At 39.9% G+C, this 243070-nt stretch overlaps 12 protein-coding genes and 5 long non-coding RNA genes across 44 annotated transcripts in view; 8 read left to right on the top strand and 9 right to left on the bottom strand.

The window, feature by feature from the left end:
• Nucleotides 1-279: 279 nt before the first annotated feature.
• myrf (myelin regulatory factor) lies at nt 280-22799 on the bottom strand. Of its 2 annotated transcripts, XM_032522228.1 has the most exons (27): nt 22155-22799; nt 12812-12902; nt 12333-12617; nt 11745-11806; nt 10762-10984; nt 10549-10649; nt 10273-10387; nt 9200-9395; nt 9031-9107; nt 8828-8938; nt 8626-8731; nt 6412-6612; nt 6053-6161; nt 5733-5842; nt 5490-5650; nt 5308-5380; nt 5006-5088; nt 4832-4900; nt 4645-4728; nt 4359-4430; nt 4177-4250; nt 3866-4096; nt 3595-3688; nt 3111-3173; nt 2679-2784; nt 2436-2510; nt 280-2276 (listed from the first exon to the last, which is right to left on the bottom strand). In XM_032522228.1, exons 1-27 carry the CDS (start codon nt 22198-22200, stop codon nt 2199-2201), a joined length of 3096 nt encoding a protein of 1031 aa, XP_032378119.1. In that variant the 5' UTR covers nt 22201-22799; the 3' UTR covers nt 280-2198. The 2 variants fall into 2 exon arrangements, with proteins under 2 accessions (XP_032378119.1, XP_032378118.1); XM_032522227.1 differs by lacking the exons at nt 280-2276; nt 2436-2510; nt 2679-2784; ... (3 more) ...; nt 4177-4250; nt 4645-4728 and having other exon boundaries at nt 4331-4430; nt 8641-8731; nt 22155-22797.
• Nucleotides 22800-25205: 2406 nt separating this feature from the next.
• On the top strand, nt 25206-29363 carry tmem216 (transmembrane protein 216). Its single transcript, XM_032522240.1, has 6 exons — nt 25206-25417; nt 25710-25732; nt 25868-25961; nt 26046-26138; nt 26751-26952; nt 29020-29363. Exons 1-6 carry the CDS (start codon nt 25399-25401, stop codon nt 29030-29032), a joined length of 444 nt encoding a protein of 147 aa, XP_032378131.1. The 5' UTR covers nt 25206-25398; the 3' UTR covers nt 29033-29363.
• A 1616-nt stretch (nt 29364-30979) lies between these two features.
• Nucleotides 30980-54525, top strand: eps8l2 (EPS8 signaling adaptor L2). Of its 4 annotated transcripts, XM_032522232.1 has the most exons (21): nt 30980-31252; nt 34843-34893; nt 35360-35406; nt 40156-40220; nt 42062-42223; nt 43295-43444; nt 44624-44703; nt 44865-44974; nt 45082-45152; nt 45251-45377; nt 47331-47419; nt 47521-47595; nt 49139-49287; nt 49448-49616; nt 49702-49736; nt 49837-49942; nt 50132-50251; nt 51284-51362; nt 51458-51629; nt 53109-53241; nt 54213-54525. In XM_032522232.1, exons 2-21 carry the CDS (start codon nt 34859-34861, stop codon nt 54288-54290), a joined length of 2052 nt encoding a protein of 683 aa, XP_032378123.1. In that variant the 5' UTR covers nt 30980-31252; nt 34843-34858; the 3' UTR covers nt 54291-54525. The 4 variants fall into 4 exon arrangements, with proteins under 4 accessions (XP_032378123.1, XP_032378121.1, XP_032378120.1 ...); XM_032522230.1 differs by lacking the exons at nt 30980-31252; nt 34843-34893 and having other exon boundaries at nt 35137-35406; nt 51287-51362; XM_032522229.1 differs by lacking the exons at nt 30980-31252; nt 34843-34893 and having other exon boundaries at nt 35137-35406.
• On the bottom strand, nt 40158-53582 carry LOC116693336 (uncharacterized). The gene is made up of 3 exons (XR_004332901.1): nt 53112-53582; nt 48375-48380; nt 40158-40177 (listed from the first exon to the last, which is right to left on the bottom strand). It is a non-coding gene; the product is annotated as an uncharacterized LOC116693336 (long non-coding RNA).
• Nucleotides 54526-55191: 666 nt separating the features above from the next.
• On the bottom strand, nt 55192-61207 carry LOC116693333 (fatty acid desaturase 2-like). 3 transcript variants are annotated; one of them, XM_032522233.1, is made up of 13 exons: nt 60967-61207; nt 60068-60345; nt 59267-59377; nt 58760-58957; nt 58582-58683; nt 58378-58503; nt 58236-58296; nt 58080-58156; nt 57858-57955; nt 57404-57500; nt 57238-57317; nt 55947-56072; nt 55192-55703 (listed from the first exon to the last, which is right to left on the bottom strand). In XM_032522233.1, the coding sequence occupies exons 2-13, from the start codon at nt 60275-60277 to the stop codon at nt 55652-55654; spliced, it is 1338 nt and encodes a 445-aa protein (XP_032378124.1). In that variant the 5' UTR covers nt 60278-60345; nt 60967-61207; the 3' UTR covers nt 55192-55651. The 3 variants fall into 3 exon arrangements, with proteins under 3 accessions (XP_032378124.1, XP_032378127.1, XP_032378126.1); XM_032522236.1 differs by having other exon boundaries at nt 55646-55703; nt 60068-60313; nt 60967-61138; XM_032522235.1 differs by having other exon boundaries at nt 55646-55703; nt 60068-60291; nt 60967-61130.
• Nucleotides 61208-62713: 1506 nt separating this feature from the next.
• fads2 (fatty acid desaturase 2) lies at nt 62714-75846 on the bottom strand. 3 transcript variants are annotated; one of them, XM_032522238.1, is made up of 13 exons: nt 75587-75846; nt 74775-75020; nt 71436-71546; nt 70945-71142; nt 70767-70868; nt 70184-70309; nt 70010-70070; nt 69854-69930; nt 69275-69372; nt 65451-65547; nt 65285-65364; nt 63364-63489; nt 62714-63113 (listed from the first exon to the last, which is right to left on the bottom strand). In XM_032522238.1, the coding sequence occupies exons 2-13, from the start codon at nt 74982-74984 to the stop codon at nt 63062-63064; spliced, it is 1338 nt and encodes a 445-aa protein (XP_032378129.1). In that variant the 5' UTR covers nt 74985-75020; nt 75587-75846; the 3' UTR covers nt 62714-63061. The 3 variants fall into 3 exon arrangements, with proteins under 3 accessions (XP_032378129.1, XP_032378128.1, XP_032378130.1); XM_032522237.1 differs by having other exon boundaries at nt 74775-75052; nt 75587-75842; XM_032522239.1 differs by having other exon boundaries at nt 74775-74998; nt 75587-75819.
• Nucleotides 75847-80523: 4677 nt separating this feature from the next.
• lrrc10b (leucine rich repeat containing 10B) lies at nt 80524-82874 on the top strand. Its single transcript, XM_032524408.1, has one exon. It carries the CDS (start codon nt 81333-81335, stop codon nt 82536-82538), a length of 1206 nt encoding a protein of 401 aa, XP_032380299.1. The 5' UTR covers nt 80524-81332; the 3' UTR covers nt 82539-82874.
• A 1822-nt stretch (nt 82875-84696) lies between these two features.
• Nucleotides 84697-88756, bottom strand: saxo4 (stabilizer of axonemal microtubules 4). 2 transcript variants are annotated; one of them, XM_032523835.1, is made up of 12 exons: nt 88686-88735; nt 88277-88403; nt 88063-88186; nt 86892-87054; nt 86774-86819; nt 86511-86611; nt 86308-86373; nt 86111-86200; nt 85960-86025; nt 85766-85860; nt 85561-85665; nt 84697-85478 (listed from the first exon to the last, which is right to left on the bottom strand). In XM_032523835.1, exons 2-12 carry the CDS (start codon nt 88374-88376, stop codon nt 85457-85459), a joined length of 978 nt encoding a protein of 325 aa, XP_032379726.1. In that variant the 5' UTR covers nt 88377-88403; nt 88686-88735; the 3' UTR covers nt 84697-85456. The 2 variants fall into 2 exon arrangements, with proteins under 2 accessions (XP_032379726.1, XP_032379725.1); XM_032523834.1 differs by having other exon boundaries at nt 84698-85478; nt 88277-88385; nt 88686-88756.
• Nucleotides 88757-103104: 14348 nt separating this feature from the next.
• Nucleotides 103105-178581, bottom strand: syt7a (synaptotagmin VIIa). 3 transcript variants are annotated; one of them, XM_032524214.1, is made up of 13 exons: nt 178337-178581; nt 147506-147609; nt 132720-132799; nt 131219-131353; nt 127913-128080; nt 125274-125681; nt 120935-121066; nt 111213-111315; nt 107502-107763; nt 106272-106441; nt 105843-105957; nt 104996-105195; nt 103105-104274 (listed from the first exon to the last, which is right to left on the bottom strand). In XM_032524214.1, the coding sequence occupies exons 1-13, from the start codon at nt 178368-178370 to the stop codon at nt 104170-104172; spliced, it is 2016 nt and encodes a 671-aa protein (XP_032380105.1). In that variant the 5' UTR covers nt 178371-178581; the 3' UTR covers nt 103105-104169. The 3 variants fall into 3 exon arrangements, with proteins under 3 accessions (XP_032380105.1, XP_032380106.1, XP_032380104.1); XM_032524215.1 differs by lacking the exon at nt 127913-128080 and having other exon boundaries at nt 178337-178577; XM_032524213.1 differs by lacking the exons at nt 127913-128080; nt 131219-131353; nt 132720-132799; nt 147506-147609; nt 178337-178581 and having other exon boundaries at nt 125274-127527.
• Nucleotides 157276-160333, bottom strand: LOC116694496 (uncharacterized). The gene is made up of 2 exons (XR_004333191.1): nt 159132-160333; nt 157276-158452 (listed from the first exon to the last, which is right to left on the bottom strand). It is a non-coding gene; the product is annotated as an uncharacterized LOC116694496 (long non-coding RNA).
• Nucleotides 160171-169121, top strand: LOC116694495 (uncharacterized). The gene is made up of 3 exons (XR_004333190.1): nt 160171-160251; nt 165318-165320; nt 169111-169121. It is a non-coding gene; the product is annotated as an uncharacterized LOC116694495 (long non-coding RNA).
• A 3606-nt stretch (nt 178582-182187) lies between the features above and the next one.
• slc25a22a (solute carrier family 25 member 22a) lies at nt 182188-198318 on the bottom strand. Of its 2 annotated transcripts, none has more exons than XM_032524216.1 (11): nt 198052-198318; nt 190794-190980; nt 190570-190695; nt 190370-190425; nt 190027-190117; nt 187775-187829; nt 187125-187185; nt 186744-186888; nt 186507-186661; nt 186345-186420; nt 182188-186100 (listed from the first exon to the last, which is right to left on the bottom strand). In XM_032524216.1, exons 2-11 carry the CDS (start codon nt 190811-190813, stop codon nt 185947-185949), a joined length of 939 nt encoding a protein of 312 aa, XP_032380107.1. In that variant the 5' UTR covers nt 190814-190980; nt 198052-198318; the 3' UTR covers nt 182188-185946. The 2 variants fall into 2 exon arrangements, with proteins under 2 accessions (XP_032380107.1, XP_032380108.1); XM_032524217.1 differs by lacking the exon at nt 198052-198318 and adding an exon at nt 195012-196420.
• On the top strand, nt 197364-200606 carry LOC116694493 (uncharacterized). Its single transcript, XR_004333188.1, has 3 exons — nt 197364-197479; nt 199914-200037; nt 200314-200606. It is a non-coding gene; the product is annotated as an uncharacterized LOC116694493 (long non-coding RNA).
• pidd1 (p53-induced death domain protein 1) lies at nt 198593-208898 on the bottom strand. 2 transcript variants are annotated; one of them, XR_004333187.1, is made up of 16 exons: nt 207731-208898; nt 207099-207512; nt 206799-206951; nt 206619-206670; nt 206305-206506; nt 205415-205564; nt 205140-205313; nt 204910-205057; nt 204690-204825; nt 203231-203381; nt 202415-202538; nt 202140-202255; nt 201610-201717; nt 201130-201326; nt 199437-200034; nt 198593-198744 (listed from the first exon to the last, which is right to left on the bottom strand). XR_004333187.1 is itself a non-coding variant. In XM_032524212.1 (15 exons), exons 1-15 carry the CDS (start codon nt 208341-208343, stop codon nt 199800-199802), a joined length of 2973 nt encoding a protein of 990 aa, XP_032380103.1. In that variant the 5' UTR covers nt 208344-208898; the 3' UTR covers nt 199087-199799. The 2 variants fall into 2 exon arrangements, 1 of the variants encoding a protein (XP_032380103.1); XM_032524212.1 differs by lacking the exon at nt 198593-198744 and having other exon boundaries at nt 199087-200034.
• On the top strand, nt 203014-205255 carry LOC116694494 (uncharacterized). The gene is made up of 3 exons (XR_004333189.1): nt 203014-203069; nt 203549-203556; nt 205244-205255. It is a non-coding gene; the product is annotated as an uncharacterized LOC116694494 (long non-coding RNA).
• A 2747-nt stretch (nt 208899-211645) lies between the features above and the next one.
• pnpla2 (patatin-like phospholipase domain containing 2) lies at nt 211646-223501 on the top strand. Of its 2 annotated transcripts, XR_004333097.1 has the most exons (10): nt 211646-212209; nt 213212-213444; nt 214058-214123; nt 214895-215104; nt 215229-215289; nt 215690-215899; nt 218876-219008; nt 219299-219421; nt 222107-222680; nt 222722-223501. XR_004333097.1 is itself a non-coding variant. In XM_032523882.1 (9 exons), the coding sequence occupies exons 1-9, from the start codon at nt 212023-212025 to the stop codon at nt 222426-222428; spliced, it is 1545 nt and encodes a 514-aa protein (XP_032379773.1). In that variant the 5' UTR covers nt 211646-212022; the 3' UTR covers nt 222429-223501. The 2 variants fall into 2 exon arrangements, 1 of the variants encoding a protein (XP_032379773.1); XM_032523882.1 differs by having other exon boundaries at nt 222107-223501.
• A 9319-nt stretch (nt 223502-232820) lies between these two features.
• zmp:0000001167 (protein phosphatase 1 regulatory subunit 12A) overlaps nt 232821-243070 on the top strand; it is a 16474-nt gene continuing 6224 nt past the window's right edge. For 10 of the 14 annotated variants that reach the window (XM_032523680.1, XM_032523690.1, XM_032523685.1 and 7 more), the window contains exons 1-8: nt 232821-233208; nt 238093-238223; nt 238450-238568; nt 240194-240350; nt 240514-240658; nt 240752-240826; nt 240948-241027; nt 242858-243051. In XM_032523680.1, the coding sequence (XP_032379571.1) occupies nt 232933-233208; nt 238093-238223; nt 238450-238568; nt 240194-240350; nt 240514-240658; nt 240752-240826; nt 240948-241027; nt 242858-243051 (1177 nt within the window). In that variant the 5' untranslated portion in view covers nt 232821-232932. The remainder of the gene's footprint in view (nt 233209-238092; nt 238224-238449; nt 238569-240193; nt 240351-240513; nt 240659-240751; nt 240827-240947; nt 241028-242857; nt 243052-243070) is intronic. The other 4 variants (XM_032523679.1, XM_032523692.1, XM_032523682.1 and 1 more) reach the window with 2 other exon arrangements.

Genomic DNA, 243070 nt, shown 5'->3' with positions numbered 1-243070 from the left:
AAATGATTATATATTTCTTTGTTTGATAAAAAAGTAATACATTATACTTCATTTCAGGCTGAAAGGTACATTTACGGTAAAAAACGTCAGTATCCCTAACATGCAGACATTAAGAATGTCGGCTTGCATCTCGACAAGGAGCAATAGTTTTCATCTCTGAAGCGTTACAATCAAAAAAAAAATTCAATCAAATTTTTTACTAAGCATAATAGTATACAGCATTTTTTGACAAAGTCTTTGAAAATGCAAGGTAATATGGGCTAAAACGACAAAGTAGTAATATTAAAGTACTAAGTAACAAGTTTTATAGTGTTATGGAATTTTCTCCTAACAAATGGTGCTACAATTAGAAATGTATTGCTCTGTGTGTGTGTGTGTGTGTGTGTGTGTGTGTGGGCGTGTGTGTGTCAATCATTCTTGGCTCCATAAACATTAATATATTATTGATAATACAACAATCCCAAAAAATATCAACTATAAAAACCATATGATAAAAGGAGCCTTGGTAGTAACAAAATGAAGCTATACAGTTACATGTAATGTAGAGTTTATGAAAACAGTCTGGTGCATTGGATAGAGCTAAAGCAGTTCATATATACAGTGCAAAAAGTGCTACAGTGGTTTCATTATGCTAGCTGGTGCATTATAAATAAGCTAAAATAGTACACTTTACCCACTGAAGTCATAATACCAAAAGCATTTTACAGTATTCTTTTAATATGATAAATTCAATAAACGTTTGTCTGATGGCTGTTTTTCCTATTTAATATTGATTTTACATTAAAGATACACTATTGTATTATTTCTTTCTGAATACAGACACATATGGAATATGAATTGAAAAACAAATTTTGACAAACGCAACAAGAGCATGGTGGGGAGAATAAGTGGAGAATGGCTTTAAAACAAGAAAAGATAATAGAAGAAAACATCATACATACAATCCAGTTATACTCAAAGTGTTATTTCTACATATTCTTAATTGTAAAGGCACAGGAAAAATATTCAAAACATCCAGAGAAATACATGAAACTATCCAGTGTTTAATTTTACCTCTGCAGTGTGCGTAAATAAATGCAACTCCTCCTCAGCTTTATGACTGAGCCATTAAAAATGAATTTTCATAGCTGAAGCAGCATTTGAGTTGCCTCTGAGCGGAGATGTAGGCCATAATATTAAAGAAATGATTTGGCATGCAACTGAAATGATTTATGCCTTTTATTGCCTTACCAGCATTCTGTCCGGTTAGCAATTACAGTGTAAGCTATTCCAGTGTTTCTTAAAATAAAGTCAGTGTTGGACTTGTTGCATTCGCTATCAGATGCTAAGAGCTGTCAGTGTTTCTGCATGTTCAGTTCCAGTGAATTGTTTACTTTGTTTACCAGTCTTATCGCATGTCTTCCAGTGAATCTGCTGAAATGATTTTGACTTGTATGCCTTCATTTTTGGAACAAGAATAATTTCTGTGTCATAGTATGCATATGCATGAAATAATGTAACAATTTTATGTTTCACTCAATGTCACAATTGAGACAGCAATACTGCACAGTAATACCTTCTCTGTACAGTGTTTAGTCAGATGCTGCATGACGAGAAAGTCGACTGCCTCCCGGGGGGGGGGGGCAGGATTTTGCCAGTGTGCACTACTGAGGTACAGTATATCTTCAGTGAGAATTGTAACAATTCACTGAGGCCTTCAGCAGAGGGCCAATGATCTTCTTTCCAGTGTATAAAAATATTAAAAAGTGTTTTTGCTTTTAGTCGACAGTGATTTCCTCGTACTTAGAGATTCTTTGTATTAAAAAAAAGAAAGAAATGCGTGCTGCATTTACTGTAGCTCAGCCTGGACTTCATTTAGAAACTTGAATTTTGCTAAAAAGTAATTCTGGCTTGTATTAAGTATGGACTTTGTGATCAGTTAACAGTGACACAACACAGTCGTCAATTGTGATTTAAAGCAATTTCAGTGACAGAAAAAAAACAGTGTTTCAAACTCCAGTCATCACAGCAAAAAGAGATGTCCTAATGCATATCCATGTGGAGGATAACAGTAACAGGGACAGTGGTATATAGTTTGTTTTGTAGGAATATCTTTAAAAATAGCGTACAATAATAAGACAAAATCCTATCCTATAACATCTTACAAATGAAACCACAAATGTGGTGTATTGTAAAAACACTGGGACACATCTTCCTTCTCACACACAGCTGCTTTGAAAGATAAAATGGTAGTCAGAGTATGATGAGGTGTCTCCTGTGGCACATCTCGTCTCACTCTGTCAATGGAAAGCACATGGAGACACAACATGTAGGAATCAATCATTGTGTTAATTTAAACTATTTTTAAACTAAGTACTATAACAATTGAGATCAACAACACACAAGAACCACGCAGCATCTGAAAGACTCTCATTTTAGAAGCCAAGTTTACTTACAGACAGGGAGACACGGAAGTGATAGGTGATGTCCTGGAAGGACAGCATGGACACTGACCAAAGGTGATGAGTCCCCTTAGAAAAAAGTATGCAGAATATATTGAGTCAGTAAGTAAGTCATTTGAATAATAATAATAATAATAATAATAATAATATTGCTAGTTTAACATAGTTATAGTGGTACAATATGAAAAAGAAGGAAAGGTTTTGATTATATGATAGATCATGATTCTCATTATGTACCTTTGTTGATGTACTCTGTCCCCCATAGAGTTCTGTCTCTGTGTGGTTGGGGCATAAACGTCCCTTGGTGGCTCCACATTGTCGTACCCACACACTGTTCGTGGACCTGCGATGAATTAAATATGCTTGCTGTCTCTTTGGCTTACACTTGAAATGTTGTATTTTAGTCACACAGGTTTTACTTTGTTTATATCAGCTGAACCGCTGTGCACTGACTACAATAGTCTTGGTAAGCTAGTTTAGCAATTATTGGAAATAATTAATTGGACGTGTATCGATTAAAACCTCTTCTCTAGTCTCTATTTTACAAGTAATTACTGACAAATTGCATGGCTCAGGACAGGAAACCTTTGGAAATGATGGACCTGTAAAGGTAAGCATTGCAACTGCATGCATGCAGTTATGTAGATAGTATGTAGTGTCTATACTCACGTCATGTGCAAAGTGATTTGTGAGATGGAGGAATTTCTTTTTCCATGGAGTGATACCGTATAGCTAGAGTCAACATAGAGATAAATAGCATCAGCATTAAGACCTGAATTTAAACTGTAATTGTGTAGCAACTGAGCTATCCCGGCGCCCGGTTTGATGACTTTTTATCATTATTATGTGAAATACATGCTATGGCCTTCACAATCCCCAGATCTCAACCCAACTAAACCCCTTTGGAAAGCTTTGGACCGAGAAGTAATATAGCACTCTCCACTACCATCATAAAAACACCAAATTAGGGAAAATCTTTTGAAAAAATAGTGTTCATCCCTCCAGTAGAGTTCACAGACTTGCCAAGGGGCATTGAAGCTGTTGTGACTGCTCGTGGACCGTCTCCGTACTAGCACACTTTATGTTGCTTTTTTAAAAAAATATGTCACCAATCTATACAATGTCAACTCAATCCTAACTTTTAAGTATATACCTGCAGCTTTCTGGTGTTGCACAACTTTGTGTTGTGATCTCTTGGTTTGTCTCCACGATATGTAGACTAGTCAGAGAGGGAGCTGACTTTCCTCCTGCAAAAATAAGAAAAGCTGCACTATGAGCACCGTACCCATACTGTAGAATTCTGTTGAATAATATGTAGATAAGCTTTGTTTGCTGTTGTCAAACACATGGCTTAACTGTGTTTGTATACTGCATATTATATGTGTGAAGAAAGTGCCATGTCTGGGCTGTGTTTGTGGATTTACCCTTTGTGTGTAGGCTGCGTTGTCTGCGTGGCACTGACGGCTGACCTGGGGGCAGACGGTTGGTAGCTCCCACTCCGTCCAGGTCTGTAGGTGCAGGCCTTTTAGCCTTGGCAAAGTACAAAGGTGCTGAGGTGTGACTCAGACGGTTTCTATTGCGGCCATCCTTGTCCATTGGTCTGGACTTGGCCTTTTTGATCATAGTTCCTGGTGTGGGAACCAGGCTGCCTAAATCTAGAAAAGGAAGATTTTTATCCTGCATCAAAGAAGAATATACACTGCAGGAAAACATGTCATATTTCTTGCTTACTTACCTGGTGTGGATTGGTTGTTATTCAATATCAAATCTATAGCTGATTGGTTGCTTATGGCTGTAGTTGAACACAAGCTGCAGTATTTGTAAGAGAATGAGAGAAAGGTGACAGATCTGAGTTAGCCTGTTGGTTTCTGTGGTTTTTAAAACTACCAAACTTAGCCAGGTGGTCAGTTACTCCACTCACTTGGTGCAGGGGTGGTGGACAGTGGGGTATATGGACTCCTACGTGAGGATCCCAGTGCAGCTCTGGACCTGCACCAATCAGATGGCAGTACAGGAAGTCAAGAGCATGCTTTCAGTAAAATAATGATCCATTTCAAACTCAATTACTTTTACGGTGTAAAGATATGTGACTCATAATCTCCTTTCAGACAGGGAAAAGGAAACACCCAACTAAGCAATCAAAGATAAGGCCGAAAGAGTGGATCAGAAAATGAAACAATGAAATAGCAAGAAAGGCAGGTACCATGGGCAGACAGGTGGACAGAAAGTTACTGTGGCAGTGAAGATGGGCATCCAAGAGATGTAGAAAACACAGGGAGGAGCATAGCTACAGAAAGCAGGAACAGATAATATAGAAAGACATTAATGGAGGAGAGATTGATTTCTTTTACTATAAAGCTTAAGCGTCTCTTTCACTCAAAAGCACATACCCATCTTTCTCTGTGACGTCTCCTCTATGGTGAAGAGTTAACACATAAAGGACGGACATGGAAATGACACTGTTTGGGAACAAATAAAGATCATGTCACTACTGCACGCAGATGAAGCTGATTTTTTTGTTTACCTACCACTTCCCTCCCCAAACACATTTTGGTTAGTCTAACCTGAAGGCCATGACAATGACCAGAGCCAGAATGGCTCCCTGCATGAACCTCTGGCTGATGCAGCCTTGATCTGGAGCCGAATTCTGCAATAACAACACACAGATAATATTAAAGTTGCAATCAGAATCAGAATCAGAAAAGGATTTATTGCCAAGTAAGGTGAGTAACACAAGACATTTGCCTCGGTGATTGGTGCATACATAAACAAACAAATTAATATGAAATAAACAATATATACAAAAAGTGTAGAATCCTGCTTTTCACTTATAACACAGTTTAAGTACATAATTATCACCACAGACCTTGCTCCCAGGTTTGACTGTCTTCTTCCTGAGTGGGCCACTTCCTGTTCTGCTGAAATAACTCCCTGATTGGCTACATGGGTAAGAAAAACAAAAATAATCAATTGTTTTCTAATCTTACAAGATTCTTTAACACACACCCTAAAGCTTAAATATAGGCGACTTCTGCTCATTGCTCTCACCTGACAGTACTTCCACTCACGGTGCTCTTCATGCTGTCAAGACGACGTAGCTTGGCCAGTTTTCGGCTCCAGCGCTCCAGTTCATCTATACGAGTCTCCAGGTTGTCTGTGAGCTTACACAGCTCCTTCACCGCTCCCACGTTCTCCATGAAGATAAGGTCCTTTGAAATAAGAGGGAGAGCTGATAGTGTGTACGGAAGGGATGTCTGTGTGCACTGTATGTTTATGTGTTACTTTCATTACCTTGTTGACCACTAACAGGTTGGGGATAGTTTCTCCATTGGCGCACACCACATCACCGCCCTCCTTCACTGCTTCAGGCAAGATTTGCTGAACCTCTTGAGCGATCACTCCTGCAGGAGAATATAACAAGTGCTGAAGTGAAAAACAGCAGTGAAAGCATGATTGCAGATACAGATACATAACACACTTGCACAACAACGCACATGGAGCAAAATACAGATCAAATATTAAGACATTAAGATGACAACATGATTTACAGCGTACAAAGAAATGAGATGATTGATGCAATAATTGAAATTCGTTATTCATGAAGTTGTTACCAGTCTCTGCAGTGTTCTCTATGCCCACGGTGGCAGCAAACTCAGGCTTGTATTGATAATGGACAAGCCTCATCTGAGAAATCCGTTTCAAATTGTCTGTGGTGTTGACCTACACACAGACAGAATGACAATGATGTCCATGCAGATGGTATGAAAACATAACGTTCCTGTTACAGATAAAAATGCTTAAATCAAAAACAACGAAAAGACAAAACTCAGAGTTCAATTGCACTTGGATGCATTTGGATGACATGATTCATGATGACAAGCATACGAGGCACACAATGACACACTGAAACACACACACACGCACACACACGCACAAACACGCCCATATACATTCAGAGTGTCATCCTGACCTCCTGGACATTTTCTTTGGCCCTGATGTCAGACGGGTGTACCAGAGAGCCCATGACCTTCAGGTTGCCATGGACAACAAGTGCTTCATCCGGCCGGTCGGTGTTGATGCCGACTCTCCCGTGGTGGTAGACTGAGTCTGGCAGTTGGCCACGCTGCCACAGCACCTCGCTGTCGCTTTCAAACTGGCCTGGGTTGGATGCCTGTAGAGAGACAAAGGAGAAGGTGCACAGGCAAACAGTATTTTAGATGTTTCTAAAAATAAATGCCAAAAAAAAAAAAATCCAAATAATTACAATGTTTTTTAAGGAAAAGTTGGACATTTTGAAAAACATGCTTATTTGCTTTCTTGCTGAGAGTTAAATTAGAAGATCAATACCAGTCTTCCAGACAACCCGTAGAGACTCCAGGCAGTGCTCTGCACAGCTCCCAGTTAAGAAATAGTCTAACACAGCCTTTCTCAAACTATGTTGCTTGCCCGCGCAGGAATGCCTGTTGTGCTGCAGGACCCCCCACAAAAAAATCAAATAACTGTTGCCGACAGAGCTGCGCCAAAGACAGAGATGTTGTGGGTTGAATAAAGCAGGTGTCTCCTTCTATTTAGGCAACTCCATTGGTGTCGCCAGGTTCCTTTTTTCCAGGGCCTAGAATGTTTTGACTGTAGCCAAGAATGTAATTTTAAATGTAAGTAATTCAAAGTTTAAGTGCGCAATAAGTTCCTGCGAAGTGACTTTTACAGTCTTTTACAGTCTTTTACAGTTTACAGTAAAAGTTTACAGTTTACTCTGCTATGGGCATGCTGCGGCAGAAGTATCACGTTCATGCTCCATGTATTTCTGCCATGAGCAGAAACCTTTCTGAAACAAGTGTGCTACTAAAGTCCAGGAGTTTATAAATTCTTTAAAATAAATTGATCATTTACATGAATAACTCCCAAATGTACATACTGTATAAAGAGGTTACTTCCCCCAAAAAGATTTAAAAGAAGGGGGAAGCGTAAATCATGCCTACAGGTGTTGGTCAGCAGAGATAACATTAAATTAGACAAGTTGATCTACAGCAGAATAAATAGTTGAAAGCAATACAGAATGCATGGGAGCCTTTACATAAACACATTTCCAGCATGCATTAATGGATTAAAAGGTACAAATGGGTGCGTAAAAATTCACCAGAATGCGGTAAAATGAGTGTTCAATGCTTAAAATCTTCTATGGGACGACCCCCAGACCCCCCACATTGTCTCCTCACAAAATCTTGAAACAAAACTTATGCCTTTGGGTTGCCAAGCCAGCTGTGATTAGTCCAGATGTTTGTGCCATCTCCCCATGGTGGCCTATACTGGCAAACGTTGGGCTGCTATAGTGCATCTCTAACTTCTGTGTATCTATAACTGTTAATAAATAAATACATGTTTAATATAGGCCTAATGAACAAATATTCTTTCTTTACCTGAAAAACTGCATAAGTGGGCCCCAGAGGATGAGGGCCAAACATTACTGGGCTTTGGCACAACATTTTTTAAGAAAGGCCCTAACACATAACCCCTGCAAAACACAGGTTATTGTTTTTACACTTTTTTTGTTTTTGTAAGCTTTAGAGGTGCTGGTAAGCATATTTCGTTGTTTTTGTTTTGTTGGACTAAGACAGGCTAGCTGTTTCCCCGTTTTCAGTCTTCATGCTAAGCTAAGCTAATCAGCATCTGCTTCCAGCCACATATTATCATACAGATATAAGACAAGAAAGGTGTATTACCCAAAACGTGGAACTATTGCATTAAAGCAAGCCTAACTTTATAGCTTAGTCTGTGTTTAAATGTTATGAGTTAATAAAATGATTCACCAATGTAGCTAAAAGTAAACAATTGTGTAGCTTTCAAATAGTTCTAATACTTCTTAAGCTCATGCAAGTTAACTAAACACTATGATTACATGTTTTAGACATCTGGGGTATGTACAATGACCTTGCTGTGCAGTGAAAATAATGTAAAGCTGACATTTTAAAGATACACGTATTTCATAGCCCAGCTTACTGCATCTATTAGATTGCATAATAAGTGTGCTGGGGATTACAGCCACATAGATAAAAGGAATGGAAAGACAGAGACTGTAGAAGATGTTGAGATCTACACAGTGATGTTGAAGTGCAGAAAGTTATGTAAAGTAGACCAAAGGTGTCACATTCACAAGGGATATGATTGTTGTAGGAGGTAGACAGACATGGCCAGACGTTACCCTGACGATGATCCTCTCGGATGCTTGGGCAGCCACAGTGTAGCTCTGACTGTGGGACTGAGCATGCAGCGCCACCACCAGCATAAAATACCTGTGAGGACAAAAACATCAGGAGTAGATTTGACTACTGGAGCTATAACGGGATCATAGTGAATCAAATGTTTACATGTGATGACATGTTGTTCACCTCTGGTCAGGGTTTGGCTTGCCCTTCTTCCTCATGTTATTTGCAGTGGTCTCGCTGAAGTGGAGCCTCCCCACTGTGACCTTTGTGACCTGCTCTGAGGGCAGGGTAACCCTGGGAGAAACAAAACACAACGTGTTATTCAAAGAAATGTTTACAGCTGTATACTGTTCCGTGAACCTTTCCATTAAAGTGTTCTTACTCACATCACTGGCTTGAAAGGTCTCTTGCTACGGTCAGACTGTGACTGCTCCACACTGATAGACTGATTGACAGCCTCCACCTGTCAATGAAAAGAGAAATAAAATGTATACTTAATGCTGTAGAGTTAATTATCAAAGTTGATGCCATGTACACTATTGTGCCTCTGCAAACCTTTACGCCGTTGAGTTTGAGATAGAAACAGTCAATGGGCTGCAGGCCATCACTTGTCTTGATGTACTTGGGATCTCCCAGCATGCCTACGTATACTGTGACCTGGAAATGATTCTTCTTCTGGCAAACAAAAGCATCATCAGCCAAGGAGAAGTTGAAGCCCTTGTCAGCATCAACACGGTAGGTTGGCATTGGACTGAAGACAGGGAAAGAGATTGTGACATTTGAATAATGTGAATAGAAGGCTCATATTTGTAAGAAAAGTGGAAAAACTGCTGCATACTGCAGAGTTTTGCCATTGTTATCACCAGGGGGAGACTCTTGACTGTATTACAGGGGTCTCCACCATTATTTTAGGTCCAAGCCCTTAGAGAGATGTGAACAGAGAAAATGTAACATATGTAATTTCGTAAAGAAATGGGCAACATTTTATAATGTATGTGTTGAGCTAATACGGAGATGGTGACTGACACCCCTATTATATTCTTGTGATGCTGACATAAAATCAAGCCATTTTTTATGTAAAAAAAGTCTCCTCATTGGTAGAGACCCCTGCATAGGCTAACGGGCTTTAGTAGTTTTGCCATTCTTTTATGACACTGAGGACTGGGATTGTCTGATAGACTTAATAAATCTAATTTAAAACCCTCAAAAACACACTGTGCCATAAACTAAAAGTTGTGATGGGCAAGTAGATGGCTTTGATTACATATCTGAAAGGTCTTGTGAGTTCATTTCAGCCTTCCTCCCTATCCATAGCTTTTTTTTCTTCTATTTTGGTATTGCAAAAGCACAAGTAGGTGCACACTAATTTCTCCCTTTACCCCCTCCTCACGTTGTCTTCCTAAGCCGAAACCCTGCACTCGTTAACTCCCCCGCAAAGCTCACCTCTGAGGAATTTGTAGACCTCTGCAACCCTGCTATTCCATTGCCACTCCCGCTATATACTTTGAATTATCCATTTAAACAATTATAACTTCTTTAATATTGGGCTCTGCAGAGTGCTTTCAGCCTTTTCTTCACAAAATAAAGACTTCAAGATGTACAGACATGCCAAAATAAATTCCACCCACAGCTCTTTGCAGTTTGCGTCATACAGTGGTGTCCACTTGTTCTGCTGGTGAGGCTGCCACTTAATGCACTGATAGTTTGGGTCCAGGTAGGAGTTGTCTGAATCCTGCATTAATCCTGTGACAAACAGATCAGCAATTAAAGCAAGACAGAAAAATGCAATGAATGTCCGCAACTGTTCTGTAAAAGTCATTATCTGTGCAAGAGTTAAAGGGTAGGTAAGAGCAGGTGAGCATGAGGTAGAGTTTGTGAGGAAGAGAAGAAAGATGCCTGCCTACCTGGTTCTTGTTTGATGATACCTGTGAGGATTTGGGAATTGAGGGTGCTGTTGGGAGAGTCAGAGTGCTTCCTCTTCTTGGCCTGGTGAACAGGGATGCTGCTGTGTGAGAAGATGGAAACACAGTCAAAAGTCACACATCATTCCTTTTGCTCCTTATAAACTGGACACCACAACCCTCCCTCCCTCTCTCCTGTATATCATCATGACTTACTCCTGCCCCTGTGGATGCTGCAGTAGCTGATGGAGCATCTGAGTTTGCTGCATGTCTCCACTTCCGCTTGTGGCTGGACCAATGGGATACTGTGATATCATTGACTCAGGCTTCAGGTACATGTCCCGATGCATGCTGGGATAGTGCCCGTGTGGTGGGAGGGGTGGCGTTGGAGTCATGTGACACATGTTCTCTGGTGTCATGGTCCGGATCATGTGAGGATCTAAAAGACACAACGGTGAATAATAACAACAACAACGTCTACATGATTATGCATACTATACTATACTATACTATATGGTACATTTGATCACACACAGAATGCAGCTTTTTCTTCTCAAGACTGATCTGTCCATTCTGCATTTCAGACTGCATTTTATTCTACTTCCCTCTAACCTTAGCTAAAGGTATTTCCATTGTTTCTTTCTGGTGAACTGGAGGGATGCCCATCAGATAACACTGTTCCACACCTTCTCACCAACAAGCAAGACCAATGGAGGTGTGTGAGTGTATAGAAGTACATATGACTTTGAGTACTGTTGTTGTTCAACTTGTGTGTTGAAACAGGTCAAACATATGCTGGCTCATTCTTTGTGGAAACACTTGAAATGAAAACTTGTAAAGCTGAGTTCAAATGTGTTTATTTCAGTTGATAAAATCAATTTTCAGAACAAATTATGTAAACTCCTGATTAATAAATGACATATGCACGCGGTATTCAATATATTGATTGGATTGCACATGAACTTCTTTTTGTCTTAATGCTCCGTTTAAATACAACAATGTGATGAGTAACAGATATTGATTTGACCGTGACCCACATACACCTTGAATACTTGAATACAGTGGCTTTCTCTGACTCTGTGTCAAGTGCAGTCTACAGATTAAAGCACCATGTTTGTTATATGTTCTACTTTAGTGTGCTCTTTGTCAAATTCTATATACACATTTTTGCAGGGAGAGGAAAAAGATGTGTTACTTACCATTCACCTGCTGTGGAGAGTACGGCTCTGAGCTGGAGTCTGGGGGGGACTCAGGTAGTGTCCTGAAAAAAAACAGAAGGCAGTAGATGTTACATTCACAAAAACACTAATGTTTGACTTTTAAATCATAAAAATTAAAATACCATCCTTGAAGTTGGGAAGCCTTCCCTTTTATATTGTTCTTTTTTCTAAACTGCCATTATATGTGAGGGAGAAACTCTCTTTTGGGAACAGAGTGTGTAGAGGTTCTTTACACAGGATTGTGTGCGTCAGGACTTCTTTGCAGGATGTAATTTGACTCTTTCTCTGTTATCAGTCTCCCTCCCCCTCTTGAGCAGCTAGTTTTTTATTTGTACAAATGTAGCATGTATTGATTGCATAATGCGCCTGTAGTAGTGTTTTGTGTTTATTGTTGCATGCTTCCAAAAATATACTGCTTCATCTGCTGCCACTTCTGCTTTATTTCATGTTTAAAATTTGAGTGTTTCAGCATCTTCAACATTTCTTGAACATTCCTAAGTATCAGCTTGTGCTATACTTTATCCTACTTATACCTCTACTCATCCACCTCCTTGGTATTGTGCTTACCCTGGAGCGTAGTGGCCCCTGTGCTCTGGCTTGATGTGAGCCTGCTGCTGTTGTGGCTGCTGCTGGTGTTGCTGCTGCTGTCCCAGGCAGAGGTAGTTGTGTCGGAGGCCCAGGGATGGACCTGGGGGGTAGGCGTTCTGACAGTTAGGAGGCCCAGGCGGAGGGGCTCCTTGGCGCAGTGGAATAGGGGGGCTCACACCACACACCAACCCCCCAGAGGAGGACACTCCTGCCTGGGGAGATGAGTAATTTGGTCCTGGGGTGCTGTGGACCTCTGAGAAACAGCTGAGAGAAAGAAGAAGAAGAAGAAGAAGAAGAAGAAGAAGAAGAAGAAGAAGAAGAAGAAGAAGAAGAAGAAGAAGAAGAAGAAAGGGATTAGCCTTATCAGAAAAAAACAAATTCCTTTGTAACGACATGATCTGATTTGGTTGGTGTATGTTGTTTTGACATTGCTGGGTTGGTTTAGAGTCCCTACTGACATGTCAGTGCTATCGTCCTCCTTGCTGATGTACTCTTCCAGGATACTTGTGTCGATGTTGGCTGGCTCCAGAGAACTGATAATATCATGACCTGTGGTGAAGGGAGGGTGGGGAACACAGAGGGGAGATGGAGAGCATCTGGGAATTAGCAATGTGAATCTTTCAGCAACTCCACACACTGCCACACTAGCTCTAGTTTTAACACAATGTTGTAGGAATCTATCTATCTATCTAATAAGATATTTTAACTCATTATCATTTATAGCTATTTTTGCATACTCCTGATTACAATGTATCAATGCATTTTTATTAGGAAAATTCACAACCTTTTGCTGAACACAATCAAGAACACAAAAAAAGAAGAGCTCTGCTTTCTGAGAATTTAAAGATTAATGTAACAGGAGTGACCAACAATCTAAATATGTGTTAGTCAATATTACAGATCACATACTGATGATTCAGTGCCTCTAATTGCTTATACATGAAGTCTAGAATCCTTCCAGTTGATGGTTTCTATTTTGTACCTCAGCTGCCTTTCCCCATTAAAAAAAAAGAATCACAGTAATAATCAACTAGAATTTAAAAATTAACTTACTAACCGTGTTACTAAACTAGATTGTATAGTCCCCATTTTCTATGTTCACTACAATTGAAATCTATGATAAAGATTTTGCTTTATCCCATTGTGTGTGCCATGTTTTAAAATACTTTTATAAAATATATATATTAGTAATTTCATGATTCCTAATGCTCCCTTTACTTCACCCCAGGGTCATTTTCACCCTTTGATAGCCAAAGCCTCACAAATCCCAAACACATGACCCCACTTAATCTTTAAAACTCCAACATGCAGAACAAGCACTCACTTATGCATATATTTAGAATAGATTAAAGGACTTTTTTTGTATAAACCAGCCTCCTCCATTGCACCCAGGGCATTAAAATCAAATGTTACATGAGTGAAAGTGATGCATTTTCTTTAAAGCTGTCACTAGTTGTCCCACACTGTAGATGCTGGAAACAGAGTGCGTATGATAGAGGAGAGGGGGAGCAGGACGGAGGGGGTGAAGCAGAGGGTAAGGACCTGGTATATAGTGGGTGGGCAGGCAACCCCAGTCTCCCTCTCTCACACACACACACACACACACCACACACACACACACACACACACCACACACACAACACACACACACACACACACACTTTCTCTGATAGATTAAGCAGCTACTCAGTTGGGAATGCAAGGAATTTTTGTGTTACCATTGGAAAAAAATCTCTTCCCTCTTTTCTATCTTCCACTTCACTTTTCATCAGAACCCCAACAAAAATGTCACTTATTAGTTTTATAGTCACAGTTTCTCTTCTTACCCTCGCCACACATTGCCGTTCACCACAAATGATTTATCTCATGAATAATATATGCTTCATCCCATCGAAGTGCAGAGCTGAAGCATGAACATCTTACAACCTTCAGTTACTAAACCCACAAACCAAACCACTTGTCTCCAACCAATTAAATCAAGAACACCCCATAGTATATTGTTTACTATTATAATTGTCATGTTACCATGTTTTTGGAGAAAACTGTGTTTATACTGACTAATTTTCTTGGCTGGATAGAAACAGATGGTTAATGTCTCTTAATACGTGCCAGTGCAAGGGGAGAAAAGCAGTATGGTTCCCCTTAAATAAGATCCAGATGTGCACCCCACCCAAATAGGCGGTAAATTTAAGCTGGCAGGCCTGATAACGAAAAAGAGAGGGATGGAGGGAGAGGGGAGGGTAGATAGATGGAGCTTGACGAGAGCAGGGGCAAGAAAGACAGAATAAAAGTTTGATGTCCAAGGATGGAATGGTAGAGGGAAACCCCTACAAGAAAGACTGAGAAGAGTAAATGAAACAGGGCTGTAATAAAGTGTCCATGAGAAGTTCAAGAACGAGCGCAGTTAAGTTGAAGTCAAGAGTAGTATTTCAAGACCCTGATCAAAAATCAAGTCCTCTACCAAAACCCAGTTGTGTATAATCAACAATTTTATACTATTTTATATACTACTATTATGTATAATAATGTTTTGCTATGAACTATATACATACAGGGGCTAGAATAAGTTTACATACAAATGCTAAAGTTGATTAAAAAGAGGAATGAAAAAACATCTTTTGGAAAGTGATGTTAATGCTTTAATTCAAAATGTTTTGGAAAATCCGACCTTTTAAGGACACTTTCAACTGTTAAATGTTAAATTCCCATAGAGGCCGGCACATTTTTTATTTTCAAAAGCAAGTTATTTCATGGATCCAGGATACTATGCATCCTGACAAAGTTACCTTGGCCTTTGGAAATAAAAAAAAACCCTATCATCACATACCCTTCACCATACCTAGAGATTGGCATGGTTTTATTTCAGTTAGCTTGATAGCTGGTTTGATTTGCATTGAGAGATTAACTTATGGAAAGTTGTCCATACCTATCTCGAGGGGAGCTGAAGATTTGACTGATAATTTTCAGCAATCGCCCCTTCATCAAGTGACCTCTTTCACATTGTCACATCATTTTCACGTTGAAATTTGATACATTGTCATAGCACAAAATATTGTTTACGGCCACTTCAATTGCACTGAACCTTTCAAAGATTGGCGCATGAGAAAATACATTTTTCAGATGCCAATGTTAAACCTTTAAATATTTCTCTAAATTACTTTCCAGTGGGACAACCGTAGCATTTAAACTTAACGGTTAACACTTTCTGCATACAGATAAGAATACATTGTAGTTATCTGTTTGCAAAAAGTGTTAAGACTATATTGTAGTTGCACAATGAAGCACAAAAATCAATGGTAATTGTTAGTTGTAGTCTCATTTATCCACCTGCATGAACTCCAATGTGTAGGGCATGTCACTGCATATAATTTAATAAAGTTATATAATTAACTACTGAACTGTAAAAAGCAAAGTCAGGTAAGTTGATCACTGTGTGGTGGCAAATTTTACACTAAAACGAGGTAACAAAACGGTGGATATATTTCAGAATAGACAGTGAAATCTTTGGTAAGAAGTGTTTAAAAAATAAAATTATATATATAAAAATCCAAAGCCTAACAAACCTACAAAGGCAAGGCATAAAGATAGCATTTTTTTCTAAGTTTCTCATAACTTTTCTGCTGATGAACATGTTCGCTAACAGATACAGTACGTTTGGTGCCTCTTGAAGATACTTTCACCATTGTAACAATCAACAAATCAAACAAGAGAGTTTTTGCCACTTGTAAGGATTGTAGTAAAGTTATGGGAAAGGCTGTCATTAAATGCTATTCTTGTGTGGGTAAAGAATAATAGAAAGATAAATTAAGTAACCGTAACCTCTGAATTACTGAATCAGTTAAGTTTGAATTGCTGTGAACTGGATGTGTAAATGCCCCCGCCCTCTATGTTTTCTCTGTCCAGCTGTGTTTAACAAGGAACAGTGAAATGATTGTCAGTCCAACTTCGATACAGACTGGCCTTTTGAGAGATTACGGGCTGAGAGGCGAGTGTGTGTGTGTGTGTATGTCTGTAGGCATACGCGTGCATGTGTGTGTTTGTTTGTTTGTGTATGTGTGTTTATGCCACCATTTCAATGCCTGGGTTGTCAGCAGTAATAATCTAAAATGAACACAAACAGAGGACCAAGTGTTCGAGTACCCATTAAACATGATTTGCCTTATATCATTCAATCAAATTAACAGCTTTTCCTTACAATCTTCTGTTAAAAATAGTAGCATATAACTTGATTATCTTCCTGTAGAGTTGTGTAAGCTATTACTAAGACCACAGACATGCAAGATAATTCATTTGAAGGAACATTAAAGCTAAACAAAACTTAAAGATGTTTTGCGTCCAAATGAGATTTGTAAATGCTTACATGTGTGTTAATAATTAAACACTTTCAGAGGAGGAACAAAGTCCATCTGATTACCAACAGCTAGACCAGAATGAACTTGGCTGCACATACCGTATATGCAAATATTGTACAGACAGTGAACACACTTTCTAAGATATTTAACATCAAATTACATACTGATTCAATAAAAATAAAAGCTATTTAAAAAGCTTTACAACTAACATTAAAACAGCTGTTTGTATCGAATTATTTAACGTTTTATATGACAGCTAGATATCTACAATAAATTATCAGGTGCTATTAGTCCTACATCTTAATGCACTTATGGATTTTTATTTTCACAAAAATCTGCAAAAAAAAAAAAACCTGTCAGATCTCATTAATGCCAATATGATGAATGTACACAAGCAATCTATCACTTGTTCTACAAGATGCTGCACAGTCTATGAATACAGGGACTGTGGCTCCAATGTACAATTTAACAGACATACAGACAAAAACAGTTAAAAAAAAAAAAGAAATGTGTCAAATCTACACTAGAAAGTGTTAGACAGCTCTGACATAGAGTTATAGACCGTCTCAATTTGTTTACAAGACAGGGTTAAACTGGTAAAAGAGTGAAAAGCATCACTATGACACAGATATTAATTAAGAAGTGAATACAAACACAAAGCCGCTCCTCAGGTAGGGACTAATAAATCACAGCTAAAGAGAAGCAGAGCGGACAGAGCGGCAGAGTACCTGCGCGTAGCCAAAGCATGTTGATGTCCTTGAGATGAAAGCACCTGAAACAGAAGATGAGAAGAACAATTCCTCTCTAATTTTTCACATGTTTCCCTACTCGGGCTGAAAGACTTTCTTCTGTAGACCTGAGAGTTGCAGATCAGAGTTACAAATGTGTGTGTGTGTGTGTGTGTGTGTGTGTGTGTGTGTGTGTGTGTGTGTGTGGTCTGGCGTGCATGCCTATGTGTAAAAGCATATGTGTGCGAGTGTGTGTGAGAAAGGCTCGGAGAGTGTAATGAGGATTATTCCTCAGTCATGAGAAAGGGCTGTACCAGGCTACCACACACAGCCCTAGTCGCACACAAGCACTGGTCGCACCGATGGACCTGGCTCAGGAGATTATAGGAGTGACAAGGCCGTGGCCGGGACACGGAGGAAGGCTGGAAAAAAAACACAAAACACTGCGACACTGAGTTTGAGGGCCAGCACTACACAGAATTACAGAGCACAGCGAGAGAGAGAAGATGCAAGAAGATGAAGAATACACAGAGGAGGTAACAGAATCTAAAGAAGATGTAGAGTAACATGAAGAAGAAGAAGAAGAAGAGAAGAAGAAGAAAAGAAGAAGAAGAAGAAGATTAGTATATGATAATGTTCAGAATTTAGAATTCAGTCATGTAGATGAATAAATAACTGTTTTTTAAACCGTATACCACAGGATGACATTCAGGACGCAGACAAACCCTCTTGCACTCTAATACTGCAGTCCAAGTTTTTTCCCTATAACAACCTTTCTTTAAGTTATAACAGATACACACATGAACACACATAAAAATAAGAATGCATCTCCTGAAGTCCAGTTCAACCACAAACAACATGCACCGGCTGAGGATTACTCAGTTGGCAGTCAGCACTGATGGGAGTGAGGCACAACAATGAAAAATAAAACCTACTTGTAAGCACTGTAAGCCTGGCTGCTCAAAAACAATACATTCCTCTAACTGCAATTAATTGCTAAACCTTAAACCATTAAAAACGTCCAAACTTCGCTCTGTTTCACACAGGTTTTCCAAGAAGGACGACGGCCTTCCCATCCATGATATATAACTACTACTGTGGGAGTACAGCGGGACTTAATAGGAATTTTGATATAGTAACATGTTTGATGAGTTCATCGTTTAAGGGCAATATGGAGCAAGAAGGTGAATAATTCACATTCAGACTCAGATGGTTAGGAAAGGATATTGCTCATTTTCAAAATATAGCTTTTCTGCCACATTAGCAGCAGCTGTATGTTCTGTGGACAGTGCTGTTCACCACCGTCGCCCCGAGAATGACGTACCTTAACAAATAAAACAGGGTTCAATTTCCACTCTTGGATCCATTATCCAAAATGTTTGGAATCCTCTTCACCCAGTTATTCAATGACAATTGTTGAACTGTTCTAGATGGACTGTATATACATTTACATAATGCCTTTGTTCATTATGACAAGCAACAACGTTAGTCTGTTTGCACTATTAAAGGCTGCAAATCCCTCAGTGAACTCAGGTCCCCATTTCCAACCCAATGACTATTTTAACTACGTAACTATTGGATGGATTGCCATGACATTTTGTACAGATATTCATGTTCCCCAGAGGGTGAATCCTACTGTCTTAGTTGATTCCTTGATGTTTCCATCTAGTGCCAATGTTGAGGTAAAATGTTTCTGAGGCTATTAAATGAATTGCCATGAAAATTGGTACAGACATTTATGCCTACATCCCGACGAATTGTAACAGCTTCGGTGGCAATTGACATCTAGCGCCACCATCAAGTCATTACTTTGTCCAAGACTTTAGTTTTATGTTAATTACGTATGAATTACATTTGCTCAGCCTCAACTGTAGTTTCTTTTGTTCTAAATTAGAAAATGTCATTATGCTAACATTCTAAGCTAAGATGTTGAACATGATAAACAGAAACTAAAGCATGATTAGCATTACCATTGTGAGCATGTTAGCATCCTGACTACAGCTAAAACAATGGATTGATCAATCCATTAACTGATGTTCAGGAAATTAATCCGCAACTATTTTAATAATTATCAAGAGTATTTTTTTGTAGCAAAGCTGCCAAAATAAATCAGTTCGAGTTTCTCATTTGTGATGAGGTGTCTTTGTCTTATGTGGTTGTGACCTGCATATCTTTGGGTATTGGACTGTTGGTTGGACAAAACAAGACATTTGAAAGTTTCAGTGGAGGGAACTGTTATAAACTAAAAAATAAATCAAGAAAATTATTAGCAGATTCATTTAAAGGGAAAATAATTGTTAGTTGCAACCCTATTTCTAATGTTAGCATTTAACTCAAAGCTCTGCTGTGCATACAGTAAGTACAGCCTTACAGAGCTGCTACCGTGGCTATCGGTGCTTATTCTAGTTCATGTACTGTAAAGCAGTCAAATGTCAACCGGCTCCACATTTATTGCAGAGGCAAAAACTATTTGGCTGCATACATAATCTTCAAAACCTTGTACATGAATGTTTCAATTCCAATGCGTTTGGTCTTCAGGACATGCTGAAAATGTAGCACAGGCCGCGTGGGTCATCGTTTAATCAAGTGTTTGGTTGACTTAGGATGGGGCATTACTTGAAGTAACATAACACAACATCTATAAATGTCATGGTCCTTTTATGTGCAAACATGGTTCTACGACTGAGCGACTGTTTGTTGTCTAAAGTGAGTCAGAGAGGAGAAGGTCAAGTTTTGGGGGAGGTTGGGGGTTTAACTGGGTTTCTCTCAACAGGCCAGTCTCTCTCCATCCTGAGTCTGCACTATCTCACCTCCTCACCCTGTCTGCTCACTGTCACTCTAATGGAATCAGAGAGAGAGAGAGAGAGCGCCTGGGGAAGGCCAAATACTCGAGGAGAAACACCAGTCTCACCTCATTGTGTTTAAACAGTCACCAGGGCAATGCCAGGAATGTACACTGTGCATTAGTGTGAATGTATACATATTTCACTAATCCTATTAAAACACAGTTTACCAGTGCCAGAATCCATTATAGTGTGTGGTGTGTGTGTGTGTGTGTGTGTGTGTGTGTGTGTGTGTGTGTGCGTGTGCGTGTGTGTGTGTGTGTGTGTGTGTGTGTGTGTACGCTTCTGTATAACTGCGTGTCTCTTTCAGATAAAGGGCAAGATGAACATGGACACTAATTATCTAATATATCAAATTGAAGGCTTATTGATGTTACTTTCTGTCACCAATTTAAATTCAAGGTTGATTACCAAAGGGCCTGATTCCGAGATCTGAGAGAGATATAATTAGGAGTTTGATATCACTAGTGTTAGTTAAGAAAAACAAACAAGTTAAATCAGAAAATAAGCATCTGAGATGGCACTTCCACGTATACTTCTCATGGACAAGATGACATTTTAGTCTAAGCTAAAAGTGGCTGAAATAAAGCCAAAGTAAGAACATCTCTTTTACTCCCAAAGCAAGAATGTAAACACACTAAATTCCTGTCAGACTGGCAAGGAACCTTTGACAGTCATGGATGGCTGTGTATATTTAAGTCAACATTCTGTGTATACTATAATCAAGTGTTAAGTCACTCTACAGATAACTTATTATACATAAACCACAATATGTTTTATGTGCACTTGACTTCTGGAACATTTGACATTAAGTTTCTTGAAAAAAAAAAAAAGAAGACATGAATTTTGTGGCAAGCTGAAAGTCACAGAGCATAGTTAAAAACTCTTTACACAAATGTGACAAAATGTAATTGTCTTGCTTGTGATTTTTGAAAATAATTGCAGAAATAAATTCAGAAAGGGATTATTATTCTCAAATTGTTACAGAGTAAATGAACGCAATTCAGTCAATATCAATGTGTAAGTCAACACACACACCCAAGATGTAGGCTATGAGAAAAGGGGTTGGTAAATTAGGAATGTAATACAGGACAAGCCAAAAAACTATTTTTGAACATGTTGAAAAAAGTTTATTTAACTTATTAATTAAAGTTATAGTATATGATATTGAATCTTCATCAAGATGATTTTAAGGGGCATACTTATAAATTGGTGCTTTTCTGAACTAATTTTGGATCTATTCATGGTCGTTTGCCTTTTGATGAGCCACATTACATCACCGGTTGAAATCACATTGCTCATGTCTGCCTCCAATACACACATCGTGCCACAGCACCCTTGCAAAACACACCATTTATCTTGACTTAAATTCCTACACCCTTCCAACTCTCAACCCCACCCTCCTCCACCTCGTTTTTATTTTTTAGAAATCTCCCTTTAACTTGATCTGTTACCCATCACCAGCACTTTTGCTCCCTGCACCCGTTAAACCTCCTGACTTCTTACATTTTTAGTTTTTAAGAGGAACAGGAAAGGTGAAAACCAAGTGCACTGCACATTGTAGGCTATTTGGGAAACAGCTCTTACTGTGATGTTAACCACCTGCCATGTGTGCGTCAGAATAGCTTTGTGACACTGAAGTTAAACTATAGGCTACAATATTAGTAGGCCCACAACCAGGTAAAACTAGATTTGACAAGAGCTTACACTTCAACACATTTAGTTTTGTTCTTCGTCACTAAAACAAATAGCCTAATGTCAAAGTGATTGTAAAAGTCATCTTTTCCGCTCCTGGCTACTATTTATGTTCTGTAGTCTACAATGAGTTTTAATACCGAATTGTATTGGTAAATATATGTCATAATCAGACATTCTTACCTTCAAAAAATCTCTGTAACGCTTCTGTTTCATCTACCACGTCCATCCTAGCGGGTCCCACATAAAAAATCCATTAAAGTCCCCCCCTGTCCGAACGAAATTAATTCGGATCGGGGAAACTTTCAAACGCACATCACGGACTCCAGATTATTTTCTTAGTGACGACTTCTTGTTTTAGTTCACATAAATCCAACACTTCAAGCGGAGAACTTCTTTCTCCTGTTCAACAACTTGGCACTGGATTGACGTCCTTCAGCCAAACGCCTCCAATGACGTTAAGGTAGGCTACAACTTTAAAACTATAGACTTAATTAAGGTGCCAACAAAAATCCGCAGGCTATATGAACAACGTTAAAAATGTTGCGTTCAGGCGCACCTTCATTTCAGCTCCCACAAGTAGGGTCGAAATACATCTTTAAAAAAAAATACCATCAGTCTGTGGAAAAATCGACAGGAAAGTGTTTCAAAATAAAATACAAATGTTTATAAAAGTTGACTAAATTTGACTAAGAAGTCTGTTCTGTTGGTTCTCTACCTCCTTCGCCTCTCCCTCTCAAACAGGATGTGTGCAGCACAGACTCGGAGGAGAGGAGCTGAGGCAGGTGAGGGATGTGCGCCAGGCTGCTGCAAATATCCCCGGACCAAAAAAATGAATTTTAGGACGCGTGTGTCTCTGTGAGACTCCACAATTGTTTTAAAGTTATCTTACATTTTCTTTTTAAACAATGTCATTTACCTAATATAAACCCCTCGTATAAAGAGTTGCGAATAATTTGTCGATTGATTGGTCATCTAAAGAAAATGAATCAGCAACTATTGATAATCAAACAAGCACGAATGCCTGAACTTTGCTGGCTGTTCGTTAGTAGGCTTAAATTAAATTTGAAAACATCCCCTTGGGCTCTTTGATGGGCGTTTTTAATGATCAGCAATCCATAATATAATCCATAATTTAAATAATTGTAAATTGCAGCCCCACATGGATGAGACAAATGGCTTGATTTTTCAAACAAATATATTTTTCCTTTTGCCCAGAAGAGGGATCCCTCCTCTGTTGCTCCTCCTCCTGAGGTTTCTCCCTTATTTTCTCTTAGGTATTTGTGTATTGAGTTTGAACTGGTATTCCAATAGAGACTAGGGTGTTAAACTGATTTTTAAAGCCTTCTGACTGATTTAAAAAAAAAACAAATTGACGTGACTTTGCTTAACATTTATGAAAAAACTTTAACTTAATAAAAAACAGCATGCCCTTATAGGTCAGGTCTGGATGCTTTGGACACACGTGATCAAAGATCCGTTTTAACACTACCTGATTCATGGTTCTTAAAAATAATTTAAAAATATATATTTTCTCTTTCCCTAAACTAACAGGTTAAAAAAATGTGATCTACAGTATGTTGTGTAGTGATTTTTAAAAAACTGTGCAAATTCCATCTTAAACAACCATAGCAGGAGTGTTTTCTGTCAAGGTTTCCCAGGGGGAGAATTTGAGGGATTGATCCATTTCTCTCAACCATATCAGCTGCACCCCCCCCCCCCCCCACCCCACCATAACAATGCCACTGTGTGCAGCCTCCACAGCCTTGACACCCTCCACCCCCCACACCCTTCTTCACCCACATGTGAGATGCTGTTGTGTTGTCTTGTTCCCCCACAGCTGGAGCATCTCCCTCTCCACCCCTTCCACCCCTCTGCTTTTCCTCCATTCAACCCAAACAACGCCTCCGTTCTTTCAGCCACACTATGCAGATTGTTTTAGAGGACAAGCAAGAAAGAGAAACAGATAGAGGCTGCAGTGGACAATGAAACAGCTGGCAATGCTAAAACAGTTCATTTTAGTATTTCTTATCCCATATAGCTCTTGCTGCATGTTTGTGAATGTGTGTGCATGTGATTGTATGTGTTTGTGAGTGAGTGAGTGAGTGAGTGAGTGAGAGAGTGAGAGAGTGAGTGAGTGAGTGAGTGAGAGAGTGAGTGAGTGAGTGTGTAGCCCACTTGTAATAATTTTAACTAAGCGTGTGGTGTGGCGATAAACCCTGTTAACAAAGTCACATTACAACAACTCACCTCCTATTTTGGGACACACAGTAAAATATTATTTTATTATTTATTAATTAATATTTTAGAATTAAGGTTAGGAGGTTAGGTAGCCTACTGCTGTGGGTTAAGGTTTGGCATCAAGTCTCAGGGTAATAAATGTAATAAACTGTTGACGCCTTCCAAGTGTCATCCATTGTTTAAAGCAGCATCACTTGATGTTTTGGCCACATGGGGGCAACTGAACAACAACATCAACACATCATCACCTTATAAAGTTATAAAGTGTTATAATAAACATGTTAGCAAATGTGATTGCAAATCCAGCAGACATGGAGCAACATTAGCATTCATTTTCATTCACTTGTCAACATCAATGTGTAGGCCTACTCTTTCTTTGCTCTAGTCTTTGTTAACTACTGAGAAAACGTTTTGCCTCTTTAGCTGCTAGCTAAATGCTTCACCAGTAGCTATCTTAGTTTCCAACATTTGTCATTTGGTGGTAAGAATTTAGTGTAGGCTACACACATAGCTACAGTGGGTTTATCAGGGCTTCTTTGCAGGAGGTGGATTAGAGCGGAGTCTTAACAGTGACATTTAAGCAAGATTGTGTAAATTATAGTTAGGCCGCCTACCTGCAGTTTTGAAATACCTTGTGACTGACCATCGTTAATAGAGCTTTGTTTGAGCAGCAATCCATGGAATTCAAACAGGTGCCCGCAAGCCAATTAGAAAAGAAATAACTTAATGGCAACAGTTTTAATTTATTTATTTAAATTTTTTATTTTTACAAACTGGAATATACAAACATACAGGTAAAAAAGCATTAGCACACATAGATCAACAATATTTTTTACAAAAATATATTACGGAAATAAAGAAAAGAATATGAAAAATTAGATCCAAAAAATAGATCCAACATACAAAAAGTAGGCTAATGGTGTAGGCCTAGGCCTACATGCTTATCCTGTTGACAGAATATTCTTAAAATAATAAAGTCCTGCAAGACCAGTACATTTTTAACCAATAAATATACAGTATATACAGTACATCTAGGCTACATTTCAACCGTAGGCCTACTTCTTACATTAATTCTTACAAGACTGCGTACTTTAGTTGTAGTTTGTCTTCCAGCCAGTAGGCAGAGACGTGCATCCTCTTGGTTGGAACTGGAAGTGACAGAGCTGAGGAGGAGGGAAAAATCAAAATGGCGATGCACAGACCTGGTAGGTGGCAGACGCGTTGCTATGGTTGCTAACTCGCTAACGCTAGCTAGCTACGTCAAACCGCTAACACATTCATTCATATTATTAACAGCTACTTTACAGAGTTTGGATATCAATACTCCTACTTAGTTTCACTGTGTTAATCAAGGACGTAAAGAAAATTAGCTAACTTGGTTAATTGCGTTTCTGTCTGTTTGTCTGTGTGTGTGTGTGTGTGTGTGTGTGTGTGTGTGTGTGTGTGTGTGTGTGTGTGGGTGTTTGTGTGTGTGTGTGTGTCTTACTCTTTCTCTAGGAAGATCAGCTAACGTCAGTGTTGTATCCTTTTCTTTATTTATTCAACCGAGTAACTTTACGTCTGAAGTACTTAGAACAAACGACTCCCTCTATCGCTGACTAACTAACTGACTGACTGACTGATGATGAGTGATAAAACCTTAACTTTGCACCCAGCTGTCATCTGTTACTTTCCAGTTGCTGCTGAAACTGACAGCAGTCTACTTTGTCTTCTATTTCCTGTTCACTCTCGGCTTGATCATCAGAAAGAGTGAGTGCTGAACATGTTACACAACCCCTGTTTTTTGTTGTTGACGTACCTGTGGAGAACAGTGAATGTGTCTGTCGCTGTCAGGCCTGGTGCTGCCTTATCCTGTTGATGCTCTGGTCTATGATGTCTGTCTGCTGTTGCTCCTGGCTGTTTTGGATTTCCTCCATTTTTTCTGTGGTGAGAAAACAGAGTCACACATCGAACCATGACTGACTTTCAAGCATACTGCCAATTTAGCAAAGAGTCCATGACCATGTCGGTTAACTTTTTGCATACAATTAAGTACGCTATACTTGATTGCATTATCATACAATATTGCTTGGCATCCATTTCCATAAAGAATATCATAGTTTTATTTAGGTTGAGGTTCCAAGCCAATAGAGACGAGATATTTCAAAACAATCCAATCTCTTAAAATTAACAAATTGTTGACTTTAAGTCTGCAAGTGTGATTTTGTAAAGTGCTAAAATAGGTGGTAAGCGAGAGCTGCCTGTAGGATGTCAAAAACACAAATATTAATCTAAAATCTGTGATACGATTTGAAAAATGGTTGAGCATGAGATATCCTGATTTCAATTCCTAGCATTGGTCAAGCTCTAAAAACACTGGATCCAACATTTCCCCTTAATACAACTAATAAAATAGTTTTGTTTTGTTTGAACGTCCCTGTCTAGTATGTGCCCATGCCTTTCAGACTGCCTGACCCCAGTTTGTAATGCAGACTTTGTTATATATTTGTTGTCTTACCTTTAACAACAGAACACAACACTTTCTTTGACCCTGTGCAGGTGTGAAGGGCAACCTGACGGAGAGTGAGCACTATATTCTGGCTAACCTCATTGTGACAGGGACAACTATCCTGCTGACGATCTACTTCCTAGTGTGGCAGACGTACGTGATGAGGGCAGATGTAATCATTAGCAGTGTCTTACTCGTTGCCTACGGCTTAGATGGAGTCCTGGCTCTCAGCACTCTAGCCCGACTGGCCAGGTAAGTCCCACTCTCATTAGTGTTCATCACAGTAAGTGTATATTAAACCTCATTAGCCATAGACTGGCTCAACGGATGTACATTACTGGGATTGATCCTGACATCACGTGCCGGATGTACTTCCCCTCTCACTATCACCGCTATTAGGGCTTAGCGCTGTGGAATGCCGTTTTATTCACTATTAAATAAATGAATAAATACATAAATATGCTTTTAAAATACATCATGAAATAAATAAAGGCAATAAATACATACATAAATTAAATGTAAATATTCATATAAAATGAATAAATTAGTTAAATATATTAAAAGGTTTTACTTTTACTAATTATTTCATGGTACATTTATTTCAAAAATCCACATTTCAAATAGCAGCACTATTATCAGACCGGCCCTCGCAGCCTCAAAACACTACCGGCCCACCGGGAAAAGTCCTGATTGTCCCTATTACCACTCCGCCACTGGGTTGGAGTAAGGTATTTGACCTTGAGTGGTTAAGGTTAAAACAGCCAATTGGTCAGTGGCTAGGACCTGTACAAATGGGGTTACGTTACCTTATTGGAGGTGGAACAATGGGATGTAGATGCAGAGTTTTTTTTTCTTTTCTTCTTCAAACAAAGGGACGTCGGACTAGTAGGCTGTAGGACCAAAAGGAATTTTTCGGATTATTGAGAGGTTGGAACAATGGAGCGTCGGTGAACTTACATGGCACCGCTAGCTCACTTAAAGCATGAAAATGTCACTTTATGTGATTATTATTATGAGAACATTAATATGTGTTCCCCCAGCCTGCCTATGGTCCCCCAGTGGCTAGAAATGGCGATAGGTGTAAACCGAGCACTAGGTATCCTGCTGAAAGTGTTCTTAAAGTGATAGATAGCCACGCCCCCTGATTTGCATATGACAACTGGAAATAAATAGAGGGGGAAATAAATAAATGTGGCATTAGGAAATAAAAGTCCACGTAAATAAATAAATGTGGATTTATAAAATAAAAGTCTCTTGAAATAAATAAACATGGACTTAAAATAAAAGTACCATGAAATAATCAAAATTAAAACTCTTTAATATATTTATTTAACTAATTGATTCCTTTTTATATGAATATTTACATTTATTTCATTATTTATGTATTTATTGCTTCATTTATTTATTTAATGATTTATTTCATGGCATATTTATTTATTTATTCATGTATTTATTTATGTATTTATTCTTTTATTTAATATTGAATGAAACGGCATTCCATATTGCGCCAGCCCGGACAGTTAGCATTGGTTTAAAGAAATACAAACAATCTGGAGTGTTTTCCCCCTATCCCAGAATAGACAGGCGTTGTGTCCAGACCATACTCTATTGCTGACACATCGCTGTGGAGATAGGTCTGGCAATGCAACTACTGACTACACCAGCCATGATAGATGGCTTTATTGGATTTTTGGACAAGTGAGATCACAACTCTTTTTTTGACAGTTGCATGTCAGCATAAATGATAGACTAGTCAGTAAATTGCAATATCTGGTGTCATACATAGACTACATACTTCATTATCACATGAAAAGACTGGCCTACATTAATAGTCTCCATTTGTTTTGATTGACAAGATATTTTGACATAGCATCTCATAGGTTTTGAAATACCTGGCTGCACTGAGCTTTCCTTTTGTTCATGCTTTAGTCCATGATTGAAATACGCCCTTGTTCCCTTTAGGACTAGTTTGAATTATTGATATGGGTGGCATTCATTCAAGTGATACTGTATACGTTGTATAATGTCGTCACATTCTCAAATTTTCCTCTCAAGATAGATCCAAGGACAATAACCCAGTCTCTTATTCTGAAAAGATGGATATTGTTGTATTCAGGTGGCGGATGGCCAAAATACATTCATACATCAACGTGGTTTTGTGAAAAACTAAACTAAACCTGTCATTTGCAAGATTGAATTTGGATAACTACACATTGTTTCACACACTTTTTTTGTGTTTCATGTGCTTTAAATTTGTTCAGGTACAGTTGAATGTACAGTAATAAGTAATTTGTTTTTGCTCTTCTTTGTGTCTTTTAGTGTCTATTCATGAAGACGCCTTCTCTTCATCTTCATGTTGTATGTCATAGCTGAACTCACAGCCCGTCTGCACTTCTTTGCTATGACCAGAAATCAATGTAATTTTGTCTATAAGACAGTTGCAATATTTATAAGGTAAAGAAAGTTTTTGAACTGTTATTTTTATAACTTAATTTGTAGAATACTACATACTTGTTCAACTGTGCTAGCAGGATCTCTCAGGGATTTCACTTTGGTCCAGTCAAACCTGTTTGCCATAGAGACATAGTAACAATTTTTTCTTTTATTTCCCTATGCTCTTTTTTTACATGTTGTAGATAAATATCTGTTTTTGTGTTACTATTGATTATTTATATAAAACATACAACAATAATAAGTCTCATATTATTTTATCACCAGTAGAGGGCAGAAGTGTTTTGATTAAGATTTGAATAGTGAACACACTGATTTTATTACTAAAAAAAGAACATTTTCTTATCCCTTGTGTTTTTATTTTTAAAACTCAAGTCAACTGGAGTGTGGTCATACTCGACTATACATGCAAACTACCTTCTAAAATTCCTATTCATCTGTAATGAACTACAACATGATTTTAGTTGTGCATCAATCTCTTTAGAGTACCTGACACTGACTCAAATGGCACCTGTAAAAACATTCTGAGTTGAGAATGAATGTTTTAGTTTGGCTCCTAAAACCTTTTTATTGCATATATTTGATGTCAGATTGTTGTCACTATTAGTCATTTCCTACCCCACATTCCTAAAACAGGTGATTTCTTTTACTGACCGCTTAAGTTAATGATCAAACCCAATGGCAAGGTTTCCAAAGTAACCAGTTTCAAAACAAATCCCATTTCAGAGTGTCTGCACTTGAGCAACAGCCGAGCACAGACAAACACTTGTGCATGTCACTGACAGCAGGTCAATCCACTGTGTGTACAAGCATTTATATTTACCCCTTTTAATCATATCTGGCTGCTGTTTTTTATAGAGAATGTTCAATTCATCATTTTTGTTAAAACACAATAATTAAAGTAGCTCAAATACAGTGGTATACCCAGGAGAGGACAACTGCATTATCTAAGTGATTTTCTTTGCAGGGACCGCTCACTGCAGCTGGACAAAGAGTGGTCATTCTTACCAGCCGGTGACATTGAAACCTGGGCAGTGTTCCACACTGTTGCTCCTTTCTTTCACCCTTTTAAATCCAACTAGTTTAGACCAGTCACTACTTTGCTGCACAAAGGAAACCTGCGGAAATGGAATTATCACAAAACTGAAGAGCTTGCATATAAATAGGATTTGGGCTTATGCATTGTAAATCATAAAAAGCATTTTTGAAATATGTTCTTTAATTGCTCTATAAATGTCACATCTAAGGTCTTAGGGCACTTGTGCTTTACAGCATTGGCAACCTTGGGGTTGGGATCCGCAAAGCGTCCTAAGATAAATCAAGAGATGATTAAAGAATGAAAAAAGTAATTTGTTACAAAGTAATGTTTTTTTTTATTCTTACTCTTCTGTAATTTTTGCTTTTGTATTCTTGTGAAATACGAAAACGATCAGAAATCCTTTAGGTCAAACTATCTGAGGAGGAAAAAATCACACTTTGGTTGTAGTCCACACTTAGGCCAAATCTGCTGATGTGACAAGGAGATAAAGTAGCTTTATTTTAAGGCCACAGGCCATAAGGTTTGGAACCACTGCTTCACTTTTAATAAGGTTTACATTACATTAGATACCATGCGGTAGTGAGACTCCAGAGAAATTCACTCCGTTTCCAAATAAAGCTGCTCAGTGTTTTTTTTAATGTATTGCAGGAAAATAAAACATGAGTGAGTTGCATTACCACCAGCATGCAATCGGAGTGAGAAAAGCTCCCAGTGACCGACCGGCATACCTCCAAAGTGTCCGTGGAGCTCCTCCCCTCTCAGATTGAGTTACCTGCAGAGTCACCTATCGCTCACCTGTACCCGCCTTATTGTCTCCTCAGCGACTGTGTTACTGCTGGGAACCGGCAACAAACGTCTGCCCTCAGAGTTGGACGGCAACTGTGTAGTTCACAGTCCGGGATTTTAACGGTTCTACTTCAAAACAAGCGGTTACAAATATCGACAATTTCCTTTCCTTCCTTTCCGGAGTTTCCTGTTCTGATCGGGCTGTGATGGCATGCTGAGACGCCGTCTCGCCCAAGTCTCTCACTTTGAGCATCCCGTCTTGAAAACACCACCACTGTGAGTTCCTAAAATAGGCTACTTCTTTCTTTCTTTCTTTCTTTCTTTCTTTCTTTCTTTCTTTCTTATAAACATGGCTCCCACTTGATAAATCTCACCACAAAAAAGTCCACTCATTGACTGTTCTGGAGCTTTCAATGATCTTCCTCAACAGGTGAAGTTGACTAATTGCTGTTCAACTTCATAATTATATTTGTCCGATCTCGTGGTTTAACAGTTGAGAAAGGTTTATTGAGATGATGTATTATTAATGATTTATTGTGATATTAGGAAATGTGTCATAGATACTAATTGTAAGTACATTATTAATGTTTTGTGATTAGGACAGCAGGTTTGACATGATACATTAAAACTGTACAGTGATTTATCCATAGACGTATTTTACACCCCCCAATAATCAAAACTGGCCAGTGCAACCCCTCCCCAGATACCTATTATAATTTCCTATGCATAAATAAAGACATTTGCACCCTAACTTGATGCAGAAAAGGCACAAATTGTTTCAGAAAAATTCACCACAATGAGGGAAATTAAGTGTTTTATATGCTCCAAATTTCAATTTTTCTCAAAAGTGCCCCCATGTTGAACCCAAAGTTATGCCCTTGGATTCATCCATGAAGTAATCACATACTGTACTGTTTGGGATTGGTTCTGCTTGCTGCAAGAGAGCAGACAACTACATGTTGCTACCATACATTTAAATCTGATGTCACCCTCAGCTTTAATTGCGGCATTTAGCTCTGTGGTGAGAGAGACGTGCTTTCATTTAGGTTCAACAAGTTTAACAATAACCTCATCGTGACTACACAGTAACAACCAAATGAGAAACCCCATTTTTTTTCCTGGTACGTGATTATTTGTTCTGTGTATTAGAAAGGTTATATGGATGTTACGTCAATGGATAGGGATAGAATCTGTGAAATCGGACCTGATTTAGTCTTGTGTTTGTTCTCTGTGCCCTGATTCAGAGACCTGTGTACACTAAATAAACCCATAACATCATCGACAGTGTACTGGGATTCAGCAAGATGGCTACATGGCTTGAAATACATAAAATCAGACAACTGTTATGTCTTACAAAATGCTTACTCAAGAGCATGGAGCAAAGTCCACATTGCTCATATCAGTGTAGACTCATATTTGTGACAGTTGTTACTGTGTTTAAAGGCTAGTTGTGCTGCTTTTCCCTAACAGAGTTATCATTTTCTGGCGTATGTTTCAGACAAAATCTCTAAAAATCGGTTGTTTTGTTTTTGCTGTGGTAGACTTGCATGTCACATGTTTATGATGATTTCAGATGATAAAATGATGAGTTGATGAGATGAGTTTCAATCCAAAATTAGATTTTATAGGTGAAAACATAAACAACACAGACCACAGGATGGATCCCAGAAGTTTAAAATACGAGACTGTGTTAGGAAGGGCTGAACGAGGACTCTGACGATCTCAAGTGATTAGTTAATGACAACCCTTGTCTAACCTCATTCCAATTAAATATGGAAATCAAAATATATTATAATTTTGTGGGGGGCAGAATTGAATAAGACATACCTGCCTTTATGAGTAAGCCTTTAAGATAAGCGTCCTGCACACTAATTTTTATGCAATTATTGTTATAATACCATGCAATTACAACCGGCAAAAAGGGTTGTCAGTATTGAACAATAAGCACCTTAAGCTGAGTGCAGGAGAGGTGTGCCGAGGGCCTCTTGCCATGAGGTTGACAACACATAACACCCAGCCTGTTCTGCTCCGGCTTCACCTCCCTCCTGAAACCTGGCGGCGGGCCAGAGCTGGGAACAATAGTGCAGAGGGATGATGACCAGAGAGATAAGGACACAAAGAGGAAGTCTACCTTTTGTGCAGGCTTACTAAAGTAAATAGGATTAGTTTTTTTCTTTTCTCATTTGCATTTCTCAGTAAGATTTTGTTGTAAATGAATCCTTTAAACTGGTCACAATGGAGCTACATGTGTGTATTTGAAAGAAATCGTACATTCTGCAGGAACACAGTGACTTTGGTTAATGTCTGTTAGCGCTGTTGTTGTGATTTGAACTCACTTTGCTTGAGCAAATATGAGCAGATTAGAATATCTGCTTAGGGCGATTATGTTTATGATCTGCTGCGAGATAGACTTGAGTGGCTGTGCCTTTGAACTGTCATACGCAGTACGTAACTCATGTAGTCGCTGCTAGTTATGCAAAAACAGTTCTACTATACTCAGAAAGGAGGTAAGGCATGTCATGAGGAAATGTCTGTCTCATACAGTGTGGTAAGCACGGCCAGTGTCACGAACTGACACAAGGTCAGTGTCTTTCAGGTTGGATTCTCGCAAAACACTTAAAATACTTGCTGGTGAGGGGTGACACAGGATCCAAACCTCTTGCCACCAATTAATTATACAAACTGAACAGGTTGTCTAAAGTGATACATGGCTCCTTAGAGTCTAAAAGTCACAAACTTTTAAAGGTGACTATTGTCTCAAGTGTTAAATACATTTTACTTTAGCCATTAACGTAGGAAGAATCATCAGTGGTTACATTTATTGCAGTGTAAATTGTTAAAGTAAACCAAGCAGAGCACTCCTTGTGTAACAGCTCATTAGGGTCCACAGTTAGTCTATATCCTTTGCGTTCCACTTCCGCTATTGCTCTGGTGCTGCAGGAAATTCCGTCGGATGCTTGTATTTTCCGTTTCCTTCCGCTGCCTTTGTAATGGAATTTTAAATTTGGTGGATTTATGAGGACTGGTTGACTGCTTCTCAGATCTCTGCAGGGTAAATAAGAGAGAGCTAGCTAGACTATCTGTCTAATCTGAGTTTTTTCTCACACAACTATTTTGCAGTGGCTCTGTGCGGAGTTTAGCGTTGCCCATGATGATTCTGATTGGTTTAAAGAAATGCCGTTAAACCAGAGCATTTTTCCTCCCGTCCCTGAATGCTGTGTGGAGTAGCTAGACTCTCCTTCAGCGCACTTTGGAAGAGTGTCTGGCAAAGCGAGACTACAGTTAGACTAACTACAGTGTGATGAGCCATAGAGTGAACTGTAAACCTGATATATTTTACATAACCTTGTTAATACATGCCTTGACAGACAAGTCAGAGTGCCCAGGCCCAGAGGGAAAGGTGTGCGAGTACTTTATACTCTCATTTCCTGCTCTAGTTAACGGAATTTAGATGTAGCACACCATGCTAATTATCAAATAGTTTGCGTGGCTGAGTGTAAAACACAACCAAATTAATTAATTGCAACTATACACATATAGTCATCAACATAGTGGATCTAGTTACACAGTGCATATCAGCCTGCTGTCTACCATTGTCCCAGATCAGTCCCCTGACTACCAGCAGTACAAGCCCAGCACCTGGCTCTCCCCCGAGGAAGTACAGGCTGTCGGTAGATTATGCCTGAACTTTGCATACCTACTACTTTAATGAGGTAAAAATAAAAATTATGCAACAGGCATTTAAAAGGATAAATAATGCATGTTTGTTTTGGTGGAAAATGTTTGCCCTCCGCCACCAGCCACCTCCCTCTCTCTTAGTCTTTTATTAACAGCCACTCTCTTTCTTTCTCTGTTTCTTTCTTCAGGTGGATGCCTTAAATCATGAGTGTCCTAGGACCTCCGTCGAGGCAAGCCAAGTGAGTGTCACACAAAATCCTGCTTCCCCTCACATATTTTGCCTTTCTGTGTGTTATGCTGAGTTACTGTCAGGCAGGCATGAGAGAATCACTAACCCAGTATGCAGAAGGTGGTGTGGGTCAGGGACTTCGGGCACAGAGCCTCTCTATTGAGAATTGTTTGCTTTGCTTGGGTTGCTGACTCTAGCCTCTACCCATGTCCCACACACCTCCTCTTTCCCTCCCCCCTCTCTCTCTTTTCCACTCTCCCTCTCTCTCCCTGGCTTGTCCATATGTCCAGAATCTCAGGCTAATCTCATCCAGTGCTGGCTGACTGCTTGCGGTGTATCACTTCTATTTTGTGGGATTGCGTTTATGAGTGACAGTGGTGGAGTTTCAGAGGGTTTGTGACAGTGACATCCACAGGTGCCGGGGAGAAGATGAAGAGCATGCAGCGTAACCCTGTCTTCTCTTCTTGTCATTGCAGTGGAGTGGCCAGATCGGACAGCAAGATCAGTGCCAAGGCCCTATACGGTAAGTGACTTCAGAAGGCCTGCTGTAAATAATCTCTAGTGCACTAAATGTTTATTAATCCGCATCTGAAAATAGTCACCGACAAAACAATGTTTTACGAGTAATATTTGCTCATCTATTTTTATTGTATTTTAAATGAAGCTATAGTACATTTCAGACTCATTTAATTTAAATGCATCTGTGTTAGATATATCCTTTGATACCTTTCCAAACTGTCAATAGTCAAGCTGTGTGGATCAGTGCTGTGATTAATTCAAATCACAACAATATTCAATTATCTATGCAAATGACTTTGTCAGGAAATTGTGCACCCTGACTCTGCAGCACAGTAATGCAGCCTCACAGGACTATCACAGTCCTCTCCCCAGAACACACACACATTGATAAGAGGGGGCCAAGGTCTTGCTGAGGGGCCCTAACATGCTCAGGCTGCTGACTTCTCTTTCAGACACTGAAGGACATGGGAGGGAGGCAGGGCTCCTAAAGCGGACATGAGTTTCCAGTTCTGTGCCAGGCCTGCACAGCATGCTGGGCTTTGTTGTCAGTTGCATTAGGCTTTTGGTTTGTCTGCACTTTGTCGTCATGTTGTGTGCACATATGTATATTTATGTTGTCTGACTTTCAATAATTTGTGCTTACTTTAAATTGGAAGGATATTTTTGTGGCATTGTAGGACTCCATTTACATCTACATTGTCAGTATCAAGTACTGACTGTGGTGAAACTCACTATGGCATGACACTACATTTTATTTAAGCTGTTGCAAGGGTGTGCCTGTTTTTAATGTGTGGTTGGAACAGGGTGGGTAAGCCCATGTTTTGCTGGTGAATAAAAGACTCATTGAAAAGTTGAAAGGAAGAGGCGGACTCACCTCTGGTCCTCCCTGTGCGTCCCTCAGACATTAGCTCATTGGCTCCTGCCAGCACCTCTTTCCACACTGGACATAGAGGAATATTGTGCAGCATATCATAGGCCAAGATAGAAACCTAAACTAAGGTATTACAGGACAACCTGCTCTCGTGCATGGCTGCACTGTTCCAAATATAGAATGGTCTGGCCTTCCCAAAGCATCTGACTGTGCACCTCGTTGTCTGTGAAATATTTTTTTCCAAATATCCACAGGACGCATCAACTCCTGTGAGCTCTGTGAAATATCCCACTACATGTGTGACAAGGCTGTGCTCTTTTTTTTTTTATTGGCTTGTGTCATCTCGTGTGGCAGATGGTCACCACTACCTTCTCACAGCAGTAAGACAGCAGCATGCCTGTCCTCCCAAACCAGAGAAGCAGGAGAGTGGACAATATTGTGCACAATCTATAACAGTGGGAGATATTTGGATAGATATAGGTCAGCTGGTGAATAAACATGTAGAGGAACAACAGCAAAAGTCCCAGCTCAATCTCCCATATGCAAAACTCTCCGTCATTCACACTGTGCAGAGCAGCACACAACTGATGCAAATGATGCACAAGTCCTCCCACCTGATCCGTTATCAGCAGCCTTGGGGTAAAGCAGAGAGATGGCACATCAGAGTCATCCCCCCTGGACTTCAGACCATCTGGCAGCTTTCTTGAGTTTCTTGCTCTGTGGTATGTCTCTGTCAGGTAAAATGTGTTTGGGCTGAGAGACTGAATTAACAAGTGGAAATTCTAACTTTGATCTCGTCCTTCACCGCTGTGTGTGAAATTCAGTTAAATGTCTGTGACAGATCCACTATTTCTAGCATAGTTTCTATTATATTCAGCTTGTTAAAGCAGAGTTATCAGTGGCTGTATTTAAAAAAATAAAAATGGTACGTGTTTAGCCTTTTACTCTCTATAAATAATATACAATGTAAATCTGTATTCATTTGTTTTACATTACTTTGAGGGGACAACTCTGTGGTGTACAGTATCAGGCTGTGAGGTGGCTGTAAGGCAAAATCTAAAGTTTAGATGTTGCGATACAGGATATTAAACAATTTCATTCATATTGTATCATACAAATGTACTGTCTTGGTTTTGGGTTCAGTCATGTTAAATAGTATTGATCTGGGCCATGTATTGGTTTGGTGATCTGCCAAACAGCCGTGTTTATCACTGGTCATTGACTCTGGAGAGCTCTGAGGATCTGCCCATCTGCCTGCTAAGTGGCTCTCATTGCAAGTTGTTGCAGCGCTGTGAATTGATTGGCATAAATGTCAGGCCATTAATAAGACATGGGGTGAGCTCGACTTTCAGTGCGACACCTGACGCTTGTGTTTCACCTGTGGGGAGCCAACCAGGAAGAAATCAGCTGAGAGAAAATGGCAAAAACATCCCTGCATTATTTGGACAGGGACAGCTGTTGCATGGATAAAGAGCTCCTGAGAACATATAAGAGTGTCTGAGCTCTATCAAGCATGTTTACGTCACAGTGAATCATCAATAAATGCATATAAAATATTGAAATTTATTTTATTTATAGTCTTTATTGATCCCCTTTGGGGAAATTACAATTTACACTCTGTTGTTATTAGACACTACACACAGGCCTGAAATACACACACATGCTCAGGTCCTATACATGCACTAATGGAGTGATTTCAGAGTGACTGGGCTGCGACTACTGAACAGGTGCCTTGAACGGTTCGGAGGGGGGGCTCGTTGCCTTGCTTTAACAGCACCTTGGCAGTGCCAAGGAAGTGAACTGGCATCTCTCCAGCTACCAGTTCACACTTTGTACTTTGGTCTGTAATGGGACTTAAACCGAGAGACCCTCCGGTTCCCAACCCAACTCCCTACGGACCCTACTGCCACTGTACACAATGTACTTATGGGGCTTGACACACATTTTAAGTGTTATACAAACAGCAGAGCTTTTGTGTTACAGTCACCATAAAGCAAATCAAGTGAAAAGTGGCAGAACGTCTATATGGAGAGAAAACCTGTGTGGCATCAACATGTTGACTCTATTGGACTGGGGACAGAAAGAGACCTGATATGAGATCTGGCAGCGGAGTTGATAGGAACATACTCTCATTTAACCGTAATTGTTACCTGCAGGCTATTCACCTGGTAAAGAGGTCAATGAGCACACTGGCTCACTCATTTAACATTTGCTTATGTAAAGACAATGATCCTTGCCAACATTACGTGCAGTGCTGTGAACAATGGTGTCTTGAGAAAAAAAATTGAGTGAGCTCCAGTGTTTACAAATGGCATTCAAACTTTGAACAGGTCACCAAATTTGAACTTCATTGACAAAATCTGATTTTTTGTCTCTTGTATTGGTTTTGCAAACACTTCAGTTCATTTAATGTTTGTTTTTTCAATATACCTCAAACTTTAAAGCAGCTATAATCAATAATGTTTATATCAGCGCATCAAATGAATGTGAAAACAAGGTTACAGTGTGAAAGAGGTCACTCATAGTGATGCAACTACAAAGAATTATCACCTGAATGTGCAGCGCCCCTCCACTTTACAGAGCTTTAAGTGAGTTTCATCTCCAGTAGGAAGCTGTTTAGTGGAAAAGCTCTGAAAAAACACTGTGCATTATCTGTTCCGCTCCAAACAGTAGACAGACTTTTAGAGACTAGGTGGTAAACACAGTGAAGCATTAAGCAGCTAAAGAGACAAATATTTACCTTAGGAGTTGGTTGAGACCAAAAACAGAGCTGAAAGAGAGCGAATATAGGCCTGACATTTGTCAGGTGGACGGAAACACAATTCCAAATGAATAGTAATATTGCTCTGTAACTGTCAGATGTGTAAATAAGAAACTGTTTGCCAACAGATTTGTCATATTCAACTTAATAGATGATGATGTATAAATGTTGTGTAGATTATTCTAGATGTTTAAGTGAGGGAGAAAGAGTAGAATTGCTTTTTAGTGTGTGTAAATAGTTTATTTATTCATTATTCAGAACAGAGTATAAAACATGTCTGGAGTGGATCTTTATTGTGTGGATATCTGTGGTGACATTGTATTAAAATCCTTGTTAAAATCCCTGGTAGCACTTACAAAAAATATTTGTACGGTACGCTCACCTGTCTTACTCAACAGGCTTGTTCTAAAAAACAATTTAAAGCATTTAAACTTCATAGCATTTTTACCAACTTGAAGGTTAAGCAAGACAATTTACAATAGTGTGTCACTGATGAGGAAGTGATCATGGTGTGGTTGAGAAGTTGCATCACCGATCTTTGAACCTGCAGTAAATCTGTGATTCTAAGTGTTGCCCTTGATAAAGCGAGATGCCAGCCTGGCCAACATACTATAAAGGCTGAAGAAATCAAGTTACACAACTCTTTGATATGAGATTTAATAATTAACATATGGGTATTCTTATGTCACTTGCCTTCTGGCAGGACAGTTTTGGACACACAATTGTGTTAAAAGATGTAATATCACAAGCCGCTGTGGTTTTTACTGCACTATTGTAAATTATACCGTGAATGATGCTGCCGTGTCTAAAACTATCCCCTTATTATCCATACAATATTTATGTGAATATCTAACAGTATTGTTAACTGTGAGGTCCACAGTTGAACCATAAAAACAAACAGTACGTTTTCTTGTCACTTCCTTATTGCTCTGCTGGTCTTTTTAGCTTGCACACTAGTGTTTCGATTCATCTGTTCACTCTGCTGAAACGTGCAACATGTGGAGTTTAGGTCAGTGTCACTGCAGGCTGTTTACATAATTGTATATACAGTAAGATTGAGAGCAAGACTGGGTGTATTGTCCGTTTTTCACTTTTAACATATTTTTTTTTTTTATCAACAGAACAGAGGAAAAAATACTCCAACTCCAATTATATCATGCATGAGACGTCACAGTATCATGTTGAGGTAAGATCTGCTCTGTTTGTGTTGCTCTAAAAAAATTATATTATGTCATGATTTTGACCAATTCTGTATTTTAAAAAATGTTTTAGAAATAAAGCTTGGCAAAATATTTGAAATTTAACCCCTTTATATTTATTCAATGGTGTTATAACGGAGGCTGGGTGGTAAACTAATCAGGGTAGTTAAACACACTTTAGCTTTACTTATTATAAAAGTTTTTAAATAATTTTAGTACTAAAGTAATAAAAGAAAGTCAATATTTAACTGTTTTATTAATAGACAATCTGACTATATACTGGAAATTTGCTGTTTCCTAAACCTTGCATTGTGTATCATCATTCTGTATTATTTAAATGTTTTACTCACTTTTTTATATACTGTACTGTTTTATTATTACTATTATTTATTATTATTATTATTATTATTATTATTATTATTATTATTGTTAGTGCATTTGTTACCTATTCGCCTACCTTGGGACTGCGATGAGTTAATGAAATTAAGTCACTAAAAATAGAATAGATTAGCAACTGAGATTGGAAAGCTAGATCTAGTTCTGGTAACCCAGTAGTTGTAAAGCCCATATGCATTATGTCTCCGGATTACATCTGTCTGAGGACCTTTGTTCCAAGTTATTCCTCTCTCTTGTCCTCCGCGTTTCCGGTCTCCTTTACTGTAAACTGCTCAAAATACAAAAGTGAGGATTTATTTTTAAATTAAGTTTTCACTTCCATGGAATTTGCCTTGGAGAGTTTGATACTTAAATATAAAAAACATATGAAATAGAAAAAACAATAAACATTGAGCAAAGCACTGCAACATTCACAACATAAATATAGAATAGAAATATGGCAATACAAAATATAAAAATAAAACATATGTACAAAATAACTTTTTTAGAAAGTAAATAAAGCTGTATGGTTTTGTGCAGGATGTACAAAAATATTAATCTGAATGTGCAAAATGCAAAAATTTAACCACACTTGCAACTACTTTATCGACATTTCCTTGACTCACTGTGACCTCAACAAAACGGCAGAGCTGGCGTAGCTAGTTTTCTCCTCCGTACCTTTGAGTGTTTGTGAGTGTGTAAGCTTCGCCCTCAGATAAGTGTAAAAAAGAGGGCATATTTACTGGTCGCAGACTCTCAAATTTTGGTCGCAAAATGCAAAAAAAAGCAGTCTGGAGCCCTGAAGATAAAAGTAACTGTAAATGTCATGATGAATTGTTCTATTGGCAAGAGATAAAAACACAATCTCTTGATTACCGTACATCATTTACAGGACTGTTTCATAATAAAGCAATCAGGATTGCAGCATTGGGGAGCTGGTGTTGGGAATATTGAGTCAGAGATGTACTTTAAGTCAGGGATGGTGTTGAACTATGTCCTGTTCACATTGGATTTCTCTAAGTGCCTCCCCATTATTTCACATGGGCGGGTAATCGCAGATAACTGCCACGCATCAGCTGCATGCAGAGAGAGCGGAAGTAGTAATATTACAGTTTTGATATTAGTAGCTAAGTAATTGACAGCATTGTGAAAAACATTTAAGTCAATTAGCTTTAAGAAAGCATTCCTAAATATACAGTTAACAATTACAGTTTTAAAAAACTGTTTTGTGAATATCATTATTTGCTTTATTTCTTGCTGAGAGCTGAGAAGCTTTGGACAGAGTCAAGCTAGCCATTTACTTTAACAAAGCCAGTTAACTAGAAAAAATGTGTATTTCAAGTTACGTCCTTCAACTTTCCAAAGCATACTTTCCATTGCTTTCAGTTCACACCAGGTCCCTCACAGCCAAAAATCTTATCCTTCATTTACAAACTCTTTGTTTTCTCCTCAGCATCTCTCCACATTCATTATGGACACGACAGAGTCCATCACCACAGTCGACGATGCCATCCGGAAACTGGCCCTTTTGGACTCAAAAGACAAAATCTGGACCCAGGAGATGCTCCTGCAGGTCACTGACAAGGCGGTCAGGCTGCTGGACTGTGACACACAGGTATGGCTTGACATCTGTCCACACATCATGCACATCAATAGGTTTCCTTGCAATAAGTGTCACATTTACAGTCACTGATTTGTGTTTGTGATTAAGCGCATCACAAACTGTACACCACATGCAGAAAACCCGCATTAGATAGTGGGGTCATGTAGTTTGAAAGACGAGAGCATTTAACTAGGCAGTGAGTGTCTGATAAAAGATGCTATGTTGCATCATGGGAATTGTTGGATCCAGTGTTTTTGGAGCTAAAAGTCAGGACATATTGGTCTTTTGTGCATCAATATTGACCGTTGATCTTTTCTGTCTCTCACAAGTCCCCCAACTTTGTGACAATGCAAACTAAACTGCTCAGGTGCCTTTTTTTACCTATAGTGGAAATGTGTCTCCGGCAACAAAGAAAATAGAGTGTCAAGAGGGCAAACCCCTTGCCTATATAGCATGCCGTTACTTCCTGATAGGTCCAGAGAGTGAGTGTGATTTGACACATAGCGACCAATCAACCTGCTACAAAAGAAATAGTTTGACATTTTGGGAAATATGCTTTTTTTTGCTGAAAGTTAGATGAGAAGACTGCCACTCTCATGTTTGTATGTTCAACATGAATCGTGAGCCAGCAGATGGTAAGCTTTTCTTAGCATATAAACTGGAAGCAAAGTGAGCAGCTGGCCTGACTTTGTCTGAAGATAACAATATCAAACAAAACTCCACGTAAAACAATACATTTTCCATTTTGACACTTCAGCTTTCATAGGAATCAAACAAACAATATATAATTAGTGTTTATTATTGAGTTTTAGGTGCTCAGAGCATTTCCTACTGTTGGACAGAGCCAAACTAGCTGTTTCCAGTCTTTGTGCTAAGCTAAGCTAACCAGCTGAGCTGCATGAGGTAGCTTCATATTTGCTTTGCAGATATGAGAGTGGTATTCACCTTCTTAACTTTCATCACTTTTAGAAGACTATGTGTAGTACTGATTTATCTTACTGAGGTCTTTGCCTACTCAGATAGTATCTTGCTCTTTCTCTTCACCTCTTCCACTCTAACTATTCCTCTGTTGTGCTTTTGCAGGAAGAGTTGGAGAACTTCCCTCTTCCCACGATCCACATGAGTCAGTCGGTCCTGAATCAGACACGCTACCCCTCCGTGCTGCTGCTGGTGTGTCAGGACAAGGAGCAACACAAACCTGACATACATTTCTTCCACTGTGACGAGGTGGATGTAAGTCTCAGTTTAAATGTTTCAGGCTTGGCTTAGTTTGTGTCTTTTATTGTCCGTGCCTGGTTGGCTCGCTTTGTGTTTTATGTCATTTTAAATCCAAGCTGCTTTTGTTGGAGCGACAGGTCAGATTTCAGTGCTCTTGGCGGTAGTGTGCTTGTGTGTACCCTTTTACAATTTTTGCAGCCTTGTTCAGAGATATTTGCTTAAGGAAGGATCTATCCTTGAAATTATGTAATATTATAACTCACTGCAAAGACAATACCTCTTTATAGTTCAGAATCATTTCTAGTAAGTTAAAATAAATATTTGGTTGAATAAAGGGAAGCTGTTGATCATCATATTGGGCTCATAAACACTAAAACTTTTGGATTATCACTAATGCACTTTTGTCTTCTTTGAAAGAACATAAACGAAAGTGGAGTTTCTTATCTATCAAAACACTGATGCTTCTGTAATGTAATATGAAGAAAGAATAAGAAAGCATCTTCAAAATTCTAAATATGTGGTATTTGGAGAAAATCTAAAATGTTATGCAATAAACGGATGTATTTAATTTCCTCACCTTTTTGCTGTTTGTAAATATGCACATAGAGTAAGTCAGTTAAGTTTTTTTTTATTTCACACTTTTGTAGAATGCGCAAGTCCTTATAAACAAACAAATGGACAAACTACATACTAAACAACATAAAAAATGCAAGTTTGTAGGTTCACACTGCTGACTGCTCTAATGTTTGTAGGAACGGCGTCACAACACCAAAGCTACAGTTTTGCAGCAGCCACAGCTTTTAGGCATAGATTATCATAGATGAAAATATTGTAAAATATGAATGCATTATATGTAACTCCATTGCCTTTGGTCATAGGCTTGAATTCCAGATTACAGCATATAAGAAACTAAAATTCTCATCATGCATACCAATAACATTCCAATATTTAGTATTTAACTGTTCACTTTAACTTGTTAGAATATGTTGAATTCATCATGAATTAGATATTATTGTCAGTTAGCAATGATAAATAAGCTTTAAACATTCAATTTGACATTGACATGGCAATATTGCACTTTGATCTAGGCCCTGGATCAGTTACTATTGCCCGTGAAACTGCTGTCAGCCTTAAAACAGCACATATACATATATATTTAGTTTGATTCTGTGTGTTTCTCCTTTCTTTCTTTAGGCTGAGATGGTTCATGCAGATATAGACAGTGCCATTGGAGACAACAAGCATGGAAAGAAAATGAGGCTTCAGACTCTTAAGTGAGAACAATTCTGACACACACACACACACTCACACACATACACAACATATTCTTGCAGTCAAATACATATTGAAGGAGGCAAAACTGACTTCTGATTAGAGGTTAGATAACTTAATGTTAGGGTGCTGAAGGTCTCGATGCCTCCTCTGCTTCCTTTAGGGTGAATCAGGAGAAAATGAAGCGTCACAGAGAAACTATTCTCCCTCCCTCAGCCTCTAAGGGCCCCTCACCTGCTGCGAAGGGACGTGTAGCAGCCACAAACACACAGGGTGAGAATAGACATACTGCTCATGCACTCCTCAAGAAAGTCCTTGTCACATGCAAAGCTCACTTTTGATTCAATAGTTGAATTTACATGAGGTTTTTTTTGTGTTAGATCGACGAGCCTCCGGACAAAATGACACTGAGTCACATGAAAAGCTGGCCCAGCGTATTGAGAAGGATGTAGTGAGTGATTTTATCCACACTGTGACACCTGTCCTCACATTACACAGCCTCCTAATGTTATACTCTTCATGCTAAACCCCAGGATTTGTCTCCCTCAGCAAATCCTCAATTGTACCTTGGATGACATAGAGATCTTTGTGGCGCGGCTGCAAAAGGCATCAGAGGCCTTTTCTCAGCTCAACCAGCGCAACAAGAGTAAGAAGAATAAGAAGAAAGGACCAGCAGGTCTGTCTCCCTTTCTTCTGATGTGGTGGGACGAATGCAGTGACAATATGTTCATATTGCTCACGTTGCCATGCTTATGTCTTTTTGTGTCCTCTGGCCCGGGACTGTCATCCAGTGATGCATGTGTGGTAGCAGTTCCCAGTTCAGGGTTCTGTTAAATATGTGATACATTACTCAATTATCATAACTGAGGTAATATTAATTACTTCTTAATCACTCCCTGTGAGTGCTGATCTGGTGTATTTCTGGCATGTCGGTGATTTTAATGTATTATTATAAGTGTTTTTTTGTCTAAATTACAATGTTATTGTTATGTTATTGCCTGACAAAGTCAAAATATTGGCAATACCATAAGGAATATGAAGACTGACATGAGATTCTGATTAGATGAATAAAAACTATTTGAATCTTTGCTGGATTTAAAAGCAAAAGTGGGATCTTATTTATGGACTGAAAGTGTACAAGCAGCTGCTTCTCCTAGTGCAAAGTGATAATACTACTGGAACATGTGGCTGAGTAATGTTACCACGCAACACTAGCAGCAGTATAATGCTGTGTTTTACATCAACACCCCTTGTTCCTTCTGAAGTGTGGTCATTCAGTTTCTCAACTTTTGGGTCAGAATCCTACATGTAGGGTCATATGCAGATCAAAAGGTTGGTAGGACTGGTGTATTGATTGCCATGTTTTTAAAATATATTTCGTATACAGGGTTCATACAAAGTCTTTAAAGTTTGGGAAATGCTTAATTTTTCAAGATTAGGAATATGATGGATTTTCAACATAATCTGATGTTTCATCTACACACTCACTTATGTGAACCAAAAATCTTTTAATATTTGAAATTAAACAATCTCGTCATCATTTCAATCAGGAGAGACTTCATTTTATTGTACAAATGCATACTGTGAAATAGCAGTCTTTGGAGATTAGACTCCATTGTTTTGAAGTTATATTTTTTAAAGGGGTAGAAAGTCAAAAGATAATCCCCAGATGGAGTCTAGACTCTGATGGTGGCTTGAGGAGCCCAAAGACCAAACCGAGGAGCCGGCGGGAGCGGCCTGCCAGAGGAGGACCCAGGAGTCGTGCGTGATGAAGACCGGAGGTGCAAGGGGAGGAGGAGGGTTGTGCTCTTAGCCTGAAATGACAACTGAGCAGCAGAGAGAGACAGGTTTAAAACAGGGATGTCATGCTGTGAGAGGCTCGTGAAATTCATGGACGCTTCTGATTGGTTAAAACAAAAGTGAACGCCTTTAACAGCTGTTCAGTTCAGAGAGAGAAAAGTGATTAAGTTTAGAAGTCTTCCTGAAGGAATTTACACTCGGCTCTATATTTACTTGTTGTTTTCTGGCATCTCATACCAACCTAAACATGCAATAAAGGTTAATATGAACAGCTGGTAAAATAACATTGATTGCTGTGGGTAAAGGAATTCTGTAAACTTTCTTTTCCGCAATTGCATTTATAGTAATAATTTAGATGATAAAGGCTTCAAGAGCCTGGAAATGTTTTGTTTAGGTACCTTAAAAATGCTTAAAAAATGCTTGAAATTTAGTCTTAAAAAGCTGTATGAACCCTTTGCTGTACGAAGTTGAAATTTAAATCAGTAGGTCCGATAATTCATAACCTTTGTAATTCGGAACTTCCATACCCATGAAAATACAATTTAAAAGGACACGACAGTCAGATGTACGTAATATGACTCTACTCTGTGGGGTTTTTGGGACACAAGTTGAGAAACCCTGATGTAGCACATTCTTTGTTGGGCTTTTACTCTCTGGTCAAAGCTGTTTATTAACTAATCATTATTGTACTCAAAACCTTTTTCCACTGGGGAAAAAAAATAACATTTCTTTGAACCATGGCCAGAAAGTGAAACCTGCATCCTGTTTGTATGGAGAGCTGGTAACTCGGGAGTCTGTGTGTGGTCATTGTTGCTCTGGTTGTTTACAGAGGGCATGCTGACCCTGCGGGCCAAGCCCCCCTCTGAAGCAGAGTTCATCGATAGCCTGCAGAAACTGAAGCTGGCCCTCAACCTCTTGGTGAGATATCACAGCTCCTAACCTCTCCTCCTTCATCACGTTCATCAATTATCCTCTCTTCATTACCTTCTCACTGTGTATCTTTCATGGCGCCCCTGCAGGCTAAACTGAAGAAGCACATACAGAATCCAAGTGCGTCTGAATTGGTTCATTTCCTCTTTGGTCCGCTGGAGCTGGTAAGAGCTAAATATTTGTTCAGTGTATGTCTGATGTCAAATAGGTTTATATAGATGATCATCCTGAACACATGCTGCTATTTCTGAATGTCAACTGTTTAAATTCATGCTAATAAGTTCTCCATGTCATTGGATACCCTGAAGGGCGACTGGGCCCACAGGCATATGTGACAAAAATGCCCAGAATCAAAGCAGTTTAGAGTTTGCATTGTCGCCGTCAGACATTCCTCTTATTGTTTTCATTTCTTCTGGCACCACACCCACTGCTTCGCTCTGAACTCTCACCTGACTGGAGTGACATGGCTTTCAGCTCTGACTCAGGTGCAGCCACACTTACATAATATCGGTTTTCCAGGCTGCAGGGTTCAGCCACACCTTCGATACTGCTGGTTAGAAACACAGAGCTGTGATTAGGCTCTGCCAGTTAATATGGTGCAATTAACAATGGACACGTTGGATTTGCTTGATAAGGTTAAGATAAAGCTGGTGCAGTAATATTCAAAGTGTGGCACGTCACCTTAAGATAAAACGGCAAAAAAACAAAATGTTTACTTAAATTTCTTTAGTAAATGCTAGGGCTGGATACCAAACCTCAATATGTTTTGAGGATTGGCCAAAAAAAATGGGCAAAATGTGTCCCAAGCATGGAGTATGGAAAAGTTTTAAGTATCAACAATGGCCCTGAATGTTTGGCCAGATCTTTATTCTGGTTTACTGATTATCACTTCATTAATCTTTTCCTAATTCAAATTATCAGTAAGAGAAAAAAATCGCCTCACACTGTCCTATTTACTCACAATAAACTTTAATGAAGAAATATGTTTTGGTCATTAGATCTTCGTCAGGTAAAACAGAATGAAAATGGGAGCATTCCAAACAGATATAGACAATACCACCTACCATGAGGCCAATTAGGGGCCATGTCCGTACCACAGCCAGTGTGCAGTTAGTCTACTAGAAGGCACTTCACACAATGAACAAATGGACATTTAACTATATAGACTGGACAGCAACGAGAATTTATACAACACCAAACAATACAGATAAAGTCTAAATAATATGCAAAATATTAATATTATCAGGCTAATGGTAGATCTCAGGGTGGTAACATCAACTGACAAGTTGTATTTCTAAATACAAGTATATAGGGAGTAAATAGAACAGTGTGCGGGAATTTTCTTTTTCATTTCTTCCTATTCACCTGTCCAAAAGATATTGAAGGTGTGCATGAGCCTTCACAGTCCTGATTCACCTAGACAAATAAAGCTGCCTTGCCTTGCCTAGTTTTATAATTTTCAGGCAAAGTTCTTGAGCGGTTGCTTGTGTTTAGACAACATTAACACGCATTTAGACTTTTGGCATACTTTCATGAATAAATAAAAAGGTTTTGTAGAAAACATTTTTTTTATAATTTTTTAAACCAAAGTATTTAAAAAAGAAAAGTTGTGGTAGCAGTAATATTTACAGTATACAGAAAAAATGTCTTTCCTTTCTACTACATGGTTAAAAAGCAGTTGATCAGTAAACTTGTAATTGTCCATAGGTGCTGCAGAGCTGTGGGAGTCCTGAACTGGTGCGTTCAGTAATCTCTCCTCACCTTTCCAAAGACACTGTTGACTTCCTACGAGGACACCTCTCCCCCAAAGAGATGACTATCTTTGAGCTGCTGGGGGATGGATGGACCAAACCTAGGTGTATAAATTACTGCATTCAACACTTTTATCCGAAGAACTTTTTTAATTTGCACACATGCATTTGCAATGGGTGCATTATTCATACTGGCCATGTCTGTACAGATGTGCAGCTTAAAGGTCACCATTTGACCATCTTGTCCCTCCTTTTCCTCCTGCAGAGCGGAGTGGCCCAGGGATCAGTGCGCTCCTCTTTATCACCCAAAGTTTCGTAACGGCTGGGAGCCGCCGGCAGAGTTCTTCAGGACGGCCCCATGGGAAACAGAGGGACCCACTGGGCCACCGGGGTCTCCCATCAGCCCCGATTACAGAAAACACTCAACTGAAGATGTAAGAATTTTGTTTGTTAGCCATGAATGTACCGAACATTGCAGGTCCCAATCCTGAAAATGTAACAATCTGTCTGCTTTTTTAGTATTATGGAACTCATTCCTCAAACTCGTCAAATGGGTAAGTAATGAAGTCCCTCACACACTTTACACTTTGCTTTCTCTTTTACTCGCAAAAAACATGTCAGACTCTGATGAGAGGATACCATGTGTCTTAACAGGTCTTACAATGGGATGCCCCCCACCCGCAAATATGCCAAAATTCGCTACCACTTTGTAGCACGGAATGCCAACGAGCTGTCAGTGCTGCAGGATGAAATCCTCGAGGTAAAAACTAGGTCAAATTATGTTGCCTTTGATGTGAAGATTGGCACGCAATTTTGAATTTAAACCAAATGCAAATGTACATTGTAGCATATGGCAGGGATGATGCAAACCCAAGGCTAGGGAAACGTAAATTGACCTTCTGTAAGATTAAACATCTTTGCTAAATATGATTGTGTCTGCTGCTTGCAGGTGATAGAGGATGACAAACAGTGGTGGAAACTACGGAATCGCAGCGGTCAGGCCGGCTATGTCCCATTTAACATCCTGGATGTTGTAAAGATCGAGGAGCCAGAAGCCGTCTACAACCAGGTGATCTGCTGTACTATATAAACATTACAGTCTTTGATAAAAAAACAAAAACTTTGGCAGTGTATGTACGAGCTCTTGAATGAAAATATTCTCTTAAACACCTTTTTTCTGTATGAAAAACTCACATTTGGCATTTCTGAGGCTATTTTGTGTGTTTTTAGATTTCCACACACAAAGTTTCTAGCAGCTGCACATAAAACATTAACTCTGTTTAGCTGCAGTATTTCAGAGTAAATTCTGCAAGTTTTGAGTTTGAATGCTTTAGTAGACTCAGTAGACCAGAATACAATAAATATGACATGTTGTGTTTTGAATGGACTTTTTCCAGCTGTTTTTACCATGTGTTTGTGTCACTTTCACTTACTTCGCCAACTGTCATTACCCTTATCTCAGCTGCAAAACCTTAGGCGTGTTGTCAAGAGGTGTCACAATAATTTCTGGTTAATGTAGGCAATCACTAACTAAAGTATAAGGTAATGAGGGAGGTCAAGGTTTCTTTATCACTGCTTTATTTTACAGTTAGGATTTAAAGTACAAAAGATGAGTAGGACACCAACAGATAACAGATTTGTTACAAAGTGAATTAGATGAATACAAAGCCTAGATACATGACAAACAATGTATAGTATGTAAAAAATCATCGTAATTATTTAAGTTCACAGGATAATTCATTGAACATCACAGATAAAAGTTAGGAATGTTTGCAGTCATATCATCTGAACACTGGTCCTAGATCAGTGCAGTTTTGTGTACACACACCATTCACTTGTTGTGACCCGACACATTGTGCAGCACTGTTTCCACCCTCACCAAAAGCCTACATTCCTATGCTCGTATTCACGCTGCACACAGGTTTACCAACGCCCTGCTGCAGGTGCTGCGTGCAGCGTCTCTTTCTGGTGTAAAATACTTTCACACACATATTTTCTCTTTTGGCTCCTGGTCAAAAATGTATCATCCATCAGTGAGACAAACCCGTTTTTGTAATAATAGTTGTTTTCTCATGAACTGTGTTTGTGCTTGTGTGTGCAGCAGGGCTACAGGACTTCACCTCCTGGTTCTCTGACCCATAGAGAGAGCTTCAACAAGGGTAGACCAAAAAAAGACAAAAGTGAGTGAACAAAAAAAAAAGTCAGATCTAGGAATTACAGATATGTAAAGTGCTCTTGTTCTGACAACTGCTGCTGTCCTGTTTCTGTGCTGCAGTGATGGATCAAGTCAACGATGAGCTATTGATGAAGATCACTGCTAACAAAAGCCAGCCACCCGCTTGGAAGGTCCGTGTGGAGCGACCATCCGGCAGCCAAGTACCACTCAACTTTGACTCAAACCCAGACCAGGTGACTGCATGGCTCAGCGCAAAAGGTTTCTCCAAACCGTAAGTCACTCGCAATGCTCATCAATCCAGAAATTCAAAATACCGTCCATTTTTAGTAGTGATGTTCCGATACTGATACCGGTATCGGTATCACCTCCAATACTGGCTGAAACATTAGTATTGGGAAGTACTGGAGTTTATGCACCAATTCGATAACATGTAACAAAGCCCTAAAGAAAATGTTAAAGTAGTTTATTTATGTCCTTTTTACGTTATAACTGACTGTCAAACTGGATAAACGGAAAGTTCTGTGGCAGTCATTGTTTGTGTTTGTTCATGTTTCACAAAGAGTTTAACCAGAGCCAGACCAACAACAAAGATAGAAATCATATCACATCTACAGTATACAGGAATAGTAGTAGACAGCTGTTAAAACATAATAAATTATATGACACACTGGTATCGGTATCACTAGTATTTCTTGTAGAATTTCTTGTAGAATTGGTCCTTGGGGCGGCTGTGTCTCAGTGGTTGAGCGGTTGCCTGCCAATTGGAAGGTTACTGGTTTGATCCCCGCCCCTGCAGTCATTGTCGAAGTGTCCTTGGGCAAGACACTGAACCCCAAGTTGCCCCCGGTGCTGCGCATCGGAGTGTGAATGTGTGTGAATATTTATCTGATGAGCAGGTGGCACCTTGTACGGCAGCGCCGGCCACAGTGTATGAATGTGTGTGAATGGTGAATGTCTCCTGTAGATGTAAAAGCGCTTTGAGTAGTTGTTAAGACTGGAAAAGCGCTATATAAATACAGCACATTTACATTGTAAATATTATAGTGTGTTTTCTAGACCTACTTTATCTGTAAACTGTCTTGAGATAACTGTGGTTATGAATTGATACTATAAATAAAATTGAATTGAATTCGGCCAATACGCAAGTTTGGGTATTGTAATCGGTATCGGGAAGCAAAAAATGGTTTCGGACCATCTCTAATTTTTATCAGGATGTAGGCTGAGTCCTGCAGCGGTCCAGGTTCAAATCCAACCTGTGGCCCTTTGCTGCGTGTCATCTCCCCATCTCTCTCCCTCTTTCATGTCTATCCACCATCACTATAATGAATGGAAAACCCCCAAAATGATCTTTAAAAAAAAAAAGGGATCATAAGGTTGACATTTGTGATTTTGACAAAAAAGGTCTTAACAAATATTGGATAGATTGCAATAAAATTTGACATTGATGCCCCCCTCAGGATGATTTAGGAAGAACAGGTCTAATTAATAACGTTAACAATATCTCAGTTCCATTAAATGTCCCAGCAAGCCAGCATGCACACTACCAGGATGCTAGAACAGACACGACCCAGAGGAGTCTAGTTGTTATTAAGGTTATTGATTACATCTGTGCTTATCCTGCTATTGCATGTCAAACTGTCACAAAGGTTGTCTTTTTGGATGGTTTACTCTCTACTGGACACTGTGTACAAATTAATAAATGCAGTACATTTATATTGTATCTAATAATAAGTATATACATTTTTTGCAGGACTGTTGAATGTTTGGGAATCTTGACTGGAGCCCAACTGTTTTCCCTCAACAAAGAAGAACTGAAGGAGGTGTGCCGAGAAGAAGGCGGTCGTGTCTACAGTCAGATCACCGTGCAGAAAGAACAGCTGGAGGTAAGTCACACACTTGTTTAAATGTGCACGCAATCTGCTCACACACCTGTCACACATAAAAGCACAAAACCCACAAATGAATAATATCCACCTATATCAGCTTTCAGTCTTTATCTGGGCATGTTAAGACAAGCCAATACACTCATAAAAAAGCTGGTGTCAGCTGTCAGAATATTAGAGTCATCCTCTATTATAATTAATACAGATGCAGTGCAAAAAGTGGGTGTGTACACGCTGTAATCAGGTCTGAACTAACTAGGCAGGAATATCAGACAATTTAACAACTCCCCACTAGGATAATAACATAATAACAAGTAGTTATGCAGGATAAACAAATACACAAAGCACAATTACGCCAAAGTGCCACATTACGATACACAGTAGATGAATCTCCTTACACTACAATGATGTAAATATAAACTTGGTGACACACATATCAATGAGACTCATGTTTTAAACTCAGATCTTGAACTGTAAAATAATTAATTACCTCTGATATTTTTCATTAAATGTATAATTGACTTTGTCTATGAGGCTGTTTTATGTGGAGAGGGTCTACCAACTCTTCCTTATTATTGTTTTTGTTGTTGTTTTTTATTCATTACTTTTATGTCAATCCATTATCCAAGTAGATAATTACTAGCCTATTTATTCATGTGCTCATTATATTAGCACAAAACATGCACAGTTTTTTGAGTAAATTTGTATTAATTATCCTTTTTTTCATGACAGTTGACAGGGTCATTTACTGTGTGTAGTCCCTTGTTTTAACATGCTCTGAGAAAGACCAGGATAAGAAAAGTCGGTTGCCATTGCTTTTGCAACTTTATGTCTAAACAGTACAGTTATTGAAAGCTCTGAGGTGGCTTCTTTTCATGGCCTTTGTCTCTTTGTGTTCTACGCTTTTTTAACAAGGGAATCCTTAAACAGAATGTTTGAAAAAGTAAAATCTTCTTGTGTTTGCTTTACAGAAGACCAGTGGAGACTCAGAACTGCAGGAGATCATGAAGCGGCGGCAGGAGAGGATCGACTCTGGCAGCAAAGACTGAACCTGGCGTCCAGCAACTAGACCCAACCAGACGCTTTTGCTAACTCACTGCAGCAGCTTCTTCAATCAATCTATTGTTAATTATGACCTGCAGTAGAACATAAGCAACTGTTGTATACATATGTAATTGTATATTTATTTTATATCACCCAATGTGTATGTATATCAGTGCTTTCTTATGTAATTATGTTGCTTTCATGGTCTCATTAAATGTTGTTGTTGTATGAAAAGAGGAACGTATGAATCAATGTACAATTTTTTGTGTGAGTGTGTGTGAGGGAGCATGTAAGCACAACATGCATGGAACATAGATATTTGTATAAGCAGCGTGGTTACTGTTTATGCACATTGCCAATATTGCAGCTGTTTCCTGAATTACTTAAATAACTAGGTCTTAGCTATTGCATATCTAAATATGTGCCAGAATGTTTGACACATTTTCCTATACATACCCATTTTTTTTCATATTGCTGTTTACAAGTAAAATAAATAATAAAACATCATAAATGTCAGAAATGCAGTAGTCTCATGCTGGTTGGTAACTACAGATCAGCAGTAGTTATTAATAAAAATAATGATGCTGTTCATAATCAGAATTCAGAAATTCTGACAAGAAAAACTGTCAATAATCAAGCATGAAGTTATTGTGAATTGTGAGATGCTGTCATTGTGTATGAGACTGATCAATGCAGCATTTTATTTTGCAGTGTAAACGGCATAGACACACAGGAATAATAAGGACTATATGAGACTATATTGTTCTGATATAATTAAATGAAGATGTAGACAGAACATGCAAGGGGTTGTAAATATGGTATACACTGTTCTAATAACAAAGACAAGCTTTTTTTTTATACATAATTCTTGTATTTGTCATTGGATTAAAATACCAGAGTTAGAGAAACAGTCAATACATTTCCTTTTATTTCATACTGTGAAACCAGAATAAGAGTTGCAAGTAAAGAAGGAAGTTAAATTAAGTACAGTAACTTTAAGCAATCCTCAATTACACTGGATTTGTCACTGTTTTGCGTAATTGTCATATATTTATTGTTCAAACTATATCACATGATTGATAATGAAAAAACATCACTTTAAATACCTGACAATCACTTTTCACAATTGTATCTATAACGCCATACTATTGTTTTTCAAGACACTGTGAGGCAAATCAGAGAAATCCTGAGCACTAAAAATCTGGCACAGAATCTGGAAAAACTGAACTATAACACCAACACTAGGAAAAGATAAATCCCACACTATTAACTGGATTATAAAACCCAACAGATACAATCAATGTACGATGCAGAAGAGATGAAATCACATCAGTCCTTGTAGGTACTGTACAGAGAATAAACGTTGTCATTTATGCAGATATGCATCAAGCCAGAGGTCGCCTGAGTGTTTCAGTGACCTGAAAAGAAAATGATAACAAAAATACACACATATATCAGACCAGCGGTTCTTTATTAATCTTGTTCTGCAAGGGATTTATATTCAAATTTCATATCAGTTTGTCTTCATTACTCAGTCAGTTGCCCTTTAGGTTCATTCCTTTGTTTTGTCAGACTGAATAATGTCTTATTTTTAAGCTCACCTTGTCTAATCATGGCAGTAAATTAAACTATAATAATATTTCTATTATTTTTGGACTTACCTGAAAACATCAGCGAATCCCTGCCACAATGTCTTCACCTGGTAAGGAATCCCATGTTTCTCACACAGTGCACGGACCAGCGGGGCCACCAGGTGGTAGTTGTGGCGCGGCATTGTTGGAAACAAACTCCAGAGACAAAAAGAACAGAAGGCGTCCATCAGCATAAAAGGTGTCTCAACAATTGTGTTTTAAATTTAAATAAATAATAATAACAATGTGAAGAAAATACTGTCAAGCATGTTTCACCCCAAAAAAAACATTTTTTACAAAACTAAAGAACAGTTCCTGTTTCACCACCAGGTAAGCGCAGCATTGTTAAATTTAAATAAATATAAACATAAATACATTTTATTTATTGAAGGCTCTGAGAACCAATTTTCTCAATTCCCTTCTTACTATGAGGGAAGGTGTCTGATATTAACACACTATTTTCTGCCAAAGTGAGAACTATTTTATTTTGATTTTCTGTATTTGTCCAGATGAAGCAGATTTGAGTGATCTGTTTTTGAGTGTTAGGCTTCTAATTTCTTCCCAAATATTTGTACTGATCCACACTTTGTCCTGCATACATTTCTAATGTAATGGGAAATTTGCAACCAAGGTTGTTAAAATCATCTGCAATACTGTATGATGTTAATGCTGAGCCTGTCTCGAGTCGCTATTCTCTGAACTTGTGACTTGGACTCACGTGCTAATCACTTGGACTTAGGCTCTGACTCAAGGATATATGAAATCAGACTTGAGCATTAAAGAAATAGGACTCGGAAGTTTGATGAAGTTTCTGACTACTTTCATGTGTCTGTAGGCAGCGATGGAGTACTTGAGTCCTGGACTTAAGTCCAATGTGAGTCGCTATTCTCTGGAATTGTGACTCGACTCAGACTCAAACTCAGGTAATGGTGACTCATCGGGCTCAAACACTGGGGACTTGAGACGCTTGACAGTGTTTTTAGCCTCCAACGTTGCCTTCCAGGCAGTTAACCCTAACCTTACTCCTAAACATAACTATGGCCGCGCTGCTTGGAAGGAGATGTTAATACCGTGCTGAGTAAAATATTGAAATAATTTTGTTACTCTAGAATTTAGACGGGTATAATGTATCATTGAAACTGTTTGGATCACCACCGGAATTAAAGATTTCACAGACGTTTGATGGACTTTTCTGGCTTTTGTAGCTACAAAATTATTATTTCTCATATTACAGTAATTTCCGGAGCTTTCTGTCTGCTTTTTCCTACAAACTTTTGAACTGGTGAACACACGTTCTCCTTAGACTCAACCATTCACTCACTGGTGTTCGATTTGAAAGTTGAGGTGTCCGCTGAACCAGTCGTTGAAGAGGGACTGCTCTATATTACAGGTGGCTTGTAACTAAAGTAGAGGACAAGATAATAGATTAGGTGACACATGAACATCACAGGGGCTGACTGTGGACTGTTTCCTAATAAACCAGGTACCTGCATGGACAGCCAGTCCTGGTTCTTCTCGTGGTCGATGTCCATGGACAGATGACTCATCTGAGTCACCCACACAAACCCGTGACTCTCCAAAATCCTGTCATTCATAACAACACAACACCTTGGTCTTTATAAAGGGTTTGTACATTGAAACTAATGAGATTATTTAAGTTAGTATGTAAGTAATTTTTGATTGAACTTTTAGATTGCTAGAGTCACTGATGTTAATCCCTCTCCATCATAACTTTTTTAAATTCACCTCTTTACTGTAAGTTGTAGTGATCATGACCCTTGTGTGAGAGAGCAATATGTGTGCGTGCATGTGTGTGTGTGTGTGTGTGTGTGTGTGTGTGTGTGTGTGTGTGTGTGTGTGTTGTGTGTGTGTGTGTGGTGTGTGTGTGGTTTGATGGCAGTACACTATTATGTTACTGTTAGTGTGTGTCAGGGATGTTACCTGATAAAGCTGATGAACACCACTGAGCCAAAAAGGCCAAACATGGGTAAAGAACAGCACAGGTAGCGTAGGTAGTAAGACAAAGACCAAGCCAGATCCTTTACAAGAAAGGAAAGTTAATATAACTCCCTGAAACTCATCGGTTGCTTTTTCTTAGCCTACATGTGACCTGACAAATCTTAGAATAATCTGCAGTGTAACACTCAGAAGATATCATCTTACCACCCACTGGCGGCGGGAAATCATGGTGTGCATTATTTGAATGTTGAAGTAAACCGGAATGAGAAGCGGTGGTCCAACTAAAGGAAGGAAAAGAAAACAATTATTCCTGTGAAGTTTTCATAGTTCCACTCTTTTAAATGACTCCAAGAAACATACTGAGAAAGAAGTACTTGTGTTGGTGTTGATAGGGCATATTTTTGATCTTTTTTATGCCATACTGCAACAGAGAGAAATACAGAGTTAGAATTAGCAGCTGGTGAAAGATTTAAGAGCTGTTTTAGAAAAATCAGTTACTTGCCTCCACTGGTTGAGTTTCTCCAACTACAAAGACGTCCAACATGTTGACATCAGGGTCCTTACTGATGATGTTGGGTTTAGCGTGATGCTGAAAATGCCGGTGATTCCACCAGTTGGCAGACGCTCCCTGAAAAAACAACCTTTAATGTCTGTGCCAAATTTCAGAAACAAATACGATTATGATATGATTGAGAATACAAATTACCTTCAAATGACCAATGATAAACTTGTGCACCAAGTGATTCCACCTGGACTTCTTGAAGACAGACAGGTGGCCAAAGTCATGCTGCAGCCATCCAGCCTGCAACTACAGAAGATGAAGAGAAACCGGCATTGACTTACAGTTCGTCAACACCAACAGCAGATAATGATGTTCGAATCACCTGAGCAGTTGCTAGCATGACGGCGCTCAGAAGGGTCAGAGTCCAGCTAGTTCCCCAGACCCAGATGATCAGCCAGGCGAGGGCCTCCAGCAGAAGGATGTGTCCCAGGTGGAGGCAGAAGAACAAAGGCCGAGCTCGAAATAGACCCTCACTCTCCACCTGCGCACGTAAAGTATGGAATTCCTGTATGATGGCTGCCTAAGAGCAGAGAAGAAGAAATAGACAAGTCATGTAAAGCTCAAAAGAATCAGAAGAAACAAGGCATTAAGGCCGTTTGAGTTACTTAACAGCATTTAACAGCTAATGAAACATGAGTGTCCAGATTCTCAGATATGCCTGGACACTGTAAGACTCATGAATAACAGATCTGTAAATGGTCTGACCTACTCCTTTTCCTCAGGTGTTTCTGTACTTGGGATCCATTCTGCCAGGTTGTCCCACTGACACTAAAGCTGCTACGCAATTAATAAGATATTTCTTATTTGAGGAGTCTGAGACGGAGCTCACATTTTTGTTTCGTTCCTGGCTGGGCTCTGTCGCTGCCAGCTCTCCAATCTGCAGCGGCTTCAGAAACTTTTTCACAAACTTTGAATCTGGATGAAAAGCAGTGAATGCCTCCTGTAAAACAGAAATGAAGGATCCTGTCAGTGATGCAGTGAATTAGAAATTAATAAATATATACTTCATATAATGTTGGTGGTTTAATTTAGTGGTTCCCAACTAAGGGGCCAGGCCCTTTCAAAGGGTCGCTCGATCAATCTGAGGGGTTGTGAGATGAATCCAGGGACACAGAAGAAGAAAAAAACAAAGTTCGGCTACGCAGATTTGGATTTGATTTTAGACTTTTCTCTAATATTTACTTTGTTTGATAAAATATTGGATAATTTGACCTTGTGCAGCTCAAACAGTTCTTTAAATGAAAACATTTGAAGTTTAGATGGAAAAGGAATAAACAACTCATCTGAAATTTGATAAGTAGGACTAGCTAAACACTGCTTCTTCTTTTTTAATGAGTCACAGGCCAAAGGGGTTGAAAATCACTGGCTTAATATTTAACAATGTGTTGGACTTTAAAGCGTAGCATATGTTTCTTATCTAAAATCTGAGTCTAATCAATATCACCCCTGGCTGTCACATAAATGCAGTAGGGTAAAAGTACAACATGTTCCTCGGAAATGTGGTGGGGTAGAAGTATCAAGTATAAATGAAATGGAAAAACTCAAGTAAAGGAGGCCTACCACAAAAGTGATATTTATATTCAAGATAATAATAATAATGACAATAATAATAATGATCAAAACATTATACCGTGGCATCCTCTCCAGCATAGTGGCTGATGACTCGAATCCCTCCTGGGTGTCTTTTGGTCCACTGTGTGATGTTGTAAACCTTTCGGTCGATCACCAGCCACTGGTCATTCCGGTTGCAGTGGCTCTGCACCTCCTCCCAGGTGTAGACACCAGCAGCTCGCCCGCTGATCGGCTCTCCTGGCTCAGTCAGCTGCCCTCCACCTCCCATCCTCACTGCTGTCTCTGGCCTGGGTCCACCTGCACACTAAAGGGCCAGTCAGCAACAAACTTTGACACCTGGATGTAAAAGGAAAAAGAAGTTGTGGTTAATGCCTCTCTAAAAGTTTGCACCGACAGACTGTTCAGAAGGAGCAGCAGTCAGAGAAAGACATTTTAACCTGTTGCTCTCTTTACTTTAACCGCCCAGCTGATTGTTGCAACACCTCTGACAAAAAGCAGAGCAACATCTTCACTAATAGGCCTGATTAATGATGAAATCCGACAATATGGGAGCTGTTGGTGAAGCAGGGCAGATTTCCACATGTGAGCATCATTTGTTTGTATCGACATACACCTTGAGTATAAGCGCCGAGTGCACATCCTCATGTTATAAAATACTAGAAAGTATAAATAGCCTTAGTGCGTTTTGTGTGCGACCATTCTTTAAAAGCAGCGCAAATTGCGGTTATTGTGTAAAATAGTAGCCTACATAAAACAGACACATCGAACCACATACACAAGCACATGTGTGTATGTGGTTTGATGTGTCTGTCTGTTTTTATGTAGGCCTACTATATATATGTATATATATATATATATATATATATATATATATATATATATATATATATATATATATACACAAATATATATAAAAATGCATGCCCTATAGGAAGATGAAAAATAGTTCACACTTACAGTATCCAGACTTTGGCTACTCTCCCCGGGTTTCAGTCACATTACCACGATGGCTCACGTTATTTGCTCTCGTTCCGTTCAGACTCATTTTAAATAGTAGGCCTAATCATTCCCAAAAAAAAAAAAAATCATCCAATTGTCTTCCTTAAAATGTTCACGGACTCATTCACCCACATCATTCAGTACAACTTCCGAGCCGATCATTCGAGGGTTTCTGGGCCAATCGGTGTACAGTATTTTCTGGACCATGTAACAAGCAGATAGTCGGACTCATACCTGCCAACATTTGTTTTTCAATAACCGGTAGATTTGTGCGGGGGGCACTGTGTACTTTGAGTGTTAGTGTATCATTTACATTGCAATAAATAAAAACATATAATTTATCAATATGCTGTGTTGTGGGTTTGTTATGATGTTATGTTTGTAATTTTATACCAACAAAACATTACAGAAACTTCGGTATGAACACATTTAACACCAGTAAAAATACATTTAATCATTTTTCATCTTCATTCAGCTCTCTTTGGTAAACATCAATTTGTTTGGTAAACATGAATATGCGCTCACTTTTTTTAAGTGGTACAGTTGTATGTGGCAGATTAGCTGCTCTCAGTGCCCTCATGGACAGAGTGTACTTTGAAGCCAAACTGGTGTGGTTTATTTTGAAGGATGAAATCTGTCTCCATTTGTGCCGCTTCTGCGCGATATCGTGCCACTGTGTTTTAATGTGCTGAGTATTGCCCTTCTTCCCGCCGTGCGCGTAAAACCAATGCGATACACCTTACAAAATGCGTGGAAGTTGTCGATATGACTAGGTGAAAGTTACAGTTAACTGTAACTTTCAACAGTGTTGGGCGCAACAATTTACATGCATCTCACCTATATAGTTTGATTTCTTGGAGGGAACACCGCCTTCACCTGCCATTTTTATCGGCTCGCTTTCACGTCTGAACTCTCCGCGAACTGGGTTGAGCTGCCAGGTTGAGGTGACAAACGGGTTGAAAATTGTATGTGGTGTGAGAATTGTATGAATGAATAGGATGCGTTTCATTCAAGATCTGGCAACTGGTCAACATTAGACAAATCTATTGGTACGATTATTTTTAAAGGAGTTTGTCAGAAAGCGTCCAGTAAATTGTTAGGCCTACCCAATATACTATCTAACTATCTATCTATGGTGGAAGTTTCATCTTTTATTTATCTATTTTGCAAATGTTGCAAAGTAGGTGACTACTTTTCTCTACTATGATGTATAAGCACGGGCGTAGCACAAACTTAATATAGTAGTAGGTATTACTGTTGCTGTTTATAATCAGAATTCAGACATTCTGACAAGAGAAACCGTCAGTAATCCCGCATGAAGTTATTGTGAATAACAGTGAGATGCCTTATTAATGTGTATGAGACTGATCTATGCAGCATGATAGTTTGCAGTGTAAATTGCACAGACACACAGGAATAATTAGGACTATATGAGACTATGTTGTTCTGATATAAATAATTAAATAAAGATGTTGCCAAAACATGCAAGGGGTTGTAAATATTATAGGATTTAAAAAAAAAATCAAAAATAAACATGGTAAGTATTTAATATTCCTTTTTTTAAAACATAATTCTTGTTTTTGTCACCGGATTAAAATACCAGAAGTAGAGAAACAGTCAATACAGTTCCTTTTATTTCATTCATAAGTAAAGAAGGAAGTTAAATTAAGTACAGTAACTTTAAATAATCCTCAATAACACTGGATTTGTCACTGTCTTCGTAATTGTCACATATTTATTGTTCAAACTGTATCACATGATTGATAATGAAAAAAAAACATCACTTTAAATACCTGACAATCACTTTTCACAATTGTATCTATAACGCCATACTATTGTTTTTCAAGACACTGTGAGGCAAATCAGAGAAATCCTGAGCACTAAAAATCTGGCACAGAATCTGGAAAAACTGAACTATAACACCAACACTAGGAAAAGATAAATCCCACACTATTAACTGGATTATAAAACCCAACAGATACAATCAATGTACGATCCAGAAGAGATGAAATCACATCAGTCCTTGTAGGTACTGTACAGAGAATAAACGTTGTCATTTATGCAGATATGCATCAAGCCAGAGGTCGCCTGAGTGTTTCAGTGACCTGAAAAGAAAATGATAACAAAAATACACACACATATCAGACCAGCAGCTCTTTATTAATCTTGTTCTGCAAGGGATTTATATTAAAATTTCATCTCAGTTTGTCTTCATTACTCAGTCAGTTGCCCTTTAGGTTCATTCCTTTGTTTTGTCAGACTGAATATTGTCTTCTTTTTTTTTGACAACCTCACCTTGTCTAATCATGGCAGTAAATAAAACTATAATAATATTACTATTATTTTTGGACTTACCTGAAAACATCAGCGAAGCCCTGCCACAATGTCTTCACCTGGTAAGGAATCCCATGTTTCTCACACAGTGCACGGACCAGCGGGGCCACCAGGTGGTAGTTGTGGCGCGGCATTGTTGGAAACAAACTCCAGAGACAAAAAGAACAGAAGGCGTCCATCAGCATAAAAGGTGTCTCAACAATTGTGTTTTAAATTTACATACATAATATTAACAATGTGAAGAAAATACTTTTAAGTACAGTGAAACATGTTTCACCCCAAATAATACTGCAAACAAGAACTTCAATTGACTTTTTACAACAACACAGAAATGTCAACTCCATCACCCCATTTTCATTTCACTGGAAATAAAAAAAGATTTTACTTGTAATGAATGAAAAGCAGAATTTACATCGGTTTAAAACATACAAAGTCTGGCCCTATAAATATAAATAAATGTTATTTCTTGAAGGCTCTGAGAAGTCTCGAGTCGCTATTCTCTGGAATTGTGACCCAACTTGGACTCACGTGCTAATGACTTGGACTTAGACTCTGACTAAAGAATTTATGAAATCGGACTTAAGCATTAAAGAAATAGGACTCGGAAGTTTCTGACTACTTTTATGTGTTATAGGAAGCGATGGACTACAAGCTGGATCCTTAATTTTTTTTAACTGACAGAACTCAGAGAATAAGGGTGAATGGATGCATTTCAGAAGAATTAAGCACATAAACAGGGTCCCCTCAGGGCTGTGTCCTTCTCCGCTATTCTATATTCTCTATACTTAATGACTGTTGCAGCCGTTGAGACAACAGATTAATTTTAAAGTTCACAGACAACTCTGTCATAGTCAGTCTTCTTCATGTTGGTGAAAACAGTCATGGTCCTACTGTTGATGATGTCGGTGTGACCGTGCATTACTTGAACTGAATGTAACAAAAAGTAAGGACATGAGTATTGATTTTAGGCACAAGCCATCAACCCCTGAGTAGTATCATCAAGGGACAGGTGGTAGACTTTGTCCCTTGATGGGGGTGGTAGACGTTGTGGTCTATACCCCCACCCCATCTCCTTTTGAATTGTATGACTATGCTGTTTTTCATGTATTGTACCTTGCAGAAAAACTAATTGCCCACCGGGGACAAAAACTAAAGTTGAAAGTTGAAGCTGAGTCCTGGACTGAAGTCTGTTTTGAGTCACTATCCTCTGGACTTGTGACTTGACTCAAACTCATGTAATCATTGAGTTTGAACACTGGTAACTTAAAGGTCCAATATAGCTAGAGTACCCAAGTTGGTTACTCGCAAAAACAACTGAAACACAGCCTGTAAAGTGATCGCGACTGGTCCTGGCTAACACAGCTGGAGAGGACAGCAAGGTAATGTTATATTCAGCGGTTGCTACCATAACTCTAAGCCGAGGAAGTGTGTCTGTTCGTTGGGTACAGAGCTCTGACTGAGCACAGGCTTTGATGATGGTCAATATAGCCAGCATCTAACATTAGCTACTCAGCTGTGCAATGAAAATGTGTGGCTATATGAGAAAAGCGTCTGGCAACACTGTTGTGGATGCTGCGTGAACTTCTATTCTGGGGAGGAGGGGGCGGGGGAGACAACTCTCTCCAGTATTTTGAATTTGTACTGCAGTAACTATTTAAACACTAGCTGTCAGTATTACATATTGCACCTTTAACTCCGACTGAACAGTTGGTGACTCAAACACTGTGCTGAGTAAAATATTGAAATTATTTTGTACAAAGTACTCATCTCCACCATCTCCAATAATTAGAAATTTCGGAAACGTTTGATGGACTTTTACTACCTTTTTTATCTAAACATTTTTTATTTCTCACATTAATTTCCGGAGCTTTGTGTCTGTTTTTTCACACAAACTTTTGAAATGGTAAACACATGTTATTCTTAGACTCAACCATTCACTCACTGGTGTTCGATTTGAAAGTTGAGGTGTCCGCTGAACCAGTCGTTGAAGAGGGACTGCTCTATATTACAGGTGGCTTGTAACTAAAGTAGAGGACAAGACAAAAGATTAGGTGACACATGAACATCACAGGGGCTGACTGTGGACTGTTTCCTAATAAACCAGGTACCTGCATGGACAGCCAGTCCTGGTTCTTCTCGTGGTCGATGTTCATGGGCAGATGACTCATCTGAGTCACCCACACAAACCCGTGACTCTCCAAAAACCTGTCATTCATAACAACACAACACCTTGGTCTTTATAAAGGGTTTGTACATTGAAACTAATGAGATTATTTAAGTTAGTATGTAAGTAATTCACTGATGTTAAAGGGGTGATAGAATGGTTACATAGAGTAGTTCACCCTGTTCCTTAAGGTGTCTTGTAACATTATTTGGGCAGAAAATTGCCCTGGTGTTGTTATATTGGTCCTGATGGTACCCTGTTATTTGGGCCTGGGTTGTAACGAGAGGTTTTCTGCCTTATATGGTCTTCTTATGAATATTTGGATGAGCTGTGCACGGATTGGTTGAGCGAAGCACACACACACACACACACACACACACACACACACACACACACACACACACACACACACACACACACACACACAGTGGAGACGAGACAACAGAGGTTTGTACTACTAAGCAAGATTTGCCGTTATCGAGGTAACTTCAAGTTTAGCCCATGTTTTCTGTATCATGACGGTGGATCAGTTGTTACCGGGTTCAATCACCGTGGTAACTTACGCTGAACGCCTAACCTGGTCGGGAGCAGGTTAAGTTGGAGATCAGAGATCGACTGGTGTAAAAGCACCGCCTACTGACCAATAAATACTGGATTTATAACAGCGTCACAGTTCTTAGAAGATCCAGTGGAGCCAGAGACTGAATGGGTGGAGCTTGGTGAGTAAATTTTAAAAAAGCTTGGTGAGTGGAGTTATATATTTTTTTGCCCTCATGACCACTTCCCACTTTCAGGGTTGCAACTTAAATAAAAGGCTAAAGCAATGACAGTTTATGGAAAGGTCAAGTGTTATTATAGTCAGATCTTGTGCCTGACAGATGGGAAGTGATATTGATACGTATTGTGATTTACACATTTAAAACATCAGCTTTTTTGCCAGCTTTCCTTCCTGTTATAGTAAGCAGCAACTGTATTGAGTTTTTCTTGTAAAACCCATAGACCGTTAAAGAAGTGGATCAACAGATCCCGTTGTTCAGGACAGAGGTTAGTGAAGGAAAATAGAAGCACTTTTCCGGTGATAGCTGAGCATTACAAGTGAGCTTGACGACGTAGATGTGACGTGGACAACGTGTCTAAACTGTGTGTCGGATTTCATGAGCTCTGTGGCAGCGGCCGGTGCCTGAGTTGCTGCATCCCTGCCCAGCCTGTTCTTTCACAGACCTTGAGTACACTTTCGGCATAACTATAGTGCATTTACAGTTTTAATTTCATCACAGCATGTATATCACAGCTACCCTAAGGTCTTACAAAGCAAACACTTTTGTCCGATTTCAATTCAATGCATTTTTGGGAATATGAGGGGTCTCCTTAGGAGGAGCTGCTAGCTATAGCTGCTAGCTATAGCATATTCTTCCCTTTCCCAGAGCCTTGTGCTATCTCGCCCCTCTCCTCTCTCCTCCTATCGCTTCCTGCAGATGTTTCTGGCTGTGGAGCTCTGGAGTCTGGATCTGTGGTTGGAGTCACCTGCTGCCTCCATGTTCCTGCTCGACACCCTCCGCTACAATTCTCCATGTCTCTTCATGAGGTGTCTTCTCCATGAAGTGTTTAGGATCATTATCCATTTGTAAAAGCAATCCTCTCTTTAACCTTTTTTTTCACAGATGGCATCAAGTTAGTGTCCAAAATTTGCTAAAATTTTATTGAATCCTTTTTCCTTTGTGAAATGTTCCCTGTGCCACTGGCTGCAATACAACCCCAAAGCATGATTGATCCACTCCCCCATGCTTAACAGTTAGAAAGAGGTTCTTTTCCTTAAATTCTGTGCCCTTTCTTCTCTAAACGTACTGTACCTTTGCTCATTCCGGCCAAAAAGTTATATTTTAACCTCATCGGTCCACAGAACTTGTTTCCACAACGCATCAGGCTTGTCTATATGTTCATTTGCAAACTTCAAACGCTGATTTTTGTGGTGAGGAGGTAGAAGAAGTTTTCTTCTGATGACTCTTCCATGAAGACCATGTTTGTACGAGTATCTCTTTATAGTGGAATGGTGGACCAGAACTTCGGTGTCTGCCAGGTCTTTCTGGATGGATTGTGCAGTCAAACGTGGGTTTTGAATTGCTTTTCTCACAATCCTGCGAGCTGTTCTGTCTTACATTTTTCATGATCTTCCAGATCTTTCTTTAACTTCCACTGTTCCTGATGACTGCCATTTCTTAATTACATTCTGAACAGAGGATATTAGCATCTGAAAATGCTTTGCTATCTTCTTATAGCCTTCTCCTGCTTTATGAGCATTAACTATTTTCAGTTTCAGTTTTCTAGACAACTACTTAGAAGAACCCATGGTGCTGGTTGTTGGGGCAAGGTCAGATGAGTCTGGGCAATTAAAACCTTAAGATTGACATCACCTGGTCTTTCCAGACGATGATTGAGAACCATCCATGACACTGTCAGGTCTCAGCTTTCCAAAGGGGGCGGTGCATGCTATAAACTCTGCAGGGTGCCCAAACTTTTGCAGGTGCCAGTTTTTTGTTTTCTGTTATTTTGAGAGTGTAAAGGATGGAAATAAAATCTAACTTTTTGTGACATATTATACAATACGATTTTTCCATCTTTTCTTGGCTTCTTTATGCACATTAATACAAATTTTTACCTGGGGTGCCCAAACTTTCGAGCCCCACTGTATATGACATCTACCCTAAGGTCTTACAAAGATAACTCTTTTGTCCGATTTTAATTTAATGCATTTTTGTAAATTTCAGAGGTTTTGTTAGGAGGAAGCTAGCTACATCTTATTGGTCCACCCAGCTCACCGTGGCAATGAGACTAGCGGACAAGAGGTGTATATTTCCCCTATTGTTTGTTTAAATAACTAAAGACAAATATCCATTATAAGAAACTGGAACCTGTAGTAAGAGATTGTGGGCTTAACAAGCTCGCTGACCGCGCTCTCACTCACACATATCGGCCATTTAGTGGGAAAAGCAGCAAGCTGCAGGCCCTGGAGCTCTGTCAGGGCAGCGGTGTTTGGTAGTCCAATACGCCAGAAACGGTGACTTTGCGTGGGTATGGATTAGCCATACATTTTTGTAAAACAGCAAATATATTTGAACTCTACATAGTTGATTTCTTGCATAAAAAAGTCTCAGAAGTGACTTTAGTGATGATAGAGCAGACGAACAATGTCAACAATTTCTGAGATCTGTGCATCCTATTCAGAAGACTACCTGATCTCAGATCAGTGGTGTAGCCTATGTAAATTTCAGGGTGTGGCAAAGATAGAGACCAGAGCCAAATAAGGAGGAGCCACATTGTTGACCTCATAGTTGATGTGGCTCGTTGAGTTCTGCCCGTTTTCAGAGGCATTTTTAAATTGTGAGATTTTCAGAGGACAGAGGTGTCAATGGGATTTTAAAAAACTATGTATGCCCTATTTACCCACCAAACTGTTGTTATAACTATTAACTATGACAAAGGTAAAATCTGTTTTGCATTCTATTACCCCTTTAATCCCTCTCCATCATAACTTTCTTCTATTCAGCTCTTTACTGTAAGTTGCAGTAACAATGACTGAGTAGCCTTGTGTGAGAGAGCAATGGGAGAAAGAGAGAGAGAGAGAGAGAGAGAGATTGTGTGTGTGTGTGTGTGTGTGTGTGTGTTTGTGTGTGTGTGTGTGTGTGTGTGTGTGTGAGTGTGTGTGTGAGTGTGTGTGGTTTGATGGCAGTATACTATGATGGTACTGTAAGTGTGTGTCAGGGTTGTTACCTGACAAGGCTGATGAACACCACTGAGCCAAACAGGCCAAACATGGGTATAGAACAGCACAGGTAGCGTAGGTAGTAAGATGAAGACCAAGCCAGATCCTTCACAGGAAAGGAAGGTAATATGACTCCCTGAAACTCATCTCTTATTTTTACTTAGCCTACATGTGACCTGACAAATCTTAAAGGTCCCATGACATGGTGCTTTTTGGATGCTTTTATATAGGCCTTAGTGGTCCCCTAATACTGTTCCTGAAGCCTCTTTCCTGAAATTGGTGCTGAATAACTGCCACTACAGCCAGTCCCACAATGAGCTTTCCTTAGGACGTGCCATTTCTGTGTCCAAATTCTCTTGGCGGGCAAAAAAGAGAAAGGCGCGGTAGATCGGCCCATCTGAGCTTTCATTTTCTCAAAGGCAGCACAGGATACCCAGGGCTCGGTTTACACCTATCACCATTTCTAGCCACTGCGATACCAGGCTGGGGGAACACATTGATTTTAAAAAACCTGATGAAGTGAAATTTTCATGCCATGGGACCTTTAATATAATCTGCAATGTAACACTCAGAAGATAGCATCTTACCACCCAATCGCGGCGGGATATCATGGTGTGCATTATTTGAATGTGGAAGTAAACTGGAATGAGAAGCGGTGGTCCAACTAAAAGAAGGAAAAGAAAACAATTATTCCTGTGAAGTTTTCATAGTTCCACTCTTTTAAATGACTCCAAGAAACATACTGAGAAAGAAGTACTTGTGTTGGTGTTGATAGGGCATATTTTTGATCTTTTTTATGCCATACTGCAACAGAGAGAAATACAGAGTTAGAATTAGGTGAAATTAGGTGAAATTAGCTGGTGAAAGATTTAATACTATATATGTTTAAGAACTGTTTTTGGAAATCAGTTACTTGCCTCCACTGGTTGAGTTGCTCCAACTACGAAGACGTGCAACATGTTGACATCAGGGTCCTTACTGAAGATGTTGGGTTTAGCGTGATGCTGAAAATGCCGGTGATTCCACCAGTTGGCAGACGCTCCCTGAAAAAACAACATTTAATGTCTGTGCAAAATTTCAGAAATAAATATGATTATGAAACGATTGAGAATACCAATGTTAGAATAATTTCATTATCAAGAATAGACAGAGACCACTGAAGTTAAGTCATTTTTACTTGTGAACACAAAGAGAAAGTTACCACACTACAGAATAATACAGAAAATGCCTGACTGGAAGCTCTCTACAGCCGCTTATTTCTACAAAGTGGATGTTGATAAAAAGTCCTAACAAAGTCAATGTTGTCAGTTTATCTCATTCAGTCTGGGAATCTCCTCTGTCTGCTCTGCCCCCAGAGACATCCTGTGCCTTTCACAAGGACAGACGATGGCTCCATGGTTATCTTGTTTAGACTGATCAGTGTACGTTGGTATTCTAAGCAGTTTTAATAATAATCAGAAAAAAAAAGTATGTAACATTATTTTTCTAACAACCATTTACCTTCAAATGACCAATGATAAACTTGTGCACCAAGTGATTCCACCTGGACTTCTTGAAGACAGACAGGTGGCCAAAGTCATGCTGCAGCCATCCAGACTGCAACTACAGAAGATGAAGAGAAACCGGCATTGACTTACAGTTCGTCAACACCAACAGCAGATAATGATGTTCGAATCACCTGAGCAGTTGCTAGCATGACGGCGCTCAGAAGGGTCAGAGTCCAGCTAGTTCCCCAGACCCAGATGATCAGCCAGGCAAGGGCCTCCAGCAGAAGGATGTGTCCCAGGTGGAGGCAGAAGAACAAAGGCCGAGCTCGAAATAGACCCTCACTCTCCACCTGCGCACGTAAAGTATGGAAATCCTGTATGATGGCTGCCTGAGAGCAGAGAAGAAGAAATAGACAAGCTCAAAATAAAAACCAAGGCATTAAGGCCGTTTGAGTTACCTAACAGCATTTAACAGCTAATGAAACATGAGTGTCCAGATTCTCAGATATGCCTGGACACTGTAAGACTCATGAATAAAAGATCTGTAAATGGTCTGACCTACTCCTTTTCCTCAGGTGTTTCTGTACTTGGGATCCATTCTGCCAGGTTGTCCCACTGACACTAAAGCTGCTACGCAATTAATAAGATATTTCTTATTTGAGGAGTCTGAGACGGAGCTCACATTTTTGTTTCGGTCCTGGCTGGGCTCTGTCGCTGCCAGCTCTCCAATCTGCAGCGGCTTCAGAAACTTTTTCACAAACTTTAAGTCTGGATGAAAAGCAGTGAATGCCTCCTGTAAAACAGAAATGAAGGATCCTGTCAGTGATGCAGTAAACAAAACAAATTTCTGGATTTCATTTCATACTTTTCTCTGATATATGATTGATTAAAAACTGTTCTTTAAATGAAACCATGACAAGTAGGCCCTACTAAACACTGCTTTCAATCACAGTACAGTGGCAGACTCAAATGTACGACTTGGACTGGGAATCACGGTGAAGTAGATTTATTGTTCCAAGAACAATACAGGCAAAGGTACAAAAGGAGCAGGCAGGAAAACAGGCAAAAGTCCAACAAACAAACACTTTGGAAAACGCTGGAGAGATTGACAAAACATACAGCTACAATCTGGCAATGGTGAGTGGGGGTGTGGCCTTGACCAACTGCCACTTTGCTCATTTTAAAGCCATGATGTCTCTCTCTCATGGGTGGGCCAAATTCTCTGGGCGGGCAAAGCAGATAAAGGGGACGTAAACTTGCCCCTTATGACCTCATAAGGAGCAAGATTCAAGATCAGCCTATTTGAGCTTTCATGTTCTCAAAGGCAGAGAAGGATACCCAGGGCTCGGTTCATACCTATCACCATTTCTAACCACTGGGGGACCATAGGCAGGCTGGGGGAACGCATATTAATGTTAAAAAAACTCATAAATTGTCATGACATAGGACCTTCAACAATGTGCTGGATTTTAAAAGCGTAGCATATGTTCCTTTTAGTCTCAAATAGAGATATAACAACTCTCATTAGAGAACTAAATCGGGATCTTCAAAATTATTCAATTTGGTTTCAGACAAATCAGTTAAAAATGTTTACTCCAAAAGTTTTATCAACTTGCTTTAGGTATTCTGATTGACAATAAATTCTCTTAGAGAGAGCAGCTTGGTTTTGAGACTTTGTGCACAAACAATGTTTGTTAACATTGTATCATAGCTTAATTTATCCTTATTTACAATACTGCAATATTGTGTGGGCAAGGACCTTTACTACATATCTGTCCAAAACATTGTCGCTACAGAAAAACGTTCATTAGATTAGCAACCTTCTTCAGCTGTTACACCAAGTGCAACACTCCATTTTAAGTTGCAGTTTTGACTATTTTTGACATTAACAAGCTTCAAACCTGTATATTTCGGTTTAAAACAAAATTTAAAAAACAGATTTACCTTATAGCTTTAGATATAAATTTTCTAATAATTGACATTTTCATTATTATCCAACTAGACAGGCTAAGAATCTTCATCTGCCCTTGTACAAAAATCACGGAGATGGTTCTCTATGAAATGTTTGAGTTATTTCTTTGAATGAAGATTTACATTTAATGGATTCTTCTGTGTCATTATCTAGTAATAAACATAGACGTAGAAATACGCTGCTGTGGCTGGGTTAGCTCAGTTGGTAAAGCAGGTGCAAATATAGGTTCAATGCTTAACGATGCGGGCGCGGGTTCGACTCCAACCTGAGGCCCTTTGCCACATGTCATACACTTTCTCTCTCCCCTTTCATGTCTTCATCTGTCCTGTGAAATTAAAGGCCTAAAATGCCTATATGTATGTATAATCTGCCAGTTATGCTACGAAGGAAAGTGTGTTTGTGTGTGTGCCTATTTGTAGGGTAAGACTGAGGACATGAAACAAGACCATGGACTGTACAAATGGTAATATACAGTCTGTGAACAAACCATTTTTACATGGCTTTAAATAAAGTGTAAATATTCATTCCACAGTCTAAATTCTATTAATTTACTTACTTTATTTTCCAGTAAGCACAAAGCAAGGTCATGGTTAATTGGTTTCATTCAGACCAACTGTGTATGACTGTGAACATAGTATGTGTGTATGTATGACATATCACGCCCCTAACACTGTAATAGGCAACTTATTGAAGGTAACACAATTAGCATTCACTTTAAACATCTGCTTACCATAACCACAATACCACACACACACACACACACACACACACACACACACACACACACCACACACACACAACACACTTTCCAAACCAACCGTATCGAGGGAATTTGCAGCTTGGAGCTGATCAATAACCAGATAGATATGGTTGACAAGTTACAACCATGTAACAAAGGGATATGATATTTTGTAATTTAAACAGCTTCACTAAATGTGACAAGGTTTAGTACTGTGGCCACCCAGCAAGAAGTTTCTGGGTTCTGGGCCTTTCTGTGTGGAGTTTGTATGTTTGCGTGTTTCCTCTGAGTGCTCTGGTTTCCCACCATCAAAAAACAGTTTTCCAGTCAGTGCCCTTGATCAAGGCACTGAGGCTCAGATCTGGAGTTTGTCCCCAGGCTATAAAGGCCTTCCCGCTGCTACCTTGAGGGATGGGTTAAATGCAGACAATACATTTTGCTACATGCGTGAAAATAAAGTACCTTTACCTTTACAAATTACTTTCAACGTAGCACTTGCACGGAAAAACACATGCGCAGGCTAAATGGTAGAGTATACATATGACAATAAAAAAGATATTTAACAACATTGCTTATTTGTGACAATCACGTAGCGACAGTAATCATAACTAGCTAGGAACCATGTTTCACTTATGGCGTTTTTCCATTACATGGTACCTGCTCGACTCGTGGCTGGTCGCCATGACCTAACGCAACACACACACAGAATGTCAAAAGTGTGTTGTTTTTGATTATCGACATGTAGATGTTGCCAATGCCAGAAGACAAATTAGTTTCAAAAAAAGCAAAAAAAAAAACAGCTAACGGCTAAACTACTTAAACAGTTAGTAAAGCAGGTTTGTTTTCTTTTTCTCATAATGGAAAACCAAAAAAGGCGAGTAGAGTCGAGACGAGTTGAGGAGGTACCATGCAGTGGAAAATCGCTATTACTTCTTAAGCAAACAAACAAACAACGTTGTTTGTCAACAACACGCTCACTTCCATTGCCGCTTATTTATTTGTGTTGTAGCTTTTGTTTTTGTAGTGAACCATCACGGCCCCCGTACACATGTATTTTTGTATTTCTTCAATGTACTTTGTTTTTTATGCTCTGTGGAAAAAATAAACTAAACTAAACGTATGTGAAATCTGAATCTAATCAATAACAACCCTAGCTGTCAGATAAATGTAGTAGGGTAAAAGTACAACATGGTGGTGGAGTAGAAGTATCAAGTATGAAACAGAAATGCTCAAGTAAGGGAGGCCTACCTCAGAAGTTATATTTATATTCAAGATAATAATAATAATAATAATAATAAAAAACATTATACCGTGGCATCCTCTCCAGCATAGTGGCTGATGACTCGAATCCCTCCTGGGTGTCTTTTGGTCCACTGTGTGATGTTGTAAACCTTTCGGTCGATCACCAGCCACTGGTCATTCCGGTTGCAGTGGCTCTGCACCTCCTCCCAGGTGTAGACACCAGCAGCTCGCCCGCTGATCGGCTCTCCTGGCTCAGTCAGCTGCCCTCCACCTCCCATCCTCACTGCTGTCTCTGGCCTGGGTCCACCTGCACACTAAAGGGCCAGTCAGCAACAAACTTTGACACCTGGATATGAAAAAGAAGGTGTGGTTGATGCCTCTTTAACAGTGTGCAGTCACAGACTGTGCAAAGGGAGCAGCACTCATACTATCGATGGTTGCAACACAAGTGAAGTCAGACAAAAAGCAGAGCAACATCCTCCCTAATAGGCCTAATTAATGATGAAATCCGACAACAAGGGGACTGTTGGTGAAGCAGGGCAGATTTCCACATGTGAGCATCATTTCTTTGTATCGACATACACCTTCAGTATAAGCGCCGAGTGCACATCCTCATGTTATAAAATAGCCTACTGGAAAGCTATAACCTGTAAGTGCCTTTTGTGCGACTATTTCTTTAACAGCAGTGCATGAGCAATACGTCGCGGTTTATGCGGTTATTGTGTAAAGTAGTATATAAAACAGACACATCAAACCACAGACCGTCTATCGATCAACGTATATTGATGTATATTGATTAGTGGGACAAACATCACAGATAGCGGGCAGCAGGCAGTAGCATATAGGCCCGCTAGGAAGATGAAAAATAGTTCACACTTACAGTATCCAGAATTAGGCTACTCTCCCCGGGTTTCAGTCACATTTACACGATGGCTCACGTTATTTGCTCTCGTTCCGTTCAGACTCATTTTAAATAGTGTCAAAAATCACCCTCTTGTCTTTCCTAAAATGTTCACGGACTCATTCACCCACTCATTCAGTTCAACTTCCGAGCCGATCATTCGAGGGTTTTTGGGCCAATCGGTGTACAGTATATCCTGGATCACCGACTGATGTGAAATAGGCTCAGCAAGCAGCTCTCCTGAATATCACACATCATCTGTGCGCTCACACGGAAACAGTCGCCTCTACCTAATCCTACTAGGCTATATCTTTTGACATTATGATGCAGTGATATCTATCCACGGCCATTCATTCTAGTAATTTTCTCTAGTGATATTCTCCAGTACACAGAGCCAGCACAGCCAGCAGTAATATAACTTCCATCTCTTATACATGTTTTTTACATCGTGAAAAAAGGAGGCTGGACAGTTTAGTGTGATATATTATTATATTTTAGATAATTGTTAACATATTATGAAATGAATGTGTTGCAGTTCTCTATTCCACCAGTAGATGTTGCAGATGTGTTCCTATAATCAGACACCTTCCTCATCATTTAACACCAAGGATGCAACAGCAGGTAGTGTTACATTGTTGTGTCTGTCATCATCCACAAATAAATGCAACTTTGTAATACAACCCAAATGTAATGTTTGATTACTAAGGATTTGCTCTTGGATGATGGAAAGCAACCATTAAAGTTTACGTTAGTTTAAGTGTTTTTATTGTTTTGTTGTCTTACCATATGTTTTCCATGATGGCTGGGTCATGCAGAGATTTTGCATCTGCATTCAATACATTCACCTCAGCAGTTACATCCATTCACCGCCCGGGGTCTCTGTCTGTCTGTCTGTCTGCTGCATACAGTCTATTGTGTCATTTCAGGGTCATGAATGCAATGCAGAAATTTGCAAATCAGCTCTTTTGGTCCTCAGCATATCAGACAGGATTATCCTCAAGCAGCGTGCAGCCTGTCTCCCTGTTTGTCCGCTTCTTTTGCCACAGCTTATCAGGGTGACAGAAGCGCTGCACATCTGACCCCAGCAGCTTTTCTAGGCTTTTCTTCAGTATCACAACCAACAAAACAGGCTGCCAATCAGAAACCATGTCTGCTTTTGTCAAAAATTCAATAAAGTAAATAATGGGTGTTAAACAAATTTTCCTGTATTGGTACTTGTACTGAGTATTTCTATTTTGAAAGAATTTCTACTGATCTTCATTTCAAATCGACTTATTGAACTTGTTTACTGCATTAGATTAAACAACAGCACATTAAGTAGTTTCAGTCTATGCACCACCTACAACTGAAGCAATAATACTATTAACACGTTAATGCATTCATAATTTTAAAAGAGATGCTACAATGCACACTTTGACCTATTACGTACATACATATTGCTGCCGGTACCATAGTGCTGGAATAAGTGTTCCAATATTTTGCTTAATAGCAATATTCACAATGTATAAATACTGGATTACAAATAGACCGTCCCACACTCAGATGTAAAACTGAAGTAGTTTTACAACAGAAAATTGTTACTTAAGTAATACTACAATATTAGTTTTACCTCAATAGCACTGAAATGCCCACATGTAGCTCAGCGTAAATTCTTTCAGCAAGACCTAACTTTTAATCAATGCTCTCCTAAATTAATTCAGCTGTTATCCAAATAAATGCACAATTTATCATGCTGAGTATAACTGTCGCATATCTGCAACTAGTCTCTCCTGATTGAAATGTATCTCAGTGTAAATTCTTTCAGGAAGACCTAACTCTTAATCAATGCTCTACCTAACTCAAATCAGTTGTTGGAGGCACTCACCTTCCTGCTAAACCAAGTCACAACCGTGCTTTAAAAAATCAGTTTCATTCTTTGCTATCAGCTGTTGTTGAAGGCAAAGAGTGCAACCCTCCACCTCCCCTCCCACCTCCAGTCATCTGCTTCGGCTGACCGTTCTGGAGCTTTCTTCGGTCTGGTTTTTGGGCTCTTTTGTCGCCACCACCGATGTCTATCCATTGAGGGTCTGATGGTTCTCTACCCCTACATACATATGCAAAATATTTGTATAGCAATGGAGTCTAATCGGCAAAGACTTTGTACATTTTATTGAGCTGTACAATAAACCTTATTTGTATACCTGCAAACATGTCTCTCCTGATTGAAATGCACTTAAGCAGCAAAAGTACGCATTAGGCAGCAGAAAGGCTCATGTCAGTGTTATATTATTGTTGTATTATTAATATACAGTATATAAATATATTTTAACTGCATTTTGGAATTTTATTGATGCATTACTTTGTAAGCCCTGCATTGTAATGTTATCTATATTAATGCATTGTATGTTTTGTCTGTAAAATATTCATCTGCAAAGTAGCTAATACTAAAACATCCAAATTATTTCAGAGGAGTAAAAAGTATGTCCCTCTTAAATGTTGTGGAATTTAAGTAAAATTACTGAAGAATAAAAATGGAAATCCCCAAGTAAAGTACAAGTATGTACCTCAAAATCGTACTTTAGTACAGTACATGTACTGTAAATGTACTTAGGTGTAGCATACTCTTAGTATGCAGTTGTAGTATTTTTACACAGTTTTAATGAAAAGGATGTTAATATTCCTCCACTGGATAAAGTTAGCTTATGCTGTAACTGCTGTTGCCCTTTTGTTAAAAACTTGCTCTGGGCTCATCCAAATTGTGGAGCTATTTTGAGCCACAGTGTATGAATATATTTTAGCCTTGTCACATTCCTGACACTCTGAACTGCATTTTAGTAGGTTTCGTTATTTATCTTACTATCTGAAGTGGTGAGTCATTAAATTCTGTAGATCTATAAGAAATGTTTTAATTTGTATCCTAACACTGCTTATTGGTTGGTTACTATTGGATCTCAGACTGAACACTGTGAAGGTTGGCAGCAGTTTACAGGTTATTTTTGTGTCTTTTTGTGTCAGCAGAAAGTCTCATGAAGGCTATCGTTACAGCTTTTCAATTGGTCTATAAAAACCTGCTGTGGCTGAAGTCTGGAGTGTTTGATACAAACCAGCACTAAAGTTATCAACTGAGATCCAAGAGACTGTGATGATTACTGTTTTTTTTACCACACTGCATTATGTATCATTATGTATTTTCAGCTGTGCAACAAGTATTTAGATCCTTTAGTTGGAGTAAGATTACAACAATATAAAAATACTCAGTTACATAAAGTAGCATAGTGCTGCCATGCCTGACAAAGAAACACATATCATTAACACGTTAAAATGTGAAACTGTTAATGTAATAAGGATGTTTTTTAAGTTACAACAGGATATCTTCACATTTTAACAAGAATTTTTCAAGTTATTCCAACATAAAAAATGATCAACTTATAACAACAAAATGTTTTTGTTATTACAATATAATATTTATCACATTATAACGTAAAAACGTTCATGTCATAACAATAAATGATCACGTTATTACGTACAACTTTTCACTTTTTCAAGTGATATTTTACAGAATTTCCATCCATACGTTGTGTCTTCATTCAAATAGGAGTTTCAAAAAGTATGACTTTAGAACGTGAAAAGTTTTACATAATAATAAAACATGATAAATAGTAGCTATATTATAAAAAAAGGAAAATGTTTTTTTTATAATTTGATTTTGTAATAAGTTTGTATGTTGTAATAACGGGAAAATATCTTGTTAAAAGGGGAAAAAATATGAAAAACACCTTGTTATTACATTAAACTTTTCAAGTAATAACGTGATACTGATACATTTTTCTTTTTCAGGCATGGCCGCACATGCTTCCTTAGTTAGGCCTACAAGTAAAAGTATTGCATTCAAAACGTTACTTTAGTAAAAGTATCATCAGCAAATATACTTCAAAATCAAAGTTCTCATTAAAATAATGGTTCCTGTCAGATTCTTTTATTGATCTCTTTTTATGTTAGACAGTCATTTTTTAATGGTCTAGAATTCTGTCACCTCTAGACCATTGTTACATGGCATACAAACAACATATACAATACAATAATGACAAAACTTTGAGTTTATCTAACTGCAATAAAAAAAGTAAATGTTAGCATACACCAAATAGACAGTTTAAATACTTTGGCAAGTATAGGCTTCTTTGGTATGATTAGCCATTATATCTCAAAGTGTAGTCTGATGTGGGGCTGCTGATACAGTTTAATCCAACTCAATTTATGTTTTGTATATTAAACCTAATCTGCAAAGTTACTAGTAATTATCGCATAGGTGTGGAGTAAGAAGTACAAAATTTAACTCTAAACTGTGGTGGAGAAGAAGTGCTGTATGAAGTTGCGTAACATGGAAATATTCAAGTAAAGTATCTCAAAATTGTACTTAAGTACAGTACTAAAGTAGATGCACTACTTTCTAAAAGTGTTGTTGTCTTTCTTATTGGAGTAGTGAGGCTTAAACCTTTTTTTTTATATTACTGCAGACATTACAGTAGTTACGGTGACAGATAAAAAGACAAAAGGATTGGAACGTACAATGCCATAGACCTATAACTGGCATTCCAACAAAACAAACAAAATAAACGAGCTAGACAAACGAGGAAAATGAATGTATGACATATACGGTATAAATCTAGACTATAGTAGATAGGCCTATATGAGATATAGCCTATAATAAAAAATACTAATAGAGATGCAAGACAATTGTAATAAAAACTATTACAATACAATATAAATAAAAAGAGCTGCGTGTAAACAAAAGGGAACACAATTAAAATCATAATCTACTGACACGTTTAATATGCATGCCTGAACCTTAGTAGTTTTCTTTAAACTGAGAAAGTTTTTTTTTGTAGGCTACAGCCACTTTTGACACACACACACACACACACACACACACACAAACACACACACACTGACCATGTGATGTGAATGCCCCCTGTTCCGGGTAGAGGGAGGGAGGTAGCAGTTCAATGTAAACCTTCACACTGATGGAAAGAAGCGGCCAACATCAGGAGCAGAGTCCCTCAGTCAGCCAGCGCTGCAATTTGCCCAAAATGTTCAATTTGTTTCTCCAGCGTGGATTAAAACTCCGCGAGCCCTCGGCCTCTAATGGGGAGCAGCTGCATTAACTAGTGGACAGACTTCCATTAACAGTTTTTCTTTGCCGCCGGCCAGGTCACCGAGCTGAGGACGCACTGTTACAGCAAGAGCGACGTTAAACTGACTATTTAGAGTCCTAATGTGGCACGTTTGTTCCTGTTTTGATAGAGAGACCGGATCACGGGGACAGGTGACCTTAAAGCTGCGCGTTATCTTTCTCTGAAAACCCTCGAGGAAGTTGAAGAGGAGAGAAACGGTAAGGACGGCAAGAATTCAATTTCAGCTCTAAATTCTGCTTTACTTCGTTGAACTACCAGCAGCACTACTTATACTACAATGGACTGTAAAAGACACATACTACCATCATTACTATTGCTTCACAGTTTGTTAGATGTTTTCTGATGAAGTGGTAGATGAAGGGATCAGGAGACACCTGACAGACTGCTGAGGCATGGCTGCAGGAGTGTTGATTGGCCTGGAGCGTGATGCCGTTTGCAGCCGGTGGGTTTAACAACAGGACAACAGCAGCTCCCAGGAGAAGGGTTAACTTGTCACAGACACTACCTCGTCAAATGACTCTGTCCTGACTCACCCAGGGGCTGCAGGCCACAGCATGGGCAACTCCTCCAGAAAGGGAGAGGAAGAAGAGGAAGAGGAGGGGGCAAAGGGTGGTGAGGAGGCAGAAATCACAGAGAAGAAGAAAGAAGAGGAGTTGGAGGTGGAGCAGGATCTTCCAATGGGGGTGGAGGAGTTGTTTGAGAGTGGAGATCCTGTGCTGGACTTGAGCTACCGTAAATTTAAGCGGTTGCCTTCGCGTGTTAGTGGACTAATGCATCTGGAAAAGCTGTATGTTTGTGGAAACAGCCTACGCACTTTGCCCGACAGCATCTCCCAACTGCAAGGTCTGCGGATCCTTGCCCTCGACTTCAACAAGATGGAGGACGTTCCCGCCGCCGTCTGCCAGCTCACTAACCTCACTCGCCTCTACCTGGGCAGCAACCGGCTCATGTCACTCCCGCCAGAGGTGAGGAACCTGCAGAGTCTGCGCTGCCTGTGGATGGAAAGCAACTACTTCCAGATGTTTCCACTGGAGCTCTACGACCTGCCCAACCTCAAGTCCCTTCAGATTGGGGACAACCGGCTGAAGAGGCTGCCTCCTGACCTCTGGCGTATGGAGGCTTTGAGGGGGTTATGGCTCTACGGGAACCGCTTTGAAACCTTCCCCAAAGTCCTGCTGCGCATGGAGAGTTTGGAGATACTGGATCTGGACCGCAACAAGATATCAGAGTTTCCCAGCCTGAAGCGCCTCCATGCCCTGCGCCTCTTTTCCTATGACCACAACCCAGTGGAAAGCCCACCTAAAGTGGGAGAGGAGGTGCTTGTGGTTGGAGAAGGTGCTGCAGAGTTCTTGGAGAAGCGTGAGGCCAGAAACGAGAGGCGACGAAAGGCCGCAGAGCAAGAGGCCGAAGAGTTGGCTCTAGCAGGAGAGGAGCCGGTGATTCACGGCATCCTGAAGAACAGCAGCTCCAACTCAAAACAAGCTGTGGTGACTTTAGGGGACGCAGACGTTACAGAGGAAGAGGCAAGGGAAGAGGAGGAGGAGGAGGAGGAGGAGGAGGATGTGGAGGTACCTGTCACTGAGTACGACGGAGCTGAGCTTGAATATGACGAAGAGGGTGTTGAATATGAAACGGAGGAGCTGATATGTGAGGGAGAGGGGTTTGAATATGAGGGGGACGAGCTGGAATACGAAAGGGCTCAGATGGACTATGAGTATGAGGAGCTGGAGGACACAGGGAGACAAGATGAAGGGGCATGAAAAAACCCTTCACCATTAAGACTAAGATGAACTGCAGGCAGGTGGAGGTGAATGACAGAAATGAAGCTGACACAAATTAGCTGTGCTGCTAATCTATCGTTAAATGTGAAAATGAATTAGTATTAAGGCATTATAAAACTGTAAACTGACAGCACCTGTGACATCTCAATCAGCTGCAAATGATCAAGACAGAGCATTACTCAGATGGAGTGTGTGTGTGTGTGTGTGTGTGTGTGTGTGTGTGTGTGTATGGGGGGGGGAGTGTTTTACATTAGGGTTGTTTTCTGTGTGTTCACATGAGACCAAGTCTTGCCGTATTAAATATTCTCAGCTAATTCAGTGTCAATCATTTATGGGTAAACATGTCTTAACTGGGATCCAGTGAACGCGCCAGCTACTGTTTACTTCACTGACACATCATGGCAAGGGTCTGTTTTATGTACCAGTGCTGCTCGGCTCAACTTATTGCTATTTTTATAAACCAAACACGGTGTGCATATGTAAATGTGTGTATTGGATTAAGATCTGCAAAATATTTATGACATGCTAAACACAAACTCCCAACCCTTGTCAGTGTTTTGTAAGCAGTCCTGTGAGGGTCAGTGCCAAGAAGAAAGAGAGGGAGACAAGCAATATTATTAAAGGGATGGCTGACGGGAATAGCTGGGGAACCTCACCATAAAAAGGTAAGTCCATAGGGAGGCTGCAAACATTAAATAGATTCAAATAGATCAAGCAGTTTTTTTTTTAATTTTTTAAATTCAAATAAAACCACCTGACGCCCCGTGCAGGTCAGAGACTCAGGTCCGTCACGACTTTTGTATACCCCTTTTTGTCAGTGACTGCACCTTTACTACCTCCGTCTCTAACATGTAGCAGGTCCGGCCCTTGTTCTCCTCTCATCTCTGCACTCATTATTCATGGGGGGCTTGTATGTAATCCAATCCTCTCTCCTTCCACGTATCTTTTTCTCCCATCTCATTGAAAGAGTGAAATATTTATCCAACGCTAAAATATTTATGCTCGTTCTCCTGTGAAAGCGCGTCTCGACTCCTGCTTTCAACATTTGGAGAACAGACTCAAACTGATGTTTGCTTTTGTTATATTCTTAAATGTTAACATATAAAACCATTTATTTTACATATATGTAAGGATATTTGTGTTATGTCTAGGGCTGTAACTGATTATTTTTATTATCTAATTAATTTGTTGATTAATTAATGGATTGATCCATTGAATATCAGAAAATGGTAAAAATTGCCCTTCGAAGTTTCATAGACTGCAAGTTGATGTCTTCAAACAGCTTGTTTTGTTTGACAAAAAAATCTTGAAAAACTGAAGAAGTTCCCAAAAAGCAGAAAGTTTGAGAAGCAGGAACCAGTCAATTTTTGTAAGTTTTGCTTAAAAAACGATTTATTTTCAAAATTGTTGTCAAAGTTCCTGCAGGGCTGCATCGAATGGTTATTTTCATTAACAATTAATTTGTCAACAATATTCTTGACTAACACCTACAATCATTTTGTTTATAAAAGAAAACAGCGGAATAATGCCAGCACAGCTGGAATCTTCAAATGTCTTGTTTTGTCTGACCAAAGCCCCAAAACAACTTTAATACCCTAATTATTATTTAAGACAAAAGAAGCAGAAAGTCCTTGAACTGGAGGAATTGGAAGCAGAGAATATGTGGCATTTTTGCTTACACAAAAGGAAAGGTTTACAGCCACGCTTTGACAACATGTTCAGTGACAAAGCTAACATGCTGGTGTAATCTTTACCATCTCAGTTGCTAACATTTGCTAATTAGCACTAAACACAAACGAGCGAGTACAGCGAAAGCAGATAGTAATGCAGTTAGTTTAATTAGACAAAATGAAATAATGAAATGTTGAACTGATGATGGCACTACTAGAGCATCCCCAAAATTTTACAATTCATCCAGAAGGGGGCATAATTGTGTGTACCAAATGACATAGCAATCAGTCCACTAGTTGATGGTGAGAGGGGAAAAGTCAGGGGAACACCAAAGTCAGTGGATTTCATCAACTGGAGACCATGAATGTCTGTACAATCTGTCTGAAAAATGTCATAACAAGACATCGAAATTGTTGAGACATTTAAGTCTGGACCAAAATGGTGGACCAGCTAACATTGCTATCCCTAGAGCTGCTAGCATGGCTAAAATTTCCATAAAGCATATTATTTCACTGTTCACTTCAGAAAGATGGCAGCTAATTAAACATGATCTGCTGTCTATAATTTGCAGACACCAACACTTATTTGCAGACACTGTGTGGTTTTATGTATTTCTTGTTTTGACACAGCAATCCTGTGTTTATTTGACTTGTGTTGAAAATGTAAAACCACTGCAGGTTCTGACAGTTGGCCCACAGTAGGTGTATAGTACGAGCTATAATAACACATGATACAAATGTGACACTTTTGGAAATTCAACGCTTCTCGGTCTGTGCTCTGCTGCTCGTTCCACAATGGTGGGTGGCAAAACAGTTTGAAACAACACAGACATGGATGGGAATCGGTGTCATACTTTGAGTGCATGGGTATAATTATTTTGCTCATTAGTTTACACTCCTCTCATTCTCTGTAGGTCAGCGACAGCGAGGCAGTCAATGCATCATCTCCTTCACTCCCTCTTTGGCTTTCACACGACTCACTTCGCACTCACTTTGACTGGCAGCTTTGCAGCTCACACAAAAAGACTTCATAAAGAGATGAACATGAGCCGTGTTTTTTGACAGGACTATTGTAAAACTACAGAAGGGGGAGTGATAAAGGTTTTCAGTATTTGCTTAAAAGGATATGTAATACTGCAACAGTTCTTACTCACACACCCAGTCTGCATAAATCAACCAGAGTAATGTGTCAAGAAACATTTTATTTTTAGTAACGCCGGTACCATCTCAGGAGCCTCTTAAGATGAACCTGTGAAATGAGATAGCTCATGTGAGACAAAGGAAACCACAAAGGAAACGTATGCATGATGGGACTTCATGTGTGCATGTACCTGTCCGTGTCTCGACGATTGTAGCCGCTGTCTATTTTTGCACTGATAATTCCTGCACAAGTGTGGCCAGATTTCAACTTTTCATAATCGGCATCATGACAAAACCTGGAAAATAATAATAATAATAATAATAATAATAATAATAATTTTTTGTTTGATATTGACTACTAAACAGTATGAAATGGAAAGTATTCGGCACACTTACATGCTTTTATAATGTGTGTTGAAGTGTGAACCGTCAAAAGGTGCGTTAGGGAAAGCCTGGTTGTTTGGAGCATTGAGAAGAAACCCTGTGGGCTCCTAAAAACACAACAGTAGGCTAAAAACAACATATAACACCTTCAAACACAGGTATTATTGATTAAAGGGAAAAAAAACTCAAAGATCAAAACATTTAACCTTTTTTCCAATGGTCTTCTCAGTTGGTGCATTACTTTTTGTCTGGGGTGATGGCAGAAGGGAATTCTAGAAGAGCACACGGAAGGAGGTTAAAGTTAAAGTGATATCATTAAAATCTTTCACAGCTGAATGGACAGGGATCAATACTTACTGGGCAGGCCAAGGGAGCGATGGCACCTCGCGTGAATCCTGTTTCTCGAGAAAAACGGCTGCTGCACAGGCTCGGTCTCGCCTCAGGGCCCTCAAACACAAGCACAGAGAGATGCTGTTACAGATTATAAAAATAATAGTACAAACTGCATCCTTTCAAAAGAGAGACAGTCAGTGGATAAGTTCTGTGGGTCTAACCTGCAGAAATGACGGTGGCATGAAGTCATTTTTCATCACTGAGCTGTGAGTCTGGAGAGGTTCAACTGTACAAGACAAAAGAATAAAAGTAGACAGTGATCAGGCCCCACATATGACTGGTGTACCTACGGTGTGAGTACAGATGTAAATATAGTCTTGTAATACTGATTTATTTTACAAGAAAGAGTATTTACAAAACCTACCATGCAGCTTTTTTTCTCCTGAAATGTGTTTAGTTGAAGGTCTGTTCCATCAATGAAACGACTTCGTCCTTTTGGACGCAGAGTAGCATAGTTCTGGGAAACTAAAGGAAGTGCAACATTTACAAACGGCAACAGGCCTCATTCTCTTAAACATGGCAACTACAGCAGCCTAGAGTATAATTATTATGTTATTTTCTCCCACCCATCATCCTTCCTGTTCTGTGTCTTTGAACTTTAAATTCAACTAAACTTTATAATTTTACCTGTTGGTGTGAGACGATGCGGAACAAACAATCTTTGGTATTCTGTCTGAAAAGAAATATTCATGAGGACAGATAATGAGAAATTTACAACTCAAGTGTCATTATCTTTCTGTCCTACCTCTTCCTCTACAGTCGCTGTTCTTGGACCAGTCCTCAGCTGATAGAAGCCGCTGTGAGCGGGTTTGTTAATGAGGTTTGGCAAAGGCCCCAAACAATCAGACCGGATGTGAGGCTGGTAGTGCTGTTTGGTTTGAGACGTGAAATTGTCAGATAACGAGAGTCTGCAGAAAAAAAGCATCACACCTTTGTTGAGGAAACAGGCTGTTTGAAGCTAGAGAGGAAGGTTGTTTTATTTATCACAGTTGGGCTATTAACAGTCAATAGAATCAGTTCAGGAAGTTAACATGAATGCAAACACAGAAGAACCTGTGCTGCCAAACATGTTCTTGTATCTTATGCATTCTCATGAATGAGAGGCCAGTTAAAAAAGTGCCAGTCAACCAAAATGACAAAGCATTCACTTGTTTTCCTGTCTCTAGTGGTTTCAAGCCATGCCGATGGCTTTAAAGATAACCTTTGAGATTTTGGCCTCCACCCGAACAGAAGGGAGAGGTGTGGTCCTTATTGCATTGAAAATTTGATTTAACAAAGAGAAATAATAGTAGCTACTCTACTGTTTATATTAGCTACTATTTCTTTGGCAGAAAGTTGCTCCTATGGAAAGTAATACGTATTAAAATCTGTACATTGTTAATTATTAAATAAGGACATTGTTTCTCCTTTATCACTTTTTTCAATAAAATGAGCACCACTGATGACCTTCTATTCCCTAGATATAAAAGCCCTGCACACCCATGGTAAAGTCTCTCTTATCATGATTGTGTTAACAAGTACAGACATTGCTTGGCTCTCTCGTTAGCTTTGTTGCACCTATTAGCTGAACAATTATTACCTCTAGGCTTCTCTTTTTTTCACCGCAGACACATTGATTTGTCATTGTGGGAAAAGCATACACATTGCTAATAACATTAATGATGGCTTTGTTCTATTTAAGTGTCCTAGTAAGGTATAACAGTGTGGCAGTGAGCCAGAAACTGAAACTGAATCTCAATCAGCTAAATGGAATTCAACCATTGCACACACACACACACACACACACACACACGCACGCACGCGATTGAGTCTAAGCCTCATTTTAGCTCCAGGGCAACCTCTGAGTCTTTAAGGCTGTCCTAGAGATCAACTAGCAACAGGTAATGTTAATACTCCTCACCTGCCCTGACACTTACCCAAACTGGGGGTTGTCAATGCGGTCCAAACAGGGCCTGTAATATATGGCTGGTCTCTGGTTTGAAGTGAAACCCGTCTCACTGATATGTCTGGGGTAAGAAGTGAAGTTCACCCTGCCCGGGTCTGACACAGTCAGATAGAAGTTATTTATGTTCATGCTGAGACCTTTTAACTATGCCCTTTAGTTTTCCCCCTCATCATGCACTCTCTCACCATGAAAAGTGTTGTAGAGTTTGACTGTGTTGCCGGTCAGTTGTCCCCTGCTGCCTGTTGCTCCAACAGTCGGCATGACTATCTTCCCCTGCTCAGCCATCTGTGACTGCTGTAATGGAAACCCTCACTGACAGTGATAGATGGCAAAAGTCATCTGGGCATTTGCACAGTGTTGTAACCACAAACAAAAGCAAATAACATGTAACCTCTTTTTTCAGGTTTGACAGAAACCAACAGCATTCAAAGCTTTCTAAAGAAATTTGCCACAGAGTCTGTAGCAAATTGTGCAATAAGTGATCCCTTATAACTGATTATAAAATGCTGTTTGAGTAAGGAGAAAAAATTTAGCAACAGATATTAGATATCACTCCGGAAAAACAGGAAAGCTTCACTATCTCCCCAGACGTACCTGTGACTCCAGGTTGTTCTCCACCTTTCTGTGTTGTGGTGGTTTTGTAGGTAAACAGGTCTCTGTTGCTAGGAGATTCAGCACAAGGGCAGCAACATTTACAGTTTATGCTCCAGAGTGAAGGGTTGGATACTAACAGTACAGTTAACATCAGATAGCATTTGCTCTGTACATCACATTAACGCTTTATCTCTCATAGATCTGTCCTATGCAAATTATTTGATCCTTATAAAATAAGATTGGAGCCTCTGGCACAAACATATGTCACAATGCCATCCTTGACATCCCGGAATGTCAAGGCTTTTTTGTTTTGTTAAGTAGGGTCTTTGTATTTGTAGAATCACCATTTGGAGTATAGCAGAAGCTAGACACTTGAACCATTACTCAGCACTTATTATTATGATTTTTTTGATGGCCTTTATTAGATAGGATAGCTAAAGAGGGGGAGAGAGAAGGGGGATGACATGCAGCAAAGGGCTGCATCGGTCTAAAGCATAAGGGGCACATGCTCAACCAGGTGAGCAACCAGGGCAGTCTCTCCCTTTTTGAGTTGTCAGACATTCTTAAAAGCAGCAGGTTGTGTTCAGGTGTCAGGGGGTGTCCTGTATCATAGCTGATAGTTAGTTGATTATTGTAATAATAAATAGACCAAAGAGCTACTTTGTCATCTATGTGTGTGTTTGTTTTAATCCTGAATATGTTTTTTACCAAATCACAATTTTTTTTTATTTTTTACATAAATATGATATACATTTTTCGCTAATTTGCTCCATAATTAGAAGACATTACCCCCAGGTAACTGCAGAAGTCCCTGCGCCAGTACCCCTGGTTGGGAATCACTGTTTACCATTTGACCAAATGTTGTTCATTCAAACATCTCCTCAATAATATATTATTATTATTTCTAGAAGGAATAATTATAAAAGTAGTCAATATTGTACTATATTGCATTTTATCACACATATTTTATATTATGCTTCATGGCTGTATTCTGTTTGCTTTCTAGTAACATTTTACATTATTTCACATTATTTTATCTTTACATCCTTGTGTTAACATTTATTATTGATAAGTAATACATAAAATAAATTTACTTATTCAAAACATTATCACATATAAGGTCATTTTAAGTGAAAACGTACAGTATAATAATTGTATGTCATATTCTGCTTTACACAAAAACAAAATGCCGTCATATATTTAATTTATTATTCTTATTTAAAACCTTGTAACCCAGTTTATATTGGTAACAGCATGCACACCATAGCAGTCTGTTTATAATATTTTTGTTTTCATCAGCATTAGTCTAATAAGTCACTTTACTTCCTTAATAAGATTATTCCTGCAAATATATACAGTATATTTGAACAAATGTGCAGTATATGCATATGTTTCATTTCAGATAGTTCCTCTTGTTTTTTCATAATCTGTGGGTTTACAGATTGTAAAGCTGTTGAGGCAAATTTGTGATGTATAAATAATTCAGACTTAAGTTAAATTTTTAGCTGTGCAGCTTTTTTGAGTATAACATCCTCAGCACATTAAACAGATTCTCTATCTGTCCATTGGATGGCAGTGTGATGCCACAGTGGCTCTGACTTCAGTCTAGCCCAGAAAAGATGTAAGGTTATGTAAAAAATGATGGATGGCTTGAAATTTGCATGGCATCTTGATAAAAATGTCCATCTGAGACAGGGCGTTATCATTCACCCTGTTAACAGGAGAAAATGTCCATTCACCAGCTATACATATAGGCTTCATCTACATGAACATCTCAGTTTAATCTGGAGCATGTCCACCTCCTGTTGTATTTAGGCCATCAGTATAAAAAAAACATTCTCAGTGTCATTTTTTCAGATGCAGATAGACATATTCTTACTTATTAACCACCAACAGGAGGATATTTCTATTAAAGAGAAGTAAAAGAGTATGGTATTTTTTTCACAACCTCTACTTTAAATCAAAGACCCCATATGCTCTTCCAAAACATAGTATGAACTTAAATAGTGTGATTTTTTTCACGTTTATTATGTCAATTACAATATAATGTATAACTGGGGTTTTTCCATGACAACCTGCCACCCCTGTGGATCACAAAATCTGACTATGCATTCACATCGTCTCCACACATTGCCTTTCATTCTCACTCCTATTCCTTCTCTTTCCATCTCATTTCCTTGGACTCACACTGCATCTTCACCTCTGTCACTTCATGCTCCCCTCCATCTGTCTAATGCTGGCAGTCGGAGAAGCCTATCTTTACCAAGCTGTTGCTTGTGTTACCGTTCCACAGTCTTTCTTGCTTGACGTGCTGTCGTGCAAAGCCTGGGACCGTTTATTATCTTCTCCAAAAAAATAACTACAGGGAAACGCCTACATCATTGAAACTGACAGACTCATTTCCTGCTTCTTTTCTCTTAAACACAATGTGCACATCATTGGCATTTTTCTAATTATAAACTCTTGGGGATCCATACAGCAGGAATAGACCAGGCGCCTATTTTCATTTCATTTAAAGATTATGCCAGATGATTTCACTTATTAGAAAAACTTCAGCCTGAGAGTCAGAGAGGAGGAACTGATCAGTGGCAGCACCAGCTGTATTGTTTGAAATGGAAACCTGCAGACTCTCCACGTGATTGTTCATCTCTTCAGTAAAGCAATCTGTTTGTTCTGAATCTGCATAATTCACATATAACATGACTGAGCTGTAGCCAGGCTCAGTTATAGGTTAGATTCTTGATCAAATTGACAACACTGGAGAAAAAAGAAAAAGTAAGAAATGCTGCACCTTCTGCACCAATTTACACTTGAGATAACAGTTAGAATACAGAGTGAGCTTAAAAGAGGGAAGAAAAGTGGGTGCAGTGATTCTAAAAATAGATGGAGGTGATGCAAGCACGGGTCTCCCGTCGAGCTGATGCGCTTGGCTCGCCTGCAGCCGTCTGTTGTAGTTCTGGGAGGGACGAAACCTCGGCCCCTGTCTGCAGGAAGCTGGCTCGGTGCTCGTCTGCGTTTCCTGCCCAACTCTGATATTCTGCTGCACCAGGAGGAGAATCTCGACGGTTTCTCTGTCTGTTCAATAACCTGTTTCTATGTCTGCAATGGGATTGCATAGAATTAATATTTAGACAGACATAAAGAGACAGCTCAGGCGTTAAGACCTTCTTTGTGTGTCAGGTCTCAGAGGTGCTCTCTCTGCTTCACCGCCTCACTGTTCTGGGTCTTATCTCCTCCTTGCTTCCTTTTTTACTTCTGTACTTAATAGGCAAATCTGGCACGGAAGGTTTGGAGTAAATTGCATTGTCATCTTTTTCCATTTTGATTTTTAGTCAGCTTTGGTGCATGCAATACAAAAGAGGCAGGCTGTGATAAGGTGGATTCAGGCATAAAATACTGTGCGACATCGTAAGTGAAAGTGTGCATTTCCTGACATGTACAAAACAGACTATTCTGTAACTCAATTTCACTATCATGTTGAAGTTGCAAGATATGTCTTTGAATGTTTATGCTGTCAGATGGTTTGAAGCTGAAACACACAGCTGTTGATGTCAGAAGTGAAACAAACCATACAAACAAAGCAAGAGCTAATTAATGAGGAAATCTGTCATCCTGTGAAAGGGATAAAAGATTCCCTCAGAGTGTAGCATGCAGCTGGGAGATTCATTTACCTTCATGCTGACTAATGTGATGTTCAGAGAAGAAGCTTTCCACGATACATTTTAATTGCGCTCAAAGGCAAATAATCTTTGCAAATTGCTGCCTCTATCAGCAAATGGTGGAACATGTTAAATTGGAATGATGTAAGTTTATAATTATTTATATTGCAGTTTAAGTACACTGTATGTCCATGTGTGTCTGAGATGATTGAAAACAGCAGACTACACACCACATGGCCACAAGTATGTGGACAACCCTGTCCACATATAGTTGTGGGGCTGTTTTTTGTCCTTTCATTTCTTTAATTGAAGCCTTACTTTCAACTAAGGGAAATTTGAATGTTACAACATATAATGGTATTTTACGTCAATCTTAGTGTGCATCCAAGTTGGCCAATTTAAATATGTTTTAAAGATATTTTTAGGGATTTTCCTTTATTTAGAACAGAAGACAGACAGTAAACGGGGGAGAGAGAGGTAGGATGACATGCAGTGAATGGCCTCAGGTCGGATTCGAATACACGCCACTGGCAAAGACTGAGCCTACATGGGGTGTGCACTCTACCAGGTGAGTTAGAGGCCGCCCCGACCTTTTTAAATCTTAGGTTGTTTTTTTTTTACCAACAGCTCAAAACCCAAAGACACTAATTACTAATTTAATAAGTTTAATAACACAGAGGACCAAAAAAACAGGGAATAGTCCCATTTAGGAAGCTGGAACCAATGAAGTTTAACAGCCAGGGTAGAGACTCTGTGAGGAGCAGTTAAGGGATCACAAAGTTATTTGAATTTATCCTGTAGGAACCTTGAATATCTGTAGCAAATGTCATGGCAATCCACCCACACAAAGACATTTCGTTCAAAACCCAAAATGTCAGACTCAAACCTCATGGTGAAACTAAAGAAAAGTCAGGGGATCACCGAGGTCAGTAAGACTCATCCTCTGGGGACCATGAATGTCTGTACAAAAGTTGCAATCCATAGTTGTTGAGATAAAGCCGTTTGGACCAAAGTGGTGGCATCCCTAGAGCCACGCCACAAACATGGCTAAGAAGCACTCAGCTATAGCAGCATGTTAACACCCATGATTTTAGAATGAGATGCACACTTTTGTCCATTTAGTGTATCTCCTTTGTCAACGGCTATCGCTCACCAAATAACCTTAAAAGAAAACAAAACACATAAAGAAAGACCATTTAATCTGTGTACAGGTGTAGTAAAAATGATTCTTTAATATGGAACAAAATTAGAGCTCAGCTCCATGGCTCCGTCCACCCAACACAATCTGCAACACTGATGGGTGGAGGAGAACGAGAAAAACAACCAGTAAGATCACAGTCTGCTCGGCCAAAAAACAGGAGAGGCTAAAACAAAAAAACATGGAACGCAAAACCAAAGTGCTACTGGGTTTGACCTCGAGACGCCCTTCTCCCGTCCCTCCTGACCCAGGATGTGACCACAGGGACAGGCCTCTCTGTTGCCTCCCAGGGCTCTCCCACCTCCTCACCTACCTCATCCTTCTCACCCCCCACCCCGGAGGTCAGTGGCTCCTCAAACCAGTCAATGACCCGCTGACCTCTCCCAGCCCGTTAAGGTCAGCGAAGTGAAGGTGGGTTTTGGAGGAGCACAGAGGCGAGTGTGACGGTATTTATGCTGAGTGAGCTGTCAGTTCTCAAAGGGACGTGAACACAGACAAGACGTCTTGGTTATTATGGCTCCAGATGAAATGTCTGTGGTTCAGTCCCTCTGTTTTTTACTCCCAGCCTTTGTAATCTATAGCCTAGAAATTCAGACCCAAATCCGAAAGATTAAGGGTCTGGCATGGAGTAATGAAAGTCGCCCATCTTGAGGGACTGCACCAAGCGTGCATTTAAAAATCTCATTGCATGCAATTGGATAACACAACGACCAATCACCACAACACACAGGGTGACGTAACCAGAGCCCCATACGCTTAGCTACCAGCGGATCTAACTGGTAGATTAAACTGCTGTCATCTGTTTAGCTTGCCTCTGGCCCGCCTTTATCAGATACACCAATGTAATTGGTGCAGCTCGGTTACAAGATTATAGTTAATGAGCAGCATTACTCGATGCCAGAGTAAGTCACTGAGCAAATTCAAATTGTGCTCTCGCAAGAACTCTGGATTTCCAGGATACATAATCTAATCATGATCATCAAATGTTGCTCACTTTAGATTTGAATGGAATGTTTGAAGTTTTTGAGGAAATGAGACAAGATTGAAGGGAGAAGATGTCTGTGGAGGCCGCCCAGTAAGAACCCATTACTATCCTAACACAGAGACATCAACAGAAGTACTACACAGATATGTACAGAGCGACCAAGCAACACATCAGAATACTGAGTAATAAATCTGGAGTGGGGAAGGTAATAATAGTTCACTACAAATGCACATATCCCACTACTTTTTTTGTGTGTCGTTGGTCCAATCTTTAAGGCTGTTCTTTCTCTTGCTACAAACGGGGAATATAGATTTGATTCACAAGTCTGTGCTTAATCTGAATATGGCTGCTTTGTGTTTCTGCGTGCTGGGCTGGCAGCTGCCCTTCTCCTCAGAGATTATAAAGAGAGGAGGCTAAAAGTACAACACTTAAGAAAGCAACATGAAGGTATGACCAGGGATGAGGATGCTCTTTTTTGTGCTAAATCATTCTCTGGTCCACAGAGCTCTGTAGGAAAAACAAGGTAATGTGGAAGGTAACGGATGAGAGCCGCTAATGGACAAAGAATCACAGATAGATGAGGAAGCATGGATTACTGGGAAATTAGCCTGTGGTGGTGCATGCATGGCCATCTGAATGGGAGAGTAAATAAGCAATTGAGCAGAGGAAGTGGAAATCTATACTTGGTGAAAAAATAAGATGAAGCGTTGTAATGAAAAACAGAGTGGGTATGAGGAGAGAGAGAGAGTGAGAGAGAGAGAGAGAGAGAAAGAGCATCTGCCAACTTCAGCCAACAGTCATCCTGCACCTTAACACACTGCTTCACATGACAAACTACATCAGAGAGGGAGGGAGGAAGGAGGCACTGCACAGAGAGCACTAGCACTATCACGGACAGACACACAATTACCATACACACACATGCACGCACGCACGCACGCACACACACACACACACACACACACACACACACACACACACACACACACACACACACACACACACGGGTCCAAGTCTGCGTTCCACTGCACTCTCCTGGCTGCCAGAACCTCACTGTGTCTCATCAAGAAAAAAACAACAACAAACAAACCGATCTTCAAACAAACGTACGTAAAGAATAAACAACACACACTTTGGATCCCACTGGCAATAATAAAAAAATAAACCAGAAACCAAACCAAGGATATAAAAAGAGCCAGTGGCACTGGGTTTTACAGAAAGCATTTTCTCATTGACTGGCTTTTGAACAGCTCTATGCTTTTTCTTTAAGTCTACCAAGTATATACTATTAACCTTACCAGGCAGCTAAAATCTATACAACAGTATTGTCATTTTCATATATTTATAGATATTTATACACTATACAAAGTTGGCAAAAATACATAAATAAATACATTAAATTAGATTGTACACATCACAATTGTGTGTTTTAAGTCAGAGCACTCTTTGTTGAAGAGGTGGGCCATGGCAAGTTGAGAAAGGAGGTGAAGAAACAGGAGTGTTACCCTGGACATCCCGTAACGCAAAGGAGTCACCATCACACTTGGTAAGTAATAATTCAGTGTATGGCGTTCGATTAAATACGTGTATTGCTTATTACCTACCTGATTAAAAAAGTCCACATTACGGCAGGGGTTACAGGCTGCTCTAACCGAATCACAAAGTCTATATACAACCAGCGAGGAAAGAAAAACACACGTATTCTGAGGGATCTGGAATTAGGGGAAAAAAAGTCAGAATTTATTTTCAGTGCATCAAGAAACAACAAATTGTGTGTGTGTGTGTGTGTGTGTGTGTGTGTGTGTGTGTGTGTGTGTGGTGTGTGTGGTGTGTGTGTGTGTGTGTGTGTGTGTGTATTTAAGACTCCCCGTGGACCCCCTCTAAAGGATGGTATTACAAATGAAGGCAGGACTGTATCCACTGTCCTTCCTGCAGACAGCTGCTGGGAGTATCGTCTGTACTATATCGTGTCTATGGCAGAGACAGTTCTAAAAGTAATACGAAACTGATAAGCTCTGTCCCGGCACTGTACACAGGCCCTGCCAGATACATAAGGCTTTGGCATATGGAAAATAGGGAAGAAGGTGTACACACACCTGCAGTGAAAATTACTACAGCCCTGTGCAGTTTTTTGGGATGCAGCAGTGGGCTAAATATATGTCTGTTGAGAAGGCACAGGGCACATTATGGACATTTGGAATCTTATTCTCCTTCACTTATTTCCACTACGTTTGCCATTTGGCAGTTTATAGCACTAATTCCGGGTTATTCTTGCTGGAGTTTGAGAGTTCTAACAAATATCTGACTAAGCAGGAAACAAGCTTATTATGTGGCAAATTCATGGCAGTTGTGCTTAATGAGTCTAACCCCACAATAAGAGGCTGAATCACAAGCATGTAAATTGTCTTAAAAAAGGATCAGACAATTGATGTACGTCCTTCACATAGAATCTACTCCCTCCTCCATACATGCCTATCCCCATATATGGCCTCCAGCAGAGCAATAATGACTCCAAATTCAATGGGGAAGGCATCATCAGTGTCAGTACAGGGCCAATCCCATCTAACACAATGGCATTACAGTAAATCCCCAAGCCTATAAGCAGACAAGGTGAGATGTGATGCCAAGCAACCAGGGCAGACTGACTCTACAGGGAGGTAATCTTACATAGCAGTCTTCATAACATAACAGTCTTCGTACATAGCCAAGGAGCGCTTGATTTTTTTTTTTTAAATAAAAATGTACAATAGCGTACATAACACAGGCTACAATTTGTGCCACATATCGCTCAGCCTTTTTCCTGAAATGTGTCCAGGGGTAAAAGGTATGTGGCAGTGTTGCTACAGCGGGCCTGGGATGTGTTGGGTATCACTCCATCCCTTTGTTTCTCTTGCTCCGACCTCACAAAATCTCCAACAAAAATACAGCGGACATCAAAAGCCCTTATTCAAGAAGGGCAGGTATAATCAGCTTCAGCATCATCAACATCACCACTGTTACTCATCAAAATCATTGTTTTCCCTTAATCGTTTCACGTGACAAATGAAAACCCAGCATACAACAAATGTCATATTCCATCAACATTATTTACATAAAGTTTCCAAAAACAGAAGGATTTTCTTATCACATTTTTAGAAAGAAATAAATCCAACACAAGAACACCAGCACACACATACACACACTGACCAACAGTCAAATGTGAACAAAAAGAAAAAGGATATTATTACTTATTGTTTTTTATATTAATTTTGTTACCATTTAAATAATGCTTACTTGAACCCTGATTGGGAGAAGTCACATTGGTTTTCACCAGATGCTCAAAACAATTGAAAGGGTGAGTTATGGGAGGGGAGGTCTGTCTGCGCAGGGCGAGACTCACACACTAACAGACAAAGGTGACCCAGACGACTTCTGGGCTGACTCAGCCGTCATAATATGATTCAGCAGAAATAAACATCAACTGCAGTCCCTCTAGGATGAGATTACTACAGCCTGATTTTAACATGTGCACGCGCACACACACACACACACACACACACACACAGAGTGTACCTTTAATTTAATATTGCACAAACTAAAGCAAAGCAGGCACCTTTCCAACAGAGTGAGTCATTGACCCTTATCTTAAGTAAGCCATATACATCAAGGAAAACTGGCGTCGTAGAATAAGGAATGGGCCGAGAGTATGACAAGAACAAACAATATGATCAGACTCTGAAGAATATCTTTCTAATCCCTTGGCAAACAGGTGTGACCACTTTAGCCAATAAAGCTTTCAGTTATTTAGAAAGTAAACAGAGAAGGAAAGGCTGCAGGTGACAATGATAAATTTGGGGTGGACACCCATCCTCTAAATAAAAATTGTAGAGAAGATGATAGTTCAGGAGATAAATCAATATATCCCGCTGCTGTAGAAAGCCAGCAGCTCTGTACAGCAAGGTTTTGAAGCTAAATGACAAATTGGCAGTGCTTAGATTTGCGGAAAACTAAAAACTAAAATTAAAGTGTTCCAACACCCTCCAGATTTAAATAGAGAGACATCTAAAAATCTACTTAACATAACTAAAAAGTCAGTTGTAAGACCCTTAATTCAGTGGCAAAGTTGTGAGCAGTGTTGGCTGTGTCTGTCTTCCTAAATTAAACCTCAGTAATCAACTGTAATTATCCACACCTGCACCAGCAACCAGTTGGCCTTATAAGGGAATGAAACCCTGATGAAAGACAGAGCTGAGGCTGAACATTGAGTGGAGTTAGGCTGAAAAAACAAACAAACAAAAAAAAAGTCTTGACTGGGAGCATCTGCAACACTGCCATGCTGTAGCCTATTCATGAGCTCAGGATTGTTGAAGGTTGTTGCTGACAATGTTGGTGCAAACAAAACGTAAAATGCTTAGAGGTGTGAGACAGGTGGCAGTATAATAAAACTGGGATTTGGAAATGTATACTGTTTGGCTCTGAGCTTACCATTCATTTTAATGGTGCTGTTTGACTGCAGGCGATGAGAGAACATCAACATAATGTTTGAGACTCCTTGTTATTTTGTGAAAAGTTGCTGATACTCAGTGATAAACTGTTTCCAAACATAACTTTTAAAATTATAGCTTATAAAAGTAAGAGCAATATTACAATTGCATACGAGTCTCTCGGGCTCAGAGGGTTAACTTTGTGACCATAAGCATCAATAGTCACTTAATCTCGTTTAATGTAGATACATTAAGTTAAATGATAAGATACCTGCTGAATGAATAGTGCATATCTAGAGCGTTGTTAGCCTAATGTTCTGTTCAACAGCTCAAAAAACCTACTTCACATTGTTTTATCATCTTGATACGTCATGACGTTTCCTGATTTTATGCAAACTGGTACAGTGCCTAATGAAAATGTGCCTGTTTGGAATGGCCAATTGCTTGGCCTATGGTATTGCTGCTTGTAGAATTCTTCAAAACCCCAAATTACCTACAGAAGGATCATGCAACATCACTGCATAGCCTACTACTGACTTACAGTGTAGGCTAGGTCTTCATCAGAGGGAGACATTGTACTACTGTATTTACCTTACAGAGAACGTGGCAGATTCAGAATGTAATCACAAAATATAACAATGAAAATGTGGGAAAATAAGACATTAGCCTCATGGAGTAATAGCAGTGCGCCACCCACCCGGCCCAGTTAATCAGCACCTATCTGCGTTCATCAACCACCATAACTGGTTGTTTGTGTGTATGTAGAGAGTGAGAGAGAGAGGGAGAGATAGAGACATTCCGTGTAGTATGATTGTTAAGAAATGTAACACTTCAGCAGAGGTGTTAATTTTCATAAAGGTTTAGTGGCTTGACAGTTAACGGTGAAGTATGGATTTGATTCATGGGGTTATTAGTGTTGTAAATTAGCAGTAGACTTGATTAACCCAACCCAGGGTGAGTCTGAACTGGTGCGTCTGCCTGGTTCAGCTCTGAGATTTTCTTGCATTGCTCAGAATCTCAGATAAACAGACAGTTGCTTATTTTGCCTATCCAGCAGTTTCTGAGCAACATTATCATTCATTTGGAGTCATGTTTCTCCCTACTTGATTAATAAAAGTCCAGTATTCACTCTCTTTTAACTCTGTTTTTGGTCTCTATTAAAAAAACATAAAATAATTTATTTTTATTTTTTACATAAGCAGCATTGAAGTAGTAGAGTCAATGCCTACTAAACACAATGGCTAATTCAACAATATAAAAAGCATTTCACTATTCTATTAAGCTCAGTATCATCCAGCCTTTGCCTAAGTGTTTGATGACCGTCCCATTGAAGTTATTGTGCATTGGATTCACATTTAGGAAGTCTGTATTGAAAAGCACTCAGGAAGTTTTAAATTCCTGCAGCTCTCCAGCCTACCTTCAAGGATAAGCAACATCACACTGTGCCTCATGTTACTAAAAATAAAGCCATATCCCCCATTTTACAGGGTCACTGATGACTAAGCTTTGCAAACCTTTGTAGAATCGCAATTTATCACTCCTGGAGCTAAATGTAATCTTGGTGAAAGGAAATGTCAGAGGTATTGTGTTGACTCATCACCTGCACATTTAAATTATGTTTGGTTTTTGCAGCTTTACACAGTGAACGACTATTGACCATTTTCCTCATTTCGACAGACAAGCCTATATTCCTGTCCATCATCTCCATGCTTACTAATAAGAGTGCTCTGTAGTTTTGTTTTATTCTTAGCGAGTATTACCTCTGCAAATAGTAAGTCCCCTAGGTCCAAGAAAGCAGATATTGCTCCTTTCTGACCACCTAATGGGATAGTAATGTGCTGTGACACTGCAGGCACTGGCTGTCAAAACAGTGGGCCATGTTCGACGGCAGGCCAATTGTTCTGAAGGGTGCTGGACTGGATCAGTGCATCACAGCAGCCAGCAACGGGTCTCACACGAAACACACTGTCCCGAACACACTCACAGCACACAGTGTGCTGCAAAGACCGGCTTTTAGAGAGACAAGGACTAACCTGGTGTAGATTAGACTACAATTACACAATCTTTCTTGTGGGGAAAGGGTTATCATTATCCTAAATCATAATAAGCCCAAAAGTAAAAGATGCTATCGGGTTATCGCATGATAAGAGGAAATAAAATCCAATGCAGGGCCCTCAGTATTTTAGGCATGGATTTTAAGCGGCCAGAGTTAGCAGAAACTACATACGATGCATTAACAAAAGCAGTGATGCTTTAACTAAAAAACAAACTGATAATTATACTGATATTTGCTTTGTTGTGGATTTTCTAAGGCCAATTTGTTGAATCAAAGATTCTTCAGGGAGACCAAATCGTGCAATAATAAGATCTTTATTTCCACAAAGATCTGAGAAGTCCCTGCAGAGAAGTTCTGAAAATTCTCAGTACAAGCACAGTGCCTTATACCCAGGCCTTACCTCAGCTCATTGTGTGGTCATCTGGTTGTCCTTGCAACAAGACTAAAAACATATCCAAATATGAGATCCAGTAACTGTCACAAATGTCATGACATGAAATTACGGTCATGACATGAATGACATAAGCTAAATGTAATGACGTGAAATAAACCAAAAGTCAACACTTGCTAAATCAGTCAAACATGAGATGTTTGAAAGGTGGATGCTCAATTAGACATAAAAAACGTTCCAGTAAAAAAACAAACCCCGAATAGTTGACAGGATTATGCTTCACAGAACTTCATGAATGTGAAAACCTAGACAGTTACAGTAGAGTGTACACTAAGAAACAGATGTCTGTGTGAGCAGCTTTTAATGGCTGGCAGTATCCATGTTACTGCTTTGTGACGGTTTTATTTACGTTACAGAAATATCAAGCTGAACTAAATATGCCTGACAAGTGGGATAGCTACCAGTACACTCTGTGGTGCTCTCAAGCACTCAGGGAAGAGATCATATCTAATCTGCTTCTACAGTATCTCACAGCGGCAGATCTGACCATCATCTAATATCACACCCACCGTCTGCAATACATAGAACAACAAAAACTCAGAGAAGGCCTTGTTATTTTATTTGTCTTTCAGCGTTAAAACCAAAATGCACACCTGTCTCACTGTTTCCAGATATGCACCGACTAATAGCATCTAAGACTCATGCATGAGAATCAAGACTCCTGGTCATAGCTTTGACTCTGCTCTCCCTGTTGATCAACACATTGTGTAATAACGCTGTTGTTGGCCGCCTCCGTGTGACAAGCAGACAAGCTTGATCTCTCGATTGTCACCCGACATTTTAGACACTAGCAGCCTGCCACCAGGAGTCTGGTAGGTGACACCCGTGCGTGCACACACACACACACACACACACACACACACACACACACACACACACACACACACACACACACACCACACACCCTAAAAACAGAAGAACATAAAGGAGGATGAGAGCCCTACATCCATCCTCCGTCTCCTCCACTTCATCTCCAAACCCTGAAATCACAGAGCAGACGTCTCCTCTCCCAAACTGCTGCTCACACTTTCAGATACTTCTCCCTTAATTTTCACCAGTACTATAATCATCATCAAAACTGTCATCATCATTGTTATTACATTTTCAAAAAGTGCAGATAGAACTCCCCTGTGCCCTCGTTCAGAAGGCAGGGCAGTAAAGGAGGATGGGGGAAACTATGGCAGTAAGAAGAGCAAGAAGAGCGCAAGATGCGAAAGAGAAAAGAGAAGATTTCTGCTGTTTAAATAGTGTTGCTCCTGTGAACACACACACACATGCACACACACAGACACAGACACGCACGCACGCACACACACGCGCGCACACACACACACACACACACACACACATTAACGCAGCACACCATAAGGTCAAAACTGGTGGAGATTGACCTCCATCAGTACAACAAAACAGCACAGGGCAGCACAAAGAATTCATAGCATCAATAAACAGACAGAAGTGTGTACACACAACCAATTGCTTGTGCACAAACAGCGCAGACTTTTTGCTTCTGTTTTCATCTTAAACTTGGAAGATTTGAAATTGGTTTCCTTGGTGATGCTGTGGAAAATGACATCATCGTATCATTGGGGGATTTGTTTTTTTTTCATCTTCTTTTTTCTCTCTCCATGTCAAGGATTTTTGTCTGGAAAAATCCGGAGCGGTCCAAGTTTATTGTGTTCCCGCTTTCCCAGTTTCGGAAAGTTCCGTTTATTTTTTAGACTTTTAATCTCTATTTTTGTTGGAGCTACAGCACAGCACCCACAGCACACAGACGACGGGGGGGGGGGGGGGGGGAGGGGGATCCAGAAAGGGTTGGATACACTAATATTGTGCCAGAGTAAGAGAAAGAGGGAACAATAAGGAAAAAGGAGAGAAATAAGATAAAGAAGAGCATAGAGAGTAAAAAAAAGAGGAGAAAGAAGACAACAGTATCAGCAATTCCATCTTGAGTTCAGCTGGTTTCATCAAAAACCAAGTATTGATTGCTTTCCACAACTGCAGATGAAATTAAAACGCTTTTGAGTAAAAGGGACTGAAAATAGGGAGAGGATATTGTACACTTGAGACAGATGACAAGGCGACAAATGAAGAGCAGAAGAGATGGGAAACAGCAGACAGGCTATGGATAACATACCGTATATTAGTAGTTGGTATAGGGGGAGATCTGCCAATCTATTTTCCTAATGTATTAATAGGTATACGTACATATTGTACATACTGTTTTGTGTACCTGGAATAGTCATTCAATAGGATTATATGAAATTAAACCGTTTCTTAAGATTCTCTGTGATCCGACGGGACTGGCACCTTAAATGGGTCAGGGGCTGCAGTGCAGTTCAGAACCAAGGGGTCAACAAAAACTGAACATCGGACTTCCACAGGAAAAGTGCATAAGTACAGACAGACATACAGACAGTCAGAAACAGGGGGACCATTGGCAAAGTGGTGAAATACAGAAACTAAGAAACAGCTTCATGAAGAAGAGGGAACAGAAGAAGTGAAAAGATTTGGAAAGGAATAGAGATTTTGAAAGAAAAGAGTTTAAAGGTATAAGAGAGCAGATGGCTAATTGTACCCGTGTTTCGCAGCCTGGCAGCAAGTCAGTCTTGTGCATAAGGACGGGATTGGGGGAGGGGGAGTAAGAGATGGGAGGAAACTGGGCAGTGCGATCAGGCCTTGAGAGCATGCCACTGGGCGACGTTGGTACGCGGCCGAGCGAGCATGTCTTTCCAGTGTTTCACCTCCGCTGGTCCACTCTTCCACGATAGGTAGATCTGAGTAAGGGAGAGAAGGATAATGTAGACTATAAATAATAAGCGTACGTAACATTGCTGGCTAAACTCTCTGTTAATGTAATGGCCTTTTGTCATTCAAACATGTTAATTACGTTGTTGTTTGCCTTTTTAAGACATGATAGCAGCTTTTTTGTAAAGAGCCACAATGTTTGCGCAATATTTGGCATGTGGTACATGAGAGGAAGCAGCAACACTGCTGGAGAGCAGTGATGAGTTGAAAGGTAATGAAATAAAGGAAGAAGACTGGTCTTAGTTCTCTCACAGGCTACAACACTTATAGATTTCAAAACATATTTTGACGTTGAAACCTTAATCAATGAAGCCTGTTTCTTGGCTGTAACTCCCTGGAGTGTGCGCTGGTTGCCTGGCAACTGCTAGAGCCAGACCAGAGCCATGCTAGCCATCTACACCTGATTTCAGTCTTTATGCTAAGCTAAGCTAACCGTCCGCTGGCTGTATCCTTATACTGTATATAATTGCAAGACATGAAAGTCGTATCAATCCTCTCATCAAACTTAAAACAAATGTGTAAATATGATACTATTACTTCAAAACAGAGGAAAATGCTTGCACTATGACAAGATTAATGGGCCTGCAGTATGTTTTGCTAATTGCTAAATGTATTGGCCACTGATCAGAGAGAGAATCAAAGTTTATAGGTACTGTTGCTTCGGGACGTTTCACCTCACTGATGTGTTACCTTGCCGATAACGTCGTTGCGGCTGAGCCTGTCTTTGTCCATGACAGTGATGATGATGGTGGTCTCCCTCAGCACATGGGCGGGCACGTCAAAGGGGAAGGACTCGTTGAAGATGGGGTTCAGACAGCGCTTCATCGTCACTGTCTTCTTCTTCTCTACACGCTTGTCCTTGTGCATCAGCCACACCTTAACATATGGATCTGCAATGTGGATGCAGAGAACAGCAGTTTCCATGAGAGCAAGTATGAAGATGGCCTTGAAAGGTGAATTTTAGAGTCAAGTTTGCAATTACCATTTTAAAGTCATGGAAGGCAGCAGGGAGACAGATACCTAGCTTTAGCTCAAGGTCAACTTATCCCATGAGCTAGGAAACATATAAATGAGGAAGTATTTATGGAAATAGGGCCTGGGATTTGTACTAACAAAACTCGAGAATTATCGTATTCTGTAATGCAAACGGACACCGATCGTACTGCTGCAGAATGCAGTCATTTTACAATAATATGCCACAGAAAGCAATGCTCAGTGAGAGCTGATACTTTAAAAATTAGCACCAGGCTGAGCTGACACAGTTTTCTCTGGGAGGCTGAAGATCTTCATAGATGTGTAGAGAGAGAGAGAGAGAGAGCAGGAAAGATAGAGGGCATGGAGATGAGGGCACGGAGATTCTTGATGTAATGTCACCTTGCTGCAGCAGCTATCTACAGTGCAACCCGGCTTAAGAGCCAGACGGCAACCATCTTCTGCTTGTTTGAATGTTTGGACACAGGGACTGGAGCTTCTAATGTCACGAGATGTGCTTCAGATGGGTGAACAAGGGCTAGAAAGAAAAAAGACTAAAACTTGCCTGAGGTGCCCCCGATATCCATGGCTTTAAGATTGCGCGCTTTGATGATGTTCACAGTGATGGTGTTGGCAGTGGGATTATAGCAGAGAGACAACAGGAGGTCTCCTCGTCTCCCCTGAGAAACACACACAGGAACATAATGGCGTATGAATCACCCAGTCTAATATCAGATTTCATCAGGGAAAATTAAACTACAGATTACTCACTATCTTGCTGTGTAATCTTACATCACTGCTATAACCCCTTGTGCCAAACACAGATGGTCCAGTGACAAGGTTGGTTTAGCTGAGCCCGTTGCTCACCATTAAATTACGTCAATCAAGCTTACATGTTGAGAGCAGTCAACAAATGGCATCACACTTTTAATAAAACTGTAATTACACCATCTGAATGAAAACACTGGATTCGTCATCATTCGAGCTCTCTTACACTGCCATCACTGCAGGGCTTGAGCTCCTTCCAGAAGGTCTTTATCTGGCCCAGTTCCACCTTATTAAGGGGGATTGACACCTCTCCAATGGGGTCATTCCTGCTGAAGCGGTCGTAGTCCAACACCTGAAGGTATAGAGTGCGCTCTCTCACCTTCTCGTATGGGAAGCCTAAAAAAGGGACAGAAACTTCAGAAACACTGTAAGAGCTAAGATACAGAGTGAAATACATATTCTTGATAGTACAGAAAGGGTAGTGTAATCTGCACCGCACTAACACTGATGAATTTGGCAAAGGCCAAAGTGCATTTTAAAAATCTGCAGGACCAGCCAGCACTCTCTCACACTACTACAACATCAAATCATATAGAGGTGGAACACTGCACTACTCTCTGCATGGCTGCTACTAAAAATCTGCAGCATGCAGTGCTTAAGAATATAATTTTTCTAATCAAACCTGTCTGTAGGTTTTTGAGTTGAAGGTTTAATGAGTGCAAATTTATTTTTCTAATTTCACACTTTGTTTGGGATTTTCCACACAACTCCCAAAATGTTCTTTCTGCGTTGAGAAACCACTCTTTGTCGTTGTCATAAAAACTTGAAACAATGAGGAATGAAACAATGGTACAAGTTTAGGTTTGTGAGTGAACGTTCAGAATTCATTTTGGCGATACTTCAGTTTATTCTTAAAAAAGAAGATTGATACCACACTAATTTTTGTCTGTTAAGTGTAATTCTACAGTAAAGCCAGATGTTAGTTTAGCTCAACATAAAGAGAAGGAAACAGCTAGCCTGGTCCAACATTTTTACACTTTGGTTTTTGCAAAGATGATAAAATGACATTGATAAAGTTGTGTTTGTGGGCTTTAGCTGTTACTAAGAGAAACAGCTCTTGGCTGTGGCTTCATATTTAGCGTACATATATAATGGTATCAATCATCTCATCTGACTCTCAGCAAGAAAGCAAACATGTGCATTTCCCAAAATGTCTATCTGTCCCTTATATTGAGTAATGTGGTCGTACATGAAATGAAATGATCTGCCAAAGTTTGAAAAGTTTGGTTATTTCACATGAGAGTTTTCAGTGTTCAACTGTCAAGTAATTACTAAATATATTTATTTTACTTTAATGTGAACTTTGAAATTAAAGAGTTTAAATGGAAATATGTAAGAACAATAATAACAATTGCAGCAGTTATTTGATAAGTAGCTTAGTGAAATCAACACAGACCCTCAAACAGGAAGGTTTCGTTCCAGTGCGGGTTGAGGTTCTTCCTCTTGACCTTGGTCTCTAGCTTGTGCTTTTTGTCCGGCAGCAGGTAGATTTTGACAAAGGGATCGGAAGTGCCGGAGAAGTCCTTGGCTGGGAGCTCCTGGCCCCTGAGAAGTTTGACTGTAAGGGTTGTGTTCTGGAAGCTGTACCCTATGCTGAACTGGATCCGGCCCAGCTTCTCACTGACAGGCCCTTCATCATCCTCCGAACCTGGAGACAGCTGCAGGGGCCACAAACGCATTAAAATAAATATAAATGCATGCACCTGCAGCAACAGCAGACATTAACATGAAAAGTTCAGTCTAAGGGCACACACTTGACACAAGCATGTGCACACAGACCGTGACAGAGAAAAGTTGCGAGGGGAGGAGACTTTAGAGCTGTGTTTCTATCAAGGCGTACTCCAGCAAGTGCTTAAAGGCAGAGATTGTTCTGGCATTAACAACACTGAGCGAGTTTCATTTCCTTTCTAATGTTCTTAAGAGGCATGAGGTGCTCAGATTGAAGATAGGGGAGCTTTAGACCACCCATGCTCTCTCACAGCCACTCTGTAACTGCTTTATCACTTCTGTGCACTAAAGGGCCACTATCTGATAGAAGGCAGCAGACAGAAAGAGGAAAAGAGAGAGCGAGAGACAAACTGAAAGAGTAGAGGAGAGAGAGAGAGAGAGGAGAGAGAGAGAGAGGCATTGCATGAGAGGCACGAAGAAAACAAAAGCACAGCTCAAGGTTGGTATTCTGCACTGGCAGCAGTCTTTGTGGTCACTTCTTTGGCTCCACTTTCTGTCTTTGTCTTTAATTTCTCTCTTTCTGCAACAATAGCACTGATTAGAAAGATGCGTTTGAGGACACTGATGGAGAGAAGACACCTAGCAGTTCATAAGACCATTTTGTTCAAGTGCCACCACTGATACTTTGAAAAAAGACCAGCCTGGTTGTCTGGTTTCCCTGAAATTGTTTGTTTCCATGCTTTGGATAAGAGCTTCAATTTCTAAGTGGAAAAGACTCACTCACTCAGCTTTTGTAAATTTGGGTTTTCAGAATTGACAGGCAGAGCATTTGTAAAATATTCCAACTTTAATGGCTTTAATTGGATGGCTTGTCCGTGTTGACCTGCATTTTCTTCATATTATGGCTCTCTTATTACCATTTGCAGCTTTAAATCAACCTGGCTCAAGCATGGAGGATGACTCAGCAACACTAGTCCTACCTCCTGACTAAAAGTTACCAATAGAAATAAAATGTACTTTCTATGTCTATGAAGTTACCTCATGTAGTAGATGGTCAAAAGCATGTGGACAGCCACATATTACTCACTTGTGATCACTAAACATTTCCATCCAAAACCATGATGGGCATCAATATGATTCCGCCACTCTTCTTGTTATGAAGCTGGTTGGAGGGATTTGCCTCCATTCAGCCACAAGAGCATCAATGATGCTGGGCACTGATTTTGGCGGATAAAGCCTAGCTCACAGTTAGCGTTCTGATTCATCCCCAAACATGTGACAAGGGTTTGGCAGGCTTGTCAAGTTCTTCCACATCAAACTGGAATTGTCATTTTAAGGTCAGTTTACTCATCATTAGATTAGATTAGATTAGATTATACTTTATTCATCCCACGACGGGGAAATTTTGTCGTTACAGTAGCAGCATTTTTCAATAACAGCAAAAAACAAAAACACACAAACAAGTAAGCACGAAAGAAATACAAGGCAAGAAATACAGGCAAGAAATACAGGCAAGCAATAGACAATGAAAATATGGTAGACTGAATAAGTGAAATGGCGTCAAACAAAAGGAATTTTAAAGTGCGGTTGCCATGATAAGAGAAACAATATTGCGGTGTAAGTGATGTTAAAAATTAAGTTGAATGTGTAATTAGAGCAAAGAAGCAAGAGTCGGTAGCATAATTTAAATTATATTAACCTGAGACCATAAATATTGAAAAGTAAGTACTTGTGATAAAATAATATAAATACCAATATTAAAGATAAACAGAAAGTGTGTGATGTAGATGGGAGAAAAACAGGAACAGAAACTACAACACTATCAGGTAGTGCAGGCGTTGTAGAGTCTGACAGCGGCCGGGATGAATGACCTGCGGTACCTCTCCTTCTTACACCGTGGGTGTATCAGTCTACTGCTGAAGGAGCTGCTCAGGGACCCCACAGTGTCATGTAGGGGGTGCGAGGTGTTGTCCATGATGGATGTCAGCTTGGCTAACATCCTCCTCTCCCCTACTTTCTCTATGGGGTCCAGAGGACAGTCCAGGACAGAGCTCGCTCTCCTGATCAGTCTATTGAGTCTGCTCCTGTCCCGGTCCGAGCTGCCCCCCCTCCAGCAGACCACAGCATAGAGGATGGCAGAGGCCACCACAGAGTCATAGAAGGTCCTGAGGAGAGTCCTGCACCCTCCAAAGGACCTGAGTCTCCTCAGCAGATGGAGGCGACTCTGGCCCTTCTTGTAGAGTGCATTGGTGTTATCAGTCCAGTTCAGTTTATTGTTTAGGTGAACACCCAGGAATTTGTAGCTCTCCACTACATCAATGTCCGATCCCTGGATGCTCACCGGTGAGAAAGGGGATGTTTTCCTCCTGAAGTCGACTATCATCTCCTTTGTCTTGCTGGTGTTAAGCTGAAGCTGGTTGAGCTCACACCAGCTGACAAAGTCTTTGATAACCGACCTGTATTCCAGATCGTTCCCCTCAGAGACACAACCAACAACGGCTGTGTCATCGGAGAACTTCTGGATGTGACAGTGGGTGGTGTTGTGTGTGAAGTCCGAGGTGTAGAGGGTGAAAAGGAAGGGGGAGAGCACCGTACCCTGAGTGGCACCTGTGCTGCATGAGCAGTACTACTCAGCCAGTGAAAACAGCTGTATATGTCTGTGGCTCTGGACAGAGTTTTTTTTAAATCTTTTAAAATGTCCAGAGTTGGAGACTATAACTTTAGAGCCTGCTTTAAAAACTAGGGGACATGGAACTTAAAATACACAGGCATTTAGGATCATGTGTTTTTTTTTAAACTGGACTGAAAATCTGAATATATTGGCCTCTTTTGCTTAAATTTATTTTTAATATTAAATATGAAATGAGTCTATAGTTTTCATACCATTAACAGCCAAAAAGCCAAAAACTAGAAAAGAATTTATCCTAACATTTGTCTGTGTAGCTAAAGCCTCAGATAGCTTTTTTCCTCTTTGCCACAGAGCTTCATTGTAAAAACTATGAAATGACACTTAAATGAGACACATGGTTGGGTGACACTTTTTCTTTTTTTTAAATAGATCTTACTATTTACTCCCATTTGACTCATACTTGCTATGGTCAACAGAGCTCAGCTGTATTATGACTTTTTTAAAGGCTTACATGTTCAGTAGAAATCAATGTTTACGTTTTTTTGGTCTTCATTTGATAGAATAGCTGATGACAGGAAAGGTGAGAGGGGGGACGACATGCAGCAAAGGGCAGCGTGTTGGACTCAAACCTGGGCCATTGCATTAAGGACTGAGCCTTAGCATATGGGGCCCACAATCAACCAGGTGAGCTACCAGCATGACGGTTTTGGGATTTTAAAGGGACATGTTGACAATAAAGTGATATAGAATAACAGCCACTTTACACTCAGAATAAGGAGGGTGGATGTGTGATGGGATGAAGGGTCTTACCATCACCATATCTCCAGTGAGAGAGTTGGCCAGGTCAGTTACCGATGAGTGGCCGTCAGCATCAGGGGGTTGGCCCTTGGGGCTGTTAGCTGGCTTGTTGCCCCTGTAAGCAGAAACACAGATTGACCCAAAGGGAAAATGGTGAGCACATGAGTTGAGAAGCTTACTCATCTCCAGAAAGAGAGAAAGTGTCTGAGCACGCAAGGAGCCCAACCTCCACCTGTTTGGCGCTTGTAAACTGTCTATCTAAAACAACCAATTGAATCCAAGTATGCTTTGGATAGATGTCACTTCAAAGTAGATTGTGCTTTGTCTAGCTATCATGAGCAAAGCCAAATAAAATCTGCCAAAAATCCCACAGATTAACAGCGGGCGCTAGAACTGAGGACATTTGATGCCGTGAGTTGTGTTTGATGAAACTTGGAATCTGAGATGACTATACATATGTCCAGTGTGGCAAACATCCATGTCTCTAACAAGAAAGTTACCTCCACTAAGTAAACAAACACATATTTAGACAGAACACAAAACAAAAAAGACTAAATGTAATCATTATCTCCATCTACAGACATCAACGAGGCACACATATGTATAATGACATGTACAGCAACATGATGTCACTATATATACAAGAGACAGACACGTATAGCAACATGTAGAGGACCAGACGTTTAACGGGACAGATGTTGAACCGTTTTGTAAAGTGTTCTGTGAAGTGTATTTCTTTGAATCTCTCAGTTATTAAGAATATGCATCAACAACACAAAATATGAATAAAAACATAAAAGAGAGAACAGAGATCTCCCATGGCACAGCTGGTACTTAGGTACAAATGTTAAAAGATGTTAAGTTTAGTTCCCTCACACGAGGAAATCATAGTGTTAAAGTGGGAGAAACATTCTGGGAGAAAAACCTCTATGTTCATACATCATGAAAACAAGAAGAATCACAAAGTGTAAAGAAAACAAAAAAACAGCAAAAGAAGACAAATTAAAAGAGAATAAATATTATGAGATTTAAGAAAGAATGAGAAAACACCGAACAAGAAAGAGCCAAATGCAAAAGTCCTGGCCAATGCAATGTGACATATTGAACACACAGCACTCCATAGATGACTGGTCAAGGCACATGGAGAGGCTAAACACTGAAACACTGTTAGGTAATAAACAAACACAGAAGAAAAATAACACATGTGTGCGAGCGAGCGCACACACACACACGCACACACACACATACACACACACAGACACAGACACACACACAGAAAGAGAAACGACATAAGCAGATGCAGAGAGAATGCTAAAGTTGCAGACACACACACACACACACACACACACACAGACACACACACACACATACACACAATACACACACACACAGGACAGAAATTATAAAGTCTGTAGAGAAGATCCACAAGGAATGAAAGAAATAGAAAAGCAAGCTGATTTTTTAAAATCTGTATTAAAAGAGATAGAACATATTAATAGCATGAACAGTGAGGTTACAAAAACCAAAACCAAACAGAGAGTGAGATTGTTACAAACACCAGCACATTAGAGAGAAAAAACAGAGCTGCAAGAAAGGGTAGGGAATGAAGGAAGGAAAGCCTGGAAACACAAGAGAGGCTTAGTTTGGTCAGTCTGATAAGTTTCAAAGAATAAGAGACAAAAATAAAGAGCTATGCACACAATATCTCTAACAGGAGACAAATGGGCGAACATGCTAAAGGGAGAAAAAGAGCACAGAAGAAAAGAAAAAGACAATAAATACAATTGATCACAAAGGAGATCAAGAACCAGCGTTCTTTACATGGAGAGCTCAAAATAAATGATAGATGAGATATAGAATGAAAGAGAAATACTGCATAAATATATCATAAAAATATAATACTGAAAACACAAAAAGGGACAAATAGTAAGAACATAGGAAATGCACATTTAGAGTGTCACAAAACAGGGCACTGGTAGTAATGAAGTAAAAACTAAAAATTATAGAAGTTAACTTTACATCTAACCTGATTTTCCAACCATTTAGCAACACTCTAAAAGTGTGGACTGGGGACACAAGGGCCAAAGCACAAACTGGCATTGGCTACATGTGCATATATCATATATGCAAGTAGTTGTCACTCACAGAGTGAAGGCAATGCCTATGACAGGCAGAAAACAAGGAGCCCATTACAAAGTCTGTCTGTCTGGCCAGCAATCTCTGTCAAGTTTCCACTGAGAGAATGTACTTTTTTGTTGGGTGCTCTAATTTTGGTGATAATTGATGTTGAATGCAATAATGTGTACATTTTTGCTGAAGACAAGGACAGAACCGGAGTAAAATATACTGACAAATAGACAGACAGAAAAAGCAAGCCTACAAGACAGACAATCACTTCAACCAGCAAAGGAATCAGAGCGAGACGAGGGGATGGGGAGGAGGGATGTTAACCATTTAGAGAAGGAAAGGGAATATTCATCAATTGGTGTTAGTTGTATTAGTTGCCAAGGGAGGTAATTGCATTTTCAGGGGCATGTTTATTTTTTGCACAGACTCTGAACTGCAGGCCATGAGTTTGAGAGACGAGGAAAAGGCTGGGCAAAACACTAAACTAAGATCTGAGGATCAGCTCAAAAGGGCTCTAAAGCATGGAGAGAGACTTTGGGTTTGAAGTAAAGCAAGGCACCTCCCTCCTCCTCCACCTCCCAACTATCGATGGGGGAGTGAATGTCTTCAATTATTCATTCTCCTTCATGCTTCATTCAGGGGTTCAGAGCATTCTCAGGTAAGAGCTAGTGCAGTCAGAGGAATGGCCTTTCTACCAGCCCCGCTCCACAGCACATGAGGAGGTGCTCTGCTCCAGCACCGTTTAAACAAAAGGGATGGAGCTGCGGATTTGTTGCAGGAAGTAGTTTATTTAATTTCTAAAAAGCAATATAAACTGTGGAAGATGGTAAAACTACAACTGCCATATTTAGAGTCAATGCTTTTTCTATCTGACCCCTTGAGTGTTAATGATAGAAATTGATGCTTTAAAGCCTGCAGTTGTCTACAGTATCCAGTGGGAGGCAGAGTGGACTCGAGTTCAGATCAGATTCTCCCACAGCTAGGGCAAAGAAAGTGGGCTGTTGGCATAGCAACGGGTCTAGAAACACAGACCATACATTTGGGGGTTTAGGGTGTGTGTGCCAAGAGGTTGTTGGGACTGGGCACAGGAGAAGGGTGTGTTTGGAGGGGTGAGCAAACAGGCAAACACACTGAGAACACAAAAGATAAGGTATAGGATATATGACAGGTACAGGTGAGAACCTCGCAGACACACACACACATGAGCAGACACATGGAGGCAGGCGGGGCCACTTTGGGTTTCACCGTCCTGTGATACTATCCTGTTTTATTACCTGACCGAGGGCCAGCAGCTCGAAGAGAGGGGAGGGGGGGAAAGACACTCCACTTCTAGGCTGGAGAGAGACGCGAGAAAGAAAGCCCAACCCAGCCCCCCTTTTTTTTGATTTTTTTCTCCCACCCCTTTGCAAACATGTCACACTCAACCAAACATGCTTGCCTGAGACCATGAAGTGATGTATTTTCAATGTCTATGCTCAATTTTATAGCCACCCAGACTAGATCTATCATTCTATCATTCTTCAGGGGCCACAGCATCCCAGGATCATACACAGTCAAAACCACAGCAGTGAAGCATGGCGCTGCTTACATAACTCATCATCCACATGAAACACATGTACATTCACACTGGAGTCAGTCAGTCATTCCTGCTGCTTCACTACACTAAGTCTACGACCAAATACTCTGCTGCAACATATGAATATTGATGCTTTCCCTGTTAACTAATTACGTTTACTATATCCTTTTTCAGATAGAATCAATATGGGTGGTGATAAATGCTGCCTTCTGTTTCGGCTTCTCAAAATGGAAATAAATAAAACAACAAAGTAAATTCAGTGGATGCCGAAGGTTGGTTTCATATGCACTGTTTTATGTCTATTTTCATTTGATTAAAAGCCGTATTTCAGACGTACTACTTTAAACTTTGGTGGCCAGCAATTGCCCTTTTGACTATGACACACTTAAGCATTGCAAACATGATTACTTTTGAATCCAAAGACGAGCATGGTGTCTACCCTATCTATAACAGTTCAGTCCCACCTCCCTTTATAGCCCCCCAATCCTCTCTGCAATTTGGCATTCATGATGTCTCCGAGCTTAATTAAAACAAACTAACCTATCGTTAAAGGGAATTTCAGCAACCTGAAATCATCAAAACATCTTTTTTTTTAAGTCCATTAAAACTCGAGTCTACCAAATGTTTTGAATCACGATTAGATACAGAGATTGCCTCAGAGGTGGAGGCTGGTGCACATTTGCCACCTGTTCTGAGGCAGGACACAAGGGTCCCAGGCTAATGTTCCAAATAGCTCATCTCCCCAACTGCCATCCCTCTATCTGTATGTATGAGATGAGCATGTTTTTCAGCATGCACCTGCTGGCTAAAGTGCTGCCTTCAGCCCCGCATAACGCATGGATGTGCAGAGTACAATGAGTACTCCATCCTCTTGCTCATGGAAGGAAGATTGATATGTGCCCTGAATATTCCCTCGTCCTCCCCTGACATACTGTATGGATGGATGGCTGTACAAATGCATTAACCTCTGCCTCCTCTCTTTGTGACTCCTTTTTTCCGCCTTAGTGCTATCTACTTTGCCCCTTTTTTTAGTATGTAACTGAATGCATCTCCACATTCCCTCTATGATGTGTGGATGAGCATGAGGCCAAAGTGAGCCAAAGGCCCAGGGACAGTCTTAAGCAGAGCCCCTGAGGACTCTGCTGATTAGCCGGGCCCATAAAGACCCTGTCAAAGGAGGAGCAGACTAGCAGGGCGTAGCATAATCAATTTACATGTTTATGTACAGATTATATCACCTGGAAGCAAAAAACAGCAGTTTTGTTCTTTCATCTAAGAAAACAAGGCCCAAAATTACCACCTTAAAATGCTACTCTGCACATGTATCTGACCTCGGAATAACCTTACATTACATTAACACACATCCACTACCACATAAACATTAAACTCCTCCTACTCAGAATAATGACGTTAGAAATCAAACACACAGTCATGACTTTAAATAAACACACATTTATGTTGATGTAAGTTAAAAGTCATACACTGTGATTGCATTTGCCTTTCATGTCAAGTTAAGCTGTTTAATTAGTTTATAATATATGAAGCAACATTATATAGCCCACTTGACAATAACAGACACTCAGAGAATCTCCCTGAGTGCATCACGTCTTTGAGGCAGAGTTTAAAAAAATCTATATTAATAAATTTATCAATGTCTTTAAGATGTATTCAGAAAAAAAAAAAAAAAACTCCACTTGCTTACACAAAATGATGTAACATGCATGGATGAATAATTGAAAGACCACAGGCAAGTGGATTGAATGTTAATGTAGCACAAGGATATATCCCGCCTCCTCTGTTCTGAACCTGCATCTTGATTGGGCCGTTAGCTGGCTGCTCAGAGAGAGATCTAGATTCACAGCTCATGGGGATTGTGGCTTCTCTTTATAGCAACACGAGTAAAAGAACCTACAGTATAGGTTCAGTGAATTGTAACAGAATCGTATGAGTGAGGACCAATGAGGCATTACCGAGCTACTCAAACATCGTAATTAAGCTTTCTAACATTCCCAACCTATAGATGCCTGGGATATAAACATCTCAGCATGCTTGGCCACAGAATTAAAGCAACACACAATCTTTGTAATCCAACCAAGTTCCCCTGCTATTTTATCGTGCAACATCCCTCCTGCGCTGTCCCCTAAAATTGTATAACCTTAGTTTGAAAGTCTCAGTCAGTACCAACAACTCTTTTGCAGTTCAAACTGTCAGTCAGTTCTTGTCTCACTTCTTTAAACAAATGGCTGAGCAGAACCCTTTCATCCAGCGTTTGTACACACAAAGCCAGTAAAGGAGCGTAATGAATACAACGCACTACAACACCTTCTCATGGCCTCTGAGAATAACAGGGCGCCAACTCTGGCCTTAACATACAGCTGAAGGGTCAACAAAATGCCCCTCTGTTGTTATTTGGACACTTCATACTTTACATACATGTTTCCATTAGCAGGATTAGTTGGCTAATTGTAGTGCAAGGCCAGGAGTATTACTGTTTCCAATGGTGGAAGAAGCTCTCAGAGTAACAATACAACACTGTAAAAAAAGAAAATACTCCATTATAAGTAAAAGTCATGCATTTAAACTCCTACTTAAATTTAAGTACAGAAGTTTTATCAGCAAATTAAATTTAAAGTACAGAACAGAAGTAATCATTCTGCAGAAAAATCTATTATATTTGACTTCTGACTGTTGAAGCTGCTGGAGGATGGGCTAAAGGTTTTACTGTTAGGTAGTCCGGTGGTTCCCAACCTGGAGGTCAGGTCCCCACACAATACATCTGAGGGGTCATGAGATGATCAATGGGGGAGGAAAGCTAATTTGATAACTTGACCCGTTTGGGTGTTCTATGTTTTAAATGAAACAATGTGAGATATTTAGAGGGGAAACATTCGAATGCTGATTTAATGGTCTGCCTCCGAAGAACGAGCTGCGCTGAGCCACTGCCCACTCCCACTCGAAAACGGCAGAGAGAGACAGAGGGGGAAAAAAAGTGTGTAGCCATCATATTTTCACATCTAACTCTGTGAATTAAGAGATTTTTAACTGGCTGTGTGTAACTGCGGCGAGGGCAGTACATGCCAGTAAAACTCTTGACACACAAAAAAAAACTCACTCGGCGAAGTTTGTAGGCCTACTTTATTTCTGCACAGGTTTATTTCGACCAGAGTTGGTTGAGTTGCTTATTTTGTTTATTTACCAGACTAAAAAGCTAAGAGCTGGTGTTCCTTCAATAACCCCTCATAATGGTGAGTGATCGAGCAATCGATTACTCATGCCCATCCCTACTAAGTCACAAACCACTGGTGGTTTAATCTTTAACTATGCATTATCTAACTATGCATGTTTTATAAGTTATACTGTGTTTCATTATGTCAAATTTGAATCTAACTGAATCTTTGAAGTAACAGTTACTTTCCACCACTGGTTGTTTCACTAACGTAGGGCAACACTTGTGCAGAGCAGCTCTTTAATATTCATCAACAATGGAGAGATTTCCATTTTATGTTAGCATTGATGATGCTAACGTTTGAGAGTCAACTATTCACATTAACTTAAGAGGCTTTATAATTTGCCAGTCACATGTTGTCCAGATGATCCATTTAGTTGAAATCCATGGGGTATAACATGAGTGATGCGAGTATGGAAATGAGTGATAGGCACATGAAGGACATGTTTGATGTGAATGCACAGACTGCGATGATATGGATATACAAGGGGTGTGGAGAGCGTGATGTGAACGAAAGCACAGATTTTTCTTGGGGAGGCTTAAGAGCCCCATTCACAATGAGCAATATGCCAAGAGAATGATTGATTATTGATTATTGATGGCCAGACATCTGTGAAGTCAACACTAACACCACGGGGAATGATATAGTCCCAGCAAGCTTACACCTTGCATTTCTAATATACTGTGGACTTGTAACATTTAATTGAGTCTCTAAATTTAGCATCCAATTAAATAATTTATTATACATTTAAATTTGTAATCTATCATCAAACAAACAAAACAATGAGTGGCTCAAGTGGAATTAGTTCACAGCTCAGGAGAGGGATACACAAGAGTTTGTCCGAGACATTTGAAGCATTCATTATATTCAGATCTCTTTTTCTCCATTGTTCACAGACTAGAAGCTGCCAGTCATTCTGTTTTGACTAGAAGAAATTAAATGAACCTCAGGTAATCTAGAAAATACCACAATGCACTCAATCATCGTTAAATCGAGACGAGTCCGGCAGGCCAAGAGCTGAACTGAGCAGCCTGCGGTTCCTGCTTGCTATTTAGTCTATTAGTGGATTTCACAACCCATTTAAGGAGGTTTCCAGGTGAATACAAAAGCTGGGAAAGCCAGATGTAATGTGCACAGCAAATTACACAGCAAATTGTACTCCTCTGTGGCTCTACGGGTTTGATCCTGAACAATGTAGATAGTTTTGATGTTCTCAAAAGCGACATGTTAGTGAAAGAATATTTTTACGCTTGTTTGTAACTCCTTGCAGCACTGTGTTGACTTCAGGAAAAGGCCACAGGCTGCTTTGGGGTAAGAGACTAACATGAGCCAGACAAACCAAGACACAAATATCTTTCACTAGTTGCGTGGATCTAAAGGCTATATTTTTAAGATACATAAAAGGTGCTTATTAGTTCAGGGAAGACAATTGCTATTATTGCTATTGCTATTATAAGACACAATATACCCTGCAACTGTCTCCAGTTGCAAAGCCCACATGTGTAGCTTCATGCTGCAGCTGTGCAGTCTAGATGTGAAAACAGTTACCATCTGTATTGTAATAGAGCCTTAGTTTTAAATCATGTGTCAAATTGATGAAACACTTTGAATGGGTGTGATGAGTAAATCTGAATTTCTTCACCTTTCCCTGCCAATTTGTTTTAAGGTGTGTTCATATTATGCATTTCCCAATTGTCTCCAATTTGTCACAGAATCAAAGTGAGGTAGGCAGAGGAAATCAAGTGTGTCGCATTTTCCTAGCGCTGGACCAAATGCAGGATTTCACTCTGGCTCTATGGTGTTACACGCTGGCACAAATAATCAAAACCACCATCCATGGCCGAAAAATGAACAAACAACAAGCACAGTGAGGTTTCAGCATGTTGTTTCACAGGACACAGCCACTGTACTCATTTGTTAGTCTTAAACTGTTCCACAAAAAAATGGTCCAATTCCTAAACAAAATGCAAAACTAATTATTTCGGGAGATAGGGAGATGTGAGCGAGAGTGGTGCATCCTTAAAGATGAGTAGAAATATTTTGGCTTCTAGTGTGTAAGGTGGCTGGCGAGGAAAAGATTTATTTTTAGAAGCGTGTTTATGTAAGTGACTAACATGTTTTGGAATAATGAGGAGGCTCTCTAGGCCCTCGGTGGAGCTACAGAGACGGGACTTTCAGAGCAGCAGAGGGTGATTGAAGGAAGCTAATGAGCAGGAGGGAAAAACACACAGGAGTAGAAAGGACTGGGATAAAAAAAACATGAAAATACAAAGGAAATACGACAATTACCAATGGGAGGTCTCTGTAAGGCTGGAGTGAAAAGAAAAACAAAGAGATGAAATGGTGGAGAATGTCATTGTGATGGAAAAGATGATTATGGTCAGGAAAAAAAGACCAATGGCATGAGAAAACAGTTTTTATTTGATTGACTGAAATTTTACCACTAAAAGCAGCGAAAAGGATTGGAGTACCAGTGGGCATCTCACTGCTGTGATTCATGAGCTCATTATGGCTTTACAGCTAACATCCAAAATGCTTTATCTCTTTACTCATCTCAGCATTACAGGCATTTTTTTCTACATTTGGTTTCATAGTCAGCTCTCGTTTTTATTTCTGTAACAGTGTCAAGCTCTGGTGCTATTTCAGGTGCAGGTCTGTGGCACAATGCACTTAAGTGCAGTGACTCACCGAAGACACTACAAAACAAAACTACTCTCCTCGCCTAGCTTTATCCTTCACGTCCTTTCATTTGCAACTCATCCTTCTCTCGCATACAACAAGCACTCTCATACATTATCTGGTACCTCTTCTCAGGAGGGGGCTCCTGATTGGATGATGGTGGTGCCTGCGCTGTTTCCTGCAGGTCAGGGATATTGGCAAAGTCATCTTGCTCAGCCACACCAATGGCCAAAGCCAGGACCACCAGCTTCCCTTCACTGGCTCCCATTTAAAAATACAATAAAGAGATAGAGACAAAGATGGAACAAAAGGCGAGAAAAGATGCAAAGGATGGAGAATTCGGACATAAAGGTGTGGTGCAGGGGGAGAGAAGAAAAGAGAGGTCATTTCAGGTGACAGCAAGGACAGGTAGCAAACAGGTGGCAGGACAAGAGAATATATGGCATCAAAGAGAAAAGAGGAAGCAGTAACAAAGAAAATGTTCATAAGGGAAATCTGCAATGCCACATAAAATCCCAGCAGTAAGCACTTTATCCAGGGAAGGATATTAAGAAACAACCTTAAACTGAAAGGCCAAATTAATAATGTATAATGATTTTAATGAAGTGGTGCTGACAACAGGTGCAGGCTGTGTTCACATTGTAGACAACAAATAATTAAGGGAACTGTTGGTGATTAGTTGATGATTGTTAATGGATATGCTATTCAGCAGCTTGCACATCAGCTTCCACACATGTAACAGGTATGTTTGTATGTGTGTATGCACACAAACACACACACTTGCACACCGCACGCATAGTAATTTATTTAGTTATTAAACCACCTTTTGCTTTCCCTAGAGACTCACCTTTCCCATTGAACATGCCAGTCATCTCTTTCCAGAGTTGAGGTATTATTAAGCCTCATTAAGAAGATCTGGACTAATTGTTTCTATTTGAGTGACAGTATCTTGAGAAGGTTGGTGTATGCCACCACTTTCTGGGTCACTGCTCTCTCACTATCCGTGTTGCTCTCTTCTCATTTCATCTTTTCTATTACACTACATTTGCTCTCCAAATCCCCTTTCCCCCTCATCGCTATCCTCCACTCTTAATTCTCTGCCTCCTTTCCTACTTCCTGTCACCCACACACACAGTTCTATAGCCTAAGCCTCTGACTGCGTTACAATACCTCTTCTAAGAAAATACAGTGCTGCCAAGCTGTTGAAAGTTATCACCTCAAAGCTCACAATTTCATCTTTCTTACATGCCGTCATTCATTTTTTCGCAGCACCATAAAGACTTGTTTAATAATCTCTGTGATGTCTATACCAGTAGTTCCCAACCTTTTATATCTGACCTGCCCCCACAACCACTTTCAGATTAATAAGTATCCCATTAATTAAGACCATTATCTATTGCTCACTATTTACAACCGTTCATCCATTACTTTTAGCTAAATATTTCAACTGTTTATCCTTAGTTCACTATTTAAACCGTTTAAACACTGCTTTTAGCTCACTATTTTAACTGTTTATTTGTTAGTTTTAGCTAACTATTACAAACATTATTCCTTAACTAACTATTTAAACATTGCTTTTAGCTCTCTACTATAACTGATCAAACATTAGTTTTAGCTATTTCAACAGTTTAGCCATTTCTTTTAGCTAACTAGTACAACCGTTTATCCTTAGCTAACTAGTTCAACCGTTTTAACATTAATTTTAGCTCATTATTTAAATTTTAGCTTTTAGCTTACTACTTCAACCATATTTCCATCGCTTATTATTTCAACTGTTCATCCATTGCTTTTAGTTCCCTATTTCAACCGTTGTACATTAGTTTTAGCTAACTATTACAAACGTTTATCCTTAGCTAACTATTTAAACATTGCTTTTAGCTCACTGCTTCAACCTTTTATCCTTGGCTAACCATTTCAACTGTTTATTATTTTTACCTAACTATTTGAACAACATTTCTTCCCTTCATACTACGTTCACCACACTTTCAAACGAGACAGTGCCTATTTATGAGACTGGAAGTACCATTTCATACCATTGGTGTAGCTCGTAATGTGCTATCTTTAGTTATAGAGAATCTTTGTTGCCTAACTCTGAGCTAATCACATATGGACAAAGAAGTGGCGCCTGGATTGACTGGTCTATAATGTATATATAAAACGGCATGGTGCCTTTAATGATACTATATAGGTTATTGGTTAATGGTTATTGGATCCCTCTTCTCCCACCACCTTTTAAGTACTCAACGAGCATTTACACTTAATATTTGTTATACAACTAATGCACCAAACATTAAGGAAGCAGAGGCGAGAGAGGAAACAGGATAAGTTATTGGTTTTAAGCCACAAAGCATGATGACCAATCACCCAAGAGACCCATTTGGTCAAATGGCTCTAAAGGCTAGATATCTGTGTCAATCACATAAACACAGCCATTGAGCTATGATTCACCCAGATAGGGAATCTGGCCAAGATTGAAATGAACTGGCTTGAACAATGGGTCACGTCTATTACTGAGCGCTCTGTATTCAATCATAGGAGGTGTTGCTCTTGCAGAGAAGGCAATACATCATCAAATATGACCTCAATCTCACATTTACAACGATGAGTTGACTAGTTTAGTTGAGTATAGGAGATATGCTCAATGACCTTGGTGGTGGCATGTGCTACATTGCTAATGCTCATTTAGCCAGTGACATTTGCTTGGCTGTGACATACTCAAATGCCCAGAGAAGCTTTGACACAAATGAACAAAAAATAGGTGAAAAGCTACTGTAAAATGGATTCAGTGTTGGAAAGGGACAATAAACCCAAGCTCTACCTTGGCATTGTTCCTCAACCCTTCATCACCCCCCTCTCTCCCTCATCTGCCCTCCCTCCACTTCTGGCCTGAAGTAACAATATGTTGTGGAAGTAATGGTGCTAGTGACATAAGATCAATGCTTCAGGGTTAACAAATCTACACACAGCTGCTTAACTCTTGTTCATTTACTGATGCACAGTGACATTTGGACTGTGATGTACACATGCTGACACATGTCAAACAGCACAACCAGCAGACTAAGTTTTTCTATTAGCTTAAAAGTTACCAGTGGTACCGGAAAAAGAGGTGCCATTTCAGTTGAAAATTCTCATGAAATATGGAATAGGCCTACTGGTGTGCCTCCTTAGCAGGATATTTAAGAGTCATTCCAAAGGATGGATCAAAAATAACATCATGTAATTGAGTCGGATAGTGTGAATATAAAATGTGACTTTGTATGACACAATCTCATGCATTTTATGAACTGCACCACCAGCTCTGTCCTGTAAAGACAATTGCAGTAGACAGGCTGAATGCCATCCAAACAGATGTTACTGTTTAGCAGAGCATACAGTGTAAACATTGAACAATTTTTCACAGAATGGGATTGAAATAGCTCACAATATGTCGAAACTGACTTGGCATTTTTTAGGCACGTTACTCATTCGAAAATTAGGAAAAATTTGCTTAACATATTTCTCAATAAAAAGCTTTGTAATTAATGTAACTGATTACTGATATAGCACTGTGCATTCATATGAACAAATGGATGCATGAACTTCAGTTGACATTTGAAAAAATCATAAAATATAAAGTACCCCCCACATGAACTTCCCCTCTAAGAATACAATCTAATAAACAATTCTTATAATTGTAATTTGTGTAATTTTGGTTAATCCGTGTGTGATCTAATAAAATTAGATAGTAATCCATCTCTTACTCAACCAAAGGACTTAGAGCTAAAAGACAATAGCTTATGTACATTTATAACTCTACCCTTATTAACATCTATAATAGAATTTTCAAATAGACCAAGTTCTGGCCTTCTCATCCACGCTCACCTTCATCATCCTACACCAACATGATAAGCTTTAACATGGAATTGCCTTTTTAAATGTATATAAAAATGTATATAAAAAAGTGTTACAGTGAAAGAATGACTAAACTTTGTGCAAGAAAATCCTGCACATTCTCCATATACATAACCATGTAAAGCAGTGATCTCAACAGGGGGTCCAGGACCCCTAAGGGGTAACTTTATTGGCTTAATATTCTATTATTAGCTTAGTATTCTATTATTGGCTTAGTATTTAATGAACTAAAAAAGTATGTCAAAAGGCTTTAGGCTGCCCACACGTAATTGCACCCCTACATAATACACATTTGTACATGTTTGCACACAAGCACATTAGTACATATTTTGACTGACAGGAGTAATATCCTTCCCTGTATATCAGATGCAAATTGAAAATGAAAACCCAAAAGAAGAGGCACAGAACACAAAGGTAAAAGGTAAAAGCAGGTTAGTTAGTAATTAAACATAAATACAATATGAACTATTTGATTCATTCAGCGTACTAAAGCAAATAATTACCTTAAAGCCTAAGCAGGTGAAACTACAAAGAACTACATAAAGATATGAAGGAAGAGTTGCAGAGACTCACAGGAAGGACTTTGCGTCCAGGCCGCGATTCCGCATCTGGTCCATCATGAAATCCCAGCTGCCAGGATTGCCACGGGAGCACCCTGCTGCTCCACCTCCCCTATTGCGAGAGGCCCCTGATCCTGATGGGCTGCCCCGTGCACCCCTGGGACCGCCTCGTGTACCTGCACCCCCACCCTCACCACTGCTGCCACCTCCCTCTCCTTTCCCAGCACCCCCGCCTCCCCCAGGCTGTCCAGGTGCAGTGTGTAATTGTCCCAAACTCTGGGATGTGGTGGGAGGATGGCTAAGACCAGGGCCTGGTGGGTGGATGAGAGGCTGCTGAAGACTCTGCTGGCGCAGTAGTGTCCTAGGCCGGGAAGGGATGTGGTCCAAAGTGGACGCATACGATAAGACTGGATCCCCAAAGCTGGGAGGGCAGAGAAGCAGGGAGGAAAGAGAGCGTGAAGAAGGCCACGGCCGACAGAGGATAGGATGATGAGGATGGAGGAAGGAGTCAGAGGGCATGGAATAGGAAGATGAAGTAGATTTAGGAGAGGAGCCGTGGCAACATGAGGTGAGTTGGTCAGAGGGGGTGAGGTCAGGAGATGAGACGTAGAAGAGTGGAAAAGAATCATCAGAGATGAGACAAGGTGGCACAGGGCAGTAGGGAGACACAGCAGAAGAAGTCAGGTTGACGTCAGGATGGACACAGGAAAGTTCATCCAAACAGGAAGTTGATGATTGAGAGGGGGAGGAGGAGGAATGAGGAAGAGTGATATATGATGACAATGTGGAGAAGGCAGAGGGAGGAGCATTGAGTGGTGGAGACAGGAGGAAGAGGAGAGAGAAAGAGAGCAACGTGAGGCAGCAGCAGTAACAGCAGTAGCAGAAATAGCAGTAGAAGGTGCAGCCTGAGTGATCGCTGTGTGCCGTGTATTGCTCATAGGGCTGCGTCAGGCAGCAATGTGCAGACTGTGAGCTTGCCCTGTGCGTCTGCGTCACATGCGTGTGCACCTTGCGTGTCTGCGCAGCCTGAGCGTGAGGTTTGCGTGAGAGTTTGTTTCGCGTGGGCAGTGGTCGAATGTGCACTGTCCGCACGAGTGTGGCGCGATTCTGTGCCACATGACTGAGTCGAGGCGCGTGGGTTGTGCTTTTGCAGATTCCAGGCCTTCTTGATGAGGGTGTTTTGGTCTGATGAGAGATCCCCATGTCTTCTACTCGTCAGTCAATTTTTTCCATCTCTGATAGCCTCTCTTCCTGTCTCAAAGTCTTTTTCGTCTTTTAAATACATGCTGCACCTCTAGAGACATCCCAACAGCCAACCAAGTCCTGCATTATGACTCCCTCCCTCTGTCAGCCTCTCATTTTCCACTCCTCCTCTTTAAAAATACTGTAAATTGGCTCAATGCCTTTCTTACAAATGTTTCAATAGTCACATCAACATGAATGTATGACATTTTATTTAGATGTCATCACTTACTTACACATGCATCATTCCTGTGTTTTGTGAGCTCTACAGTATCCTGTCATCTTCTTTTTTAGATATTTTCTACTCCCCAAATTTATCCTCCTCTCTCAGATCGCTGTGTAACCCAGACTACCAGAATTAGGTCATGAGAGAGCTATTCACCTCATCAGTTATGTGCAGTTTACTTCCGTATTGCATTACTTCACCTAACATCATTTTGCACAAGGCTTTTAGTGTCTATCATATTTAAATAAAAGGATAACAAGTGTAATGAAAGGTTTTGCAGAAATAAAACAGTTTGTGGGCAAAACATAAGAAAAGGAGAACGAGAGGGGCGGCTTTACACAGCAACAAAGATGGAGAGAATGAAGGGAACAATGAGAGCAGAGGGTGACGATGGAGGAGAGACAGAAAATGGGGTGTGAAACACAAACACAAGAGACACAGACACTTATAGCAGCCTGAAAATAGAATCCAATTATAGACAGGGGGCAAAAAGAAAGATGAGAGAAGGAGGGAATGAAGAGTGAGGTAGTGGTGAGTGTAAATGTGATGCGGAGGAAAAATATCACAGGCTCGAGGTGCCAAAGGAAGGTGCAAAAAATCTCGAACTGAAAATGAACCGCCTCATTTACAACATGCTGAATTTAGATCATAACTTATGTCATACGTCATGCCTGTGGGATACATTTAGTTAGTGACCAACATGCGGTTCACATTCTAGCCTCAATCTTAATTAAAATGCGGGAGGGCAAGGTATGAGGCATTATTTCACTCAGTGTGTGAAAATGAGACTATTTCCGTATTGCATGAATAAATCATATTCTCCTGCAGATTCATACACAAGGCTATATTGTGCAGCTGGGCTGACTGTGTCAGCTGAAGGTGAGTCATTGCGAGGCAGCTCGAGCAACTATTGTTATCTTCTCATGATGATGAGCGTTCACATTTCCCCAGTGCTCACACCTTGATCTGCTCCCACATGCTCACCTTGACACCTGAGCTGCACTTTTCCACCTGCTGAACTTGACCGGACTCTCCTTGTTTCTACTCAGAACTGATTCATTCATCTAATCATAGCTGCAGCGAGAATTACATTTATAAGAATAACATTTGCCTAGTAATGTGTTTTTATTCTTCCGCGCCGTGATTGAAATGTTTGCTTTTTTTCTACCCGGTTCTGAACTCACTCGCTGGGTCTCAATCCTCCGGACTTCATGTGGCCCTGGACGGTCTGCCACCTCCCGGCCTTCACTCCCTCTGTCACCATGCTCTTCACGCTGTCACTGCGATAAGGACCCCCCCCATCATCCCCATGCCCAGTTGCTGCCCCCTTCTGACCCCCTGACACTGCCCCACTAAGAAAGAGAGACAGGGTGCGGAGGTCCCACAGCGGACAGAATGTATAGAAGAGGGAGAATAACAACAGGCAGAGGAAAAAAAGACCAAAGAGTGTAAGAAGACAAAAACACACTCACAACTGAAAATAGATTGAGTAACCACATGGCTAAGGAGGTGGGATAGATCAGTAGAGTGTGTGAGGGGGCATGTCTAGTTTTCCAGGCCAAGTGAGAGGCAGGATGAGGAAAAGGTCTGTGTGGAATCCAGGGTGGAGAAAGAGAGGGATAGGGGGAAGGAGAGCAGGGAGGAAGAGGAGAATTTACAGGGAGCCTGTGGAGGATGGAAAACCAGCAAGAAGTCACTTCTTTGAGCCTGGTGGACCAATACTACAGCTGCCAGCATTCACTAGTGGCAACAGTGTCTGGACGCTGGCTATTTATGTCTCATTCTCTCATTCATTTAGGAATTTGGGGCTTGAGATGTGCTACTATACAAGGCAATTCAATAGCAACTTAGAGCAACTGGAGGACGGCTTGTACTGAAGTGCCTCATGAGCAAATTATCGACTCATTTGGGAAGTGAAATCCAAAGTGACATTTGCTTAAATACAAGTGCATTTGTTGCTGTACAGCATCAATTACATTAATGTATAATATTTAATTTTTAAAGATCTGCATGTCATCTGATCACCACTTAGCATCAAAAACAGTAAACAGGAAGTCCTAAAATACCTGCACCACACAATAGAAAGGATCATAAGGGCAATCTAATCAGTGTTCATGCTGACTCAGATTTCTTAAATGTAAAACTGGTTTTACATTTAAAATGTCAAATCTACTCTAAAATGATCAAAAAATAAAGCACAGTAGTGCCCTCTGGTGACATGACTACATTTTATTAATATGCATGGTGCTCCTGCTCCAGGACACACAAATTACGAGGCACAGAAGACAAGTCGTCTGGTGTGTAAGCATGGGTTCGTGGGGTGAGGGGTACTACACTTTCATCACGTCCCTTTGAAGGTCACCTTTCACATTTAATTTTGACCAACTGACCTGACAGTGCATGCAGATAAGTCATCAATCACAACAATGGCATGGATGACACCGCTGAAGCAACGGTCAACACAAGAGACAAGGGCCTGATTTATCGAGCACAAGGTGAACGTCTTCTTTCTTTATTAAAAGTTAGGAACACATAAATAAATGGGATCATGCATCACTTGTATTTACAGGAAGATAATATTCAGATATCAATCCTATTTCTGACAGACTTTACTGACAGTCGAGAAGTGATTTATAAAAGAAAATCTTTGACAGTTTTTCAAAAAAAAATGGTTTATCTCAATTCATCACAACTTGTATCATGACTATTGCTGACATCAAATATGTAACAAGTTCAACATTGAAAAATGATAGTATTGATGTCCAATCCAATTAATCCTTACATGGAGAATGATTGTGCAGAGGAAGGTAACCTGCTTGATAAATGAGGCCCAGTGTCATTACAGAGATTGAAAGCTGCTGATCTCGAGAGAATCTCAAACTGGAAGTAATTCCTATCTGTCTGTTGGCTTTAGTGGCATATTATTGGTTAGAGTCAGGAGGTCGTAAAAATATCTTCATGTTTACTTATTTTAATTAAATGTGTGTTTTTACTGGCTCACACACTACTGATAAAATTATGCTACTGATACATTTTAACATAAAGCCCAAAAAGCTCATTTTTTTTGTCCCGCTGGAGAGACAGGACAGCGTTTCAGACAATAAATGTCAACTTTGAGGGTTACAAAATAAAAAATGTACTTTTGGGTCTGAAGCTGGTTTCCTGAGATCAGAAGCAATCATCTTCAGGCAGAGTTTTCAGACAGCAATCCATTTATCCATCGTGTTCATAAGCACACTGCTGGCTCCTTTCTCCATGCAATTTAACACACAGTCCTCAACAGCTAAGTCTATTTAAGATGACCAGTTATTAAACAGTTTATCAGACAGATGCCTGGTAGCAGGATGTCTAAGCTTAGAGCCTTCACTGTGCCCGGAGGGAGATAGGTATAGGACCTTTCTACTGCTTTAGTGGATTCAAGTGCCTAGTGAATGAAAAATGCATTAATTGCTTAAAGTGAAAACACTGTTGCCTTATCTCCCAATGCAATAGACAGTAGACACAGTTCAAGTGCTACAATGTTAGTGCAGTACACATTAGAGATTAGGTTGATGGGGAACAGAGAGAAGCCAAAGATGGATGTAAACCACAGGTGAACACTGGCACCACACTGCAACCTGGTTTAACGGTCAACCCTCCACAACAATATTAGTTCACACAAGCAAAGGACAGGGAGATACACAGATTACAGAGGTGGGTTAAAGTATACACATCTTTTGGAGAGAAAAGGTACAAGGGTTGTCCGTCTCCATGGTCACAGCCCCATGGGAAAGAGGTGAGAGGTTAGAGGTCAGGAGTTAGTGGGACCAGCAGGGCTGTAGGGAGTAGAGGGACATCTGAACATGCGCCTCGATGTGAGGAGTAGTGGCAGAAATTAGCCCGGGGAGGTTACAAGGCTGTGCTGCTTTGATGCTGCAGTAATAGTCAAATGGTTGTTGTAGGGATGCTGTAATGTGTATGTATGACATTTTCTACACTCTTATTTTGTAAAGCAGATTATGACTAATCATTTGTAACCATTTGTGCCCTCCAGTGTTCTAACATTAGGTGGGTTATTACTGCTGTTGTTATTACTGTTTTTGATGGAAATTGCATTATACAGCAATAATAAGTCAAGACATTGTGCATATATTGAAACACTATGACATTTATAGATAGGGCTTTTTCTATAGGCCTTTGGCTAAATATCCCCAGTTACTCATGAGAAAACTTTGTCCTCAGGAAAATAAAGAAACTTGGTGGATTTAATAAGCTGTCAGGCATTATAACATCCACATCTGATGGTTCAATTTGAGGCCTGTGGTGATGACTGCACAAATAGAAAAGGGTGGTGTGTAAATGGGAGAGGAGAGGAATGCAAGGAAGGGAAGGAACTAAAGGAAAAGAAAGGAAAGGAAAGAGAGAAGGCAAAGGGGAGCGTGGCACTGCCCCTGCCTCATTACAGCCCTGCTCAGGGGGAAGTCTCTTACCAACCTTGGACCAAGACTCACTTGAGTGTGAGGCGAGGATCTCCATATGGGGCATAGGGAGAAATGTTTAGTACGAACTCCTTGGGCGGATAGGAGCTCCACCTCTGCTGCACTGTGCTGCTGTCATTGTTATTCCAAAAGTCTCTGTCTAGATCGCTGTGGCCAAAGAGAGAGACAGGTCAGAATAACACAACTATGGACAGCCTTGGCCCAACCAACCATTTGCAACAGTCGCTCCTGCTTTGCTGCTGCTTTTTTGTGATGGCTTGGTTTGAGGAAGATCGCTGGTCTTCCACCTTCACTGAATGGGAGTTTAAAACAAAACAGGCCCATATTAACGTTTTCCACCTTAAGGTGACAAATCATCATAGTGGTTTGATTTAAAAAAATAAAAAAGGACAGCCTGGGGGAAAAAGGCATTCACAAAAAGCTTTTCATAAAAGCAATGTGCTGTAGCAAAGACACAGAGAGATAAAGAAGGAGAAGCAAGAAAAGAGGAAGTCATAATCTAATGAATACATACAGCATGTGATTACATTTTGATCATCTGGCACATCACCACTGATGAAACACATTTGAGGAAACATTAAGAAGTCTGGCCCATATCCTCAGCGTGAGCAGTGAGAACACATGAACTCATGAGACACAAGGCAGAGAGCTAAATCTCAGACAGTCAAAGTAGAGGAGGAAAAGGTGAGCAGAATCACTGATGTCATACAAGTCACACAGCAGTTGCCAGAGTTGTAAGCACAGGGACAGTGCAGGAGAGAAAGGCAGTGCACAAAGAGAAGTTTGAAGCTGAAATGACCAATTGAGCACACCAATGCTGCTGGAGCAAGTGAGAAAGAAAATGCAAAAATTAAGAGACTGAGGGACTTAAGTTAGAATACATTCACATGTTAAGTGCTTGTAAAATAAAACAGAAAATTAAAAGTAAACACAAGACATAGCTGAGACGGCAGCAGGCTATAAAAGAGAAGTGATGTGCAGGTTAATCGAGGCATTTTGTGGAACAAAGTATCGTACTTAACATTTCAAAGCTGACATTTTCTGTTACTGAACTATAGCCTTGTTTCATCAAGAACATAAAATACCTTAATCTTAGTTTGAGCCCTGTAAAAAATCCTCCCAAACATTTGTACGCCAATGAACAATTTCACAAAAAATGTTCAAGCACCCCTCCGTTTACTTAAACCTGCACCATTTTAAGCAATGCAAAAGGCCTGCACTTAAGGGATACCTAACTCACGACCCATAAAATATGTGCAGGAGCAGGCTCGTCCACCCACAAGCTTCACAGGTAAAATAATGCAGATTTAATCTATACTAATTAAATTACTAACCTTTCATTTAAAGTCCACCCCAACATTCTCTTGTGGAGATTGTGCTCTTCAAGATAAAACAACAGGCCTCATTTTCTGCCTGGTTTGTGTGGTGTTGTAGATCATGAGCCTCAAAGCGGAAACAAATGGAGTACATTATCACCAGATTATTCTACACCAACCAGCTACCAGGCACTTACTTGATGGCTTTCTTCTCCCCTCGCGCACGTGCCAAGTCTGGAGTGTCTGCCGTTTCTACTCCTGGCTTATTCCTCTTCCCCTTAACATGACAGAGAGCAAAGAAACAAAAGGTTAGCTTAGATTTGTCCTTTGAAGCCATGTTTTCACTATACTAATTTCAATAGTAAATGTCTCTCCTATTATCTCAAGAACACTGTACAATTAGTCTTTACCTGATGGTCTCCTGACTACAATAATCAAAGTCAAATCAAATCGGATGTGGAGAGCCATTTCTGACTATGATTATCATTCGCACCACCCTGAAATTTACATGGCAATTGCCTCTTTAAGGTAATCCGCTGGGTACTGGAAAGAAGCTGCTAGAAAAATCTTGCAACAGCCTGATTTCAAATAGCTAGACCATGACCTGCTGTAACCATGGAAATAATAGCAATTTAAAGGCTTCGAAAAGTGAGGTCTGCTGGGCGCATTCTACTGGAAAAGCTCATTACAGTTAAAGGTGTTTCACACGTGTCACAATGCAAGTAATCTCTATTGACACTTTGCTACAAGTTGGACAGGAAGGGTATCAGTCTAAAGCTGTCCTGCCACCCCAAAAACCACGCATGCTTCCCTGAAAGTGTTGCTTTGATACACATCAAGGATAGGCGAGGATTCTCCAGCCCAGGAAATGAATGGGAGAAAAACACATTGAGCTGCCACCGTGTTTTGGCTTGGACAATTGGATCTTAAGTTAAAGGGCAATTTCCTGTAGTTTGCTTGTTGGGGGTTGAGCACTAAGTCTGGGACTGGAGCATGGATGCATTATGAGAACTGGATACAGCGTTCCTATGAGAGTTGCTCCAGATCTCGGCTTCTGCATTATGCGGCCCATAGAGCTGGATATGTCCGGTTTAGCGCTCCACTAACTTGAATGGGGATTTAATCATGCGGCTCTTCTAGACTTTCCAAATGTTATCAAACCAAATGGATCAAATTTGGACAGTGAAAAGAGATTTTTCGCAGGGGTTGTGACACACAAAAAATGTGTCCACTGACATCTCTTTTGCCATGTTAGTCTATGGGAAAAGTCTTTTTGAGCCAAAAGGCTTTAACATGACGTTGTAATTCCACCATTTGGCCAATTTGTTCAATTTTCTTCAAAGCCTGGTGCACTTCCTGGGGGCCTGGAATGAAGATCTTGGACTAGGCAACGTCCCTGCTTCTACTTTACTCTTGTATTGAGCCTTCATAATAAGCCTTGCTAGACCTCACGTGGATCTCGCGTGGACAACCTGAGTACCTTCTTGCTGTGAGGCCACAGTGCTAACCATTGGGGCACCGTGCTGCTAATGGTTGGGAATTTCTTCTCATTCACAGTTAGCGTGATGAAGATGGTTAAAATAAAAATTATAATGTGATTTATTTTGTTTACCTTGTGCAAAAGGAAACAACAAACATCGGCAAATCTTTATCAACATCAGCCAAATGAAAATTTTTAGACACAAGTATCGGCTGGACCAGTGGATTTACATGTGTTAACTCAAAGCAACGGATTAAGCTAGTCAGAATTCTAGACTTGACCAATGAGCACCATTAGTCGGTAAGCAGTAGAATATACCTTTCCCTCTGGTGGTAACCAGATCAGCACCAAGAGGTGTCTGCAAAAATCTTTGTGACCACCTGTCGACTCTAAATAGACCGTTTTCTTTAAGGCTGGGCAACATATGCCCAGCAGTCACACCTGGACAGATTCAACATGTCTTCGTAAACACAAAACCCATAAAGACAAGCAGTAAAAATCCGAGATTATGTATGAGTTTCGGACAGAGAATGAATTGACTCATATCTATGTATGATGCATGCAATGCTCATAAATATCAAAAGTCTGTGGAAATGCAAATTGTGCAACAGCTTATATACCAAGCTTCAGACCAGGCGGACTGATGTAGACTCCATAATGTCCAGAGACCACATCTATCATTTCAAACTATGGTCCACACCTTTGATATCATGGATTTGGATATTGTTGGACTTGTTACAAAGCCAGAGTTGACAATAGCACTGCTGTGCAAAAATGATATCGCCCACAATGGCACTACTGAGCAAAAGTGATATCAATCACACACACTGAAACAAAACTGCTCATCTATTGTATAATCAGCACCAACCTAAAATAGAAAGGTCAACAATTGAATAAACATTGATGTGACAGGAGTGACTAGTTAAACAGCTGCAATCAGGAGGTGTGTTTATAATTCGAGCACTGAACACACTAGATTAACAGTCTCTTCATAAACTATCATAGACAAGGAAGTCTTTATACTGAACACATCACAACATGTTCTCAGCCAACAATATAGAGACCATTCACAGTCTTTTATAATCCGCTTTAGGCATTTAATAGCACTTATCATTAGCATGCTGGCAAGTACATTAAATTAGCTCATCATTTAGTTCATTTTGAAAACACGAAGATGCATACAATCCACCATTAAAGCTTCAAAACATCTGCATGCCCAGAAGGTAGACTCTACCCCCCCCCCCAAAAAAAAAGATTTCCCATAAGCATACTGTACTCTTGTACAGCAATTTCTGGAGAGGCAAAGCTGTTTCAATCTCTGTCAGGCAAGGACAAGCTATCAAAAGGGAACTCATGTATCATTCAATGCTATCGTAAAGGTTTTAGGAAAGTGGGCAGCAACATAAGATGAGTGAGAGTCCAGTACAGAAAGAGCTGAAAATAGAAATTAAATTATTTTTAAAAAAACTGGCAGAAGGAGAAGATAACACGGACAGTGCAGGATGGTATGTGAAACAAAGACATGGGAGGAAATACAGATGTGAAAGGTGAACTGAGAGAAATAATAAGTGACAGGAAGTCCTGAGTGGATTGGATGTGAAAACAATTATGGACACGCGCGCACACACAACACTACTCAACATAACACAGGTTTAAGCATTGTCAATGCCACTATAAGTGTGGTTGTTGTTACACGTTCTGTCCATTAGAGGGACTTCTAAATAAGAGTGGGCTTGAACGGGACCTACGTCATGGCGCATCGTGCGCAACTTTGTTAACGTTCATTTTCCACCACACGCAAACAGCGACAAACACAAATCAACAGAGAACTAATAAAACGGTGAAAGTGCGGTGAAACGGCTCTGTTGGCTAACAGTGCTCGGTTAGCATAATGACATCATGTTAGAAATCACAGCCGAAACAATTTGTCTTAAACTAAGTAACAATAGTGTTTGCCACGACGCTAATGACATTAATAACTAAGCCAAACGGTGCTGTCAGTGACAGCCTGTCACTACAATTTTAGTGATTAATAAGCAACCTGTTTCTTTCTTTTTTTGGAGATTGTCACGTTACTGAGAATCAGAGGTGGAAAAAGTACTAAAATATTGTACTCAAGTAAAAGTACCAATACTTTAATATTACTCATCTACAAGTAAAAAAACTATGTACATCTAAAACATGTACACATGTAATAACAACATATGTCAAACATGACATTTAAGACCCTTAGGTATAATGTGCACTTTTAGTTCAGACCATCCTATAAAACGTTTTAAACAATCAATTGAAAGTGAAAGTACCACACTTGTTGTTAGTTCTGAGGGCCATCCTTCTTTTCTTATCAAACATAAACAGTTATAATGCCAATCAAGGCCAAATCACTTGTTTTGAGTCCATTAATGGGTTAGACCCCGTCACTGCCCAATGTAAGTCTGGTCAAGTGCAGATGTTAGTTGCACATGCTCAGATTTAAACGGTTAACGGCATAACGTGTCATACTGAAATTTGTGAAATCCATAAAATAAACTTTTCTCATTACAAACAATAACAGAAGATGGAAATCATTTAAAAAACGTTTGAGCTATCTATGATTGATTGCTAACGATAGCTCAAAAAAGCCATTCAAGTGACAGCCTTTGTTGTGTTTGATTGCTAGCTTGTAGCCAGCGGTAAACAAACTTTGTTAAGTAGGTCGATTTTTACTGTATTGACATTACAGAAGTCTCACGCATCTTCTAGGCTACTTGTTGCAACTCACATTTGCACACGTTGCAAAGTGACTCAAATCTGTACTTGACTCTCGTCAGGCAGTGACAGATCCCAATGTTCATAACCCAGACTAACAGCTAGCTTTTACACACCTAAGTAGCCTGTATGAGCTAATTAGATGTTTGTGAATTAATTTATCCAGTCTCCTACATACGTTGTCCTACGGAAGGGGTGGGCAATTATTTTTCCCAAGGGGCCACATGAGAAAGAGGGACTGTTGTGGAGGCCCACCAATGGGTTAAATTCAATTCTGCTCAATGTTAATTTTATGTGTTTATATTTGTATATGTTTCATGTGGCACATTCTCAAATGTCTCTTTTTTTTCTCTGGGCATATTTGTGCAGAAGAGTCCACCAAACACTCTTTAATACACTCCCCTTCAGAAAATGGCTTACTGTTTTTGGTGAATTATAATTCTTTAACACAGCGCTCTGTTCTCCACAAACTAAGCACCCAGCTTTACCTTTGACTTCAGTAAATACATACTTAGAAGTCCATGTTTGGTTGAAAACTCTGCACTCTGTATCAACCTATTTCTTTCTTTCCCGTGAGCTGACATTTTTGAGGGATAACAAGTAAGGTAAGTCAAGTGCAGATTTGAGTTGCGCATGCTCAGATTTAAAACGGTTAACGGCATTACGTGTCATACCCGATGAGAGTCGAGTCAGTCCAGCTCTGGTCGAATGCAGATGTTAATTCCGCATGCTCAGATTTAGCATCTCATGTTCAGTAGTGAACAAACTTCGTTAAGTATTCTGATATTACAGAAGTCTGTCGTTAGCATCTTGTATGCTGCTTGTGGCAACTCACATCTTCACTTGTCGCAAAGTGACGCATGCGCAACTCAAATCTGCACTCGACTTACATTGGGGAGTGACACTCCCTCTCAATTTGCGGCTTGCGGACACAGTGGTCAGACCATAGACTGTATATTAAGTTCTTCTCCTACTTCTTTTTAATTGCAACTTGCAACCAGAGAGGAAGAAGCTGCATTTGTTCGCACAAATGCTGCATTTGTTCGCAAAAATCCAACTAAGACCCACTTGGCGTTGCCATAGTGGGATTTTTAGGGTTCAAACCGCGAAGTGGTAGAACCCTAAAACACATTTTTGAGATCTCTTCCTACCACCGTAGCTCCAACTGCCACAACATTTTCAGTGAACCATCAATGGATCAAGCTTATTACAAGTTGTATAAAGCATGTCCATATCTAAATTACAAGTTATTAACCAATGAACTTTGAAAGGGGCGTGGCTCTGGACATAAATGAAGACAAATCAGCAAACGTAAGGCCAATCATCACAAAACTCACAGGGTAGGTTCAGATAAGTGCCCTACAAATACAGTTGTATATACATACGCCACTACACAATACAAGTGCAAGATGTGAGTGGCATTACACACATTTTACTATAAATCACATAGTCATTGTCCAATCATCACAAATCTCTCAGGATATGTCTTCAAAAGTACTTGAACCACGTCCTGAAAGTTTCATTCAAATTGAACACCAGGGGGCGCTATAAATTTAAACAAACTGCAAGTGATGTTGCGCAAATCAGGCTTTAACTGACTAAATGTTTGTCCACCACAAACTTCTAGGAAAAGTCTAATGACTCACACATACACTGAAAGTCTCATTCAAATTGATATAAATCATAAATGTATTTCGTTACTTTTCACCTCTGCTGAGAATACAGCTGTTAGAAAGTAGTATATGAAGTCAAAGTCGACTGACAGCTAGAGCAGAAAACATAAACTATAGCTTTCTCCATGAAGCTCCCTGCTAAGCTAACGGTACTATAACTTGCAACACTAATGTTAACATTAGCGCTTTGGCTAATTGGATATCGATTTTAATGTCATGTTAAAACTATTTCTTGTCCTTCCAATTTCCAGCTACAGACTGTCACTCTTCCCTAAGATAAGATGAGGGAGATTAATTAACATTAGCCAACATATTTATTAAACAGTCAATTTAAATGATAATTTTAGCATCTGAATAGTATTGATTTTTTTAGTTTTCAACTTTCAGAATATTTTTAAAAGAAAGAAAAAACAGAACACAGACACACACAACAGACACAGATGACACACACAAACTACGAGACGACAGACACACACACACACACACACACACACTCTCTGCTCTATACCACAAATAAGGGTTAAAGCATACTAATGAATGAGTGAGCAATTGCCCCCTTCATCCTCTGCTCAAATACCCTTGAAAATACTTCTAATTTAAACCAGCTGTCTTTTTGTTAAGCTACTAAGGGTCTCACTCGATTCAAGTTTTCAGTGCTGTCTGGCTCTGAGCCACAAGTACAAAATAGCTCCAATTGATATGATGAACCAATTATGAGACGAATCGCAGCAAGTCTCAACTTGGACCAAAAAAAACAACAATCCACTAACACTTTTTAATAATTAAATCCCAAAAGAGAGTGTTTTAAATGACATTACTGATGTATAGTGCAGTACATGAGCAGGTGTGTCGTAGTGGGGGGCCCTAACATACGGAGGGTGCACAAAAAGCCTAGAAATCAAGCAAATTGAAAAATATTTGTTAGTTATTAGCAATATGGGTAAACTATTACTGTTGGCCAGATAAATATAGAGCCTCTATTACAGGCTTTCAGCCATGTTGATCAGTTTTACTATTATGTTTACAAAAACTACTGATGAAATTAAATCTTGAGCAGCATCAGAAAAGTTTTATAATTTAGACTAAGTTAAGATTAAGGTTAATATTAGTGTATCATTTATTAGTCCCACAAGGGGAAATTACAATTTAAACTTTCACTGTTGTTTTTACACAATTTACACATAGGCCTGAATTACACACACATGCACTAATGGAGAGATGTCAGAGTGAGTTGTTATTTAATATTACATCCTGTATTATCTTGTACAATAGCAGGATCAGATATAACACTGAGCTATCTTTTATGTATATGCAGTATATGGATTGTACCTTTTGCTTACTGAAATTTTAATTTGCTACCTGTGTGTTGCATCAGACAGAGCAATTTGAAAACGGATTTGCCTTGATGCAAATAAAAACATATTTCCAGTGAATACAGTAATTCTTTCTCAGGAAACTGTCCAAAAAAACATGGTTTGTCATTTCCACCATTGTCTTATGTATATGAAATAAATGTTTGACAAAGTAAAGAAAAATGTTAGTGAAAGATTTACACAGTAAACAGTATGTTGACAAAAGTTGGCTGAAATAGGCTATATTTAATGAGTTATAAACACTTAATCCCTAATTAATAATTATTAGCCTAATAACCGCTACAGATAAATGTGTTTATTTACTGATTCAGTTATTTGTACAGGCGTCCAAATGGATGGATGCAATAGGGAAGGGGTTCCACTGAGGCTAGATATGTACAGGGCCCAGTTTTTTTAACACAGGATTGCATATGAGTGAGAAAAGACTTGGCTTCAGGCTGCCTAGGGTGAGGCTGAGGGTTTTCTTGAAAAATCCAGAGATGAGAGGAGACGGAGTGAAACTACCACTCTCTCTGTCTCAGTTGGCAGTGCACTGCCTTCCAACACCCAGCTGTGTTTGTTTGCTGTGAATTAGCTGGCAGCATGAGCCTACATGCTCGCTCAATATTACCCATATCACACCATAATTAGAGAAGAGTGCACTATTAAAATGGTTGTCCGCTGCTATAATCAGGCGATCATTCATTTTCAGCATCTGCCAAAACAATATTTTTCATACCTGTGTTCTTGTGTTGAATTCTCTTACATCAAAAAATCATGTCATCAATCATTATCAATAAAAGCATTTAAGGGACTGCCTCTAGCTCACCCAGTAAGAGCGTTCCCCTCATGTAGGCTGAGTCCTGCAGCGGCCCAGGTTTAAATCCAACCTGTGGCCCTTTGCTTCATGTCATCCCCCTTCTCTCTCCCCCTTTCCTGTCTAGCCACTGTCACTAATAAAAGGTAAAAGCCCCCAAAAATAAGCATGTAATCGGAGAGACATCAAGTTCACATATCACTGGGAACACTGCCAACATCAGTCACTTAAACGTGGCAGGTTGAGGCTTTGGATCCAAGTAATGTGCTCTTATTCTAATATTCCCAATGGTTTCCCAACATTCTATAATTATTATCACATCTTCTCTGTTCTCTGATTGGAATAGTTACTATGATCTTCCTAACAACTGTGAACTCCTATCTCCCAGTTAATGCAACCAAAATTCTGAAGGTTGTTGATACAGGGATAAATCAAGCTGTGAATCTGGTCAGGTACAATCTCAACTCACAACCATGTCATGGATCAATCGGCACAGGGCTTACAGGAGGAAGCAGAGGGTTTTCGAATGCCAAACAGCCACTGCTGCTCAAACAGATGTTAGCTGCACCACCTCTGATATCTGAAAATCCCATCCAGCACCTACAACACGAGCCCCTGCTGACAATCATCAGCCCCACAACGCAGCAGCTTACTAACCATAGTACCATTTGTTTTGTTATTGTGGTTAACACCTATGTCTCTGATTACAAAAAAAATGTGTAAAGGCCAACATAAAACCAAACATAATCAATCAATATAGAAGAATACTTGCTGTGAAACCTGAGTAAAAAATGTTAAATTGCTTAGAGAATCGTTTTATTGGCTCAGCACATATTCTAAAAATGTCGTGCTGATGCATCTATAAACAGCAAAAAGCAAACAGACTTAGCAGGCAGCAGAAGGGGACGATAGCATTCAATGCACAGTTTTTTCCAGGGGGCTTGAATAACAAGCAGGAGGGAGGCTTCAGGATGACTGCACATGAGGACTTTTTAAATAAAACCCATCCCAATGGTTGCCAAAGCTAAAACACCAAAAGCAACACTCACCCAAAATGTCTTGTCCATTAACCTATGAATCATTACCAAAACTGGCATGGGCCCACTCACATCTGACACGTGAAGCTTGAGGCACACATTTGTTCTTATGAAAGCTGACACTGTCAAAGAGTACACTTAAAAATATCATAAATGAAAGTTTAAGACATGGCATGGCTTGTGGTAGACTTATGTAAAATGAGCATTAACCACAGAGCACTTTTTTACCAAATGAGAAAATATTTTTACATAGAAAACAGGCCTGCATGAATTTCAAGTATACTAAATACAGTATGCATCTATAATGGGGAGTTGAAGGGAACCATGTTTATGCAAATGATATACATTTTAATCACGTGTTCAGGGAATATAGTGCTACCATGGAAAATAACATCAAGAGATCAAGGGAAGTGAGGAAGTGGAGACAGTTTCTGTAACACAAACAGATTGTATAACGGCTACGCCTTCATGGTTGATAGTCACATAAAGAAAGCATCACACCTTAAAGATTATCTTATTGTGAAAAATGATTTTAACAAGATTACAAGTATTTATGCTTTGTCAACGTTTAGTGCATAATTAATAACATAATAATAATATAAATGTATCATCATAGAAATGACTGCCGTTTATCCCAGTCAAACAAAACATACATAGCATCTCCACTGAGAAAAAAGCACATCATCTTGTATATGATGATGTGGTTGATAGGAGCTTTCACAAGCTCATAAGCTCGAAAGATCATCATCCTATCCCAGGCAGGCTGCTCTGTGGCTGCTACGCAACACTGTCACAGGATGGAAATTAGATCCATTTACAGCAGTGCTCAGGAGAGGACCTAGGGCACTTTCTAAGGTGCTGGGAGCAGAACTACCTCCACCCACAGCTGGAACCTAAAAGTCATTCGCTGCTCCATTTACTTTGAAGTGGAATCAAATATAACACAACGTTCCAGCAAAGCAAACAATACAAAAACTGTGCTGTACCACTGTCCCATTTTAGCACGGACCATTTCATCCCTGGTTACAGGTTACAGTCACCTTCTGGGGATTCAAGCAATGCAAATGACACAATGTAGAGAGGCATGTGGTGTGTAAAGCTTGCTGCAATGCCAAATCCTGCCATCTGTGGACCAATAAGTTTCACAGCAGTGCAATGGCGAGCTAAAACAAGTTCGAGCCAACATTAAACTTGAAATATGTGACCTGTGCTCGTGGGTTGTACAAGCACAGGAGGAATCAGAAATCAATTAACATTAAAGACATGCAAATCTAAAAGAAATCAGTCAAGTGAAGTGGCCCTCTGCCATATAGCTCTGTCTGCCTAATGAGTAGTTGCCTCACTTTAATCAATCACATTTCATACCACATAATCACAATGACATGCCCTCTATTAGAGGTCAGTCTGCTTGATCTGTGTTCTCTTTCTCGTGTAACTGTGGCCATTGTTTCTCTACAGGAATATGCACTCAGAGAAAGTAAATAGGTATTGTGTTTAAGTACAATTTTGATGTACTTGTACTTCACAAAAGTAAAATCCCTGTGTGAAACAAAAATATTACACATCGTACAAGCAATGTCCTGCTTTCAAAGTCTTACTCTTAAGAGAGTATTAACATCAACATACACTTAAAGTACAAAAAGTACTCATTAGACAGAATGTCCCAATTCAGAATAATGTATAGTATATCACTGAGTTATATTTAGTGATGCATTAATGTAGAAGTGTTACTAATGTTGCAGCTGGTAAAGGTGGGCCTAATTTCAACTACTTTATATATTATTACCGTATATACAGTATATATATATATATATATATATATATATATATATATATATATATATATATATATATATATATATATTAAATGTATGAGTTGATTTATATTTTGAAATAATTAATCTGAATCTGAATTAACTTATCTTTCCAAATAAATGTAGTAGAGTAGAAGTATGAAGCATTAAACGGAAATACTCAAGTTAACAACCTCAAAATTGTAGGCCTACGACAGTACAGTACTTGAGGAAGCCCAATGTACTTATATTCCACCGGTGACCGTGTATTTCCATTTTGTTTAGTTTCTTCCTCCACTCTACATTTTATCTGCCAGATATAGTCACTACATTATAGAGTAAACTTTCACATGAAAACATATGATAAATTGTGCATAGTACATACAATATTGTGGATTAAACCAGTGGTTCCCAACCCTTTTGGCTTGCAACCCCTCAAAAAAAAACAGTGTTTGGGATGCTTGTCCTACTTCATCTGCAGCGCAGTCGAGATAGGTCTACGAGACTTTGGTTACGTCTCAGTTCTCATAAATTGAATCCCCAACTCCTTCACTTGCCTCCCTTCCTTGTGTCTTAGTCCGTCCCAACAAGGAAGCACGGGAGACACACGAGGAAATGATGGGAGGAGAGAGGAAACATGTTAATGTGTTTAGAGTGATGAGACGTACTTGGCTGCATAGCATAACCCTAATTTGATAGATCCTCAACTGAAGCGGAAGTTGTTCTGTCCCTCCTTTGTAAAGGCCGTCTCAAAGCTCTTATTTTTGCGCAGAGGACTGAGGAGCGAGCATCAAGAAGCTGTAGCTGAGAAAACACAAGAGCAGCCTTCCCAGAAACCGTGCAGCTGAAGGAGTTGCTGCCTCCGCCCAAACAGCTGACGGATTCATGTGACGCTTCAGTGGAAAGGATGTCTCATCCCTCCAAAAACACATGTTGCCTCTCTCCTCCCATGGTATCCTCGCGTCTCTCCCGTGCCTCCTCGGTGGGAGGGACTAAGACGAGAGGAAGGGAGGAAAGTGGATGACTCGATGAGGCCATTTAAGAGCTATGAGATGCACTGCTTGTGTTCCATGAATTTTTATGGGCAGGGTTAGCAACTCCTTTAGCTGGATGGCTTCCAGGAAGGCTACTCTCGTTTATCCTCACCTATAGCTCCTCGATGATCCCTCCTTGATGCTCGCTCCTCGGTCGCGGTTCATGGAGGACGGACAGAACAACTTCCGGTTCAGCCGAGGACCGACCGAGGAGCTATCAAATAAAAGAGATGAGATGCAGCCTATGTTTTAGATGTCAATAAATTGTTATCAGTTCGACCAAAGAGAAAATTCCTCTCTTTCCTTTTCACATAGTTTTACATAAGTAACAGTTTGGGGCCCAAAGAGGTAAAATTATCCAATATTTCACAAAATGCAAAGATTCAGTTCAATTCCCAAAGAATGAATGAAAATGTGTGCAGCAAAAATCGTTTTAAAGTAAACAAAAAAAAGTGGGTAAAACAAGCTCCACATCCACTATGTAATGACATGTCACAGGGGCAGGTTTTAGGTGGAACAATATGGTGGGGCAACAACTAGCCTAGCTACTCTGCACAGATGCAAAACACAAACATTGCAGAACTTTATAATTTGACATAATGCGCTATGTCACATTTTCCCACACAGTTTAACACAAGTGATAATCCAACAGAGCCATACCTCTTCTCCTTAACGTGCCATTAAACTGCTCCCCTGTGTGTCTGCGCTGTCAATTTGGGTGCCAGTTAGGTTGGTTTCATCATTTTTACCATGTTGCCTATTAAGCTAGAACAGTGATAGTAACCTGTGGTATTGAAAATAAAATTTGGCATTGAAACAAAAAATATTGGCACTGAAAAATGTTGAACTGATATATAAAACACAAACACAATATAGTAATAATCTCACAATCCTTTTATTTTATTTCACTTTGACATTTGTTATGTATTATGATGATTTATTGTCAATCTACATTTTTTCTTGATGTCTGTGTCTTTTCAGTGAAAGTTTTTTTTTTTTTACTTTGTCAAAATTTTGACAATGTCAATTTTCTGTCACTGTTTTGGCAAAGGGAGGAGGGGCCTGAGGGGAGGGACAAAGAGGGCGTGGTTTACAGGAACTTTACATAGGTTACTGGCGGGAGACCGCACCTGCACAGGAATCCTCACAGATGTGTTAAAAACGCATATCTGCAATGTCTTCCTCAAGTTCACCTAGAACCTCCAAATCTCAAATAAGTCTGTTTATCTCTGCCTTTTTTTCACATAGAAGCAGGCTGGTTTAGTGTTAACAATTTTAGCCATACATATAGATTGCTGATTTCTGGCGTTATTGCTGTGTCCCTGATGTTAAGGTACATTTGATGAAACCTGCATCAGCGACGCAGCCATTTCTGCCAACTAAAAGCAGGATTTCCTGAGGAGGGATAAGGATCTGCACACACAAGAACAAAAATACGAAAAAAAAAACATGTTTCACTCTTTCCAAGACTCCTTTTTATTTTTATATTCTATATTGTTTTCACACTTCACTGGGACATTGCTGCAAATACAATTGCTTGTGAGCATGGCGAGAGGGCATGAGATGGGAGGCTCCAGGTTGCAGCTAAAGAAGGAATTTTTAGTTTGCTTATAATCTGCAATTTATTTTATAGACAAACATATATTTGTATAAGTATTTTATAAGTATTTTTTTCATCAGTATGATATCTCCATTTATCTTGTAGACATATTTTTTTATATGATTGCCGTTACTGTTTAGTTAAAAAATATCGGTTTCAAGTATTTTATTCATTAGCATGAAAGTTGATGCAAGCTTTTACTTTGAAAAGTAAAAGTAAGAAAGATATTATGTTAAGTATTTTATTCCAGATGCAAGCTTTTATTTTGAAAAGTAGAAGACATTGCAGATATCCAGTTTTAATATATCATATTAATACTTTTGTGGAGGTGCAGTCTCTCGCCAGTAGCCTATGTAAATTACCTGTGATCCACGCCCTATTTGTCCCTCCCCTCAGGCCTTCCTCCTTATGCCAAAAAGACAGACAGTTGAAACTGAAAACCAGTGACAATTTAAAAAGTCTTGACAGCGTAAAAAAAAAAAACTGTCACTGAAAAGACACAGACATCAAGAAAAATATTTAGATTGACATTGAAAAAGACATTGAGATTATTACTTTTTGATGTATGTGTTTATATATCAGCTCAACATTTTTCAGTGCCAATATTTGTTGCTTCAATGTCAAATTTTATTTTCAATACCACAGGTTACTGTCACTGTTCTAGCTCCATTGTTGCCATGCTACTTTCATGTTTGGTAACGTTAATCCTTTCAAAACGACGCTCAAGATCTTAAAAGCCTGTTCTTGCCCAGCATACAATCAGCCCCACAAGGCGTCTTTGGGCATGCGCATGGTTCTTCCCCACACTCCAAACGCTTAATGTTGTGAGTGCCACGTATTATTAAAATGTCATTTTAAAACTATCATATCCAGCCACTGACTTTAAATAGTATGATAATGATAAATAACAAACATAATATGTCAGCCATTACTCTACAATTATGTTAATTAGTTACTCAGTACCACTAAAACCACACTTTTATCTGCTGCCAGAAGGTGGTGCTACACAGGGGTGTTTTTTTTGCAGTATAGCTACTTTTACTTATTATACTTTAAGTGTATTTATTTATATTTATGCATGTTTACTTGAGTAGGATTTCGAATAAAGGACTTTAACTTGTAATGTAGTCTTTTCACACTGTAATGGTATTACAATTAAAAGATCTGAATACTTCTTGCACTACTGGTAATATGTCTTCATTACAATAGCTGTCATGTAACAGAAAATTCTCAGTTCAACAAGACTGCATATAATATTTGCACAAATTTGAGTGTGTGTGTGTGTGTGTGTGTGTGTGTGTGTGTGTGTGTGTGTGTGTATGTGTGTGTGTGTGCATGTGTGTGTGTGTGTGGGTGGGTGCGTTTGTGTGTGCATGAGTGTGTGTGTGTGTGTGTGTGTGTGTGTGCGTGAGTGTGTGTGTGTGTGTGTGTGTGTGTGTGTAAACTCACCATCTTGCGTTGACACCAACCACAGACGCCACAAAGAGCCACCAGCCAGACAGCACACACTGTCACTGCGAGGGAGACCAGGAATACACTGAGGGACACTGAGCCTGTACACACAAACACATACAAGGAGTGATGCTTTTTTTGCATGTATCCATGGTTTCATTTTCTTAATTTCATTTCATTTTCTTCCCATGGTATTTTTGCTACAGAGCTGATTGTACGCCACAGAAAAATCATGTTGTCAAAGATGGTAACCCAAAACAAAACTCTCCATCTACTTCTAATTCAATAGCCAGGCAAAGCTGCCATTTATACATTCTGTCATGAGGAGCTGAGAAATACAATCTCTTCACTACATCTTTCTCAGGCCGGAGCATTTCAATACCTTTCCAATAAGGGCTATAACCAGGCATCACTCAGTTGCACACACATCACTGTCATAGTGTCAAAGTTTGTTAACTGACAGGCTTAAAGTGAAGGGAGGACAGGGAGGAAGGCTGGGCTGACAATACAAGAGAGCGCATGATTAATGGGTATCAGTAGGTGCCCAGTGAGAGAGGTGGCTCTGAAAGAGAGTCATAAAAAAACATCTTTTTGCTGAGATAATGTGTTTCTGTGTGTGTGTGTTGTGTTGTGTGTGTGTGTGTGTGTGTGTGTGTGTGTGTGTGTGTGTGTGTGTGTGTGTGTGTGTGTGTGTGAGACAATTCACATCTGCACCTGTGCGCTTGTGTCTGTTTACATGCTGGTTATGATACTGTTACAATAAGTAGATCTAAACTCGTGAGCACTTTGCATTTCAAGTTGCACACGTTTTAAACAATTCAGTGGCCTTTACTTTAGATGACAAGGATATAAAGCCTCATTGAGCTTTGGTATTTGCACAGCGAGAGGATGCAAATGTATTCAAATTCGTGATTTCCCTTCTAACAATTCTAATTCCTAAATATACAGTGATAAACGGGTGTCAGAATGCATTTTTACACCACTGAGTGACAAACACTGAAAAACACCCATACTTTCCTGTCAATAACAGGGTTTGTCTTCTTCCCAATTGCTGTCTCTTTTCCTTCTTTTGCTTGTCACAACTGGCCTTTTCATCTCACTCTTCCATCTAATCTTTGCTTTATTCTCCACCTCACCATGTCTTTTAGGAACAGACTAGCTCAAAAAGGACGAACAGTGGTGGGTAAAATTGTTTCATATGGAAAACAAGAAGGGGGTCAGCACTGTTTTCCACAGCCTTCACTCAGCCTCCATACTGTTTTGAAGTTGACAGGACACCTGAGGCCACTTGCAGTCAGAAAAGTGAAAGTTCATACAGAACAGCACAGACCATGGACAGCAAACTTGATGAAGGGTAGATAAGGATTGTCTACTGTTAGACAGTCCCATGAGAAAATCCCATGAGAACACAAATTTTAAGTGTGACTGTAACAAATTAACCAATTAGTTAGTGCATTAACACAGACATGTGTGTGGAAATGGCACAAAAAAAGAAAATCTTGGGTTGTGGATGAGAGAATGTACAGTATACTTTAGGGAGAGCTGAAGGTAGGTCTTCAGTGAAATAATTTTACCCGCTGTTCTTATGTTAATTGTCCTGATTTCTGTCATAACCATCAAAGAAATGTATTTATAATCCTCATGCAAAACTGGATATGGCTGTCAATAAGCATGGTGTTACCAACTGCTTATTTTTACCTGCCAATATTCATGCTATCCCTCTTAAGTTGGTTCCAGAAGGCAAGCGGTTGCCACCGCTGCCTCCATTGTTTTCAAGTGTTAAAATGCCATCCTGGGCTGTGTTAAGCCCCAGATACAGCAACGTTGCCCTTGCAAAATAGATAGCGGAAAAGGAGGGACAGTAATGTACATTGGTTGAGCCAGACAAACACAGTGCCAACCCTTCCACTCTTTATATATTATCTTTAATTCACAACTCTACTACATCTTCTCAGAGTGATACAATTCTCTTGTATGTATGACACTTAATGATGCCCTGTGGAGTTTTATTGTAAGCAGAGTTTCAGTGTTTGCTCAACAAATGCATTTCCCTGCTCAGAAAATATTTGCTAAGCAAGTTTTTCTAAAAAAGTTTGAAACCTGCATTGTTTACATTCATGTTTAATTGCTAGCAGTCTTCTTCTTACCTGCCTTTTTGAGTACATTTTTGATTTCAGGTACAAAGTGGAGCAACAAAGTTTTCCATCTGTGTTATGCACCTTAGTGGATTTTTGGAATAAAGAGATCAAGAGCGGCATTATCTGTTGAATGATCTTTTTTTTTCATTGAGCTACAATGTATTAACGAACCCTTTTATGCTTTAATATACAAGAGGCGTGTGTGCGAGGTGCATAGGATAAGAAACATAAGTCAACTCCAGTAAAGGTTTACACTCTTCATCGAGTTGCGACCCTACAACATCTCATCCAAAGCAGGTCCTCCAGCCAGCCAGAGTCTCTTGTATTGCCTGAAAAATTAAAATCGTAAACATCTTAAACATCACACACTACATGAGTTTATCTCCTGACAACAGCAACTGCTCCCAACTGGAAAACACTCGATTCGACTCGACTGATCTTGTTCTGACCGTAAAGGTATGGATATCATCAGCGTAATAGTCGTTACAAGACACCCACATTATTTATGTACTGTCATAGAGACTGCTAATAGCAAAAAGACACGTCCATGCCCTCCTGGACTTGAGAGGGTCAGTGAAACACAGCCAGCTGATGAATGATGAATATAACTATTCATAGATGTACAGAAATGGACACAGGTTATATGTACTGAGAGGTCAATAAAGTTGACTCCATTAGATACCACTACATCAGCAAGGGTAACAATGGATCTTAAATAAGGAAACTGTTCTCCAGCTAAGGCCATCTATGGGAGCATGAGTTCTTAGTGGCTCGGTGATGGATGTTGAGATTTCTAAAGGGCTTAGAGAGTCAAGTGGATACGTGAAAGCCAGCAGCTGATGTAGGGCCCCACGTCCCTTGCTCTTCCTGAAGGTCGGGGGGGTGGGGTGAAGGGTGGTATGGTTTATGATCTGTGTCTGTCATTAGAGCTGATGGAGTACAAAGCCTCCAAATAAAATGCAGCATCCACAGAGGCCACATTTTTACACTTAGTAAATGGGCAGCTGGATTCCCACTTCATGGAATATAACTCCCTCTTTAACAGCTACAGAGGCTGTGTGCAGGCATTGCAGAGCAATGAAAAGAAGGAAATAGACTGTGTTGAGGTATTGCGGAGATATGGACTGCTAATCCATTGGGATCGAGCCAGAGATTTTTGTTCTGCTACAGTTACATGTCAACAATATAAACGGATGCATTCAAACAACTCTCTTTGTAACAATGTGATCAATTTCTCCCAGATAAATGGTCATCATAGTTTGGGTGGTGATGGCGTGTGGATATGACACTTAACCCCTTATCCCCCTGATACATAGCAATTGTAATCGTAAGCAATTGTTTGGATAAAAGCGTCAGCTAAATGACATGTAATGTAATATGCAAACCTTCAGCACTATAGCTGTTTACATCTGTACTAAACACAGCTATCATAGCACTCAATTCAATTAATCTTTCACTTTGAACAACACAAAACTTTGAGCATGAAATATTCAAACGGCAGTGGTGGATTGTAACATTTACTCAAGACCTGTACTGTTAAGTAAATAAAAAATACTTGAGAGCAATGAATCACATCTAAAATGGCGGGACTGGATACTGACAAGTGAGCTGAACAAGCCATTGAGCCCTTTGATCAGAAGCTTTTAGAAGTCAGAACACTCTTGAACTTGAAAGTCACCTGTTTGTTTTAGATTTCAGTGGCTATCTCTTTTATATGCACATGAAAGAGAAAATAAATGGCAGGTTAAGTAGCAACGGTGATGGTGTAAATGAGCTTGCAATAAACCCTGAAGAATACAACAAAGACCAAGTACGGCTGAGGTTAAATGTGGACACAGAGGCAGAACTTGTAGACAGGTACAGAGTCTTTAGTATGGAGTGCTTTTAGTGCATAGCAGCATTGAGTACAACAAGCATTACTGTGGAGAGTGGGACTGTACACGTCGGTGATCTGGCCCACATGCAGTGAGCTAAGCCAAGCAGAAAGGGACCAGTCCTCAGGGGTAGAAGAAATTGCTAATTGGACAGGCGGAACTGGAGCAGTGTCCACTCAGCAAAGCTGCCACACCGCATCTTTATGCTCTGACTGAGGTGGAGAGGGCAGTGCCTCAGAAGCTCTGGGTGCAAAGCTCACAGCCTAATCGCTACTTCAAAGTGCCCCAGTCCTTGTACAGGAGTCTGGGTTCTGGCTGCTTTATAACCAGAGCTGTTGTTGGGGTAATCCTCCGATGTCACTCAGATGTCTTTACAGATCTGTCCCCTCTGAGGCAAAATCTGTGTGCAACTGCAAACTGTTACTTACTTCCAGTTATGTTGTGATACTGAGTGTTTTAAATCGCTTCCATTTCCCCTCTGGCTCAATTTTATGCTGCAGCTTATTGCTAGAGTTATTTCTCAAGACTCTGTGATTGTAAACAGCACGTGCATTTGAAGATGTTCAATCTAAATATTTCTCCCTTGCTCAGTTGCACAAGATAATTTGTGTTGGAGGAGCGTAAAATTCACAGATATGAATAAAATGAACAATTACGGTGGTTCCAGTTAAATGATGTCATTATGTCAAATAAACTGATGAGATAAGATTTCACACAGTAAGCTCAGAGGTGGTTGCTACCAGTGCTGTGGCATGCTCAAAGCATTTTGGCATGTTTAGACCATTCACTGTTGTTGCAAAGCCAGCCAGTCTGGCAAGCCTAAATGGGCATTTGCTTGTGACAGAAGGTCATGTCAAGTAGACAGAGATGGGAAGTAATGAAGTACAAATACTTACTGTACTCAAGTAGATTTTTCAGATATTTTTACTTTACTAATTATTTTTGTGGCGACTTTTTCCTTTTCCTCCTTACATTTTAACACAAATATCGGCACTTTCTACCGGCTTGTTACTTTAGTTTTGTACAAAAGGTTGTCTATCAGGTGTGATTGTGAGTGAATGTTGGAAAACCGTGAGTGAGCGTGCACGCCACATGGAGACAAAAGTGAGAGAAAAGAAAAAGAGACTAGCCATTAGGAAGATAATTAGTTGAGATTGTATGTGTGAGTCCTTAAGAACTGTAAGTCGTATAAATTATGTTGTCAGTTCATTTAAGGCTGTTTTTGTTACTTGTTGTTGTAATGTGTGTGTAAAAAATAAAACCTTTTTTTATATTCATTCATCAGAAGCATTTATAATGACAGGTAAAGGATTCTGATAAATAAATGAAAACAATAAATTCAAATAAAAACAAACTGGCGTTGCATAGTTGCATGTACACCAAAGGGCACTCTACAACATCGCTGCTGGCAACAGTGATTTTTTTTGTTAATGGGTGTTTATGTATAAAGGACTTTAAGTTTCATACCTTAAGTTTTGATTTTTATACATTTTATTTATCAGAACTTTAACATAGTTTGATGTTCCTCTGTTCTGTTATTATCATATTATTTTAGTGAGAACTCTATATCGGCCAATATATCGGCATATCAGATTTTTAAATAACCAAATATTCCTATCGGTATCGGCCTTGAAAATCCTTTATCGGTCGAACTCTCATAGAATTCTCACAGAATCAGAATTGAATTCATATCTTGCTTCTCAGTCAGAATCTTATTAACCTGGAGTCCCAGTCTCTGTCACAATAATCATGTAAGTGATGTTTTAGGCCTAATGGCAGACATCCATTTAAAATGTAGCCGATGGCATATAAAGAGTCTTTTTTCCATGTCCGCTAAAGTTTCTCAGCTGGCACTCTAGTAACGTGTGTGTGTGGTCCAGGTATTAAGTACTTTGGCCATCTCTGTAAGTAGGATGCATGACAAATGATTGACTCTCTGCCACGCAGACATCATTGTGAAACCTTCCCACAGCTATTTAGAGGAATGCACCATTGGGCATCGGGTTTTGTTTTTAGAGAGGAAAACATTGCAGTTCACTGAAAATGTCAAATATCTTTTAAACTATTCTAAAAAAAAATTTACAAGGTTTAGGGATTGTCAAGCAAGGTAATTTTCTCAACCTTTCCTATGGTTTGCTGGTTGGTCAGCATGTTTTTGGGTTCAATAAATTCTCAGTGGACAATTTATACAGATGTATACTAATACTTTATTGACATGTTGGCATTATTGTCCATTTTTAAAGCATAACACACCTTAGACTAACTTACTAAATTTTCCAAATTTACAAACAGCCTTTTAGTTTCCATTCATTTCAATGGGGTGTGAAAATCCACCTGAGATTTGGGTGGGATTCAATCCTCTTTAATTCTTATTTAACTTAGTGTATTATATTGTTTCATGAATAAAAGAGCTGAAACGGTTTAGCAAAGTTTTTCAGGTTGGTGCTTTCTAGTGCTTAACGCAAGAAGCTACACGTGATCCTTGACAACACATTCATGTGTGTTTATTGTTTGTGTCCCTGAGTTTGATTTTGGCAGGGAACTCTTACAAATTCTTGGATTTCAGTGGTTGCTACCACCCCTTAATGGTACATTAACACACAACGATAAACGACATATACAACATAATGTGATCTTTGATGGATCTAAAGTGAGTTTGCAGCAAAATTCTAAATCAAATTGATCTGAAAGGTATGGTGAACATCCATTCATCTAAAAAGATCTGGCATGCTTTGGGAAATTGATGGTATCCTATTGATTATATGCTATTTGCAATACAAAGGAAAATGAAGGACACAATTCTGGTATGGTCCGCTTAGAAATCCCAGTCCACAATGGACACTAGAGCCCCATGTGCTTCAAATGACAGGGATGTGTTGAGCAACCAGTGAAATTTTGACAGGTGGAGAGCACCTGTGGTGAGAGTGAGTGTCTCTTGCATCCCCTGTAGGCTACAGAGAGCTTTGGCTGTCCTCTGTCCCTATATGCTCCTGTGGCTCAGCTGCAGCACTGCTGTGCTGTCACAGAGGCTGTTTCGCAGCGGGAGTAAGACGACTGCCACCCACGTTCTGTCTGCTCTCAGATGAGGCATAAGATCCATCTCAGTTCAGTGACAAGCCAGGCTGGAGTCGGACCAGTAAGACGTCATGTGACTAATGCCTGCTGTCACCTGTAATGGCACCATCATCTTATTAGCACCACTGATACTAAATAGGTGAATTACCCATAAAAGCGAGTAAGATCTGGACAGTTGGGGTGTAAGTGAACTGAAGCTGTGATAATGTTTTAATATACAAGGGAACATAATTATTGTTTCTATGACTCTGCCATTCAACTGATGCTGAAAAGATCCTATTTTTGTCCAGCATACTAATATTCTTATGTGAGTTGGGCAAACAGTTAATTTCATAATTCATATATTTATGAGTCCTTAGCTCAGATAGTCCAATGCTTAGATAACATTTGGCATAGACCATTTCATTGTAATGTAACATTGTAATGTAATGTAATGTAATTATTTAGGTGTCCACAATTATAATAAATGAAACGTTTTATGTTAAATACTCTGTTTTCTTATCAACTGTATGCTAATGGTAAATACTCAGGAGTGTCTGTGAAAAACAACCAGCAGGACGCTCACAGTAGAACGCTTAATAAATAGCTTAACTTCTGTGTGTAAGTCAGTGGTTCTTAACCTGGGTTCGATCGAACCCCAGGGGTTTGGTGAGTCAGTCTCAGGGGTTCGGCGGAGGTCAAGACACACACCCGACTCATATGATTCGTGATGACACGCCCCGCTTGGCCTTCATCAGAAGGGTTCGGTGAACGCGCATATGAAACTGGTGGGGGTCAGTACCTCCAACAAGGTTAAGAACCACTGGTGTAAGTATAATACTCAATTTTCAAAGTGACATACTGCACAAAATAATGAAGGTTTGATTCCTAAATATTCTTTTTCTTTTCAGCATACTTAAAGAAGCATATAAAGTATCAGCTCTGCTCATGGACTTCTATTCTTCTAACACCTATTGTTCTTCAGACTATTCTTTCATAAGAGGCTGGTGCTTCTTTTAAAACTATTAATATTTGGAATGTTTTAGTAAAAACTGTGAAGCCCTAGTTTTCAGAAACTGAAAGCAACACATTGATTTTGAGCTCATTTACTTCACAGGCGTGATGTCAGTGGGAGGTAAATTAATATTATTTACTTTTAACAAAATTATTGATGAGAGGTATAGATAACATTTTGGTTGAATCTAATTCTCCCGATGTGTTTGATGAGGACGTTTTCCAGTATGCATGGCATTGATATATTGCAAAATCTGTCAGTGTCTCCCCCAGCTCTGCCTCAGAAAGACTGAATTAACTGGTCAGATTGAAATGGATGACTTTCATATGTAAGCAACAAGAAAGGACTCAACACATTTACCAAGGACACTCTCCCGCTGCCTCCTCACAGGCCCACTTGTTTTCCAATTTGTAAGTGCCCCTGCCTCGCATCAAACACACATTAATAATGGATTACAGTCATATATCACCGAATGATTCTAAAACACTACTTTAAACAAAAAAACTCATCCGCCTTCTTGGATATTATTTTAGTGGTGCATATTTGTCAGTGCAGTTTACCAGCTAACTAAATATTGAGGTAATTTTGATTGTTTCAGATCTGTCAGGATTGAAGAATATATTCATAAATATGATCACAGATTACACGTTGTACCTCTTGGCTTCACCTAGACTTCATCTTTCTCATCTTTTCTAAGTACTCTTCCTACTTTCACCTTCTGCCCTGAGTGTCTCACAAGTGACTTACACAAGGACTTATATGTTTCAGAAACCTGATCACGCTAAATGAGCTTCTCCTGTTTAGTAGCCCCTGAGCTTAAAGATGGTGTGGCTCACACATTTAAAAACAACCTATTACTCACCCGTCCCACTGATGCCCTGGACTTTATTGACTTAAGTCCACATGGTGGCTGTTGATACTCTGGAGGTAGACTAGTGTCCATCTCAGTAATGAGCTCGAGGGCTTTAAACTAAGTCAACCATGACTAACATTATTCCAGGTTCATGGGCATTACAATGCCTATATATAGCCTATTTTATTTGTTGTGAGCAAGGTTAGGGTTCACAATAAAACAGCTCCTCACTGAATGGTAATAGTCTTGTGAGTTGTGCCTAACATTTTGCCTGGTTGTCTGGTCTGCCTTTGTTTACTTTTTCACCTTCTTGTCCTCTGTGCTCTAATTTACAGTCACTTCTAATTCATTGCTGTATCACCTTCACCATCTACAAAAAAGTTGTGTTTTAGGTAATGCCATTCTAAAAAATAAAGCTTTTAAAAAAAATAAAACATCATGTGGTCAAAATTGCAAACACTAACACTCACATATACTCTTCCACTTGACACAGCTTAAGCACAGTGACATGAGTGGGAACAGATGCGCTTTACGGATGTGAAGGAACCAAGAAAGTGGAAAGAGAACAGTGCAGGAAAAAGCAGAGTGGGAGTTAGTGAAGAGGGACCCAAATGTAATGCTATTGAGGAGCAATTTGTGAAGCTTGTGCATATGCATACAGTCCCCCATCTGCCCACATCATCGGCTCACTGCTGGTGACATCAACCAAGACAAAGAGGCCTCAGATCATCCAGATGTATTATGTGGGTGGCAGTATAAAATCTAATCCAAGTCAAAGTCAATTGTATTTGCCTAAGGATACAGGGCAGAGTCACATGCATTCATTGCATGTGTGTTCATGTGTGGATACTTGTGCGCTTTTGTATCCATGTCTAATTTCCAGTGCCCCTCTTCATATAAAAATATCAGCCTTAATTTTCTCACTCCATCAAAAATGGGAAAACAATTATTGAGGGTGTAATTAAAGTATTGGCAGGACAAGTGCAACTTTAATTGAATGACAGTTACAGCAAATGACAGTCGGATGAAAGTGAAGCCGCCTAGTCCCGGCATCTCCGTTATGGTTTTATAAAATCTCTTTGAACACCATGAAACTATACAATGGGCTTAGCATAAGACGTTTACATGATTATTCACAACCAATACAGACACAAGTCTATCTGGGGAAAAAGCCAGACAGGCTCCACTTGTCATAAATTAATTAATTTAAATTTATGACTACCTGGAGGCCTTTACCTTTCCCTTCTTCATTCAGTTAAATACTGCATGTTAAAGGACTTTATTACCTGTCTGGACAGACCATGCAGTAAAAATACAGGACCTGGCAAACACTCGCCTCTAGCCACAGGTTATAGTATTGACTCGATCATGAACACAGCCAAAGTCGTATCCCTTAAGACTCCATAAAAAAGCCTCTAAAATATAGACTTCACGTGACCTGATGCCATCCATGCGTGTCTTTCTCTGCATCTGTATGTCTGCCTATATTTCTGAAAATGGCACTCACTTTCCCTGTAGACAAAACCTTACACTGACTAACTTGTACCCTCGGCTGGTGTGATGACTGATCATTCTGCCTCACCTGTGACCACAACCTTTTCACAGTGTCAGGAGTGCTGACGAGGGGAGGATGTACAAGTGTGCGACAGCTAAGTGAAGGACCCCAAAAGGTTGCTTTAGAAGTAATAACCTGGCTGCAGAACTATAATTTACACAGTCATAAGAGTGCAGAGGGAAAGCAGAGAGTAACTCTTCTACAGGGTGTGTTATATTTGTTCAGTAGCTGCTTCTTCCATCTGATGGAAAAGAGAATCCCATCCCTCCAGTTAGCACCTTCCTCCCCAGGTGACCTTCTTTGTCAGCCGCTGTGCATTAAAGGTAAAGCTCCCCCATGGTTGAAGTGATCCTGTCCTCTTCAGTGATGTGGCCTGAGCAGAGGCCCCAGGGAAGACACTACATTGGCTCAGTGTCAGGAGAAGATTTAAGTACCCCTCTGCTTTTAGACTCCAGCTGGATAGACACCACAGAAAATAACTGTCATTAGCATCAGCCAATGTCAATGGAAGGACAAATTAAAGTAATGAACTACATCCTATAACTCTACATCTACTGTAGCTTTTAATATATCGGATTTCTCTGACTCATAAGTGAGTTTCTTCCAAAAAACACATTTAATAATTAATAATATAATTTAATATGTGTCATGTTCCACAGAATGAAGTTTTACTTTTTGCAGACAGTCAGCTCTGTAAAATCATAATCTGCTCTTCATAAGCACAGGGTCATTTTAGATGGGCCTTCAGCACTGTTGTCTGTTGCTTGACTGCACATTCATGTGTTTCTGCTTGTATAACTGTCAACAATTTACAGATGGGTACTACTGAGCAGAATGAGACATATTGACAATGCCATGCAGCTGCTTGCTCACAGCAGAATACAGTTAAGGGCTCATGGGAAATATAGTTTTCCACAACTACCGGTCCTTCTGGCCTTCACTTCTGCTGGAAGCAGCCTGTAATTTTCCTTCCACGTTAACTCAATTACACAGCACCTGAGGCCATTTTAGCCTTGCTCCATACTGCAATAGCTTGTCTTAATTCTTACTCGCAAGCATATTAATAGTGGCATTTGTGGAGATATAAGCTGCTGCAGTCAATATCACCTCAGAGTTTAGGAGTGGCAATAATACCTGCAGCATCGTGCAGGATGTCAGTGTTTGTCACGTCTACCAATAGGGCGATGTCTTCCATCTGGCTGGCAGGGCAGCAGAGAATAAATGGCAGGCTTGGCTGCTTCCATTAAGCAGAGTGACACATACACACAACTCTCATACCTACTTGACATTATCACCTCTACATCATGACAAGGATGTTATTTGGCTAACTATTGCAGGTGTAGCTGAGTGGGGAAATAATAGAGGGAGAGTGAGTTCAGGCTGGAGAGTGACAAAGAAGAGATTTAAGTTATTACTGGAAATCCCCTTAAGTGTCACTTTGGCGGAGAAATAGGGAAAGGCACAGTATTGCTACTACAAATATACGATTAATTGTGGAAAGCGTGTTGTAGCCTTGTTTTCCATCACTTTCTCAATTTACTTGGTGCCCACTTGAGAGCTCAGAGCTGGGCGACGCCTGACCAGGGGACATGCAAACTAAGTTGTCACAAATAATCTAACTGGCATTATGAGCATTATTTATTGTGATTGGAATGAAAAACAAAGAGGCTGAACTAACCTGATCCGTGGGTGATTTATTAACTCTCTTGAAGAGAGCTATAACTGTCGTCATGTGTAATGGGCCAGATGGAGTTGGCGAAGAATAACGGATGCTGCTGAGGCAGCCTCTCAGCCCTGTGTCTCTATAAGGTCTGTTAAATTGCTAAAAGGACAATAACTGTGTGATTGTGTGATTTGTATGCAACCTGACCTTTAAGACGATTGAGGGGCTCTTAAGAACACAAAGATAATCCAGGAACAAACAGAGGTTCCTGTTAGGTCAGGAGAGAAGATTTGGTTGTTTTGAATTGAGGGTTTGCCAGATTATCTTTTCTGGTCTTTCATAAAAAATCATGTTAGTAGATGGATTAGGGTGGGTTCCATTTGGTGAAGAAAGTTCAGAGGTCATCTTTAGCCATGCTGCATGGCATCAGTCAGTTAGCTCCTAGTCTTTATCCTTGACGTTTAACTTCCGGGATTACTCCCATGCAGCAGGAAATTCCGTCGGTTGCATGTATTTTCCGTTTCCTTCCACTTTCTGTGTTGAAATTTTAAATTTGGTGGATTAATGTGGACTATTATTGACTGCTTCTCAGTAAATTGACACAGCTAGATAGGCTATCTGTCCAATTTGAGTTTTCTCTTGCAAAACAATTCTGCATTGGCTCTGTGCAGAGTTTAGCACCGCCCATGACAATTCTGATTAATTTAAAGAAATGCCATTAAACCAGAGCATGTTTTCATCCCATTCCGAATGCTATTTGGAGTAGCCAGACCCTCTTTTAGAGCCCTTTGGAGGAGGGTCTGGCAGAACAAGACTAGTTAGCTCCTCACTTTGGTTCAGACTGATATATCTCACAACTCCTGAATGGACTGGTATGGAATTTGGTCCAGACGTTCATGTTCCCCTTGGGTTAAATTAATGGCGTGGGGATCTCTTTTGATCTTGCACCATCAAAATTTGAATTTGTTCAATACTTTGATTTATATTCAAATACTTACAAAGACAATGAGATTTCCACCAGCCTTAGCTGTACATAGTGCTAATAACTATAAAATGTTAACATGCTAACACCACATACTATAGATGAATATGGTGTACATTATACCTGCTACAAGTCAGAATGTTAGCATTGTCACTGTGGGCATGTTAGATTGTTGACATAAGCATTTTGCTCAAAGCACTGCTGCTAATTTGGCTGTAGACTTCTAGTTAAAATCAAAAGGCAAAAAAACAATGCAATTAAGTCAGAAAGTAAAATAAATATTAGATCAAGCACTTAAAGTGTTTTGTGGACTGAACAAATGACATCTGTTTGAAAATCAGTGGCTATTCACAAGTTAATGGAATGGTTTTAACCAAATCACTGCCAGTTAGCTAATGGGTATGTGTAAAGTGGCAAGCATTATAACATTTCAAAGCACTAATTGATGCGCAGATGAAATGTAAGGTTCAGAGGGGAGTATGTGTGTGGGGATATGTGTCCAATCCTATTTGTATAATTGTTAGAATGTGTGCCGTGCTTAGCCTGTGGATGCAGGGTGATTCACCAGGCTGTTCTGGAGGATTCCTGTGTGGGCTGACAACGGGACCTGAGATGAGGGAAATGAGGGGAAAAGGAACAGGAGGAATACTGGATACAAACAGTACAAAAATCTGTGCTTCCCTTTTGGATCCTAAACCTCTGGTCTCCAGCAACTGGCAGAATGACAAGTGCCACCTCCACAGCCTTCCTGCGTGATGTATTGTTGAGTGGCCATAAATGGATGATGTAGGGAAGGGGTCTGAAGTGTCCCTTTTTTCTGCATCTGGCCTGGAGAGATTGTGTAAACCTTTGCTCAAAAAGCACCCAAAATAGGACTAGTCCAGAGTGCGTGACGTGACAGAAGACTGTCAGCATGCCCTACCTTGAGGCTGTACTTGTTGGGGGGCTGGAGGCTGGGGAGGGGGAGAGGAGACCATGCGTATGGCTGGCTGTGGCTGGACATAGACAGAACACGAGCATGGGCACGCAGGCCTACAGATGCTTAAAGCTTTTTGTTAGCCGGCTTTCTACTGCAAAGCCAAAAAGGAAAAAGCAAGGCTTACTCATCATAAAAATCAACGTATCACTAATTTCCCCACTAAAACAATTGCGGATCTTTTGCACTTTGTTGCAGACAGTGATGGTTGCCAAGTGGGTTATTGTTTTATCGGAACAAGTATTGTTTATATTACATAGTTTTTCTCCCTTTTCCAGTTGGCTATGATTCTGACAAATCCTACTTAGCCTTATTGTTGGCTGGTGGTGGCCCATAATCCTGTCAGAGAACAGACCTTCCACATGTGTGTCATGCCCTGTTCAAACCAACTCTATCCAGAATGTGTCTAAATTAAGCCGCAAATCACACTTGGCTTCAGAATTAGTCTAAAAGTGACTACATTGTTTTCTGGCTCACTTTTGATTTTGTCTGTGGAAAACTGCAACCAGTGCTGAACAGAAAAACAGACACAGAGACAAGAAATGCTGTTTGGTACCTCCCCTCATGAATTGCCTTCAAAACACTGTGCATGCTTTTTGCACAAACAAACAACTTGTCGTGCTGTATGCATGTTCTACAAAGTTGAAGATGACCCCACGGCCCTTGCTTTCACGTTACACTGAATATTCAGTCACATGCATCACTGACCCCCTCTGAATGCTGTTTGAGTGATTCAATCCCCGAAGAGCCTCAAAGCTGTGTGTGTGCAATTACACCTGTGTTTAGAGCTGCTCACTGGTGATCAGATAAGATGCTTTTTAGTTCCAAATGCAAACATAGCCTTGGAAAAGATGGTCAGTCACTCGCACAGCCCCAAGATTCCACCATTTCCAGGAAATTCTTGCCAAAGTCCAATTGCTATTACCAGGCAGACTGGAATCTGCGATTTTAGGCTTGTACCGTATGTGACTGCATGTCCGTTTGCACACTTTTGCATGTAGTAAAACAAAGATCATTAACACTACCATGCAACTGTTTTTGGCAAATACTTAAGTACGACCTTGAAATTAAGTTATCACAGTATTATGATTGAATACAACTACACGCTACAGAGATTTCATCCAATTGCGTTTGATGCTAAAAAGACAGCTGTTAAATAGTTTGTAGAAAAATAAGGAACAAAGCAGAGTGCCACATCTGTAAATGAAACCTATGCAGGTGGTTCAACAAGTTACTTAATCAGAAATGCAGGTTTCCATTCCCAATTCAGGTTCCAAAGCAGCATCCAACAGGTGGAGCATCGAGTGCATAGCCTGATTTTAGAACAGTACTGTCTCAACCCAATGGAACAGTACAACAATGACTGCACGCAACGGATTTTTCTTCCCAATCACTGCACACAGAAATGACTTCAGGTCAGCACTATAAATATGGTCATACACTCCAATATAACCACTCAACACATATTAAAAGTCATAAGAAGTTATTCTTAAAACCAGAGCATCAAATGATTGCGTATGGTTGTTTTTCTGTCTTTACACCTCAAAGATAATATACTTTAATGTTCTGCTGGAAAAGTACTAATATAATTTAAATGAACCAACATATTTAAAAATCAAATGTGGAAATGTTTATTTAAATGTTCAAACTTTTAAACTGTGTTTATGTATTGTGAAAAATCCTGGTTTCCTCGTGAACCAGGCTTCACCTGCCACTCTTTTTCACTCTTCCACCTGAACCTCACAGACTCTACATACCTGGGCTTGTGATCTCTTGGAAGATAGTACTCTAACATGAGGGCTTTTCTGGTCCACAACCAGCCTGTCAAATCTGTCTGGAGCACATTACACAAAAGTGCTGCCGCAAACAGTGGGTAATAGACAGAGAGCGACGGAGAAGAGAGCGCTGTGTTTAGAAAAAGAAAAAGAGGAAGAGTAAAATGGAGCTGCCAAAAGGACATAGGAAGCATTTTTTACAGTGAACTTCCCGAAGCAATTCCCAGCTCACACGCTCCTTTGCTCTTCTGCCATTCTCATTCTGTCCTAGTCCTACAAGTTAAAGGTAATCTAAAGTAATACTGACTAGCCATTTATGAGATGCAAATATGACACAGAATTAAATATTTAATACAAATAGCCTATTACATTATATTAATATTACAGAGGAGTAAAGGAGAGGGTATGAACGTGGCTCTGGATTTAGACAGAAACAGAGGTGAGTGCAAAATCGCTCTGCACTGAATGATAATATTCCCACTGTTAAAGCAAGGCCTGTCATTTCTTACAACTCAGACACCAACATGTAATACAGGGACTGACGGTAAATACCAAACATACATGTATAGCACAAAACATTTTAGATCCCTTTATAGGCTCTGCTATATAACATTGGGCGACTGTTGATTTATACATGACCCTTTCTGGGTATGTCTCATGTCAATGGAGCGTCCGTGAACAGTTCTTAATGAGGTTTGCCAGGCGCTTTAAGAAGGAGAAAGACTGTCAGAAGAAGCTGGGAGCCACATGCCTGTCAATCATCAGCTATGTCTGATGTGCAGTGTTAGAACCTAACCATGCGGATGCTTTAATCAAACACATGGCCTCTAACAAATCAAAGGCCTACTTGCAGAGAAACAGCCTGGACAAGCCAACAGGCGGCAAAACACTCCAGATGTTGTAGGTCTCACCTAAGTGGATTCCACACCCTTGTCTTTCCATTGCGGGGGCTTCAGAAGATGCACAGTCAACTGTTTTTGTTTAAATATGTTTTGGATTCTGAGAAATTGCTTTTCAACCAGCCATTTCATCTAACCTGCAGAAGGGAGAGAGTACAGCCATCTTGTTTACTAAAGAGGAGAATAACTTCTAAGACCGGTACTTTTTCTCCATTAAGTTGGCTTAGCTGTTTACTTTGCTGCCACTAGAAGGAGCAGCTTTCTGCTGATGAGTGACATACGGCCCAGTCTTTGTTCAACTCGGAAAACCCACCAGAAGAATTAGACAGTTGAAAGCACACCTAAATCTCTACAGGAAACAATCTCAAGTAATTAATTAGAGATAATTCATTGGTGTGTTATTTGTGAGCTCTTTTGCTGTGTAATCCATTATATGGTACCTGCTCAACTTGCCTTGACTCTACTCGCTCTTTTTGGCTTTCTATTATAAAAAAAAAGTCCCTGGTACCTTGCAACAGGTACTTTTTTTAGTATCACCTCCGTCGAGGTTCCAAGCAAGCTGAGGCGATACCAAAAGGTGACGTGAAAACCTGCACCTGACTACTGATAGGTCGGAGAGAATTGTCGCTAATTAATGCATTAACAATGCTAGCGACAGACGGGGGTGTCCTGAACAAACCCGCCGTGTTGACGTAGTTTAGCCAGTGTTTTCTTTTTTGCCTCCGTGTGTGTGTCGCGTTAGGTCACGGTAGTTTCCTGCGGCGGCGCTATGACGACCAGCCATACTCGCCTCAGGCATGAGGCGATACTAAATCTGCAATGCAAAATGGAGGACAGGGCCCCGCAGCCGAGCCGAGCTGAATAGAGCTGGTACTAGCAGTGAGAATGCACCATTAGCCTTACTACATACGCATGAATTGGATAGCTGTGGCCAGAATTATATATTGTGTGCTTTAATCATGGTGTTTGCTGCTTTGTTTACATGCTTAATACGCTACACTAATTGTGTTGTCCCATAGCATTAGGATGTGTTAGTTACATCTTACTGTGGATAAGGTTAATAAACTCTTTTTTCGTTGTTAAAAGATCTGAACTCTAGGAGAAGCTACGAGTTGACTAAAAGATCTTTTTTCCCGCTATAAGTTTGAATCTCATGTTGGTTTTGCCTTGCCTTGTGTGTATCTCTCTCCTTTTTACTAACTACACACATACACACACACACACACAGACACATTGCAACTTAGCTATATTCGTTTATGTTTGCTCACTTGTTTGCCTTTGTTCTGTGGTTGCAGTTGAATAATATATGTTTATTGATTGGAGAATTATTGATCATTAGTCAGTATTGCTGTAGTTAAATACATTTTTCTTTTAAAGCGTAGCTTTGTGTATGTGTTGCAATAACAGTTGGTTATGTTGGGTCAGTGGTCGGATTCACTCCTTTACTGTTCACTTTATAACCATGAGATAGGCTTATAATATCCCCTTTGAGACTGTATCCACAGTTCAGTTATTTGTCCCAGAGTCCAGAGTGGTGCCTTGTTTATTATTTATTCAATTTGATAAATTTATCAATATTTACAACTTTATTTATATTGAAAAAATACCTTTAATAAATGCTAATAACTGAACCTGTGCTTCCTAAATCCCAACAGCACTCATTGTGTGTTTGCCTTAGAGTCAGAGTCTGTTCAGAGGGGGATTTCAGAATGAAGCCATCATTAAATATTAACTGTAATTCTTAAGAAATGCTACTTCCAACAAAAAGTCCTAATTATGAACATTCTCCCTATCATAGCATCAGTTTCTCACAGCTGTTCTCGTGCACTAATTTATCCTCCTCTAGCAACATGCTTAAAGCTTCTTCTTGCGTATTTCTGACTTTTGCTCGTATCTTCCACTTTGTCCTCACCTTTTCCCTCTGTCGCTCTGTAATTAAGCCATGTGAATTGGAGGGCAATGGACTCAGAAACAAGGGCGGAACAGATATACCCCAGGGTAAGATGGTGTGAGAGGCAGATATTATGACGCTCTATGCATGCATTATCCCTCTCTAGGATAGCTCAATTAACAAGTGAAGACCTCCATCATCTCGTTAAGAGTGTGCTGACCGTCACTGGTGGGCAAACAATACACTGTCATTATCAAGTGGATAATCAGATATAAAACAACATAATCAAGAACAATCAGTCTCATATTACGGCTCACAAACCTAACCATCCGGGGAGGAAGATCACCACAGGCAGGATGCACTGTAGAGTCAGCATTCTGGATGATAGCATGACAATTATTTTATAGTGTTTTTTGGCATTCAGGCTTCTTGTTTTGATTATATAACCAACATGCTTATGTTGGTGGTGAGTGAGCTGAGCTGAATTACAGTGCATTCTGGGAGCTCTCTGTTTGACCTGCGTGTTTGTTTTTTCAGGCTGTGCGGAATGATCCTGCCTGTACCCAAATATCCTGAGCGCACCATGGGACTGGAGAGTCAAGATTTCTCTGTTTATTTGTGCAAATGCATGTCTGAGGGCATTTGAGCGTGTGCCAACTCTGTGGGCAAATAGACTCCGAGAGTGAGTGGCCAAATATTGAAATATCACCCAATGTCAGAACTATTGGAGTGTATAATTTTTCGCCTTTTATGACTCATTAAAGGTATTAATGGCCCCTCCCAAACCTGAGAGCCATATTCAATAAGAAGGGTCTTGGGGCCGAATTAATCAATAAAGGTTGCATACATGAAAAATTATCTGTGGTTGTAGTAAAGCACTGCTGTTCATTAGCGTGAGCGAGAGAAAGAGGGAGAGATATTTCTATAGCATGTCAGATTTGTGGACAAGTGGCACAAAAGGCACATTTCAGCTTTGTAGCCCAGACCAATCACAAGTGTACTGCTTGGACGAGCCAGCCCAATCTGCTGTGTCTCTGCGCTACTGAGTCAAGGGCTGAGCTCTCTCAGCTCACTCTCTTGCATGCACAATTGCTTGCATCCAATTCATTGTGCTCTTCCAGCTGCACCAATTCACGCTGCTGCCAAGGCAAACATAGGATAATATGCCTGCAATCGCGAAAAGTTAGATGGTTGGTGGCGAATCAAAAGGAGCAACAAAAACAGTAATCTAGATCATGTTTGGAGATGGAGTGGGAGGAGAGAGAACAATAACAAGAGTCTCCCAGCTGTTGGTACAAGTAATTTGATCTTTTTGTGTTTATAACAGGTACTCAGTTAGACTGTGAATAGGTAAGCATTGTTTTTCTTTAGCTAAACATTCAGTCGAAGAATCCCAAGCCCCCCTGCCTCCCCAGGTTTTCCATTTCCCAATAAGTCACTTGAATCCAGTGTAGAGAGTTTCTTTTGTCTGTCAGGTTTTCCCACATCATCTGTCCTTCCTGCCTGGGCTCATTACTCTCTGTTTTGCCTGCTCCTGCTCTTCCTCCTCTCCCCCTGCTCCCTCCATCCCATTCTCCACAAAAGAGTTATAGTGGGCCACCACAAGCACAAAAGATGCCAATTAAACAAATTGATTCACCTAAAGCAGATGGCATTACACCAAAATTAAAAAGAGCAAAATGAGGACATGCTGATAGCTGCTGCTAAAAATGTATCTTTCGATCATCTTCACTTTGCTTCTGGTAAAAGTTTAAGTATAAAAGCAGTTTGTGTAAAATCCTATCATGACCCAGCCTCCCTCTGTACTGTTCTGCAAAACAATAGCTCCCTCTTCTTCTACAGTATGTGTATTTTCTAACTAGTCCTGATGCGGCCACAGAGTGAGAACAGCTGTAATAGTAATGAGTAATGCAAGGACACACAGAGCACTCGCTGCCATCTCTCGTATTTTAACCTCACACTGTCACAAGCTAACTCCTTGGCTTGAGCGCAGGAGAGACAGACTTGGACGACTTATCCATCAGGTATTGTAGCTACAGTTATGGAACAGTGAGTTGACTTAATCCAGAGAGAAGGCCTATACCTATACAGCTAGCTAGATAAGGCCAATGAAGGAAAAAATATCCCTTGCCCTGCTGGTCACCACTGAAGCAGGGTAATAGGGAGATGAGGCAGAGAGAGGAAGGAGAGAGGAAGGAGAAACGAGGGAGAAACGCTCAGGCAGCCAAGCTGAGGAGATGGCACTCATACAGTCCAATCTGTCAGTCTGACTACCTTGCCAGATACAGGGTGGCTCACACAAAATCCCACACTTTTTGGTAAATACCAAGAGACAGGGCGGCACACACAAACACAGAAATTATTGCACACACACAATCTTGCGGAACATGCTGTACTGAAACATACAGCATGATACATCTTCTGTAAAAATGTTCACTTTGTTTTTCACCTGTCTTCCTTTTCACAAAAAAAAGTGTTGGCATTGTGTGGGAGCTATTTTTGCTACAAACTTGTCTCAACTCTTTTTTCTGTATACCTTTCTTCCTTTACCACATTTTTTTTTCAATATATTAAAACATTTTTAATTGGAACTAACTAACTAATCAAGGTGTAGGGGATCAGAAGCTATTTGATCATCCAAAAGCAGTTATGAGTTTTCTGTCTCCTTAAGCGTATTACTTTAATGACTTAGGTCAATTTGTTTCAATCTAAGATAAGGGCCGGGATGTCCTTGTGATTGGATGATGGTTAAGAAGATACAATATATCAGAAGTGTCCCTGGTTTGATTCCAGCTGGGGACTTTTATTTCACATCATACCGCTTACACTCTCCTTTAGCTTCCTGTCTGTCTCTATTCAATCAGCTATCCAATATAACAATACAAACATTAAGGGTCATTTGTACAGTGTCGTAAACTGCAGGTCAGCTCTGCAGGGTCTGTTTAAGATGAGTAAAATTACAGTCTGTAGCTGTCAAATGCTTTGAAACCATTATTAGAGAAGTTATTACTCTTCATCTGTGTAAAATCATGGTGTGAAAAGATTAATTATTAGTTGGAATGTTAATGATGTCTGTCAACAGGATAATTTGCCAAGAATTTACTGGGAGTCTTCAACTGAATGCGATTGTGTGACCACTCATGTGAGGATTAGTGGTGGTGAATGTGTTTTAGGATGACAGATAGGAAAAAAGGAAAAAAGGAAAATAAAATAACATCAGTGGAGCATGAACATATTAAATCAGAGGCGAAACATGTAAAACAATGACAGTAAGGGCTGAGACTGACTTTAGGGGCCACCCACAGGGTGAACTCTTGACCTGCTGCAAACAAAGTCATCATACGTTATCACGACTCCACACACCATTGCTCCAGAGAGATAATGCCACAGAGCACCCCAGCCACCTCGGATCTTTCACATCAGCACCTTGGTGCTCCAAAACACTACGGCAACTGCTCACACGTGTAATCTCTCCTGGGTGTGAGATGCAAACAGAGCTAATGTGTTTGACGAGATGCAGTGATCACATTTCCAAGTGACTCCTTGCATCCTGCTGGGATAGCCAAATAAAGAATGTTCTCAGCAAACCACAATCCCGCTTTCCAAACATTTGATCCTAAGATGACAAGCACCAGGCTATCCATTATGCAATAGTCTCCCTTTCTCCATCACTAATAAAAACTAGAGCAAGTTCGCTGGATGGGATTAACGGGCTCTTACTCTTGTCTCTTTGCTCTCAGAGGACAGAGAGGTGGTAGGATGTACCTGCAAAGCTATTGCTTTTAATCTACAGAATGCATCGTAGCAACGAGACAGCAAGGGTCAATGAGTGTTGGTGGTGGGGACAACAGAGAGAATAAGAGAAAGAGACTGCCAAGAGAACATGGATCAACACGACAAGTCAGGATGGTTACGTAACAGCATACATGGAAACGTTCACTTCACATACACACAGATGCAGTTAAACATAAAAAATGTACCACATTGCCTCTGAGTCAAGAACGTAAAAACTTACAAAATTATTAAGCCATTCCTGACATACATAGCGGATGTAAGAGACTATTGAGTTTCAGAAGAGCGTTGTGAAGCCATATTACAAGCTCTTTTTATCTCCTCCTTTACCCCCGCCACTTCCATTCTTCATCCCTCCCTCCATAAAATCGCGGATCCCAGACTAAACCAATCCGCTGTCACAGACACTTCATTCTTTCCTATGTAGCCTAACTGTTTTTCCCGTAACAGACACACACACACACACACACACACACACACACACACCACACACACACACACACACACACACAAACACACACACACACACAAACACACACACACACAAACACACACACACACACACATATTCACTCAGGGCCTCCTCTCCTCTGTGTGACCTTGATTGGCTAGCACTCCAGGGCTTGTTCTTTGCTTCTCCCTCTCCCTCTGTCTCTCTTGCTCTCCACATCTTTTCACGCTGGCCTCCACTCTATTGTCTGCCTCTCTACCTCTTGCTTTCTATCACTCTTCCCCATGACCGGCTGATGTTAACCGCCGTTGTCCTTTTTCCTCGTCCTCCCCATGACACAGAGGAGAAAGGGACAGAACATGGCAGACGAGAAGTAAAAGTCCTCCCCCACCTCCGCAACCCAGTCAGCTGAGAGAGAGTCCACCAGAAAAATAACTGTATCAACAAGTCTCACATATGGATACTGTCTGATTTCGTATACTCTGTAACAAAGATAAAATAAAAATGTGCATCATTAAAGTGTAATAAAATAATTCTGATACAGTATACAACATTACCTAACTATACATAACATAAGACTAACATCATGTACAGTAAGTGTGGTATTTCAGCCATACTGTAGGGTCGATATAAAGTCCATTATTTTTTCTTCCATTCTTCACAAATGCAATTTCATTTCTTTGAAACGCATATTGGTTGACGATTCAAAGTGTGATTAGGCCTTGCTCTAATCAGCTGATACAGCTTCCTGTGTAACCGGGGAGGATGATGAGCTCTCTCAGTGGAACAGTGAAACAGCGGGTCCAAATCTATGTTTCATTGCAGGTGTTCCTACAAAAGTATCTAATTGCCTGCATCGCAGCATTGTAGCCTGCTCCTCTGACTCCAGTGATCCTTGAGATTTTCCCAGTGGCTTAGCTCACAACATACATCTGTATAATAAATTAGAGCTGTTAACCGTTTGACTATTCATTCAAAGCTAAATAAACCTAAGCTCAAGTGACAAAGTGATCTATTAAATGTCAAATAGGCTGATTTATCGTTCTCTATAATTACGCTATTCCTGTGTGTCCTTATATACCTTACATATCAAAAGTTTCTCATGTGATTGTGTTTATCAATCTGATACTCACAGACTGAATCTACTGATTTTAATTCAGGCATTGCTGTAAAATACGACATTTTCATCGACTCAACATCTGATATCAATACACCATGCTGACAGGACCACAGAATAGCTTGTATGCTTTAAACAATGTTAGCCAGAGAAAATAGAGGGAAACATGAATGAACATAGTCCGTCTTCCTTTTAAGTTTGATCAATATAGATCATATAGACTTGTTGAATGCAGCAAAAGCATAACATTTTCTCCCAGCATCTGGCTCTTTTTTAATTCATTTTGCTCTAAGAGGCATGGACATTACAAGACTGCCACAGCAATAATTTTCCATATCACATTAGTAAAACAGGCATGAAGTAGAAGGACATCATCAATTTCTACAGGGCAATAATAACAAAGAGGTTGAGGATACTCAAGGCCATACTGAAATCACACCATTAAAATCCAGTTCTAGTTTCCATTACAGTTCTTGATGCTACACCTAATGAATGTCTTCACACACAAGATAGCTACCCATGCAATGCCACAACCAGTGGCAGTACATGAAGACCACTTTTCATTTGAGGTAAGTGGCTATAGTAAACACACATATAAAAGCTGATAACCATACTTTGAAGAATTTGGGATAAAGCATTTGGGATATTTGCACATGACGTTTGAAAGGCAGTAGACAAGTCAAGGGGCCCATAACTGGAAAAGAGACCAATAAAATCCAGTCTGATGGTTTCATATACAACAAGGGTCTAGAGCCATGCTAGCAGCTCTCTTAAGCTGCACAGTGGTGCTTCATCAGCATGCTAATATGCTCCCATTGTCAATGCTCACATGGTATAGTTTGGCAGGTACAATGTTTACCATGTTCACCATCTTAGGTTAGCATGTTTGCAAGGTAATATGGCTTAATTAGCAATAAACACAAAGTACAGCTGAAGGCTGATATGATATGTCATTACTTTTGTAGGATTTGGTCATAAAACAAAAGTATTGGATGAATTACATTTTGACCTGACGATGGCACTTGATTTAAACATTATGGGGGACAATCTGTTTCATGGCAATCCATCTAATAGTTGCTGGGAAAATTCAGTCTGGAACAAAGTGGTGCACTGACTGATATTGCCATCTCGAGAACTGCTAGAGTGGCTAAAACCACCAGAATTATGTAATTGGAACTAAGGAAAATTTACTATATATATATATATATATATATATATATATATATATATATATATATATATATATATATATAATATATAGTATAGCATGCCAAACTTATGTCATTTAGATTGGTTACTCCCGTCCAGAGATTTAGACTCCAGCCCAAATCCATGGCCAGCATCAACCTAAATCAATAGTTAAGATGACGTTTTACTATATATCATATTCAAGTGGAGTTTGGGATGCCAGAACAGGACCACACATCTATTACATTTAAGGCGATTTTTCCCTGATGGACAAACTCTGTCTCCAGAGTTAGCCCTACAAAAGGCAGGAGATAACAAAATGTCCAAACACAGAAGGATAATACTTTATACTGCAAAGCAAACGAGTGAAGCTCTCCACTGTTTAAACCAGACACTCCAATAAGACACAAGGTAAAATGTCATAAGAAGACATTGTTCTACAATCAGGGGCTATGAAGCTGCATTCCTGAACCACCGCTCGTTGGTAGTTCAAAAGATCAGGGTGGTTACATGCATAATATATGAAGTTAGTCAACCCTTAGAATAAGTCTATCCAAACCTAACCTGCATCTTAACCATTTGCCCTGGTATTGATCAATAAAAAAAAAGGCATCATTAGTGCCTGTCAAACAAATGTTTTGCAGTCCGTTCATCAAAACAGTCATCAATAGATGAAGCTGAACAGCTCTTCATTCACGAGTCTGTACTGGTCCCCCGTTTGAAAAGCTGAAAATCACACTGTTTCAGTTGGAAAGAAACCTTTCAGTTTATGGCTTACATTTCTGCTGAAGAGGGAATAGAAGTGATTCTGTGTAGCACAGAAATTTCACAAGTAGGGACAGTCTTCTCCTTGTGCACGGGGTGATGATGCCGCCTGCATGACAGATTTTTCACACTTGCTGGTGATGGTTAAAAAGGAGAAACACACACTCTAATGTGTAAAGTCTCATACAAACCCAATACTTTATTGACTGAGATAAGAAAAATCTGGTCTATTCATAACTGTCATTCAGTAGGTATTGATGTGAGAAAATCTTTCTTTAAAAAGCAATTTAAGATTGTAACCTAGATACAGATCTGTAGAGATGAAACAATTTATTGATCAACAGAAAATGTATCAGCATCTATTTTTTTTATTAATGAATCATTTTTCAAGCATAAATTCCCAATATTTCCTGGATCCAGTTTCTATGTGAGGATTTGCTGCTTTTCATTGTCCAATATGACAGCAGACGGAATATCTTTGGAAGGTTGGTCGGACACCTTTTTTTCTTTTTAAAGATGTCCCCTTGGGCTCTAGGAATTTAAACGTGCAGTTTTTTTTTACTGTCTAACATTTTAGAGAATAAACTATCAATCAATTGATGACAATAATTATTACTTCCAGCAAATTAACCTAAACTCTATGACATCCAACTGCTTAGAGATTTAAATAGCTTTTTTCTGTAGCGTGGGCTTTTAATTATTTGGTTTTTAACAGTCAGTGGTTCTTTACATCTTTAGTGTTTTAGTACTCTGAAATAGTGTTTATATTGCCTATTCGCTAAGATTCAAAAATGATGACTGCCACACCCATCCCAAACTGGTATGTTTTCTTTTTTTTCTTTTTAGTTTTGTAATAAATCAAATGAATCTGTTGAGTAGAAAACATTAAACCTAAATGCATTCTTAAACTGAACTCCCCATTAAAGAATCCAATATTTTGTATAATTGTTATTTTTACCATGATAAAGAAAAGTTGGCTGGATGGTTTGACCACCCCCAGGTTGTCTGTTAATGACCTACAATCCAACCCAGCAGGAACCCACACTGCTGCATTCTGGACATCAGTTAGTAGTCTAAATAGTTGTTGAATGTTTTCCAGTGGGTGTAAATAACGAGCCATTTAGCCGTCAGACTGAAGAGACCATAGTAGGGTGGCACTCGCAGCATTCACCCCTTTTGACTTTCATCAATTTACTTTTTTTACGTTTCCAGTCCACATGCCCACTGCCCACATTCAGTCTTTTTTCAGATGTGTATTTAAAAGTAGTTTGTGTGATTGTCAGGCTCACATATGATCAACCAGCTTGTCCTCACTCCCCTTTAATCCTTTGAGGCCATAATCAATATATCCCCGGTAGACCATTCTCCATCTCCCTGCCACTCCACCTTGAGACGCGGTGTGAATTTAAAGGCCACAGCAGTGCGGAGAGGGAAACACTCACCGGAAAGGAACACCCACTCACATAAATCAATTACAGGCGTGCCAATCAAGTATTGAACTCCGTATTTAAAGGAGTAGCCCCACACATTAGTAGTCATCCTACTCATAACTTAACTACTTTACTTGCAGTCTAAAAATCCCTGGAAACAACCTTTTTTTAGATTAGCTTTGGCCAAATACCCAACATGTCTAGCAACACGTGTCAGGTGCATTCACTCTAGGGCTGTACGATATGAGGAAAACATCTAATTGTGATTGTTTTGACTTATGTTGCGATTGCATTTGTATGTGTGATTTTTTCAAGGTTCTGTACCAAACAAAGTTGTTTTCTGTAGTCTGGAGGATAGGATTTGTAGGCCAGGACATCTCTGAACCACCACAATACTTCATTCACAATGGTTTGACACTTATTTTGCCTTTAACAGATATTGCGCCCCTCTGCAATTTGGATATTGCACTAGTCCATATTGCAATTTTGATAAAATTGCGATTAATTGTGCAGCCCTAATTCACTCTCACCATCTTGCCTTTAATTACTTCAGAACCTCACACTAATGCTCACTCCTGATGCTCCTGACTCATCTAATACCTGCTAATACTAACTAACATAATCTTTTGGGTCTTAAATTCCTATACACTATACAGTATTGTGCTCCAGACATTTCCCTTTGCATCCCTCTTTGACCTTCAACAAGGAAAGAGCTAGCAGCGGTAGCAGCTCAGTGAGGCTGTGGCTTAAGCAAAATGGTGCTTTGAGCTAAATGTTAATGTTGGCTTGCTAACATGCGTGTAATGACAATGCATGCTGATGTTTAGCAAGTAATGTTTACTATCTTAGTTTAGAGTTCTGCATTGACAGGCTCATGGGATGGTCCTAGTTTTGACTTCAGTGTGTTCATGAGCTGCAAGTCGGTATGTGGGAAAAAACATGGATGCTACAAAAAAGATGTGTTGTATTTTATTGCTCAGAGTGTCTGAACAACATATTGAGAGATGTTCCCAGTAGTTATTTCCAGTTGGATCAATGACGTGCTAAATAAAGCCATAAAATGACGAGGCCAAAAAATGTCACCCTATTTATAACAGGAGATCCACCGTGGATCTATATTAATAGCTGGATACCGGATCCCAAAATGGCGCCTATTCAGTTCAATGGAGTTCCTTGCCTAGCGTATACACCAAAAAGTTTCTAAGCTTCCGGGTTTACTCCCATGATATACGGCAGACTAAATATGCACAGATGTGTTTTTCTGGGGGACTGTGATCAACAGAGGCACAATTAGCCCCGACAAAATGTACCATAACGTTTATTTAAACTAAAATCGTGGTGCGTTTCAAACCCTGTTGTGTGCGCAGGCATGCTGCCTTTTTAATACCACAAGTTTACACACACGTTGCTGCTGATAGGGTAACATCTTTGACCAAACAAGAGAAACCATACCTCAAAGCCTGTTTTACAAAACCGGAAACCGTAGTATAACAGTGCACACCATTTTGTGTTTGAACATGCGCTAGGATTCATTCTCTGGGGAACATGAATGTTTGCATCAAATTCAATGGAAATCAATCTAATAGTTGTCTGGACCAAGGTGGCGAGCCAACCGGCCAACTGACTGATACTGCCATCCAAGTGGATTTTGTAAGACTTTGTTAATAATCTTGGTTAAGGTTCGGCCTCTAGCTCACCCAGTAAGATCGTGCACCCCATGTGGGCTGAGTCCTTTGCAGTGGCCAGGGTTCGAATCCGACCTGCAGCCCTTTGCTGCGTGTCATCCCCCATCTCTCCTACCTTTCCTGACAATCCACTGTTACTCTGAAATAAAGGGGAAAAGGCCCCCCAAAAAATAATCTTAATAAATAATCTGGTAATTTGGGTATGCTCACCTGCTTGAGCTGGGAATGGTCTCAGCAACTAAAAACCATGTGCAATCCTTTCAACACTTTCAAGTAAAGAAGAAAACTAGCAGCACCTTAAACACGGCTAACTAATGTGAATTATTACTTTCAAGTAAAATAATGTAATTTTGTTTCAATTAGTTACAATATGGATGACAAAAAATGATAAGTTGGCATCTAAAATATCATGACTGAAATGTGATCAGCAAATTATTTAGCTGGGCTATTGCTTGCTAGTGACAACCTGGCCAGTGACAACAGTTAACAACAAAATACACAGTAGAGCTATAACCATATAAAAAAATGTAGTTATTTCATTATTATTCATCCTATAATGTAATAAAATAAGATAATGTTAGCTAAGCCTAACTATTTCCTTAATTTTCCTATAGGGGCTGCACTCATTTTGCAATCTTACTGAGTTTTCTTACTGAATAGGACAAAAATAACTTTAAAAAACTTTTTGGGGTGTAGTTTAAGTGTATCTAGGCTATCTTATCCTTTAGGCTAAGTAAAGTCTTTTTTAAGGGCTAGCTATATTTGTGTTTCTGTAAACATATTCCAGCTGGTGGCTCTCATCGCCAGCTACCGTCCTCTTTCTACCCACGGATGCTGTTGCTCACACACACATCCGTACTGTATCATATTGGTTGTGTGGTGAGATCACATTATCTCACATCCCAGTAAAATGAACAAAAATGGCTCCTCCCACTCTGCCTTTTGCTATTTTACACCCCCTCCTCCCCTCTCTCCTCGGTAGCAGCAGGTGTTATTCTCTTCTAACTTGAAGATTTAGGTGGTAATTAGCATTACCTCTTAGCCCCAGAGAGCTTTTTATGATTCATGGTAACAGCAGGGGACATGAGCCGAGTGTGTTTCTGGGCACCCGAAGAGAGAAGCAATCACGCCTCAAAAACACGTGGGAGAGATTACTCAAATATGCCTCCTTTGTACCCTCTTTACCCGTCTCGCTGCTGCACAGTTATCTCTCCCGCTAAGCAATAAACTGCATTTCGTCAGTTATTTTGTTTCAGGATGACAGGAGCTGTGGAGCACCATATCGTAGCCATATATGCTTTGACCTTGTGTTATGTTGCCCTTAAGTATGTATTGTACATTTACAAAACATTAACAGTACAGGGCAATGCACACCGGCAAAATGATGCATAAGTGGCTCTGTGTACAACAGGTTCACAATCGTTCACGGTGCATTGGAATAAATGCAGGATTTGGGCAAATGATAAGCATTCTCCTACGAGACAATTAACTGCACTGATATTACATAATGACAACCCACACTTTCACTAACATCACCGGTCCATGTCAAAGGAGGAGGCTGTTTCAAAAAAGACATAGCCCACATCGTGTGACAGTGGGTTACATCCCCACCGTTTCATGTAAGCCAGTCACCTCAAAGAGAAACAGCAGGTCAGAAATGAAACACCTTGAAACTGTCAGTAGGATGATCTTCGCAAAGAGTGGTAATTCTTGACAGGATCTTACCTTTGCTATTGTCCTCTTCCCTATTCAGATACATGGCTGTTACTTCACTCCGAGGCAAATACGATGGCGTTGTCTCAATTATTTGCTGGAGCCTACTCCTCTGGCGTGTATCGTGAACTCCGCTGATGTGGTTTGTAGTAGTAGCTGTTTATTGTTTTGTTGCTCCTCAACAGCCTCTCCTCTCCTCCTAGTGGATAGTGGGCTAACCAGTTTGAGTCTCTCACTATCTCTCTCTCTCTCTCTCCCTCTCTCTCCCTCTCTCCCTCTCTAATAACCACCGGCTCACTGTCTCAGAGGACACAATGGGAAAAAGTGACTTTTAGCAGCTATTGTTTAGAAGTATGAATGCTCTGCTGCCATGCACATGCAATTCTTGATGATGTTTGGACATCCATTTGTCATCTAAAAAATATTGTCTTGTTATGAGGAGCCCATAAAGGCCCACCCATGGGATTTAGACAAGGCTTGCACCTGAAATGCATGGCTTAATTGGGAATGTTATTAGTGATGGAAGAAGTAGCCAACAATCCAGATCTTTTAAAGGTCCCATGGCATGAAAATTTCACTTTATGAGATTTTTTAACATTAATATGGTTCCCGAAGAACATTAATATGCGTTCCCCCAGCCTGCCTATGGTCCCCTAGTGGGTAGAAACGGTGATAGGTTTAATCCAAGCCCTGGGTATCCGGCTCTGCCTTTGAGAAAATGAAAGCTCAGATGGGCCGATCTGGAATCTTGCTCCTTATGAGGTCATAAGGCACAAGGTTACCTACCCTTTCTCTGCTTTGCCCGCCCAGAGAATTTTGGTACACCAATGAGAGAGAGACATCATGGCTTTCAAACGGCAGTTGGTCAAGGCCACACCCCCAGCCTCCACCTTACCCCCCCCCTCTCCTCCTCAAAAGCTACAGATTCAGAAATGGCACATACTAAGGGAAGCTCAACGTGGGACTGGCTCTAGTGGCTGTAATTCTGCATCAAGGCTGAATTTTGTGAAAGAGACTTCAGTATTAGGGGACCACTTAGGTCTATATAAAAACATCCAAAGAGCACTATGTCATGAGACCTTTAATGAAGCAAAAGTGGAAAAGTACCAATGTACTCAATTACAAGCAGTAAGTCCTGCATTCAAAAATAAAATTAGGCTATATTTAAGTAGAAAAACATTGAAAAAATGAAAGGTAAAAGTACTCATCATGCAGAATGTTTTTGCATATACTGTATTTTTCTTATGAGTTTTCATACATTTCCAATGTGGTCCCAAGATGGTCACAAAATGTGTTTATATTACATCTTACAAACTACCACTCAAAGAAATAGCAATAACGGTTTATTATAACTTATTTGTTAGCATTCCAATATATTACCTCACTGTAAAGCTAATGTTAGCTGCCTTATATTCTGTAATTGTAATTAATTGCCAGCTATTTTGATTATTTATTAGTCATTTATCCCTCAAAAATAAAGAAAACAAACGGTACAAAAAAATGTCTATGATTTATTCAAAATCAACATGTTTGTTAGATAAAACAAGACATTGGAAGTTGTAACCTTGGGTTTTGGGAAACTTTGACTGATTTGTTACTTTTATGTAAACTAATCAATTAATTGATTCATTGAACAAAGAAGTCCAGAGATTAATAGAGAATGAGAATAATGGTTAGTTGCAGCCCTAAAGGAAATACTCATGTATGCGGAAGTACTTCAAAACTGTACGTAGCCTATGTACAGTATGTAAAATAGAGTATTTTATCAGCCAGTACTCAGGCTGTCTGACATCTCACATAGGCAGCAGCCCTGTAAGTGGTGAAGGAACTATTTGTCTGTGACCTTGACTTAGTCCTAGAAAAATCCAGTCATGAGGCAATTTATAACAATTTCTTTAATTACTTTTTCTCTTTGTTCTCAGAGAAAATGTCCAATTTGTGAGGGAACTTCTTGTCATATGAAGCTGGCAGAAGGGAGACATTATAAAATAAATAGGATAAGCCATGACAGTAATAAAACTACATCACAAGCCCAGTATTACCACTTTACAATTTGGCAGAATTGGTTTAAGCAGAAAATGTGTAATTCATCTATGAAATGAAAATGATTACAATAACCTCTGACCTGAAATCTTTGCAATGCGGTCTTTAATGTTTTTTTTGCATTTCATCGCCTTTCAGAGTAATAAATATGCAGGTTCTCCTTACAAGCCTTCAAAATAGAAAGCTAATATTCCATTCAATCATTTGGCTCTCTGATATCACAGATTACAATTCAAAAGGATATGAGTTGAGCCGTGCTGTAGATGCAAATGCTGTGAGCAGTACCGCAACTAACAGTTTGCCTGCGTTTTGTCAATAAAGCTGGGAAGGTCATTTGCTCAAAGCATCCTGCAGTGATTTACATTTGATTATGTTTTGTTTTACGCTGCGCTCCATGCTATTTGTTCACTATTGAGAATCTTTTGCCATTTGTTAGGAGAATTCTCTGCAGACTTATTTGACCAAAGTCTGTTCCCAGATTACCCCTCCCCCCCATCCTCTCGTGCTCCCAGCATCATTGTGCCTGTCACTGATGCATGTCTCCACTGGTATCTATAAATACCCTCTTCTCTCCCCTTCAAAAACCTGATTCTCATTGATTTAGTGACCTATATACACATCAACACCATCCCCTCCCTTCTTCCAACTCTCTGCTCCTTCTATTGACGACCCTTTACTGTCTCCAAATCTTGATTTCCCCCTTTCCTCCATCATTCTCTCCCCTTAGGCTCAACTTGAACTACCCTTTCCTCCACCTTCTCTCCTCCTCCTGCAAGAAAGAATGAAAGACTAATAATAGTACACGGAAACGGAAGCTCAAGTCATGAAAGGGATTCAAATGAGCATAAGAACAGTGGCTGGTTCTCATTTCTATATTTTAAAGTCTTGTCATTGTGGTAAACTGAGCCTTTGGCTAATCCCTGGTGTGTGTAAAATCTGGAGTAGGTATTCTGATGAAAGGAGTCTCTCAGAGGCACAACATTCAATATGAAATCTGACTCTGGCTGAAATAAGACCTGGATGCAAAGATGCAGACAAATAGAAAGATAGCAACGTGTGTGCGTGTGTGTGTGTGTGTGTGTGTGTGTGTGTGTGTGTGTGTGTGTGAAGGCGCTAAGATTTAATTATGCTGCTAACTAGCATTCTGGATATTAATTCTATAAACAATAATGTTGAATACATAGCAAACTGCAGGGGATTAACAATGGATCATAACATCAGTTCTACTGAAACGTGCAGGAATAATGGGGATTTATAAACCCCAAACATCCAGTCAAATCCACACGAAAAGACACTTCCATGCAAATTTTTAACACAGAAACACCTTGTTTATCAAGTGAAACCACACAGATCACAGAGGCACATCTGTGTACAAGCAGCATCACAGCTGCAAGAGCTAGAAACTAGTATGAATGAGAATAGGATCCTGACAGAGAGCGAGATCGGAGCTCGTGATTTACTGCAACACACCACCCAAGCTTAGCATACACCTGTAGTACATAGCACTGCTTCTCACACTCTTCCCCACTCCCACCACAGCAGGACTACAGCTCTCCTGCAACCCCACACTGACACCTGGTGGCTAAATGAGGCAGCAAATCACCACAACACAAGTCTTGGTTACTCTTATGCCCTGAGGAGCCACAATGTCATCCTCACACTCTTCAAAATATTGCACTGCTGTTTGGCTTTCACCGCACTTTTACAGATAAAAACTGCATTTTGTATTCTGTCGGAGGACTACTGGACCTTGAAAGCAGATACATTGATGAGTGTAAAAAAGAAAAGGTGTAACCCATAGTACAGACTACATCAGGCAATTTCAGGACAGTCAGTTTATTGAACAGCAAATTGTGACAGGAAATATTTTGTTTTTGTTTTTTTTCAATTACATTGTCATAAATTTTTAGGACAAACTGTGTCATTCACTATACATATTCATAACCACCCTCTTTGCCACAGAGAGAGAGACTTTGTGGAAGGATAGTGGGGTGAGGGTCCTTGTTTAAAAGTGCTATAATGCACAATTCCTCTTGGAGGAAGACAACAGAGGCTGTGAAGAGACCCCGGAAGATCCCCACTTGCATCATACATTGTGTTTTTTTCTTTTAGTGTGTATCTATGTGTGGCTTCTACCTATTGCATATCAGTGAGCTGGTTCATGAATGTTTTCAGTGAATGTGTAAAGCACAAATCTTTAGATTAAAATGTAATAAACTCTTCACTATAATTATAATACATCTCATAATATCTAAGATACATTCTTATATCTGATTCATTTAGAATATGTAGGCAATATACATTTTGTGGATAACTGCTGATTGGTGACATAGTGGACACCATCTCTTATAAGTCGCCTCAGCCCTATGGATCAAGTTTTACAGACATAGATAAACTTACTTCCAAAACTGAAAAGTTCATCTCAATTGACATCTCCACTGCAATAAATCAGACTATAACTCATTCCTGTAAAAGCAGCACATGGATTTCCAAGGACTTTGTCTGAGTATATTCAAGGTGGGCCATGTGGTCTCTTGTGCCTAATAATCCTTTGTGCTTTCTTTGACTGTATACACTCTAAGTTATACATTTGGTGTTTTAGAACTCCTCAGCATTTACCTGCAGCCCCAGCTGTGGATGCTGGGGAGAGTAGATGACAGAGGAGTGTGACGGATAGAAGGGAAGAGGGGAGAGAGAATGGGTCTGACAATCACAGAGAAAAATACCGCAGTGTCACACTAACAACTACACATCAACTACAGCACTACACAATCAAACAGACACACACGCACATACATAACCAAATGCAGAAGGTCAGTGAAAATTCACAGCTCAGTGACTTGCACGTTTTCAAGATTCAAACAAAGAAACAGATTTTAAAAAATCTGAAAACAATGAGGTGGGTGGGGAAGTTAAAAAATCATAACAATAATCTCAACAACACAAACATAGGCATTATGATCACAATAACAGCATATATGAGATGAACTGGATCGGAATGTTGAAAAACTACAACAGTTATTTATAAAGACTAGCTCACACGAGTCAACTTTTTGCCATTTTCCTGTAGCTCAGCTGACATCTGTCAGCATGGCTGGAGGTGCCAGTCCATGTCTAGCAGTTGTGTTGTCCCTCCCTGGCCTATGGCTTTCAGTTAACACACTGACAAAGCTGAGATTCACTTGCATGTGATTCAGTAGGCACAGCCTTGGTCGATAGTGCCATCAATGTCATTTTGCAGCTACCTCATGAATGAAGCACCTTTCAAGAAGACAGATGTTAGAATTACAGTCTGATGTCAGCAGGCCCTTATTGGACTTGCCCAGGCTTTAATTCACTTTCAGAACTGTTTTAGTAGTGCCAGAGGTCATTCACTTAAAACTACATTTATACCATCATTATATAACGCTATGTTTGGTCCTGGTTGATAAAACTGTAGAAACAGGATGATAGGTTGACCCAACTTAACCAGGAGAAATGGCACCTCCAAAAAAACCATCCGACTGTAGATCTGCGCTAGTGTTTCCCTTTGCACACAGTAAAAAAACACCATCAATATGCTGCATTTAAGTTCAAATGATGCTTGTTGCACCAAAACATGGTTCTTCATTTGATATGTCCACACCATCATAACATAAAATCACAACAATATGGATTGAGGGGGGAGCTGGAGAGGTAGGTGTGCAAATAAGCCATCACAAATTAGAAATCAAACAATAAATCCTAAAACATAAAGTTTATATCATCTGCATATGTACAATATAGTTAAGGTGGAAACTTTGACACAGAAAAAACAACACATACAAATATATAATGCTATACTGCCTATAAGGATTATCGATAAATAGATCTCACTCCCACAAATGATAATACATTGAAAAGTTGCATTGCGTATCTACAGTGCAACAGTACAATTGAAAAGCTGCTTGAACAGTGGGAGCAAAGAAGGAATGTGATTGGATTACACACATCAAAGTCACCTTGATCTCCGGCGAGATAAACCAATGGCGGGGCTTCAGTGTTGTGATGCATAAACAAGATACGACGTGCTGCTTTCCCTAGCAGCATAAAGCAAACAAAACCTCTAAAGCAAACAAGCCGAGATGTTTGGTAAAAATCATAGAACACTGAAAACACATTGGTTTCATTTTTTGATAAAGAAAGGTTTATCATTAGCTCTTTGGGTCCTGCCACTGAACTCAAGTTTGGACAAATAATTTAAATTAAGTGTGAACTCATCTGTAAACAATAATAATTACGTCTGGATCTAAAGGGTTAGCACTGTCCCAGCTATGGTCTTAATGGTTCCACAATGAGGCCTCAGCATGCAATGTCTGACCATTTGTCAGCATTATTACTAAATATCTACTAATAATTAATTAAAATTGCTTTCAACCCATTTAGTGTTCATGGCTAAAGCTTTCATCTGAAATCACAATGAATCCCACAGGGAAGAAAACCACTGCCGCTCTGCTCTCTGTGGACTGAAAGTTTTAAAGCGCAGAGCACTTTTGGCCACAGTCCAATCAGTAATGTCACAGCAGGTGTTTTCCATCATCCCTCCAAGGCAAAACCTCTGCTGTGACATCACTGATTGGGGTGTGGCCACAACTACAACACGCTTGACAGTTTCGACCTACAGAAAGGAGCATAGAGGCAGTTTTAAAAAATTGTGTACATCTAGATTGGTCGTGCATAATGCCCAAATGTTGCACACTGTCTCTTCGGTCTAGAGTGTAACTGTGAAACAGGAGATATCTTTATCGCTGAGGCAAAACAATCGAACCATTGTGGTAGCACTAAATATCAGATGGAACCTGATCTACTTAAAAAGCCAAGGCAATCAAAGTCTTCTCGGAGCTGAATGGCTGAGTTCATTACAACCACTTACAGGAAGGGATGTGGCTTCTCAGGAAAGATCATAGGGAGTGAGCTGGTATCACATCAACACATTCCCTAGGTCTTTGTCTGAAACAGAGGCATACTGTATATGTTGCTCTATTTCTAAATATACTATCTTTTAAGACATAAGATCTGAATTCTTTGAATAGCATTTTAGTAAATATCTTCTTCTTCGAATGTTCTCAAATATCTTTCTAAGTAAAGTATGTGAATTTAATTTGGTAGTTACGGTGTGTCATTTTCAATAGATAACTTAGTCTCTTTCATTCAGAGACTAATGGAGTTGAAAATTAGTATAGTGTAGGGTTTGCACAAGTGCAGCAACTAAGGGCAGTACATGTACTTTGAAAATTCAACAATCATATTCAAAAATGCATTAAAATGCTGTAATTATAAAGCAATATTTCTTTAAACCTTTGACTGATATTTTGTGGCTTCATTTCCAGAGAGCTAGCTCAGCATGCCCACTGGATTGTTGTGTGCCACCATAGGCAGCTTGGCGAACAAAGGCTCCCTCCTACACTGGTTTCACATTCAACACAACAAATTTAAATAAAAAACAAAATGTAATGATCGGTCATGCCCTGACCCATATAGTATTTCTTTTAGAATGAGATGAATCCTCACGCAATTGGTATGATGCATTGTGGGAGGGAAAGGCAGAAAGTATGTGCTTCTTAGTTGTCTTTTTTAGGCAAGAAACTAAGGAGATATTCAGCCACACCCAGGAAGTAGATCACCTGGGCGATGCCAAACAGAGGTGCAATGACCAAGGCTCGACAGTAGGCCCCCTTCAGGAAAGCTGATGGACCCTCGTTACGCATGATTTTCCTAGAGAGCACATAAAAGCTAATTATTAAAATTGAAACATACAGCCAGCGTTAGTTATGTGCCAGTAGGTGTTGATGGTGTTTTATCTCTATTAAAATGTGTGTTTCTTGATAATCTTTTGCATTGTTAGTTGTTTCTGCTGTTTTCATTGTTTTTTTTGTAAAATGTGTGATAATGCACTTTAAATCCATTTTGACTTGACAATACACAGACACAGCAGTATGTAAAGACATAATGAGGTCACCTGATACAGTCAGTCACTCCACTGTACGTGTCTTCTGTGCTCCCTCGGTTCAGCGACTGCAGTCTAGTCTTTATCACTGCAACGCACAACGCTCAGTGAATATTTAACATCAACTAATGGTGCACACATTGCTGTAACAATGTTCACAGTCCCACTGCTCACCATCGACAGGGTTGACGGCAACAGCAGCTGTGCTTCCTGCAAGGCAGCCTGATATAAACGACACGTAGAAAGGAGCAGGACCATCTACGCCTCTTTTGCCCAGATTGTTCAGGTTGGCAAAAAGAGGGAAATAGATGATGGAGAAAGGAACATCCCTACAAAAAATACAGACAATCACAGTAAGTGTGTGAAGTTCATTGCAGTCGGTTGGTGAACTATTTGCCAGATCTGTTTTACCTGAGCAACGTGGCACCAAGGCCCTTATACAACCCGGCAATACCCTTTTCCCTAAATAATTCTCTGGTGAGCTGCATGGCTGTGGGGGACTTGGTCTCCACAGTCCCTGCTGCCAATGTCTCTGGCATCAGCTTCCTCTGAGCCTCTATGGAACATAAGAAACACAACATTATAACAGAAAAAGCATCTTATAAAGCTACTCGAAACACACAATGCTCAGAACCGTATGTGGGCAGACATTTTGATTTATGACAGTAAGAAGAAACCACACTAAACCTGTTGTAATCTATGACATGACCACATGAGGCCACTATGTCTCAATATTTTCTCCTACACTTCACTTTTTGCTAAAACAGCCATCTGGATTTAATTTCCTCTTACCAATTCGTCCAGCATCTTGGAGCTGGATTTTCAGCATCTCCATAGGAGTTGTGACAATAACCTGCAACAAAACAAAATAAAGGTGTCAGGTACAGTGTCAACAGAGGCACACTGTGAACAACGATTAATTAGTACTGAGTGTGTCAGGCAAAACATGTGTCCAGTGTAGAACTACTGGCATCCATTTGCTACACGTCAGCTCTACTGTGTAATCCACACAGTAGTAACTAGTTAACGTGATTAAGGGTGAGATGGCCATGTTCTCAAACGCAATCTTAATCCAAAATCTGCTACAGTTAATCTAATCCCGTTCCTTGGACTTGAAGCCTTTGGCCTCACTGACAAGAGGCATTTCCTTCTTGACTCGCTCACTCAGTGCACATGTCCAAGAACTCTAACAACATCTTATATGATCAGTCAAATCTAGCTGCCTGATAACAGGGGCAATCTACAGAGACAAACAGTAGTTTCTGCTACTACCTCCTCTCATTTATACATGCTCGTGGCTTCTTCTAGATGCAAGCAGTGATAAATGAGGCGATGGCTGAAGCCCAGTTGTGTTTATGTCAGATGACATTGGCAGTGCTAAAGGCAGCAGTAACAGATGGAGAACAGGAGGATGCAATTAAAGCAGCACCTCACTCACTCACCTGGCATGTACCTGCCCCGCACCCTGCCAGCATCTCTTTGAGCAGAGTGAGTTTTCTGAAAAAAAGAAAAAAAAGACCATGAAAAGCAAGATCAGGTAAAAGCAAGCACTAGACTGACAGTGTGAGAGCCAGACAACTTTATTTCTGCTGTCCTCGAAAGAGGAGTTGTCCGCACCTGCACTGGTGATGATAATCTTTGTCTTCTATATCAACATGTCAGGCACAAGGGCAGATTAATAATTCACAAGGTGAGAAGCTGGGCCAGACAAGTCAATCATTCATCAGCATGCATGTTTGTCACCATAGCGATGTAGATAGATGCCCCAGAAACCTTGAGGTTTTTCTCAGGGGACAATGGGTAGGGTGACTGACTTTAAGACTTTCTTTTTCTTTTCACTGGACATGAGTTTGATGACACTAAGAGGATATTCAACACGCTAGACACCACACACTTTGAGAGGACAGACTTTGACAATGAATGAGACAGAGTTTATAAGTGTTTGTGCTGCTACATATAAGTCAGTGTGCTGTGCTTTTCTTTGAAGATTAATCTATCTTCTCTTCTTGCAATCCCTAATAATACTAGTGATGATGGTAATTCAAGGGAAACATGACTGAACCATCCCAAATGCTAAATCAGTGGACTGCAGATCTAAAACCATTAGTCAACGAAAAATGACTGCAAAAAACTGATAATGCATTAATGTTTTTATTACCAAGCAAAAATGTTAGAAATTCTCAGCTTCCAGCTTCAGAAATATAATGATGTTTTGCTGCTTGTGTCTGGTATACTGTATATCATTGGAAAAAAAAAATTGTAGATGAATGGTTTAGAGTTTTAGACTGTTGGTTAGACAAAACAAGAATTCTGAAGATGTCACCTTGGGCTCTGGGAAATTATGAGGGATATTTTTATTTTACTGTTTTCTGAACCACACTTATCCTTAGTTACAACTGGGTCTGCACAATTATTTGCAATTTTATCGAAACTGCAATATGAACTAGTGCAATATCCCTATTTGGGGCAATCTTTAATTATATTAAAGGCAAAATATGTGTCAAACCGTTCTAAAATGAAATATTGTGGTGCTGCAGAGACTTCCCAGCCTACAAATTGTATCCTACAGACTAAAAAAAATCTTTGTTGGTAGAGATCCTCGCAAAAAACACACTTCGATCATTTTTTTTCAATGAAAATGAGACTAATGATACAAAAATGATCATTCCCTCCAAAATCATGAACCATATTGCAATCGCAATTGTCAGTCAAAATAATCGCAATTAGATCTTTTCCTAATATATCGTGCAGCCCTAGCTGCAGCCCCAGTGGCCTGCAGCACACTCATGACTTCGGTTTGACTTCTGTGGGTGAATGCAGATTTCGTTGTTTTGATGTGAAGCAGTAGTGCTTTTTGTTCAAACATACAGTGTAAGCTGTTGTCAAACACTCAGAAAAGGTGGTTGGTATGCAGAGAGCAAATACACTAATAAACTTACGCACACCTGCCTTCTTGGTGTGACAGCTTCTTTTACACTTCAGTATGTCACTTATGCTGTTTGGGTTATATTTGGATTTTAAAACACTTGTCCACACAAACATTGAGCTTTCTTTTTACTTTCTCTCTCTCTCAAGCATTGGCAACTATGTATACAGGGATAAAAAAGTACAAGAACAGCTTTTGGTTTAACTTTTAAACCAGATTGTGCCTTTTTTTTTTTGATATCACACATTGCACACTGACACCCTCACCCCCACATATCTTTCATGAACCGCTAAACTCAACTGTCACCACTACCTGGTTTTAACCCTCTGCTCATGTCCTAAACCATAGTCTGAATGTTGAGCTTCACTCTAAATCCGACTGTTCACCTTAAAATACCCCCTTGATAGAATATCCTTGTCTTTCTAATTTCCAGTGCCATTTTCTTTTCATTCAGGAAATTCCGACATACAGATGATGGTTGCTAATGTTTGGCATGTGGTACCACCATGTGCTAATTTTAACACAAGTTCAGAAAGGGCTTCTGTTGACACACATACAAGCAGTTCTGTATTTTTAAACCAGACAGTTGACAAACCACCGTGTAATACCTGATGCCTCAGAAGAGACAACAGAACGGTGAAAGATTAACTAGAGCCTCAGTAAGAATACAGACAGCTAATGTGTCCGGTAACATGTTAGTAAATACGCCAGTTAATCACATTGTGAGGAGTGTGTGTCAGTCAGCCTGTTAGCACTTTCATGCCTCACCCATCCTTTGAGAGGTGATGCCTGAAGAAGTCGTTGGCAGCCAATTTGATGGCTTTCTCTGGCGTGACTAGTGTTAAGTTCACTGCCGCTCCTGGGGGGGGGATAAAAAGGACAAAGAGCAAGAAAGAGAGAGAAGAAAAAGAGAAAACAAAGAAGGGTGAGAGAGAATGAGAGATAATTGCCAGAGAGACACAGATCCCTGTATTTGCTGTCTGTAGCCTCACTATGAAGCTGAAAGTAATCAGAACCCTTTGCTACCTAACATCTTTGTTGCTCTCATTGTTTATACTTCAGTGAGCTCACACATTTTTTTCACAAACATTACAAAACAATTAAAACTTACCTCGGTACATCCCAAAATACCCCTCTGACCGGATGGTCTTAATAAGGCAATCTGACCTGAAACACACAAACACAGTTGTGGTATGTTGGTTACCTAGGAATCTTATGACAAGCTGGGTGGTACTACTGATTAGCCCCGACTATAACCTAGCAATATGTTTATATATTCATATGCAAAAGTCAAATAGAGAAATATCATACATGCTGGTGTAAAGGCGAGATCCATTTTGCTGGTTTTGCAAGCGAGTTTTGGCCAGGTCAATGGGAAACACACAGGTCACTCCAATTAGGCCAGCGATCCCCCCATTGATCAATTTGGCAGGCAAACTGGACAAGAGACAAAAAAATGAAATACAAAAGGGTCAATAGATGAAAACAAGGCCAAAGTGCTGCTTTGTTTGTAGTCGTTCAACATTCCACCTTACCTGATCTGCTTGTCAGCCATTTATCTAAAGCCCTGTCTGGTCAAAGTGTCAATCTGTCTGTTAGCTAGTCACTCAGTGGTCGGTTTATTAGACTAGCGTGTTGCTGTCCAAGTGGGATTATGTAGCCTGATTGTGTCTTGTCCACTTGTCTCGCTTGCAGTTCTTGGTTGTTCAAGTTGGGGGATATCTGCAAAGAAACAGAAAATGTCACATTAAACACTTACAAAAAGCGTCTGTTAGCAGAAACGTTCCAACAAAATAGAGGATCAATACATTTCAAAAGTTAAAATGCAGTAATGTTTCACAAACATTACAACATAGACTTGCTTTTAGTAACATGCTGTTACGCCACCTAAAATAAACTGTCAAAACTAGTTTTATGTCCTAAAAATCAATATTAGTTGGTTAGAGCTGCAACTCATTTTGTTTTCATTATTTATTAATTGTTTGGTCTATAAAATGTCAAAAAAGTGAACATTGTCCATAAAAATTAACTAAAGCCTCAGGTAGAGTAAATAAATTGTATGTCTTGTTAATATGCAATCATTTGGCAGACATTTCTATCCAAAGGAATAAGAGCTAGAGGTATCAAAAATTCAAAGTGCAACCCTAAATAAACAGCTGAAAGCACTTCAGAGAGATGTGTGTGTGTGTGTGTGTGTGTGGTGTGTGTGTGTGTGTGTGTGTGTGTGTGGTGTGTGTGTGTGTGTGTGTGTTGTGTGTGTGTGGTGTGGTTTGTTTTAAGAAGTGAGATGTGAGATGAAGTGCTAGTATGGGGTGTCAAGCTGAAACCTAAAAAAATGGGTTCTCAAACTACAGCAAAAGATTGGCAGTAACCCATTGTAAAAAACATCAAATTACCAAGAAATTGCCTAAGCACTGACAGAGAGAATGTGTCCAACACTAAGCTGTTTAGATTTAAAAATAATTTTTTTCTGTCCATTTCAGCCTCCTGTTTATGCAAAAACGCTGGCTTGGTATTTTATTGTATAAGGGGATAGAAGGTTTTACAAAAGGTAATGTAAGCCTCCCAGCGAGGGTCGGGGGCTGTATGGCAGTAAGAAGAACTTTCTGACTCTCCTCCTAGGTACGCTGTGAAACAAACCAAATACAGCCCTCATGTGGGGTGGCAGGTCAGCAGTAGTAAGTCGTAGCCTGACTAACAACATACAGACAAAATGCTAACAGTATTGCTCTAGTTGGACAATGGAAACTAAACACAGTTGAATCTAGCGACTCACAATACACCACAGATGAATGTAAGAGCAGCCTCAACACATCAAATATAATCCAGCACAAGACACATTTCCATAGTTAACCACTGTGCAGCATAATTAGGCAACATTGTTGACAGCTCCTTAAAATAGAGCTTTAGAGATCAATATGGAGGGATTTCTTTGTGTAAAAACAAATTTCTCATCATTGGAACATGTAGATCGTGCGTGTCCTTGAACATTGGTGTTTTATGCATGAGCTCTCTCATCGTGGGACTCAATCCATACTGTACAGGGAAAGCTCTGTCCTCTGAGCAAACAGAGGAAATAAAAAAAGAGGAAATAGTGTATGTCTGATGTGACCTATATGCTCCATATTTTAGGTATAGAATGCCCTCAGTGTGAAAGGATGCTTCTCATTTCCCCTCTCATTCACTCCACCCCCTTCATTCACCAATCCCAACCTGCCTCTGCGTATGCAACCACCTCCTTCTCTCTCCTCCTCACCGGCCCTCCCCCATCATTTCCCTCAGTCACGAGTCATGACTCACAAACACAGCTTTTCCATCTCAGATCTTTGCTGACTTGTGAGTTTCTTTGTGACGTGCATCTTCACTCACACTAATATCACTAATTCCTCAGATTCAGAGAGATTGCGCAACATGGGTGGATGTTTAGGTTCCTGAAAACTGTTTCTGGTCATGAATGCAGCTGTTGTCTGGTGTATTTAGTTTGGATGGGGACTTGAGGTCCCCGCTGGCTGCTCCAGAGGTAGAGGAGGGAGGAGGAGACACGGTGTTTCAAAGCAGGTCAGCAAGCCGCCTCTCTGGTCCGTGTTGGCAGGCTGCCCTCTCTGCTTCACAACCCGTCCTCATTGACCTCACCATTTCCCCATCCAGCTGTGATATGGAGCCCACCTTTTAGCTTTAAGCCTGCTACTTTTGTTTCCCTATTTCCTTTTCACCGCCTTCCTCCTGAACTCCACAGTCAGCACACTGACTCTCTTCAAACAATAATCCACAGAAGAATATGTTCTGTTAGTAAAAGGACCGAGGAGAAAATGTATTGGTGGTGGAGAGCACTGCAGTCTTACATAAGTCACCTATCAAACTGACATCTCTTACAATCTCTATCAGGCTTTACTCATGCACTACAGTTCATCCACACCGCACAACTGTGTCTGCATCAGGACATTTACTTGACCCACAGTCATAGCTTGGTTGTACTGTCTTGTCATGACAATTGGAGTCTGTATGGAAACAACTAGCCTCAATGTGCAGAGTCCACAGGACAGTGGTATCATTCATCAACAGAATCTCCAAGGAATTCCTTTCTTTCTCACAGCAGGAAAAAATAAATAACCAATGGTCAGGTAATTGAAGAGTAAGTGGTGTTTCTTTCCTTTAAACCCAACATAGCCACATCAGTACACCACTTTAAAGGCTGCAAAGGATTGCAAGGTCATTTTTCTATTCACTACACTATTAAAGAGGAGAGTTACTGCAAGACAAAAAATATAAAAGAAATATTTGAAATGACTGAACACTTTTTTATCAAACACACAAGTTACTTATCTTCTCTCTTAAACACACACACGTGGTCACAAAGAGGTCAAATTTAGAATTTTCACCTCCAAAGCAGATAAGCATATAGCATATAGCAAGTAAACAATAGACAAGGTGATTTTGCTACTCTCCTGCCCTGAACCTTGAACTTAACAACTTATCTCAGCCAGTCATTGGACGCACTTGATGAAAGAGCTAGTGGAGAGTTCGGGCAGAGATTGAGACAGATAACAGCTCCCTTTTTGACCCTTGATCATCATTTCAAATTGAACAATGAGGCAATACACACTGCTCTACTGAAGGAGCATACTGAAACCCCATGTTGAACTTTGTCAGTAAAGTAGCAAGCAATCTTCTTTGCTAGAAGTTAGGCATTCCTAAAAAAAAAACATGTCAGTTAAACTTTTAAAGTACTTAATTACAAGTTCATAGACCAATGCTTATATAAAGTGAAATGCATTTAGGTATTGTGTGCAACGATCCAGTTCATGTAATCCGACAAAGGAGGGGCAGAGGGTGTATCAGCATACAGATTTACATATATAGTATTTATGAATGACACCACATGTTAGTATATGAAGTGCAATAATGTAATATACAAATGTTTCAAACACAGGGACAATAAATATAAATAGGATACTCGATTTCTCAAGTCAATGACTCACCTGAAAAGTGAGCTGATTAACATCTATTGAAGGTATTATTTAGGTGAGGTGGTAATATGTAGAAGAATACGATGAATAAAATATTCATAATACACGCTCTTAAATCTTTCTGGAATAGTTTCAATACAATTTAACAAGATCAAGGCCTTCCCATTCATGTTTGGAAAATTTAAACTTATACTGGGATGATAGCTGTAATAACTGGTAATGGTGACATTTCATGTAACCTTTTTCTACTTTAATTAATTTTCTAAAATGTTCGACCATTATAGGCATAGTTAAATATACGAAGTGAAGGAGGCATGTATCTACTCTGTTCAGAAAAGGAAGATAAGCTTTTCTTTCTAAAAAATACAAAATACAAAACTGTATAATGGAAGTGCTTAAAAAAGGTGAAATAACGGATCAGTCCTATTATAGTCTATATCGACGTTTAGGGGATTTCTTCAGTGCCGCCAGAAGATCCGCCGGATGTCCCTAATTTTCGGCTTTCTTTGTGTTGGTATTCTAAACTGGCAGGTAGGTACGGCAAAACGAGACTAGTCCTAGTATGAATAGGAAATTAGGTGGGTGGGTGCAAAGTACACATGTAGCTAGCTGCTTCGACTAATCTACTCTAAGGCATGTCTCAATCCCAAAAGACTTACAAAAAGATCAATATAAACCTGCATGATACTAAAAATCTGGAGACAAAGCGATGGCAGTTAATTTCCAATGCAAAACTCAATGCAAAATATATTCCTCTTATTCAAATCAACCAGAGAAAAAAATTACCTTATCCATTACAGGTTCATGGCGTCCAATGTGAAACAGAGCAAAGGTCTGGCTGACTAAATGACAATCAGTTTTGTTGAGTAATACGAGAGGAAGTGAGTGGCTACGCTACAGTGACATAGCACTGTGGTAGTCAGCACTCCTCTCATATTACTGTGGTTGGTAGAAAAGACAGTAAAAGAAATGGAAATCACAAGGACCCTTCCTCATTATCTCAGAGCAGGTTGTTGTTACGAGTCCATCTGTCTCACATGTACTGGTTTGATTAATGCACTGTGAGCTCTAAGCCAGCTGTACTGAAGATCTGTTTCAGATGTAAGTATGTTCCTGCAATCCTCTGTCAAACGTACTTCTCTGAGCTGCAAGAGCACAAAATCTAAGAATCTAGATCCCTATACACAACTCAATCTGTCCACTTTTACATCCCTTCTGGAGACACTATTTAATAATTGTGTATACATTTGTTGGAATACCGTATAAAAGTCTAACGCACAGCTATGTGCTGGTATTAAATGACTTACATCCAGCTTTATATTGCCCTTGTGTATATTTGTTGCTTCACTTAGTTCTAAAAGGATTGGGTTTGAAATAGTTGTCTGCACTGACGGCTGTATGTCTACTGTTCTTAACAACAAACCGGACGGCTGCTGTCGTGCTGTTAGCATGCTTTTTTTAAAATAATGGTTTATGAGATGCAGTCTATTTTCGGAAATCTACAGCACTGCGTGCGGAAACAAGGAATGAAAATCGTGGTGTCGCAGATAAATCTGATTACTATTCCCTCTTCCCTACAGCATCAGGATTATAAACCTAATTCCTATTCATGAAAGCTCTTGCAATCTCCATTTACAACCAATGGAGTGCGGGTTATGATCTGGGAACAGTAATGCATTTCCACTACAGGTGCTCTACATATTGCAGCCAATAAACCTGCAGTTATGCATTTTTGTAACCACCTGCTGTAGATCAGAAATCACAAGCTGGGTTAGACTTTCAAGAAGCACAAATGTCGCTTCAGTGCAGAGAGGTGGTGTAGTGTTTTGTCTCTGGTGGCCCAGTTTCTAAATTCACCTGGGGCATCTCCTCTGTTTTGCCTCCCTCTCAGCTTTCCTAGAGCCTTGATAGGAAAATAATGATACCCCTGTGAGTGGACTTTCCCGGGACAAAAAGCTAAATGCAGCATTGAAGCATCTGATTACAGATTGTAGATTACTGTAAGGCCTTGAATGGCCTGAACGAGTTTAACTGTCACCCACACAGCATCTTCCAACAGCACAGCTAAACTTCATTTCCATTCAGTGACCATGAAGAGTGAAATTTAGTTCTTGCCACTTGGATTTTAGCATACTTTTAGGAAATGCTATATGTGTGCAGTCCTGCATGCCGATAAAATTCATATTTAACCCAATGGTATGCTTCCACTGAATTACAGTAAAGTGATATGTTTAGCGTTGCAGTCAAAAATCAGATACAACAGTTCCATTGGAAAACAGAGGATGTCATCCTACACCCAAGAATGGCTCACCTCATCAATTATTTCAAGGCTGCAGGAGTGCTTTATTGCACTTCTTGGCCTCATCATGACCTAACCCAGAGATCTTCAACAGGGGGTCCATGACCCCTAGGGGGTCCTCAGAGTAACTGCAGGGGGGCCACCAAATTTTTGCCTTTTATAAGTTTCCAAGAAAATTAATATGTATTGACATGAATCCAACATCTATGATTAGTAGAGAAAAAACAAACACTGGTCATAAGCACACTGGCTTATAGGTAAGGTAGTCACTAAGATAGCCATCCACAGATATTAACACTAACACATGATTTAGAAACTCATGTCAACAATTCTTATTTTAATAGCTTAGTATTCTATGTCAAAATGTATTTGTTAAGGCTTTAGGCCATCCTACATGTTATTGTAGACCCAGTTTAATATACAACTTAATTTTTACACAATGTAATACATTATTTTGTGATGGGGGTCCCTGCTCCGTCTCACTTTCAGTTAAGGGGTTCTTGGCTTAAAAAATGTTGAAGACCCCTGACCTAAACAATACATTGAGGAAAAAGGTTGCTTATTAAAAAAAAAAAAAATGCATTACTGCTTGACATCTTGCTTAGCAGTAAATTTTCCCTTCTGTGAGAAGTTCAAGGTCTCAGCAGAGAGGAGGGGGTCACTAGAAATTATCTCTAACAGGCAAGAAACTCAGCATGAATAAGAACGGATTTAAATGATCTATCTTTCCCTCCTTGCATCCTCATCCGTCCTAAGAAGACACAGTATGTTTAGGTTTAGTTGTAGAGTCTGCCTGTCAGAGGTGATCAGAAGTGAGTAGCCTCACTTTTCTCTACCAATGAAAAAGGAGGTGGGTACAGTTTAAGTGGTTTACCCTCCACTACCAACACGATAATTACACTCTCACTACTGAGCGGAAGCCGCCGTGGTCCCTTGCAGGTCCGGGAGAAATTTGGTAACGTTGGTCTGGTTATTGTGTGGTGACACCCAAAAACCCCAAAAGCATACTAACATTTCCATAGAAACTGACAATGATATTAAAAAATCATTACACCTGTCACCAACGGCGGCTCCTCGGTTTTGGTAAAATATGACAAAACATATTGATCGGCATTTATTAACGACCCGAGAAAAACGTTACTTTTGTTATAATAACGTTAACAGTCATAACCGTTGTATATCTTACATTTTAACAGTCTATCGGCCCACCGTTTACGTTAGCTTCATATTTATACCCACCATATGTAACGTTGGAAAATATGCTAGGCTTGCCACATAACGGAAAATGATTTGCTCCGTCTCACAACGAAGCGGCAACACATAACGATAACGTTAGTCAATACTAGCAAGCTTTCCATCTCCATTTAAAAAAAAACACATGACATTAAACGTTAGTTTAATATGCCGCCTTCTCGTTATTCCCAGGTAAATGTATACGGCTTGAAGCCAATTCAAGACACATTTTCTGAAGAAGACACCCGCCGCGATTCACAACAAGACTTCCACTGGATCCTGTTATCTACATACCACACATAGATCCGTTTCCGTTCTCTCCTGGTGTGGTTGGAGTAGGAAATCAAAGCCTTTACACTCTGTATCTTTGGCTGACAGACCGACAATTGCTAACCTAACGTTACCGGTGTTACTAGCATTTGAGTCCAGTGGAGGGAGGTAGAGGAGGTGGGAGTGAGGGCAGGGAAGGAGGGGGGAGCTGGCGATGGAGTAGGACTCGGATACAAGAAACAGAAAGGGGATTCAAAAAGGGGTCCTCTAGTGGTATGTAGTAGAAGTACAGATATGTTTTATTTGCAATAGCTAAAGGTAGAGGGTGGGGGATGGGGGCGCAACGTCATCGTGACGATCTCAACCCCATGACCTTGAACACTAAAATAGAAAAATGGCTGTAGCGAAAATATTGGGGATGATGTGCAGCATGCAGCTAAAACAATGACTCAGCGTGAAGTTTAAAATACAACAGACAAATTTATTTACATAAGAGTTACCTAGAGATAAAAACAATTGTGGAAATTCATGCATACATTTTTTAGTCCTGAAATGTACTGTAACCAAAGGCACACGATGAAGAAGGTTACATAGCCATAAAACATGGACTCCTTTTGTAGTCCAGGCCTCCAGAGGCCAACAGCTCCCAGTGTTTGCTTTGCCTCTTAACTTTGTCACGGTCTTAACTTGGTCCCGAACAGGTAACATGTAACCTTTCTGCCAAGAAATGAAAATAAATAAATAATGAAATTGACTAAGAAATGTTTGCATAGTCAAACATCTGACTTACTTAGTTAAATTTATGAGATGCTAGGGGAAAAAAAAAAAATCTTTCTAAGCCATGCTTTTGACTTTTAGTGCATTCCATTTACCTCACAACTCAAATGACATCACAACTGAGATGACTGTATTCCAATAAAACAAGGCAGATCACTGTGAGGTTTGCTCTTTTCAGGTTAGCCATTGCTACCAATACCAGTTTAAACAACACATTAGGCTGTTTTTTGTGTGCATACAAACAGCTTAGCAACATGCTCACATATAGACGTTGGACAAGTCTTGTGTTTAAGACTGATTTAATGATACACAAATAAAAATGAAGTGCTAATAAACTGTATATTACTACAGCTTTCACTACTGTTGGATTTAAAGGTCGGCTCGCTCGGGGTACTGTGAGGTCTGACTTCCTAACCTGGAAATCAGACTTCAGAGGGAGTGTTTCCGCCTTTATACACAGAAATTCTGACTTCCGAATACAGATGGAATGCACCATTAATAGGCCAACTTTATTATGACATATTCAGTCAAAATGGTAATGAGTAATGTACTTACTTTGTAATTAGGACATACCAAGTTAAAAAATATTTGATAACAGATTGTGACTTAGAGATTAATAATTGTTTACTTACCATAGGTATTTTTTTGTTACATCATATATAATTTTTCATCATTGTTTTTCTTTTCCTGTCAGAAATGGGCTTCCACAGTGTTGTCTTACATAATGGGACAGTTTATATATAAATAAAAAAAAGGAAAGTGGAAAGTACCAGCCTCAGGCCATCATCTTCATGCAGTTCATCCATTTCCCCTGTCTTCTGTACGTCTTCTGAAAGGTGTAGCCAGCTGTTAACTGGCTACCATGATTGTGTTAAGATAGATTTTTTGTACTCCAGGACAGTTGTTTAGACAGCAGGATGAGATGATGGGGGCACATTGTAAACAAACAGGTTACTCAAGTGTAAGTCAGCCATCTGCACCCAGTGTGGGTTCATCTACTGCTGTGATTCACAGAGGGAAGAGCTCTCTGCTTCCAGGCCCACTCTCCTTAGTGACTCAGAGTACTTTCTCCTTCCTATATTGACAATGTCCTCGATCTCATCTGCAAGGTCTCTCCTGCCGCTCTCGATCATAGCAGCCACCAGCCTCGACGCTGCTCCTGGTCCTGCATTCCTCTGTCCCCGGGCCCATTGGAACAGCATGTCCAGCACCAAGGCTCCCAGGTTGTCCCTGGTTAGGAGAGCAGAAATTATGAAAAAGATTTTACATCGGCTACACTTTAGTACATTCATGTGTGGTATTAGAATCTCCATGCAGTTTGAAAATGAACTATGTATAAACTATTAGGTTTTGGCTATGCATCATCTGTTTCCAAAGGACAACATCTATTGGACAACTTACAACAAATACACATATCGATAAAGTGACATGTGAATGAATTACAATTTTAAAACCTCTACACAACATGTATGTATGATTTTACATATTGCATTTTTTTCACTCCTCCAGGATGTGTCACTAGAGGTTTTTTTTAGCATGGGGAGCAGTGGGAGGGACAGATGAGCATCAGTCTGTATGTAATCTCCTGCAGTGTCCCAGATGGCTTAGTGATGGCTGACAGTGCAGATTAAAACAATCAAAATCCTCTACCATTTCTCTCCCACTGCAGTATTCCTTCACTCACATTACATCTCTCCAATTCCCTCTTGTTCTCTTAGAGGCTTTGGTTGTGCTAACACGCGTTTGTGAACGCACTGGTTACGTCATTCACTCATGTAGAGATGCTTTAAACAGAAAATGTACATTTTTATCTAAATCTCTTGTAGGTTTAACACAAATCTAGACTAAACAGGTCGGGTTGATATGGAATTTTGATTATTTTCCCAATATATTTGAGCTCTGTTTTCATATTAATGTGTAACTTACTTCTTAAACTGGAAACACACACTTTTTTTACTGGGCAAAATGCTATAAGATACAGTTCAAATGCAAACATTTTATACTTGCCCTGATGAAGGCCTCAATGGCCAAAACGCATTTTAATGATTTAGCCAAGAAATATAATACAGGCTTTTTAAACTTTACCCTCCTTTACTTTACTTTTTTTTTTAGTTAGTTCCCTAATAAACCAGATTTCTGAATTTGTAGTGTGACATGTTGACAGTACCTTGGCCTTAAAATGAACATAACTGCACTGAAATTTGATATCAAAACGACATATGTAGGTACATATACAATGGCTTGTAAATACAATTCCCAAATCAGTAATTATTGAGTTCAGTTAAGGAGTTTTGGCTGAACATGATGCAGTTAGGCCCATTCTACCTGTACTTGAACTGGATGCGGTCCAACTCCTGGTAGCTTAAGCCAAGATTGATGCCAATTACACGCCAGTCTTGTCCTATCTGAAGTGAGATGGACAGCAGGTTGGCTTCTGTCAGGTAGCCACTCTCAGGGTCACCCAGGTTCAGAGGGGGATACTGAAGCTCTTCCATAATGAAATTATTTTCTGAGTTTAGAGCCTATGAAAAAAACAGAGAGGAGACAATATGTGCAGTGTTTCCCTCAGGTTATATTGTAGGTAGCCGCTAACATTATTTTGTTGCTTTATTTGGAAGAAATAAGCATCTAGTTTAGATGCTAAATAATCATGTGCAGATATTTTTTTTTTCTATTTACGGATATTCTAATATAAGTATGAGACAAAATGCACAACAGGTTCATACCAATTCATATACTATCCAGAAATGCAAAACATATCCATGTTATCATATGTAATAAGAAAAAACTGTCACTTAAACTGACAGGAAGTCTTAGTGGTAAAGTTGCCAGCCACTGGCTGTCAGGTCCTTTCCTCTTTCTCGCCACTTCCTCTGGTAGATTGCTGGGAATCTCCCCTCTATAAAAAGACACCTGTAACACAGGTAAAAAAACTAATTTTCAAGATGTTGCCCAAACCTGTGCCTGTGAAACTGACCTAGTGAGGCGTACTGGTGTCATATTGTGTGTCTGGAAAAGTGCAGAAAGTGTTGGTGAAGTGCTATTTTGAATCTGAAAATAAAATGTAATAGCGTGGCTGTTTATGTAGTTCTGGTAAGTCAGAGCGTTTGAGAGTATGAGTGCAGTGCAATGGTGAGACCACTTTGAAAGATTACTGTGGATCTTGAAAGCTCGATTATATAGTCGATTATATTGGTTCAGTAATTTCCTTAGTGGTAAGAGACCAGATTGGAAGACAGAGAACACATATGTGTGCAAACAGAAAAACCAGCAGACATCATTATATCCAGTCACTGCACTCTCACTCTCTCTTAAATATGATGTTTGTCTCTTACTTGTCCCCTCACTGGCCCCTTCTGACCCTGAGCTGGACAGATGTACACTTCCTTCAGATTCTTCAGGCTGGAGTAAAACTCAAAACACAGTCTTCCCTCCACACAATCTGGTCTTTCTAGAGAGAAAAAAACAGGAAAATATAGTCTCAAGAAGACTTCTTACACATAGTTGTTTCAAGACAGTCATTCCACAAGAGCACATCATAAGACACTGGAATGAAAGGGAAGAAACATTTTTGTTTATTAAAGATAGAGCCTCCTAGAGGAATTCTAACCTGTGCTGACATCTAAGCCCCTTTCAAAGCCAGCAAAGAACTGCTCTCCTTCCAGCAGGTCACACAGGTCTGAAGGCTGAGGTCCGTCATATTGCTCTGACAAAGACTGCACTCTGCTTTCCACCTGGCCAGGAAGCATCACAATAACTGTTCAACATTTATGCATAACTGTTTTGATGTCAGATTAAATCCGTTCGACTCACACAGTGTTGAGTCTGAGAGACGAGGACTGTTATAAGGATAATAATGTATATCTATTAAACTACACAGTTAAAGAAGTACTTTAACGCTGGAAACAGGGTTTCTGAGACTTGGCCAAAGAAAACAGAGAAAAAGGGGCTGTGGTATTCCCTTTTGCTTAAAATGTAAAAAACTAACTAAAACTACCAGAATGCACTGTGCCACAGCAAACCAATAAATGCGACCACTGATGGGTGGTGTAATGCGAGCATGTCACAGAATTAATATAGCGGCCACCATTTAACAAACGATTAAAACATTTTAACAGCAGAAATAGGCAATGGATTAACAGAATCTTGGATTATATTTGATCAGCGCTATATAGTTTTACTGTTTCATCTGAGTTTGGTGAGGGGCGGCTTACTCTCTTGATCCGGTTCTATACTCTTTGTGTCGGTATGCAGAAGTACAATCTGTAGTAGAATGTAGAATGACGCTTGTGAGTAAGTAGATGTGGGCGCTGGTAAGATAAAGGAAATTTCACCATATGTCATTTACACGTACTACCAACATTGTTATGACACAAAGTTGGTTGAAAATGGGCAAAGTATCTCTTTAAAGCACAGAATTACCAACCTTGGTAGCAGGTAAACACTGTAGCATTACTTGTGAAGGATCAGTCTTCCTCTGGAGGACGAGGAACTGGACTCTAAACTGTTTTAGCCTTTGATAGACCTTCCTGACCACCCCACTAACACAGCGCGTAGTGGTGTACCAAAGCCAGTACCTGTGATGGCACACACAAAGCTGTGTTAATACAATGTAAATATATACACTCACCGGCCACTTTATTAGGTACCCCATGCTAGTAATGGGTTGGACCCCCTTTTGCCTTCAGAACTGCCTCAATTCTTCGTAGCATAGATTCAACAAGGTGCTGGAAGCATTCCTCAGGGAGTTTGGTCCATATTGACATGATGGCATCACACAGTTGCCGCAGATTTGTCGGCTGCACATCCATGATGCGAATCTCCCGTTCCACCACATCCCAAAGATGCTCTATTGGATTGAGATCTGGTGACTGTGGAGGCCATTTGAGTACAGCCAACTCATTGTCATGTTCAAGAAACCAGTCTGTGATGATTCCAGCTTTATGACATGGCGCATTATCCTGCTGAAAGTAGCCATCAGAAGTTGGGTACATTATGGTCATAAAGGGATGGACATGGTCAGCAACAATACTCAGGTAGGCTGTGGCGTTGCAACGATGCTCAATTGGTACCAAGGGGCCCAAAGAGTGCCAAGAAATATTCCCCACACCATGACACCACCACCACCAGCCTGAACCGTTGATACAAGGCAGGATGGATCCATGCTTTCATGTTGTAGACGCCAAATTCTGACCCTACCATCCGACTGTCGCAGCAGAAATCGAGACTCATCAGACCAGGCAACGTTTTTCCAATCTTCTATTGTCCAATTTCGATGAGCTTGTGCAAATTGTAGTCTCAGTTTCCTGTTCTTAGCTGAAAGGAGTGGCACCCGATGTGGTCTTCTGCTGCTGTAGCCCATCTGCCTCAAAGTTCGACGTACTGTGCGTTCAGAGATGCTCTTCTGCCCACCTTGGTTGTAACGGGTGGTTATTTGAGCCACTGTTGCCCTTCTATCAGCTCGAACCAGTCTGGCCATTCTCCTCTGACCTCTGGCATCAACAAGGCATTTCCGCCCACAGAACTGCCGCTCACTGGATGTTTTTTCTTTTTCGGACCATTCTCTGTAAACCCTAGAGATGGTTGTGCGTGAAAATCCCAGTAGATTAGCAGTTTCTGAAATACTCAGACCAGCCCTTCTGGCACCAACAATCATGCCATGTTCAAAGTCACTCAAATCACCTTTCTTCCCCATACTGATGCTCGGTTTGAACTGTAGGAGATTCTCTTGACCATGTCTACATGCCTAAATGCACTGAGTTGCCGCCATGTGATTGGCTGCTTAGAAATTAAGTGTTAACGAGCAGTTGGACAGGTGTACCAAATAAAGTGGCCGGTGAGTGTAAATCAAACATACATTATGAGACTATTATATTAAAACTTACCAGGAGAAATGTGTTATGTAGAAAATTGCATACAAATGGGTGATGGAGAGAGACACTTGCGATGTGATGTCAGTCCAGGTTTGGGCAGTGGGGTCTCCATGTAGCAGATGCAAACAGGACATATCGATTGTATGGCCTGCAGAAGCATTAGACGTGTTAATACATGCAAATACCGGTACATACGGTTATAAACAAGTATGAGCATGAAGGCATGTTGTACCTGTGACTCCAGCTGGCAAAGGTACCTGAACTTTAATAGGCTGCAGGAAATGTATGCTGGGGGTCTGGGAGAGGCAGAGAAGGGGGCTAACTCTGGCCTGAGGATCACCACACAGTGCCTGTACCTCTGACACACACACCTGCAGCACCTACAGAAAGACAGGCAAACTAAAGCCTTGCAAACCACAAATTGACATAAATTTTAATATAATGGAGTGCTGCCTAGCCTACCTGTAAGGTTATAGTGCGAGACTGCACAGTGGCGTCTGGAGGGAAGTGGAGCTTAACTCCAGGGTCAGCGCTGGATACCAGCAGGGCTCCAGCTGGTGTAACAGAGCAACTGTCCTTTACTGGACTGGACACTGCGATAAACCAGGAGAACTGGCTCACAGAGCAGCAAGCCAGCTACAAGTACACCAACACTAATATTACAATTTGTACTACCAAGGAAAAAAGCACTGCACAACTGTAATTAAATTATTTATTTATCTATTTTTAGACTTTACCCTGGCTGGACGTCCACCAGGGTGGCTGCTATGGCTCTCGCTTCCTCTCCTCAGAACAGTGGGCAGAGTGCTCCATGCGTGTCCGTCAAATCTCTGCACCACCACCTGTCTTCTTTTTGACCGATGATATGGCACACACACCTCCACAGGCTGTAAAGATTTCAAAGTTGAAGCACATTTTTGTCAGGCAAGTGTAGTAAAGAAAACCGGTGGAAAAACACAAAAGATTAGATGTATATTTTCACAATGCTAATTTAAAGACATAGTCAAGCAATTTAGAACTGTACTTCCAGAAAACTGAGGGACATCTGAAGCACAGATGTAATGATTGGATCAGAATATGTGCAGCAGGTTGAGATATCTCAACAAATCAATAGACTTTTAGTCCCTATAAAATAGTGGAGCAGCAATGACATCACCCATTGGTATATTGAGCGCCATTTTGAAGCCTTTCAGTTGGCAATTTGGACATCATCATCTTGGTTTTTTGAAACCGGATGTAACGATTTTTGACAAGAGGGTGTAGATAGGGAGGATGACATGCAGCGTTGTTTTATGGTTGCAATGGCACTTTGCTAAGCTAACTGCTAAAGTGGAAAAGTTGCTGATTTTTAACCTTTCTGAAAGGAGTCATCCAGTGGAGATTGGACATGGACCTCTGGGTACTGGCACCTGTCTCTAAACCCAAACTTATATGCATTGGATGACATCACTATGACTGAATCAAGGTTATCTTTTTCAGGCTTGTCAAAGCCCTTCCAGAGCCGCTGACAACATTATACAACAGTTTTAGAGAGTAATACCAAAAATGAGAAGCAAACTGATCTTCATGTACAAAATCTGTGAAATGTCTCAATGACAGTGTTACATAGAAAAATTAAGTTCAGTACCTTTAGAAATGTAATTCCATGAGGACAAAGTTCCAGTGGACGACTCAGCAAGATGTCATGCTCTTCCAGCCACACCCACTTTCTTTCTGGCCTTTTCTCAGCCCACTTCAGCCTTGTGGTTGTCACCAGGCACCCCGGGGGGAACAGCAGCTCAGCCCCCCCTGGGAGAAACACATGACACCCAGTGGACGAAACAAAGAAACTAAGGAGCAAAAGAAGCATGGCATCTTTAATCTTAATCTAGTCAAATTGTCTTAATTGACACTATTAATACAGATTGAGAAGTAATTTCCTTGCTGAGATTGACACTGTACCTGTGCTCATTAAATCCAAGGTGCAACTCTTGAATTTTCGTTTCTGCTTGATCTGGTAAGACAACAGAGATGCAACAGAGTGAATACCTTGACAACAAATGTTAACACCATCTCTAATTACCATTTTATTAATCTATTAGTTAGCACAGATCAATTTAAAGCCATGTTTTATCTGCTCACCAGATGTAGGAGGGAGAGGAGGAGGGATTGAGGGTTGTCCCAAAGGATTGTCACGCACATCTATTTTCAGTAGAGGCAGTTTGTTTAGGCAAAGTGGGATCAGGCGGAGTTCATTGCTGTAGATGGCAAGCTCCCTGAGAGCGAGGAGGCAGCCTGGGCAACAAAGAAGACAACATTAATACCTTTTTTCATTGCTGTGTTCATGAATATAACTTACATTTAAAAAAAAAAAAAATTGAATTCCAGTTTATCACTGTACTGGTCTTTCCCTGAAACACCCACTCACCCTTACATTCTTACCCATGCTCTCTGGGAGCTGCTTCAGTTTGTTGTGGGACAATTCCAGCTTAACAAGCTCCTCCAAAGAACCAATTTCATCAGGCAGCTGTTGAAGGAGGTTATGTGAAATATCCAGTGTCTGTAGTGCGTTCAGCTGACCCAGACTTGGGGGAAGAACGACCAGCTTGTTCCCCAGGAGGGAGAGGTAGGTCAGAGAGGACAGCCGGCCTATATCAGGAGGCAAAGCTGAGAGGTGGTTGTGACAGAGGAGCAAAGAGGACAGCACAGGCAAGCTGAGAAGGCAGGATGGCAGACAGGAGAGCTGGTTGAAGGAGAGATCCAGGTGCACCAGGTGAGAAAGGTAGGACACAGATGCAGGCAAAGTGGTGAGCAGGCCAGACAGTGGGTCACCTTGTGAGTCATAAAAACAGTGTCCTTGAAGTAGAGAGAAAAGTGAAGTTAGAAGCAGAAAGCAAAGCAAGGAAAACGACAAAGAGTGACATCCATATAATAATGTATTAACACAGTACTTACTGTTTTGTATCTACTTTTGTATTTAGGAACCAAGAAAACAATGAAACAAGGTGAATTAAGCCATTTAATGGCTATACTAACAAGCAGCTGATACCACAGGAAATTAATCGGAAATGTACCCCGAACAGCGAGTGAACGCAGCTCTGTCAGATGGGGTAGGACATCCAGTGCACCATCCAGGCCTGGTTTATCCTCAGAGCCCAGTCTCAGGTACTGTATGCCCCTTAGCTGCGCTGGGATAGACCCCCAAAGAAGAGGCAGTGCAGCTGCTCCTCCCTGGTACACATCCAGAGTTAGCCTTGTATCAGTCAACACATCAGGGAGCTCCACAGAGGAAGGCAAGGGTGGTGTCAGAGACAAGACAGAGGAAGATGAGGATGAGGATGAAGAACAAATGGCCGTGAAGCTGGTGGGAGACACAGAGGGTACATCCCTCTCTGGCTCAACAACTGTTGCTTGACCTTCCGACATCACACCACTTGATACCGTTAGTCCAGTCTCCCTATCTGATTTCTTCTTATCCTGGTACACAAGTTCTCTGCAGAGCCTCAGCGCTAAAATGTCGGTAGAAGGGTCTGGTACTCCACCTGTGGATGTTGTCTTTGATGGGTTACATGCAGGTGTCATTTCCACTTCTTCATCCTCCGACCTGCCTGCCTTCACAATCCAAACGGCTGCCTGGTCTCCATCCTCTTCATCAGTAGCTGCCCCTTCGTCGCTGCTTCTCTCCATTGAAGACACTGTTATAACACTAGACAGCTAACTAGCCATCAGATCCCTACTAGTCCAATATTGGTCCGAGGTTTTCCTTCTGTATGATGTTTCTGTAACATTACTCTTCATGGTACTATTAGATTGTAAGTTCATTAAAGTCAAATAGAGCTAAATGACCGCCGTGAAAAACAAGGAATATTTACTGAACATGGTTGTTGAGTGTTAAAAGTTTACGTTACAGTAATGTTAGCTATTAGCTAGCTAACCACTGTTAACGTGAATGTTAGCTAAGCAACATAACATAGCGGATGCTTTCTTATCTTCCTGCCCGTTTCTAATGTTACTACTTAGCTACTTATGTAGTGTCATTTACTAAATATTGTGTAACATTTGTCCCCGGGTTAGCTATCTTATTATTTAATGGATAGTTTATCTGCAGTCTCTCGACCATCGCTCTGCTTTCTTACTTCCTGATGTGCGAATGTTTTTAAAGAAAGGGTTTGCGTCACCGTTGCTCGTTCGTTTTTCTGTACATTGTCCACCGACGGCCGACGGGAAGAGTCTAACCATCTGTATCGTTCTAACGAGTAAAGAGTCCCGCCTCTCCAGTTGTCTAGGTATGCAAAACCAAGCGCCTTGTTGCAGGCACCGCCAAAGTTTCAACTCAGGGCGGGACGGTTGTGTCAACGTGTGCACTCGCTGTCTGTCAGTGCCTGTCATGGTGCCTGCTTGGCCAGCCAGCGGCGCTGTTTGGTTTGCTCTACTTCGGTATTTGGTTATTGTGGCATTGTGGTGGACATGTACATGGTGCTCAAAATTTACCCTGCCCATGCTTTAAATTGACTAAAAAGAGGGAAAAAAAAAATCAATGTTTTGGGAAAACTATTTTAATACCTTAATTAAAAAAGAGTAAAAACCAACCTTTAAGGACCCAATTTTTTTTTGTGAATGAAAAACGTATTTTAATAAATAAAAGTTCTTATTTAAAATACAGGGGCATAAGTATACATACCCCTATGTTAAATTTCCCCTAAAGGCAGGGAGATTTTTATTATTAAGGCCAGTTTATTTCCTGGATTCAGGATTTTGCATCCTGATAAAATTCCCTTGGCCTTTAAAATTAAAAAAGCCCCACATCATCACATACTCTCACCATGCTTAGAGATAGGCATGGTTTTATTTCAGTTAGACTAATACCTGGTTTGATTTGCATTGAGAGATGATTTTTATAGAAAGTATCCCATGCCTATCTCTAAGCATGGTGAAGAGTATGTGATGATGTGGGGCTATTTTAATTCTAAGGCCAAGGGAACTTTATCAGGATGCATAATATCCTGAATCCAGGAAATAACTGGCCTTTAATAATAAAAATCTGCCTGCCTCTATGGGAATTTAACATAGGGGTATGTATACTTATGCCCCCTGTATTTTAAATAAGAACATTTATTTATTTACAATACGTTATTCATTCACAAAGAAATTGGTGTCCTTAAAGGTTGGATTTTACCTCATTTTTTAATTAAGGTATAAAATAAATTTCCAAAAACATGATTATTTATTCCTCTTTTTAGTCAACTTAAGCATGGGCATTTAAACTTTTGAGCACCACTGTATTATCAGGGGCGCTTTCCTTGCTTTGCTGCATGCAGGTCAATTTATCATTTTTAATGTTGAATTTTATAACAGATTAATTCCAAACAAAATACAACTTATATTTTCAATTTTTAGATATCTTAGGCAAACACATTAATGTAGTAATACATTTTAAAGCCTTTTTTATTTTTAAAAATGCAATCCCTTTTGAACATTCAAAAGTGAATTCATCATTTAAAGATGTAATGAGGAAACACACTTAAGCACTTACTTACACACACACACACACACAAACACACACACAAATAATTTGAATTTAGATTGATGTGAGATCAAATAAATTTATCTGTTTAGAAAAACATTAGCTGTGGAAGACATACTTTGCAAATTTTATTCAAGTTTGTTTGAAATGGTCTACTCCAATGTAATTTTGTATGAAATATCATTCTGCTTCTAAAGGGTTACACATCTTGTTTTTATCTCATACCCCATTTGTGGCCTTTCAGTACAAACTGCACTGCGTTTGGCAAAGAAAGTGTGTCAAAAGTTCATCTGCTGTGGAAACCATTTACTTATGTAGGAAACAATTTGTTCGATTCCAATGTGCCAAAGGGAAACAGTGGTTCAAAGGGCTAATTTGGGTATACAAAAAAAAACTCAGCGAACCTTCTAGTGGAGCTGTCATTATCTGGTCAGATATATCCTTTTGAGTCAGTGGTTGGAGTTCAGCCAGAATGACTTCTCTTCATCCATTTAGAGCTGTCCACTTGTAATCGGGTCACTCACTTTAACATAACATTTAGGGAAATAAAAGGCTGTTAGGCCACTATAGATCACCACTGCCCACCAAACCTTCCTCATAAACTTCAGACTTGTGGGGCGCTGGGGCAGTTGGCACCCTAAAGTTTAACTGTCAGAAGTAAAAAACTGATGGTGGTTTCACAATAGGACATGTTCTTTAAGGAAACAGAACCTGGATCAGTGCCCCAAAAAAATGAACTATTGCTGCCCAATTCTGCGAACAGTTTATTCAAGGAAGTTTTCCAGAAAAAAACATTGCATTGTTATTTTTGAATGTTCTTCAAATACAAGAGATTTCTGATTTCATCAATATTTATTTGTGAAACCTTACTATCTGTTAAAACTATACACAATCTAAATTTGTACATCCTCATTATTAGGACACGTTTCTCAAACCTATAAAATTATGTTCACGAACTTTCCTGAAAAACATCAAAAGTGTTTGTTATTTTGCAAAAGTACCAATATCACAAATAAACAAGAACAGGCAATCATTAGTGTGCACTGTCGCAGGTTTGCCTCAATCGATCAGTAAACAATCTGTATACAGTCCAGCTTTAATCAATCTGTAAACAATCTACACAATATTTGCATAGTCGAAAATCGATACACATTCTTTCTCCCGATAATAACAACTATTAGCCTATGAAAGAAAGTCCCAATATAGCCTGACATGAACTGACAAAAAATATGATCACTATCAGGCAGACAAATATAGAAAGGACAAAACAAAACACGTTGTTCTGACTGGGGACAAACAAATGACAGCTTGTCAGAGCGAACATGGTGTCCAATCATTCGGCTCGTTCGAGAGGAGCCGCGACTCTTTACAGTTTCAGCAATATGAATGGTGGTTGGTCATTTCATCGACTGTTTCAATTGTGATTGGGACTTTGCTTTGCGGAGTCGGTTTACTCCACGCCCTCCAACCAAGGGAGGGAAGTAACAACAATTCCCCGTGGCTCCCAACTTACTAGCTATTTAACTGGCGTGGGACTGTAAAGTACAACATTTACTCTCTGAATTCAGCTGCAGCACATGGGGTTTTTGTATTGTCAAATAATGCCAATTTAGCGACGGTAATGTTAGCTGCAACGAAGAAGTGTCCTTTATCTCAAATACAGCATTATACATACATGTAAGTAGGCATCATTAACAGAATATGACCGCCAGCTTTAACAGCAGACATTTAGATATTTTGTAGTCATTACTATCAGAGTGTAAACTTTATCTAACCGTTGGCCAGCGTTAGCCCCACTTGACATAGCTAGCTAGCTAGCTGCGGACGACGGCCACCGTCGGCATGTTTCCTTTAGACTCGCCGTGGAACATCTCGTTTGCAGGTTGTGGCTTCCTTGGCATCTACCACATCGGCGTTGCAAGTTGTCTGAAGGAACAAGCTCCTTTTCTGGTGCAAAACGCCAGGCACATATATGGGGCATCAGCTGGAGCGCTCACTGCCACTGCTCTGGTCTCTGGAGTATGTCTTGGTAGGTATCTTTTGAGTGTTTAAACATGTCCAGGAGAGGCAAAGGAAGGATGGTAGGAAAAGACAACTAGGGTGCTATACGCCAGTATTAAATTTAAAAAGCTTGTGCTGTAAACTGTAGAAGAACAAGTTCAAATGTAGCTCTTTTTTTAAAAGTTATGTCAAGTAGGCTACTCAGAGTAAACTGTGAACATACTCTGTTGCAAGTAAAAGTAAAGTTAAGACTGCCACCAAATCGTAAAGTATTAGTAGTCAATATGCATTATCGCATCAATTTTTATTTATTTTATTTTACAGTGGCATATAATATTATATACTAGCAATGGATTATTACTTTTGTTACAAGCAATATAAGTTTAATTTTGTAGCTTGACGAGGGAGATGTAGAGCTCATTTTATATCCTGTAGAGTAGTTTAATCTGTAACAATGTAACACATGTTTTATATGTTCATCTGCTAAGTAACTAGTAATAATATTGCCTTCTGATTTGTAGCAGAAGAATACAGTAGCATAAAATGGTAATAGTCAAGTACAATACCTCAAAACTTAGTAGCATTCTACCAATTGTAGTTGCAAGAACCATTGTCAAGGACCAATATGGCATCCTGATCATATCCATGTTAAAATGAATATGCCATATACCAACTAAGCCTTCTCTAGTTCAGTGGTGCTCTTCAAAGCGATAACTATCTTTTTCTCATAAAGACACATATTTAAAGCTTACCTTACAAGAGGGAAAACGTTTCATAGAAACGTAATGTCCTCCTGAATGTTCTGAAACAAAAAACAACCGTAGGCCATTATGTAATTATTGCTTTTCCAAATATAGTTGAGTACAATATGTAATCAAAAATCTACTTCATTAAAACTGCAATGCATGCTTTTATAATCTAGACAAAGTACAGTTCAATTAAGAACTTTATTTATCCCAAAGCTTCCTACGGGATAAGAAGAGTTCAATCGAATCACTTAGAGTAACAATCTGTCTCAATGTCTTTACAGGAGAGACTGGTGCAAGTATCATCAATGTTGCCAAAGAGGCGAGGAAGCGATTCCTCGGGCCCTTGCATCCTTCCTTTAACCTGATGAAGATTGTGCGACACATGCTGCTGCGCACTCTGCCAGCTGATTGCCACCTTGAGGCCAACGGGCGGTTAGGAATCTCTCTTACCCGAGTGACAGATGGAGAAAATGTTCTGATGTCGCACTTTAACAACAAGGAGGAGTTGGTGCAGGTAGGACTTGAGTCCGAGTAATTTCTCTTAATTATAAGCTTATTATAAATAATGAAACCAGACGTCAGGATACAGTTGGTTTAATATCTCAAAACTGATAATGTACCAGTATTGAGGGTGCCCATCTGTGGATTCAGAAGCCATTTAAATAGAAGAATATTTTGAGACATGATCTTTAATAATGTGGATATGATGATTAGTCAATTGATCAATTAAGTTAATACATCAAGAGACAATTACTCTGGTTTCAGCTTCTCATATGGTTTTCTGTCATTGAGCATCTTTAAACAAATCAAATTACACTATTTTCACTATTGTCTGACATTTTATAGACAAAACAATCAATTAAAGGGGGAAAAAATAGTCTGCAGATGAATTAATCTAATGATGGGCTGGGACTGTTAATTTGACTCAGCTACAGTAATGTAATGTCACTGTAATTCATCCTTTGAGAACAGAAAAGGTCAGCATTTAAGTCACATTGTGATAGCTAGTCCCATATAGTTTTACGCTGTAATGTCCACATAATATCAATATAACCCAACTGTTATTCCATCTCCAACAATTTGTCGAAAAACCTTTTGTTTCTTATATTATCTCTATTGTTATCTAGGCATGTGTCTGCAGTGCCTACATCCCAGTGTATTGTGGCCTCATTCCTCCCACACTGCAAGGAGTGGTGAGTAGTATTATTCAGCATGTGGCTCTGTCCTTATGTTGTCAATATTCTATATTTGGTCTAATGAAGAGAAATGACCTTAATTATTTTCATGGATTTTAAATTAAGGACTGTACGTTATGTATTGCTGTTGGAGAGGCGTAATGACTGGTCTACTTTATACTGTATTTCCTCTCATTGTGTTTTGTTGTAACATTTGGCACTTTCTTCATCTTTACTGTAACTGCCCCGATCAGAGGCCTCCCTTCCTCAAGAATGTGTTTGTTCTGAATTGCACATGTGGAAACAATGATTATAAAATTCCTTAAGAGTCATTGTTTGTCTGAGATCTCAAACTAAAGGGAAAGCAGCACTTGTATTTTTTATTTATTTTTCTGGACATGTTTCTAGTGCAAAGGTTTTCATGGTAATTTAATTGAGCAATACTAGTGCTCCCACCCTCCCTCTGTTGCCTTTGTGACGGCATTAATGTGCTAGTGTGTGTGTGCACGGAGAGTGAGAGCGAGAATGGCTGAGCCAGATGTGACCACCCTGTTGGTACAGGCTTTAAGGTTGTTCTCTTCTCCTTGACTCTCAGTGGATCAAATTCAGAAAAATTATGTCACTCTGGTCTTATCTGTTGACACACACCATGCCTCCCATCTCACTGACAATCATTACCCAATACACAGGACATGATGGCACTATTATGCTCTGTGGCCAAATATGATTTAAAGTCAACATTTTGAAAACATTGCTTCAAAGAAGTTACTCTTTGTCTTGATCGTTCAGCGATATGTCGATGGAGGAATCTCTGACAACCTGCCGCAGTATGAACTGAAAAATACCATCACTGTGTCCCCGTTCTGCGGAGAGAGCGACATCTGCCCCCGAGACACTTCCACCAACATGCACGAGCTTCGATACACTAACACGAGCATCCAGTTCACTCTCACCAACCTCTACAGACTCTCCAGGGCACTTTTCCCTCCAGACCCAATGGTAGGTAACTTGATTTCAACCTTCCTGAACCACACACACACACACACACACACACACACACACAGACTAATTGAACACAAATTAACTCAGTGGACTTCTTGTATGTGTTTGTTTCTGTGTGCAGATCATGAAGGCCATGTGTAAGCAGGGATATAAAGATGCTCTACACTTTTTAAAGAAGAATGGTAAGAAACAGTGTTTTACTTTTTTTCTAACCTCCAGTGCATGTTATGCTCCGTTCAGATCAGTAATAATAAGCCTAATTGATCCTGTGTCCTCTGGCCAGAAGATGTTGGTAGGTACACACAGTACTTTCCTGATATGCTATCAGAACCTGTGCTTCCTGTGATCACGTCACCAAATCAATAGCCTGCTTTTGCTTGTGATTACACTTTGGTTACTCCTTACTCATTTGTTTGTTTAATTCACGTTTTTGGCAATTTCTAAGCACATACTCAACATGGTATTACAAAATCACCATTTACAAGTGTATTGGTTATTATAAATGACAATTGATAATGATAATTTAACTAATTAAGAAATGACACAGTTAAGGAAAAGATAATATTTTGCTTGTGTTTTCAGGACTGCTTCATTTCAACGGACCTCACATAGACAGGCCCCTGCTGGCTAATAGCAAAGACAATGAAGATTATAACGATGAGGAGGAGGAGGACAATAACAATGATGAAGAGAAGGAAAAATCACATGTGGAAGATGGAGCAGTGATGATTCATTTTAGTTCCTCAACAGAGGAGCAGTTCATTGAACACCTTCCACCAGCCCTGCACAAAGGTAACTTTGTTAAAAGTTTTTAATTTTAAATTTTTTTTTTATTATTATTCATTTAAATTATACTGTTTATTGATCCCCATTGGGGAAATTACAATTTACACTCAGTTTGTTAGTAATCACTACACACAGGCCTGAAATACACACACCTGCTCCTATTCATGCATAAATGGTGAGATATCAGAGTGAGTCGGCTGACGGTGTTGGACCAGTGCCCTGAACGGTTTGGGGGGGGTGTACAGTGCCTTGCTCAAGAGCACCTGGCAGTGCCTAGAAGGGGAAGTGGCATCTCTCCAGCTACCAATCCACACTCCGTACTTTGGTCCATACGGGGACTTGAAACAGCAACACTCCGGTGCCCAACCCAACTCCTTACGGACTGAGTTACTGCCACCCCTGAATAGTTGTGGCTTCAAATCTAGCCTTTTGTCACTGTCCTGCAAAAACAAAATATCAACTTTTCATGGGCTAGAATAACAGCCCAGCATTAGCTTTGTAAAAAAAGAAAAAATGCATTTTCCCAAAAACTCAAATGGGTTTTCCAATTTGGACATGCACAGTACAAGGATAGCAACACTATGTACTATGAATTACATGTTTATACTACCACTGACATCATCAATGACTACATCCACAGCATTTTGTAGTGGTTTAGAGATTAAAAAGGTATTTGGTTGAATTGGTTTTCATTAATTTCCTTTAAAAAGTAACACACTTGCAACTTGCATGAGTTAGATAACTCATTACAGTTTGGCATAATTTCTGCTTGTTCACATATGTTGTGTTTGCAAAAAAATGCTGTTAAAAGGGCAGATTGATGTTACCTTTTACAATGCAAAAATAATGTTAGTTAATCAGTGGCTGCCTGGATGTTAGGAACCAGGGAAGGAAGGGAGGAAGGTTGGGCTTTTTCTGTCCCTCTCAGATGAAGATTGGGATGATGGAGTTGGTTTCTCTCAGGGGCAAGGAGTTGGTGGTATTCCTCTTGCTCTCAAGAGCTGCTGCCAGACTCTTGAGGACCTGGTTGTGCCTCCCCCTGACGGTGCACCTTCTTGACTACCATTTTCCTCGTCTCTGATGTTGAGGCCTTACGCTAAGTTGGCTTACTTGCTGTAAGGCCAGAGCCTCCTCTTCCCAACTGGACGTGCCCTACAATGTTGCTGTGCCACAGGGCTGACATAGCATGCTGCACCACGTCAGATGGAGTCCATTTCTGTCCAGTTAACAAGGGTGGAACAGCATCAATGATGGTCTGGTCTCTGGAATCCTTCAAATTCATCTGGAGTCTCATTTATAAAACTGTGCGTAGGATCCTTACTAAAAGTATACGGACGCCCAAAAGCCAAAAATGGCATACGCCAAAAGAAAATCCGATTTATAAAACCGTGCGCATACACATCTGTAAGCAAAGTTCCTTTTAGAAATCACAGATTACCCTACAAGTGTGCGTACGTGAATCAGCCGTTACACGCCCATTTTTAACCATAAATAGTCAATGCAAATCATCTTGTAAATGCTTATAAGTATGTTAATGACCCTGGCAGTTGTTCTTTTGTGACGCCGAATCATGCCAAATCATGTTGACTGGCAGAGAAAATCTAAAAACACTCAGACGCTCAGGAATTGGTGCAAATCAAATTAGAATTTCGGCCTGTTCTTGTACAGTGTAGGTAAACCTTACTACACAGGCATTACGGCACTCGGGGACAGCTTCAATATATATACCAGACCTACAGGTATAAGACTTAACCTGATTGATTACATATGCACAGACATTTAGTTATTTACACTGTGTTCTGCCGTTATGCTATCATGTATTCCATGGAGTCGGACTATCTCATCCTCCTGCGCTCTGTAGCGGACAATGTGACAGTGAGACAGCGCAGATTAAATATTATGAAAGGATTTTGATTGAAGATTTGAGTTGGATTTTACAAGGTGTTTATGGGACAATTAGGAGAGAAAAAAACGTGTGTGAGGCATCAATACTTGAAAACATTATGAGTAATCATTCAAGTATTCACACATTTACTTTCTGCAGTCTTACATCAGTTCACCACCTCCACCACCGTCTCCACAATGTGCGTATGCATGGGTCAGATTTTGCGTGGAGGACCGCACATTCTCCCGTCAAGTTTTTTTTTTTTTTTATTAATCACAACCTTTGCGTGGGAAGAGGTGTACGCACATTTTCATCGCTGTTTTGTGCTTACACCACATTTTATAAATGAGACCCCAGGAGTCTTACTTTAGAGCACTTGTACTCTTCAGTGAGGCTCATGAGAGGCAGTTCAAGGACCCCTTTGATAATAGATATAAAAAAACACCAGAACACTAAAAGATAGATATTGGTAAGATGTAGGGCTGCAACTATCGATTATCTTCATAGTCGATTAATCAGTCGATTAATTTCTCGATTGATCGAGTAGTTGTTTGGTCTATAAAACGGCAGAAAATGGTCAAAAATGTTGATTAGTGATAAGACATTTGAGATAATGTCCTCAAATGTCTGGTTTTGTCCACAACTCAATTATATTCAGTTTACTGTCACAGAGGAGTGAAGAAAGTAGTCACATTTTAGGAGCTGGAATCAGAGAGTTATTATTTTTATTTATTTATAAAAAGGACTCAAACCGATGAATTATCAAAATAGCTGGCAATTAATTTAATAGTTGACAACTAATCTATTATTCTTTGCAGCTCTAGTTGTTGTCGTTTTCTGACCCACCTTCCATCCAATAGTATTTCTCTATTCAAACATGGATTGGAGCAGAGCACAACTTGTTCATATATGGAAATGCTGTATTTGCTTACAAGGAAAGTTATGTTTATCGTGCTGAAATTGGTAATGTGATGTAGGGTACACGTTTTAACATCCATGTCTTCTGATTAGCTAATGAATGATGTTGATAAAACAAGTTTATTCTGTGAATAGTTAAGTAGGTTGTAACCACTGTGATCTTTTGCCTCCCACTCCAGCTCTAGTTGAGGCCTGCATGGAGAGGAAGAGCCTGACGCAGTCGCTAAGCAACCTGCTCCCTGTCAGGATGGCTTCGGCCATGATGCTCCCCTACACTCTCCCTATGGAGTCTGCTATGTCCTTGACTCTCAGGTACTGTGGGACTTAATTAAAGCTGGTCCTATTCCCTCCTTATTTGATGTGCACTCAGAATAGTATTACAGTACTACTTCTGTATGTCTACTTGGGTCTTATGTTTGTAGTTGTGTACAACAAAAGGCATTGCCCTATTGTGACCAGAATTTTTAGAATGCTTTCATTGATTAATGGAACGGACTATCCTGTAACAGTAACACTGTTGTCCATAAGCACATGAAAACAGCAGAAAACACTGGACAAGCCTTCTGTGCTGATTAACTAACAGTGACATATCCCTTGTATAGACTTCTGGAGTGGCTGCCAGATGTGCAAGAAGATGTGGGATGGATGCGAGAGCAGCTATTAAAAATCCTACAGCATGTTCTTCGCCAGGCCTCCAACAGCATTTCCCAGCAAGTATCTGCCAGGTAGGTGCAGTTACAAGGACAAATACCTAAAAAAGATTCAAGATATTTATGCTAAATGTCTACAAAGACTGCAGTTACTTGTTTTTTTAAGGGATCATTTAACATCTAATCATGCCAGAATACGTTAAACGTCAGGTCTATGCGCTCTGTGATGGATCTAGCTGCTATCTAGGGTATGTAAACATGGCTTGGGGTTTGGGGCCAGCTAAATTAAGTAGTGAAGACAGCTGATATACACCCAATACTCACTCTCTTCTAGCTTTGTTTTTGTTCTCAACTGGCTCTTAAGGTGAACATTTGGCTCTTTAGCTGCTAAATGCTCCACTATGTTCACCAGCTATAAGCTATCTGCGTCTGCTGTTTGGTGCTCAACAGGTTGAGCAACCAAAACCATAGAGACTAAAACAGTGAAGTTGCGGAGTGGACAAACAATGAGCTGAAACTCACTTCAATGCTCCGTAAAGCCAGGGAAGCTGTAGATTCAGGTGATAATTCTTTGTAGGTCCATCACTACAATGAACAAGCGACTCTTTTTACATTGTCTCACTGTCATTTGATACACACACTTTGTCCCAATTCAGGGCTGCAGCCTTCAGAGGCCACAGCCTTCGAAGATTACCTCGGCCACAGACTTCGAAGCCCACTTTACATTTTTGTAAAGTTTTAATTTTTAATTTGCCATACATTTCCATAACACTAAACCTAAAACATTCTCAGAAGTTAATTAAATAACGAAATAGCAGTTGAAAATGGTAAAAAAAATAAAATACATATATATGATGTGTGTGAGTGTGTGTGTGTGTGTGTGGGTGTGTGTGTGTGTGTGTTTGTGGTGTGTGTGTGTGTGTGTGTATATACTGTATGTATATATTTGTGTAAATATACGTGTGTGTGTATATATATATATATATGTGTGTATATATATATATATATATATGTATATGTGTATATATATATATATGTATATGTGTGTATATATATATATATATATATATATATATATATGTATATATTATATATATATATATGTATATGTGTATATATACACTCACCGGCCACTTTATTAGGTACACCTGTCCAACTGCTCGTTAACACTTAATTTCTAAGCAGCCAATCACATGGCGGCAACTCAGTGCATTTAGGCATGTAGACATGGTCAAGAGAATCTCCTGCAGTTCAAACCGAGCATCAGTATGGGGAAGAAAGGTGATTTGAGTGACTTTGAACGTGGCATGATTGTTGGTGCCAGAAGGGCTGGTCTGAGTATTTCAGAAACTGCTATTCTCCTGGGATTTTCACGCACAACCATCTCTAGGGTTTACAGAGAATGGTCCGAAAAAGAAAAAACATCCAGTGAGCGGCAGTTCTGTGGGCGGAAATGCCTTGTTGATGCCAGAGGTCAGAGGAGAATGGCCAGACTGGTTCGAGCTGATAGAAGGGCAACAGTGACTCAAATAACCACCCGTTACAACCAAGGTGGGCAGAAGAGCATCTCTGAACGCACAGTACGTCAAACTTTGAGGCAGATGGGCTACAGCAGCAGAAGACCACATCGGGTGCCACTCCTTTCAGCTAAGAACAGGAAACTGAGACTACAATTTGCACAAGCTCATCGAAATTGGACAATAGAAGATTGGAAAAACGTTGCCTGGTCTGATGAGTCTCGATTTCTGCTGCGACAGTCGGATGGTAGGGTCAGAATTTGGTGTCTACAACATGAAAGCATGGATCCATCCTGCCTTGTATCAACGGTTCAGGCTGGTGGTGGTGGTGTCATGGTGTGGGGAATATTTTCTTGGCACTCTTTGGGCCACTTGGTACCAATTGAGCATCGTTGCAACGCCACAGCCTACCTGAGTATTGTTGCTGACCATGTCCATCCCTTTATGACCATAATGTACCCAACTTCTGATGGCTACTTTCAGCAGGATAATGTGCCATGTCATAAAGCTGGAATCATCACAGACTGGTTTCTTGAACATGACAATGAGTTCGCTGTACTCAAATGGCCTCCACAGTCACCAGATCTCAATCCAATAGAGCATCTTTGGGATGTGGTGGAACGGGAGATTTGCATCATGGATGTGCAGCCGACAAATCTGCGGCAACTGTGTGATGCCATCATGTCAATATGGACCAAACTCCCTGAGGAATGCTTCCAGCACCTTGTTGAATCTATGCCACGAAGAATTGAGGCAGTTCTGAAGGCAAAAGGGGGTCCAACCCGTTACTAGCATGGGGTACCTAATAAAGCGGCCGGTGAGTGTTATATATATATATATATATATGTATATATATATATATATATATATATATATATATATATATATATATATATATTATTTGTGTGTGTGTTGGTTGTTAGTGTTGGTGTTGGCCTGTGCTTCTGATTGAATGAATGCTGGGAATCATAGGGTGCGAAGGATACAACAGTTGGGTCCTCCAAATTCTGTAAAAAGGTTCTGCTTTTGAGGACCGCATTTGAAGGAGCCTTCGAAATTAAATTAAATGGGACAGCCTTCGTCGTGCCGATGTGACGCAATCGGTCAACCAATGCAGCCACTGAAGGCTGCAGCCCCTGAATTGGGACATAGCTATAGTTATAAAAAATACCGATTATAGTTGCTTTAATAATAATAAGAGAAATAGTTACAGCTGTCTGCTCTTTGACACTTCTTACTCTAGGTTTTCCTTGGAGCTGGAGCTGCACCACTACCAATCACTCCCATCGAAGTTTAGCTCTACCAACCTGTTTCCCAGCTGGGTGAATGGGAGCAGCTCTTCAGTCCTGGATGTCTTCATGCGTCTCAATCAGTACAAGAGGCAGCTTCTCTCTGGAGTGCTGTGCATCAACATGGACATGCAAGGCTCCTTCAAATCTGGATTGATGTCCCCGGATGAGAGCCCTCCCTCGATCCTCTCCCCTGAAGGCCTTACAATGGCTGTGGTTGATATTCTACCTGCTGCCAACTCGGAGAAACTATCAGCAGCTTCTAAGTACTTCTGATGGGTTTCTGCTGCAGATGCTGCGGCCCTAAGGATCAGACGTACTTACTCTATATCCAGAAACATTTTTAAATCATTCAAATCAAAAATTACCACAATTTTAAACCCTGGCATTTACATATTTTAAGATGCCAGGAAGACATTCAAAATCTAATAAGCCACTTTGTACAGTGGTTGGAAATGGTAATGATGTAGCATATTTACACTTACTGTGTATTAAAAATGTTTTGACAAGTGCATGACACTAAAAAAAGTCTTTAGCTACAGTATAATCAGGCAAGCCTATAAACACAGTGTGTCTGTAGGTCTACAAAAGTGCTTTTAACCTTGCTCAAAGATGAATTGCAGGGCGTTACAAACAAAAATGCACACTTGTAGCATATTTAAAATAGGCGAGTGTTTATGTTTTAGTGGAATTTAGTCAGACAAGTATTTGAGCTCAGTGTTACTCCTGTATCTGGTTATGAGCTCACTTCTGACTAACAGTAGATGCACCAATCTGTTTGTTGCAGGTAGTCACTCCATTTATTTGATGCAAGTGTCAATGCAGTATTGTGAAAAAATACATAGTCTTTGTGGTCTAGGTTTACATGAATGTCAATGTCTTTACAATTATTTATAAGGAAAATACTAATACTGCTCTGTTTTTCTAATTAAAGAAACATGTTTTTATTATCTTGATTTACTAACATGTACATTTCAACTCTTTAGATTTCCTTTTAAATCTACATTGTATTGAATGTCTTCTTAAAAATCACAACTTTTACATTTTATTTCAAACAGTAAATAATAGATTGATTATATTTTCATAATCCAAAAATCAGTTAAATATAATTTGCACTTTTTGAGTTTCTTAGGTAATCAGTTTAATATGAATTGCACTTTCTGAGTTTCTTAGGTAATAACCTACCTGTTTGAATGTTTTTCTTGTACTTTATACTACAAGACATTATAACTGTTGTTGTGCCTTGAACTTCAATGAAATAATTGCCAAGTGAATTTAACACTGTCAAAGGGTTGCAGGGAATACTATTTATGTGACCACTAAATAAAATGGTATTGTTTAATATTAACCGCCACTTGTGGATGTTTTTTATTGCTTTGCACAACAATCATACTTACATTACCCAGAAAAAGCTGCAACCTTCAGTGCACACAGCAGGGAACAGTACGCAGCTGAAACATTAACCAAATATTGAATCGGGAACTGTTTGGGAAGCTTCCAAATTATCTTAGCAATATGACTTGTGAATGTAAAGCACAGGAATAATGTAGCCTTTTAATGTACTGCTGCACACGGTTTGACAATAAAGGGGTAACATGAGAAATGTGAAATCCAAAATTGAGATTATAGATAAATAAGATTTCCTGGTTCAATCTTCTTGCGTAAAACTAGGAGCTGTGATGATAAAAGCCACAACTATAATATCCACTGGCAATTATTTTGGTTTTGTGAATATAGTCACCGATATTGGAAAGATGTACAAGACAAGATGATATAAGATAAAAGTTTATTGATACCCAGAGTGGAAATACAGTTGTTACTGCTGCACAAGAACAGAAATAAGTACAGATAAATGAAGATATACTAAAAAATCATAGGTATAAAACTAAAATAAGAATAGAAGTAAAACTACATAAGAGCAATTCAAAGCAAAAACTACAAGGTAAAAGTGACAGTGGTGTGTTCAAAAGCAACATAGTATATAGGTAATATGGAATTATTAATACAGTATGTGAGGTTTTTCTGTTTTATATCATCGTAATCTGAATATGTTTGTTAGATTGTTGGTTGATTTAAAGAAAACGTTTATTGACGAAATTATAACATTTTCACTATCGTCTAACATTTTACGGACAAAACAAACGATTCATGGGGGAAAAAATAATCTCCAGATGAATCAGCAGTGACAAAAATGTTAGTTGCAGCCCTAATAATAGATAGTGACAGTTCATTTGACTCAATGTCATTTCACTGTAATGCATCCTTTAAGAACAGAAAAAGACAGCATTTAAGTTACATCATGACATTGTGATACACACTGTAATATCAACATAATATCACTATATCACCCAACTGGAATTTCACCTCCAACATTTGTTTGTCAAAAAACTTTTATTTCTTATATTATCTCTATTGTTATCTAGGCATGTGTCTGCAGTGCCTACATCCCAGTGTATTGTGGCCTCATTCCTCCCACACTGCAAGGAGTGGTGAGTAGTATTATTCAGCATGTGGCTCTGTCCCTATGTTGTCAATATTCTATATTTGGTCTAATGAAAAGAAATGACCTTAATTATTCATTTTTCATGGATTTTAAATTAAGGACTGTAGGTTATGTATTGCTGTTGGAGAGGCGTAATGACTGGTCTACTTTGTACTGTATTTCCTCTCATTGTGTTTTGTTGTTGTTGTAACATTTGGCACTTTCTTCATCTGTACTGTAACTGCCCCGATCAGAGGCCTCCCTTCCTCAAGAATGTGTTTGTTCTGAATGGCACATGTGGAAACAATGATTATAAAATTCCTTAAGAGTCATTGTTTGTCAGAAATCTCAAACTGAAGTGAAATCAGCATTTGTATTTTTTTATTTTTCTATTTTGCTAGACATGTTTCTAGCGCAAAAGTTTTCATGGCAATTTAATTGAGCAATACTAGTGCTCCCACCCTCCCTCTGTTGCCTTTGTGACGGCTTTAATGTGCTAGTGTGTGTGTGCCTGGAGAGTGAGAGCGAGAATGGCTGAGCCAGATGTGACCACCCTGTTGGTACAGGCTTTAAGGTTGTTCTCTTCTCCTTGACTCTCAGTGGATCAAATTTAGGAAAATTATGTCAATCTGGTCTTATCTGTTGACACACACCATGCCTTCCACCTCACTGACAATCATTACCCAATACACAGACTGTGTTGACTGTAAATATGATCTACAGTCAACATTTTGAAAACATTGCTTCAAAGAATTTTGTTTGTCCTGATGCTAATACTGATCTTTATCATTCAGCGATATGTCAATGGAGGAATCTCAGAATAAGACTTATCTTAAATGAGCAAGTAATTGTAAACACATACAAGGCCTTTTACTCTGGCTTTTGGTTGCTCTCAAAGTACATACACAGAAATAGACTTACGGCTAAAAACAAGGACAACAAAGCTGAATAGATAAAGATGAATATATGGGTAACACTTTATAAAAATGGTACATGAATTATCATGAATTTCTGCATGACTTCATGCATAAAAAAAGCATGAATTCATTCATGTAGTACTGTGTGAACTATCAGTAATGTACCATGATTATTGGTATCTCATACATGACTTAATGCAGAATCAATAACTTAATTAATGCATCAATCAAGGTATTTCATTCATCATGATTTCTGATTTATTAATGATGTTCATGTCTTCTTCATAGGTAAATCTGGAATAAAAGAAACTGAATTGTAGCATTGTAATCATGACTAATTAAACATTACTTCTCCATTACTTCATCATGTTTGTGACCCTTCAAATTAAGTGCTGACCTGGTCTATCTTTAAGATTGGTAAATAAATATGATTAATTGTGGCACATGCCCCAATCTTTGTGATACCACAAAAAAATGGCAAGACATTTCTTGTTTTCAGACACTTACAAGTTATTAAAAAGTAAAATTCATAAATATCCTACTTGGCTGAGCCTTGTTAGACATTACTGTTTAATGTTGTTGTGAGTAAAGCAACTATAAAACTTAATCTGCAGTATGGGGCCTACTGTATTTTGTGTAAACGTAGTGACCTCCCTATCATTTTGCCAACCCACTCCTTTAATTCTTAATACATTTAAATTATGCCACCATTAATCATATCTTATTTGATCAATGTTAAAGATGACCGTGTCAGCATTTCATTTGAAGGGCCACAAACATGATGAAGTAAGGAAGTAACAATGAATGCATGCTTTTTCATGCAGGAATTCATGATAATTCATATACCATCATAAAGTGTTACCAACATTTGAATACTAAGTACAGATGAAAGTTTGTATGTAAAAAGTGTATACAAATGTATACATATGCATACATGTACACAGTTCACTCTCACCAACCTCTCCAGACTCTCCAGGGCACTTTTCCCTCCAGACCCAATGGTAGGTCACTTGATTTCAACTTTCTGAACAACATCACACACGAACACACACACACACACACACACACACACACACACACACACACACACACACACACACACACAGAAGAATGGTAAGAAACAGGGGTTTACTTTTTTCCAACCTCCATATCCTGTTGCTCTGTTCAGGTCAGCAATAAGCTCAATTGATTTTGTGTCCTCTGGCCATAAGATACTAGTAGGTACACACAGTATCTACCTGATATACTATCAGAACCTTCCTGTTTCCTGTGATCAACAAAAGTTGAACCTGAGCTTCCTGTGATTGACAAAAGTCTAATCACAAGCAAAAACAGTCTAGACTGTGATTAGACTTCCGTTACTCCTTACTCATGTGTTTGTTTGTTTATTTATGAATGGTATTGCAATTTCTATGCACATAATCACCATTTACAAATGTGTTGATTATAATAAATGACTTGAATAATTTAACTAATTAAGAAATGACATCACCACTGATCACAGTTAAGGAAAAGATCATATTTTACTCCTGTTTTCAGGACTGCTATATTTCAACAGTCCTCCCAGAGACAGGCCCCTGCTGGCTAATAGCAAAGACAATGAAGATTATAAAGATGAGGAGGAGGAGGACAATAACAATTAAAGCTTTAAACAGCGATGAACGGGCACTTGCCTCTTTGCAGGTTGGGGGTAATGGCAGATGCCAATCTTTGCGGCAGTGCATTTATGCAACACTCTTTCCTTGAAAAACTTCCATTTGGATGTATTTTAAAATTCTGCGTTTTTGTCAAATAAAAAGGAGAGAGCATGATGCCTTCTATTCCTAGATCTAGATAAGTTTGCCAGTACTTATCTGAACTAACGGATGATCACAGTCACTAGATAGAAAGAAAACGTTGACTTTCACTCTGTGCTATTCACTGACAGTAAAAAAAAAAGAAGTCATTATTGTATGCACTGCTGGGCATTGCTAAACGAAAGCAACTCACCAGGAAACTTCCCCAACTCGGCAATAAAAAAAAAGTCTAACAGCGCCATCTGATGGCCGATTTACTCAACATTTGGCATGGATGCTCAAGGCCATATGCAGATCAATTGTGTCATGTTGGGGGTCAATTGGAATAAATCTTGGCCAGATACGCAACTTCCTCTTTCAACAGATACTACCTGCAAAGATTCAAGAAGATTGCAATCACGGCGCAGGAGGAGTTTGAAAGAATGTAAGTCACATGAAAATGCATAAAGTCAAAATAGCTGCCTTCTGGTTGGGTGGAGCTAATGAAGGTAAATGGGAAATATGTCTGCAATGATTAGAGCAATATGTGTATCAAATCTGGTGAAGATCGGAGTAACTATGTCCAAGCTAGGCCTTCCACGCATTAGGGGGCACCCACTTACAGGTGTGGGTCAAATCGCTGAACAATCTTGCAAAGCTCCCAGGTGTTTATGTGGGCACCAATTTTTGTGAGTTTTCTTATATATTGAGGCCGTCAAAAATGTGCCCAAGGGCTAAAACCAGGCTACAACCAATTAGGGGGCGCTATAGAGCAACCATACCATTCCCAAGCCTAAATGTGATTTCAGATGAAAGAGTTTAATATTCTGCACATAGCTGCAAGATTTTGAGAGTTTTCTTGGATCTTAAAATGTTGTGATTAAAAAAAAAAAATATCTTGATAGAGTTGCTGATGATACGCATGTTCCCTCGAATGTTAGTATGATAAATTATTACTTTTTTGAATATAGGGTGCACGATAGGGTGGCGCTATGGAGCCCTTTGGCAACGCCTGAGACCAATCACTACAGAACTTTGTGATTTTTCATAGGTCTGACATGTGTGCAAGGTTTTGTGAGTTTTCCAACATGTTAAGACCCTCAAAAATTAGTTGTGGTATTCCGGTGCGGAATGATAATAATCCTTACAAAAACAATAGGTTCCTTGCACAAAGGACACTGTTGGTGCACTTGCACTTCAGTGCTTGGCCCTAATGATGAAGAGAAGGAAAAGTTTCAAAGGTCTGATTTTGCCACAATATCCAGTTTACTCTAAACCAAAAGTAGGCTACTATGACACATATTATGGGTCGTTTTCTGACCAACCTTCCATCCAACAATATTTCTCTTTTCAAACATGGATTGGAGCAAAGCACAACTTGTGTACATAAGGAAATGCTGTATTTGCTTACAAGGTCAATTATGTTTATCATGCTGAAACTGGTAATGTGGTGTAGGGTACATGTTTTAACATATGTCTCCTGTTTAGCTCATGAATGGTGTTGGTTTGCATGAAGCAGATTAATTCTGTGAAGAGTAGGTACATTGTAACCATTGTGATCCTCTGCCTCCCTCTGCAGCTGTAGTTGAGGCCTGCATGGAGAGGAAGAGCCTGGCACAGTCGCTAAGCAACCTGCTCCCTGTCAGGTTGGCCTCCATGATGTTCCTCTACGCTCTCCCTATAGAGTCTGCTATGTATGCCCTTGACTCTCTCAGGTACTGTAAGTAGGTGACAGTGCAGTTATATACAGTAGACGTAGGCTATAACTTAAAAGTTTCCAGCCATATGGTGGCCGTTCAGTTCCAAACTTTAAACCTTATTTCTGGTCCTTTGTGTTAAGACCCCTTCTGACTTGGTTTAGTCCAGATCTGTCTGTCTGCTGGCGTGCCTTAGAAAGTTCTATGACAGAGTATTTGTCACTTTGCCAATTTGCCACTTTGATGTTCTCTTTGCTAATATGTTGAACAAACAGTGCCAGCTACGCTTTGGCCCCACTATCTCTCATCTTATCAAAACTAGGAGATTAGCTGAAACATACTGCCATATAGCTTGTAACTGGCACACTTTTTCCCCATTATTCAATAATACAGCACTCCTGATTGGTGAGAGGCCGATAACAGCTCCACAGTGGGAACAAAGGGGGGTTCATTATCTAAAAGACATTTTTGGTGAGGTTGGCTTGTTACCTTTTTCTGACTTACAAAATGCATTCTCGTCTGCCAAGTTCCTCTTTTTTCTTTAACCTTCAGTTAAGGTCAGCACTAAAGGTATACGGTGTCCCTTGGCAGAGGATTTTTCCCATCCATCTAATTGGACGTTATTTACTGAGCAGCCTAAAAACTGTGGTATAGTATCCAGGCCTTATCAGTTCTTGCTGATGTCTGGCCGCTCTGCCCTTCCTATTGAGAGGGTCTGGGCACGTGATTGCCCAGACCCCGCTCTTGACTGGCATAATTTATGGTCTAATATTCCAGAAGTATCTCACAATCCAGATCATCAGCAGATTCACTACAATTTCATAGGACATATCTCCCCCCCGTGAAAAAGCATTACATGAAAACAATTAACAGCCCTTTATGCACTTTTTGCCCAATTAAAGCTCAAGGTACATTTCTTCATATGTTCAATAAGTGCTCTGCTGTTGATCAGTTCTGGAACAATATTGAATCCAAAATTTCCACCTTGATTAATGTTACTGTGCCTGTTTCTGTCAATGTTTTGATTATGAATGACCAGCCTTCCAGCTCTCTAAAGCTCAAAAACGTGCTGTGTTTGCCAAACTTACAGCTGCTAAGAGGATGACTGCAACATGTGGAATCCACCTCATGACTTATCTGTTCGTTCATGGATCCTTACCTTTTTGGATGTCATGTACATGGAACTTTCAACGACTCGTCTGGGTGGAGCCCCAGGGAAGACTTTGGACTTGGCACAGCATTGCTGAGTCCTTGAAGGGAATGCTGTAGCCTTTTCTTTTGTTTGTGTGTGTGATTGGTCCCTTGTCTTGTGTCTGTCTGTGTGTGTGTGTGTCTGTTTCTGCACGTGTTTTGTCTCCCTCACTCCCGTTTTTTTCCTTTCTGTGATATGTGATATGAGATGTGCCCCTGGGACACGTTCCTATGTCCCAGTGTGTTGTTTGTAACTGTTCGTGAGTGTTATGTTTAATTCTTTCCTTTTTCTGAATATAAAAATTAAAATTAAAATTTGATCACAAAAAAAAACCGTTTCCAGCCATTTCTGCCATATGTCAACAGAGATGGCAGTCTATGCACTCTGTGAGTGATCACTCCAATTGCGATCAAGCTGCTATCTACATTTTGCTGCTATTTTGCAAGCTACTATTTTATAAAAAACCTTTATTTTAATATTTTATTTAAAAAAAAAAATATTAGTAAATTGTGTGGGTATTTATTTGGGCCTGAATTGTCTGATAGCTTAAATATGAATCACAGACGAGGGCCAGATGAGCCCCAGATGTAAAATATGAGTCACAGATCAGGGCCAGGTCATGGCATTAATATCTGTCTCTGATCTATTATTCCAACATGTTTTGGACCGTTGGAAAGGATGGGCCCGGCCCAGGTCTGTTTATTAGAGCTACGCCAAATGCTAATGAAGACCTGGCCCAAATACATTTTGCTGTCTGGGACAGCTGTATCAACCATGCCCCGGGATAGAGTTCTGAATCAGTTTTTTTTCCTTTGTTGTTTGTTTACTGTTACTTTTGACATTGTTATTGTTAATGTTGTTATTGGAATGTTTTCTGTACTGTTGCAATATCTGTTCGTTAAATATCTTGTTCCTATTTTATACATTTTAACCAGTGCTAATTTAAATAATATTAATGATATTAAATAAATGAATAAACAAACACGTTGCCCAATTGTTATTGTCTTTATTTAATATATTTTCAATGAACGGTTAGTTACCTTTACATCAATTGGTTTCTCAACTGTACCATATGAGTTGAGACAAAGTTGAGACAAAAATCCCCTTATTTTCATGAGCTAATTGTGGAAAATATAAACTGGCCTACTTATGGATATTGTTGATTGATAATATCTTAGTTTACAAGCTAATGAAATGTCATGTGGCATGTCATGGGGAAATTAACTTATTTTCAGTATCTATTTTTGTGTGAAAATCAAAATGCAAAAAGTGTCTCAGCTGCACTCAGTCTACCCTATGGCTGGGCAGCGAAATCAAGTTGTGAACACAACATGACATACAGTACGACTGAGTTGAACCTGTTTGTAAATGCCTGAGTCATGTTTCTATCCACCTGATGAATGTCCAATACTCACTCTCTTTTAGCTCTGTTTTTGTTCTCTGCCAACTCTTAAGGTAAATATTTGGCTTTTTGGCTGCTAAATGCTCCACTAGCTAAATGTGTCCGTCTATCTACTGTTTGGTGCTCAGCAGGTAGTGTAGGCTACAGTGTGTTTCCGTTACACTTGAGGTGAACCAAAAGAAAGTTCCAGATTGGAAGATTTTTTTTTTTTTTTTTTACAGTCTATTGTAGTATGTAGGCTATATGGTTAGTCTGCCTCTGAAGTTTTTATATGGAAGGAATGGGATATATATGTGATTTATTGTAAAACGTGTATTTGGAAATTATGTTGGCCTTATTGATAATTTTACTCTTTTAGATGTCATTCATTTTGTGAGAGTCAAAGTAAGCGGTTTTATTGTGATTCTCACCAAGCCACACTATAAGTCCATAATGAATTGGCGTCAGTAGAGAATTTGCACTAAATTGTAATTGATGACAAGTAATTTTACCCTTATTTGTGTGTGTGTGAGAGAGTGGGTTGTTCAAAATAATAAAAAATAAAGGCTTCAAAATAATGAAACTATCACCTTATTTGTGTCCAAATAAAATGATTGATTGATGTCCACAAGGATAAATCTTTACGCAGCAGTACGCAAAAGACAACAACAAAAAGGAAATGAACACGTTTTGTAAATACAAAATAGAATGAATACACTCATTAAAACAATTCAAGTTAAATTATGAGTAGAAATGCACAATCTCAAAATATTCACATTTGTATTAAATGGTATATTGCTCACGCTATCTAAAAATAAAATAAAATAATAAAATCTAATAAATTTTAGATTACAAATACATCCGAAAATGCTTCTCATCTTCATTCACCTTAAGTGAATGTAGCCTTGGCCAGGTGGGTAAATTTACTGAGGAAATACAGGAGCTTGTTTTAGAATCATAATCATTCATTGGGGTTATTTGGGGTCTGCACTTACATTCGTGCAAGCCTATTGTTGTTTTCTCCGATTAAGTTATTCACTATTGTCTTGTAAATCATAGCCTAGTCTATGAGAAAGTGACATTTTATATATATATATATATATTAATATATTTAATAGTAAAATATAAATTCAGTACATTACGAAGAAAATATTTTCCGAGTGGCACTTGAAGGCAGCATAGGACTGCCACAAGTTACAAGTTCCCAGTGAAGTTAACGGCTTCGGTTCCCGTGTGTCTCCACCAGGGGGCACAGCCCGGGGCTCACTCGAACGAAACCAACCACTCCGTTCTCTTCGTACCATGAGCTGAATCTGTCCGGGACAGACCAGGGAAGATGGCGGCCACTGACCATTCCCGGTCCGAAGCTGCCAAACAGCGACGGCAGGATCAGCTGCAGCGATGGCTGGGCTCAGAGACGGATCGGACGGGATTGGAGGCCCGGGACACTTTGAGCGGTTCCGGGACGCGGCGGGCGAAAGTCCGGTTCGCCCAAGGAGCCGTGTTCATGGCCGCCTGCTCCGCCGGAGACCGGGAAGAAGTGGCAGCGCTACTCCGGCAGGGAGCTGACATCAACCACGCCAACATAGATGGTCTGACAGCGCTTCATCAGGTAGGAAGGTTAACGTTAACGCTAGCTGTTAAGGATCGTCTCAATCTACGTGTTTTTTAGTTGAGCGTTGAGTTGCTGCTGCTATCTGTCGCTCTACTAGCGGTAATGGTTCAACGTATCCTCACAGCGAAGAAGCATTAACCTAACTTATCGTGGAGTTAGGTTAAGTTAGTTAGAGGTAAAAACGGAAAGGTACTTTGATTTTAACATACTGTAACGTTAGCTTAAACTGAACCCATCACTTTGTCATCTCTAATGTTATGTGTTTTTAAAAGTCCCAGCAGCACTTCTGGCCTGTGTTACGTTAGCCTGTTGGTAGACTGGGCCATTCACACTGTTTTATATAGGAGCTAAGTCATAGACTTCTTTTTCTAGCATACAATGTAGAGATATAGGGATATGAGTGAGCTGCATAAACCAGTCACTAAAGAGCCTGTGGGATCATTTTAGACATTAAAAGGCACTGACTCACTCAGTCCTTGGTGGAGTCTCAGTAAAAAAGGAGGTCATTTTCAACATCTAATCAACAGGTCTTTAGTGTTTTTCTAAAGGAAGAAAGCAAAATGGAAGCCTGTTGGGGATTGTTGCTTTTTGCATGTCCCAAAATGAGTTCACTTATGATCATGTTTAGTGCTTTAAGGTCCCTCCTTCCCTCCCCTTGTCTTCAGTCATAACATAGAGGAGTAGTCTGGACAACATCACTGTCACACAAGCCCTCGTTGATTCAGTATTTCCTCTGCTTTTATGATACCGTGTGCCATAAGCACATTGCTTACCTCTTCTCATACATTGAACTAGCACTTACAGGGGGTTTACTTTTATATCTTAGCAAGCTTGTCAACATAAAATATGTGCTTTTAATTTTCCCTGACCCCACCCCCAACACAGCTGAATTGTGGTTTCGCTGTTGTTGCAGTGACATCATGCTTAGAGATGATTGGTGTTTTCCCCCTAATTTAAGCCAATTGTGTGTATTTGATGAAGTTACTTTCCCATGACCGGTTCAGATGAGTCTGTGAGCATGTTCCTGTCTGGATGTTACTTGGTGAAAGTGCCTTCCCTTTGGCTGATCCACCACATATTGGATTGTCATCCAGTGTGGTCCTTCTCCTGCCCACCATCCCTTTCTCCCCTGTTGCTCATCGGTTGTCTGGCAACCAGAATTAAATATAGGCCCACACTTTCCAAACTTTCCATCCTCTCCATCCAAAGCCTTTCTGTCTTCTTCTCTATGCTTTCTCTCTCTCTCCTTTGCCCTCCTCCCCCACTCATCCTCCTCCTCTTCTGTCTCTCTTTCTTCTTCCCCTTGCCAATTCCCCATGGTGGGGACTTAAGGGATTTCGGATGAAGAAATGGAAAACATTCCTCGAACAGCACAAGCTGCTGTTGTCAAAGACAATTTCCACAATGAGTCACTTGATGACCCAATGAAGGAGTCTGTTGGGTGGCTGTGTGTGCACCCTCGTAATGCAGAGGGCCCTCTGTTCATTCATTCAGCTTGGAGCACCCACTTGTTCAGAGGTATCCCCTCTGCTGCCAGTGAACGCTGCTTTTGACTTGCAAGGTTCTGGCTCTGCTTTGTACTACGAGCCTCAGCTCAGACTCTTAAAAAAACGATCACTTTTTTCTTTTTTTTCCACCCTACTACCTGACTAATTATCTTATATTACGAAGGAGGGTGGAGACTTGTAGCAGCTTTGTGATTAGTTCATTTAGTCCAAAAGCAAAGCCTCTTAGATGGCTTAAGGCAGGCTGATGGACAAAGTTCTGTGTGACTACAGACACTTGCTGCTGTTGCATCCTGCAGAGTAACTGATTATAATGAATGGCTTGAAATGCTGGCAGTTTTAGCAGATGTCATCTCATTTATTTATTTACTCTCAATTCAGGCTGATCTGTTTTAGGGCTACCTGCTCGTTTAAAATTTAAATTTTCTGAAGTTTGTTTTTAGCCATGTTAGCTACATGACTGCTGGTCTGTCAGTGCACCACTTTTGTCCAGATTAAGATATCTCCTTAACAGTACTTTTTATGACCAACTATCTACAAAACTAATGACATTCCCATCAGTCTCAGAGCTGTACTTTGTGTTAAGTGGTACTTAGCTCATGTTAGCATGCTAAGCTTAGATGGTGAACATGGTAAACGTTAGTGTGGCTATCACCAGACCAAGCCAAGCTCAACAGATTTGAGATTGAGCACTGGTCTGGGGAGTCTGCTCTGTGTTTTCCCTGCACAAGAGGAGTGACCAACGGGCATAGCTCAAATGACTCTGTACGCAATTAGAAAGTCCTTCAACCAATCAGACCAACAAGCTGCTGTTCTGTTAATAGAGCTCAACAGTCCCCCCCACAGCGGGTTCCGGAAGTAGAAATACAGTGCAGTTTCTCCATTGACAATTGGAGAATAAGCCATAAAATTGTAACCGTTGATGGTAGGGTTAAAACCAGCTACCACATGACTAAGCGATTTTATATGCTCATATAGATTCCAAAAGCTCATGAGGCACCAACCTTGTTTTGAGATAAATGTCTTTTATTCACGATATCTTGGATTAGTACTTCATTACCCACAATCCTGGAAAATCCCTCGATCCCACAGTATGGCCTCTGATTGGTGGAACTCATGCTGGTGAGGAGGGGGAGCTGTTGGTACCCGATCTGTGCGCATGCGCAAGATGTTAATCCTGTTTTACGAGGATTTGTAACACTGCACGAATCACGATATGTTCCCACGCTTCTGTCGTTATCCTCCACCCGGAAGCTAATGTTAGTTTAGCTAACAGCTAATTTGGCTAACCACTATCTGACAGCTTGATTCAGTCTTAAATAATGTTAACTCAAGCTAAACACTGGGAAAACAGGCTATAGCTGACGTAACAGCTGTTATATATTTTTAACGGTTATTTTCAGCTTTTATTTTGAGGGTCTAAGTTATTACATGCTGTCTCAGCTAGCGGTTAGCCAAATTAGCTTTTAGCTAAACAAACCATAGCTTCTTTTATTCAGTGGTTCACAGTGGTTTATGGGAAGAGTTGTTCCCTTGCTCAGTAATGAAAATATGTACACAGTCTTGTACCTTTTGACTTTTTTTTGGATTTTGTTTCACTCAGAATTATATGTTGTATGTTTATGAGTCACGTGGTAGCTGGTTAGCCTAAGCTAAGGCATGGTCTAAAACTCTTTTTCTATAAGGCTTATTCCAACCGTCAATGAGAGAAATGAATGGGAAATTTAAGGTCTCTTGGAGGAGGGGGCGGGACTGTTGAGCTCTGTAGAGCGCTATACATCCATGGTTGCTGCACTTTGGTGGCCGCTATGTTGAATACAAACAAGAAGCTGGTTGGTCGCTTCTCTATCGTCATTGTGTTAGACCTGCCAATAGCGCGCCAGGTAGAAAAGCCAGTTTGTGATTGGTTGTAAACTGATGCAGGAGAATTAAACGTGCAGGTTTCCAGACTGAGCTGCAGGGCGAAATCAAGTCGCTGGCAGAGTGGGAGGGGTTTACCCAGTCTAGGTTAAACATCACTTTACATCAACATTGTCACTGGGAACATGTTGGCATGTTAGCATTTAGCTTAACCAAAATGCACCACCAAAGTGAACATAAAATGACCAAAATATATAAATGCATACCACACTGTTGTCAAAACCCACACAATCGACATATAGACAAACTTGCAGACACCATCTTGAAAGTTTGTGATTAATACTGTATGAGGATGTAACCAAGTGGCACTTTATGTTTTAGATATTACCTTGTGATTTTAGTTGTACTTTGTTTTAATATGTATCATATTGTATGTTTTATGTAAAACACTTTAACACATTTTTTTATCTGTGAAAAGCTACTTATTTTCTTATTTTACATAAACTTCCTGTGTGCTCAGTGCAGGAATGATTAATCAACCAGTCAACCATCAAAAATAATAATATAATTGACTATTTTGCTTAATTACTAGATTCATTGTTAGTCATTTATCAAGCAAAAGTGTGCTAATATTCTCTGTTCCAGCTTCACAAATGTTAGGATTTCTTTAAAATTACAACTTTCAGCCAAAACAAGCAATATGACAACATTACCTGTTGCTAATACACACTGCAAACAACCTAAATTTAAAAATCTATATACTATATACAAAAAAAACTACCACCGTTGGAAAGGTATTGCAATATTTCTAGTACAAATCAACCTCCTTTGATGAAAGTGCAGAAATCTCCCTCATTCTGTGTTGCTTCAAGGTTAGTTGTTTTTCTAGGAAATCCTTAAACCATGTTTGTATTTAAAACGGGCGGAAATAATCTGAACCCACTGGCAAGTTTTATGACTTTTTTTCAAAGAATGAATTTAATAACCAGAGCTTTTTTGCAGTAAAAAAGAGGCGTGCACAGATCCAACCAAGTTTTTTTTTTCTTTTAAGTATTAAAGCAACATATAACATACTCCCATGAGGTCTGCATGGGATTCATCTCGGGACTTGTGTTGGGTCACATTGGGCTTTCAGCTCGTCCTTGCTTCCGGAAAAGCAGCTAAATAGATTTTCTGTTTCACTCTCGCCACAACTAATGACTATTTTGAAAAGTACTTGAGGGCTTTTAGCAGCCCACTTAAAAGAAAGTCATTACAAGTAGACACAGTAGTCATTGTTTAAGCCCCAGTGCTTTAGATAAATTTAATAGATTCTGGATCAGTGTTTGCAGTTTTGACTTTGGTTACGAACCATAATGAAGTGGGTCTAAGATCTTCTCTACTGAAACTGGAGTCTGTCTGGCGTGTGCCGCTGGTTTCTGTTTTTTAAATGTGCGCAGTGGGGATTCTCATGATAAACGACCAACAATAAACACATGTATAGCAATCCATCGTGTGGTTGCGTGTCGTTTTGCAGGCCTGCATTGATGAAAATGCTGAGATGGTGCAGTTTCTGGTGGAGAGCGGGAGTGACGTCAGCAGAGGGGACAACGAGGGCTGGACTCCTCTGCACGCTGCAGCCTCCTGCGGCTTCATCCAGATCGCTAAGTGAGTGGTGACCGTCACCACACTGACACATGATTGCCATTTAACTTAAATACCCCAAAGTATTTCTGTCAAACTTGAGTTAAAAGGCTGTGGTCGTGAATAATATTTTATAATATTGCAGTGAATTGTAAAAATAACGCTGATGTCAGTGTTTATGTGTCATCATATTCTATTTTACCTGTTTCATTCTCAACTCGACACTGTATGCTGTGTGTTGTTTTTGAAGATACCTGATAGAGCATGGTGCTCACGTCGGGGCGGTGAACAGTGAAGGAGAGCTCCCTCTGGACGTGGCCACAGAAGATGCCATGATGAGACTTCTCAAAGGGGAAATCAAAAAACAAGGTGAGGAATCGCTCCGTCACGCCACCAGCCAATGGCGGTTACTTTTTCAAATTGACGGGTGACTTTGCCTTGTATATCAGCCACAGTGGCGGGTGGAGTGGTTTTCAGCGCTAGTCCGTGACATTGGTTTAAAAATTTGGCACCATATCTCCGGTAATAGTAGGCTCAACGCGGACTCAGCAGTAGCAACTGTTGAGGGCGAAGTAAAGAAAAAGTGGTGCATTGTGGCGAAGGGAAAACGAGGGATTGGTTAGCCTACTAGGGTTGGGTGATGTCCCCTAAATTGGCAGTTGATCAGACATACATTTAAATGCCCTCTGTAAATAGACCGTATTAAATGCAACCGCTGGTAGGGGCAGTACATTACAACTTGTCATGTCAATTTCCCGTTCACTAGGATTAGTGTGTCTGACAGGGTGGGGGGGCGTGGCATCACAATGGTGGCTCTCCATCGCGACGCCAGTCAACCATCACGATGATCAATGATATATTGTACATTGGCACAACCCTATAGCCTACCTTACAGATGACCAATCCATGCACTGTACGTACTGTCGAACCTACTCGTCTTCAGAAAATGCAAACAATTTGTTCGTTAGAGGAACAACTAACCTTAAATTAGAGGCACTAAAAGACCACGAGTCATCCAAGTCTCATATCAAGTATACTGCCATACAGCTGGCAAAGATGGAACCCCAGGAGCAGAGTGTGGCAATAAAGGCAACAACAAAAATTTACATCACTTTAATATGAATAAAATATGTATTATTAATACAAAATAATGTACTGAAGCCATTCAAAAGATGTGCACTCTCTTTTATAAATTTTGAATTCTGGGAAAAAGTGGCTGGTAAAAAATATAACTGGCTGGTAAAATTGGTCATCCACCAGCAACTGTAGTTGGTGGGCAAAAAGGTTAATTTCCTACCCTGGTTGCTATCTATACAGTATGTTAAATATTTATGCCAAATGACCGGAGACCTTTCTGCAGTTTGTAGTTTCACAGATGGGTAGAAGCTTTCTCTTATCTTTGAAACATTTTTACAGTATGTTTGTACATGACGTATCTGATCGTATTTGCAAATGGCAGCTTGAAGGCTGCTGGTGTTTGAAACAATGTGAGCACAGTGTTGCTGATTAGGTGCTTTTAGTTATCTGTATATTGCGGTTGGATTGCGGCGGGTTTTATATGTGGTTTGGCATCAGTTAATCCTTCTAGGAGCAAAATAAATGAGGAACTCATACAGAGCTCACGCCAAAACCTGCTTTGCATTTCATGTCTCATGTCCTGCTTAGAGGCACCAGGAAATAGAAATGAGGACAGAGTCACTGTGTACCAAATGTTCTGTGACCTTCATAGTACTAAAGTATACTAAGGCTCCAGGCTTATATTTTTATCACTGTCAAATACACACAGTGCTAAGATTCATCATGCAGCTGAAACCACGGATGACCACTATAAGAATATGAAATGAAATTTAATATTTTGTCTTCTGACTGCAGCCCACAGTATGTTCTGTATATTAAACTGATAAGAGATTTTGTTTTGTTTTGAAACGTCTAAAATCAGACTTGTGTGTGTGTCTGCGTTTTACAATCGCCACTGTTTCATGTGTGCATCACAGCAATAGACGTGGACAACGCCAGGAAGGAGGAGGAGAGGGTCATGCTACAGGACGCCATGGCGGTGCTGGCAGGAGGTGGCACCCTCACACCTCACCCAAATACCAAGGCAACCGCTCTGCACGTTGCCGCTGCCAAAGGCTACATCGAAGTCCTGAAGTGAGAAACAGTCTACACACATGAGCTATGACAGCTTGTTAGCTTTTGTCTTAATTTGGTATCACACCAAGTCAAACTGCTTTTATTCATAGCGTCTTCTCCTGGGTATTCCTCATCTTCTCCCCATCTTGTTGATTCTCTCCGTCTTTCCTCCCCTCTTCAGGGTGCTATTACAGTGTGGGGTGGACGTGGACAGCAGGGACGTCGACGGATGGACGCCCCTGCATGCTGGAGCTCACTGGGGACAGGAGGAAGTGTGCTCCCTGCTGGTTGACAACATGTGTGATATGGGTGCCGTCAACAATGTGGTAAGTGCGAGACAAACCACCGTTTCCTCTGCATAGACTGTTGAAGCCTTTATTGGTGCCATGACTGATGATGCACTGTGAATGTCCTTATAGGGCCAAACACCTCTAGATGTAGCAGATGAGAACCTGACGGACACTCTGGAGGAGCTGCAGAAGAAGCAGAACGCTGTGAGTCTGCCTTCAAAGAGGCTCCACAACTATCTCACTCAGTTAGATAAACCTGATATGATTGATAGTGTTACAGCGGCGAATGTTCTCTTTGTTTATGTGTGTTTATATTCCTCTTCAGTTACGCAGCGAGAAAGAGAAACAGACTCCTGTTATTGAGACCAGCCCGCAAATCTCCATGGTACCAGTTCGCACACGCAGGTCAGTGCCAGTGTGTTGGTGTGTGGGCATGTGTTGTGTGTGTGTGTGTGTGTGTGTGTGTGTGTGTGTGTGTGTGTGTGTGTGTGTGGGCACACGCTACGCTGTTCCTCAGTTGAATGCAGTAATCCCAGTACTATTAGCTTGCATGCAGGTGTGATGTAAAGAGCCCCAGCATTCCTTTGAACCTTGTTGCTTCTATCCACTGACATCACACTGGATCCAGGGCTCCACATTTACTTTTTGAGGCACTTGTCCTTTGGACAAGTGCATTTACGTTTCACTTTTCCATGCACAAAAGTCACTTGTCCAGTTTAGTCCATAATTTTGTGTGTGTTTTTCTAATGCAGAATTCAAACAATACATTGAAAGCATCCAAACACTATCAACAATAATACAATTCAGTTGAAACAAATGTGTCCCAAGAATAGACTTCCCCTTCAACAAGGAAAAAGGATCTCTAGACTCCATAATATAAAGTAATACTTTGCTCGCCGGTGTGCAGTGTATCACTAGGTATTGGTAACTTTAACTTAGCTATAGCTACTATATCTAAAATAATTTTGTAGACATACCAATGGATTAACGTCTTTTTAATTTTCACTTTGTACCTAGCATAAGCTAATTTAAAAGGTGTAGCTACTTTACAGTTGATTATTTGCTGATATTTAATCCGGCAAGTCGCGGAGCTAAGGTTTTAAAAATAACGGACGGACAAACGAGCAGCTGAGGAGTAACGTTACGAGGCAGAGAGCCATGCAGTCGTTAAATGAGTCACATTAACTTTATGCTTCAAACCACATTGCTATCGCCCCAAGTGTCATCTGTATTCGGCTCGTTTTCTGTCAACGATGTGGTAATGTTAAAGCGGAGTTAGCAAGCTAACGTTAGCCAGCTAACACCCGCTGGCTGGCCGCCGTGCTTTTATACTGCTTCGCTTACAGAGAATGAGCTGAAAAGCGGCCTGGGTATAATGTTAGCCGTCCGCTGCCCCGGTTTGTAGGGAAAAATGTCGTTTTTAAATCAGTTACATAGACGTAATGAGTGGCACATAACGTTAAGTAACATGGCATTTTATTTTGTTAGAGATTTCATTTTTCTAGTGGGGCAAGTAAGTATGTCTTCCACTTGCCCTACAAAAAATCCACTTGTCCCGGACAAGCTTAAATGTCGAGCCCTGGGATAGATGTAGCTGGCAGTGCCATTCTGTGCCCCAGTTTCGTACTGAATACTCAAATGTATATACTCTAAAACACGTAACTACTTACTTTTGTTTGATGCTTTTGTCCTACACTGCAAAATAGAATAGAACAGTAAAAATTACAAGACAGGAATATCTGTTTTTGGCTAATCTAGTAAATTAAATGACTGACAAATCAAGATAACAATAATTTTTAAAAATGTTTTACTGGCAGTTTAGATCTTGAAGGACAATATAAGTGGCATTCTATTTCATACCCAAAGCCAAAATGATGCACTATTATATTAGTACAAAACATGTACTTTGTAGTATACAGTATGTGGTTTGTGCACACATTTGTGGAGATGCTCTATTGCTATCTTATCCCTGTGGTTTGCATTTTGACATATTGAGGAAAGATTATGGAAAATAACTGATTAGGTAAAAAAGCTGTAGGTTGAAGTTACATATAGCTAAATGGTGATCTAGTGATAGGACAGATGGCATCACAGAAAGTGACCCACTATTCCACCCACCATGTGTTGATCAGCGCATGCTCGCTCTAATTGGCTGCATGTGGAATGATTGTCCTCACTGATCAGCTCCCTGCATGCCACTTGTTGTTCCACCCCACCTTGGCCCCGCCCCTGCAGGACTTCTATCTCTCGTATGAGCAGTAAGGAGAAGATCTGCCTCCATGAGCGAGAGAAGCACCCACCTCCCGCCCTGCAGAGCAGCCCGGCCGAGGACGATGAGGAGGAAGGCCAGACGGGGCAGAGCCAGGGGAAGGCCTCCAGCAGCTCCAGCTCGGAGGAGGAGAGCGAATCGGAGAGCGACGCAGAGTCGGGTAAGAGAAGCTGCTGCTG

This window comes from Etheostoma spectabile, chromosome 8, assembly GCF_008692095.1.
Source record: "Etheostoma spectabile isolate EspeVRDwgs_2016 chromosome 8, UIUC_Espe_1.0, whole genome shotgun sequence".
Lineage (NCBI taxonomy): Eukaryota > Metazoa > Chordata > Actinopteri > Perciformes > Percidae > Etheostoma > Etheostoma spectabile.
This window is presented reverse-complemented; position numbering and strand designations above follow the sequence as displayed.

Excerpts from the sequence above, each read along its gene's own strand:
- myrf (XM_032522228.1), bottom strand. The coding sequence starts at position 22,200 with ATGGACGTGGTAGATGAAACAGAAGCGTTACAGAGATTTTTTGAAG. Across the intron at positions 10,650-10,761 it reads CAGCATCCACAGGGGCAGGA|CAGCATCCCTGTTCACCAGG; the intron begins GTAAGTCATGAT and ends CTTCTCACACAG. Across the intron at positions 8,732-8,827 it reads AAGCCAAACCCTGACCAGAG|GTATTTTATGCTGGTGGTGG; the intron begins GTGAACAACATG and ends TTGTCCTCACAG.
- tmem216 (XM_032522240.1), top strand. Across the intron at positions 25,733-25,867 it reads GATCAGCTAACGTCAGTGTT|CTGTCATCTGTTACTTTCCA; the intron begins GTATCCTTTTCT and ends CTTTGCACCCAG. Across the intron at positions 25,962-26,045 it reads CGGCTTGATCATCAGAAAGA|GCCTGGTGCTGCCTTATCCT; the intron begins GTGAGTGCTGAA and ends TGTCGCTGTCAG.
- eps8l2 (XM_032522229.1), top strand. The coding sequence starts at position 35,313 with ATGAAGAGCATGCAGCGTAACCCTGTCTTCTCTTCTTGTCATTGCAGT. Across the intron at positions 47,420-47,520 it reads AGCTGGCCCTCAACCTCTTG|GCTAAACTGAAGAAGCACAT; the intron begins GTGAGATATCAC and ends GCGCCCCTGCAG. Across the intron at positions 49,288-49,447 it reads GATGGATGGACCAAACCTAG|AGCGGAGTGGCCCAGGGATC; the intron begins GTGTATAAATTA and ends TTCCTCCTGCAG.
- LOC116693333 (XM_032522233.1), bottom strand. The coding sequence starts at position 60,277 with ATGGGAGGTGGAGGGCAGCTGACTGAGCCAGGAGAGCCGATCAGCGGG. Across the intron at positions 58,157-58,235 it reads ACACAAGTACTTCTTTCTCA|TTGGACCACCGCTTCTCATT; the intron begins GTATGTTTCTTG and ends TCCTTCCTTTAG. Across the intron at positions 56,073-57,237 it reads AACTTTCAAATCGAACACCA|TTTGTTTCCAACAATGCCGC; the intron begins GTGAGTGAATGG and ends TTGTCTCTGGAG.
- fads2 (XM_032522238.1), bottom strand. The coding sequence starts at position 74,984 with ATGGGAGGTGGAGGGCAGCTGACTGAGCCAGGAGAGCCGATCAGCGGG. Across the intron at positions 71,143-71,435 it reads GCCAGGACCGAAACAAAAAT|GCAGCCATCATACAGGATTT; the intron begins GTGAGCTCCGTC and ends CTCTGCTCTCAG. Across the intron at positions 69,931-70,009 it reads ACACAAGTACTTCTTTCTCA|TTGGACCACCGCTTCTCATT; the intron begins GTATGTTTCTTG and ends TCCTTCTTTTAG.
- lrrc10b (XM_032524408.1), top strand. The coding sequence starts at position 81,333 with ATGGGCAACTCCTCCAGAAAGGGAGAGGAAGAAGAGGAAGAGGAGGGG.
- saxo4 (XM_032523834.1), bottom strand. The coding sequence starts at position 88,376 with ATGGCTGAGCAGGGGAAGATAGTCATGCCGACTGTTGGAGCAACAGGC. Across the intron at positions 85,861-85,959 it reads AGAAGACCATTGGAAAAAAG|GAGCCCACAGGGTTTCTTCT; the intron begins GTTAAATGTTTT and ends TTGTGTTTTTAG. Across the intron at positions 85,479-85,560 it reads AATCGTCGAGACACGGACAG|GTTCATCTTAAGAGGCTCCT; the intron begins GTACATGCACAC and ends CTCATTTCACAG.
- syt7a (XM_032524213.1), bottom strand. The coding sequence starts at position 126,463 with ATGGGGATCTCTCATCAGACCAAAACACCCTCATCAAGAAGGCCTGGA. Across the intron at positions 121,067-125,273 it reads CTGGACGCAAAGTCCTTCCT|TGAAGGGAAGCTGGTGGTCC; the intron begins GTGAGTCTCTGC and ends AATGGGAGCCAG. Across the intron at positions 104,275-104,995 it reads GCAACGACGTTATCGGCAAG|ATCTACCTATCGTGGAAGAG; the intron begins GTAACACATCAG and ends TCCCTTACTCAG.
- slc25a22a (XM_032524216.1), bottom strand. The coding sequence starts at position 190,813 with ATGGCTGACAAGCAGATCAG. Across the intron at positions 186,421-186,506 it reads TGCCGTCAACCCTGTCGATG|TGATAAAGACTAGACTGCAG; the intron begins GTGAGCAGTGGG and ends TGTGCGTTGCAG. Across the intron at positions 186,101-186,344 it reads GGAGTGACTGACTGTATCAG|GAAAATCATGCGTAACGAGG; the intron begins GTGACCTCATTA and ends TGTGCTCTCTAG.
- pidd1 (XM_032524212.1), bottom strand. The coding sequence starts at position 208,343 with ATGGAGAGAAGCAGCGACGAAGGGGCAGCTACTGATGAAGAGGATGGA. Across the intron at positions 205,058-205,139 it reads CTCGCACTATAACCTTACAG|GTGCTGCAGGTGTGTGTGTC; the intron begins GTAGGCTAGGCA and ends GTCTTTCTGTAG. Across the intron at positions 202,256-202,414 it reads GGGCTTAGATGTCAGCACAG|AAAGACCAGATTGTGTGGAG; the intron begins GTTAGAATTCCT and ends TTTTCTCTCTAG.
- pnpla2 (XM_032523882.1), top strand. The coding sequence starts at position 212,023 with ATGTTTCCTTTAGACTCGCCGTGGAACATCTCGTTTGCAGGTTGTGGC. Across the intron at positions 213,445-214,057 it reads ACAAGGAGGAGTTGGTGCAG|GCATGTGTCTGCAGTGCCTA; the intron begins GTAGGACTTGAG and ends ATTGTTATCTAG. Across the intron at positions 215,105-215,228 it reads TTTTCCCTCCAGACCCAATG|ATCATGAAGGCCATGTGTAA; the intron begins GTAGGTAACTTG and ends TTCTGTGTGCAG.